The sequence below is a fragment of the Pseudopodoces humilis genome, chromosome 9 (assembly GCF_049639895.1).
Source record: "Pseudopodoces humilis isolate 2021_Gansu_Grassland_sample_001 chromosome 9, ASM4963989v1, whole genome shotgun sequence".
Taxonomy (NCBI): Eukaryota; Metazoa; Chordata; class Aves; order Passeriformes; family Paridae; genus Pseudopodoces; species Pseudopodoces humilis.
In genome coordinates, this window is record NC_142208.1 from 32,785,920 (window position 1) to 33,049,890 (window position 263,971).

The following is a 263,971-nucleotide window of genomic DNA, read 5'->3' on the forward strand; positions in this document are numbered from 1 at the left end:
ACTCAATTTTTGGGGCACTCACGCCACCTCACACCTTCCCATTGTATTTAACGCTCCCTCTCCACGGAGCCTCCCTGCAGAGGATGAGCTCACCAGGTCTCCAGCTCCTTTCCCTGCACAGCCCATCCATGATCAGCTCCTCTTGTTCCCTGCCAGCCCCTGCCCCAGCAGCTGCTGTGGTGGGTGAGGGATGCCCACAGTGTCTCACAGCCCTCCCAGAGCTGCTGCTGGCACCATCCCAGGTGCAGCAAGAGCCAGCTGGTGCCTGCTTTTGTGAGTGAGACAACTTCTGCCAGCTCCGCTTCCACAACAAACCTGGCTTTTCTCCTGCATGCAGGCAGGTGAAGGAATCTCACATCTCTCAGCTGGGGCTCTGTCCAGTGATTTCATGAGTCTGTCCCATCTGCCAGGGGCTCTCTGCTGATTAAAGCCCTCACCCTGGAATCCTGGAGAAGCCCAGGGAGTGTGATGCAGCTGAATTGCAAACCCTGACTGAAGTGGGTGCATTTCATACAGCAAAGCTAAAAAATGCCAGGATTTGAGGCTGCTCACTGTAGGCAGCTGCTAATTACAGGCTCAGGTGGTAGTTTTTTTCCACCAGATCTCTGGTTAATTCCTGCAATTTAAAACTGATTGTTACAACAACAAGCATTAGACTGTTTCAGGAAATAGTTGCTACCTGGGCAGTCTGTAACAAATATAAGGCTCTTTGTTGTAAAACTTCAGAAAAGAAGTGTTTTAAGTGCAGTGTAGGGATTGAGAGATCCTTAGCACTCACTTCTTTTTGCCTCATGAAAAGTAAGGCTATAATAAAAATGTGCCACTTTTTTTTTAATACTATGGCCCACTTCAGAAAACTTCAAAACTCTGGCTTTAGTCCAGCATTTTCGCTAGGATAGGTTGTAGCTTGTAGCTTCAATCATAAACAAAAGTCTAAAAAGCCTCCCAGCTGTAAAACTGCCTATTCAACACTGCAAGATTTTCATGGCTAAGTGCCCTGAGTGCATCAAAATGCCAAATAATGCTGATTTGAACTGTGTATGCAGATCCTTTTACTCCTCCTGACAGTCCCCAAACGCAAAATAAATAGCTGATGATTTCAGCGCTGTTTACACTCAGAACTTCAGTAACCAAGATGAAAAAATACATGAGCTCTTTAGAAATCAGAATCACAGAAAGCACCTGCTCCACAAACACATCATCAAAGGAGGTGGAGATGCTCCTAGAACTTCCCACAACACTCATGGCTCTGTCCTTATGGCTCTTGTGAGTCATTTTACAAACTTCTCCACCACATTATCCCGTCCTCTGCAGGCAAAGTGTTTACTTATGTTAATTAGCAACTCCAAGTGATAAAGTTAAATATCAGCAGAGCTGTCTTCATCTTCCTGGTGGCTGAAGAATGCTGGAGCCTTTGGACTGGAATGCTGTAAATTAAACCAATTTTTCAGTGTGGTCCACAGCCTCAGCTTCAATGCAGGCACGGTCAGAAGGGAAGGACATGTGTAAACCTCCCTTTCTTCTTCCATTGTAGCACCAAAGAAACTTCTAATTTAAAAAGCAAGTGGCATTTGTGGCATGCATTTCTTTTAGAAAAAGAATGGGTTGTGTTGTGTGATGCTGGTAGTTTGAGGAAATTCATCTGTTGTTTAATGAAAGGTTTAGGGAAGTTATTCAGAGGGCAGCTGGAGAAATGTGTGTGTTCAGTGTTTTTCTGCTGGTTATGTTTGTGCTGAATCAGTGGCTGACTTATAAGGAGCAACCTGGCACAGGTATGATAACAGCTCAGCTAATTTAACATATAGCACTGATGAAGCTTTAAAGAGACGAGAATAATGATATTATTTGGGCTTTGGGCTGCCTGGATGATTTCCTGCTTGGTGGCACCATCTCTCCTCATCACAGGTGGCTTTTGCTGCCCACAGGTGTCACCTGGAGAGCGAGGCAGAGGCGAGGGGGGACTGTCAGTCACGCACCTGCAATGGCAGCATTAAACTCCTTCTTCCTCCTCAGTGTAGTGAGAATTTCTCATGTGGCAATGAGTTACCTGGGGTGGGTAACCAATAATTCCCATGCACAATTTCTTCTTGCCTTCCATATCATGTGCTGAGATTAATCGTTAATTTTCTTCTGCAGCTGCCTCAATGAGTTAACGACATCACACTTATTATAAACAGCAAATTTCATTTCAATAGCCAGGCTCTAAAAACCAATTTTTTCATTAGTATAATTGACAAAATTCTTACTGTATTTGTCAGCATATCTCCAAAAATTATACAGAAGTGAGTGTACTGTTTAAGTAACTTGTATTCGAGTGTGAAAGGTTTAAAATGATAGATGCATGGAACATCTGTATTTGCAACAAATAAAAAGCTAAAAAACGAGGTGAACTGTAGTGTCCAAATTTGTGAGGGATCTGATCTGAGTAGTGGATATTGCAGCAGATTTTTCTTTAACAGAAAACCCTTTTCCTGGTAATTTCTGGAAGATAGGAATGGGGAATTTTTTTTTTCCTGCTCATAAAATACAAGCTCATGTTGTCAGACTTGGCTGCAGTTGGTTTTGATGTGGATTTCCTTACTCTACGGAAATGGTAGAGTTTAATCTCATCTCAACTGTAGCTTTTATTTGAAGACTTTTTCAGTGAGAGAATCTAAAGCCAGCTCAGTTCACAATTATTACATTGTTCCTTTCAGGACAGGGGTCCAACCAGATGTGCTGTACTCCAGCACAGGGCAGCCCTCCCCAAAGCCATTAACTTCCCAATCCTTTTCCATCTGCCAACAAACTGTCTTTGCTTTTTTTGCCTTGGTTTCCTTTGATTGTTTGTGTTGTCCAAATGGACATTTTGAGGCTGTTCTCACCATTTTTTTGCATTAAAATATCAATGGAAATCCCTTTGTCTGCACGTGGCTGATTTCCCAGTGCAGCTCTCCTCCAGCCTTTCCCCCAAAGGAGGTGTTTCTTTTCCACCACCAGCCATAAACACCAGTGGGATGAGGAGTTCCAGCTCTTTCCATTCACTGCAAAAAACCTTTTTAGCATCAGTGTGATGGATCTGTTCCATTATCCCCAAGGATAATGGGAAATGTGGAATTCAGGGGAACTAACGTCAGACAATTTTGCAAAGTTTTCTCTGAGTTCTCTGATGCCATTCCAATTTTTAAATATATTCCAAAGGGAGAATATATGATCTACCAAAATACGAATAGTAAGTGAATCTCTTATGGCACAAACCAGGAAAACTTTGATCCACTGGGCTCTGCCAGCATTTGCAGATGGTTACATCCTACTGATTTTTGGTTTTAAATAATCATCTCAAAACACAACTTATGAGGTTAATTTCAAAAGTAGGCTGGGGTCTCAAGTTCTAGAGTGATCTAAGGAGAAAATACTTCCTAATGGCAACAGAATTCCTAGAGTGAAAATAAAAATAAATAAATAAATAAATAAATAAATAAATAAATAAACAAAGGTTCCTACTTTCAGTTAACTAGCAATGATTTTAAAATCCATTTTGGACTTGGCTTCCTTTCCTGAATTTCTTTCTTTTTTTTTTTTTTTTCTTTTACATCTCGGGTACCTTTTTTGGGGCTGGTTTTGAATTCCTCATGTATTTGCTGCTGCTGAGTGTTTGTATCACATTTAGATTGTGCAAATCTCCTGCTCCAGGACTTCTCTTGCTCACACACAGGAGGGAAAACAAGCTTTCCCCCACCTGAGTTTTGTTTTGAGAGGGTGCTGGAAGAGGCAGGCACTCCCTTCTCGGCAGAAGAGGCAGAAGAAGAGGTACAAGCTGTGCTGAAGCTCTGATATTTGAGTCTCGGGGTGGTGGGTGTGTTGGTGGAGGTGGAATTACTCATCAGGAGCTCTGAGCCCCTTCCTCACTCTAAGCTTTGCAGGGTGACTGGTTCAGCTGCAGGGAATTTGCACATCCAGCAGCCCTGGGAGTTTAGAGATGCTCTGAGCTGGGTTCACATTCCCTCTGCCTCTGCATTGTTGAGCTTTGTGAGTTCTTGGCACCTCCAGAGAGCAAAGCCTCTGTTGGTAATTTTTCAGTGAAGCATTAAAAGATCTGTTTAAAGATCTGTTCTAAACCAAGCTGTGTGTTTGTCCATTTTCACTTTACTGGCCAGCAGTGTGTAATAATACTTCAAGATGAAAGATGATAATTTCACAGACACAAACAAGTTGGAGCAATAAATGCATTAGTCAAGCACTTTGATAAGGTGCACAAGGTTTTTTTTTTTAAGTGCTAAAACCAATGCAAAAACTACACAGAGAGGGATTCTCCACTTGAGCTGAAGCTATCAAGAGCAAACTATTTCAATGAGACTGAAACTCTCCAGCATAAGTGGTTTACTCCATACTGCAAGGGAGGATAAATGATAAAAAGAGATGTTTGCATTCAAACAGAGGAAATGCAATGAAATTCTGTGGAATAAAGAGGTCAAAATGACACAAGGTAAAAAAAAGCTTTGAAGGCAGCTTTTAGTAGGTTCAGAGAGAGTGGATGTCATTAAATATACACTGGTAGCATTAAAAAAAAAAAGAAAATACGGGTGTGCAAGAAGTAACAAGGAACAATAAAGAGGTAGATGAGGGGAAAGGGCTGGAATGGTTACTGAATGCAATTAAAGACTCCAAAGAAATAACATGGAATGACATTCCAATGACATGGAATAAAATGTAACTCCACCAGATGATGAGCAGTAGGAAGTGTTTCCAACCTGAGAAGAGTAAAGTGTTGATGAAGGAGACTCTGGGCTTTTCAAGGCAAAGAAAATAATTTCTAGACAATAGACTCAGCCTCAGCAAGAAAAAAAAAACCTTAAATAAATTCCCTGCTTCAGTGTTCATAAAGGATATGGAACAGATGCCAAGAGCAGATGTACAGTTTCCAAAAGAAAAAAAGAGAAACATTGCAGAAAATCATTGCTGTAACAGCTGATCAAGAAATAAAACAATCTCAGCAGTGGGGAAGAAAGCCAAAATTAAACAAAGATTCATCTCACTGTTCAGAAGACATCCAGAAAGGAAATATGAGCCTGGGTCACAAATGTTAAAGCAGGGAAGCAAGGACAGACTAAAGGGATATTAAATAGGGATATTAAACTCAATGCCCCAGAGCCTCATCTTTCAACTCAGACAGAATGAGAGGGAATGAGCTTTAACTTTGTGGTTTTCTTATAAAGAGCTTGAGGTGTTGTGACAATAGAAGCACCAGTTTAAAAAGAAAAAAATAAAAATAAAAAAGGGAAAAATAAGAATTTGGTTTTGTTTATTTCCTCTGAAATATCCATTTTGTGGCTCGTAACTTTCTGGATCGTGTCTTCCCTCTATAGCACTAGATGTGGACCAAATACAACATAAAATAATTGGTTTTTTTCCATTTTGGCACATTCCAGCCACTGACTATATTATGTTTTCAAGATGAAGAAGGACGTTTTTCCCTTGTGTTCCCGTGCTTCGTAGGATTTATAACAACAAATATGAGCTGGTAGCTGAGGGGAGCTGTGCTTTGCAAAGTGCCTATCACAAAAGTAAAGCATCATGGACTAAAATTAAACTTGGGGTTTGGGCTGGTTTCCAGCGGTGGGATCCAATTACTGGCGATGAAAGGAAGTTGAGGAGTAAATCAGAACAAAGTTATTCCTGCAGCCAGAAACCAGAGCTGTGCAAAACCTTCTGGATGAGGTGGGGGACAGCTTGAACATTTAGATTTGGAGCACCAGTGAGTTAAGAAGGTTCTGGGGAAAAAGCTTTCCTGTCAAAAACCACTCAAACTAACAAGACTTTGCACTTCAGCTGAAGTTGGGTGGATTGTTTTGAATTTCCTTGGGAAGCAGCCAAAACACTTCAAGAAGTTACAGTAAATTCATAAACTTATCAAGAGAAAAATAAGGTGCATTATGATACTTGCAGGGAAGGGGAATGTCAGCACATGAAAGGACTCGTGCAATAATCAAATGTATTAAATTTATCTTCCAAAAAGAAGTCAAAGGTTAAGATAAAGAATGGAGAAAATGTGTCCTAGGTGCCAGGTGACATCTCTGAAAGCCATGGGTTAAATGGGTGTGAGAATATGTTTTGGCTGGTGGGGGACATTGAAAATATAATTATCAGTGGGTTTTTTCCTCCTGTTACAATTTTGCAGGCAGAACAGCACCGGGGCCAATTTCTGCAGCCATTCCTATGTAGTATGACCAAAATTAGTGGCAGTTTTCTTTGCATGGATACATGGCACAGGTGAAACTTCCCACATTAGTTAGAAATCTGTGAAGAAAGGAGCCTGAGGAGGATTCAGGAGGTCTGGGACACTTGCACTGGCTACTGATGTTTTCTCATTTTGAACAAAGAGTGAAGAAATTTTTCCCCGTTTCAGAGACTGAGAAGTAGAAACCATTTACTGCAGAGGAGTATCCACCCAGAGAAAGGATAACATCATGGCCACTTCAGTAAACAAGTTTTGAAAGAAAGTTGAGAGGGAATAAAAATAAGATTTAAGAGGGAGGGAGAGTTTCATCAGAGTGGGTACTATGTGGGAGGGAGTCGTGTTTGTCTTTTTGCTCAAAGTGCAATAACTCCCTATCATTTCCTGCACTTTATTAATAACTGCTCTACTGTTTAAAAATATTTTAATCCCTTTCATAGCTGGGATGACTCACCAAGTCTTTTTTCATTGTTAAAGATGATTTCTTCCAGTCTCTCAGCCACCAGAACAGCGTCCCCAGGGAATAGCATGGTGCTAAACCAACACTGTCTGTTTTGTTCCCCCAGATCCAGTCTAATTATTCTCATTAAGCTTAACAGACAGCTAAACATCTATGGTTATTAAAGATAAAAGAGTCAGAAAGCAATGCAGTACTCTGAGTTGTAAAAGAGATGTGGATCTGTCAGAAACAAGAGGATTCCTGCTGCATCACATGGAGATGTGGTGCTATTTTATACCCCAGGAATCACAATTTTGCCTGTTCTTGCTCTCAGCATTCATGAATAGATAATCTTAGGGAGGCTTCGTGCTTTTCCCAGCAAACTGTGCAGGGAGGCTGACGCTTGACCCTCTGCCCTGCTTTTCCAGCTGGAGCTCTGCCTCCAGCTCTGGGGACCCCAGCATGGGAAGGACAAGGAACTGCTGGAATGTGTCCAGTGGAAACCACCAGGCTGCTCAGAGGGATGGAGAAGCTCTGCCTTGAGGAAAGGCTGAGAGGATTGGGATTGTTCAGCCTGGGAAGGAGAAGCTTCAGGGTGACCTGAGGCCTTCCAGCAGCTGAAGGAGCCGATAGGAAGGATGGAGAGAGACTTTGGACAAGGGCCTGGAGTGACAGGGCAAGGGAAAATGTATTCACACCATCAGAGAGTGGGTTTAGATGGGACTTTGGACAGGAATTGTTCCCTGGCAGGGTGGGCAGGCCCTGGCACAGGTGCCCAGAGCAGCTGGGCTGCCCCTGGATCCCTGGCAGTGCCCAAGGCCAGGCTGGACATTGGGGCTGGAGCAGCTGGGACAGGGGAAAGTGTCCCTGCCATGGCTGGGGTGGAACCAGGTGATCTTTGAGGCCACTTCCAACCCAAACCATTCCAGGATTTTGTGGTAGATGGAGCCCAGCACATCTGGTTACAGGAGAGGCCTGGTCCCAATTCATGTCTCCACCCTGGTTATTTCTTACCCCACGGTTTTGCCCTCCTGTGAGGGGTGAGGAGCTGAAGGAGAGGCTGCAACCCCTTCCTCCTCCCCTGCCAAAAGCCTGCACTCAGGAGGGGAAGCTGGTCACACATGGCACTTCCCAGCAATGGAAAATGTTGTTTTCCCCCAAGCTTTGATTCCTTTATTCCCATTCCCTCAGCAGTGCCGTGTCCCCGTGCAGAGCCTTGTGCAGAGCTGTGCTGTCACACGCTGTCACCACAGAGGATGGGACCAGGCCACCACACCTCCTCCTGCTATGAGGTCTTCCAGCCGAGCCCAGTGGAAACCAGAGATGTCATCAAGTCACAAAGGTGGTGTGAGGACACAGTTCTGACTGCTGGGCTCAGCAGACAGGCTGCTTAAGTGTAAAAGGGTAAGTTTATCATGCTACATCAGACAGGGATATCTCCATTTAAAAGCAATTCTTTTTGTAGCATATTGAAGTTATTTTCCCACTTGTTGTCTGTGTCAGTGCTGTCTCTATGCAGAGAACATTAGGCCTAGGGGATGGTGGCTCACCAGTTTTTAATTTGACGTCTATGAGAAAGGAAAATGTGGTGGAGTCTCCATTTTTTTGAGTTCTGTGTTCCAATGCATCAAGACAATAACTCCCTGAGAGATAGGCTATACTTCAAGTGTGCTTTATGAGCTGAAGACAGAATTATTGACTTGGTTCCTTTAGCCTGTGTTGTGCAGGAGATCAAAGAAGGTGTTTGCAATTGTATTCTAGGAACTAGACCAACGCCAGTGCCACAAATCCAACATAAATAACCAATGCTTGCCACCCAAGAAGTCACAAAGATGGTTAAAAAAAAAAAAAAAGTGACGCAGAGAAAAAATGGAAATAATAGGAAAAAAATCCTGACAGCTTTCCAAGTGTGAAATTCATTTGAGAGTAATTATGTAAGAATACTATGCACAGTTTATTCCATGCCAGATCTCCTGGTGAGCATATAAACATATTCATGCTGTTAATGTTTCCACTCAGAAGCAAATTGCCATTGCACTACTTAGGAATTTGTCAGCAGAGAGGTGGAAAAGGTGGGAATTAAGGTCCTGCTGCAGTAAAGACAGTTCCACAATGAGCAGTGAGCCAAGCTCAGGCACAGCCCTGCAAGAAGGTGTTTGAGGAAGATGCTTGCCTCAAATTACTTGATCCCAGGAAGAGGCTCATTTCTCCCAGGAAAAAGAAACTGGAGCTACCTGTCTTCCTCTCACCCAGAACCAAAGCACTGGGAAAGCTTCTTCAGGGTATCAAACAATGGGGGCGTTGCTTCAAGTCTCAACATTCCTTCTATTCAAATCTAAATACAATGGACTTTATCTTCACTGGGCTCACTGGGGCCCTTGAATGGCAGATCTGTAACCCTGCAAAGCAGATCCTCATCCCTTCCCATTGTTTTCCACCAGATGAAGATCTTCCACTGCATAAATAGCCCGTTCATAAAAATATAAAAACTTCTTGTACCAAGACAATAGCCCAACATCATCCCTGGTGAAGTCAGCAGAGTTAAACATGCAAAGAATTTCCCTCTCTCCTCCTGCTCCAGTGCAGAATCCCCACCACCATCATCTCTGCCTCATCTCCATCACCACTTCACAAAAACTGGGAAGTAAAGATCAAGAGCAAAGGCTTTGGTTACCTGGAGAGCTCTTGTGCTCTTGATGCAAATGGATCTTGATAATGGACAGTAAAAGGAAGTCTATTATCTTGTCCTCTTTAAGAGGACTTCTTAGGAGATTTCTTTGATGTTTGCAAATTGGGAAAGTTATTGATTTTTCTATTCATGATCCCATTTCTTTTTTTTTTTTTTTTACCCTTAATCAGAGTTGGCTGCTTTTCCTTCTGTGCTCTACATGCCCAGATGGGAACCAAATGGAGAACTAGGACAGAAATGAGGGGTTAATTAATTTAATCCAAGAGTGGATTTCCTCACACTATTGCCTGTATGGGCACATCCATGTGTGCATAGCCTTCCCTCTTCCACGTGTACAATTTGTATTCTGCTTTGCTGATAAACTGAGGAAAATTGAATTGTTCATCACAAGGCCTCCATTTCCAGTCTGCATTTGGTCACAGGAGGAGTTTCCTTTGGTCTTTGCTTGGAAAGAATTAAATGTGAGAAGTGTAAGAAGGATGTGGATGTAGCCCACTCTTTTACTCACACATTTCCAGGTTCTTTGCCTCTTTCTCAGACACAAAATGTCTCATTTATTTGTGCCCCATCACTGTGAGCATCATGGCAGCCCTCAGAGGGGATTTACTGACCGGCCACTTCTTCAGGTCAGCGTCAGCCTTTACACAAAGCAGAAATGTTCCTTCTACCTGATTAGGCACCACCGCAGGAGAGCAGTGGGAGGCCAAGGATTCTCTGGTTAAAAGGCTGATTAGCCTTCCTTAAAACAAACTTAAACTGAACCAGGGGTGAATGATCTAGAAAGTAACAAAGTGCATCTAATTGGAGTAGAAATGGAACAAACTGTGCTCTTCCTTTTTGGCTTCCTTTTAAGTTTTAATGAGAAATGATAAGCACCATGTCTGACATTATTAAAGGGCTTGAGTGGATGAGCCTCTTGTCTTGGGCCAGATGCTGCTATCCTTGACACCAACATAAACAAGAGTTTTCCCTGGCATGGATCCAAGGAGCAGAGGCCTGTCTCACATTGCAGCAGCCCAAGTTTGAACCTTAAAATGCCCAGGCTTCTTTTCAGTCCTTCACGTTGCAATGAGAACATTTGACCTCTCCACTTAACCCTAAATTAAATTTGCCTTTGGTTTTTCTGGGCAGGAGGGTCAATTTGCAAAACATTTGGGGCTGCTTGGTTCCCACCAGCATAAAGTTCAGGGGAGGTAACCTCACAGCAGTGCCACAGAGCCCAGCCTTGCACATCTGCCCCTTGTCACACGTGGAGCTGCACATCAGCTGTGCTGAGGACAGAATTCACATGGTTTCTCCTTGGGGCAGCTTCTTATGCTCAAAGTGCACTGAGGCTGAAGGAGAATGCACAGGAATTCCTACAGAAGTCTCTGGCTGAGTTGAAAAGGAGGCAGTGAAATGTGCTGTTGTAATAGGAATGTAATGGAAACTGTAATATCAGGACTGGGTGCTGGTGAAATGATCCAGTTTTTGAATATTATGATGCAAATGGCTCTGCTGTCCTGTACCCTCATATTCTTCTGGGATAGTTTAAAAGAAATAAAGGTGCTGTGCCAGAGATGTTTGGGATCTGATAAAAATCAGTCTCTCTTTCATCACTATCCCTTAACTATTCAACTAGGGACAATATATTTATTTCCAAGTGGGGGGAAAAAACGAGAGTAGAAAGTTCTTTCCTGTGTTTAATCCTAAAATTATTTCCTGTAGATGCTGAATGCTCTCCTTACGGCCCTGGAAGTGATTCAATAAGAACACATTGGACAGAACTTTGAAGCTCAGCAAGGGCTGGGCTGTCCCCTCACCAAGCACACAGCTGTACAACATCCTACACATGGCAAGAACAAAGATCTGACTCGGATTTGAATGACTTCTTGGTCCAGACAGGCATCAGCCTGAGCCAGCTCCCTCGCCTTGGTGGGTTTTAGGAAGGTGACTAGGATTCTGGGGTCTAAGCCAAGCCTTTGTCCCTCCTAATTTGCCCATTCTGAGTGAAAGGCAGCAGTGCCAGCCCTTAGAAAGGTGCCAGTTGTGTTCTTAAATGCATTCATATTTTCAGGCTGAAGGTGTGGGACAGGCCAATCATTAGTTCTCCGTTTAATTTTTTTTCCAGAGGTGTTGTGACCTCCTGCCCACGGAGGTTTTCAGGCTGTGCAGCTGCACAGGGCCAAGATGTCAACACTGGCATGCACAGCTGCCAGCATTGCTCAGAGGTCAAGCTCCCAAAATTATGAGACAGTCCAAGAAGGGAAGGAAGAAACCTAAAGCTTGGAAAAAAGGCAGGGGGAAAAAAAGTCTGAAGCTTAAATGTTTGTGGCAGCTCCTAAACTATGGCGACAGGAGCTCCTGTCTCTGCAATCCAGTTCAAAGCCAGGGTTCAACCAAGAGCCAGGCTTCATTCCCAACTCCACCCTCAGCTTCAGCAAGGCCAGAACAATCCTCCCAACACTTGACAAAGCAGATCTATCCCAGGGAAGAGATTTCCAGCATGCTGGGAAAAAAATCTGGCAATGCCTCTGGACAGCTTCAGCCATCAAAACTCTGGAGCCTCTCATTTATTGGTAAGATTTTCCTATGATTCCTTGTTTAGTTTTCTTTTTATAGATTTTTGCCTTGCCTGTGAAATGACAAAGCCTAGATGTGTTTGCTTTATTTCTGTCTTTTTAAAAATGTTCCTAACAAGGGTATCAAGGAGATGCAGGAGGATGGAAAAGGCTGTGGAGGGATCCAATGGCCATGGACCAGTCTGAAGTTTGGCTCCATCATTCAGGGCACAGGTGAACATTTTTTGGAAGCTGAGGGATATTGGGGTGTCCCTTTCCTGCTCCCTCCATCCCAGTTGATGCTGTCCCAGCTCCATTTCACGGTGTAGGGCAGGAATTCCCTTCTGCAGAGTTTAGGAAAGCATTGAGAGATTGCTTCGTGCCAACCCAGCTCCAAAAAAGCAAGTGAAGGCTTTGAACAATTTGTGAGCAAGTGGTATTTTTATCTCTATGGAAATGCTCAGACCTTCAAGCACAGGCTGTATTTCCGCATTAACTCAAAGTGAATGATCTCATACCCTTGAATTAAATCACTGGGGATGATGATGGTAAAGCTGGCTTTGTATTGATGCTGTCACCTTATTGTCCCTGCTCTGCGTCTCCTTCCCCGTGTCAGTGTGGCAGTGAAAGTCCATTGTGGATGTTCCAGCATCCCTGTCACTTAATGCAGCTGTCTCTGCTCTCACAGGATATCCATCCTAAACAGGTTAACTCCTTCTGAGGAGCCACACAAAGGGGATTTATTTTCCCTGGATATGTGTGCAAGTACACGCCTGCACAACGAGGGGACTCGTGAGCACATCAGGGAGAAAACTCACCCCAAAAAGTCCCTCCCCACATCCAAAGGCCTGCAGAGAGGAAGAGCAGAGGAACAGTGAGAAGCTGATCCCAGCCCGTGGGGATTGCATCAGGCTAAATAATATTTATCTGTGCTCATTTATCCACCAGGTTCATGTGGGAATAAGACACAGGTGACTCACTTGATGGGATTACTAACACTATTCAACACTATTAAACTTCTGGAAAGCTCAAGGCACTAAGCTCTCACTAAAGTTTCTCTTTTATATGTACAAATTTACAACAGCAAACAGCAAATTCTTGAAGACCAATTGGAGGCCTGTCCCTAGAATACAGGATGACATCACATGAATTTCTGTGTTTCAGCTCAATTTAATAACACCCAATTTCTCTAACCTGATGGCAAAATAATTTTTCTAAAGCACTAGCAAATTTATTCTATTCTCTCCTAATAAAAATTGAGATGTGTAATCAAAGGTTTGATGCAAAAGTGAAAGAAACCAGTGATAATCTTTCCACTGACCTCAATAAGCTTGGATAGAGACCCTGAAATAAAAGTTGATGTGTATCAGGAGAAACAGTGAGCTGGAAGTGAAACAACACAGATAAATCTATTGCCTAAAATTGCTGCAGGAGTAGCATTTGTTTGATGTTTTAGTATGGTTACATTCTAAAATACATTCTCTGTGTGGTTAGAGCAAGAATTTTCCTTCAATGATAAAAAAAAATGGAGCCAGTCAGACTTCTCTGTTTGAATGCTGATAGCATTTTTCGTTTTTATGCGTTTCTCCAAAGCAGAAAAGCAAGAGATTTTGCTGAAGCGATAAGGGAATTTACACATTCAGAACAGATCTGAACTATTATGACTCCAACATGTAATGCTGAGGCAATAAAATTTATGACTGTCTTCCTCAGTGCTTTAATGAGGCATTGCAAGGCTCACTGTATATTTGCAAATGTCTTAACAGATAATGATTTTAAAAAGCACTGGAGTACAGCTGCCAGCACAAATGGTCATAACACCAATTATCTTCGCAGGATTTAGTCATTATGTGGAATCAGAGGCAAAACTGAATCATGGGCCAGTTTTCTCCTCCAGTTTGTGAGGGAAGTCAAGGGAACATGTTTCTCCAGACCCATCTCCTGTTGGCTTTTCTCTCCACTGCTGGCACAATCCCAGCAATTAAACTGAGCCTCCTGATGAGAGTTATTATTTTTAATCCGGCTCGTTGCGGGGCACAGGCGGTTCCACTAATCCGTTTTTGGCACATCTGCCTTTCCCAGCACTGCTCTCCTTGTGACAGGAGCAGGGGAGCTCTGGGAGCACCTGGCTCCCCCATGGATGAGGGGCTGACACCCTGCTTGAGGGAGTGATCCTAAATCCACAATCAGCTCAGAGTCAAGTGGGACCAGGGAGAGATGGGGAAGCGAGTGGATTGACAAAATCAATTGTGGAAATAAATTCCTGGCAGAAAAATCTCCATTTCCATGCATCTGCGGGGCTGGAAACTGCAAGAGAATTAGTGGGATCTACATTGTTGCTCACCTCCAAGCTCCCCAAACTCTTCCATGTTTTTTGGAGTGATTTTCTTTTCTGTTTGTTTGGGGAGGAAATGGCAAAGCATTAAAACCTTCCATCCCTTCTATTTCACTGCCAAGACACAACCAAACCCACGGGCTTGTTTTAGGTTAGGCCAGTTTATGGGGGTTTGGAGCATTCCAGAAAGGTGCAATCATAGGATAATGGAATGGTTTGGGTTGGAAAGGACCTTAAAGATGATCCAGTTCCAACCCCCTGCCATGGACAGGGATGCCACCCACGAGATCAGCTCGCTCAGGGCCCCAAACAGCCTGGCCAATGCCTGGTGCTAATCTCATTTCCCCTAAATGCTGAATCAAACAATAGGAAGTAGCAATAGAAGAAGGACATCTGTGGCCCACCGACCTCTTCAACCTCCCCTGTCAGCTTTGAGAGAGAGAGGAGAGCCCTTTATTTGTCATTTTTCCCAGAGAAACTCAACCAACTGAGGGAACGCCGGTTCCTGGAGGCAGGAACAGGCAGGAGGAGGAAGGTACCACACAAAGGCTTCCCCAAATACCACCTTAGCACCATGCATCTCCACCCTCAGAGCCTCTTAGAGCAGCCTTTGGTGGAGGATTGGGTCAGCAGCAGAAGGCTGCTCCTGCTTTTCACAGCCCGGGATCCTGGGGGTCTCTGTTCGTTCCAGCAGCAATGGGGCTGTGAGACACCGAGGCTGCTCCGCTGTGCAGTGACTCAGCTCCCCACCAGAAAAGGCCAGAGCTCTGCTCATGGGTCATGATGAAGTCATTAGTCCTGAATTTCCATCAGGCTGGACTGCAGTTCAACCAGCTCCCACGGCCTCAGGGTTTATCTGAGCAATTCCTCCCGGCTGGTTCCGCAGGAGCCGTGGGGAGATGTCCAGACACTGATCTGCCCTGCAGCCCTCCAGCAGCCCCAGCTTCTTGCCCAGCTCTGAAGGACAAACCTTCACCGTGCTTTCTTGTCTGCTCCCACACCAGACTGGCCAGACAAGGCAGAAATCTGTTTATTAATTTAGCATCCAGGTCAGGCATGAAAGCAAAGGATGTGATGAGCTCACTGGCCTAATGTCCTTAGCTGCTTGGGTTGATTTAAGGTATGTGTTTTGGTAAGGTCCAGAGACCAATTTTTCCTGTCTAATAAAGCAGATAAATGAAAAGGAAACATTTGCCTCAAAATATTTTTTGCAAATGCCCGTGGTTTTTCTCTCTGAAATAAATGAGATTTTTTTATTTTTGCTCATTCACTTGGATGCACTTCATAGGATCATAGGATAGTTTGGGTTGAAAGGGATCTTTAAAAATTACCCACTTCCACCCCCTGCCATGGGCAGGGACACCTTCCACTACCCCAGGTTGTTCCAAGCCCCATCCAACCTGGCCTTGGACACTTCCAGGGATGGGGCAGCCACAGCTTCTCTTCCAGCCAGAGACAGAGCTCCATGTGAGGCTCTAAACTGTAACATTCTGGTGATTTACTTTAGCTGGAAAATTCTGAAGAGGAAAAAAAAATGATGCTGTGGGTTGCACTTCTCCCCATTCTCATACCCTACAATTTCTTCTTAATCTCAATATTCCATAAACACATCCACCTTAGTATACAGTGCCACTGCAGGATGAAAATTGCCTTGAAGTAAGTGCTGTATAAACCATGGAAGGCAGAGAAATCCCCAATCCAACCATTAAGTATGAGAGGAAATGGTGACAAAATAGCCTGGAAGCTGCCTGCCCACACCTGAGACCAAACAACACTTCTGGAAGTGAAGATCCCTCTGAAATGCCCATTTTAGAGCAGCATCCCATGAGCAGGTAGAATATGAACATGAATTTGTGGATTGCAACATCCACCAAGGTCAGAGTGAAGACTCAGCTCTTTTATACACTCATGTCGCTAAGAGCAAGTGTTGCTTTCATTTACCAACCCACAAATCCCATGTGTGGTATTATTTCCCTGTTTTTCAGTGCTAAGAAATGTGTCTATATAAAACCTCTCAGAAATATTGCTCTAAGGATTCTGTAATTCATTGTAACTCCCAGCCCTAATAACTACAAGGTGATTTTTCATAGATTTCTAAAATTGGCAGGCTAATATTTCTTGGATCAGTCAGAAAAGAAATACTGCTCTATCCTTTGCTTATCCTTTCCCCATCAACAAGTGTAATTACAAAACCATATTTCCCCAGCCCAGGATTTCAGGATTCCCTGTCAGAGCCATTCTCCCATCCTCCAGGAGCCAATCTGAATCCTATTACTCCAGGGGAATGTCAACTGATTCATCTCCCATCCCTGATGGCCGTAACTTCCATTCCTACCTATCAAATATCTGTCACAGCTGGAAGGGATGAAAAGCAGAGATACTCTCACAAACCTTAAACTGAAAGACGTTCATACTGAGGAGATAAAAAGAGGTACAGAGGTTTCCATTCTCCCCAGAGAGAGTGGGACAGAGGAACCTCTGAACTCGGCGAACAGAGCATCGGCTCCAGAAAAAAAAACACCTTCTGCTGATGGAGGGATCTGTCTGGTGCCATTTACTGCTGTCATTTAATCAGCTCAGAGGTTTAACCTGCACTGGGAAACAGCCACCTCTATGGAAGTCATGAGTGTGATGTGGAAGCAAAATGGGATTCCTAAGCCAAAAAGAGGAAGGCCCTTTCCACACAAAGGTTATGGACGCTTTTAATTCCAAAGCCTCATGTGCCAGGGCTGCAATAATTGATGCTGGAACTTGACAAGCCAGATCAATGATTAATGGTGAGTTTGCTAGTTTTGAAGCAAGAGCTGCAGCAGAAGTTAAATCCATTTGTACCCTGTCATAGGAGGGGCATGCTTTTAAAAGGACAGGCAGAAATTGGCAGGATGCTTTACAAGGAGTCTGGTGGAGAGCTGGATTTTCTGCATCCTTTAGTAACAGCTTTATTTCACTTAAGGCATGCCACATATTCAGGTTACCACAAGCCCAGGGTGGTTTATCTGACAAATGGTTGTGATGGATCTCCTGTATGTTAAACACTTTCTTTCAGGAAGTGTCAAAAACATGACTGATTTCCTTTTATCCCGGTGCCGTGGGGAGTTCTGTTGCAATTCCATGCACTTTGTCAGAATTAAAACAAAAATCCAGTCAGGCAGCACTGAGCAAAATGGAATGCAGGCAGTGCATGTCATTGCTTTTGGTGGGAAGAAGGGGTGGTACGATTCTCACCTTTTAGAAGATCTTTACCCACTGGTGGAGCACCCCTTTCCCTGAATGGCAAAGGATCTATGATTTCCAACCCTGCTCTCCTAATTGTTGGATGTGAAACCAGGATCAACCCTTTGCTAATCTCAGGTATAAAGTAATCAAGAGTTAATCTTCAAGTTCTAACTCTGGGAAATGATCCTGTGTCAGCAGTGGGCTCCTGACATGTGCACACAGGTCAGGATTTGACTAATCTGTGATGATTCACCCCAGAGATGCAGCAGTGATAAATGATAAGTGTATTACAAGCAGCAGCACCGAGCTGGGATGGTGCCAGTGGCATGTTCTGCTCAGGGATGGCTTTTTGGGAGCACCCTCTGCCCTCCCTGTGGCGCAGGACTCGCTCTGTGGTGCCACCTTGGCATGGCAGCTGTGTTTTAAAGCAATGTCACAGAACTGTCCTGTCAAGCAGGAAACCGTCACCACTCACATTTTCACCATGTGAACCCAAAGTCAAGGTAATCAGAGCACAGGCAGGAATGAATGCCTGTTGCTGAAATATTTTCAACACACTGAAAGGTTAATGTATGCATTGCCATGCATGTAATTAACACTTCTCTCCTAGCACATCACCTTTTAAAATTAGCATTGCCTTTGTCCATTTGTGGCGGGAGCTGACATTTCCCTTCATTTTGTTCATATCTTTCATTTGCAGCACTGGTTTTCTGTCCTCCACATGTATCTGCAGCCTGTGCCCAAACCTCATTTCTGAGCTGGAGTGCTCCCAGGCAGCCTGTGGGCAGGGAAGGAGCTCTGCCCGTGTTCCCTCTGCATCCCCAGCTCCCAGAGCATCCCTTCAAGCCTCCTGCCAGTCCATGCCTGCAGCACGAGATGCAGCAGCTCCTCTCTGCCACCTCAGCCCCTGGACAAAGCCCTGCATCATCCAGGGCTGCTTTAAGCCACCCTGCCCTCCATCTCAGCTCCTCTTGTGACATTTGGACATTTTTGGTTCATGAGCCGAGCTGCTCCTGCAGCTGACGTGTGTCAGTGCTCCCAAGGGATGTCAGCCGATTGCTGTGCTGCAGCTTCAGCTTCTTCTGGAATGATCAAGGCTTTATTAGACCCTGACTAGGAGCTGACTCAATTCGGGGTTGATTGAAGCGTTGAGCCCATTTAATATCTGAATGCTCAGTGCTGGAAGTGAAGCCATCCCCAGGCAGATGCTGACTGCAGGCACATCACTGTCCTGGGTCTCGCTTCGTCTCGGTCTCCTTGAATCCACCCATTCCGTAAGAATCAAGGATAAGAGCTTTTCCTGGTTTATGTTTTTATCTTTTGACAAGTTTTTGAGCAGGCTTTCAGTTGTGACCAGCCCAAATGGCAGCACTTTGTCTTTCTTAAATCGATGCTCATTTCCTGGTCAGTTTTCAGATTCCTTTCCTTTTTCTGCTCCACACTTTGTGATCCCAGGGCTGCTGAGGAGGTTTGGGACAGGGACAGCACAGCCTGTCACACGTTTTTGTAGCCAGGAATGGAGAGGGAAAGCAAAGGGAATACTTGGAGGCTGTTTTAGCCCATCCTGATGTTTGTTTCCTTCTTCTCCTGGCCCTGCTCCTCCACAAAAACACTCTGGGCTGAGGAGGCTTCGGTGGTGGAGGTAGAAATGGGATCAGAAATGCCCCCAGGAGAAGGAGGACACCATAAAACCATTACTCCCCCTGCTATTCCCATCACTGCATTATCTTTCCTCCACAATAGGGGCGATGAGTGCCCTGCTATGGGAGTTCTCTCCCTGCAGACAGGATGCATCACTCCCTTCCAAGCCCTTGAGGAGCTTCAAAGTCAAAATATTGAAGAAAGAGCCAGGAAAAGGGTCTTTTTCTATTGTAGTTTTCTGAATTATTTTTCACCATCGCAGGGAAAAAGAAACAAAACGAAACAAGGGAGGAGAAGGCTTTTAAAAGAGCAAAAGAAATAAACATCAACTGAAATTCCTTTGCTCCAGTTGTCAGACTTGGAATTTTTAATACTTTTAACATATCCAAAATGCCTCTGAAAACCCAAAGGCTTTCTTGGGGTTTTTGTATTGCATTTTAGCTTGATGAAAAATGAGCAAAAGCCCATGTTTTTTGTTTTTCCAGCCTAACACAAAAGTTCTCTAAACAAGGAGGAATATCCAGGTCAACAAAGAAGGAACAGGCTGCACCATGGAAAAACAAAACATCAGCTCAGTTTCCAGAGAGGTGAAGAATCAAAGGCCTTGTCCCTGCCAGGAATTCCTGTCTCCCAGAGAAGCTCAACAAATTCAAAAAGACCAGCAGAAAACTCTCTAAAATGGGGTTTTATTTTTGCTCCCCATGGGAAAAAGGGGATTTTACATCTTCTGCCTGTTGCAAAAGCCCCACATTTTCCTAACTGAAAGCTGGGTACGTTTCCAGTGTGCCATCAGTGCTTCACAAATCATTTTGCATTTTAGTCTCCCTTGCTTCCCCGCCACGGGAAGGGCTGAATTTTTGATTTATATTTCATAGGGGTAGGTGATGATACTTTAAGTCATCTTGGAAAGCTTTTAGCACAAGGAGTCCTGCTGGAACATAATCCTCTGCAAAAACTGCCTCTTCATGAGAGGTATTTGCAGGCTGGCTCCCACCAGCAGGGCTAGGCTAAATCACAACCCATCTTAAAATATGATTTTAAAGTCTGTTCTTTCCCTAAATTGACTATCTTAAGGCAAAAAGCCTTCAGCAGGTATTTTAGCCAGGGACTAAGGATACTTTATCCCACTTGAGTAATCCCACTCCCACTCATAAAAGTCCCCATTATCTCAAAAGCATCCCTCTGGATTTAGTCGTGCTTAGTCAGTAAAGCCCAGCCTATTTCTTTTTGTTCTTCTCCTGAAAGTATTCAGTAAATTCAAACACATCATGAGAATTGCACCAAACCAAAAATATTTTTTAAAAAGCTATAATAATATAGGGTATGTGGAAGGCTTCCAAGGATTCCTCAGGAAAATTCTTTCAAATTCATGTGCATTTAAAAAAAGAATTATTTCATTCCAGGCACATTGACAAAAAAAATGTTAGGAACTAGAGCTGGGAAAAATATTTTGGATTTGGTAAATGGTGGCAGCTTTTTTTTTTTTTTTTTGCTAGTTCAGTAAAGACCAACTTGTAAAAGTCATTTTCATCAACTCCAGAACAACCCTGACTGAATTACAGCAACAAAAACCAGGTAAAACAGTGCCTTCCTTGGGAACTTGCAGTGAAAATGTCAGGCTACTTCAGCAAACACATTTATCTATGCTCCACATATTGTTCTAAATTCCAGCAGTGGCCAAGGGGAGCATATTTATCCGAGGAGCTGATCCTGTCACCCTTCCTTGGCTGGCATCTAAGAAATTGCACGTAATTACTGGAAAATACAAGGTGGAAAGGAACTCTTCTTCCTTGGATTGAAAACCTACATCATGACATGTCCTTAGAACCACAGAATCATAAACAGGTTTGGGTTGGAATGGACCTTAAAGATCATCTTGTTCCAATGCCCTGTTCTGGGCAGGGACACATTCCACCAAACCAGGTTGTCCCAAGCCCCATCCAACCTGGCCTTGGTATTGATCACTGGGAGGAAATTCATGTAAACAAAAACTTCATGGCTCCAAAAATGTGTTTTCCCCCTTCTTTGCTCCACTTTGGCTGCCCATGTCCAGCTTTAAGTCCTGCTGCATCCCCCTGCAGCTGCCAAACCTCCCACACGTGCCCTCCCTCCATTGATTTCCCTTTTTTTTTTTTTTTTTTTTTTGCTGGATCCTATTTTAGCCTTTTTATGATGCTGGCAGCTGCAATAAAATTTGCAAAGTCATGGAACTCTCAGGGCTGCCTTGAGCTCATCGAGTTTGGCACAAAGGCCAGCAAAGGGCAGAACGTTCTCCCTGATGGATGCACAGAAAATGCTCCTGTCCAAAGCAGGACAGACACAAAATGCTGCAGAAAATCCCACCGGGCATCACCGAGGACCACAGGACAGGGCAGCTCCTCCTGTGGATCAAGAACAGTTGTGAGCAGCAGGATTGTAAAGGACAGGAAGATGCAGGAGGTGGGGAAGCTCCAGCCTTTTTTCACATGGGCTGTAAAAATGAATTCATAAATAAAAAATTGTCTCTGGGTGACCTCATTGGCCGTGCTTTCATCTGCAGGCACTGCAAACTGGGAACAACGAGGCACTTCAGCAAATTGGAAAAGTCACTGAAATAGAAAGAAGAGGTAAACTGTTTCAAGCAGAACATTGTTATTTTTGTCAAGTGTTTACCAAAATACAAGTGGAAAAATTATTTTGAAAATCCATCTAACTCTGACATCACTCAAAGCTCAGCGAGGGCAAGGGGGATGTGAAGTAGTTTTTGTGTAGATGTGATTTATTCCATGTTAGAGATGGATGCAGTCTGTCTGACTTCATCAGGTTAATTAATTATACACAAGCCCGAGTCAGATTAGGTAATTGCATTTCTAATTGATCAGCAGTCTTACCAGAAGGTGGATGCAAGCCAGATATTTTAAAATATCCCCAATATTCCACTTGCTTCCAAATAGATGTTTTAGCTTTGAATTTGGAGTTAGAGCAGCTCCTAACAAAGCAACAAGCACCAGTTTCTCAGTGTGGCGATGCCTTCTGGGCTATTTGAAGTATTTGAAGTGGAAGTTCTGCCTCAGCAAAGAGGGGCATCGCTCTGAGGCAATTATAGACACACACCTTGAATGTCAGGGACTTGCCATAACAGATCTACATTTGTGAGTGGGGTTTTTATAAATAACGTGGCACTTGGCACATCTCCCACTGCAGCAGGGAACAGGGCTGTCATGCAAACGTATCCTCACGGTGCCTTGGAGGATCTGCAGAGCCACGGGAGCAGCCTGGCTGACAGTGTCATGTCCTGCTTCTGCAGATGTGTTAACCAGCACTAAATTTGTCCTGATCCTGTGCTGGCTTTGCTGTACCTAGACAAGAAGAGCTCTGGGTCAGGAGCTGCCACCTTAGAGCTGTAACATATGGGCTCAAGCAGCGCCTGGCATCCTCCGTGGGAAATTCGAGAAGCGAGCTGTAGTGACACTGCTTGCTAAATACTGCAAGGAGAACGCTGGAATTCACTGCTATTTTCATACCTCTGTGACAGGGCAAACTAATTCAAGACGCTTGGAAAACGTAACTGATGTGCTCTGAGACAATAAGGGCTGGGAGGAAAGGCCAGGAGCAAATTCTTCCCGAGAAAGCTGAGCATGTGTTAGATATGCTGGGATCTTCTAAACCAGCAGATAATCCACTGCTGCACAAATTTGCACAAACTCTCTCCTTTACAGCATTTAGAAGGTTTTGAAGCCGTCTTTTTCCAACCTCACCGTTCTCCTCCCTTCTGCACTTCAGCTTCTCCAGCCAGCAAGAAAAATGCAAGAATTAAATATTTTGAAAAGGGGGGGGGGGGGGGGGGGGAAAGAACGGCTGGCAGGAACTAAGGCAATCAACTCGGATAGAGAGCAATCCCCTTCAACACGTCTGTCTTTGATGTGCATCCCTCGAGGTACATTTAGGGTAGCTCCTATTGAAACTGGTGGCAATTAGGCACTTAGGTACCTGGGTGGTACCTCAGCCTTCCCATTCCCCAGCAGCCAGAACAAAAGCTTTTGAGTGAGAGCCCCCGGCAGGAAGAATTAGTTTGGAAAAGGGAAATGGGTTTACAAGTTGTGAACTCCGACAAGGGCATTCAAACAACAAAAACCTGGCCGACTCCTTTGTTCAGTCACAAAAGCCAACTACCATTTGGCTGAAACCTTCGGTTTTTCCACTGCAGCTCCTTAAATGAGCTTTTGGAAGGTCAGTTTGCAAGAAGCAGATAAAACCAGCTGCCAGCAAGGAAATGCCATCTCATAGCGGAGAAAGGACTTGCTGGGAAGTGAGTGCAGATGCTGGGGCTTAGCAGGACCAAAAAATGTCCCCACCATCAAGGAGGAGCTGAAGCTCCTGCAGCAACTCTTCTGTGGGGGAACCTGCCCGTGCCAGGGCTTCAAAAATGCACAAAAAATTCTTTTCTAACACAAACTTTTATTAAAGAAACAGGACAGAGCACTTCTTGCTGGATGCCTCCCTCTGCTTCTCCCCCTTTTCCCAAAAAGACACATGGTTTCTGCTCCCTTTCTCCTGCACAGCTTCTCCCCCAGACTTTCTTCCTCACCAAAAACCCTGCTGAAGATGAAGAAGATGGGACTTGCAGAAGCAGAGGCTTTTGAAGAAGGGTTAAAGGAAAGTTGTGAGCAGCCTGGCTGTGTAAATGCTGAGAAGAATGTGAGTATCTGCCTGCCTGTGTCTGAAAATGGAACGAACAGGAAGGAACTGTTCAAGGTGTTTCAGGAGGTTTTAAATAAAAATAATGAGGTGGAATTTCAGAGAGAAATGTTAAGGCCGAATATCAAGGGGAATTTCCTGACAGTGGGTGCTTCCAGTGGTTTCTCAAGGGGAAGTGATGGCTGAGTTATCACTGAAGGCATGAAATGGAGAAGGCACTGGGAGAAGCACATCACTCAACACTGCACCACTGGCAGGGATGGGCAGACTCAGTCCCCCTCCACCTCCCCTAAATCCTTTTTACTAACAGTAACATTACCCTAACACAGCTCCCCAGCCAGCCAGAAACAACCAGATTTTTGTCACACAAATGCAGAAGCTTGTGGAAATCTCACTGGAGGGTGTGACCCATGCTTAGCAAGGTTTCTGTTAAGTTCAGTTTCCTAAAGCTCCTTAATCAGCTCATAGAGCTACTCCTTCCAGATTTCGTTGTATATCAGCATCTTTAGCCTCCAGTCAGAAAGTCCCATATTACTCAGAAACCATGGGGTTTTTGCATAGGTTCAGCAACAAAATCACAGGCTGGTTTTGAACAATTCCAGGGATGGGGCATCCACAGCTTCTCTGGGCAACCTATTTTCCTTTTAAATGTAGCCCAAGGTAGGAGGAAGAGCAGGAAAATTAAAGTTTCTGCACTTGTCACACACTTTACACATGAGATTTATGAGCAACACCATCTGCATATACACCAGCCCCTACCACATGAGAGCTGGATCCTCTCAATAATCTGTTTCTGACTTAGCCAGTGACCTTGGAAATCATAAATCTATGCATTAAAATCGATATAATCAATTATTTTATTTTTATTTTTTTTAGTACTTCACTATCTGTCCCTCAAAGTTGTGATGGAGATGTTGGAAATCAAATAAAATTTCTGTTTTATTGTTTTATTTTATATATTATATAAATTATAATACATAATATAATCAAATAATATAATAATATATATTATATATTATAGAAATATATTTTATATTATACTTTATATTTTATTTGTGTACAATTTCTGTTTATTATTTATTTTCTGTGATAGATTTGATTCTGCATCAAAAAAATCATGTTAAAACTAATGCCAGGTTTCTGAATTAGGCATGTGCCTTCTTGTTTAGAATTTGGACCTTTACCTATGGAGCTGAAATCAGATTTTGTCTCAGTTCTGATATCAGAAGGGAGACCAGAGAGATGCAGCTCTACCTTCAGCCTTTGCCACTACAGCTGGGACCTCCTGTTTGTGATGCACTGTGCTACAGGATTAGATGATAAATAACACAATAAAGCTTTTCTATCCCAGAAAGAGAAGATAGGTGACCAAAGATGCTTGCAAGCATCCCTGCCCCTTACTTGAATGTTGAAACATCAGTTTGTAAATCAATAGCTTTCAACTTGTTCAGAGAAAACTGGGTGCAAAGACAGGGCTGTGTGATAAAGTTGTGTCATATTGGCTCTCCAAAAGCCAAAGGCTTTTTTTCCCAAAGCCTGTTGCAATTGTTCTGGGTGTTGCATCTAATCCTGAAAGATCCCAGTGATGAAACAGATGAATATCAAAGGAGGGATTACATTTATTGTAACTTCAGAGTCTTTTTCCTGCTCCCTTCAGGTGGATTTAGAAATGCTTGTTTAGTTTTCATTCACTCTAGGTTTTAATCTCCCCAGAAAATAAGAGCATGTTACTTAGAAACTACTGAAATGGCAAAAACACCACACTGGTCACCAGTGAAATTCTTAACATGAAAGCAAAAGAGGGAATAAGGTATTTAATCAGTTTGCAGCAACAAAATAGAAGTCTGATTAACCATATACTCTCCTTTCCTCCAGCTGGTAAAAAACTTATAAAACCTTGAGTGCTGCACAATAAAAGTTGGGTATTGCAATGAACTGGAATGGCTTGGCTGTACACAGAGAGTGCAATGACTTGGCTAAAGTCAAAGAGCAAATCAAAATTACTCCCAGGACAAGGATGTGGGCATTCACACCTGTCACTGTGTGCCCTGCCCACAGAGGTGATGATGGAAAAGCAAATCCTGCACCACTTCTTTCTAAAAGTGTCCTGACAGCGCCATTAATGCGTCACTACTTAACACTTGTCCTATTAGTAAATACAAATGTCAATGAAATGGTAATGTGACATTTTACCACAATCAGGGCATTAATTTAATTATGTAAAGATCCTCATTAATTAGATTCTCTAATTGCTAAGTTTTGCGCTTCCTACGCCTGAAATTATTAGTAGGATCTTCATGCAATACTTTCCATTCCAATATCTGTGCAAAACCCCTGGATGTTCTCCATCACCCACTTAATAAAGTGAATTACTTTCACTGACATCCATGAGAGTTTGGGGGTTGTCATGTGCCTCCTACTTTTGATTAAAAAAACCCCACCTCTTACCCAGGTAGCCTGAACTAAGGCTATTCCTTGATTTTACAGAACATCCTTACAAAGAGGAAAGCTTGAGTACATGATCCAAAATATATTTGACAACAGTGTTTTTAAACCTTTCTTGCCCCAAACTACCTGCCCTGTCTGCTGGGAAGGTGGAACACAAGATTTTGTCAGTCTTTACCTGTTTGTGGTAAATGTGTTAGAAGTAGATGCTGAAAAGACTTCCAGGCTTGGCAGAGGACCATATATACTTTTGTGGTTCAAATTCAGCAGTGTGGGGATGTGTTTCTAGACATTAACCAGAAGTCTGGTGCATATTCCACACCTAAAGTCCAGCAACAGAAGCTCCCATTGCCATCAGTAACACTGTTTGCATTTTCCAATAAATTCCAAATGCTCTCTACAGCAGCCAAAAGCATCATCTCAGGATAAAATGTTGTTTTTCTTTCACTTTAGCAAATAGATACCCAGGAGGGTGGAGGGCTGGCTTCCTGTGTTGTCAGAAAAATTCATTTCCAGCCGATGATGACAGGGAGCAGAGAGCTGTGTGATGCTAAGCCATCCATTTTCCTTGCTTTGAGGAGCTCAGCACCACGGTGAGCTGAGGGGAGCTCGGCAGCAGTTGAGGTTTGGAGCTGAGAGTTGTGTGTCCATGGGGCAATCAGGCACACCAATCCTCTCATCCATGGCTCCTCGCCAGTCGTGCGCTCCAAGGCACAGATTATTGCAGAGAGGGAAGGGAACAGCAGGAACTGCCAGGCAGAAATTGCTGTTTCTGTCTGTCCTGAGGGATCTGCAGGAAGCTCCTGAGCATGCTGGAGCTCCTTGCAGGGAACACTGGGGTGCAGTGGGGACAGCAGGATGTGCAGGAAGATCTGCACGAAGAGAACACAGCCCCACAGGCCACCAGCTCTGTTCCCACCACCTCCTTCTCATTTCTGTTCCCATTTTATTCTTGCTCCTTCAGGTGGAAATGACTAACTCCTTCCAAAGCATGTTGGTGGAGAAAAAACTTATTTATGGCTCTTGCACAGCTGGCCAGAGCCTGTGCAGGAAGTGCAGGTGATTTATCAGAGGCTGTTCATAGGCACGGAAGATGGGCTTCCTGCACAGTTCAGGGGCTCTTCCCTTCTTTTACTTCCTTTTCTTTTTCACTCTTCCCTTTTTAGGAGGGTTTGCAAATTCCTCTCCAAGGGTTCCAACCATGGTTCTGTATAATTACTGATTCCTGCGATACGTAACAAAGTGCTCTGCCCCTTTCAGTGCATTTTTTCCCTGCATCTCTGTGTTTCCTCACATCTCTCCCACTTCACAGCCTGCATCTTTCATCAGTCACAGCCACAGCTTTGAGCTAAATTGAGCTAAAAGCAGTATAAAACCATACAAACTTCATGGTGACGAAATTAATTCAGTACACACCATACATCTCAAAAAAAAAAAAAAAAAGAGTCCTACAAGCATCACTCATCACACACCCATTGTTACCAGGATCTCACAGTCCTGAACTCAAGGGTTTCCTTCTTGAACAAGGAGCTGGTTAAGTATTTCCCATCAGGTAGCAATGAAGTATTTGCACATCTCATGGCAGCCCCAGGCCCAGCAGAGGGTGCCTGGTGGCACCTGCAGACGGTTCCTCACCCCATGCCATGGCACAAATCAGGGCACAAATGTCTGAGCTCATATCCAGCAGCTCTTGTCCTCCTCAGTAAACCTCACCTGCACTTTCTGGAACAGGCTTATGCCCACCCTCATTTTGGCATGCCCATGAATTGCTAAGAGCTCTGCTTCCAAAATCTTTTTCGTGTTCCAAGAGATTGTGGAGTTCCCAGTAATGTCACATTTCCCAGAACTAGGTGCTATCACAGAATACTGAATCATTTACCTTGGGAAAGATCTCTCAGATCATCAAGTCCAGCCATTCTCAGCACTGCCAAGGCCACCACTGCTCCATGTCCCCAGTGCCACATCCACAGGGCTCTTCATCCCTCCAGGGATGGGGACTCCAAACTGCCCTGGGCAGCTGTGCCAGAAAACCCTTCCTGCAAAGAAATTTTAATGTTTGTTTGGAAATATCTAATTTCTCTGCAGCAATACACATTTATATAATACAGGCAGTGCTGTCTGCTATTTACATCATTCCTGGCACCCTAATAAAAAGGAGGTTCATGTTTCAGTGGGATTCCTCCTGTCAGAACAATTCCCACATGCTCTGTATGGGTTATGGCTGCTCTGGAAGCAACAGGACTCTGATGGTGGAGTGGGAAATGCCACAATTTCAGGAGCACATGGCGTGGAAGCACAATTCAAAATCTATTATTAATATTTGATGTGTTGTTTTCTTTCATCTGCACTGGAGAAATCAGAGGAGTTAAAAGAAGCAAAATTATTTAAACCCCCACTTTCCTGTCCTGAGGGACTATAAACATCATTTTTCTTCCTTGATGTACCAAGTGAAGTCACTGACAGGTACTGCATTAGGGAGCAGAAACACTCTGTACTTTTCAGTCTGTTATAAAAGAAGGAAATGCAAACCCAGCCAGGGTCTGCAACTGGCTCGTGGCTCCCGTGTCTGCTGGTGACAGCTCACGTGTGAGCCAGGAAACAGCTGCACAGGAACGGGGCAGTGACACTTGTCAGGGTGCTGGTGACACTAAACTTCAGGCCCAGCTGGCTTGTTATTCTGCTCCAGTGTGGTTTGGATTTTATACTCTCTCTTCTGGAGTTATTTGTTGTTTTTTTTCCAGCTTATGGCCGAGTAGATCTGTGTGGAACTCCCAAGGACATAACCACCTTCTCTTTCACTGCTGTGGACTCTGCAATTCTCCCACTGCAACTCCACACAGGGAAGGATCCAGGGACAAATGTGGAATCCTCCTGATCCTTTACATCCCACTTCATGCCCATAATTCATCAAGAGAAATAGTTACACACAGTCATTCCACTGCCACTGGACTAATGGGTTCCCAGGAAGGAGCACTGGAAGCACGTCCTGCTTGCATTGACATTTCTACAGGGTATCTTCCCCTCCTTGGAAAACCTGCTCACAAAACAGGTTACACACACATCAAACTGCTGCTTGGCTGAAATTGTGAGGAGCAAAAAGAATTTTTGATGGGCTTATCACTGTAAAGTTTGAGCTTTGATTGCATTGGGTCTTTCAGCTTGTCTTGGCACCACATCACAGGGAAGGTGTGTAGGTCAGTTAGTGATGAAAAGATAACAAAAGTCTCCAGCAACTAGCAATTTATAAAATATTACTTCATTCTTAAAGGAAAAAAAAACAAAAGAAAAAGGAAGCTTTGTGCAAAATCATCAAGTTAGGGCTTTGAATGTCAGACAAATCTGTGCTCTCAGTGCTAGAGGGTGGGAAAGAAGCACTCTGGAGATGTGGTGGCATCTCCTCTTGCTGGAGATCATCTCTGTAGTTCTTTCTCCTGGCAGGGAATGGCAGAGGGGATGAGCAGAAGTCCAGAGCCTGTGCTGGAGCCATCTCTCAGGTGGAGACACAGGATGGACCTGTGGGAGCAGCCCCAGAGCCCTGGGCTCACAGACCTGCCAAGCGCCTCAGTGCTCCTCATAGGAGCCTCCCTTTGCAGCACAAACCTGCAATAAATTAGCTGAAAGATTGATTAATGCAGCTAATGAAGCCACTGCTCTGGAAACTACTCTGGGCAGTCCATGGGCTGACTGGTGAATGGTTCCAGTGGGATCACAGGGACTGACACCAGAGCCCACAGACAGGCACAGAATACGAGTTCCATTTCTAGCAGCAATTCTGTTAATCCACGTAAATATTTAATAAAATGAGTGAGAGAGAATGATATTTTCTTAAATGCATTTATCTCCTAATATAGGAAAAGAAAAGAGGGAATTAAAAGTCCATGTACTAATGTTAATTTATTACTATGTGTTTTAGTTTGCCTGTGCCAAAAAAACATCCATTCAGGGTGGGAAAGCACAGCAAAAGGCAGGAAATAGCCAGTGCAAACAAGATGCCAAACACCTCCAATTTAAATCCCCAGCTGCTTTCCGGCCATTTTTGTGGACACAGATCAACTGTGGAAAAATATCCATGAGAGCATCTGTCCCTCCTTTCTTCCTTTTCTCTACCTAACATACATAATTCTGTGTTTCCAGTAAGTGCTGGTCAGATTTACAGCTGAATAAAATTCATGAGTCCCCTTAAACTGCTCTTCCCTGGGCTCAGAAGATTCCAGCTACCATGGACACCATGGTCCCAAAGCACTTCCAATCTTTTCACATCTCCCTTCTCCCAAGAGGAAATTCCACGGCATCTCTCTCTCTTCTAGCCACAAAAATCCCAGTTTGCTTTGATCACCAAAACCTGGCTGAGAATCATCCAGGGACGAGGCCTCAGGCTGGGAGAGTTCATCTTTTTTTTGATTATGTTGGACATATTTTCTCTTTTCTGCCTTTGGTTCATATTTGTTCATGGGAGGGGAGTGTGTGATCCCTTTGTAGTCTTTATATAGCCAAAGCTGGACACAGTAGGCAATTCACACTGGATTCAATCCCACCCCACAGCAGGGGCTTTGCAAGACAGTCTTATCTCAGAAAATAAGAGATTCATGCTTGACCTTCTCATGGCAGATAGAGTTCAAATATGAATCCCTCTGCAGATTAAGATAAAGACTTCGTTTAAACTGGTCTAAAGGACACATTCTCCTGCTAGAGTTTTCCCTGTAGGAGCAGGGGGCTTGCCAGTAGAAAGTCTCCTTGCCAAGCTTCTTGATTTTTGGTGACTGAAAGAACAGATTTAGCCATTCTCCATTAATGCAGACCAGTAATCAAAACCATGTGACGCAAGTGTGATTACAAAAACAAGAATGGTGCTAAGCTTTCATACTCTATGACACCAAAATCCTTCACTGAATCACAGGAATAAGCATCCTCCTGCAAAGCTGGGAGTTAAGTGGGGAAGACTTCAAAACCAGAGACAATGAGCTAACAGGATGGGTTTGTTTTAGATGAGTTGTCTCAGTCTTTCTCCAGGAACCACCTGGAGTGATGCTGCCCAAGCTCAGGTGGTGCTGCTGGACAGACAGACAATGGATGTGAACCCCACTGGGCTCAGCTGTCCAGCCTCTTACCCACAGAGGGAACAGAATCACTGCAAATCTCCATCTTTTCCCTTCAAGTGAGTTTTTCTTTTGGGCAGGAAAAGTCATCAAAGTTTTGTTTTGGCTTCCTCTTTCATTAAAAGAAAAATGCTGGCAGATGGGAGCATGTGTGAGAGCATAAAAAGGGCTGTCCTGCATCTTCAGAAAACAGACTCTTCCAAACCTCAGCCCACCCTTTCTTTGGGAACAGTTACTTTTTTAAAAGAGTTATTCATAGTCTTACCTCAGAAAACAAGGGATTCTTGCTTGACCTTCTTGTGGCAGCTAGAGTACACAAGTGAATCTCTCTGAAGATTAAGACAAGGGCTCAGTTTACACAGGTGTAGCCCAATCCTCTGCCTAAACCCTGCTGAACTTTTAATGGCTCTGACACCCCCAGCCTCCCCCGTAAAAGCAAGCCATGGGTGTCTGCCTGCACACAGGATAGAGAAGTCGGACTCTTCTGGGAAATGCCGTGTTTTCATTCCTCAAAAAACCCCCAACAACTGTCTTCAGCTGATTTTTGCTCCCTGCACCTCAGGTTCCACCACCCATGGGTGCCACCGGTGGTGGCAACCTGTCATGTGTCCAGCCTTGCACTGGGGTTGCCACCTAAGCACCCAAACTCACCACCCTGACAAAACAAACATTGTTTTCCCCTGCACGAAAGCTCCTCTGCCTTTTTCCTTCCCAAAAGAAAAGGAGCAGCCGTGCCTTTTTTTAAACTCTTCCTATGCAACTGCCTTCTGGATCTCCTGTGGTGTGACTTCCCACATGTGATTTTTTTCCATTGTCCTTGGCAGCTAGAGGAGTCAAATGCCAAGTGGTGGAAGATATTTTCTATAGCCACAGCATCTGGCTTCCTGGCTGGTTGCTGTGTCAGTCGTGCTGTTGACTGTGGAGCTACCTCTGTTCCTGTTTGCTGTTTAAATCCATGGATTTGCTTCATCCCCATATGCTGATTTCCTTTCTCAGTTCTCAACTGCTTTTAACGTTTTTCCAGAAATTAATACCTCCCTTGCATAGTTTCCACATGGGTTCAAGATGAGAGATTTCCCTGGAATGGTTTTTCTCCTCACGTTGGGAAGGTTCTGGAGAAATCCTCCGAGTTCATTCACGGTCACATTTATGATATTGCTGAGAGTTTTCCCATGGCTTTATGACAGATGGTATTTGCTCTAAAAACAACCATATTTTCTGTTAGCTCAGTGCTGCTCTGTACTGGTGGTTGTCTCCTTTGGAAAACTACGTGCCTTCCACCCCCAAATCACTTTTTTTCTAAAACATTTGGAGTGGTTTTTTTGTAGGAAGTGCATTAATTTGGTTTGTCTGATTACCAGGGGGTACAACGGGCTGGTCCTCAGTGGAAGATAACTTAAAGACAGAGTTTTTCATAAAACTGTGGGACACAGTCAGGACAGATGCATAAAGTTATTGACAATAAAACTGCTTTGTTTCACTGAAGCAAACAAGGATCAGTAGGATCAGACTCAGCAATTTTGGTGGGATTTAGTTGTTAATAAGTTTTGTATAAAACCAGATTCTCAGTGGCTATAAATCAATATATCTTTATTGAGTCAAAGTAACAGCTCAACCAGCCCAAAATCCAGCCCACTGCTTTCACATCTACTTGAGAAATATGGGAAGACAATGCTGGAAATGAAGAGGAAAAAAAAGTCTTTTGACAACATTAAAGTTCTGCTACCTGACAAGCGGTTCAAACACTGGCATTTTTTACCCATGAAGAAAAGCTGACCTGCTGCTGCTGAGCTCAGCATCTCAGAGGGCACCCAGGAAAGGAAATTTCCTACTTGCTCCTGATTAAAATGAACATTTCTGTTCCTCTGCTGCCAAGCCAAAATATGCCTGGGGGAAAGATGGGCAGATAGTGATAGGACAAGGGGGAAGGGTTTTAAACCAAAGGAGGAGAGATTTAGATTAGATACTGGGGAGAAATTCTTTCCTGTGAGGGTTACAAGGCCCTGGCACAGGATGCCCAGAGAAGTTGTGGCTACCCCACCCCTGAAGCTCCATGGCCTGAAAGAAATGAATAAGCAGCTCCTCAGCAGCCAGGAAAGAGCATCTGTGAGCTGAGGACATAAATTAATGAAAATCTCAGTATCCTGTTAATTATGCCCAAAGCCATGTATACTCCACAAATCAGTAGCTTTACAAACCTGCACAATTCTTCAGCATTGCAATCTTTTCTGGTTTGTGCTACAACAGAGAAAATTCTTTCTTAAGAGTTTTTTGGGGTTTTTTGGTTTTTTTTAAGGTTGGTCTTCTTTTACATTATGTGGTTATGGGTTACAATACCTAGGAAATTAAGGTTTATGCTACAATGTCAATGTTACCTCAGCTATAGAGGAGAAGATTGTACAATCTCAGAAGACCATCTGGTAAGAAATTGTTTTTGAAAGACATAAAAGCCAACAGGCAGCACTGTTCATAAGAAACCATCAGGTTTATCTTTGTACAGAGACCATCCGTGTCATCAGTCACATGATTTAGAGTGAGAAATATATAAAGATTCTGTTCAGTGGCAATTACAGTTATGAAGACCAATAGAGAAATCATTTGCTGTGCTGTCAGCTCAGGGATTACAGATTTCATGTGAGGTTTTAGTGACCTTAGGGCATTAGAAGTGATATCCCTCTCAGCACAGCAGATTGAAAAGTATTGATGAGAGAGTCAAGATGAGAGAACAGCAGCTTGCTGAGACATTCCTCTGCCTCTGCCCATTTACTGCTACATTAATCTTTCCTTGATCTATTAAATTCCATTTTCTTGGACATTTATTTTGGGGACATGTAGGAAACGAGCTGAACCTATATCATCACGTCAGCTGGCACCCTAAAAGGACTCCAAAAGCCATGAACCCAAAAGGATAGGAAATATGTCACCTGGCAGTGCAGCACATGAGCTTTCCAACAACAAATGAGTGAGGCCGTAACTTCCTTTTCCCCCAGTGGCACTGGCATCCAGGCTTTTAACTAAAACTGAAAGCATTTTCATTCTGCCAAGCTACAGAAGCACACCACAACCAATATTATCTTCACAGCAAAAATGATCCTGCACAGAGTGGGGGGTATATCGACTTCATTAGAGTCAGGAATCCACCTGCTTGTAGCTGCTCTGTAAAAGGTTTATTCACATGGAATACTGAGCAAGGCATTCAAAATCAGCTGGACTCCCCATCCCTGGAAGTGTCCAAGGCCAGGTTGGATGGGGCTTGGAGCAACCTGAGATGGTGGGAGGTGTCCCTGCCCATGCGGAATGAGATAATCTCTAAGGTCACTTCCAACCCTCTACTCTCTGCAAGTGTGCTGCAAGGACCTTCAGACAGAGAATAAAAGGTTCATTAAAAAGTAAGGTAAGTGCTTTACAAACACTGAAGGAGCATTGAAAACAGCTTCTTTCAAAGCACTCTGGAGGAAAAACCAGGAGGGTGATGTTCAAGCAGATGCAGAGCAGGGACTTCCTGCTCTTGCTCTGTAACTCCGATGGAAAATTAATTCACAGCTTTAGAACTGCAGCTTCAAAATTAATTCTTGAAGTGATATTAATTCTCTTGAAGAGATTCAGTCTGATTCAGTGGTCATAAGCTTTTACCCCTTTAATGCCCCTCAAAATGTGCTCCACAAGATGAGTGATTCACCTGCCTTGCTGAGATGGTGAGCTGTGACCATGGGTGGACCCAGCAGGACTCAAGGACATTCCTTTCTGTACCTTTAAAGACTTTATCATATCCCTGTCTGGAGAACAGAAACTCTTCTGCTCTTTGTTACAGCTCCCAAACCCATGTGTGGGGCTGTTCAGCCTGCACAGCTGCATTTCAGAGCAGACTGCACCACTTCTTCACCAAGCTGCAGACGAGCTTAGACTCCCTGGGTCACCAAAATTTCTGTGATGAAGCATTAGCAGAGGGAAAGGTGAAAATAAATACTCGGAAATAAAACAGGCTTTCAGCTGGTTCGATTCTTCAGAATTTTGTATTTAACAGAATGGAAATCGTATTTAATCTCTTCCTCACTGGTGGACAATACTCAGAATTGTTCATAAGTTTGCTGCTCACAGACCCCACTGAATGCTGAGAGGATGGAAGGAGCGGTAGATCTGGCAGTGCTGGCTTAATGGCTGGACTTCATGATTTTAAAAGCATCTTCCAGCCTTAATGATTCTGATTCTATCCCTGCTGAGCTTCACCTGCCACCACTGACCCCATCCAACTCTGCAGCTGCACATTGGCAGCCCACTGGAGCAGCCTCTTTACCTAAGCCAATGTTCCTGATAAAAGGATAAGGAAAAACACTGCAGTGTCCATAACCAAACTGGGATGACTTTGAAGATGCTCCAGGTGCAAATGACAGCAGCCTCGAGCCCTGAGTTACAGCCCTCACCTCTGACTGGAGGTGTGCATGGAAAAGTGTGGATGAACACAACATTTAAAGAACAAGAGGCACCTGCACTCAGCTAAAGTACTCAGTTAACCAGATTTACCTGGCTGTGCATCTAATTTATTTTTCTTCTTTTGTGCTGCCTGATTTGTATTCCCCAGAAATAGTCACTCTTTAGGATTTAGAAAATAATCTCCATTTTCTGGAGAAAATCGTATTTTCTTTTTCATCTCTTTCTTTGTCTCCCTTGCTGTCAAAATCTTATTTTATGCCTTCCTCTTGCAATCCATTTTAACAATGGCAGTGGCACAGGTAATATTTCTCTGTGCTTGATGAACTGAGGGACACTTGCTTATATAACTGGGGGACAATGATTATGTCTGAGTCTTTGTGAAAGATTGGAGAGCATAAGGGGAAAATGCTGTATCCCAGCAGCATCTCGCTTATCCTCGCATAAAGAAAACAGTTCTGCAAACCAAAGTGTCTCATCCATATTCAAAATCACCTCAACAGAGTGAGTCCAGCCAGCCAGGGCTGCCTCACCCAGGATTATCAACTCCTCAAGTGGTATTGTACTAAATTCTCTTTATTCCAGTTAGGAAAGAGAGAAAATGACTTCTCACCAGTGTGATACCGGGTTAATGGATGTCTCAAAGCCCCTGGCTTGATTCCTCATGAGGTTTTTGGTGTAACACTCATATCTGTGCCAGAAGCAATGGGTCTAACTGATAAAATACAATCCAAAAAGGAAATGCAGCCTTTCACAATGTGACATGTACCTCAAAATCATTAAACTAAGCAACAAAAGCACATGGCCTAAATCCATTTTCCATTATTTCCACACATAAGTGTGTTTATCCTCAGAAACCAGCTAGTACCAAGTACCTAGGAGAAAGAAAAGCAGAGAATTGTCCATCATACATCATAAACAGAAGGGAGTTTATATTTCTACAATTTTGACTTACAACTCTCTAACTGCAGCACTTCAGCTCACAAAGTTTTCAGCAGATTCCAGCACTGGAAGCAATCATGATGCTGGGGAAGTTCCAGGGAAAGGATATGCATAACCAGCCTAATTTTTTAACAGTTCACTGCATTTTTGTAAGAGCCTGAGCAGGAGAGAGATTCCAGAAATATTCTTGTGCAGTGACATTACAGGGCTGGTCCCTGTTAAGGGTAGTGATGGCAGGGGTGAATGAGCACTGATTGTTGTTACCTCTTACAATTTAAAAGATAGTTACTGCAGATGAATAATGCATGAGCTTGGAATTCTCTTCCCAAGGCACTTGGAGCCCTGAGTTGAGATGCACAGCACAGGCACATTGCTGTCATTGCCTTCAGTGTGCTGCCTCATTGTTTTGAAACACAGCATAATGATCCCTCTTAAAACTTCAGTTTATAAAACTCACACCCACCAGGAGTGGGGAGGATTTGTATGAATGAACCTCTTACTGTGCCTTGCCAACACCTCAGACCCAGGCTGACTGCTGCTACCTGTTAGAACCAGGAAACAGAACTGGGTTTCTAGACAGAAATCATGTTCCTGCATCACCTCAAAGGCTGCTACGTGTCCTCTGCTCACTTTCCAAAGGTAATGGGTTATTGATTGCTGCTGATCAGGCAAATGTGCCTCCTGATGAATATGCAGACACAACACCAGGAGTGCTCTGAGCATCACAATGTTTTTACCATCTGGATTCATCACCCCAGTATTCTGGACTTCCTTAAAATGGCTCTTTGCAATCCCAATTAAAATTGATTAATTTATACTCCACACAACATCCAAGAAATCACTTTGGAGACTTAAAAGTTCCTTAAAAATGGCATGTGAAGCCTGAAGCTTTACTCTGCCCCTGCTCTTGCCAGATCTCTCCTCCAAAGGAGACACAAGAGTGAGCCTGCATGATGTCTCATTGCAAGGGATTGGGAAATCCAGGATCCCCCCATCTTCCTGCATCTTGATCGCACAAAATCAAATGTCACCTTATTCCACCTGTAAACTTCTGGTCATGTGAGTGCTTCTCTTGACAACTCTATCTTCTTTTCTCAGTGTTTCTTCTTAAGGGACAGGGTTTTCATGATGTTTTCACAGCAGCAGCATTGAGTGGTGCTTCAGGTCTGTATTTGAGACTCAGGAAAGTTGCTCCTCTTTAAATAATGGAGAACATTCTCTGACCTAAAAGACCTTTTTCTTATGGGGAAGTCTAAGGGAGAACTAGGAAGAACTATGGAACTTAAAGCATCGAGTGTTTTCATTGACAGAGCCCCAAGACAGCACTCCCAAAATGTTCTCCTCTGTAGGGTGTTCAACACACAGGGAATTTTGGATAAGTAGGATTTCTATTAGTGTTTCAATTATGAATAGATGGTAAAGTCAGGCAACATTAAAAGCAGTTTCCCAGCTGTTTCAGCATAACAATTTCTTTGTAAATAAGGTGAATGTTATATCAAAACAGCTGTGAAAGTGACTTTATTGACTCACCGGGCACAGGTATCGTTTAACTTACCTTTTAATTATTCTGAAACTTTGTAAATTCTGCTAACAAGTAACATGTGACAGCAGGATATTTATGGATTCCTACAGACTGTTGTGTAATTACCCTTAGATTGCTTTGTGGTGTGTGCACTGTGCAATTGTTATGTCTTTATTTTGGTACATTGCAGTCTTAAATCTCTAAGGCATCCCCCCATTTGCCACCACGCCTGGCAGCCTCTTTGCATTCATGTCAAGGGATGCTGTCAGGGAGCAGACACAAATCCTAACATGTGTCGTCCCTAGAAGAATTGACTTTTGCTGTGTTTCTTATTACTCTTCTCCCTGAAGGGCAGTAGAAGTCTTTTAGATTGAAAACAACACCACTGTGCCATGTGTGGAGAAAGCAGAGCTGGATTCAGAAGTGACTTTAGTGCAAACTGGGCTTCTGTTTAGGTGACAACAGCCTCCTTATAAGCTCAGTATACAAGGGATGACAGTCTGATTTCCACAGCAGCTGAATTGTGCCAATCACAGTCCAAAATAAGCAGCTCAGAGCAGCAAGGTCAAACCCCCTTGGTTTTGGCAGTGATATTTGATGGGGGCACGTTCAGAAAGTCGTAAAATGGTCTCAGTTCAAAGGGACTTTAAAGCCCATCTCATTCTCACCCTCTGCCACAAGCAGGGACACCTTCCACTAGACCAGGTTGCTCCAAGGTCTGTCCAGCCTTGAAGTCCAGGTTTTTCTGGGAAACTCCCAAGGAGAGGAGGTGACAGGAGAAGCCATCACTGTTTTTTGTGGATATGCCAGGAGCAAACTTCTCTCTCCTCCCCCGGGGTGTGTTAGGAGAGCTCCATCTCACCAAGTGATGCAAGGGTCTCAAGGACTCTGCAGGTCAATAGTAGCTCTGCTGCTTATAAAGAAGAGTTATCCAGCATTTCTGCTCCCTGATGTGAAGGGTTGTAAGACTGATGTGCCTTACTTGTATCCATGTCATTTAGATTTTAAAAGTTTGGAAGCTGCTGCTGTCAGTGCTCCTGAAAAAATGGGAAAGTATGGTGCTCTGGAGAAAAAGTAGATGGGAAATTATAAATAAACTTGTGAGACTGGAGTGTGAAAGGCATCATGTTGTTCTTTGATGGTCTGGGAACTGACTGAAACTTATTAAGGAAATTTCTGTGACTAATTCTTCGGTAGCTCTTCAAAATCAAGCTGTCATTTGTTGCTGTTTTTTACTTAATATTAGTTTTTCATTCACTTCTTAGTGTCACAGCTTCCAGTGGAAATATCTTCCATTAGAAATTTGGTATTAATTTACTGTGGATATTCTTCAACTGTTCCTAATGAGATACTCATTCATTAAAGCTTTCATGACCATCATGCGTTCAGCTAAGGGAAGAGTCCTGTGAAATGACACCAGTAGTATTTAGTCAAAATAATTACTGACACTCCAGGAAGACACTGAAGTGTCAGTAATTATTTTGACTAAATAAACCCCACTGTGTAAGGCACAGTGTCCTGTAATAATAAAACCATTATTCCTGATAAAATTTTATTTGTCGGTCTCCTGATTGTTATCCATGATGTTTCTTCTCCAGTGGGACTAAAGACATACAGCTTCAGCTCTGAGTCAGCTTTAACTAGAAAAAGAGTAAGAAAAAAAGAAAGAGAAAGAAGTCTCACTTTTTAGCTGGCTGCATGTTTCCTAGAAATCTTAAGAAAATTATTTTGATGCTGTGGTAATTCTCTATATCGACAATGACCTAGTAAAAGAGACCAGAGGAGGCCATGAAGATGCTCTAAAGGATGAAGCATCTCTGCTACAAAGGCAGGGTGGGAGGTGTTCATCTGGCAAAGGATCCAGGGACATCTCAGAGCCCCTTCCAGTGCCTAGAGGGGCTCCAAGAGAGCTCAGGGGGGGCTTTGGACCAGGGCTTTCAAAACTTTTATGTCACTGGCCTAAACCTGATCCCATCATCAGGTCACTGGCAGCAAAGATCAAACCAAGCATTTTTTAACATCTAAGTCTCTTCTTGAGTGCTCATTTTTAACTGGCCTCATCACCCAGGAGCAACATCTCTGTTCACAAGTGATTACATGCCAGCCCTGAACAGAATGAGAGTGGGTTTTGAAGAGATCAAGCAACAACTGATAGATCAAGACCGGGAATAAGCCTTCTTTTATCTAGAAAAACTGTAATGAAAATAATTGGAAAAATGTATTTTATTAGTTTCCCAGAGGAAACGATTAGGGAACCTGAAGGCAAAGGCTGCTCTATGGAATGAATGATTTGAATTTTAACTGAATATGCTGAGGCTCAAATGAAAATCCCTTTTAAACAGCAGGAGAGAGTTTGCCCATTTTTTTAAACTGTTTTTATTATGTGTAGTAAATATATTTGCATAATTTGTACATCCAAACTATCCCAACTGGGACTAATTATCCACTGTGTTAGACAACATACAAACACACAACAGAGCCAACCTCTGATCTGGGAGTCACAATCCAGTGCTCAGTTTCAGCAAACACCACTTGATAAGCCAAAGTGTTCATTCTCTTTTTCTCTTTTTGCCCCGTTTATTAAAAAGGGCTCTTAGCCAAACTCTCAGTGGCCCTTTCAGAAGGCAGAAGAACAAGGAAATATTGTGCCCTGCTTAGTGCAGAGGGCTGGGGTTTGCAAATCAAAGCCAAGTCTCCAGACTCTGGAGCAGACTTTATATCTGACAAGAAATAGCTCAGCTCCTCTGTGCCTCCAACAACCTATCTGTAAAAGGGTAGCAGCACTCTCCTCCCTCTTAGGGGCACACTAAGAGAGAAGGCATTGAGATTTGTAGAGAAATTCCTAGAAGAATTTAAGGGAATAATATTTTAGGGTTTTGTTGTCCTGAGACAGGATGGGGCGGTCACCGAGTGCAGTTGTGTTTCTCCATGGAAGCAGTAAAATTTATGGTTTCCAGTACTAAAACTCAGCCCTTGCAAGGTTGGATGTGTTTCTCCAGCCAACTTTGCTGTTCCTGAAAACAGCCCTGTTTATAAATGCCCATTTCCGCCTCACCATCAGGTGCACAGTGCAACTCCACTGCCTTTAACCCAACACACACTCATAAAACCCAGGCTGGTGTTCAAATCCAACTCTACCTCATAGGCTGAACCATCAAGAGGGAAATACCAGCCATAAAACTTGTGGAGTTCCAGCTTCTGGGAGGCTGCAACATTCAATGTTCCAACTGCTTGTTGAGGTCAGGAATGAAAAATGAGCCAATGAGGATTTTTATCAAAGGCACCACCAGTTCTCTGGAGTGGATTTGTCCTTTTCACTCACAAAGGGCAAAGCCTTGCTGCAGGAGCATTTTTACCCCTTACGTGGCCTCCTGTTTTCTGCTTCTTACCTGAGGATACCAATATCATATCCTGGTTCTGAACTGACCTCCAGCACTGTAAAATGTGTTGTTTGGAATAGGCTCCCTAGGGAATGGGCACAGACAGCTCCAAGGCTGCCAGAGCTCCAAGAGGGTTGGGACAACGCTCTCAGGCACAGGTGGGAATGTTGGGATGTCCTGGGCACAACCAGGAGTTGGACTGGATGTGGGTCCCTTACAGCTCAGGATATTCCATGCTTCTACAATCTTTGCATCCCGCCCAAATACCAAATATTTGCAGTGAGATGTCCTGTTGAGCAGATCACACCCAAACTTCTACAGCTCCTCCAGAAACTTTACTGATGTCAGGTGACCACCAATGGTAGTTCTAGGGGAAAACACTGAGCAGGAGGAAGGCTGCTGTGGGTGAAATCTAAGCATGCAGTAAGAATGAATAATCTCTGTAAACAACAAAAATACCCAGTGCCTACTTAGAGCAGAACAGCAGAAGAGCATCTAGAGAATAAACCCATTAGTTCCACACCTAGCCAGACTCCCAGACATAGTTCAGTTAGGACCTGTTTAATTATAGGAGTGTGGAAAAGCATTGCTAACAATATTAGATTGCCAAGTATTTTCCTTTGTGGAGGTATTCATTTGTTGGTTGAGGGGAAGAGCTCTGGAATAGCACATTTCTACCTCTGTGGCCCAGAGCCATTTGGGCAGCACCAGTGTGATTGAAGGATAAACAAGGAGCTACATTTGCAGAGCACTGAGCAAAGTTTACTGATGGCACTGCAGAGCTGCATGGTGAAACAGCAGCATCCAAGAGTTACAAGTTTTCACTATTCCCGAGTATCCTGAAGGTCTGCCTTCCTGCTGAGGGAACCTGCTGCCTACAGGGGGCAGGTGAGGATTCACTCTGGCTGTCCTGGGCAGAAACCATTCCCTGTGCAGGAGGGAGGCTGCCATGGGGAGACATGGTCAGTACCAACAGCTCTGGAAGCAAATCATCTCCTTACTGGTCCACTACCTCCCATCCAGCTCCTGGTAATTACCTAGAAGTACCTTAAAATAAATTTTTACAAAGATATTTAAGTAAACAGGAACATTGAAAAAAATTCTCCTTCTATTAAAATATTCTGAAGAAAGCAAAATAGTCCTACATACATTACAAATGTAATAAATTAAATCTCTGGTTCTGTTGGAAAGACCTACTGGAAAATGAAAGGTTACTCTTTGTGAGGTGCCCCACAAGTCGGGAGTTTTAAGGGAGGAGAGAAGCAATGGGATATGCACTATGACTGCAACATTCACCTCTGCTGTAAGGTTATAGGGAGGGAGCACCTGCCCCCTGAGTGAAGAGTGCTTTAACTACGTGTATCTGAGCTTCTGCTCAGGCTCAGCATGATTTGTGGCTTTGAGCCGTGAGGGAAAGCTGACTCCTCGCAGGGCCATGTGCAGAGGCACATGAGGAGCCTGCTGTGACAAGCCTCTCCTCCTGCTCAGCCAGGAGATGATCACAGGGAGAAATCACACAGCTCTGCACACAAACAGGCACTGACATCTGGGGGGTGTTGTTTGGGTACTTTGGGGCAGATTTTAGAAGAAGCCAAACAGACTGCACTCCTAGACACTACAGCATCAGAGCACTCAGATAATGTTCAGACTGGGTGATAAAATGGGGGTAAGAGTAAAAGTGCATTTATCCACTGAAAACTCTTCCCCAAAGACAAAACTCAGCGTGGTTTCCACAAAACCCCCGGGGAGAAGCTCCTGAGACAACACAGATACACAGACAATGAAGAAATCATCACTTTTTAATGATTCTCTCAGTATCCATCCCTCACCCCTGCTCCATGACAGAAGCTTTCCTTCACCCAGATTTGAGTCCTTCCAAGCTTTGTTAATTCTGTTTCCTTGCCTGACAATATACCATCTGTGTTATATATAGTGCCTCTTGCTTTCTTTGGGATTCATAAAGGAAAACAAACAAACTTTAAATTGCAATTAATTTATCACCAGGCATATTATCTTCAGATTGCTTCACCATTGGCTCAGTAGCATTTGGCAAAGATCAGTAGCACCATCTTTGGTGAGGGCAAGGCTGACATGAGCACATCAATCTTTATTTTTGCCCTGTAGGTCTGTAAATACCAACTACTCCCAAGCAGCTGGTGAGAAAGGAGTTGCTGTGTTGAGTCAGAACCTGCAAGCCCAGGCATTCACCAGGAATGTTATAAATGTGTGCCATTTACTGAGTTATGTGTGTTTGTCTGAGGGTAGGGAGGGTACAGCTGGGACTGGGGCTGTTGGGCTAGCCCAGATTGTCTCTTTGGGAAGCAGGATGCAGAGAGATTTTGGCCAAGGCAGCTGCAGCACACAAACCAATTGAAGATTCTGTGAGATCCACGAAGAGCAGTATTTAGCACCAGGAGCACCAAGTTTCACTGCTCATCTGGTCATTTCTTAAAACACATTTGTAACTCCCCTCCCTACTTGAGATAATGAATTTTTCCCCCAGGAAAGGAAACCAAGACACATGAGATCTGGAAAATGATGACAGAGGGTGCCAGTCACAGTGCAGCCTGGGCCTGAGAGGATGCTGGGCTGAGTAATTTGTATATAAAGAAAAGAGAAAACATCATTTCGAGAGAAGTTTTGCACGAAGGGAAATGGTTTACAAGTAGTAGAAATAAATAATCCTTGTAAACCACTGGAGGTGATACAAATCAGCTGGGATGAGAAGGTAATAGGGGGAAAAAGCAGACTTTCCTATAAAGGCCCAAGAAACCATAACCCCCTCCCTACCATCCTATCCCAGCCCTGTGGTTTACACATACCTCTAGCTCAGGAAATAATCAATCAATCAATCAATCAATCAATCTCCTGGGTTTTGTCAGTCTACAATAAAGGCCATATTTCTCCTACACTGAAAAAAAAAAGGTTTGTTTCAAAGCCTTTAAGCCTTATATTGGGGTAAACCTCCCATAGGGGCAAGTAATTCTAATCATATTCAGAATAAATTTTGTTTAAAAGAGAAGTTTGATCTGGGGAGAGTGTCAGGCAATGGAATGTGCAATGGACTGCTTCTGATGTCCTCCTGTCTGGCTTAGGAAAACCATATCCAACAGTTCATTGCTTAATGAAATGTCATCAGGTGGCCTCAAACAGATCAACTTCCTAAGATAACAAAAAAGCCTGGGATACTCCTTCATCTCCTGTCTTCCCTAAACTTGGAACAGCAGAATTGAAAACATACAGAAATGTGCTCCTTTTGCCCTTGACAAAACCTGGCATTGCTGGGTCTGAAGGTAGGAACTGCAGTGCCAGCCATGTTCACTCGGTATTTTGGGATCTGCCAGGCACAACTGCACCATCCCTGCTGTGCCCAGGAAAAATCCTGTCATCAATTCATCTGTAAAAACAGTCCCCTGGATGCTACCCAGACACAGAAAACACACCCTAAACTATTCCCAGATAGCTTCAAGAACGTCTGAGATGCCTCTCCCAAGATATTTAAGGGTATCATTAGACAGACCTTTTAGAAATTAAAGGTGATGAAGTTGTAATGAATGAGATTTTAAGTGAGGTTTAAATGAGTTTTAATGAGTTTTAATGTAATGGGTGAGGCACAGAAAGACTTGGGGAAGGAAAAACATCCTGGGACAGTCCAGTTGTCCTGGAGAAAGAATAAATACAAATGAACAGCAGAACATTCACTCCAAATTTTCTTGCAACAAACATTCTTTCTTACATCTTCTTACCATGTGCTGCAGAGCAAAATGTTTTATTTCTGCTCTGTATTTCCTAAAGGAAAATCTTGGGAATTGCACCGAATCTCTTTGGGAGGAATGATGTAATTGGATATAACATGAAGTATAATTGTTCCCACTGCTTTTACCTATGACTAAACTATTTAACCATGCCCATTATATCTCCTGTACTGATGATGAGTTCACTGTGAAATGCAGATTTTAGAACAATTCCTGCCAACAACTTCTCGACCTTCACTATTTCTTTTTTTCCAGCCCTGGAACTGTGTCAGACAGACCCAAAACACATTTTTATTAACCTGTGCAAGAAAAAACCCATCACATCCAAATCTGGGTGTGTACTGCCAGAGTTACAAAGGCATGACTGAAAGGTGGCACATAAATCAGATCACTGCATAGGAAACCCCTGCTTTCAGCAGACCAGTAAATAGGTCAGCAGCAGTAAACAAGTCAGGAATTCAGGATTTGAGGGAAAAATTAGATTATACAGCAAAGGAAGAAAGCTTACCCCCACGGAACAGACACTGCAAGAAACACAAGGTTCGGATTTTTCGGATTTCTCACTTGAAACAGAAACTTTGGCCAGGCAATCTGGGCACAGTGATGCAGCTCCCCCAGTACATCCCAGCTGTCCAAAGAGGGAATAAAGCCACTGCCTTCAGTTCTCCTGGGACTGTTGGGACAATGATACCAAGCTCCACATGTACAGGCACCCAAGACAAAAATCACATGAAAGCCAGAGTATGCAAAAATGAGGGCCAGACTTGACCTCCAAGAGTATGACAGTTCTTCAGAGGTTTTTCATATCTGCAAAATCTCCAAATCTGGTGTGCCTTAAAAAAGTTCTTGACTCGTATTAATGAATAACAATATCTCTTATCAGCAAAGTAACCTTTGGTAGTGACCACCTCTGGGAACTGGTTTTAATTCCTATCTGCTTCTTATTTATTCAAAAGTATGTGCTATGTTTTAGCATCACCTCCGGAGTAGCCTTGTACATTTCCTGTGTGTTTCATACATACACACAAACCTGTTCCCCCGAGACAAGACACAAACCCCAAATGGCTCCAATGTCCTTCCAAGCAGTTGTAGTAAGGTTCTGTCCAAGCCTCCTTTTTTTAAGGCTGAGCCCTACATCTACCTCAGCTGCTCATCATCAAATGTCTGCTCTGGATCCTACCCCAGCTCTGTTCCATTCTCTGAATGTGCATAAGCACCTCAATGTCTTTCTCATCTTGAGGGGCCCAAAACCGACTCTGGAATTCAAGGAGCCTCAGCAGTCCGAGCACCGAGAGATGAGAGATGAGAACTGCTTGCTCCTGGCTGCTCCAGTACTGCTACAGGCCAGCTGCCATTGGCGTTCCTGGCACATGGGCACATGGCCACCTCACATTCTACTGCTGTCAGCCAGCACCCACAGATCCTATTCCACTCCTCAGCTTTCCAAATGCAATTCCCCACACTCACAGCATGGCCTGAGATAGCTGTGAGAAAGGGATGAGGGCCTGAGAGGGCAGGGGCAGACACGAGGCTAGTTATATCATGGGAGCAGAGAATGCTGATGGGACATGGAACACATCCTGGTCAGCAACACACTAAAGATATCACGCTTGGAAAAGGTACTGGTAGGACAAAGACTTGTGGGCTGAGACACTTTAATCAGGAAAACAAATCACAGCACATCACACATGTGATGAGAAGGCCACAGTGCCTCACACCAGCTGCGTGATGGGGCACCAGTGTGAGAGCAGCAGCAGCAAAAAGTTGCACTTGTGCTGCTGAGCAGACATGCTGTCAGCTGTGGGATCCCCCTGCCATCCGGGCCATCTCCTGTCACACCTGCGGGCCCTGCCAGCAGCTGCTGCCCCCAGCCTGGCCCCTGGTGTCGGGGCTCAGGAGCAGGACAGGTCTCGGCACTCTCCGCTCGGCCACGGCTCTCACAGCGCTCTGAGATCACACACGTTGATTTGGTCACAAATACAAAATTCACTCCCCCAAAAACTAAATCCCATCCCCTCCAAGCCAGCCACTACTGCCACACCATCACACAGCATGCTCCTGGGGGAGCCCACAGATGGCTGCTGGCCACGTCACAGTGGCCCCAGTGACATCACCACTCCAGCCTAGGCCATACAACCTGGCTGTGTGGCAACACAACCCCCAGAGTTGAGGAGAGGATCACAGAGAAACAGCTCGCTCCAGGCTGCTCATGAAGGCACGAGGTAAGTCCCACCCTTTTGGTGCCTCTGACGCAGCTCACACCCATCTCTCTCCACTCATGGCTAGGGCACAAGTGCCAGGAGGAGGAACACCTGCACTGCTGCCCAAGAGATGCTCCAGGCACTCACCATCAACTCGGAAAGGAACCAACACGGCACAGCCACAAAATGTCCCCGAGGAGAAAGGTGACAGCAAAAGTCTCCTTCCCCACAGCTCCCTGTCACTGCCACAGGGGGTGTCGGGGCAGGCAGACAGCTGGCAACGACGATGCCGGCACGAGCCGGCAGCTGCCCAACCAGCCTGGGCTCTGCCCACTTGCTGGGACACCCTGCCTCACCTGCCCTGCTCTTCAGCCAGCACGGCACACACCCAGCAGGGGCCTGGGGCTGATCCTGCATGGACACTTGTCCAGCCCCACACACGTGCTTATGCTTGGGGCACTTGCTCTCTCTCCCCAGCGTGCATGCTGTGCCACCGGACCCAGGCAGACACCGACATCTGTGGGCACAAAAGAATGAACTTCAAGCTCTGTGTCCACACCTACTGCCAGGTGATTTCTCTTGGGGCTCCCTCCACCTTTCTGCCCAGCAGGGCACTAAGAAGCTCCTGACCTTCTCTGCTCCGCAGATCCTCGCTACTGGGCTCTACCCAAATGACAACACCGGACGCTTTCTCGTTGGGGACACCAGGCGCATCATCAGAGAAGCAGCCAAGAAGGTGAGGGCGACCTGGCAGGAGCACGAGCTTTGCACCAGGACAGGCTTGCCACAGCTCCTCCTGCTCCCCAACACACAAGCCCCAGACCTGCTGCACACAGCAGCCTCATGAACAGGCGGCTCTGGGGGCTCTGAGCCGGCACTGCCCACATCCCGCTCCTCCACTGGAGATGCAGACCGCACACAAAGCCCAAGCCCTGACACTCACGGCCCTGCTGTGCTCTTTCCAGAGCTGTGTCATCTGTTACAAGATGGGGGCAAGCATCACCTGCTGCCACACGGGCTGTGACCGCACCTTCCACCTGCCCTGCGCCCCAGACGGCGAATGCGTCACCCAGTACTTTGGGGCCTACAGGTAAGGGCTGCCCGTCCTCGCCTCCGAGCCCCCGTCTTCATCGCCAAGCCCTTTTTATCCACACAGCACACCTAAGGGAGGAGCCCACGGGGACACTTGCCAGCAACCTGCCACACATGAGGGCAGAACCCACACAGGGCTTGCTTGGGCTCCCTCACACCTCCTCCACCCACGCTGCCATCACAGCCAAACCACTCTGCACCTCCTGCCTTCCCTCGCCCATCTCCTCCATCTCCCTCACAGGTCCTTCTGCTGGGAGCACCGCCCACAGCAGGCGCTGCAGCCACGACCAAGCCAGGACAGCACCTGCAGCATCTGCCTGGACACCGTGGAAGACAAAATTTCCTACACAACGATGGGATGTCCCGTGTGCCAAGATGCCCGCTTCCACCGGCACTGCATCCAGAGAATGGCTCTGCACGCTGGCATTGCCTTCCGATGCCCGTGTTGCCTCAACCAAGAGCCGTTCATGATCAATATGCTCATCGTGGGGATCCGGCTCTCCAAGAGGTTGGCTTTTCTCTCCTCCCAGCTCACAAGCCATCACCCACAAGCCCACTGCCAGCCTAGCCACTGCCCCCCGCCAGGCTTGGCCACCTTCTGGCCCCGTGCCTCTTGCCCTCAGCTCCACCTAGGAGCTGGAAAAGGGACCAGCACAGGAGCAGAGACTGCCGGCATGTGCCTGGCCCAGGCTCAGCTGGCCTCAGTTCTTCCCCCTCCTTCTCCTGCAGCCCCCCATCATGGCACAGTGATCCAGACATCAGACCCTCACGTCAGAGGCACGGCCGCTGCGATGCCGCAACGTGCCTTTGTCCCGGAGGCAGGGAGCACGCGGAGGCAGACGGGTGAGCCGCCAAAGTAGCAATGCAGGCATCTCAACGGGACCTGTCTCCCCACAGGCTCACAGAGGAGGAACTAAGAACAAGGGCTCTGCCATAGGCATGGCCAGCCCTTGCTCTGGGGCACTTTGTCCTCACAACCTTTGCTCCTCCAGACCCTGGCAACTCTGTCTGTGTGGCTCCTGCGCTGCCATGGGCACCCACCAGCGCTGCTCATCTTTGGCAAACAGCACCCACTCCTCCAAGTCCACTGCCTCTGCTGGCCCCGACTCCGGCAGGCACCAAAGCACTCAGTGCCATGCCACAGGTACACGGGCCAGGCTGGGGATGACAGCTGGGCCTTGGGCACGCGGCTTGGCTCCACGAGGCCTCTCGCTACCACACTGGCCTCTCCTGCTCACAGCCTGGCTGTCCTGACCACCCTCCTGCTGCCCCTCTCTTTGCAGCCTCCACTGACAATCCAGACTTTGCCAGCCCCAGCACTTCCAGACAGGCGCTCTCGGGGCTGGCTGAGGGCACGTTGGCGGCCAACACTCAACCTGCACGGCCAAAACGGCCATACAGGCCTCCATGGATCTTCCACGGATCCACCAAGGACAACCGCTCCCAGCCTGGGCCAATTCGGATGAGACACGTCTGGCGGCAACAACGGCGAGCAAAAACACCCTACAGCCGTCCGAGAAACAACAACAGCAGGGTAAACTGACAGCCCGTAGCCCTCATCACCCCTACCCATGAAAAAAACATAGATAGCTAGATAGATGGATGGATAAATAGATAGATAGATAGATAGATAGATAGATAGATAGATAGATAGATAGATAGATAATTAGATAGATAAATTAGATAAATTAGATAGAGAAGGAATAAAGTTTTTTACACTAACAGTTTTTTCAGAAACATGTTTTCCCGTCATTTTCCTCAACCATCCTCTGGGACACTGTTAGCAGAAGGGACAGGGATCTCCTTCCTCACGGTTGGCAGCACCCTCCCCTCTGCCAGCTGGCCTTTCCAGACACCCAGCACCATGGCCGTGCCCTTCAGGCCTTGCTGGCCCTGAGAAGCTGCTGTCAGTGTCCCTGCAGGCCAGCGCTCGGCTCCAGGGACACATTCACACGCCTGAGCTTGGCTGCACCCGCTGCCTCCGCCTTGCCAGCAGCCCCTGGCCAGGCTTGTACATCCTCCTCAGGGTAGCACCATTTCAAAACCCATCAATTGCACCAGCAGCAGCCACCCTTGACTGAAAAATGCCCCGGCTGGCAGTCCTGGGCCTGCTTTCCTCGGCACTCATTGCTGGTAAATCATCAATGCTGTGGCATTTTGACAGCAGGCTGCAGGAGGTCTGTGTTCCTTTGTGGAAACCCACGGCAATGCAGCTCAGCAGGTCCCACAGAGCACTCCATTCTGCACTGGGGGATTGGGGTCAGACACCGCCCTGCTCCTGCTGCCCACACTACTGCTGCTACAGGCCAGCTGCCACTGGCCTTCTTGGCCATCTAGGGACATGCTGGCTCACGGACCCTCACAATGGGAAAGCTCTGGCTGCTGTTCTCAGACCTAAGCTCTGAAAATAAGATCCACACAAAGATATGTGATGGATTAGCATTTAAGAAACAAAGAGAAACACCTAAGGAAGTTAAAGCTGCTGGAGACTGATGGAGACTGGTTCCTGGCCAATAACTGTCCATTTCTGAGAACCGACAGTAGTTTTTGACCACTGAAAAGTGAGCTCAACCTGTGAACACCACCTTAAGACTTAAGCCCAGGAATTTCTTGTTCTCTTTGGTTTCTGTCTTTTGAAGAGGTAAGAGGGCTTTGGTTCAGCCTTCTCCCCCCACCAGGCCAGACAAGGCTATGAGGGGAGCGGGGCTGGCCGGAGCTCTGCGGTTCCCAGGGAGAATGGAGACTGGAAAGTGTCAGGAACCCCTTCCTGGAGGGCTCACTGAGCCTTGGACAGCAGGCCTGCTGGGCCAGGCCAGTCCCTGGCTCAGCTGTCGTTTCTGCCACTGCCGAGTTTCACCAGAGACTGCCAAGTAAGGAGAAGGAAAGCCATTGACCTGCAGCAGGCTGAGACAGTGGCCACACTCTCCAGAACAGCCATGAAGAATCTTCCATCGCAGACAGCTCCAGCCGCCACTCCAGCAGAGATCACAGGACCATCTACAAAGCCTGGGCAGGATTTTAACTCTTTCACTACCCAGATGAGACTTGCAGATTAATCTTTTTTTTTTCCAGAGAGAGGGGGAGGAGAGATAGTGATCATCATATCATATCATATCATATCATATCATATCATACACAACATAAACTAGCAAAGACAGTGAAGAAAGGAATTAAGCTTCAGATGAAGAGAGAAATAAAGAGATGCTTTAATAAGCTGAAATATTCTTTTGCTACAACTATGGAGATGGATAATAGTGTTCTAAAAAACTCCTTTAATTCATGAAAGAGTATTTTGGGGGGAATGGAGTATATCAAAGTGTGGATCTAAACAAAAAGTGAAGGAGTTGTGATCTTATGAGATGCTGGAACAGAAAAAGAGAAGTAACAGTTGTTGAAGATTTGTGGCCCTTCAGAGGCAAAGAGAAAACTTCTGTTTCCAGAGATGCTCACAGATACAGATGAAGAAAACTTCTTCCTTTGAATAACTCATCCTTAAAATGACACCCCTGGACTCACGACCCATAACACACCTCAGAGTGGTGTGAAATGTGAGGAGAGAACTGATGACAGAGTTTTCCGGGTGGCTGGCATCAGAAAAATAGAAAGCCATGAGAAAATGGTTTTCTTGTGGAAAACTCCATAGATTGGCAGAAGAGAACTTCTTTTATCTCTACAAAGACTGATGAAAAAACTATAGCAAAATTAAGACTGTTTTAACCACCAGGCTTTTTGTCTCTGTGTTGTCATGTGAACATGGGGAATGGTTTGAGTGGTGGGGAAAAAGGGTTTCTGGAGATTTTATTCTGGTTTCTTATTCTTGTAGTTTTGTTAATAAACTTTCTTTATTCCTTTTAAGTTTTAAGCCTGTTTTGCTCGTCTTCTAATCCATTTATCTCACAGCAAGAAATGAGTAAGTTTCCTAGTGATTTTTTAGCTAATGCTTTAAAACCATGACAAGACACAACATTGGTGGTGGAAACATTTCCACATCTGGCTTGTTTAGCCTTAATAAAGAATGAACGGACACATGCTACATCTTAAGGAGAGAATAGATTACTCTGAGGCCTGGGTGATTAGAACAAGGAATCAAGGCGTGGAAGGAATGAAGTGGGAGATGATAGCCCAGATCCATTTGGCCAAAAGAATCGCATTTTTTTATGCTCCCTAGGTTTTGGAGAGAGCACTAGCCTGGAAAGAGCTCTATGACCTGCTGCCACTGCCAGCACTTTCTGTTTTTGCAAAGCTTCTTCATCACTCTCTGCAACCTCAGTGAGCTGTGCTTTCTTTTACTGAACTATTCCAGATTTTCACATTCTCATTACTTTTCTTTACATAAATATTTATCACATCTAAGGTTTCTCTGAAACTCTAAGACCACATTCTTCAAAGATCCAAACTTCAGCTCTGCCAAGACAAGGCAGACCGACCCTCAGGACTCTTTCAGGAGGTAGGTAAGGCAGGCACCAGTACATCTCTAAAAGTGCTGTATTTCACCCCAAGCCTTTTTCTCCCTCTGTTCAGTAATTTTAACTTCATTTGTGAATTGAGATCTCATATGTTCCGGGCTCACCAAGGCATGTTATGGTCGCACAGGAAGAGCTGGCCCAGCCACAACGAGACAAGAAAAGTTCTGTATGGGTAAGGAGGTCCCAGACACCACCAAGGCTGTTAGCCATTTTTGTTTTGTTTGTTTTAATTTACTTGCTATTGGTTTAGCATGTGACCACCCACCAGCCTGCTGAAGAACAGCGTGGGCAGAGGACTAGATTAAACCAAAATGTTCCTTCTCACACCCATGCTGTGTAAATTACAAAGTGGTGACTTTCAGCTCAAAAAAAAGCTACCCCCATCCATGTCTGAGCACCCGGAGCTCCCGGGCCTCCCACTCCCCATGAGCGGCCTGAATGCACAAGGGGCCCTCCCTGCCAGGGATGAAGTTCATCCAGGTTGCCTCACAACAAGCTGTACCTCACACCTGCGGACATCTATAGTGGTACCAATCCTTAGCCACGTTGTATGACCCCAGTTCATCTCCAGAGGACCACAAAAAGAAAGGCCATCCAAAATTCAATTCTTTCAACAGCTCCTTCACTGTAAAGAAGCAGTTGTGCTTGGAGAGGCCACTCTGTTGTCACCTGGTGTCTTTAGCGACACAGGTATGGTCTGCTCTGAACACAACAGCTGCACAGGAACACCCACCCCCCTCTTGGCTTTAACCTTGTTTTCATTTTTGTGCTTTTCAAGGTTAACTTCAGACCTGGGAGCTCCAAGCCAAGCTCTCCAGCTGAGACTGTGCTGCATGCAAATACCAGTCCCTTTCTCACACTGCCTTTAGCCTTGATGTGAAGGAACTGTTCCTATAGATGACAGGGAGGAATCAAGGACTGTATCAGCAAGGCCACGGCTGTGTTTGTACAGCACCACCTGGCATTTATTGCAGTCCAGACAATACAACATGCCACAATTACATGGCTCTGGTCCATGCACACACAGAGCCTCCTCTAGGAACAGTCAGCCTGGTGCAAGGACACAAGTCCAGCAGTGTTTTCATACAACAACCTCATTTTCCCTATCCTTTTTGACTTTTCCCTTCTAATATTCTGCTTTGTACAAGTTTGCTTTCCTCCACTTTCCTGCCTCCATCAGGGCAGGAATTAATGTTTCTGTTCTATTAACACATTATTCAGAAATGTTTTTGAAAGACCAAGTGATTCATATTTCATGATTTCTGATTGTTAAGGATAAAATATGAAAAACTATTAGCAATACTGGAAAACAGATGTCCTTGTCCCAACACAGGTGCACGTAGGGAAGCATTCCTGGGCATCTTCTCCCTCCATGGTCTTAAGATGATCTATGAAGGAAAATTACTTGAAAACTCCCACCGGATCCATGTGAGCCCAAGCTCCCTCAGCAAAGCCCTAACTGCCAAATACTTCACTGAGCAGGCACTGACCATCTTGCCAGCAAGAGCCAGATGGAATGTACACTGTCATTCCTCCTAGGACAGCCAATCTGAGACATGGTTTTATTCCTTACACAAAACTAGGCTCTAGCACAGCTCATCTTAGGCAGGGCAGCCTCAGTGTCTACTGGAAATACCTATGGTAGGCAGGGAACTGAGTGTTTAGAGGGTAATTACTCCCCTTTCTCATTTCACAGCTCCTCCAAATGACTGTATTAGTTTGAGGATTAGGTTTCCCATGTGTCAGACCCAGGGAAGATCTGGGAGTTCATCCAAGGTCCAGGCCTTTGTTTGGTTTGCGCATTATGCCAAGGGTCAATACTCTTGAGAGGCTTTCTCTGCAGCCTAAATCATAGCAAATTACTAGGATTTTATACAGGAATGAGTAGGAGTTGCTTTCTACCCGTATTTGTTTGGACTAGAGCCGATAACAGCCTGGGGATTTTCCAGACAGCACCATCTCTGCTCGGATTTCCCCAAGCAAGCCCAAGCAGGAGGACAGAAAGCTTCAAGGGAAACAACTGCAGAGGATTTCTGATGGTCACCTCTTATCTGCACCACAGCACATTCAGCATGCTGGGCTGCCTCAAAAATGCCATGAAAAGCACAACTTCAACTGGAAATTAACAACAAAGGAGCATTCCAACCCATGGCCTAAGCCAGCTGTTCTTCCTTGAGCCCTGAGCAACCCGACTGCAAGGGCCCCAATTACTCCCCCGTGCTTGACAGGAAAAGCGATACGGTTGGACTTTATCATCTTAGAGGTCTTTTACAACCTTAATACTGCCATGAAATCTTAATACCTTCAAGCATTTGGTGACCCTTAAGACCTCTTACAAGTGCTGCTCAACACAGAAGCTCCATCAGCTTCCCACCAGGGTACTACAAGGGATTTTTAATCCAGAAACTTTTTTCCCTTTTCTGCTTTAGTAGCTGAGGGAATGTTCAGTGAAACACCTCTTTTCACCGCACAAATACAGCAGCTCCAACTGCTTAAGCCTCACATGGAGGATGGAAACACAACAGGAAGGCCCAGGGAAAGCAATTCACAAGTTTAAAGGTCTGTTTAAAATTTTGTCTCAAATCACCTTCTCATTTGCTCTACTTCATTGATGTGAGAAAAAAAGCCTCTTTTTTTTCCCCTCTCAGCTGTCCCTTCGTCCCTACCAGTCAGAATGGCTAGGTATTCGCCACACTAGAGAGAATTCTTCAAACAATGCCTTCAAGATTAGCCACAGGACTGTACAGCAAAAGTTATGCACTGATACAGCAGCCAGAGCTGAGACTGAAGCTTGTGTCACAGCCCAAAAGCAAGCCCCCAGGAGTTCCCAAACTCCGAAAACTCTCCACCCAGCAGTAAACTCTATGTTTAAAGCTGAGCTTCTGGCTCCACCTGCTGCTAAAAGGGTGGAGAAGATGAAGAAGCATCTACAGACAAAACAAAACAAATTAAAAAGATCAAATAAATAACTAAGGCCTGCTTTTCTACTCAGCTCACCCCCCCAGTATTGTTGTTAAAAGACAAAACAGAGATTGTTTCATCATGGAAAATTCTAATAGGTTCAAGATGTGCAGCTCCTTACCCAGTCATGACCACCAGGCACTTGGGTCCTATTAAAAATTACCAAAATAGATTACTGAACTTTAGAAAATACTGTCTGATGCCACAGATTCATGGGTTTTGTAGCTGAAAAGAACCCAGGTCAAGGACAATGTCACAAGCATGATTCCTAAGACTGCCAGGAGGAAAGGGGGAAAAAGGAAACCCTGCATTGTATGTTTTCCCATCTCCCCCTGTTCACTGTGTGGTTCTTGCCTCTCAATGTTTCACATGGTCCCCTTAAAATCTTGGTTTGCCTTTACCCACAAATAGTGTAATTTCTTCTTTTTATGCCAGTATGTATACTTAACGATTTCATGCCAAAACCCAGGTGCTTTTCCCTTGCCAAAGTGCACAGGTGCCAGCACAATTGGGCATTATTTCCACAAACAAAGCTCCCAGTGAAGCCAAGGGCTGCCCTGGGTGCCCCTGGAATGCTGGTTTGGCTCTGGGGTGCTTGGATTACCTCCATGTGTTTGCACAGCACTGAAGGCAGGGTCACTAATCACTTAGAAAAGCATTTCATAGACCTGATTTAAAGAAACATCACAAGCTACTTGACAAAAAATATGTGTAAGTGATATGAGGGAGACAGATTAAACATTTACAGCCGAATTCTTAAAGCAACATTTTGCAGATACATATTTGTGCCTTTAAAAAAGTTTTATTGCTGTACAGCCCTTGCTAAAGAAAACTAAGCCCTCTGGATACGCAATACAGAGCTCCTTCAAATGCCTTTTTAAAAATAAATTTTGGTTAGAGCAGGAAAAAGTAATGCTATTTCCATACTTTCATCTCTATCTAAGGCAAACAAAAAAAATACTGGGAAGGTTCAGAAAGGGCATTCTCTGAGATTGCACTTCTCACTTTTTCACCCCCTACAAAGTTATGATGCAAAAACCAAACTCATTTCATAAAACATGTACTTTCTTTGCACATTTCAGTGTGTGTATTACACTAATTTGCAACTTATTTTCAGTTTGGCCTCCTTCAAATTAAAATTTGCTCAGCACCAGCCTTTGGCTGAGCTACCTCCACTTGAGCAATCACTGGAACAAGTACAAACCCCAGAGCACTGGATTTCTGGCACTCAGTGGGTAAGGGCACTTTGTCTACAGGGTTTTTTTGGGAATAAAAGCCCTGAAGGAATTTTCTAAGGCTAATTAAGATCCCAGACAACAAAAGCACAGACAGGTTTTACAAGCACGTCAGTTATACAAGCAGTAGCATTTGAGTTCGACAGGTTTAAACCGTGGCACTGACAACCTGCCAAATCCCAGTTTTAGGATTGCCTTAAGACACAAAAACCACTTTCTATGATACAGCAAACCCCCAAAACAAACACAACATTCCAGAGGCAGGCGAGCTTTCTGATAGCCTATCATTTTGTCACTTTGCACAGAAGAACTTTGACATTCCCTTTGGCCATCCAGCTCCACCACCTAACTCATGAACAGCTGCCAACACTGTTTTTATCGTTTCTGAAGTGGAGGTTAGCTGGTGACAGGCATAATGTCTAAGAAGAGACGTCCTGTTATCTGTCTTCACTTCTGAAATAATATATATAATTTTGTACTTGTTCTGGCACTGAACTGTAATAAACCAAATCATCAAAACCCTCTGTCTGCTCTGGTTCCAGACACACACCCTGATCCTTACTTACATAAAAGGGCCAGAGAGCTTTCAGGTTAAAACAGAAAACTCAATTATCCCATCATTAAATAAGGGCAATTTAGAATGACTTCTCTTGGGAAAGGCTACACATACTCTTATTTTCATAAGCTTGCAAAAAAAATTGATGAAGCAACTAGAAGATGAATTAAAGCTCAGAGACGCAACAATGGTGTGACAAAGTTCTCAAGTTCTGAAAAGTCTTGGCCTATTAAAACCGCAACCAGAAAGTGGGTTGAAACTGAGTTCGAATTTATCACAGCAGAGTACTTTCAGAGACTGCACATGAGTAAAGCAAGAGACAAAATTTTATACACAATTCTTGTTTATTACACGAATTTAAAAAGGAGGGAGCAGCTTCGAAGCTGTACCTCAAAACCATTTTCAACAACCAAAAAATCCTCCACAATACTGGGCATAAACTACAATACAGCACCCAAACCCTGTGACCTCAACTGGCTCTTCCCAGCATTAGCGAGGGCATGGGGGAGCAGGGAATTGCACAGCAGCAAGGGCTCTAGAAAACGGCTCCTTCTCAGGGAAAAGAAAGTGAATTTTAACCAGAAAAGGAGTAAGAACTGAAACAAGAACAACCACAAACTTTAGGCATGTATGTGGCTGCTGCAGAGAAGAAAATAATACTCTGTGGCCTGAGGGGCAGGACACACAGGACACACACGTGGCAGGGCATTTGCTGACAGCGAGGCCAGAGAAGCACTAAAGCACAGACTGGAATCTTCTGCCCTACAGCAGCTCCCGGCAATTGGGCGAACAGCGGCACAGTAGGAGCAGGGGAACACACCTCAGCATGTCTTTCATCCTTGCCTGCCTTTTAGTTCTAAAACTGAACTTTTGTGCTGTCACGGGGGTTTTGGAGGTTTGCCTTTTGCGCCTCTGAGAGCTCTCCAGCTGATGCTGTTTACTCTGTCTTCTCTCAGGTGTGTTTCTCTCCTTGCCCTTGTAAAGCCCCCTTTCAGAAACGCCCAACTTCCTCGGCAACACTTTGCTGCATTTTTTTATCTTATCCGTAATGTGCGGAAAAGCACCCTGCCCAAGGCCGGTACCCACAGAGGAGCCGGGGAAGCCCTGCCGAACACCGACCCACGGCAGCGCGGCGGACGCCGTGAGGGCTTCTGGAAGGTTCTGAAGGGGGCAGCCTCCTTTTATGCCCAACTGCCCTTTGTGCCCGCCCCGCAGTGCCCCCATTGGCCGCGGCCCTGGGCGGGCACAGAGCCCTGGGCAGGCTCCGGGCCCTCCCGGCCCTCGCAGCCCGCCCGGTCCTCCCGGCCCGCACAGCCCGCCCGGTCCTCACAGCCCGCCCGGCCCGCACAGCCCGCCGGGCACAGCCTTCCCGGCCCCCTCAGCCCACGCTCTCCCTCCGACACCTTCCCACCCCTCCGCTATCCAAGGGGCTGCTCCTCCCGACCCCGACTGCTTCCTCCACCTTATCCGCAGCCATTTCTGCCGTCCCTAAGGGTAACAATCCTACTGCCGCCTTAACGAGGCTTTTCCAAGTGAAGCTCAGCCTCACTTCACCCACATTGTTCTGTGCTACCCAAAGCATGGGAAGGAAAACGTTCTTGCACTCCAACCACCGCACTGGGTCACTGCCATGAATGAAGGTGCCTTCCAAAACCCAAAGAATTATTTACCACTTCACAGTGTGAGAATGTGACTGTATTTAACCCCTGTGCTCAGCAAGGGGAACATTGTGCACTGCGTGATTAATCAGGATTTAGTTCAGCTAAAACCGGCTAAGAGAAATTACAAATTTCCAAATTGCTGTGAGGTTTGCTCTTTTTGAAGACTCAGAGTATTTTCATTGCACATCAATGTATTTTTTTTCAATGCAAAACATGTTGTAATATGAACACCCAGATGACAGAAAGTTTTATAACAGTAAAAGCAGATCTAAATGTTCAGATCTATTTTACAAGATTGTAAAGCCAAACACTGAGACCAGGCTTGAAAACAGCATCTCTTGTCATACAATCAAAATATTGTATACACAGAACACAGCTCGATGCTTCTCGAGTTCACCAGCATAACACCCAGTTTGTCAAACCTTCAGCATTAGAATTTTTTTTCAAGCTGCACGTGAAAAACACAAATTCACCCACAATGATAAGTGCTTCCATCCTACAGACATCTTGCTGAGAGGCAAAAATTGCCAAATGCAATATTTTGGAGAATGATATAAGAGTGCAAGGCAACCTAAAATATATATATATATAAATCATACTTTAAACTTTGGCCAAGACTTACAAATGATACGTACCTCCCCATAAATATTCCAACTTAGATGATCAGTACATACAGAATTTTATTTCCAAGTACTGCAAGCCTGGAAAGTCTTCAAAATCATTCTGTATTTTCTACAGAGCCATTATAACTTAAAGATACAGCTATGTTTGAATAGTCAAGTCCTCTTAGATAAAAGGAATGAGAGATGCTTGTTTCAAGAGCAGGCCTTCATCGCACACATTTCAACACACCCCCTTGAACCAGTCAGCAGGCAGACTGCAAGAGCCATGTTTTCAGAAAGACAGGATGGTCTTGTGAATGATTTCAATGGATTCTCTGATTTCATCCTCCTTGATGATGAGTGGCGGGGCCAGGCGGATGATGTCGCCGTGCGTGGGCTTGGCCAGGAGCCCGTTATCGCGGAGCCGCAGACACACCTTCCAGGCGTCGTAGTCTGCAAAGAGAGGGAGGCAGAACATCAACAGCACATTGAGGACATGCCCAGCACAGCAGAAGAGGTGTCACACCTGCAGCACGTGGTGCTGTTTGCCAGCTGGCAGAGAGGTGATGCAGGGTGGTCACAAAGGGAGAGGTCACTCGGAGCAGCTCTCCGGAATCTGCAGTGACGCTGCTCGAGAGCTGCCCTTTGCCTCACTGCTTTGCCTCAGCACACAGAGTTCTGCTCCTTCACAGCTCAGTGCTTGTCTGGCACTCAGACTTTAAAATAAATCTTAAAAGGGGAACCATGCGAAGAGGAGGTAAGGACACGTGGACAGGACTTATAACCATAACCTTGTCTGTAACCTGGATTTCAGCACATCATCATGGAAAATGACACCACCTTCCTGCAGCACTTTATCCCTTGATCAAATACATTGATATTCAGATTTCTGATACAATTCAAGGTGTTACTCCCTAGAAACTTGTTGTCCATCATTAACTTTCTTCTTCTTTGTAACCTCCTGTATTCATTGTACTCTTCTGAAAACAATAATCCCAGCCAATGCTCCCATAATCTGACAGGAACTGGTGTTCCAGATGTGGACAGTTTTTTCCAAAGAGGAAAGGTAAAGGTATTTGTTCGGATGCAGATTCACCATCAGGTTGGAACATTATCAAATCATAAAAGAGTTCAAATACTTTCAAAAACAATTGTTTGGCTTTTCTTAGTTAAAAAACCCTATTTTTAATGGCACACAGTAACTTCAATCAATTTTCAGTGGGTACTACAGTGCTATAGCCATGTTCTGAACATAAACATCATGTCTACATGCCATCCCCTACCTACAATCTAAGTTGAAAAATACTTCCCCATGCTGTGTTTGTGCAGTTGATTTTATTTCCTCACCTTTGGTTTCCCGGATTACGATTGCATTTAAGAGGCCTTTTCCTCTTACAGCAGTTACAATATTAGATGGAGTCTTCATGAGCTCACTTCTTAGCAGATTACCCATTATTTCTGCATTTTTTGCCAGATTTTCCTCTTCAATTACCTAAAGAGAAGTCAGATCTACAATCAGCTGAAGGGCACTGCATTTTTATGTACATGGGGAAGGATGGATAATGACACTGAACCTGCTGAGACACAAAAGCTGTTGCAGCCACAGTGTCCCTTCACAGGCTGCAAGTCCCAGCAGGTTGGTATTGAGCTTTCACTCATTCACGTCTACAAGAAACAATAGTGTCTTTGAAATTTTATTCTGAATTAACTGCTCTTTGTTTGCTGTTATTTGCAAGTAAACAGTAAACCTCTAAAGGCTCTTAATCTGTCCAAGTCTGAGTACTGGGTAGTGATGAGGTTTTCTGTGTGACCTGCATCACTGGAGTCAATTAAGCAATCACAAAATAATTGAATTGCACCTTCTGGACAGGATGTTGTAGTTTCTGTTTGAGATCCATACTTGCTCTCAAGCTCACAGAGCAGCAGTTTCTGCTGATATAGTAAAATAAGCCAATTTCAAACTGTTATCATGAAATTAGTGAAGGTGTTTGACCAAATCTACATCATTGCTTTGAAACTTCCCCTAGATAAATCTTATTTTGATGTTTAAGACATTAAGATCATAAGAACACAAAGTGGGACGCATTTCCAACAAAAAAATCTAAAATTTGTTTTAAGATCTACAGATAACCACCACCAAATTTCCAATCTTATTTAAAGCTAGATTTCTACTCATAGCATGAAAAATAATATTATTTATTTAAGCTAAGATCATGAGACCCTTTTTAATTTAGATTCCAGATCTCTGTCTCCACACACAAACCTCCAGTGCTGCCATTGCCACACGGCAAGCTAATGGATTTCCTCCATATGTGGATCCATGTTCACCAGGTCTGATGGTCAGCATAACTTCATCATCACACAGCACTGCTGAGACCTAAAATGGGAAGGGCAGAAAATTCACATATTTGGAACAGGAAGCTTTAATATCTCTGAAGCAAACTTTCCTCTCAGAGCTCAGGAAATTTTCAGCCTATGGTGATAAATTACATTTACATTCCCAGCACTGTGTACAGAATAGCAGAGCTGACAATCCCATAATTAATCCCTTAAATACACTTAGCTAGAGTGGTAACACAACTTTCAATCACAGCTGAGGGGAATTTCTCCAAACTGAATATTATTTCAAGAGTTTAAGCTTCAATATTTGGTTTAACTCAGAAATCCTGTTAGTTGGCCAAAATAGTTCAAGGCATTGTAATTTCCAGCCTAATCAGCAGGAATTAAAGTCAATCCAAGAGGATAAAATCAGCCATGCAGGCATGCCAGACAAATGAAATAATATCAGTTGTTCAGCTATAAAGGTAGTATTAGGTATTTCATTATTTTATTATGTTGCTCTCAAGTTGGACTGTCTGGTCATAAATCATAGTTAGTCTTGCAAACAATAATTTCCAAGTACAACAAACATCAGATTTATTGCTCTTCCAACTGGCTTTTCAGTGTTGATGACTAAGGAAAAAAACCCAACATTATTCAACAAATGTTTGAGTACTTTGACATTACTTTAAAACATTGGTATTTCTGTGGTACTCACAGGGTATAAGCCACCAGAAAGGGCCTTTCCAAGAAGAATTATATCAGGTCTCACATTTTCATGGTCAACAGCCAGCATTTTCCCTGTTCTGGCTAAACCAGTCTGTATTTCATCAGCAATAAACAGAACCTTTAAAGAGAAAAAAGATCAGAACAGGGAATTACTTTCATTCCTAACCCAATTCCAACAACACAATTTTCTTTTGAGGTATCACAGCAATAATGGAGACATCTTTATTAATAATACGTCAATGTCTTCCTTTGAAGATACGGAAAGAATTATGAGTAGCACTTACAAATTAGGAATCTGAATTCTATTGGAACAGAGACCACTGATATTTAAATCAGAGATCCCTGATAACCATTTTCCTCAGTGTTTCATTCTGTGACCCATTATTGTTACTAGTTCTTGGTAGGAGTTATGCACATCAGCAACAAAGGTCCTGGATAGCCATGGTAACTGGAAACTTACAATACAGAAAAGAAATTGGAAGTTAAATTAATTTTAAGTAAATCCAGTTGAAGAATAGTAATTAGAAACTTAAATCAGTGACAATAGTAAGAAACAGTGAAAAATGTGCACTGCTAAGAAGTGCTTTTTAGTCATGCATTACCAGGAAACACAAGAGGTATCCCTGCATTATTCCACTGAAAGAAAAGGGAATTACTAAATAGTATATAAAGTTCTAGGCCTTGCATAGAAGGCTGACCTTACAAGTTACACCAGTAAACACAGTGTGTATGTTGAATGTTAAGTGAATTCTCACATTGTGTTTTGTGCAGAGGTCCCTCACTCCTGTGAGATAGCCTTTGTCAGGAACAATCACACCTGCTTCCCCTTGAATCGGTTCCACCATGAAAGCTGCCACGTTGGGGTCTTGCAGGGCCCGCTGCAATGTTGGGCACAGGGAGAGGAGAGACAAAAAGAGAAAGCTTTTACTCAGGTCAAATACAGAAAATACACATAGCAGAACCTGATCCTAGCACCTAGCTGGTGTTCTTCATCAAAGGGTAAGAGCAGCATTCCTGTCAGGCAGCTGTCTCTGAGTGCCACTGCAGTTCCAATGCTTTGTCAGTGTTGGCAAGGTAAAATCAGCTGCTGTGCTTGCTTGGGAAGGTACAAACCTTGCAAACTGCAAACCCAGACAAGCAGTTTATCAGATCAGTTCAGAAATCACCTCAGAAATATCCTGAGTTTCATATTAGTTCATACACTACAAACAATTGCTCAACTCTTCCCTTAAACAGAAAAAGCACGGAGCCCCTCCAGAACAATTTTACCTTAAAGCAAAGTCCACAGGTACATTCCTGCACTATCAAGTTCAAAAAGGTTTAGAAATCCATGAGGCACAGCAGATCTAGTGATTCCCAGCAGGAATTTACTACAGCTTTTCTCAGCATTGCCCCACATGAATTCAGCTCTAATGAAGGCATTAATACTTGCAGGCCTTTCACCATGGGCAGCCTGATGAAGATTCAAACCTGAACAAGCTTTTCCACACTGCAGCTATAACCCACTGAGAGACCTTTGTGTCCCCTAACCCAGCTCCAAGGAGAAAAGCAGCTCTGTCCTATAATCCCTCAATCTCCAAAGCCCAATCACTTGCAGGCCCAACAGGTACAGAGATTTTTACTCACAGAAATGGTACCCAGTCAAGGTCAGCCCTCCCCAACAGGTTGACAGGATTAATCTCAGATAAAACAGGGAAATACTGGGAATCACTAGCATTTCAGGAGCTTGTAAAAGTGAAACAGCAGCCTGGCATGGTTTTAAGGATGCTGTGAAGTTGAAAATAAATATTTGCAACTGCAGTGAATTCTAGTCTTAGAATCACAGGATGGTTGGGGTGGGAAGGGACCTTAAAGCTCATCCCATCCCACTTCTTGCCATGGGCAGCGACATTTCCACTAGACCAGGTGGCTGGGAAATTAAACAGATCATGTAGTTTACCTTTCATATCCTAAAGCAAAACTGAAAATCAAAACCAAAGCAGAATTTAGCAACATTTTCTATACGTAATTATAACAAACACATTCCTTATCTACATCTACTTACAGATATCTTAATGTCAAAGCACATGTTTCAAACTATAAACTTCTGATTTTCCTTGCTATTTACCAAAGAGCAAAATATTGTAAAATTATTTCATACAAGAGAACAAGAAATTGTCAAATACCTCAAGAGCTGGTAGATCATTGTATGGGATCACTTCAAATCCTGGCATGAAGGGTCCGAAGCCATCATAGCTGGATGGGTCAGTAGAACTGGAGATGGCTGACATTGTCCTGCCCCAGAAGTTGCCAGCTGGAAAAAAAAGGGGGAGAAATTGTTACAAAACTGACCACAAGCCAGAAAATTATAAAGGACATCACACTTTCCATTTGGTGATGTATTTTAAGGGTTATCTAACAAGATATTAGCATCCTCCTAATTGTCAGCATTTTGTATTGATGCTATAAATACAGTCTGTTGCTGTATCAAAAGCACATATCAAAAACCAAAAGGAAATTATACTCTAAGATCGGACAAGTGTACCAAATAATTTCCTTAAGTCTCGTTAATAGTCTGGAAAATTGAAAATAACTCAAATAACATCTTTTTATTGATAATGTTCAGCTTTAATGCAATTATTGCCAATAAAATGTAGGGGGAAAAGAAACACCATTAATAATTTAAGTCCTAAAAATAAAGCTGTCGATAAGCCCAAATCAGAAAATATAATTCTGTGCATTTCAAAGTTCCAGAAGAACCTCTTTACATATCTAAAAAGATTGTGATTTGCACTGTTTTGTTTAGAAACATCAGTTAAAATGTCCAGGAGCCAACATGCCCATTACCAAAACAACCATATCCTCATTTTAATATTCAGTTAAAACAAGAGACTCACTAATCAATAATAAGGTGCTAATAAGACTAAGGGTTCAATGCTTTCACAGCTCACAATCCAGCAGAGTCCGTGTAAAGCTCTTTAAAATGATGTCCAAGGTCATTTCTTAGTTATGCAAAAGAGTTTTTTTTCTGCCAAAATGGGGAGCATATCCCCTTTATCAAAATGAGAAAAAACTTACTAAAAGTTGTCTGAAAAGCAAAATTAAATGTATAGAGAAGAGAAAAAAGGAGAAATATGTGTTGAAAGAATTCCCAGAAGAAATGAAAAAAACAAACAAACAAAAAAAATCTCTATTAATTTCCAGAAATCATAAAGCAAAATTCAAGTATGCACCGCAATTCATAAATGCTGCCTAATGACATTTATAGCTACTATATATACCAAAAGTTAAAAATAGTATTTGCAGCTACAAAAAAAAAGGTCAGTATTTAAATAGTAAACTTTATTCTGGAATGTTTTCTAAAATACAGAACCATTAAACAAAACTAGTATTGACAAAATTGCTTTATCTGTAACCAAAGAATACTAAATATAATAAATTTTTTAATTTTATTTTTTTAAATTTTTTTTTGTTTAAAAAAAAAGAGAAGTCTCTTCAGGGCCTGGTAACTTCTCCTTGAAGTTACAGAGCCAAGCAGGGCAGGCAGGTAAAGGAAAGAAATATCCCAGCAGAGAATAAAAGTTCATTATTTACTTTAGCAATGTTGCTTTTATTTTTATTATATGATCAGTGCTCCAGTATGACTTTATTGGGTTAATGCCAATTTCCGGAAAGCCTGGAGAATGCAGGACAAAAGCCATGGTAGGTGAAGCCAAGAGGGCAGCTTAGCTCTACTGTGTAATCTATGAGAAAAGTGACACCAGTTTGAGGAGTTAATCCACGAAAGAGTTATGCAGGAACAAGTCAGGAATAAAAAGCACTGCATTTTAAGTGATTAAAAGAGCATGGATGTTCTTCCCCTGTGACTTCAGGCTGCCTCCCAGTAACCCAGTGTCCAGATCCTCAAGTCCTCAACTCATAACATGCACTTTACATACCTGCAAAAATGATTTTAGCTTTGTATTTTGGAATTCCTTTCACAGTGTAGGCCCATTTCCGAGCCAGTTTACAGGCAGTTTCTCCAGCTTCCACTCCTAAAACATAAAACAGCACCATTATCAGTCTTACACATGAAACAGGCCATCAGTGCAGCAGAAAATGTTACACAACCTTCGAATCTCAGGGACAAGAACAAAATGGAAACACAGTATTTCTTTACCTGTGTTCATTGGAAGAACTTTGTTATAATTGAACATTTTGGTGACAAGCTCCTCATATTCCCCAAGGACATCATTATAGAATGCCCTGGATGTCAGGGTCAGTTTTTCAGACTGGGCTTTCAGAGCATCCACGATCTTAGGGTGACAGTGGCCTTGGTTGACAGCGCTGTAAGCACTCAGAAAGTCAAAATATTTTCTACCTTCAACATCCCACACATAAACACCTGGGAAAACAAGCCTATGATCAGTACACAAAATAAAAGAAGACACAAGACAAAAAAAGAATCCTCAAACATAATTAAAGGCCAGAGAAAATTTAAATTAAGTGATAATATATGAACAGCCCACAAGGACTTAGAGAGGGTTCCAGTGCACCCTTTCATGTTCACACTAATGTTAAACCTCTCCACACAAGGTAACAGAAAAAATGAAGAAATTAAGTTGCTTGAAAATTTTTCTGCCAACTTATTCTGGAAATCATCAATACTTTAAATCATTTTAGAGGCACCACAATTTTTTCAGGTGCCCTTATGCATAATGATCCACCTCTCTAATCCACCATTAGCTGACTTTATTTCATCAGTTATCTCAATCCCACCCAAATAAAAAACAACCCAATAAAGACTGAGAAATCAATCAGATCAAAATCATTCTACCATGATCTTATTCACCCTACACAGACACACCCCACAACCTCCAGGAAAAAGCTAAATAAAATACCTTTTCCTCTTTCCAGAGCAACAGGCAGAGGGTGATAGTTGTGGGCACCGTATTTTGCCTCACGTTCAAAGATTAAATCAGATGAGAGAGGCCCCTGAATGTTTTTTTTAGGAGCAACTGAGGTAGCAGAGCTCAGTGAGGAATGAAGGCCTCGGCAGAGAACAGCAAGGTTCTGGGAGCGGGTTAGCTTGGAAAGCATGATGGACTTCAGGAGTTCTGATACAGATCTGGAGGGAAAAAAATAAAGCAAGTTAATAATTAGCACTAAGAACACTTCAGAAGAAATGTCTGACATGATTGAAGTGAGTTTACTGCCAAGATTACAGGTTCCTCAACTATTTTGCAATTCAGCCAAGAAAGCTTATATGAAGTATAAATTAATGTGGGATTAACATCAAACAAGTGATTTTTTTTCTACTCCCTACACTTACAGAAACAGAAAGAAAACTAAACTGTGTGACTCAGCAAGTCTGTGAACTACTTACATCATTCTTCCTGTAAGTGTTCCTTTTTCACTGCACCTTAAATTCTGATTCACTAAAAGAAAACTACAGTATTTTTAACTACAGTTAAAGTTAAGCTCATCAAATTTCTTGTTCTATTGAAATGCCCATTTTCTACCTGATTGTCATCAGACAAATCATGTTACAAACTTCCATGATATTGGCTATCCCTGGAAGTGTCCAAGACCAGGTTGGATGGGGCTTGGAGCAATCTGGGATAGTGGAAGGTGTCCCTGCTCATGGCAGGCAGTGCCACTGGATAAGCTTTAAAGTCCCTTCCAACCCAAACCATTCTGTGATTCTGTGATCAAAAAATAGATGGAAAGTAAGAATTTGTCAGATATTAATGATCATTAGAGCACTCTATTTTCCCAGCAATTTCCCCTGAATACAAAATCTTGTATTGTCACCATCTAGGGATAACCTGAGGGTAGGATTTCGTGAGGCAAATGCACTTTGATTTGTTCTCCATGCCTGCACCTCAGTGGATATAAAGATACTTCCCAGAGAAGAGGGAGTGAGTTGGCACTTGAAAAGCTGTTTCAGGAAGCTCTTCCCACAGCAGGGAACAGCAGAGAGCCAAGAGTTCCCAAAGCTCAGGTTTCTGGTCTCACAGAACATCACACTTGCAAAACTGGCAAAAGGTTTAATCCCCAGAGGAGGATCACAGATCACAACAAGTGCTCTGCTTATCAAATGCAGCCTCCCTGTAACACACTCCCCAGCAAAGTGAAGAGCTGAGTAGCCTGGACACTGCTGCACCACCTAACAGAAGCAGTCTGCAAAACCTACCAAAAATACATTTATTAAATACCAACAGGAGGATGCAAGGATGGCTTACACAAGGGTGCTGTTATTTCAGGCTGTTTGCAGAAGACAGAAATATTAAGTCATGGATTTATCCCTAATTTATTTTGGAAAAAATCCACACCCTGAATGTGTTGCCTTGAACAGAGAGGCATTTCTTTCAGCAAACTCCTCAGGTATTACTTTGCTGCTCCTCTCTTCTAACCAAAGCCAAGACTTTCTTCTCCATCTACCAAAATCTAAGTGTTTAGGAAGAGTCAGTATTCTCCATTCCAGCAAGAGATGAATACTGCACAACTCTGGGCATGTTTCCAGCTGTTAAAGATTAGCCCTTTGTGTTAATACTTTTCAAGATTGTTACACAAGGATTTTGCAAACAAAAAAGACAAATACTTCTCTGTCCAAGAAAAAAAATTGATGACTCAAAATTTCAACCTGCTCAACCCCTAAAATGTAATTGGCCTGTGACATCCTGGCCCCTGGCACACCTCCATGGCAGAGCAGTAATTCTATCACAAGTTTCTATATTTTGGAGATTTTCCAGACATTCCTGAATTGAAAGGTACAAAGAAGTTAAATGCTTATCTGCTTTATATCAGAGGTACCTCCCTGCAAGAAGGATCACAGATCCCCAGTTTGAGGTTGTTGTTTTACTTCTTGCATATTGGAAAATATTCATCAGATTTTTTTTAAAAGGGCTTTTTCCTCCATAAAAGGAATTGCCCTGAAAACTGTGCTAAGTGAGGCCACATCACTTTAGCCAAGGTGTGGAAGATTACATGGAGAAAAGTTGAATAAAACTGAGAATTACAGATGAATCTGGAGTTAAAAGGAAGGGGAAAATTTGGGGTTGATGATCAGCAAAACAAGATGAACAGAAATATCAGGAAAGAGGAGGAATAATAAATAAGGAAAAAAACCCAAGCAAACAAAATGAAATAAAATCAAGCTCATTACCAACTGTGAGAAATATGATCGTGCACTGTAGCAGGCAGTACAGGAATCAGAAGCCAAGGAATTGCACCAACTGGAAGAGGTCTTGCATCAGAACAGAAAAACCACTCAAAACACAGCTGTAAAACACTTGAACAGCTTTGCTCAGCTGTTGAGCAAGATTATCCAGACAGCAGCCTGCAGACTGCACAGGTAAATTGAATGGCTGTATGTACCTGACACTGAAAAACACCCCAAGGTAAATAGGGGATATTGTCAAGTGCATGAAAACACTCAGGTTCATGTTGATGGAGCAGAGAGGAATCAGTGCCACACTGCAGCCTCCACCAGCTGAATCAAAGGGGTGAAGGCTCAAGGGGACAAACGGGGGGGTATCAGTGTGGACATGCCAAGCTACCTGTGCAGACCAGCAGGAACAGCTCAGGACCTAGGCTGGCAGACAAGAATTGCAGGATCACAGAATCACCGAGGCTGGAAAAGACCTCTGAGATCACCGAGTCCAGCCTGTGCCCAATGCCCACCTTGTCCCCAGCCCAGAGCCCCGAGTGCCACATCCCAGCCTTCCCTGGACACCTCCAGGGACAGGGAGCCCAAACCTCCCTGGGCAGCTCCTTCCAATGTCTAATCACCCTTTCTGTGAAGAATTTCCTCCTGGTATTTCCTCTTCTGGCACAGCTTGAGCCTGTTTCCTCTCGTCCTGTCACTTGTTACCTGGGAGAAGAGCCCGATCCCTGCCCGGCTACAGTCCCCTTTCAGGGAGTTGTAGAAAGGGACAAGGTCCCCTCTAAGCCTTCTTTTCTCCAGCAAAACAAACAAACAAACAAAAAAAATTAGGAAAAGCAATAAACCCAGCGGTGAAATGCCAGATCCAGCTCGCCATCTCCCCGCCAAGGCCACGGTCAAAGACACTGCAGAGGCAAGGATGTGGCATCGCCTGGCGGGGCTGACACAGGCACAGAGGAAGGGACGGGCTGTCACCTCCCCCGCTCCCCGCACAGCGACAGCGCTCCCGGGGCCTTGCCGACGGGGCCGGCTGCGGCGGGACAGAACTGGGGCACGGTGGCCCGGAGAGGGGCAGGAATGGCCCCCGAGAGCCGGACGGGCCGTACCTGGTGCTGCTGGAGGTGCAGAGCGACCGCAGGTGCCGGAGGTGCTGCCGGTGCCGGAGCCCGCGGATGAGAGGCGGATGCGGCCGCGGGCCACCGTAACAGCTCCTCGCCCCGCCCCCTCCCGGCTGACGTCACCAAAATTACGCCTGACGATTGGCTGTCGGAGCTGATTGGCAGCCACCGCCCCCGTTCTCCGGCACTTCCCCTTGGCGAAGGGGCTCCCCATAGGTGGACGCCCTCGAACCGGGGCCCCGCCCACCGCGGCCCTCAGGGGCGGTACCCGCGGGCCCCCCTCGCCGCATCCCCCCGGCCCTCGGAGAGGCTCGTCCCATCCCCCTTACATCACCGCCTTCCCCCATCCCTCACACCGGCATCCCCGTCCCTCAGACTGCGGGCTCGTCTCCCGTCTGCCGAATTAGCCTTGGGAGCAATCTTTGTAACCACAGAACCCCACACACAGCCTGGCGGGAGGAACCCCTCCGCCCCAGCGCCTCCCGCCGCTGTCACCGCTCATCCGCACTTGGGCCCTCGAGGAAGTCACTGTAGAAAAGGGCGAGCACTGACAAAAAAATGAGAGGAATTGGGAAAACATTCCTGGGAATGGGAAGTGTGTGGGATGGTGGTGGTAACTCCGCTGGCGACTGCAGGATCCCCAGGGATGTATAAGTGCTCTGTGTGTGCTCAGCCCTGACCTTTCTCTTCCCAAAAGATGTGCATGAGCTTTCTTCCGATCTTTTAACATATGGCTAAAATAAAATAATTCGAAATAACCAGGAATTCACTGAGGTTGCTAAGGGGAGTTCCTGCGCCAGGTGTTTTTGCCCACACGCACCAGTCTCCTCCCCAGTGTGTCACGGTCCATTCCACGTACCCAAGCCCTGCCCTTCTCCACATGGAAGGGCATTGATGGAACCTCGAACTTCAGGCTCTGCTGCCTTGGGAGAGAGGGAGGGAATGGGGGGGAGTGAGCTCCAGGAGGGCCCGGTGTGCTCGGAGCAGGAGCTTGGAGCTGGGACCAGCAGGTGAGCAGGAACAGGTTGGAACGAGCCAGCACAACCCCGACCTTTCCCTGGGTTAAATTACACCTGGAGAACATTTTGTAACCACAAGATCTGGACGTTTAAGGGGAGCTGTGAGGCGTGATTCATAAATGCATTCTGGTTTTATCCAAAAAAAATCATAGACTGGTTTGGGTTGGAAAAGACCTTGAAACTCATCCAGTTCCATTTGCTGCCATGGGCAGGGACATCTTCCACTGTCCCAGGCTTGGACACTTCCCTGGATCCAGGGGCAGCCACAGCTGCTCTGGGAACCCTGTGCCAGGGCCTGCCCACCCTCCCAGTAAACAATTCCTTCCCAATATCCCATCTAACCCTGTCCTCTGGCAGTGGGAAGCCATCCCCTTTTCCTGTCCCTCCATCCCTTGTCCCAGGTCCCTCTCCAGCTCTTCTGGAGCTTCTTTAGGCACTGGAAGGGGCTCCAAGGTCTCCCCAGAGCCTTCTCTTCTCCAGGCTGAACAATTCAAATTCTACCAGCCTTTACTCATAGAAGTTTTCCATCCTTGCTGTGCCCTTCTCTGGGCTTGCTCCAGCACTCCAGGTGGGATCTCACAACAGCAGAGTACAGAAGAAGACAAACAGTATTTCACTTTTTATCGTGTCCATCTCACTAGGAAGAGCAACAAAAAAACAGCCCAAAAAAAAAAAAAATAAACCAAGTAAACAAAAAGCCCCTCAGTCTTAGCAGTGGTAACTTTTGGGTGCCTCTTGCCCTTTGTCCATAAATCATCCTGACAAATTTATCAATGCTGGAAAATAATTTCTTTCTTCCACAAAGAAAACATGATATCCTAGTTGACACACAGAGAATTTGCATAGCTTCGCCTCACTAAAGCAAACCATTTGAAAATATTCCTGAACCTCGTCATATCTTCTAACCAAATTGCTCAAACCTTGGATGTCAGGGGGCAGCACTGCTTATGCCTTTGGAGAAAATTTTCCCAATGTGCAGTCAGCTTGATGCAGCAAGGGCTGGGAGGAGAACGGATGATGTTGAGCTCTTTATAAACACACAGAGAGTTAGGCTCAATTTGCTAATATGTTTGTGTCTCCTACTAGCCCAATTCTGCCAGCAAACAGTGCCCTGCATCTGCTGCCAAAGATGAGTTCATAAAGCACCAAAAGTTGGGCCTTAGGTGCTAAATTGCAAAATACATTTCAGAGTCATGACTGCTGAATGAATACACAGTTGTACCATGCCAAGTTTCTTAAGTCCAGAGACAGTTATTATCCAGGAGCTATTGGAACCCCTTTATTTCTAGTTGAAGTTATGATTTTTTTGTGAAAATGATTAAATTTTAAGGCTGAGAATAAGCAATGATCTCTCTGCTTAGAGTATTACATATTGTCCCAGTTCATTCTGCTTCTCTATGCTACGCTGGTGAGATCCCACCTGAAGTTCTGCATCTGGCTCCATCCCCAGCATGGGAAGGACAAGAACTTGCTGGAACAAGTCCAGAGGAGGCTACCAAGTTGATCAGAGGGATGGAGCTGCTCTGCTGTGAGGAAAGGCTGAGAGAATTTGGATTGCTCATCCTTGAGAAGTTTTGGGGTGACCTAACTGAGGCCTTCCAGTACCTGAAGGGATCTGACAAGAAAGATGGAGAGAGACTTTGGACAAGGGCCTGGAGGGACAGGACGAAGGAATGGCTTCCCAGTGCCAGAGAGGAGGTCTAGATTGGATATCAGGAAGAAATTCCTCCTTATGAGGGTGGGCAGGCCCTGGCACAGGGTGCCCAGAGCAGCTGTGGCTGCCCCTGGATCCCTGGAAGTGTCCAAGGCCAAGTTGGATGGCACTTGGAGCAACCTGGGACAGTGGAAGGTGTCCCTGCCTATGGCAGGGGTGTTTCAAAGTGGACGATCTTTAATGTCCCTTCCAGTCCAAGCCATGTTCTGCAATCTCTGGTGTTAGGAAAAAATCACATAATTTTGTTTGTTGCATGCTCACATTTCTTAATTAGCCTTACAGAATTTGCAATCCATGAGATCAATGGGATTTTCCCAGGTAAGAAATGTTGGTTTAAAGTTAGATTGCTTTTTTCTCTGACATTTCATTAGCATGGTAGGTCACTTTTCTGTTATCTCAGGTCATGCTAATGATGCCCTCTACCTATCTAGCCACAAAAATAACGTGCTGGGAGCTACATCCCTTTCATAGACTCAACTCAAGAGCTGCCTTTTACCTCCTTTAAATGCTCTTATTCTTAAGCTCATCTCCAAATTGGTTTGGATTTATCCAACCATATTCTTTTCACAATAAGCAGAAAAATACAGAAAGAACAAAATTTGTTCAAAGGATTAAATAGCACCTATCATATAAGGGTAATACACATCTGAAAATGTAAAGAATGCAAACTAAAGGCAACCAAGATCAATTGAAGTGCTGAATCTTGGGTTCAGCTCTGCCTCATGGAGCTGCAGACAAACTGCCCCAAGAGGTGATTTCAGAAGCCAGACATGCAGGAAAACAGCAGATTCCTGTCTGGAAGGCGGAGATTCAAAAACAAGCAAATAAACAAACAAGCAACCCTCAAGCAAGAAAAGGCTTGCTTGCTTTTGTATTCTGTAAGATGTGGAATGCACAGATACTATATGTAAATGTATTTTTTAAAGCTGATACAAACTGTTTCTGAGATTAAGAATTATAAATATGAAATAACTCTCAAACTGGAATCTGGTTAATCAAGACCTGAGAGAAAGTGCATTCAAAGCTCTGTTTAATTTAAACCTGATCAGTTTTACGTAGGATCAGTGTCATGGCTCACTTTCTTTCCTCCTTTCTTTTTGGTATTTCTTATCAAGACACAGAAAATATCCTCTTTTCTTCTTTAAAAACTATCAAGTTGGAATTTTAAACCACTCACATTGTTCACAGTAGCAGTTATTACTGTAGATCTTGGAGGAATTGCTCTCAGCTGGATGAAATATTTTATGTGAATAAAAAAGGGAAAGCAGAATATGTATGTGTATTATTTTGTTACCTGTAGATACCTAAAAGACTCCACATGACAGTAACCAAAATATGGAAAAGGGAATCCATGAAATGTTCACATTTTACAGTAATTTGCCCTGCAGAAAAGAGGAAAACTCTGACCTACTTGAAGAAAGAGGGTTATTATATTCATTCTGCTAATCCAGAAAATACAATTTGACATGTAAGTAAACCATAAAGTTATAAGAAGGAACAAGTTAAGTCATGCCAGTTGTTAGGAGTAATTCCACAGCTCTGTCTCAGGCAGAAATGCTCATTGAAGTCGTTGGGAATTAGGCATGTGAAGAGACTGAGGAATTGCATCCCATTTATTGTGGTTATTTAGAGGTAGAGTAAATAACAGGGAATTGTGTGTCTGTTTTGCTGCACAAACATGTGCTAGGGGATTCACCTGCTGCTCGTGGGAGCAGCTCAAGCACTGGTGCCAAGGCAGGATTGCAGGACCCTCACTCAAGTTTAACATTGTCTTAGGAACGCTGCAGGAAACATCCAGCATTCCTCAAGAGCTGATGTTTTGCCCCATGGCAGCAGTGTTGAGTTCTTCAATGGCATGGGACAGTTCCTCACCTCAGGGCACAGGCTGGAGTTCACCCAAGCCAGGAGGCTCAAGGTGCAAGTTTATCATTACCTAAAACCAGCACACATCTACAGAGCAGGCACAAGGACAGTCCCACCTCTCTTCCCATCCGTAGCAAAGCCACAAGATAGGCTTCATCCTTTCTCCTCCTGTCGAAACTCTGCTGCCACCCAGCAAAAATGAAAAATAGGCACTTCTCTGAGCCAAAGGCAGGTTTGAAGGCAAACCTCACAGTTAACATTGTCCTGGGGAACTCAGCCTTCAGTTGCAGTCTGACAATGAAGGATATAAAAGCTGCTGGAAAGTGACCTAAGGCAGCTATGAAGATGTTGAAGGGTCTGGAGAGAGACTGTACAAGTGGCAGCTGAGGTCACTTGGTTTGTTCAGTCTGGAGAAGAAGAGACTGAGGGGAGACCTCCTAACACCCTATAGCTTCCTCATGATGGGTAGAGGACGAGCAGCACTGATCCCTGCTCTCTGTTACCAAGGACAGGAACAAGGGAACAGCCAGGGCTGTGTCAGGGGAGGTTTACACTGGATATCAGGGAAAGGTTCTTCCCCCAGAGGATGGTCAGGCCCTGAACAGGCTCCCTGGGACAGTGGGCAGAGCCCCCAGCCTGACAGAGCTCAAAGAACATTTGGACAACGCCCTCAGGCACAGGGTAGGATTATTGGATTGTTTATAGTGATTTATATAGAAAAATGGCTTTCCATGGCCCATGATTGTGTTATTCTGGTTATTTACTGACAGTAGAACTCTACATTAAGACATATCTTGCAGGACAAGAAACCTTAGCCTTTCTTGCAGCACAGCTAATATTTCACAGTGCAGTGTGTCAGAACAGTGCAGCAACAAATTGTAATGCATGCAAAGCAGATCTGCCTCTCAAGTCCACTTAGGGATTTCTCTTTTAGCTCATATCTTTCAGGATAGTTTGGCAAAGCATAGCACAGCCCCCTCAAAATAATTCTGTTTTATTGGATGGGTGTTAGTTAACCCAGCTTAAAGCACCACAAACAACCCTTAGAGCTGATATTTCTTTTGCAATATCAACCTTGAGCTATAGTTCATACTTATCCTCCCTGATTTGTATGTTGGCTTATTTTACAAAGATTTCTGTGATACTCTGTTAGATGACAGCGTGGATAACTGAATTACAGAATCAAAGGAATTTAAATTGCTGTCTTCTCTCAAGCTTTGCTCCCCATGTTTGAACTTACTTTGAACTGTTATTTTCCACTGCAGCTCAACAATACCTTCATCCAGAGTCTTCCACAAAATGAGGTGAAACATTTTATTTCTGTGTGGAACCTAAAGGTGAATTAGAAGCTCTTTCATTTCTTGGACTTGTAGTTAATTTAATGAGCCTTTCTACACACATTTCTGGTGAGCATTACATTCCTTGGAATCATGCTAGCAAAAAGACTGGAGAGAGCTTGGGAAAAATAACCTTTTTTTGGCTTTCCCAAGACAGAGTTTTATGACTGGAATTTTGTAGCATAAAACTCACAAATGTTAAAATAAAATCCAAAGAAAAAAGTGAGACTTGGTTTAAATTTCAGGTATTCAAGTGCCTTGGATGTGACCTTGCTTCTTGCTTCAATAAATGTATTTCGATTTGGATCCTGAGGACCTGATGCTTCCTAACTTCCAATCTTCTTTCTTGGGTTTTATCAGAATGATGATTTCTGGAAAAACTCCTTTACATGCTCTCCTGACTTTGAAAATCTGACCCAGATGGCAGCTCTGAGAGCACACAGAACACGAACATAAATACTTCTAACTGGGTAATAAGAATAAATACCTTGTCAATGTGGTTAATCTCAGGATTGAGCACTGAACATCTGGATATGCTTTATCTCAGGAGCTGGGAAACTTCTCAAAATTCCAGCATGACACATCCCCACTGGCCCTGCTGTTGCAGAGTTTGACATTGCTGCCACCAGGATTGCCAACCTTGCTAAATGGTGAGCACTCAGCTCTGACCTCAGGGCTGCTGTGGTCAGACACTGGACAAGTTACATAATGCCCCAGGTCAGGCTTTAACTGGGCATCACTGAGGTGAAAGATCAGCAAGGTGACCTATTGCATCACCTGTCACTTGTCATTACCCCAGGATGATGTGCTGGCACTTCCTGCACGTCCCCAGTCAGGACTTTAAATGATCCTCAGATTTTTCCAGAATATTAGATAATTCAGAAAAAATAAAGGTTTTCTTGATACATTTTAGGACAAAGAAATTCACTTGCAATCCATTGTTTCAAGACAATTTCTTTATCATAATTCTTTTCAAAAATCACACACTTTGAGATGTGGAAATAGGGAAGGCATACTGCCAAAAGGAAGGAATCTTCAGCAAGACCTTGACAGAAATTGCCTACTCTTTAACTATCAAGTTCCTGTTCTTTAGGAGGGACAAATAAACTGGTAAAGAAATTAGTTCATTCTTTGCTCACTTCAGCTTGTCTATCAGAGTTCCTTGCCCATGGCAGGGGGGTTGGAACTAGATGGTCTTTAAGGTCCTTTCCTACCCAAACTGTTCTAGGATTCATCAGTTGCTCTTCTGGAACAATTTCAGTGAAATGCAGCAAATCTTGAATTTACCAGTGTTTGTGCTTTGCAGGGTAATTCCATGGGTAAGAAAAGCTGCCAGTCCAATTGCTACCCACAAACACCATGGGAAGTGTTGGATGTTGGGACATCATCACAGAACTGACCTCACCCTACTCTCAGTTTGTTGTGTCAGGTTCTTAAAGATCCACAGATACAAAATTTGACGTCTTTGAAGGTTCCCATTTTGCAAAGTTGATGCAATTTCATATATTCTCTCTTTTTTTTAATGACTGTTTAAGCCATGTTCTTTAAACAATACCAGTTGTTTATGATCAAAGCTACGATAATAAATCAGCATGTGTAGAAAGGAGAGAAATCTTTTATTTGTATTGATCTTGTACATGGATCTGGTATTATTCAAAGTGTTTTCAATCTGTCAGAGGCTGCTCAGTGGAAAAGCACAGATCTTGAATACTGCTAAAATGCCTCTGCAGTGTTGCAGCGTGCCTAAGCCCCATGGAATGCCACATTTTTAATGACATTTTTCCCATGGTGTTACACAGAAAAAGAGATAAGAGAAAGAAGCCAGCATGGGAACTCTTCAGTATTTGAAGAGGAAAATCTAAGAGAAATGGAGTTTAATATTTGTGCTACAGCAGAAAGCAGTGGTAGTGCTGCTACAGGCTCCATGAATCACAGCCACCACAGAACAGCTCCTGTGAACAGCATGGTAAAGATGCCAGCTAAGAGGATAAAGCAAACCTGTAACAAGCAGCTCATAAATTAGTTGCACACATCATTATCTTCCCAGAAACTTTTACTGAGTGCACTACCAGAAAAGGGGCCCACAACACGAGTTTGCCATGACAACAAAGTGCTGTAAAGATCAAGGTGACTTCAGCTGGAAAACAAAAGTGATGTTCAGGCCTAGTGGTACAAGAACATTATTACCAATTTTTCTTCAGGAGGATGTCAGCCACCAAATATTTTGCTAGACGTCTCGTCTGCCTGTGGGCTGTAAAGCTGTTGAAAATCAGACTTTGCTCCCATTCCCGAGAGGTATTTGGGAGCACAGCAACGCTTCTCATTCATTCCTGAGTCACCAGAGAACACTGCTCTGCGCCTCCAAACCTCTGCTGCCACCAGGAGGTGAGACTCACATGCTCCACAGTGGCCACAAAAATCGGTGATCATCACATCTCTTCGGAAGGAACTGCTCTGCCAGAAGCAGGGAGAGTAGGAGACCTCTGAGCTCTCTCTGTTCCTTGTCCTGGGTCATCTCTGGCTCTCTCTCCATGGTCCTACTTGATCTCAATGAGGAAAAATCTGCAGGTGGAATACAGGGGAGTCTGTTCTCACCTCAAGAACCTGTGTGTAGGTAGCACAAGTCTTATTACACATGTACTAATAATAATGAGAGAGAGAACAAGAGAGAGGTTGCTAGGAAGGAAATAGGCTTTAGTTTAATTTTCCAGCCAGGTATTACACAACAAATCACATTGATTTCCTTCAAGAAAAATGCTTGGTCACTGACATATCAATAAATACATTTTATCTTTCATTCCTCCATGTATTTAATTTTTCATTGTATTCTTCCAACTTTGCAAACTCAACTGCATGAATTGTTGTGGATATTTTTTCTTAAGTACCGATCTGAAAGTCTGGTTAAATTGACATTTCTAACATTTCCCTGACTGTGATGTCACAGTGTGCCTCCCTGTACTTGTTTCATTATCAGGTTAAATGAAGTCTGCTTCCAAAGTGATTTTGTGGTTCTTGGACTCAGAATTGGCAGTAGTTTGGGCAGTTTGACCCCCAGCTGCTGCTGCCTGCTCACTGCAGACAGTCAGGTGCTGAGTCACAGAATTATTTGGGTTGGAAGGGGTCTTAAAGATCACCAAGTTCCAACTCCCTGCCATGGGCAGAGATGCCACCCACTAGATCAGGTTGCCCAGGAATGAGGGAGGCTCTTAACTTTCCTGTTCTCTCTGAAGTGTTTAAATTCAAAGCTCTTTTAATTTAATATAAATGCACGTTTTGCTTTTTACACATAGGACTTTCTTGTGATTTCTTTTAACATCTATATTCAGCTGTGAGTAAAGTCAATTTCTGTCTGTGCCTGAAAATATTGCACAAATCTTTATTTAGAATTGTTAGAGATAATGGATACTCAGTGGGGCATTTCTAGAAGTGTTAGCAGTGCAAATGGCCTCATCTGGGCAACGCAAAGTTTGACTGCAATTGCTGCTCCCAGGACTGCTTGGAACCTCAGCTGGACTAAGTGCCCAGTCACCACATCCCTAACAAGAATCACCCACCCAAGCAGTCCCCACTCAACAAAGCAGGGAGGGAAGGCTCTGTCCAAGGGATTTGGAAGCATTTAGCCAGGAAAACTTTGGTGGTGTGGGATCAGAGCCACAAAATCTGCATTCCCATTCATGTGCATCCCCCTTCCAATGCCATGCAGAGGTGCAAGTCATGTAAAGTGGGGACCATGACTGCTCTAGTCTCTGGAAATAACTGGAAAACATTTTTTGGGAATCTGGGCTAGAAGTGACTTAACAGAGCGATAGGAAAAGGGAAAGGCTAGAGCATCTTGCATAGGAATCAATATTTCCTCTAAAGTTAATGCAGTTTTGGCAAGGGTAAAATTGCTGGCAAAGCAGAGCCTTGAAAGGTTAATGAACAGCAAAAACCACATCTGGAAGGAAGACAATTTATACTATTTATTCTGACTTGTAGCATTCCCTGGTTTTTTGCTATGATTTACACTTTTCAAGGAAAGGAGGTACCCACATGACCATAGCAGGGCACAAGCCTGGCTTTTACCAGGGATCTGGGCACACTGGGTGGATAACCAACCGTACCATGCTATGGGAACCTCTCAGAGTGACAGCAAGGTGATATCAACACCTGTTTTTTCATGGACAGCAATGACAATCACAAGTAGGAGGCCAGGAATAGTCACGAGGATTTAGGTCTAGTTAGTCCTAACTTGAGGCAGAGGAAATGGACTAGATCAGCCTGCAGGAATGCCCTTCCTTCCCTGCAGGGCTTGAGCTCTTAACTGCCCATGAGTGGCCAGAAGTGGACACACATTTGGTCAGCAGTGGTGGGACCTGATGGCTCAGGCACTTGGGACTGCTGATTGCCTGGCCAGAAAGGAAGGCAGCTCTGGATGCACCCCAAGCAGCAAAAATGACCCCGTCTTTTGTAACGCTAACTTAAATGAGGGTTAAAAAGTTACTTAAATTAACCTCCGAGTAAACACATTGGTACAGCAGCCATGACTTCCAAACCCGTGACCTGAGGTGAACTTTGTGTTCTGTTAATAGCTCTGCAAATCACTGAGAAGACACTGGGTACCTCCTCTTGCTGTGGAAAGACAACCTCAGGTCACTTCAGCTGGTCCAAGCTTAGGCTTGTGGCTCTCACACCCTTGATCCCTGCAAAGCTGGAGGTCACGAGAGTGATTTTTGCAAGAGAGAGTTGTCCCACAATCCATGTCCTCACAGCCAGCCCACAGGAGATGAGCTATCACCCTCAGTCACTGACATGCAGCGCAGGGACCATCAAGATCAGCACCAGGTGGGCAAACAGTCCACAAAGCAGACAGTGCTTCATCCAAGTACAATTAAAAGCAATTGAACAGGGAATAATTTAAAAACCCTTTTTATTTAGACCAACACAAGAGCTAGATAGGATTTATGAGCTAAGTTTTTTGGTTGGAAAGCCAGTGTGTGCTTTAAAGCATTGTCAGAGACAGAGAGGATACAGTCTGGAATACTGTGTGGTAATCATTTGTAAAACTGCATGAGACAGATTTTTTTAAACCAATTACTTCCCGTCCGTTCAGGGACAGATGAGCCCCCAGCTAAAATTCCTTTTCATTCCGGTGCTTGTAACGATGAAGATGAAATGTGATTTTCCTTCTAACAAATGCTCCAAAAAGCAAAACCAGAAAAAGCATGTGTTTCTCTGTTATGGAAAATAGGTCTCAGCATGCTGGAAATTCTGTGTTTTACTTACTTTCTACCACAAATGCCCCATTTTTAAAGAAATGAATAATGTAATCATTTTCTCTGATTTATGTTTTCGTTTCTGCCTCATTTGGGACTAATGCTGTGTTATTACAAGAACAACTGTTCTCTGCAAAAAGAATGATCTTTAGACTTCTTATCCAAAACCTGTGAAGTCACTGGGAATGAACTGCAGGGAAAGGCAGAGAGGCCGTGGACACGAGCAGCAGTTGAACACATTCCCACTGACCAGGCAGATTTCCTTCTTGTCTCCCAATGACACAGAGCTGCATTTTCCTGCACCTTCCCAAACAAAACCTCTCCTCCAGGTAGGGTGTCAAGAACGCCACCGGCGCTTTTTAGAAACAGATAAAGAAACGTGGGTCAAACGGGGCTCAGTAGAGTGCCATGAGCACAATCAGAGCCTGGGGACGCCTTCACTGGCGAGCATCCCTGGGGTTCGACACGGCCGCCTGCACCCTCATCAGCATCAGGATCGCAGCAGTGCTAACGAGTGCCACAGCTCCCGAGCCCTCGAGGGTTCAGACGTGTGCTGGCAAGCCGAACAGCAACGAGGAGCATCTTAACAATGAACTTGGAGAAGAATCTGCAGGGAATTAGTGTCAGGCATGTGTAAAGAGGGTTACTTTTCCCATCTCCAACACCTATAATTACATCTCAAAGGTGCTAATAAAATCCAGTGGTTACAGTGGGGTTTTTTTCTCAGTGTGTCAAAGTTAAGCATGCTGCCGTGACGCCTAGGAAAAATCAACTTTCTTACACTTCAAATCGCCACGAAACCAGCAGAAGTGACGACGGTGTTCCCCGCTGGGTCAGAAGGGCTGAGGTGCGCTCCCGGCTCCCGGGGGCTGCCCCGGCCCTGCCGCCTCAGAGGTGCGGGCCGTAGAAGGGGCCGAGGAACGCGGGGCCCAGGAAGGGAGCGAAGGGGCCGGCGCCCAGCGGGAAGGGGGCGGCCGGCGGCACCAGCACGTTGGCGGCGGCGTAGGAAGGGAAAGTCTGGAAGGGCAGAGCGGCGGGGCCCGGCGGGCTGGGGCTGCCGCCGCCCACAGCCGCGGGCGATGCTGCGGGGGCCGCCCCGTCGGAGCCCGGGTGCTGCTTCTTCCACTTGGTGCGGCGGTTCTGGAACCAGATCTTCACCTGCGTCTCGGTGAGGCTGAGGGACAGCGCCAGGCTGAGGCGCTCGCAGACCGACAGGTACCGCGTGGCTCGGAACTTGTTCTCCAGGGCCACCAGCTGCTCGTAGGTGAAGGCGGTGCGCGCCCTCCGCGGCTTCCCGCAGCCCGGCTCTGGCCGCCGCCGCCGGGCGCTCCGCGGCGAGCCCGGCTCCTCCGGCCCGGGCGGGCTCGCGGTGCCGGTCCCGGTTCCGTCCCCGCTCGGGTCCTCCTCGTCGCGCTCCTGCCCCGCGTCCTCGGCGCCGCTCTCCGCCGGGGCGTGCGCACCTAGGTGAGATGGCGGGGCTCGTCAGGAGATAGCGCATCCTCCTCCCGTTCCCCTTCTGAGCCCCGCGCTTCTGCTCCGACATCCCTCCCTCCCCCCAGCATAGGGCAATCATTAAAAATAAAATAAAGAGGAGAAAAATTCCGCCCGTCGTGCGAGAACCGGGCCCCCCCCCACGTCCCCTGCTGTGCCACCGCATCCGCGGCGGGGAGGGGGGAGCCGTCGATATGGATTTCTTACCAATTAAAAAAGAAGTTATTAAAGTCCCCTTCTGAAGCGAAATAAATCCCCCCCTCCCTATCCCTGCGCTAATGGAGTTTCAGATTTGCGAGGGCCAGATCGATAGATGTCATCTATTAAAGGTAAGTTTTAATCGAACAATATTAGGATCAGGCCGGGGGAAGGAGGTTTGAAGTGGGCACCTGCAAGCTGCGGGCAGGAGATAGGCGGGAGTCGGTAATAGGATATCGATCACCGGGAGCTAAGGCATCCTCCGGTGGGGACGGGCTGAGCAATTACCCAGCCGGCCGTCCCGTGGGCCGGGGCATCCGACCGCTGCCGCCCCGGGGAAAGGAGCGCCCGGGGGCCGCCCTTGCTGGAGGAAAGAAACCCGTGCGGTGCCTCGGTAAGAGCCGCGGCCCGTCCGGACGGGATGGGGCGGCGGCGAGCCCTGATGTGAGCCCTCCTGCTCGGGCAGCAGAGGATGCTCCGCACGCCGGGAGCCGGGCAGGGCACAGGGATATCGAAAACTTTTCGCTCTGCATCATCAAGACTTAAAATCCAGTTCCAGCCCCCCTTCCCTCGTTCCTGCGGGACCCCGCGCGGGGAGCGCGTCCCGCCGGCCGCGGGGCCGAGGGTCCCCGTCTGCCGGCGCCTCCACCTGCGCGCCCCGCCAGCGCCGGCCGGAGAAACTCGAGCGCGTTCCTACCATGTGCCTCTAGTTTATTCCTCCCGCTGCCGGGAGCAGCAGCGTCCTTTCCTACTTCAACTCTTCCCAAACTTTTCTCCCGCTCGCCCAAGCGGGGGGCGCTGCCCCAGCTCCCCGAGGCCGGTTCGCGTCTTCTGCTGAATTTCTGGGGATCCAGGATGTCTAAGATGGAGAAGGAGATTTTATGATGGATGGGGGCCGCCTTGGCCCCTCGCTCCGGGCATTCCGGCATCCCACCCCACCCTCCGCGCTTCCCGGAGACCTGCTGGCTCCCAGCGCGGAGCGCAGCGCCGGGCGCGGAGCCGGGCCGCTCCCGAGCCGCACGCTCGGTGCTGGCGGCGCGGAGTGAGCGCCGGGGAGGAGGGTCGGCCGGGGAGGCGGAGGGGCCGGCGGCGGGGTGGGGGCAGAGGAGGGGGCAGCGCAGCCATTGGCACGCCGCCCCCGCGCCCCCTCCCCGCCGCGCTGGCTCCGCGGGGGCGCAGCGGGCGCCTCCCTCCATCCCAACCTCTCCGGGTTTTCCCGTTACCTACCCCGGGTTGGGCGGGGGGACGTGCAGAGAGGTGGGCAGGGGGCGGCCAGGAGCCTTCGGAGCCGGAGCAGGGATGCGGCTGCACCCGGCAGCCCGACGGCTGCTGGTGTCCCCCGGGGCCCGGAGAGCCACGGGCTGCACCTGTCCCCTCACCCTCCGCTGAGCCACCAGCAGCTCTCCCGGTCAGTGCGGGACCAGCGGGGTGAGCCTCGTGTTCAGAGGGACCCAGAGAGGAGGGATGGCTCCTGCATCCCCCTCCTGCGCTGGGCAGGATCCAAGCTCCAAGCACTCCCTGTGCCAGCTGCCACTGTTTGAGATGTGAAGCTATTGCCCGGTCCTCAGGCAGAAAGGAACACCTTTTCGTTTGGGAGCAGCTTGGGATCAGTCTAGTTCAGACTCTGGGCCACTCCTGCAACTCTCCCATGGTGTTCACACTGTTCCCAGTTAGTAGGCAGGGAAACTGAGGCCTGCCTGTGCTGGAGGATCTCCTACCCACTGAGCAACCCCTTAACCAGCCATCCTTGTCTTGGGGAAAACACTTTGTTGCCTGTTCACAGCTCTAACTGGGATACGGTAGGTGACAGCAGGCCAAGCCTCCCCACTCTGCACCAGCCCTGTGACCACTTCTAGCCAGTCCTGCTTATTGAAAATGTGCTTGCAGTATATTTCTGCACACCTTCAGGGGGATGCTTTTCCCTCTCCTTGGCATTTCAGCATTTGTTGGTGCCACAAATCATCAGATAGATTGGAGAAAGGCACCCTTCAGACAGGGGTGGCAGTCCTCAGGAGGAATCTGCTACTCCACCTGCTTCTATTCCTATGGAAAGATGCAAAGCACAGCCCTCCTCCTCCTCTTCATAGCTGTCTCAGCCTTAGTAGAATTTGGCTCACAAATAATTCTTGGCATAGGGCTAAAGATAAAGAGAGAGCAAGAAAATGAGATGATGATGTGCAAGGCTGATGTGATTAAAAGTAACTATTAATGTTAATTATCCAAGAACCCATTTGACATGGGCCTCTGGGGTAGAACACCACAAGAACGTAGAAGAGAAGGGAGCTCAGACATTAGGAGTTCACACCCACATGCTACAGGTGGCTAAAGCTTGGTTTTGGGGATGTGGGAGGTGGTGAACTGGGGAAAAAGTCTGGTATATGTGAGACTACAAGTACTTCTGTTTGAGTTGTTGGGTCTGCAGGAGCTGAGTATGTAAATTGCAGCATTGAAATGAATCTGTGAGCTATGAGACGTTTTCAAATATCATCAGTTTCACATGTATATACACAAAAACCTACAACAGCCTACAAACATACATGCATGTGGAAATGCTCACATACTCACGGATTAGTTCCAGCCTCTGAAGTTGGTCCATTTCCCAGCTCAGGCATTAAAATTCAGCCCAAGTGCTATCTTTAAATTGCTTTGATGCTAGGTGGGTTTCAACCCTGACCTGTCCTGACGGCAAGTGATGGCTGTAACAAGCTGTGGATCAATATTCATAGCGGGTGTCCTGCTCTGATAACACTATCCAAGACAATGTTCACTATCGCTGCAGACAGCTGAGATATTGTGCCATTAGTAATGTTGTTTTAAATAACCTGATCCATTTCTGAGTCTATTTAATGAATTTCACAGTTTAGATATTATCTTTAGGGAGAAGCCAGAGGCTATTCCAGGAGCAGTGATGCAAATCGATGCTGCCAAGGCTCCTCTGCTTTCCTTAAAACAAAATGGACTGTAATTCCACCACAGCTCCTTATACATTCCGGGAGCTGTGCCGTGCTATTGATGGCATTAGCGACGAGAAGATATTTGGGAGAAAGCAATACTGTCTGTAAACCTGGAACACAGCCGATAACATCTTATCTGCGATTGTAAAATTCTTTATACGATGAGTCAGTGGGGTTTGGTTTTTTTTACCCTTGGTTGTCATATGAATCACAGAACGGTTTGAGTTGAAAGGGATCGGGTTAATTCCACTCCACTGCCATGGGTGGAGTGGCTACCTGTCGCTCTGTTGGGAACGGTGAGAAGCACGACACAGACTCTCTTGTGGGTTGAACAGGAGAGAGCGAGGTTTATTACCTCAGATCTTCTTTTATAGACCGATATGTGAAAGTACAGAAAGGTAAAACTGTTACTGGTTAGTGAACTAACACATCACCATCATTGGTCAGTGGGGTACACCACCCTCCGACCTTCTCTTGCAAGAAAACAAGAAACTGACAAACAGCACCTGCAAGGCTGTCTTCTGTCTCTGAGGATTGTTTTAATTCCTCCTTATGATTACCCAGGCCACTTTCTCAGGCGAGACTGAGAAAGTTATACGGCCTGCTTTTCCCCAGGCACTGTGCTCCCTGCTTTTGCTCGTATTTAGCATCCACAGCTACTTTGGCTCACGCAGCTCGCCCTCGGGCAGGGCCAGCAGCGTTTCCCGGCGGGGCGGAGCGGAGCCCGGGACTGCATTTCCCGGCAGCGCCGAGCGGCCATGGCGGGCGGCGGCTGGGCCCGGGCCGTCAGGGGGCTGCTGCTCGATGTCAGCGGCGTCCTCTACGACAGCGGTGCCGATGGCGGCGTCCCCATCGGCGGCTCGGCCGAGGCCGTGCGCAGGTGGGTGAGGACGGCCCGGCCGAGGGAGGCCGTGCGCGGTGGGTGAAGGCGGCTCGGGTGAGGGAGGGCCGGCTGAGGGGGCCCGGCGCAAAGCGCGGGCTTGGGGCGGCACCCGGCTCTTTTCATCCGCCGTGCTGTGCGAGCCCGGCGCACGGAACCGGAGCTTTGGGGGCCAGCTCGGTGCTTCTGAGGATTGTTCAAGCGAAGGGAGCCCGCAGAGCCTGGGCTGACGGGGAGAAGAGTGTGTTGGTGTGTTATTGTTCTGGATTTGCTGTTGGCACCGCACGTGTGGCAGGAGATGTGCCATTATCTCCTGGTAATCATTTTTAAAACATTACCCACGTCGGTGTTTCTATAAATTGATTAACTTTGCTGTCAAATTAGCTGGATCTTCTTGCAGGGCACTTGCAACCCAGAAATGGAGAATTTCTGTGCTGGGGTTAATGATTGCCCAGCTTGGAAGTGACTCAGAAGCAAAGTGGCCTTGGTGAGTTACTCCCAGTGCCCACAGGTAGGGAACTCCTTCACTTTTAGCTGGGTCATGCTGTCCCATGTCGTTCTCGTGTTGCTACACGAGCGAAGTAACTTCAACTTAACTAACTTTAATTATTTAGGTTGCCTTGCCAGTGTGCCTGTATTGGCCCTGCTTGACCAGAGGAGCAGGATGGGGCCAGGGGAGAGCAGTGGCTGCAGGGACAGCTTTGTTTAAAGACAAGTATTGATCGTGTGGTTGTGAGTTTCTGGAAGAGCCTTTTGGCTGGCTGTGATGTTTCACTCACCCACGGTGGAAAATCCAGACTCACCTGGCAGGTGGTGGATGGGGCTTGGAGCAACTTGGGATAGTGGAAGGTGTCCCTGCCCTTTTTAGGGGATTGGAACTTTAGTGTTCTTTCCAACCCAAATCACTCTGTGTTGCTGTATGTACCCCACTTGAAATGTTTTAAATGTCTACATTCTGAACCCCTGTGAAACACTGACAGCGCTGCTTGGTGAGCATCTCTGCAGCTTCTGTCCTCTGGGGCCACTCAGCACAGACACACTTAGGACAAGTGTATTATTGAGCAGAAAAATATGCAGGAAGAAATATTGAATTCAGTAAAATTAATCATATGAGTTTAGTTAAATATGTGCCTGAATGCTGGTGTAACCACATGGAAAGGCAGAACTGGAGAGGATCCAAATAAAGTAATAACAAAACTGTTTGCTGCTTGCTTGCTTTTTTTTTGTTTTCCATAATGATGTCTTTGTTCATATTTCTTGAAACACATGTAGGATGCACAGAAGATGTTATCTGCTGGATCAGAGTTCCCAGTGCTGTCAGAGAGCAATATTTGAAGTAAGTTTAAGGCTTATTGAGTCTCTTGGCCAGTTTGTGGTGCTCACCTGGCTGGGAGAAGCTGCAGGTGCCAGGACAGCCCAGGGGAGAGCAGCATTCCCAGGGAATTCAGTGAAACTAGGCAGAGGGAGAAGTTGTTTCTCTTGAAATCCTGTGGCCTGTGGTTCTTTCAGGGGATTGTGCATGTGCAGAGCACAGCCTGGGACAGCCCAGATCATATCCAAGGCCTCCAGGCACAGCCAAACCAAGCATAAATAATAACTGCATAAATACTGTCAGAGATCATTCCTTTAGAAACCAGGACATACTCAATAATACCTGTGTCGTGGTTCACTAGATGCTTTTGACGTTGGTTTTTTGCTCCTAGATTTTAAACTTCATTTTCTGTTGGGTTGCAGGCTGTTATTTAATAACCTTTGTCACTGCATTTGCTGAAACCTCCTGCATGGAGGCAGCATAAACTGCAGTCTAACTTACAGTCACATCAGAAATATGCTGATGAAACAACAGTAAACTCTGGCCTTGGGCTAAATGTAGGAAATTATGGGCTTTCTCTGGAAATCCTGGAAATGTCTAAGCCCTTTTTGCCTGTTAGTCACAGGAAGCCCTCAGCAGCTAATCTGACCTGTCTGCCTGTCTGGAAGGGGCTGCAGGGGTCTTTGAGGAGGGTTTGGAGATGCAGTCCAGCAACAGGCTCTGGAATGCTGTGCAGGGAAAGGTGATCTCGTTTGGGCAGGATTTGGTGAGCAGTGAATGGGAAAGTGCCAGGGAGGGAAGAAAACCTCACTGAACCACTTCGTTCAGGTCATTCAATGTAAGTGGTGAAAAATAATCATTTTCCTTGGGTAAAGTCAAGCAGCCTTATTTATCTGCCTATTAGGTTAGTAATTGTTCTGGCTCACACCATTTAAACTCTTTATTGACTCATTATCCTATTGCCAGTTGGTCATTAATATTTGTGTCTGCATCACAGTACAGCGGGGTGGTTTCAAGCAGATGGATTAAAGCTAAAGACCTATTTTTTAATTAATTCCATTTTTTTAAAATCAATTAAAGAGCCATAATTGCAGATAGCAAGGAACCTTATAACTAATTCAGATTGCTGTGGTCCTCTGCTAAAGGAGCTAACATCTTTCAGTGCATATATATGTCCAGCAGAAACCTTAAATAACCTTAAATATCAGAGTACAGATAAGGGCTCTTACAACAGGACAGCTGACCTGTTCTTTTCAGATTGTCTTGCTACATCATCTCCCCCATTACAGCAATTAACTTGGTGTAACGACATACAGCACACTCCAATAAAAATGGTAAGTAAACATAATAATTTGTCATTGGTTTCTTGTGACTGAAGCTATCCTGGCCTCCTAAAACTATGTTTTCTGCATTATTTATATTGTTTTCATCTGAGTTCTGCTGTGCAGTTATTTGAGTTAGTGTTTATGAGAGCAGCAGCGTAATTTCTGCCAGCAGAATTTGGCCTGGTTTCTATTTGTGATGGCTGCAGAGGGGTGCTTCCCTCTTGTTTGTTTGTTTTTAGCTAACAGTACAGTCAGATGAAGCAGGAACAAGGCCAGAGAAGCTGATGGACACTGGAACACCCTGAGCAAGGTGACATTCAGTGACCTCCCAGTGCTGTAGAGACCCTTCTGAGCAAGGCATCGATAGTTGGTATAACCTGAGGTGAAGCACTAAGTGTAACAGCTGGGAATGCTTTGTTTATTGCTGGTGTTCCTGCAGCCCTGATAAACCATACCTGTGAAATATTGAAGGATTCAGTGTGGTCTGAGAGGTTGGTGGGTTGGAGGCTGAACCACAGGAGTGTTTGTTGAGCAGAGCTTGTTTCCTGTGCTCAAGGGATAAGGTGAATCTGGATCCTTATTACTTATCCAGACTGTGGCAGCCGGGCACTCATGTGCCAAAGGGTATTGGCACCCCTGGTTTAACTCCTGGAGCCAGGAATGTCTCTAAATTCTCCAGGGACTGTTATTGTTATCTTTAGGTGGGGATACTAGAGCAGTGGATGGCTAAAAAAGCCCAAAATGGCTCAATAAGATAATTCATCCCTTTAAAACTTTTAAGACATAATGTTCCTTGATTGTTTAACTTACTGTGACATATCTTGTTGTTTTGAAAAAGTTTTGTAAACCCCACCCATCTCTTCCCAGCATGTGCAGTTCACTGGCAGATGCTTTGCAGCAGATCAGAAAGGCCATCGGTGACTTAAAGGCTTCTGGAGCCGGCCCTAACAGAGCCTCAGTGTGGTGCTGTTATTGTCTTAATCGATTTACACAGCATTGACACGAGGTGAGCTAGCTGCTTTTTATCTTACAAATAGGAGGGAGCTGGTCCCTTACAAGACAGAAGGTGGTTAAACACCCATAAAAGATGCTCAGCCTGTGCTCTGGCATTTGCATTTACAGCTGTGTGCTGATAGTGTGTCCATTAGCATATCCATATGAAAAGCACACAGTAGTTGGACGTTTACAACATCCTGTTGTTGGGCTGGGATGGTGCATCTGTTAGCACAGCTTTCTACAGAGCCCTTGAAAAGGGCAGCGGAAATCTGGGGAGCAGGGAGGCTGGGGAGCAGCTGGACAGTCCTGTTAAAATAAAATACCTGGAGAGTCTAACAAGAGGAAGATTGTGAGGAGAACAAGCGGAACTGGGACTGTAAAACAATTCAGGGTGTGGGGGTTCAGAGGAGTTGGGAGATCACAAAGAGCCTTTTGGAAGTGTGCGTGCCACGAGGAGTGGGAAATCTTTGTTGTCACAGCAGATAATGTGGCTTAGCACAGGCTGTGCAGATGTTCAGAGTTCCAGTGCCTTTGGGGCATTTGACAGAAAAGGAGTTGTTCCTCCCAGAAAGAGACCTTCAGGTAAAGTATACAGACCCTTGTGCAAATATCTGTTAATTTGGTTTTGTACTTTCCTCTCTTTGGACTTCCTACCCAAAGAAGCCCAGTGACCCAGGTGTCACTGCCCTCCTGAAGCAGCAGACCACAAAGAAATGAAGCAGTTTTGTATTGTCACATAGCTGTTCCCTGGCAGAGCCAGAAGGGGATCCAGGAATTGATCCTCATTGGGTGCAGAGTTGTCTCAGCTGCACTCCAGCCTGTAACATTAGCTGTGGTCTCAGTTTTCTGAGAGCAGTGGGTGTTTCTAACTCATATTTGCTTTCCTAATCAGCAGTGTTCATTATTTCTTTTAAAAGATTTGTGTCCCTGAAGTTGTGGGTGCTCACCTGCTGTCTGCACAAATTTCATGAGTAAGTGCCTGCATTTTTGGAGTTTACACATCATTAACCTTTAGAGTCTCAGAAATAGAATTCCTTCTTTACAAACAGGTGCTATTTGTGTACAAAGTGAGAATTCAACCCTGTCAAAGATAACTTGTTTTTGAATGAATTTTTAATGGAGTATTTAGCAGCTTCATGGAATCATAGAATAGTTTGGATTCGAAGCAACCTTAAAGATCATGTACCCCCTTTTTTGCACAGAATAAAAGCTATTGGAGTATCATTCACTATGTTGTCCATAAAAATATTTTGCTTAATGGAAATAGATACATCCCAGACCTATTCATGCTAACTGAATCCCCAAAGACCTGATTTTTTTCTCGACAGCTCCCAAAGTGGAGATTTACCAGCTATTTAAGGTCTGACAGAGTTTACTTATTGAACCACTTGCAATGTGGTTAAAGTCTTTTAGGTGTAATACATTAAGCTGATTTGGTAATCTGCAACCTTAAATGCATCTTATTACTGAATTTAATGGACCAGAGAGATAATTTTCTTATATTCTGCTTTGTACTTCCTTTCTGCAGATTCCCTTCAGAAGCACATGTTATTTTTATTAAATACTGAATTCTAGATTTTGCTGTTGTGGTACATTGCTGCCTACAAATCTGTTGTCTTCCCTGCTGTTCAGAGAAGTGGACTATGATTTATGGTGTTGAATAATTTGTGCAGTAATTCTGGTATCCAGCTGTATTCAATGGCCTTTGTAGAGAATTCAGGACAAGATGGACTTTGTTTTAGTTTGCAACTTTCAGGATTTCTTTTCACTACTGAAAAGTTCTAAATTATCAAAATACCTAAATACAGGTGTTGATGGTTTTTAAAGTTTGCTCTGACCTGCAATTTAATGATATTTTTTTCAATTTTTTACTGTCAAACACTGTTTCAAAGTGGTGTTTCCAGAGTCTTTACTTTTATAAGTGTACCCTTCCTTATGTCATCCTTGCCCACCCTTAAGTAACATTGGCCTCTTCTTGTGGCTCCTTCATGTGTGCCTATTAATCTGCTTTTATTCATGTGCAAAGGTAATGCCCTCCTGTTTTTTAATCCCTTTTGCAATGCCTCCTTTGGATTGCCTCCAAATTATCCCCTTCTATATTTAGAGAGAGGTGAGCCATATGGGGCTGGAGAGGAAATTGTGCTCGGGAGATGGCAGATGCAGAGAGGAATTTCAGGCACAGGAATGCAAGAGGGACTGGGGCCAAAAAGTGCTGTGTGTAAGGATTTGTCAGGGCAGCCTTGCTACATGGAGCAGAAAGTTGGATCACCAGAGAAGCAGGGCGTTAATGAGCCTGGCTGTTCTCAGGACCAATGACAGGACATCAGAGAAGGGAAACACCGGGAGGTAAGGGGACAAAAGTGGCATCAGAGACGTGACAGCAAGATTGAAGCAGTTTGGATGTGCTGTGATGGCAGAAATGAGAGGAATGGCAAGTTTTGGGCGCTGGGATTGAGAAGGAAAACCCTGCAGTTTTATCCACAATCCTCTGATTCCATTGCACCCATCAGGTTAAAAAACACCGGGGAATTCAGTGTTTCCATGAAATTAGGAGAGGCTTATACCATGTAAGAATGGGCAAAGGCACTCATGCCCTCCTTCAGGCTTCTGAAATAGTGACTTTGCCTGTTGTTATTGCAGAAGCTGAAATAGCCACTGGAATGGCAGGGATACAGATTTGCAGAGAAAATACAGCACGTTTTTGCCAAAAATACACTTTTTAAGCAGAGCAAATGTGCTTTCCTCCCACCAGGCATTTCCACAGCTGGACCTCAGAAGGGGTTATTGCTCAGAGCTGGTGCTGAGCCAGAAAACCCTTTTGCATCCTCAGGTGTGTGATGTTCCCTGGGAGGTTCTTCTGGGAAAAACCTGCAAGCTCAGGAGAGGTTTTACCTGGATCACCAGCAGCCTGGCCCTTGCAGAGGCCACTGACATGAGCCCTGCCCTGGTGGGAGCATGGTGTTGCTGCCTAAGTCCTGCTTTACTTTGTGGTTTGGTTGCAGGTGCTGTTTATTCCCTGTGTTTCAAACAAGGTATCAGAATGTTGAGGGGTTTACACTGAAGCACACCCATATTTGTTCACTGATGCAAAAGAGTCAAATAGCAAAAGTGCTCAGCATGCTTTCTTTAAAATTTTAAAAAAACCCCAAAGCACTCTGAAAAACCAAAAGCAGGATAAAAAGCCAGTTCTGGAAATCACATGTAGCACATTTCCAAACCCCTTTGAAGTTGATGTTGGACAGTCTCCACACTCCAGTTTATTGCCTCTTCCAGGGTTTTGCTTTCTACCCCACTGCCCATCTATCTGCACAGGACCTCTGGATGGGGGCTGGACTTTCCCCCTATTCCTGTCTTAGGAAAAAAACTTCACTGCAAGAGACAGGGGGAGAAGACAGGAAATCTGAAGTTTAGCCTTACACCTTTTCCTCAGTTGCTTCAGCCACGTGCAGGATAATGTGAATTTAAGTTTGATGATTCTCAGTCTGGATTCCAGGACCATTGTGTTTCCTACGTGTGTCACAACCTTTACATCATTTGAAAGAACAGGTTTTGTGTTTTATGTGCCCTAAGGCTGCCCATAAAGGTTGGCAAGGGCAGTTGGCTAAGTCTGCACAAGGTCAGTGAGGATGTCCAATAATTGTCTTAACACTTTACCTGTTATGGAGCAATAATGAGAGTTTTTTTCATTATTTTCGGGTGAGTGAGCCTGGCAGATGCTGACAGCCAGCAGATGTGTAAAGTTCGAGGTGATTTGTAAGGGACTGGCTCATCTGACGCATGGTAATTGCATTGTGGGACATTGTCACTCAGCCCCGTGTCCTGCTCCAGCAGAACGAGGTAAAGGTCAGTTCAAAGAGCTGCTGAGGCAGGGGCAGCTCAGGGCTGGAATTAAACCCCTCGCACCCACTTCTCCCCTGGGCAGGTGCTCACGGTGCACCCAGAACTGGGTGGGTGCCCTAGTTGTAGATTTAGGGATCATTTGGGTGACCAAGTGGTTGTTTGGATCTGGAGTGGACTTAAATCCCTCCTCTGGTAAGGCTGGTGTAGTAGCTCAGTGCTCATCTGTCCACTTTTAATTTGGGGCTTGGGAGGGTTTTTTATGACTTTTTCCTTCAGTGTGTGCAGTGGCAGCTCTGTGGCAGAGCAGGCACAGGCAGCAGAGCCCATGTGACACACAGCTGGAGGGGACAGTGGCCTTTCCATCTGCTCCCTGCTGCCATCTCCATTCTGCCACCCCCTCCAAGAAGGGCTCTGACGAGTTTCTTTTGCCACTTTAGCTGAGTCTGGCATTTGTCACAGCCTGAAAGGTCAGAAGCTGCTCTGCCTCACTCAGGTGAAGCTCCCCTGTTCCTGCTCTCGGGCATTAGGAGTGCTGTGAGCAGTGGTGCTGGCAATGGAGTGGATTTGTCTGATGCTGAGCCTGCTGATGGCCCCAGACATGGAGGGAGAGGCAGCCTTGGGATGTCCACAGGCACCTGGAGCATGCTGGGTCCCTGCAGCACGGAGAGCAGCGCTGCCTGTCCGTGTGCTTGCCTTGTGCTCTAATCAGGATCGATTTTCCTGGTGCCTGCGGAGTTTGAGTGGGATCTTTATCACAGCCACGGTGTGTGGAAGTCAGCTGAAGGCCTGATTGACTGGGTTTCCTGGGTGTGCCTGTGCTTCTGTAATGGGCCTGCTGATAAATCTAATACGCTGGAGATCTCGATAAAACATGTGTCGTGTGTTTCATCTCCTGCTGCTTCATTCTTCTGCACTTGCAAGTTCCTAATCCCTTGCTCTTTATCTAATAAGACATCACATTACAAATCTTGTTCTTTATTCTTCTCCTGACATCCTCACACTTGCCAGCAGTGGAAATTGTAGTACCTTGCCTTGCTTTGCTGGGAGTGTGAGCTGTGGGTCAGTTCAGAGGCTGGAGGTTTCCCTTGGAGCTTTGCAGCCCTGGAGACTCGCTGGGCAAAGCATCACACCTGTGGGACACAGACCTTCAAGCCACTTCTTTTAGTCTCTCCATGTGCAAAACCTGCCAGAGCAGGGAAACTGAATGAGAGTTTTGCTGCAAACATGACTGGAGCCAGGTTTTCCCCCTCTAGAGCTGTTGGTAAAAGCTCTCCCTAATTATTTAAGCTCTGAGTTAAGAGTTGTTTGCTGGCCTGCAGGCTCTGCTCACCATCCCTGTGCTGAGCAGCCAGGGCTGGATTCTTCCCAGTGTGTGTGAGATACTGAATGTACAGGTGAGTGTGACTGTTCTCTGCAGGATTTGGCAGAGTTTACAGATGCTAATTGGGAAGGAAAAGATGACTTTTTCTTTGGAAAGGTATTTTTGTAGAAATAAGTCTCCTCTAGAGTTTTGTGGATTTTTGTTTCATTTAGTGTTCCAGGATATTTTTAAAAGTTCTTTCCATGTGTCACTAGAGGACTCCCATTTTTTTGTCTAGCTTGGCCTAACTCTGTAGACCTGATCCTGAGCATTTCCTGAGCTCAGTTTGTTGGAGTGGTAATTGCTGGTGGCCACAAAGTCATGAAGCAGTCTGGGATGTGTCCAGACCCCTCCTGCTTTGCTCTGTCCTTTCGGAAGCATCACTCTGGTTTTCATCCAAAATGCTGAGAAAGAAATGAAGTTTGTAGTACAGGAAAACAGAATCTGTGCTTTCACCAGGCTGCCCTGTGAGGGTGCTGGTTTGTCTGTGCAGGTCTGTGGTTGGTGTTGTCCCTGGATTCATTATGTTGACCTTTAGGAAGAGAAAAAGCAGATTCTAATTCAACAAATGTCTGCTTCCAGGCAGTTGTGAATCATTGGGATTTTTGTTTTTACCCTAAGAGTGTGCAGGGAAGCTTTGCATTTAGAATAATTCTTTTTAACCATGGCACACTCTGTTAAAGTTTGTTGTGTATCCAAATTACGCTGCTTTTCTTTTTAACTCCAGCTGAAACTGTGTCTCGAATAACAGATGTGGAATATTGTCATCCCACTGTCACACCAATTGTTCATTGTTCTGAGAAGGTCACATCATAATTCATTAACAATAATTATTCCCTCGGTACACCCTGCACTTCTTCACTCAATTGCTTCATTAACTTGAGAGTGAATCTCACATTCAGTGCTCCAATCAATGAAGATATATTTATAATGTACAAGTGGATGCTATTAGTTACAATATATTAACTGCCTAATTTAAAAGAGAAAAGCTATCTTTATGAAGGGCAATTAACCACTAAGTGTAATTGATAATTCATATATCTATGATTAGGAAAGACAAATAATAAGAAAGAAATGAATCACCAGCATTATTAAAGAAGACACTGGCGTGCAGTTTTGACAAGCAGAAGGGGCTCTCTGGGTCAGGAGCAGATTTCCAAGAATTCTTTGATGGAAAGCTCATCAGATCTGTTGTCTCGAGGTGGCTTTGGTGTTTGCACCAACCAGTTGAGATAATCTCACCTACAAAATAGACCCAGTGTGTTTTTTTTGTCTTGAGAATCAGTGCAGGGACTTCCTTTAATAGAAAAGTCATGTTTCATTTTAATACAAAGAAGAGTCACAATATTTTTGTAAGAATTTATAAGCTGGGTTCCAGACTTACCTAAATATCTGAATCTGCATATGCTCAAGTCCTCAAAGATAATTATGCACAAATTCACAAGAAAACTGACAAAAGTAGGCATTTTCACATATTAGAGGAGCTGAGTGACACTCCCTTAGGCAGATGGTTTTGGTTGGTTTTTTTTTAATTGTGGTACATCTTCAGTACTTCCAATTTTCTGTGGCCACTTTGAAATACATTGGGTCTCCAAACAGCTGACAGCTCATCCTTGGGGAAGAGGCTTTTTGGGGACATCCACAGCAGGTCTCCAGCTTGGGAAATAAAGCTGCTCAGAGGCAGAGGGCTTGCAGAGGATTCACAGAATCACAGAATAGTTTGGGCTGGAGGGGACCTTAAAGACCCCATTCCACCCCTGCCATTGGCAGGGACGCATTCCACTATCCCAGACTGCTCCAAGCCCCATCCAACCTGGCCCTGGACACTTCAGGTATGGTGGAACAACACAACTTTTGCAGAGTACCAATCCACAGGAGCCATGTCCTTGGCTCTGGACACTTGTGGCTGTGTTTCCTTCCCCTGAGAAGCCATTTACTTATAAACATTTATTAATAAATCAGTTAAAGTGGTGATTTTTCAGGATTATCCAGCAAGTAACAGCACAGCTGTTTTATGAGAGATTTAATGATAAATGTGACTGGATCCACCCCAGTGTTGATAAAATATCACTGAACTAACTGGCACTGCAGTGCCCAGAGTCAGGATTTCAGGTGCCCCCTGTCACAGCAAAGGAACCTGCTCCTGGTTTGGAATATATCATCTTCACCTTCTTAGCAGAACTGACACTCTTACCTCATCTTCTTCATCTTCTTAACCCCTCTGCTGCCTTCCCTCCACAGGATCAAAGCCTCTGGGCTGAAGCTGCAGCTCTGCACCAACGAAACCCAAGCGACCCGGGAGAATTTTGTGAGGAAGCTGCGAGCCATGGGCTTTGACATCTCGGTGCCCGAAGTGACCGCGCCGGCGCCGGCCGCCTGTCGCCTCCTGAAGGAGCGTGGCCTGAGGCCACACCTGCTGGTGCACGACGGTGGGACAGCACTGGGGACACAGGGAGGGAAGGGAAATGCTCTATTTTTCTCTTTGTTTTGGGTGAATAAATGTCTGAAGAGCACTTTATTCAGACTGAGTTTTATTTATTTTTTCACTTATTATAATGAAGGGAAGCGCAAATCTGGGGAAACGCCATCGCTTCTATGGGATGTGAAATGGTGAGGGATTTGTGATTTATTTTTTTCTGTCTTTTTCCTCCTTCTGTAGATCTTGTCCCTGAATTTGCTGAGATTGATAAGACAAACCCAAACTGTGTGGTTCTTGGAGATGCAGCAGAAAACTTCACCTATGCAAACCTGAATGAGGCTTTCCGACTTCTGATTGGGATGGAGAAGCCTGTCTTGATCTCCCTTGGAAAAGGGTGAGTTAAGCTCTGAGTTTTCCTCAAGTCTGCATTTTTTAATAATATCATTAATGGAGGCCAGAAATCAGTGTGGGCACTCCCAGTACCAACTTTCCAGTTTTTAATCTGTGTGCATGGGCTGAGAGCCTGATCTGATCAGGTGCCTGTCAATGAATAGAGCTTTTGGTGCTTTAAGAGAACCTCAAAACCTCATAGGAATCATGGAGAGTTTGGATTTTGACGTGTGTGGCCCCAAAATGAGTGAGTATTTAGTGTCTCAGAGGTGTGAAGTGTTGTTTAACTGCTGCCTTGTAGCCACATATTCCTCTCTGAATATAAATAATTTTTCATAGTGAAAAAAACCTAAAATTTCCAGAGGCCATGCTTGGGTGAAGAGCTGTTGGTGTAGACTTGTGATGCAATTTGATGGTATTGGTGCTTCTGAAGTGGCAGGTCAGTTGTCAGACAGCATTTTTAATTATTCTCTGCCCATTAAAGGTAAATTTTGACCTCCTGCTTTCACACACAGGAAAAAATCCAGTCAAGGAGTTTGAATGTTTTCCTGAAAATAATTAATTTAGATATCTTCTGAGATTTTAAACAGGACATTATTAATTCCTGTGCTGAATAATGCCAAACCCCAGCAAGTTATTCTTACCTGTTGTGTGATGTGTGGGTTTAATAAAGACTGTGCATGTTTATTGGAGAAAGTGGAGAAAGTGCAGTGACAACTTTGCTCAGTGGTTCAATAGACTGTAATGGGCATGAAAACCCTTCTTAGCTTGTGGATTATTGATCCAGCTGGGGAGAACTTACCAGTGGGAAGGAGCAGTTAAATTCATTGTGTTGCCTTACCTGACACTCACGCTCTAATCCTCCAACAGGGGCGAAAAGATCCTTACTGTTTCTCTGAAGGATAAGGAGAAAATGTTGAACCAACAGGAGAATGGATAATATACATAAAATAATCAGATTTTGTGTTATGTAATACTGTATTTCAAAATTAAATATAGAGACAACCTTTGCTTAGGAACTGTATTGTCATCAATGCAAAAATGTTTTGTACCCTGTGCATGTAAAAGTATTTATTTGGTCATTCATTGATAAAAATGGCTCTTTCTTGTTACTTCTTTGAAATATTATCTTTTGTTAAAATATAAAGATTTTGGGATATTTAGAGCTCAGTTTGCACCAAGAGCATATTGCTTTTTAATGGCTGATCATTGAGGTAATGGGAATACAAGTTCTCTGGTGAGTACTCTGACTTGAAGGAGGATGATTATAAATTATAAGAGCTGTTCTCCTGACTGGAGAAGCCTCGTTGATGCAAAGGGCCAAATACAAAACCCAGCTTCATTTTTAACCTGCAGAACCAGCACAGCTGGACCTTGGCAAGGTGCCTGCCTTGGGCCAGCAGGTTGATTTTGGTAGAAGTTTTAGTTCATTCCATAGAAAACAGAAGTGTCAGAGTCACTGAAGCAGAATGCCCTGCTCCTGGAAATGGAGTGATTTACATTTAGCATCTGTTTTGGGCTGAGAGTGGGAATTGGCTTTGTAATTTCTTCTGTCATGCCACTGTCAGAAAATTAAGCTGTTTACACCAGACTATAGAAGGTTAATGGCTGTTCTAGCAAAGGTCAAGTGGTCATTTTAAAGGAAGGCTATGCTGAATAATTGAAAATGGCAGAAGGATAAGGCATAAAATCTCAGCTGACTGCTCATCCTACCTTTTCTCCTGTCATATAGAAACCTGCCTTTGCTCTGCCCAGAGCTTGGAAGACCTGCATGAATGTGAATTGCTGTTCCAGAAAGAAAAACTTCTCTAAAGACACCTTCTAATTACATGAGCTTCGTGGCAATGGGAGCATTTTAGAAGGAACAAAATTCAGCATGGAGGGCTTTCTTAGTCCTGATGAACAAGGTTTTCTCCTGTGGGAGGCTGAGACAGCAGTGATGGTCCTGTCTGGGGTCACAGCTGCTGGCTGGTGTCAGCCCTCATCTTTTAGCTGCCAGGGGGTCTCTGTCACTGTGCAGTAATGCAGAGCCCAGTCTACCCTGGTCTAAGCACACTGAAATCCCTTTGAAGCAGTGAAGTTGTTCCCAGAAGCCATCTGGGATCCTTTCCCTGAGCACTGCACGGTCCTGAGCCTGTCCTTTCCTTAACTCCTCCTGCTGTTAAACCAAGGCCCGGGATTTTCTGATTACTTGACTTTTTATGCAGCCATATGGACATCTATAAAGGCCCAGAAATAATAAAATGTGGTATCTTTGTCTTTAATTGCCACTGTTTTCATTTCATGGGAACTTTATCACTTTCATTTCCAGACGCTACTATAAAGAAACTGATGGTCTGAAACTTGATGTTGGAGCATATATGAAGGCATTAGAGGTATTTTATAGCTGGAATTATGCTTACTTGTCCTGTGCACCTTGTTAAAAGAGTACCTGGGATAAATATGGGTCATCTTCTGTATTTACTCACCTTGGTGGAGGGAGTTCCCACACATTCAGACTCATTTGCTGCATTCTAAAGATGGGTGGATTCATTTATTTTCTGCCTTTGTTTGGTTTTTTTTTGGTTTTACCTAAACCATGCACTTTTTCCATTGTGGTACCTTTATTGCAAGTGAAGCCCTTGAAAGGAGGAGTCAGACAAGAAAAAAGTGGAATATTGTGTGCAAGATACCCAGGAAAACCTGAAGGTCCATGTAATCTGTTAGGCTTTTTTTTGTCCAGGAACAAGCAAGAAACAATTTTTTTCAGCATAGCACTGATACTTAGTTGCAGGAAAATGTAACTTCTAAAACCTGCCTTTTCAAATGTAACTTTCCAAAACCCAGATTTGAAACTCAATTTTTCACTTGAATCATTAAAATTATGCCAGGTGGTTGAAGAAATGCTCTGTATCTTTTAAGGTCCTCCAGTACTCTTGATAGTTTTTTATAAAGGATATTTGTTATGTCTCTTATGAGTGATGCTCCCAACAAAATAAGCAGTACTGGAGCTGAGTTTGAAGATGACTCAGCGATGGAGAATGTGAAAGATTTGTACCTTGAGGTGTTTCAAGAGCATTTTCTCTCCTTCCAGAGAACTTTAAAAACTTCTGTTATCCAAATTTCTCTGATACTCACCTTCACCTGCTAATCCATTGTGTTATTCAAGGGCAAAAGTCAATAAAGGTTTTACAACTGGAGTTATGGAATTGAACAAATCCTTTACCAATGAACATTTTTTGTGTTTCTCTTGCTTGTTTTTCCCCCCAGTATGCTTGTGATGTCCAGGCCGAGGTGGTGGGGAAACCAGCAAAAAGGTTTTTTGAGTCAGCCCTGGCAGAACTGGGAGTTCCACCAGAGCAGGTGAGGTTGAGGTGCCGTGCCCACAGGCTGTGCCATGTATTTGTGCCCACTGGTGTTTATTGCCTGCTTTGCTATAGCTTTGAAAAGTTACAGAAGAGGCTGAAGGAGAATGTGACCAGGACTCAATGCTTGGCAGAGGCAGAGCAGGTGCCCTAATGCCTGGCATCTGCTTGGAGGCTACAGGGTGATGGAATTGATCCCAAAATGTCATTTATTTCCACTGCTGTCACTCTGACTACCTTTTTTTTTTTTTTTTTTTTTTTAGTAAAAGGGAAAGGCAGAAGTAAAATATTTTATAATTTTGGTGACTAGGAAGCACTGACTGACCCCAAAACCTCCTCCTGTATTTCTGGCTTTCCAGAAACTTGCTGAATGTGTTGTGCTTCTTCAGTGCATCCCATTTTCCCCCTCTCTGGAGTTGTTCCCAGCTCCTCTTCCTTGATTTGTTGCTCTGTCACCCAGGACATAAGGATGAGTCTGAGAAGCCTCACAAACAGCAGTGAATTACAACACAATAATTCCATCAGGGGGGTTTGGGTGGCATTATAAACAACAGGAGTGAAGTTTGGTGTGGCTTGTAGGTCCCTAGAGCCTGAAGATGAAATGATGGCCCTGTAATTCAGCATGTGCTTGGGTTTTGCTTTATTATAGAGTGGGGAGATGAAAAAAGACCTAGTGGGCCATCTAATCCATCTCCTTCCCCATGCAGGAATGTTCCCTGCTCCACAGTTATTAATGTTTTGTCCACAATGGTTTCCAGAGAGCCAAACAACTGTCAGTACCCTGGGAATAGTGTTCAGCCCAGTGGGACTTGTGGGAAGGCAACTTTTCCTGAGATTTATCAGGATGTTTCCCTTTTAAACTGCATCTCCTAATTTCTAGTTTTACTCCAGTTAACAACCAAAATAACTGCTTGCCTTCCTGGGTATTTTCTCCATGCAGTTATCTCTAGACTTATTATCATTGCAGGAGTTGTTTTTTACTGAAAGTGTGCTGTTTAGTTCTGCTGCTTCCCTCCATGCAGTCCCCCTACTTTTTTCTGTACTCCCTTCAGTCTGTCCATATCTTCCCAGGAATAAGATAACCCAGTCTGGACTATCCCTGGAATATCCCAGGTGCAGAGCTCATCTCTAAATCCTTGCCCCAGGAAACAAATCTGATGTAATGCATCACCAGGCTGGCAAAAATGGTCCCACAGGGTGAGCCCTAGTGAGTGGTTCCCATCAGCTCCAGGAGTATTTGTTTGGGGTACAGAAAAGCAGAAATACTCCTCACAGAAATTATTTTCTCATTCTCTACTGTTTGCCACGTTTGCAACTCATGCCTAACTTTATATTTTGTCAGAGTTTTGGCTTTTTTCATATTGTTGATATTTTATATTAACTTTTGTATTATAGTTAATATTTTAGTATCTTAATTTTTCATTAATATTAAATGCCATCAATCTGTTGTAGTGATATGTCTAGTTTGTAGGTATAATATTTTATATTTGGGGAGTTTGGAGATGAAGGGAGTGTGTGCCTAACCAAGGAGGAGTGCAGCAGACACCACTGGATAAGAGCACCAGTCACTCCATGCTTTCCAGCATGGAAAAAATAATCCACACTGCTGGAGTTAAAGCCTGGATCATTTTTCACACATGTGTAGGAGGAACAAATTGAAAACCAGAAAACTGCCTTAATTCTGACATCTTTTCCTAACTTTTGAGTGCTTGACCTCACAACTTTAATGTCCAGGTTGGTTTAGTTGGTGGTACACAGTAATAAAATACCTCGGTATTTTCAGTTTAGAACCTCACTATAGTCACTTCAGTAAGTTCCTGTAATGCACTGCATTACATTTTATTCTGCCTTCTGAATGAACTCTGCATTTGTAGTGATGTGACAGGGGCTGGTTTTGCTTGCCTTTGCTTTTACAAAATGTTTATTCCAATAATTTATTTTACCTGTGGACTGCATTTAATCCATATCATCATTAAACCAGTTTAGATGATCTGTGCTTTTGACAACATATTACAATTTTCTTTCACTTGGCTTTTAATGAAAAATACCTTTTTAATAAAGCTGTCTCACCACAGTAATTTGAGACAGTGGCAATTCTGAGATTCCTCAAGCTGCTTTAATCAATAAAGTTATCACCAGTCGTTTCCCTTGATAACTGCTTCTTACTGAGACCCTGACTTTGCCTTCTGCTGCTGAGATGTTTTCAGCCTGCACTTAGAATAAGAGGAACTCCCTAAAGTCCAATTTTCATTTTAACCTTTCCTCAATGGCCTAGAAATAACAGATTGCCAGTATTACTTTAATAGATTGGAAATTTTAACCTCTTAGAGGTAACCAGACCTATCTTAGAATTCAGTACTATGACAAAGAATAACACATCTTAAAGGTTACTGAAATGCCTAATTCACGTGTTTTAAGGCAGCTGTAACAGTGGATGATTTTTACAGCTTTACAATAAAACCTAAATAATGTTAAGGTTCTGGTAGTTTTATATAATCATAAAAAGTTCTCTCTGTAGAAAATTATCCTGCTTTAATGGGAGTTATGGCAGGTCGTACTGGAGTCCATAAACTACTGGTAGTTAAGCAATTCCCATTCCTGCCACCTGCAAGCCTCAGGTGGGAGTTAGTGGTGCATGAGAGCAGGGAGAGGTCACCCAGGGGTGGCACAGGGGACCTGCTCCTGTGCCAGCATCACCCGTGCTCACAACAGGGCAAGATCTTCCTTCCCAAAATAAAACTGGCCAAGGGAAGTCCCAAGCTTCAGTCCAGCTGAAAGCTTATTGAGAACTGTCCTGCACCTTTGGAGGTCTAAGATAGAAACAAAATTAACAGTAATCTGAGATCCTGAAGCCTGAAATGTTATTCCTTGGGCAAAGGAGAACAGGGAGAAAAGTAAACGTGTTGTATTTCTCATGTAAAGGGATTTAATACATCAAGGTTCGGTGTACAGGTTTATTTCCTTATGGTCCTGGCACATTTAGCTTGATTAAGGTTATTAAATTTATAGCAAAAAATCTGTTTAGGCATAAATATGTCTGACTCTAGAAGAATTCTCTATGCTAAATATTCTGGTGGAGTTAGCACACTGCCTTCTGTGCCTGTCTGTTTGCATCCTGCATAGGCTCCAGCCTCCAAAATCCCCCATCTGAGCTGGTCCTGGTAAACACTGCCTGCAGCATGAGCAAGGCTGGGTAAACCAGGGCATTCTCATCTTTCTGCCTCCCTCATTTCCTTCCTCTGTAATTCCTTTTCAGATCAGACATCTTTCTGTGATCAGTTAATGAATGCTAAAACTCTGTTTGCAGCAAAAACTACCTGAGCTTCCCACTCACCACCCCAACAATCTCTAAAGATTTATTAGTTTTGGCTGCTTACCTGCATTCAGCTCAGGGTCTGGGGCACAGGCAGCACCAGTGGCATTGCTGACTGTGGGGGTTAAATTTTGCCTTTCCACCCCAAATTCCTGGGGGTCATGTTGACCTCCTCTGTTCTATCTGCCCCTCTGGGCTGAGTCTGATGGGAACCCTTTGAGAGCAGTGTTTTTTCCCTCAGCTTTGGCACATGTACTTTACTTAACGTGTGTGTACAACCTCACACCACCTCTCATCATCTTAGTGAAACAGAAATTACACCCATCCTAGTTCTTTGATGATTTGTCTTAAAACCCACAGAGACTCACTCTGTTTTTTTCCCTTCTTTTTAGTTAATTTCTAGCCAATCTAAAAAAAGTAACTTTTGCAGAAGGATTGAACAGATTAATGGTGTGATCCCTGTGTAAAATGTGAACATGAATGGAGATCTTTTAATTCCTGTTTTCAGTGGGTATGTGACCTTTCAGTTTTATATCTTTCTCTCTCTTCTTACCATATTGCAGTCAGAGAGGAAGTTAAACCCAGGTTTGACAGGTAGAGTTTTTTTATTTCCCTTGACAGCACACCTTTTGACCTCTATCTTCTTGCCAATGATTTTTTAAATCCTAAATGATTTGGGAATAATTGCTCCTCCTTTAGTGATTATTGCCCTTCACCGATAGTAAATCTGTGAAACCCCTGGGGGCTGGAGCACATTTTTGTATGCATGTGCCACAAGCTGGCCTGGACAGGCATCGCTGCTCTGCTGCAGCTGCACTTCCAGGGCTGCCAGAGTCTTGCAGGAAAACTTCCCTGGACAGGGTAAAACACAGCCCTAGAGAGCAGGAGAGTGCTTGGTGGGCTGCCCTGCTCTGCCCTTTTCCTTTGTCAGAGGAGATTGTTTTTAGGCTTGTTAGGACACAGGACTGAAATTGGCTTTATATCCTGAATGTTGGGATTTGGGCTGAGCAAGAGGCATGCAGGTGATGCAGGTCTGTTCCCTCAGGGAGGTGTTGGAAGAAATTTTGTAAGAAAAAGGAATTATAATCTCTTAAAGCCAATGGTTGTAAGAAAAAGGAATTATAATCTCTTAAAGCCAATGGTTGTAAGAGAAAGGAATTATAATATTTTAAAGCCAATGGTTGAGAATGATTTAATATCCAGGAGCAGCTCAGGGGGAATTGGCAATGGAGGTTGGCTGGGGATGGTATTGCCAGGTTCTTGCAGCTCTGCACACCACAGTGGCATTATTCTCTTTTCTCATCCACATTAACATGCTTTATTTACTAATTACTTAAATCTAACCCATCATTTTCTCCCCATTTCATGCTGAATTGCTGGTTTGGAAGGGTACTAAGGAAAGGTGAGCTATCTACAGGAGAAGCTGTACCAGATCTTCACATTTGTAGCTCAGTTTGGTTTATGAATCCTCTCAGAAAATTTAGGGATATTCCAAGATTTCCTTTACGTGCAGTGTAATATGTGGGAGAAGATCCTGTTGCAATTAAGTAATTCATAAAATAGCTCTGGAGATTTAGTATTTTTATTCTTTCTCAAGCAAAACAGAGCTGGAGAAGGGATGGAAACTCAGGCAGGAATGTCTGGAGCTGGAAGGCACCATGGTTGTGAAAGCCAGGCAGTTAAATTTATGAAACAAAAAGATGATTTAAAAGATGAAAATAAAATGGCCAAAGATTCAGCTAACTCTGTATTAGACAAAATTCAACTTTAATACAAAAGGTAAAAAAGTCTGATTGATAAACCACATTGCAGACTTTCAAATCTGTGCTTCCCCAGTTTTAGGTGCTACCTCTGTTCTCTGCAGAATAATCCAGAACATCTTTGGGAGGTGTAAAGCTAATTTTTTAAGTCAATAATGGACAATTACTGTTTTGTGTATGTACTGGGTTTTGTTGAAACTATAAAATGGCATCCCCCAATCATTTTAAATTTGAAGAATAGAATAAATATAATAATTGGTAATGCAGGATGATAAGCAATTGGAATTGTGTAGTTGTGATAGTCAACAGAAAGGACCCCTTGGTTGATACACTGTGATCAATTAAATATCTTTAACAGAGGCAGGAAAGCTCTCTGTGCATTTTTTTATTAAACACCAGACAAATCTTAGCACTAACAGTTACTTTTTTGGTAATCTACTCACTTTTGTTTATTCATATTATAAGGCCTATACTTAAACTGATGATAACACAAACGGTGCTAGGCCTGTGCACGTCGTGTCATACTGTGCAAAAATGAGTAAATTCCATATTACAGTGATTTCCCAAATTTCTGAATCAACCTGAGAACAGGTTGGGATCAAGCTCACAGTGATTACAAGCTTAAGCTTTTGACCAGCCTGTAGAACACCAGATTTAAGAAGTTAAGCTTAATTTAAGCTGCTTGGAGCGTAGCAGGAACTGATTGTTAGGAACAGAGGAGGCCTAACTTCATAAAAATAACCATTTTCTTTCAATTGTGTCCCAAATCCCTTTGATTTCTGTGATTGATTACAAATTGCACAGGTGTGTGCTGTGCCAGTACATTGCTGGAGGAGCTCTGGCATGAATTACCCTTGAGGTAGGATGACTTTTAATCAATACGATGACAATATTATCTTGTTTAATTTGTCCGACAGCAGCATTACACCTCAAATCAAGCTGTTTGTTATGTCAGGGGAGGGTGACAAATGGCAGAAATGAACTTTTCCTGTATTTCACTGCCCTGACAGGCCATCATGATCGGGGATGACATCGTGAATGATGTTGGGGGAGCCCAGCAGTGCGGGATGAGAGCGCTGCAGGTGCGGACGGGCAAGTACAGGTCAGTGCACACATCCCAATCACAGCCACAACGCCAGGTTTTTTCCATGCCTTTTTCACATCCTTTCTCCTTGGTGTCAATGTAGGCTTCCATTTGTTGTCTGCCCAAGCACCTCCTTGTGCAGCAGAGATTTGGGTGCATGGTGGTATTTTCTTTTAGGAAAACACTGTGTGGAAGTAGCAGGAAAGGGAGGACAGAGTGTCTTTGATCTTTTGAAGAAATACTTTCTGCTAAATTTCTGCTGTATTTTTTTCATCACAGCACATAAGAACTGGTGTATTTCCTGCAGTTTGCTTATTTTTTTTTCCTGCTGCTGCTGCATGAAAGTACTGTACACTTGATATAGAAACCCATGGCAGGGTTAGGATTATAAAATTAGACTGTTGACTCAGCCATTCCTGTGGGTCATCTCCCACAGCTTTAGGAAGGGCTGCATATGTCTGCCCTTCCCTCCAGACACACATGCAGCACCGAGGTGTCTGAAACACGAGAGCTGCTTCTCCAGCTCTCACCTTCCCAGAGTGCAGGATCCTGCAGGATCGTTGATGCTCTGAATGGCCCTGCAAACCCCTCCTTGTGCAGATGTCCCCAGCGTCCTGTGTCCTCACTGAGCTGTCACAAGTGCAGCTGCTGAGGGGGGCCCTGAGTGCACCCCTGAACAGGACATGTCCCAGTGCTGAGCAGCTGCCTGGGCCAGCTTAGGTTTGAGGTCAGCTCAAGGTGACTCCAGTGCAGTGCAGGGATCTGTCCCTCCATATGACATTCTGATCCCAACACTCAAAATCTTGTTTTAACCATCTCCTCTTACCCAGAGCCATGCCTCCTTGTAGTATGGTTCAGCCACACCCTCTGTCATCTGATGTCATTTGTATTTTCACAGTTTTTCTTCACTTTCAAATACTGAGACTGTAAAAGAAGGATGCTCCTTTGGGGAGGGATACAGCACATGAAAATCATGCTTGCCATAAACTATCTGAAAAGTTATTTTGTTTGTTTTCAAGTCAGTCTGTTTCTCTATTATCCTTTTTAATTTGTGTAAGGTGATAAAATAATACCCTGTGCCTTAATTCTAATGGACCAGTAAGTGATGGTTTATGAGGAGAAAAGTCAGGTACAAGTGTATTGCATTTCCTATAATTTTAAGATTGTATATCTAAAAATCAGATATGTATCTGAATAAAGCTTGGGAAATCCCAAAGATTAAAAAAGTAATTATATAGTTTGTGCTTTTGGGATTACTTTTCTGTAATCTCTGTAGTCCCAGGAGCTGGACTTGATGATCCATGCAGGTCCCTTCCAACTCAGGACTTTCTATGATCCTAATCCCATTAGGTTCCTAATGGAGAAAATAAGGGTTCAGTGGTTTATTTTATTCTGACATTAATGGGATCACTTTGCAAATCTGCATTTTGTTGCCACACAGATACAGGTGCCAGTGAAGAAGGTGTCTTTGCTCACAAAGGTGAATTAGGTCTTTGCTACCAACCAGATCTCTCCTGTTCCATACTTTGCCTCATCAAATATGCCCCAGGTGATGTTGCATCCACACTGTTCAGGCAGCTGACATAAACTCTGTGTACACAAACACACATAAATATGTATAATCATATGCTAGAAAATAATTTTCTTGTATCAAGTTTGAGTCATGATTTCACAGCTGAAAGGGAGTCGCCAGCTGTTCTAGATGGGGAACAAAGCTTGTGTTCCTGTTTCAGTGTGGGCTTGTTGTTTTCTCAACTCACGCACCATTGCAGAGCAGTGAAATACAGATGAGTGTCTCTCTTAATTCCCCATGTCATGCCAGGCCTGCTCTCAGCAACTGGGAGTAAAATGAAATAACTCCTGTTTGCCAGGAGAGGTCAGAGGTGTATCTATATTTTTAAGAGTGACTTATTTAATATACTTAGAAAATCAGGGCACACAGTGAGGAGAGACAGAAAATAAACAAGCGATGGGCAGGATAAATTACAAATAAACAAAATGTAATTATTTGGTGGCAGGGTTTCTTTAAAATCTGATATATAGGATATATAAAAGTCCTGTCTTTCCCTTTAGCCTTTGATGGCACAGAGTTCTGTGCTGCACCCAAGCACCTCTGGATGGCATCGTTGGCTCGTGCACATCTCTGTCAGCCACAGCCCAGGGCTTCCCCACCGGCCAGGGCTGTTTGTCCCAAAGTCTTTCAAAGCACAAAGCTCTCAGGGTTTTGCTGTGGGTGTCGCTGGAGTGCTGGTGTGGTGGGATTGCCACAGGTTTCAATAACACAACCACTGAATGGTTTGGGTTGGAAGGGACCCTGTTGTCCCCCTCCTTCTCGCCCAGAGGATGTCCCCAGCAGGCATTGTCACCTCCTGTGCACAGGAGTGCTTGGGCAGCTCTCCTGCTTTCAGGGCTCAATGCAGTTTACATGAACATTTTAGGAAAAGGCTTTTCCCCAGAGGGGGCTGGCAGTGCCCAGGCTCCTTAGGGATGGGCGCAGCCTCGAGGCTGCCAGAGTTCCAGGAGGTCAGACAACACTCCCAGGGACAGGATGGGATTGTTGGTGTGTCTGGGCAAGGGCCAGGAGTCAGGCTGATGATCCCTGTGGGTCACTTCCAGCTCAGGATACTCTGTGATTCTACAGTTCTGTGTTTTTTAAGGTCTGCTCCTTGCATGACTCCTTTGTCTTGCTTCTCTTGGATCTTTAAAGTTAATTAAAATCTGTGCAGCTTCTTTCCTTTAATATGACACGCTTTGCCTGTTCCTCCTCGATCTCAAGTGTTGAACTCAGTAGCCAAAGCAGGTATGGCATAGATTAGTCCAAGGAATGCTATAAATCCTGTCTGCAACATGGAATAGAACTGATGCTGGCACAAGTCAGGGCAAAAGTGGGAAGGTGAGGGGGTAAGATTGTGTTGGGGTGACCTGACAGAGGGTGAATAGCTGTTGGCCAAGCCTAGCCTTTCCTAGGTGTAAATTCCAGGTGCAAAGGGTCAGTCTGGGCTGCAGGTTTCTCCTCTCTGCTTGTCCCATATCCAGGACAGATCAGGCCATTGCTGCAGGCTCCTGAGGGCGGTGGGATTTGTCAACACTGGGAAATGTGATGCCAGTTCCAGAGTTTCTGTGCACACCTGGCCACCATCTGTCCCATCTTGGGAAGAACATGTTCTTGTCTCCCTGCTCAGGGTATGTGCTAATTCCACTTGCAGCTAATTGGCCTTGACATCAAACCAATGATTCCCACAATAACTATTGATTCTGCAATGCTGTGTAATATCCTCGTTCCTCTTTGTAGCCTGCAAGTTAGAGCAGAGAAAAATGACTTTGAGGCTTTTCCAAGTGTGTCCCTGCACCTCTGGGAACAGCTTCCAGGTGTGTCAGATCGCAGTTGGATCTTGGCAGGGGGTAAGAATTGTTACCCTTCTTGTTGTTATTTATGGGTCTTGGTTTGTGAATATTGAACTTTCCATTGCTGGTGTGTGGCAGTAGCCAGGAATATTCATGGTAGTGGTGCCCACTGCCCCTGCTCACCTGTGAGCTCTGGGCTGGCTTTGGAATGTGGCACTGTGGATTCATCCCCTCTCAGTGCCCACCTGGGGTTTCCTTCCTTTGATTAGGGATTTATCTCATGGCCGTGGCTGATAGTGACATCACAGTTAAAACATCCCTGAGCTGCCTCATTACAGACATCAGGGATTCTCCAGGGATAGAGGATAAAAGGATGGAGGCCCTTGGGAGCTGCCATGCCCCACCAGCTCTGCCACTGTTCTCCAGGAGAACTGGGTCAAGTTACTTCATGTGTCCCAACTTTTTAATTATCCTCTGAGAATAGTTATCCTGACTTCCTTAATAAAGTGGCTTGTGATCTGTTCCTCTTGCCTGGTTAAAGAAAATACACAGAATTTGTGGTAAATTGGCTTGCCAAGAGAGAAATCAAAACGTGACCAAGACAAAAGTTGGGGCAGAGAAGCCTTTTAGACTGCCATCATCAGCTGACTAAGGATTGGGAAAAGCAGGTTGTGTCCTTAAATGAAGTTATAAAGGTATTAATTTTTTTCTGTGCATAGATAAACTCACTGCTGTCACTGTGTAGTTCAGTGAAAGCTCATGACAACTTCTGTGAACAGTCACCTCTTGCTGCCCTGCAGGGAAGGAGCATCCCTCCACCCCCCCTTTCTTGCTCCCTGTGTTTCCAACCCAGCCAAGATGAACAATTTTATGAGTTCTTTCCCATCTCCTGGGTACCAGCAGTGTGAAATGAGAAGGAGCAGGCAGAGGCACTCCCTTTGTGCAGAAACACAACCAGAGGCATTCTTAGAGCCTCACATCCTGATAATTAAGCCTGTTTCAAGTATTAAATGGAAACAGTTCCAACCCATATTTGCACAGTGAAAAGTTGTATTAAAATTCATGTTGGTTAATGTCTTAAGCAATGTTTATTAAAGCTGGTGTCAGTGAGTTGTTTGTGATAGCTGATTGCAGGCAGTCCCAAGGCACAGCCGTATCACCCTTTATAGCATATTCAAATTATGGTTTGCACTGTCTGTGAGAGGATCTTCACATGTTTTTATCAATTTCTTGACCACAATTTGGTTACCATAATATTTGAATCATCTTTGTAGAGGAAGTTCAGAGTAAATCCTGCAGTGCCCTAGCGTGCACATCTGATCACAGCCTTCCACCTTCTCAGTATATTCCAGGGTCCAGTCACAGAAATTAGTAACTCATGCATAAGTTTAATTATCTTCAGTCTAAAAGAGAATTGTGAGTTTGAGTGGTGTATATTGGTAGGTAATTTATTCATTGGTAGCATAATAAACCTCAAGGGAGCAGTGTGTGCTCAGGACGCAGCCATGCTGTGTGCTAATGTGCTGTTCTGAAAAAAATCACTCAGAATATCAGAAAAGAGATCAATCTGCAGTGGGAGTAGGATAAATGAAGGAGGAATGGATCAGGTGAGTGAGGAACAGCAATATTATTCAGAAGTCTGACAGTTCTGCTCTTTGCCTGTCCAATGACTGACTTTCCCTCAGCAGCCCCGCTGCCATCCACTCTCATCTCCAGCACTTAGGAAGGGAGGCAGTGAGGCAGTGTGCACTTTGCAGGGTGCAGGAGACCACATGAGCTGCAATTCTGCTTCCCCTCTTGCCTCACATCCACCAGGCTCATGCAGCAGCAGACAGCTCAGGTTTCCATTTCTCCTCTTCTGAAGCTGATAAAGGGCTGGAAGAGGAGGAGCTGGTGCCAATATCTGCTACCTGAAGCCGGAGGCAGCAGGACCTGGCTCAGCTGGTCTTGATATGTGGCACTAAACCATGTCCAGGCCCTCTCTGACAACATCCAAAGCTAATGGCCTTTCTTCTTTCATTCCCTTTTGCTCTGGTGCCTCGGTGTCTTGGCAGGACGTGTTCTTCCAGCCTGGGCTGGCAGCCACCCTCCCTCCACAGCCACATGTTCCTGCCTGAGCAACACCAGAGCCCTTGGCAGCTGCTTGTCCAGTGTTTGCCTTTCCCTCCTCCCTGCAGATGCACAGTTCCTGAGCTCAGGTGCTGCTGGTGGCAGCTCAGGGCTTTTCCAGGGCTTCCTCAGGGTGTGTTCATCTGCTCCCGTGGCCCCAGCAGTGTACTCCAGGAGCTGGTCCTGGAGCTTATTTTTATCCCTAGAGGCCTTTTCTCAGCACCTGCAGTGCAAAGCTGCAGTGAAACATTCCCCAGCCTTTCTCAACAATTGTCCCTTGCACAACGCTGAGCTGTATCAGCTTGTCCAGCCTTTGACAGCATTGATGAATTCCACAGCAATGGAAAACCACTTTATTTCTGTGAAAATGCAGATGAGAGTGCTGAAATGTGCTGTAGAAAGGGCACAGCTGGGACAGCTGCACAATTTGGGTTTCACCAGAAATTTCCTTTTTTTTAAAGCACAGGTTCCTCTTCTCTGCTTATCGTTTTTCCTGTAGCTAAATATCCTCCAGGCTCTTTGGTGCATGGAATCCTCTCAGAGAAACTGCTCTGATTGATAAAACCAAGGCAGAGTGTTGTTTTCAAAGGCAGAGAGAAACAAAGAAGAGAGAGACAGGTCAAGTCAGCTGCTGATGTAACTCCCTTGGTGCAAATGGTTCAATATCTGAAATTTAATCTGGCTTGGGCGCTTGCTGGGCAGCAGTGCCAGAGCAGTGCCTTGTGCTGGCACCCTGCAAGCACAGAACACCTGAGCATTCCTGTTTTACTGCTTTTTTTGTGTGCCCATGGATGCTGGAGGATACCTGCAGGCTTAGCCAATGACATTTGTTTATTTGCTTTCTACAATTGGGTTCAGCCAACAAACCCAGAGTGGCTGCCTTCCATCCCTGGCAGTGCCCAAGGCCAGGCTGGATGGGGTTTGGGACAGTGGAAGGTGTCCCTGCCATGGCTGGAGTGGCACTGGATGGGCTTTAGGGTCCCTTCCAGCCCAAGCCATCCTGGGATTCCAGCAGCTGCAGAGGGGATGCAGACAGGTTTTGTTGGGGTGCAGGGGACAGGGGCTGCCAGCCTGCTCAGGACAAGGGAGCAGCCCCAAGATACAGGAACTGCTGCCCTCTAAAAGCCTCTGTTGGGCTGGGGCTGCTGACTGCCTTTCATCCCCTTTGGGAGGCGTGATGGGACTCGCCCAGAGCTAAAAATAAAGCACCCAGCAGTGCCAGCTTTAGGGCTGCTGCAGGCTGGGATGTGCCTGTGCTCGTGTGCTGCAGCAGGGGCACAAATGCAGTGTGTGAGAAGGGCTTTGGGTGGAGGGCAGCTCCCCATGCTCCTGGTTGCCTGCAGACAGCCTGCAGCTGGCCCAGGAGTGGCTCACATTCACACTTTGCCCCAAAACCATTGCAATTCTCTCTTGTCTGCGGTTTTCAGTCGCTGTCAGCAGCGGGTATGGTTACACCTCAGCCCCGCTGCAATGAGCTCATTCAGCACACGGGGCTGGGGCTGTTGTGTGGGGTCTGCATCCTATGGGCCCTTTGGACTCCAGCCATCAGCCTCCCTAAAAAACGGGATGTGTGTCTGTCAGGGGCAGAGGAACAGCCTGGGTGCTCTTTGTGAGGGTTCTACAGCTCACCACAGAAGCTTCTCCTCACTTAACTGCTCTGTGTGCACAGCAACACATCATCACTTGCTTAAACGGCCAAAGCACAAGACAGGCATTGGCTGATCAGGGGCTGCAATTAGGGAAATTAGTGCAATGAGTCTGATGAGGAGCAGCTGGGGGAGCTCAGCCTGGAGAAGAGGAAGCTCAGGGGGGACCTTCTTAGTCTATAACTGCTGGAAAGGAGGGTGCAGCCAGCTGAGTGCCAGTCTCTTCTCCCAGGTAAGAACAGGACAGGAGGAAATGGCCTCAAGCTGTGCCAGGGGAGGCTTAGATTGGATATTAGGGAAAACTTCTTCACAAAAGGGATTTTCCAGCCCTGGCACAGCTGCCCAGGGCAGTGCTGGATTCCCCATCCCTGGAGAAATGTAAAATCCGTGTGAATGTGGCCCTTGGGGATGTGGGTTAGTGGCACTAACAAGAATTTGGGGAGGCAGGGTGGGGTGATGGAGCTGTCAGAGCCAGGTGGGTGGATGGGAGCTGCAGCCACAGGGCCCTTCTCCATCCCCATTCCCAATGCAGACTGGAGAGGACACATTTCTCACTGTGTGAATTTCAGAGGGCTCTTTGGTGCAGGGCAAAGCCCCAGCTGTGTATTCCATGAGCAGACTCTTGGAATGACAAGAACTGTCCAGCTCAGCTGTTGGCTGCACAACACTGAGTCCAGGCCTAAAAATAGGAGGGTGTCTGACCCTGAAGTGAAGGATTTTCACTTGAAACCCAGCCTGGCATCCACCCAGGGTGACATCATCTAGAGGGGAAGTTGGAAAAGCTTCCAAACTTTCCGTGGAGAAGTGCTAAATGCATGTGTCAGCGAATAATCAAACAGCACGTTTTCTGTGGCCATGAATCAGGGGAGAGAGGGAACGGGGAAGGAAGGACCTGAAGGGGGAGGAACAGGAGTGGAGCTGCATGTTGGAAAGGAGTTTTGGGAGTGTTGTCTGTGTATACCTCAAGGATGGATGATAAGGTCCCATTCAGGCTGAGCCTGTCCTGTAAAGATGACACTTTTCTTTCCTTTGAAGTTTGCTAAAAGTGCTGCACTCAAGGTTCTGTCTGTGAACCCACCCAGTGGTATCTGGTGATATTGGCCACAGCTGTGGTTTTGAGTCTGCACGATTTGGACTTGCAAGAGCATGGATATTGCTCGAGGTAGCTGTGGAAGCATCTGAGATATCCAGGTACTGGCTGACTCCCTTGGTTTTGGCTCTCTGATATTTGAAGCAGTTTTTCCCAGGCTAACCTGCAGGAGTTTGATCCAAATCTGTGCTCACGTGGCATGGATGACCTTGCTGTTGTTGTTCTGTGCTTGAACACAGTTCCTCATGCTTCTGTGCTAAGCTGCCTTTTCTTCTTTAGAAGTGACAGTGTGTATAAAATGTGGTGGCAGCTTTCCTCTGAAACTTGACGTCTTTTCCCTCTGGATGCTGCCAGGCAACTCCTGTGCTCATCCTCTAACAAGGACACCTTTCCCTCAGTGTTGTTGAGCACATGCTGAAATTTGTAGCTCTTTCCAGATGATGGAAGCCGAGTGTGATAGGGGGAGTGTCCTTTATCTGTGTTCCTTCTGCCTTTTAAATTCTCATTATGTATTTATAATGTTGTTACAGCAAGGATGCCTGGAGCACAACTGTGGGCACTGCTTGGTCTCTGGGTCCCCAGTGAAGCTGAAAAAGCTGCTGTTGCTGTGTAAACACTGTGTCAAGAGCTGATTTCATGTGTGCTGCTGGGTATTTTCACCCAGCTCTGATAATGAAAAGAGGGAAAGAGTTTCACCATGTCAACGTAGACATCTGATAGGAAACCAGTTTACTGGTTAGAGACTGAAAATAGGGTTCAGGCATGCCAGCCCTTCCTTCTTGGGGTTTTAGTACGTTTAGATCATCACAGCAGTGAAACTTCTCCTGCAGACAGGCTGCTTTGTAGACATCAACAGGCACAGAAGAGCTGCTTCTCGCTCTGTCAGCCTTTGGGTAGGATTTGTCTGAGTAAGCATGAAGATATTTCTGGTTGTCTGCTGGGAAATGACGTGGCTGCAGTTGCAAAGGTGCTACACTGGCACTGGCAGAGCCTGTGGCAGGCAAATGATAGCCCAGGCAGGGTCAGGAATTTACTTCCCATGGCCCAGACAGGAGCTTCAATGGTTTTTCCATGGTTTATCCTTTTTTTGCATGAAAGCTTGAAGCCTCCCTGACCCAGGGACAAATCTCTGCTTGCAGCCAGACTGTGAAGCCTCTTAGCTTTTGATCCCTGGCACTCTTTATGAGGTACAGCCCAACTGGAGCAGCTGGGTGAGTGGCAGGGGTCTGAACCTGAGCAGCTGGGACAAATCTGGTACTCCAGGAGTGAATGCCAGTCCTGCTGCAGCTCCAGCACAGACCTTTCGTTTCATGGAGCATTAGTGGAGCTGACAGACGTGAGAGCGAGCACACACTGGAGCCAGCTCTCATTCTTGCAGACGGAGCACTTTTATTTTTCCTTGCTGGTTGAGATGTTGTAGCAAGCACTCGACTTCCTTGACGTCCTTAAACTATGTGGAGAGGTGGGGAGTTGCCTTTTACCCGAGCAAATGGACTTCTGCTTTGAAAAGTCCCTTCCTGCAGTTTTTGGCATGACTGATCTGTTCTCAACAACCCCTGAGCTTCATGATACAGTAGTTTTGTACAAAGCTGCATTTGTATGTGCATAAGCTTTTAGAGCTCTTTGAAAACACATCCCTAGATGTCTGTCTTGTGGTTTTAAGGGAGAGCTGGAGATGGGACTTGCTCAGGAGGAGAGAGTGGGGGTTCTGGGATTGTGAGACAGTGGCCAGAGGCGCTGGCAGACGCACGGCACTGGCCAGCGCTGCTGCACGTAGCACAAGTTGTCAAATAACATTCAGATAAAAATACTGCATATTAAAAGACCATTACAGCATGAATTGAGCCATATTGTGCATTTACTCTGAGGAGCAGTGCTTGATGAAACACTCACATCCCCTTCCCTGCTTTGAATGCTCATCTCCCCATCCCACACTTGTGGGGGACTCACAGAGCAACATTTTCCCCTCTCCAGTCGCGTGTATTTTTTCTGCCATGTCTTTCTGGTTGTTAAATACAAACATTAATGCGTTTATTTCTGGAGCAGAGCTTTGAAATCCTTCCCTGTACACACAGGGCCAAGAGGCACAGCTTGAAGCTGGCACTAGCCACAGGGTTGGGTGCTCACGTGCTCGGTTTGAAAGGACTCGAGCATTTTGTGCAAACATATGTTGGAAATGCCACTCGTGACCGCCTCGGGGGCATCGTGTGGGCTCAGCCCTGCTGCAGATGGACTCCCAGCTGGCCCTGGGCAGGCACTCAGAAAATCCCAGTGCCCTGAGGAAAGCCTGGGAATCACAGAGGAGCAGCGTGGCAGGGCAGAGGGAGAATCCGCTCCTCTGCGGGGCAGCACTGACCTTACTCATCGCAAAAGCATCTCTTGTCTCCCTCCATCAGGCATCAGTGCATCAGTCAGAGGTGCTGATCTCCCCTGGGGGCTCACAGAGGCTCTGCTGAGGTGGCTGTTCCCAATGTCCTGGCTCCTGGGAGAGGATTGAGAGGACAGGTTTTGGCTGAGGATGTGGAGGCCGGCTCCTGTTCATACAAAGTGGGTACAAAGACCTCAGTGGAAAGGGGGGAAAAAAAACCTGCCTGCATTTCAATCAGCCTAATTAAAGTGGCTTTTTGCAGGGGCTGGCAGGCCCAAAGTGATTTGTGCAATTAAAGCCTTTTGTGTTTGTCTGGTGGGGTTTTTTCTTACCTCACTCATTTATGGGACCATCACCTATGTGTAATCTGTGCTTTTAAGGTTAGAAATAAGGGGCTGGACCCTCAGCTGCTCTAAGGAGAGGAGTAAATGGGAAGAGCTCTGCTGATTTACACCTGTGGTGCTCTGGATGTCTGGAAATAGCTTAGCAAGTGTAAAAGGAGAAAAAAAAAGGTTTCTCCATCCATCTGGAACACATTGCATCCATCAGGGGAAGGAGAGGCATTTGTGAGAGTGAACGCTTCATTTATCAGTGTATGAGCTATTGAAAAGCCTGGATGTGGCTGGGATAATTATAACCCAGTTTAGTCTTCTTGGAATGGAAAAGTAATGACAATCCTAATTTTACCAAATCCTCTGAAATTTATTGCCTATTTGTTTAACACCCTGGACCCTTTCCTACGGCAGGGGATCCAGTAGATTTATGGAGGTGCAGTTTGGGAATCTAAATACTTGGGAGTTCATCTGCGTGGCTTGTGGGCTGCTCTGGTTATTTTCACTGTCACCACTCGGAGGCTGTGGGAACTGGGGATGCAGATGGGAGCACAGGGGAGGCACAGGCCAAACATCAGCTGGAGTCACTCAAAACATTCTCCTTCCACTGGGCACTGCAGGTGAGGAGGACCTGGCCAGCTTCAGCTGTGGGTAGGAAAGGAGGTTCCCTGTTGGGAAGGGAACAAAGCTCCTTCCTTCCCCTCTTCAGGACCTGCCCATTTTTCTTTCCTGAATATTCAGGGATTTTTTTTCCATGCATGTTTCTCCCATCCCTGGAAGTGTCCAAGGCCAGGCTGAATGGGGTTTGGAGCAAGCTGGTCTACTGGAAAGTGTTCCTGCTGGTATCTGGGATTAGAACTGGATGGTTTTTAAGGTCCTTTCCAACACAAACCATTCCATGATTCTCTGTAAGGAGAGGCAAGATGTACTCAGAAATTCCCCCTGCAGGGAAGGTCAGGCTATCAAATATTTGGAGAGCTGACTGCAGTTACCCTGTGCCAAGCCATGGGTATCACCTGTCCCTCAGAGTCTTATCAAAACTGAAAACCTCTGGTAGATGCAGGAATAGCAGCACAAGAAGGAAAATCTCTTTTTGGGACAAAACAGGCTTTGTTAAAGAACGAGGTGATCCAGAATCTGTGAAAAGGAAGGGAAAGGAGCAAAGCTCTGGACCTGGAAGCTTTGTTTGCTGCCATCGTGTAATAGTAGAGGAAAATGCCTGGGCTGGGTTTTAATAATTGTTTCTGGTCTTTTTTGTAGTAAGTTCATAACTTTTAGGCCTGTCTGCATTTGTGGCTTTATGAGCTGTGCTGTCTTTTGGCTGAATATTTAATCTTTTCTTACCATGAAAGTCAGTGCCTTTCCAGTGCAGCAGGAGCTGAAACATGGAGAGTCTTGATTTCCTGTTCAAATCTAAAGCTTTTGGGGTTTTAGAGTTTTTGTAAGCACTCACAAAACCCCAAACAACAAACCCTGAAAGATTAAAATGATTGTCCAAAGAAGACAGAAGGAAAATTTCCTCTGCCTCCTTCTGAGTCAGGGGTTTAGTAGCACTTTAGGCCTTCATGCTTCAAGACACAAGCCAAATTCTCCCCAATAAAATTCAAAAGGCATTTTTCCTTTAGGGGACAAATGCTGATGTAAAATCTCTCACATTTTCCTAAACCACTGTCAGAAACTGGCCACTGTTGAAAGTGGAATGCACAATTAGCTCAGGCTGCCTGTCTGAAGTGGCTTTTTCCTGCTGCACCTTCCACAGGAGCACACCGAGGGGGCCTTGTCACCAGGGTTGCTGTGCTGTCACTGGGAAGGCCACCAGCTCAGATGGGACAGGTAATCAGAGAGACAGGAAGGGTTGAGATGTGTTTGGGGGTGTATCAGGAGGCTTCAGTGTCCTTATTGCCAAAGCAGCATCTTCACAGTGCTGTGCTCCCAGCTCCTGTGCTGCCGTCCCTCGGTGTCTGACTCACATTTCTGCAGGCATCCAAGTCCTGAAAAGTTTGGGGGAGCTGTTGGATGGTGTAGGACTGATGGTTTATGAGGCAACATCAGTGCTTTGTCACCTGGGAGTCAGAAAACAGTTGGCCTGAGTGAGACAAAGGAAGGAATCTTTGCATGTGCTTGGGAAAATGGTGGGGCAGCAGCAAAAAATGAACCTCCCTTTGTCCAGAGCAGAGCAAGTCCCCTCAGTGCCAGCCCTGCTCCACATTTAAACCTCCTGTAGGCAGATTGCTGATCCTGGGAGCCAACAGCAGCTCCAAGGGTTAGGAAAACAAAGCAGCTTCCTGAGGTCTTTTTGTCTCACAGATTTCCTGCTGCAGCCTTGGCAAAAGTGATGCCAGTGAGGGATGTGGCAGTGGCTGTGGCTTGTGCTGCCAGCTGTGCAGCAGCTGTGGACCAGGGAGTGTTGCCATCTGTACATGGCCAGGCTGGAGAGATGAGCAGGTGTGGTCCCTCCCTGTTTGAAGCCAGTGAGAGCCTTTCCATCACTCCTGACGAGCTGGAAAACATCTTGCACCACCCAAATGTATCACTTTCTTCCAGTTAAATCCTGACTTGGGATAGTTTCCAGCTGAAAAATGCTGTGGCAATATTCGTGCTGTGTTTTGGGAGAGGGTTTTCATGCCGTGTAAACATGGGGTGTCTTAGAAGTTGCTCTTGGAAGGTTTTGGGAAGTGCATTATAGGAGTTGTAGGATGGTTGGGATGGAAGTAGCTTCCTTACCTTCCATCAGTGCTTTGGACCCTCTGTTCCAGCTGCAGTGAGCATCATTTAGCTCCCAAGTGCTGCTTCTGTCACCCTCCTCCCACACCCTTGTGTGGCCATGCCTGGGAGCTTTGTCCCTGCCAAAGCACAGCCTGTCACCAGGAGGAAAGGACAATTAGAAGGGAGCAGTGGAGTTTGCCATATAAACATTTAAACCTTACCCAAGCTGAATAATTACTCAGACAGATACTTCCTGGGTTGAAAGGAGCCACTGGATCTGGTGGGAATGGATAAACAGCTTTGCAGCTCCCAGTTTCTGCAGCTCAGGTCCCTGATGTTGCCCCAGTGACTGTCCCTGCCTGGCAGCAGGTCACTCAGCGAGGGGATTTTGTCAGCAGCCCAAATCCTGGTTGTTGAGAGGTCTTGATGGGATTCTCTGTCCCAGCCCCAGCATGGGCTGTTCCTGCTGTGTTCAGGGAGGGTCTGCAGGGGCACATCACCAGTGCCAGCAGCTCCAGCTGCCTCCTGACACTGCCTGCCTGCTCTTGGACTTCCTGTACCCTTCTCCTGGAAGCAGAAACCATCTCAGTGAGGCTCTGGGCAAACCAGGAAAATCCAAAACTTCCCTCAGTGCCCTCTCTGATGCAGACATCGTGCCCTTCTGCCCTCCTTCCCAGACCACCTCCTGCACAGGGTGTTGTTGCCGAGGAGGGATTCCCGTTGCTGATGGCTGAGCTGTTCCCACTCAGTCCCTTTTGGATGGCGTGGGGACACTCACAGCCATCACTTCCCAGGAAAAAACAGGTTCTTCTGAGAACCCCCAGGGACAGGCTATGTCACCCTCCTGACTCCATCTGGGGAACGTGGCTGTACTGCCAGCTCGAGGGGAAGGTGCAGGGAGGCGTTTGGGGCTCGAGCAAACCAAGGCATTGCTGGGCTCTGTAGGTGGAGGGAATCTGGGGCTGGAAGGTGAGCGCTGGCCCTGCTCTGAGCCAAACCCACACACACAGGTTTTATCCAAGAGAGCAGCACTCAAGGAAAAGCAGACAGAAAAATCTGCAGTGCTTGTTCCAGCTCACGTGCACCCGTGTTTTCCAAACAGAGAATTCCACAGTCCTGGAGGAGTGGCTGGAGACAAAGCCCATCCCTCAGCCCCCTGCACAAAGCATCACAGGCTCACTCGTCCCAGGTGGCCATCCTCGGGAGAGAGGCTGATTGCCAAGTAAATCCAGGAGCTGCTGCCTTTATAGGAAACTCCTAGAGGATTGACAAGGCAGTAAAACAACAGTTTTCTATAGCAATTGCTCTGTGGGGAATTTGGTCAGCCTGCTGCGTTGCAAATGTACAGAACAGCCTGCCTGTAGAAATCCTTGCGAGTGTGATAGGATTTAATCAATCCCATTTGTTTGGATGGAGAGGCAGCCCAGATCTACATGGCAGATGCCCAGGAAATGCTGGAGGCAGCAAAACCTGTTAAACAGGGCTATGTGTGGCTCTGTGAACAGAATACATCAAATTTGCCTTTTTTTTTTGACTCAGTCAACCCGTCCCCTTATCACACCTCAGGTGTGTCCAGTCTTCACTCATCCTGTCATTTTCATCATTTTTTATCCCTTCTCTAGCTCTTTGCCTCAGACTCCTCTTCTTATTTATTTTGTTTCTTTACTTATTAAGTGTGCCTTGATTCCCTCTTATGCTTCACTCTGAGCTGGGAGGCCACAAGAGGCAGCTGGATGTGATGTTCTGCAGCCCTGCTCACTGTGGGACACGGGATGGATGTGCTGGGGGTCCTGCTGGCTTCCCAGGGATGCTGTGCCCTGTGATGTCCCTCCAGGAGAATGTGACATGCTGCAGAATGAGCCCCCCAGCAGCAATGGGCTGGGTCCCCACACAAATTCCAAATGCCATCCTAATGATCCGTGTTGTTTTAAAGGCCTTTCATTTCCAGATAAGAGACTTTCTCAGGCTTGTTTTTCATTCCCTTTGGAAACTCTCAGTTCTGCTGCTTGTCCAAGCTGTGCACAAGCAACAAATAGTGATAAAGAACAACCTATTGGCACGGGAACGCAGGGGCCAGCTGGTTGGACCGCGTTTTTATTGGACTGGAGATGCTGGCAGCATGGAATTAGGAAGATCTGCTGTTAGTTTAGGCTTCTCCTCTATCTGGTTTGGCCAGCTGGCCTTTCAAATAACAGGGAAGTTTCATGTAGTTACAGGAGACCAGAGAAAAGTTGATTCTCGTGGTTTATCCGAGTTTGCAGTTTGCTCAGCGACCACATGTTGTTTGCCTCCACCTTTACTTCTTCCCCATGGCAGCCAATTCTTTCCCTCCCTTTGTTTCCTGGATCTTTTGCACAGCAGAATGAAAGGGGACTTTTCCAAAGGCCCAGCACTATTGTAAAGCCACAGGAGGGCTCGGCACAGGGCTGATCCTCCCTGGAGCTGGCAGGCTTACGGAGGAGCCAGGCCACGTGGCTGTCGCTATGTTGTCAAGCTTGTTTTGGGAGGTAGTGTGGGAGAAATGTCCTTTATCCTGAGATTGCTGGGTCTGCCATCCAAGGGGACGCTCGTCAGCAATTTCCTATCTGCAAATCATAATTACTGGGACAGGGAAAAAAACAACCCTGGGCCAGTCTTGATCTTACCTGCTGCGGTTCTTAAAGAAAAGGCACAACTTCCCATAAATAATCACCCCAGGAAAGTGAAATATGGCATTTGACATCTTTCTAAAATAGCTAGGATTCAGAAATCACCCAAGTGTTGTCTCTCTTGCAGAATATCTCCATAAAGCAGAATCTGGTGATTTTGGTACTGTTACAGGGGAAGCAGCACCAGCACAAGTGAGATAAGCAGAGATCTGAGCCTTGCTTTTCCTGTCATAAGCTGGTGACAGGAAATTTCTGGTGCACTGAAAGGCACATGGAGGAGGAGGAAGAGTTAGTTGGTGCTGTGCAGTGACTTGATGAAGATTGGCCTGCCCTCATGGGAAAATCCCAGGGATTTCTGACATACCACCCAAATCTTGCTTCCCCAGTCATTTACAGGCCCAGCCTTGTGTGATTCCGGGCTGGTACCTGCACTGGGCTGTAGCTGGAAATGGAGAAAGCTCTTCCTCCCTTAAAGAGCTGCTGTGTCCCCTCTCTTCACTCCTAGGAGTGCCATTATCTCCTGCAGGTCAAACCTTGCAGCATTCCTTGGGTTCTGCCTCCCTGCCAGCTTTTCCTGGGCATCTGTGGGCTTGCAGGACCAGCATTCCTGGAGTGGAAATCCTCTGAAAACCTGCTGCTGGAAATCCCACTGCACCCATGGCTCCTGCAGAGCATCACTTTGACCTGGCAGCCTTCCCAAGCCTGTATCCCACTTGCAGCATGCAACTCCACATGGGAACAAGCCCTAGTTTGTGGTCTCCAGCACAGCAGCAGGTCCCCGTCCCTGGAGCCACCACTCCAGTAGATGGCATCAAAGACATCTTGTTCCTCTGCTGGATCCGGCTCCAAGGGCTCTTTTCCCACAGCTCCACTCACCACAGTCCCATTTCCCAACAACTCTGGAGCAGATATTCCTGTAGAAAAAGCAAGCTTCTTATAAAAGTAACGTGTGCACTGCTTTTCTTTTGCTTCAGTGTTATGTGACACCAGCGTGGTGCCCAGTTTTCCACCCAGCAGTAGGGACTGGGTACTTTTTGCCCACCTTTGGCCATTCAGCCATTATCTCACCTGAAAAATGCATTGAAAAATTAATTATAGACTTTCAGGTGCAGGTTTTAATGTCTGAATTTAGTTTACTTTATATTCATATGTGTAATATTTGCATATGCAGTGCCCTGCTTAGTAGGGAGATGAAATCCTCCTTTTTCTTTCTTTATTTATAAACTTTGAAGAGGAAAGTTGCTGGAGGTCATTGATCTACCAGACATGAAGAAATCTCTCTTTCTGACTCCAACCTGTAGGATTTCCCACGACCAGCAGTCTAGCACACTGCCAGACTTCAGCTGACACATCATGTTGGAAAATCCAATCACTGCCACATCACATCTTCAAAACTTGATCACTGACTCACCATTATTTCTGATCTCTTTGGGAGTATTCCAAAATCGCATTAGCAGAAGGAGGTCAGGAGTAGTGAGTGAGTACAGGAGGAGGGAGCATCAGTGTAGTTTTTATTTTTAAATTTAGACCCCTGTGACTTTTAAATGTAATGATTGTAATGTACCCTGCCCTTGGGAAGCGTATTCCAGCTGCCTCCCAGTGCTTGCATTAGCCACTAGACTTAGCAGGATTTTGTGGATCTATTTTCAATTAAAAGGAAAGAGCTGGAATTTCCTTCTACTGGGTTTGTCTTCTGCTCTATTTGTAGAAAAAAAGAAAAAAAAAATTAGCTTTCCTTCTTTACTAGGCTATAGATACCACATATTCTTTGGGCTGTACTCTTCAGTCTTCACCTGCTCAAGGTGACTTTGGCTTCTTCAGGCTGGGATAGGCAGGATTTGAGCTGTTGTGGGAGGTTTGAGGGAGGCAGAGCGTGGCAGGCACATGGCAGTGTCCATGGCTGGAGGTCCTGCTGGAACAGTCTGTGAAAGTGCAGGATGGTTGGTCTGTTCCAGGCAGATTTTTCGTATGTTCTGTGCTCAGAGCAAGACCACTGCAAAAAATCTTGTGTGACAGAGAGATGTGACACAGAGCTTTGCTGGAGCTCCAGGAGAAATCTGCATAATGCATTTGTTTAATGGATTAAATCTGAAAACAGGATTAAGCCCTGCTGAGGGCTTTGAGGTGGCAAACAGGGAGCTCAGCTGGGCCAGTGGATGCTGCTGTGGTGTGGTCCCATCACAGTGCTGAAGGTGCTGGTGGCACTGGTGGCTCGTTTTGGTGGGTGCTGGTGCCTTGGTGACCCCTGAGGCTGCAAGGGGCTGTCAGGGAGCCTGGCTGCCACCAGGGCTAGCTGGGAGCCTCCAGGTGTGCCCCTGGCCTCCAGCTCAGGGGGGAACAGAATCCTCCAGGATAAGCAGTCCCTCAGTGCTGCTCTTAAAACATCCCCACTGCAGAGGGCTGAGGGAGGGAATCGTTGCCGATTTAGCTCATGGCTTTTAGAGTTTTTGCAAGCACTCACAAAACCCCAAACAACAAACCCTGAAAGATGAAAATGATTGTGGCTTTTAAGGTGCAAACTTAGCTCAGAATGCTGGCAAGTTTTCCAATACCAGCAGCTAAATCCCTTTCACAGGGTGCAGCTGGACCGTGTTTTCAGGGTGGGATGTACCACTGTGCTGCCCCATGCCAGGGAAAAGATTCCTTCCAGGAAAAATGGTGCCAGTCACTTTGCTACTGGTTATCCTGTTCCCTAGGAATGAGTGAGCAGAGCTTGAGGAACAGGCATTATGGGGGAAGGGGGATTAAAGGAATGAAGGTGAAAGAAAACCAACTGGATGCTTTGCAGGAAGGGATCACAGTGCCTGGAGCCATTCAGGTGTTATCCTGGTTACAAGAGCTGGAAAGCTGAGAAGAGTGAAAGGGGAGGTAGGAGGGACCCCTCCAGGTGACACTTTATAACTTAGAGATTTATCAAGCACCCGAAGCCTACAAAAATTACAGTATTAATAATTTTGCTGAGAAGGGATAGGTGGGTGTGCTCTCAGAATGCTGCTGTGCAATGGCAAACCCTCTGTCCTAACATATTCCTCTTTATTTGTAGTTTCAGAAAGGTTTACACAATAAAACACCTCACTCAGCAATACCTGGGGACTTCAGGGATCACCCACAGCCCTTGGCTCTCACATGCAGTCCCAGGAGACAGGGAGAGTTTGGCTTTGCCTGCACTGAGGAGCAAAGGAATAAAAATTAATTCTTCCTGGGGTATGCAATTCACCATTTATAGTCCTGCAACAAAATCCTGCATTTGGGTTTTCAGAGAGCTGTGGGCTGATGGGGACAGGGAGAAGGGGATCCTCCTATTGTGGGGAGCCTTGTCCCAAACACAGGGCATTTTCCCATGATGGGAAAAGACAAAAGGAGCCTGTGCTCTACAAAAACCATGTGGGAGTTGTCCAACAGCAGCTCCAATTTGAGTTTTCCTTGTCTAGTTTCCACATTGTTCCCAGATACATACATACATACATAAATACATACATATGGATGGATGGATAGGACAGTCATCCTGAGCTTCACAGATTTGGCCATTGGTTTCAGGGGAGTCTGAAAAATTCATCTACTTGTTTCAGCAAAGGCAGCACATCTCCTGGCTGGAATGCTGGGCACTGGAAAGATGCTGCTTTTCAGCCTGATTTGAGCAACCTCCTTTCCGTTTCAGGTTTTGCAGAGATTTCCATGAAGGTTTCCTCTGTAGCTGTGCCAGGGAATGCAGCAAGGGGCAGGTGATGACTCAGAGCCAGATGGTTCATGGTGGGCTGTCAGGAGCACAAGGACATGTGAGGACAGAGCACAGGAGCCCAGGCACAGCAGAGGGTCAGAACAACCCGTCAGCACACGTGGGGGAGTTGACCTGGCCCTACAGCTCCACTTTCCACCAAAACACCACCATGAAACTGGCCAGATCTGACCATGCCATCCTGGCCTGGGCCAGCCCATCTGAGCTGTTTGGGGAAGAGTGGGTGGCACTGTGGGGTTTGGGGGCTTTGGGCCAGCTGCTGTCTTTCCTAAGCAACCTCTTCAAACTGAGTTTAGCTGGTCATGAGTTAGGGACACAAAATACAGAGCTTGAGATGATTCATCATAAGGGAGAAAGGCCTCACTTCCCTCATCACCTGCTGTGAAGGACAGGCACACAATTAAAAGTTTTCTGTAAATGCTAATTAAAACGGACTTAGCTAATGACTGATTGGTCTTTTGATTGCATTAAGATTCTAAGTGTAATGAACTTAACAGAAGTATGGATTACAATCTTGTTCTAATTAAAACAAAAACGTGTAACACATATTAGCACATATCAGAAAGAGTTTTAATGGCTGTTTGGGATCAAACTGCTGAAAATATTAATGTGTTGTCCAAAGCCTGCAGCACTTAATTAGATTCTTCATCTGAGTGGGATTCAGGTTACTTCAAAGGATTCATCCAGGTATGATTTTCTTGTGCTGTCAGAAATAGAGGGAATATAGATCTGGATTGTTTTTTCCATGCTACTCCTCCTTTGCCCTCCAGTTCTGAATCCTGACTTCCCCTGTCCCCTCCAGCCCTGTGGCCAGTGGAAGAGAAGGGGGAGTTTGTCATTCTGAACTTTGTGCATATCTAATTGCTGAGCAAGAGGTGCCATTTTCTGCCTTCTTTTGGGCACAGAGGGCCAGGAGGTTATTGTTATCTTGCAATAGATGACAGAGATTAAACAGCACACTTTGCTACCAGCAGCCACAGGTAAAAGGTGTTTAGCGTTGGTACAGCAGTAGTGGCCAGGGACAGCTTTGATCAGAAAAATGAAGCAGAGCTCAAGTTGAAATGTCAGGAAGAGCTTGCAGCTCTTGTCTGTGCTACAGCTCTGCCTCTCACCTTTCAGCTCCAGAGGAACTGACCTACTTTAATCCAACTTTTTAATGCCAGATGAAGAAGGGATTTCAAACAAGGTGTTCTCCATGAAAAGCACTGGACTTAATTTCTTCCACTCTTTTGGCAGCACCCGTTTCTGCACTTCTTTAAGACAAAACACACAGCCCTTTCTTTGTCTCTCCTGGGGCAGGAGAAAGCCATTTGCTGTAGGTGGTGTCTCCACCCAGCTCCTACCAGAAGTGCTATGTTTGCAGAGTCAAAAACTCACTGCTTCTGAGGCCTCTCCAACCAATTAAAAAAGGATTTTTGAATATCTGTGATCCCTTTTCTCCCAGCTGTGACCTTCAGCTGTCTTCAGTGACCCTCCTTGTTTAGAAACAACACCTGGAAGTCCTTGGGAAAGCACAGGGAAAATGCAAACTCACCTCTGAAGGGGAACAGGATCCCAAAACTACAGCAAGACACGGGCAATTAAGGCATTGACAAGCTGGTGCATCTTTTCTATGCATTTGGTGTCAAGGCTTGATTTTCGAGGAACAGCCCAGCAGATGTGAATGTTCCAGGTGCCCCCAGTGTGGTCAGGTCAGAAGCTGCTGGAAGGGATCTGCTCTCTAACCTGGCTTCCCCCAAAAGACAGATCTGTGGGGAGAGCTGGGAACGTGCAGCTGCCTTATGCTCTCCTGGCCATGAGGAGCAGGAGAGAGGCTCTGTGAGAGCAGCAGTTGCTCAAGGGCAGGGCTGGGGAGGAAGATGCGTGAGCTCAGGAAGAGCGTGTGGTTATGAGTCAGGGTGTCACCAAGCAGCTTGTGAGGTGACACTTAGACCAGTCTGAGCTAAAGCTTCCTGTCCTCAGAACCTCTCATCTGGGTCACACTTGGAGCAAACCAAGCTCAGCCACGCAGCAGCACCTCACACCAGCTCAGGATTGAGGTGTGGGACTTCTTGCAACAAGTCTGACAGTGCAAACCCTTCTGGTCTTGGTGTCACAGCACCTCCAATGACACATCAGTAACTGGGGCCAAGCAGCTGCCCCCAGACTGTGACACAGCAGCATATCACTATTTTTATGACAACTCTGGTCACCTCTCTCTGCCCAAATCACTGCCTGAATGGCAATGATCATCCCAAACCCCCCTGACACCACTGTGCAAGTGCTGAGCCCTGCCGTGGCAGAGGCATGACATCTGTGAGTTTTGGAGCTCCAGGATAATCTCATTTTAGAGAGCCTTAACTGGCCATGATAACCCAGTCAGTAGCTGGTGTTTACTCAGTTTATCAAGTCCTTGATTCTGCAGGCCTGGGTGTGCCCTGCATTGATAGAGGGAGAAGATTTTACTCTAGAATTTGGAGGTTGATTTCAGAATCCTGTTTGCCTGATATCCAAGTCTGTGGTATGAGTTTACAAGCAAGGCAGAGAGGGTCTGAGCCCAGTGAGGGATTAATTGCAACCATCACCTCTGCAAAGAGAAATACCCAACCCAGTGAGCAGAGAGGAGGAGTAGCACTGAGTAAACCTAATTATGTGCCAAAGAGGTTGCCAAGAGCTGGAGGGACAGAAGATGCTGTAAGGTGAGCTCTTTAGCATAAGATAATGTCACTCCTGTGGCAGCACAGAGAGGAGAGAGCCTGCAGCCAGAAGAGGGCATGGCCAAACAACTCAACACCCTGAAATAAAGACAAATTAAGGAGAAGAATGGGACAGGCTGCCCAGAGCAGTGCTGGGGTCACCATCCCTGGAGGGATCTAAAAGATGTTCAGGTGGGGCTTGGCAGTGCTGGGGCTGGACTCCTTGAGGTCTTTTTCAACCTAAAAATGCTTCTGTGATTCTAAGGTGATTCAGTCTAATTCAAGACAAAGACAGGACTCTGGGATGTTGAGAAGCCTCAAATGCTTGTGAGTCTGTATCTGTGTGTATGTAAACATGGCCCTGTAACCCTGGGGAGAGCTGGGGAAGTTAGCAGACACCTGAGAGCAGGAGGACGCTGCAGCTGAACAGCCTGAATGTGATTTACTGAGAAAACTCCTGCTCTGTGTTCCTCCAAAAGCCACAGATTTTGCTCCTGAGGTTTCTGTGCCAATAATCTCATTAGTGACAAGATTTACATGTTGAGATGAGGAGAGGTAAGGCAGGGTTAAAAAAAAAGATACCACAGATGCTACTTCATCAGCCCCAGCTAATTTTCATGCAATTCTGGTTTCAGATAAAGAGCCTTCCCCGGGTTTTTGTAGGAGAACAGCAATACAGGCTATTCAAAGGGTGATAATACATGGCTCTCGTGGCTAAAGCCTCCTGCTTTCTGAACACACATCCTCAAGGAGCACAGCAGGGAGCAGAGATGTGCCTTCAACTACACTGCTGCCAGACTCAATCTCTTCCAATCTCTTGCTCCGCTCCAGCTTCAGGGCAGACTATGGGAGAAAAATTATTTTGAGTGAAGCCCTTGCTCACTAATTGCAGTTTGTGCTGAGAACCAAGCAGGAGCAGGCACATTTATTTGGTGTTACAGCTGTTTCAGGGAGTTATGGTGAACACTGAACCCTGCACAGATTCAGGAAGAGGCAAGATTAGTGCTTTGTTAAATCAGAATAAATGCATTCAGTTCCACTGAAAACAGGGGAGCTGAGTAATATCTTCAAGTGTTTAACAGAACTGCAGCCAACCACGTATGGCTGTTTTCACAGATCCATAAACTAGATATTATAAAAAAGGAAAAAAAAAATAAAACAAAGGAAATCCACTTTAGCTGAGATAAACTGAACCTGGAGACATGTGCAGACCCAAAAGAACAAGAGGCACCTCGCAAGGCTAAATGAGCTCCTCGCTCACAAGTGTCAACTCTGATCATCTGCAAAGCAGGAATGCAAGCCAACGTTTCTTTTAGTACAAGGGTGAAATGAAATGTTAGTTTTAAAAAGTTTACATGAAGTTAAGTGAGCAGGATAATCCCAGCCTCTTACAACAAACCTCTCACACTTGACAATGTACGCAAGGGAGGTGTGAGCAGAGCTCTCTCCTCATGTGTCCTGGACTGTGTGTCCCTAACTTATGACCAGCTAAAGTCCTTTTGTAGAGGTTGGTTAGGAAAGACAGCAGCTGGCCCCAAAACCCCAAACCCCACGGTGCCACACATCCTCTCCCCAAATATCTGGCTCAGATGGGTGGAGCTGTGCATGGGGGTGGGCTGGAGCAGCTCAGACCTCACCAGTGGAAAGTGGAGCTGTAGGGCCAGTCCAGCTCCCCCACACGTGCTGACAGGTTCCTCTGGCCTCCTGCTGTGCCTGGGCTCTTGTGGCATCCTTTGTCCCCATTATCACCCCAATGCAGGTGGGATTTCCCTGCCCTGTGTGCAGCACCCTGACATAGCTCCAGAGACAGCCGTGGGGAAGCTGGAGCAGTGGGCAGGATGGTTTGGGTTGGAAGGGACCTTGAAGCTCATCCAATTCCACACCTTCCATAGGCCAGGCTGGCTGTGTCAGGGGACACTGGCAGTGCCTGGGCTGTTGGGAGGGCACATCCAGGCAGGCACAGCCAGCGAGGCTGTGGAAGCTGAGGAGGGCAGCACTGGCTGTGGGCCGAGCCGTGGCAGCAAGCTGTGCCTTTCTGCACTGGCAGCCCCGAGATCTTCTCCAAAATTGCTTGTCTGCAGATAGTGATGAATAGTCCCTTTATGCAACAGTAACTGAGTAGTACTGGTGTTGCCTTCCTGAGAAAAATCAGCAACCCTCCTCGAAGGGATGGAATTATGCTCCTTTGGCCATACACAGGCCACATAATTCACTGTAATTTTATTATCTCTGTGCACTCAGAACTACACCACGTGGCTCTTCTGTAAGTGGTGAAGGTAAGAGGCTACACCAGCATGAATTTTCTTTAATAAGATTACACCATGATAATAGGCTCTTAGAATAATTCAGCTTCTACAGATTTTGTTCTTCCTTGTTCCCACATGATCAGGGGCAATATGCATTAAAGATGCATAGGCTTTCTTAATTGTGAAGTAGTAAGTATATATTTTATCTATCAGCTGTAATATTCAAATGGAATTTTGTTTTTATGGGAAAAACTTACTTGGGGTTGCTATTTTCAAGGTTCTCTGTGTAAGCATGTGTAGGCCTATGATCAAATTTCTGCAATATAGTGGTGGTGTTTTTGTGGGAAAAATCCAAGTGTTGAAACACAATGCAGCCAACCAAGCTGTCTGGAAGGGGATCAACCTTGTAATACTTTAATCTGATTAAAAAAAAAAACACAACAAAACATAAAGAAGTAGTAGTAAAAATTATTAATTATTTCTTCATGGAGATGAGTTACCTAACATCAGGCATTCAGATTAAGAAACGTTGGCTCAATTCCCCTGGGGCCTCAGTTTCCCTTTCAGTAAAACAAATGAAAGAGTTGTTGGCACTTTCAGAGCTGCCTCGGTGGGTTATCCCAGCCGGTTTGTGTTGCTCCCTGGGAGCACCGAGAGATTTGGTTCCCTGATGTTTGTAAAACTCTCTTAAGGTCTTTCAAGAAACACTGCAAAGCCTTATTTTAACATTCCCAGAGGCAGCTCTGGGTAACGGCTGTCACCTGGATTATACCCAGTCCTTGGAGAGCATGGCTTTATCCACGATCCTACCTGGCACTGAACACTTCCAGCCCTCCACGAGAGCTGGCTTGACCTTCAGTGCTATCTGAACCTGCTCTGCCATGTGCCAACCTCCTTCCAATCTCTGCTCTTCTGGATGAAATATGGCTCAACATGGCCCGCTGTGAACAATAGCTCCTCAGTTAAATTCATATCAGCATCGTTCCTGACACAAGTGGGGAGGGTGGAGGCCCAGAGCCACACGTCTATTAATCAGGGCTGGGTGTCGCTTTGCGATTCAGAGATGGTTTGTGAGAAGGAAGCCAAGCTCTGCAGTGAAAGAGTTTTGAGGTTTGCTCTGGAAAGACTTGTCACCACTTATGATGTGTTTCCCCACCCCAAGGCTGGGTCTTTGTGGCTTGAATAGAGTGACCAAGAGGGCAGAAGTCACACCAGCTGGTGAGTCGTGGTGAAATTTGTCCCTTCTTCAAGAACCTCTCTGGATCCACCTGGGGAAGGAGGGAGACAGATATCCCCGCACCTCACAAAGCTTTGGAGTTACATAAAGAATGAGGATTTGCAGCAGATGGGGCTTGTACTGGAGTTGTTTGATATAAGGCTGCTGACCACTTGGGTGTGGTGGTTTTCACCTGGGCACTGGAGTTTTCACCTGGGAATAGTAGCAGGAAACTTAATCCAGGTGGAACTTTGGGTTCAGGGTTGGAGGGAGAGCCCCAGCCTTTCAAGCGTTGCTCTGCGGGCTGGAAGAAGGGTAGTGTAACCAAATCATCAGCTCCTGAGCTCTGCCTGCACTGGATCTCTCCCTCCTTTTCCAGCAGAGGGGAAACAGCAGAATTTTTCCAGCTAGATGAGGCAGTAGAGTTGGGAAATGGGAAAGGATCAGGTGAGTTTTTCTCTGCAGTGCCAAAGGCCTTTCCCCGCTGCTGTTAACCAGGAGGATTAAAGAGTGAGTTCTTCAGACACTCCTCAGCTGTCGACCCTGAGCTGAACCCTTGGGTTAGGAGCTGACTTTTCATTTGGGACTGACAGACTTGCAAGCTAAATCAGAGCCCAGATGGCTTAGAAAAGCCCAGAGAGCTCCAACCTGAGATCAGCTCTTGCCACGCACGTTCCCATGCTCTTTCAACAGGCCGGGGCTGCTGTGCCAAGTGTGATTTCAGAGGAAGCTTGGAAAGAAAGTCCAGCCCCGTCTGTCATCCTTTTTTTTCAGAGAATTTCTGGTGCCTTTGCCATGTGCAGAATAGCTGAGAGAAAAGGGCTTTTACAAAGCTCGGAGCTGGGCTTCTGTGTGTCCTGCTTCTCTTCTTCCTAAGATGTGTTCTCTTCCTCCATGAGTCACCCCGTGGATGAGAACAAGAGACTTTTTAGGGAAAAGGAGACAAAATAGCAGAAGCTGGCTCTTCAGAGCGGCTGTGCCGTGGCCGTTTGTTCATGGATCTGGAAGCATCTGTCATCTTTAGCCCGGGGAGTTCAATCCCAAGGCTGAATTACTCTGTTTGTATGCGTGGCCGCACGCTGTGCCGGGTGGCCGCCTGCCACCCCTCGCCCAAGGTGGATGTGTTTCAGAGGAGAAGCAGTTTGCACGTATAAAAATATTCAGCGCCTGCGGGTGAGCTGCAGACTGCGCCAGTCGGGCTGTTAAAATATTTCCTGGGGTTTGCTGTGAGGGGTGGGCGCTCCAGGGCTGTGGGGTTTGCCTTGGTAGCGGTGAAACAGTGCCCAAGAGTCAAACCTGTCCTGCCCTGGGGGCACCTGTGTCTGGCCATGTCCCAGGGAGGTGTCTCTGCTCTGACACTGGTCTGGAAGGGGCTCTGGGGGCCTGGTGGCTGCTCCCTGCTCCTCCACAATGTTTTAGGACTCTGAACACTTCAAAAGTGGCTTTGCAGGTCTGTCCTGCCTCGTCTCAACACCCAGCTGCGTGTGCCAGGCAAGCACACCTTGGCTCTAAGCAAGCACCCCCGTAGCTGCTTCATGGAGCTGTGAGCTGGAAAACTTCTAATTAAAGCCAGATTATTGGTCTTGGCCCTTCTTGTTACTGTTTTGATTTGGGGTTTTCTTTTTTAAGTCACTTTAAGATGTCTGGATAGATGATATCAAGGTTAATTTGTTTGTGATGGAAGAAATGTTTTCACTTGGTGGCTAAATGTTGTTGGAAAAGAGCAGAATTAATAACTGCTCACTTAATCCTGATTAAACTGGCAGCTGGGAGATATTGATCAGTGTGTTCACAGCAAACTATCCCTCTCTAATGCTTGGGGTAAACAAGTCTGGACTGTGGTTACCTTAACCCTTCCCACATTGGCAGCCTCATGTGCTGGGCAGGACCTGGACCTGTGCATCCTCCTGCTCCCCAGCAGAAGGGCTTTGTCTGGGGTTGGCTCCCTGGGGTACAGCCAGGCTGGCTTTTCCCCAGAACCTCCTGGGATTTCAGAGCAGTCACCCAGGTCTGGGTGTTCCTGGGGAGCCCTCTCTGCCAGGGACCCTCAGTGGCTCCCACTCCTGGCCACTGCCACAGCCATCACATGGGATGCCTGGAGCAGATCAGGGTTTCACAGAATCCAAAAAAGCTGCTCAGGGACTTAGCAGCAACTGATTTTAGGCATTTAAATAAAAAACAGGGCTTGGCCAGAGTGGGCACCAGCTTGGACCTGACCCCAGCTTTGCTGATGTTCCCAAATCCTGCTGCTTCCATCGCTGTCGGTCATTTCTGACACACAATTCTGGGGACAGATGTTACGATAAACTCTTGCTCACCTCTCAGCCCACCTGTCTGATGGTGCCTTCACCCCCAAAGTCATAAACCAGTTTTGAAGCTGCCAAGAGAGAGGAGGAGGCTCAGCAGCCCCAGCTTTCCTGCTCAGGCTTTATTGTTCAGCAAACACATGTTCCACATTCAAGTCTGTGCATTCTTAATGCAGCCACTGCCAGGCTGGCTCCAAACAACCCAGACTGCTCTGGCTTCACTATTCACAAGGTCACTGCATTTTTGAACCTCTGGCTGCTGCACTATGGTTCTTGTTAACACAGAGCAGGTCTGGAAATACCTAGAACTGTCTTCAGCCTCCCAGGGACCGAGTGGGACTGCTGGAGTGGATGGAGAGTAACATGACAAGGAAGAGCTTTCCAGAGGGCACTCAGAAATGTGCTTTGCTCAGGGAGATGAGGACTGCAGAGGCTCAGTTTTATCCTTGCCAGAAATTCCATTTAGAAGAGCACAGTTCCTATTGGAGGTACTGTCACTGGAACTAGTGCCGGACCTGGGCCAGAATTAATTCATTGTGGTAGATCTTGGTACTGATCCACTGCTCAGTACTTCTGGAAAAGATCAGTGCTTCTTTTATTTGTCAGATAAACTGGTTTAAAGATTTGACAGATAAACTGGTTTTCCATGGGGTGAGTAGGAGACATGGAAGGGAATTGACATCCCTGATACCTCAGGCAGCATTGCTCCAAAAAACTGCAGCTGGCTCTCCCCACCCTTGCTCTGCTTCTCCATCCTGGTGCTCTGCTCACCTCACACTTGATGGGATGAAGGTTCCTCACCCTCCCAGGTACCCAAAGGGAAGTATTTCCCCTGATGTCCCTCCTCACGTGGCACATGACAGTCTTGCAGACACACGCATTGTGTGCTGTAAGGACAGGCACTGTTACAGTCACTGTCTCTGGACAGGCAGGCTCAGGCTTCCTGTTCTCATGTTCCACCAAATGTTTGGTGCATCCACACAGTAGCTGACTTCCAGCCCACCCCTGTATCCTGTGTTCTCCAGTCTGGATGATGGATTCCCTCCAGGATGCAGATCAGCCTTTACCAAGCATTCTCTTGCTGACCACAGGGCCAGCTCATCCTCCTTGCGTCCAAGTTTACGAGGTACAAAGCCATGGCAGATGAAACCCATCTGCAGTAGGTGAGTGGAGTTAAACTGTTTTACAGCTGAAGGAGCAGGCATAAATCAAAACGGAGAAATTGATGAAGTTCTGGCTTTATTGCAGGGGCTGTTATTCTCTTTTTCACATGGGCAGGAGCGTTGCTGCTCCAAGCCTGTAGTTCAGTTGTACCTTCAGGCTTTGGACCCTTCCTGCACTCGATGGCATCACTCAGCCCTCCTTTGGGCACAGGCTTAACTCCCAGAAACCACTGTGTTGGCAAAGGCTCATCCTGCCACTCCCTTGGGGACTTGACTCCTGCAAGTGATCCTTCGGCATATTTGCGTTCGGATTTTCTTCATTCCAGCCTGAGCACGTACGGGTTCTGTCTGCTGCCTGCTCAGCCATCGGGCCCACTCAGGACTGACCACAGCATTTTTGTGCTTTGTAGAATTCTTTCAAGTCCCAGGGAGGTGCTGGGTGAGCAGTGGGAGTGTGTGAGGGCATCCAGAGGGATTTCATGCCTCGCGCTCATCGGAACCTCTGAGCCATGAACAAGAGGCTGCATTTTTTCCTCAACTCCTGCCAAACCTTGGTCCTTTCTTCCATCCTCCATATGCTGCCTTGTTGGCCTGAACAGCCATCTCTTAATCTAGGTCTGTCTCAGGAGAACCAGTTAGTAAAACATCCTTAATTAACCTTGCTGGGTTCAGCCTAAAAGCAAACCAGGCCTACTGAGGTGCTGCTATGCTTTTGTCAGCAGCTGTTCTCATTTGTAAGAGACAAGACACAGGTGGTGTTTGCTTCTCAGAAGCTGGGATTTGATGTGCCTCCCAGTGCTGCTGGAACAGGCTGTGGATCTCCCATGTCCCCTTCCCTTTTCTCTCCTTTGATTTGCAATGCCTTGCAGTGACTCGTTGTGTCCTTCTCTGTCAATTAAAAGCTGAACCAGCTGAAGCTGTAGCTCTGGAGGCAAAATTGTTTACCTAATCAGAGGCTAGAAGGGTGGGAATCTGGGGTCATTCCTTAAAAGCCTGTTTCCCTTGAGCAAAACAAGAGACTACTCTTGGGCTATTTACCCCAAACATCTTTCCTGTGGGAAGTCTGGTCCTCTTCTGGAACAGAAACAGGGATGGGAGAAAGAAGTGTTTGGCCACATGGATTGAGATTTGGACAAATAAATTAATACATGGATCAGTGGGCAGATATGTGGTTTTTTTAATATCTGAGGCAAAAAGAAATGCTCCCTTCTTTCATTATTATACCTGGAGACATGGAGCAGAAAACTCTTCATTGTTAATTTAGCAGACTTTAGGGTAGGTGTTGATTCCAGTTTATGTTTGGAAAAATCTGGTGAAGCCACAGAGTGGATTCGTTCACAGCAAATGAGACCTAAGACAGTGGAAGGTGGTGGGTGAATTATCCATCAGGTAGGACAGTGCTTTTGAGGGAGAATGAAGAGGCTCCTGCTGTGTTTCCTGAAGTCAGTGCATTATTCCTGTCCGTTTGACTCCTCTCCACTCTGCCTGGAGCAACGTGTGTTTCATGGCCCTTCAGAGGAAGCAGCTCCGTCTTTCATGTTCACGGCGTGCTCGCGTTTCCCCCTTCCTCGTCTCGCAGCTCGCTATCACTGATATTATGACAGAACGTGTTCAGTGCACAGAACTATTAAAAATGTAGCTCATATGGTGCTGATGGGAAGCTGACATCTCCTGAATAATTTATTTTAACTGGAAAGATTTGTAATACTTAAGCGTTAGCAGGACTCTTCGTTTTAACTCTTCCCGAGGCGGCTGCTTGTTGTGATTCTCTTGTTTGGGCAAGAAGTGGCTCAGCCTGTTCGAGGCCAAAGCCAAAGCCACCTCCCTCAGGGACAGTCAGGCTGCTGGTCATGGTCCCTTGGAGGCTGGAGAGCTCCAGAGGAGCTCCAGAAGGAAGCTGGAGGTGTTGGAAGAAGCAGTCACAGTTGGATTGCCCCTGCCTCGGGAATAGCAAGCTTTTTCCAGTGTGGAGGATTGAAACAGGCTGTAATTATTGGCTGAAAAATATTTACAGTAAGCAAAGAATGGCTGGCTACCTTTAATTCCTGGCAGCAGCTCCCTTCCTGGGGGCAGTGACTGTAGGTACCTGCTCTGAGGAGTAGCTGCTGCCATCCCCCTTGTCCAGGGGGAAGGACCTGATGTGGGCCAGGGGTTTGCACAGGGTCTTTTCCAGTCTTGTGATTCCATGTGGATGGAAGGAAGTCAGGGCTATTGCTTTTTTGTATACATTCAGTAGAAACTTTATGAAAACATTCTTAAACACAAGCCAACAACCTGAATTTCTAAATTTTTTTTTTTGGCAGAAATGCAATCACAAGGGGGCTTACCAGAATTCTTGATATCAGTGTTGGAAAGGCCAGGATCATTTCTGTGATGATCATCTAAGAAGGTTTTTTCTCTTTTTTATCATTACACCTAGAGAGACAAATCCTGCTCTCAGCTACAAGGAAGCAATTCCCACTCAAGTCAAAGGAAGCTGCTCAGAGAGGCCAGGGTTTATCCCATACTTTATATACAAATTTATCACTGAAATTGCTGTGCCCACACCCCGTGTCTGTTTCAGCCCAGAGGGGCTCAATGCTGACTCACAAACAGCTCCTCCTTACTTTCTCTCATCTTCTTCCTCTTGTTGCTGGTTGTGTTCCTTGCAGGGTTGTTTGACTGCCTTTCAGTCCTCCTCCAGGTTCCTACCAAAGCTGAGTTTAATACCTTAGGTGACACACAGTCTGTCCTTACGGGGTGCAAAATCCATGTTGGTGAGAGGGAATGGGAAGACAGAAATCCTGCTGTTTCTGGTTTACAGATGAGGTCCTGCAATGTAGAAGGTCAAACTCTGAAGTTCTTGAAGTCAATGCCAAAATCCATTTATGGCTCCCAGCTGGTCAGGGCATCATCCCAAACAGTTTGTGGCTGATCCATTCTCTTTTTGACCACAGATTCATCCATCACTCTGAATCTTCTCCCTGCCTAATCTTGGAGGGTCTGGAAACACCTCACTTTTCTGTATCTGTTTTTCCCCTATGAAGTTCTGAGGTGCTCACACAAAGTAGAAAGTTGTTGCTCTCATTTTTCACTTGTGGAAACCAAGAAAGGCCAAGTGATGTACCTGAGGTCACAAGTGTAAGAAGCAAAAGTAGGTTCTCCACGTCCTCTGTTCCTTCCCAGCCTCTCTCATAAACACAAAGAGCAATAAAATGAAACAAAGGTTCATAGCAAGAAAAATTGGATTGGAACCTGCAGCAGCTCAAGATCAACCATGGAGACCCTGTGGCTCAGCAGAAACCCTGGAGTTAATGACCTCTGCAAAACTGATGTATTTTTATGTAACTAAATTCCACGAAAAAATTTAATCTTTATTAATTATCAAGACATGAACTGGTAGGAAAGAAGAGCCAGAGTCTTTAGGTAAGATTCATCTAAATCCATCACCTAGCAAAATTTTTTATTACAAATAAATTCACCCTAGAAACTAGTCCAATAAATTTTTTCTATTGAAACAAGTTGTCTTCCTGCTTTATGTATCATTTTAAAGGAAGGTAATTGAATATAAATTTTCTCCATTTACAGAGGGAAAGACATCCAAATGCATGTATGTGTCTGTGAGTATCCGTGTTTTGGGGACAGTGCTGACATCTGTGTAGGGCATGTTGGACTGAATCTGACTGACTTCAATAGCTGTTGGAGTGGAAACCAGCACTGATCTCCAACCTGGGGAAAATTCTCCTCAATTCCAGCTTCTTTGTGCATTAGCAATTACTTTCAAATGTTTAAAACTCAATAGCGGTTGCCAAAATCTGCGTTGCCTCCCAAGGAAAAACTCTTAATTTCTTCATGTTTAGAGGCCAAATATGTGGCTAAACTAAGCTTGATGATAGCTGAGGTTTGGTTTTGGGCAGATTGTGAGTCCATGTACAGTTAGTGCCTGGAATATGCACACAGCTGGGACTGTGCTGGGGCTGTGTCTGTGGAAATGTAAAAATATTACTCTTAAAAAAGAAGTTAATCTTTCCCACATTTCCTGCTATGGTTAGAGGTGATTTTCTCATTGTTTTGTTCTCAGCTGTCTCGGTGCTTTGAGTCCTCCTGCACTAAAGTCTCTTCTTGCAATCATTTTGCAGCCCCATGTATCATGTACACGTGTAAAAGGGTTGCTTGGGTAAGAGGTTTCTTGGTTTCAGCCAGAAAAGAAGCACATGCAGTCACTAGAAAGTGACACTGATGAAGAAAAACTCATATATACTGATAGAAAATCACCAGATATAACAGGCCTGGCTGTGAGCAGAAGTAAACTGGTCAATTTTAAGACTTCATGTTTCAGTGCCAGTGTAATACAAGTGCCCATTTGCACTCCACTGGCCCTGCCAGCTTCCTCCTGCCTGTTTTACAGCAGGGCTGCAGGCTCAGGGCCACGTTAAGCTGTCAGATGCAGGAGGATGTTTCCTGCAGCTCTGTCCCTGCAGCAGCAAAGAATATTGCACTGCTTCAAAACTGCTACGAGAGGGTTATAAAATTATCATGCCTGTAAAATCCAGATGCAAACCATATGATTGCAAAGCCCTGCTCCCCATCCTCATTTAAAATAACTCTCTCCTAAGCCTCCTCAGCATCTGCCTGGCCTGGAAGTGCAGTTTTCCCTGTGCTCAGTCACACGCTCAGTGAACACCTTGTGCTGGGACTAAAAGGTGATTTAAAAAAACCCCACCGTCCAACTGATGAAGTGTTTGCTTAGGATTAGGTGCTGTGGTTAATATAAGCATTAAAAAATGTCTCTGGCCACTGTCCTGTGTCACAGCAGCCTCATATTTCCTCTCCTCTGGAGACGGATGTACATCTGGTTTGAGTGGCTTTTGTCCTGTTCCCTGGCCACAGAAAGAAAAAGGAATACTGAGCTTCTAAGGATGGAAAGTTATGCGGCAGTGCTAAATATATCAGCGTTTCTTGGAGCTGAACTTGGCGAGATAGGCCTTTCCAGCAACACTTCCAGCACAAGAGGCAAGGAAGGCTCTGGTGAGGGTTTTGTTTGGAGCCAGGAAGGTGCATCCACCTATGTGTAAGGGTGGGGACTCTCAGGAGTGCAGGGCTGCCCTTGGGAAGCTGTGTCTGGAGGCAGGGCTGAGCCCCTGCGAGCCCTTGGATGTGTCTCCTGTTCCCCAGAGCGATCGAGTTACACGCCTTGAGCTTTGCCATAGTAGCAGAGGAAGGGGAGAGTACAAAGGTTATGGAAAACAAAACATTAATTTTCGGGACCAGCTGTGTTACAAGCAAACTGCAGCTTTATTTATACCCACGGCATAATGTCCATAAATCAGGGCTGCTCTCCAGCAAGGCATTTAATGAGAACTATTAAATGATTTCATGATGTACTCATTGTTACCATCTGATAAAAAGCAGTGCTCCCTCCGAGGACCAGGACTTTTCAGTTGTAGCTTTTCCTGGGGGAAGGAGGTGTGGGGACAAGCCAAGCTCTCAGCAGTGTCAGATCTGAGTTCTGCAAACCTCTCTGGGCACATCGTGTTGGGAGGATCCGTCAGCTCAGCCTCCTTGCAGATTTCAATTAGGGGCTGTTGATGTGAGCAGCCTTCAGAGTTTCTGTAACTCCTTTTGTAGAGAGAATACCTGATCTGATGTCTCCTCCATGTGCCAGAGTAAGTCACAGCGTTGCTGTGGAGGTGGGTGCTGCTCCCAGGCCTGTGTGAGGCTGCACCCCAGCCTAGTGCACAAGGAGTCACAGAATGGTTGGGGTTGCAAGGGACCTTAAAGCTCATCTAATTCCAACCCCCTGCCATGGGCAGAGACAATTTCCAGTAGCCCAGGTTGCTCAGGGCCTGGAGCAGGGAGTCAGGGAGCTCCACAGAGCCTGTCTCCCATGCTGTTCTTGGTGCTGTGGCAGTCCAGAGGGACATGCCTGCTGCAGTGTGCCATCCTGGAGGCTCCCTGTGACCCTGGGGCTTGTCCACATGTGGTGAGGGGGGCACAGGTCTATCTGCAGCCCTCTGGACCTTCCCCCAGATTTTCAGGCTGGATCCAGTGGCTACACAGAGTCCTGTGAGGCTCGTTTGTCATGAGCATACCCAAGCACTAAAACCACAGGGATGGCTAATTTATTTGAGAAGGTTTTCTATGAATCAGTGGGGAGGACGTTGTGCCCAGAGCCTTGCCCCTCTCCAAGTTCTTAATTGCTAATCAGAGGCTGGGTTCAGCAGCTCCCATTCTCTGGCACTTTCTGTCTCCATCAATAAACTGGAGAGGCTCTTGCTTTACAACAAAGATGTTTATCTTGCCCGAAGTTGTGGGAAGCTGTAGGAGGCTGTCCTTTCTTACTGCAGAGCTCTAATGGGGTAAACAGTTGCTATTACTTAGTTTCCAGCCAGATTTTTCTGAATGGGGGCTGGGAGGAGGATTCCTTAATTAATCCTTTGGGAAAGGGGTTGGGACTCTGGCTTGTTGTTCTGTGTTTGTATCTTAACTAGCATCTCCCAGATGCAGAGCAGTGAAACCCAGGTCCAAATGTCACCTTGCATTTCTGCACCCCTCCGATGGGTAATTTTTCTTCCTCCTTCAAGCCACCTTCCCCTTCCTCTGGGATGGAACTAGATGGTCTTTAACCAACCCAAACCACTCCATGGCTCTATGATTTGGGGTTTTTTCTCCCAAAAGAAGGAAGTGTCCTTTCCAGGGCAGGAAATAGCTGTGTGTGAGTGGCAGCATGGTTTAGCATTGACTGGCTAATTATTAAATTCAAAAATAAACAATCATCATTTCAGATTATTGCATATGTGATGAGCTGCTCAAGCAACTTGTACCAAACGTGTTATTCTTAAATGTTCATTGCTTTCTCAGGACATGCCCATTTGCAGGGATCTCAGACAACTGCAGGCTGCTTTGCTCTTTTTTCCATCCATATGAGAGTATGAAATGAGAGTGAGGTTAATAAACAGGTCTGGAGGAAGGTTTTCCATTAGCTGCAGGTAGTAATTTATGGTGGGAAAGCAACAGGCAATTAAACTCTTTACATTGCTGAGCATTAATGTATAGTGCTGTAAGTTAGAACATTTCTTTTAATGTTTTACTTGATGAAGTCTCTCCCTTTAGGATCTGCTAAAGCCCTTTCCACACAAGGGCTTGCGTGGTTTGTTTCAAAAAATTCTTCATTACATTTATATACATTATCCTGACATAGCACACACTCCCCAAGCCACTGCTTCATTTTAGACTGAGAAAAAACATCAGAGGATTGATCAGCCCTCCACAGATTGCTCTGTGCTGCTTTGAATGCAATTTGAAGGGTATTGGGTTATTGTTGGGTTGTTTTTAACTCCATAGACAAATATCTCCACCCTGAAATGCCTTTGGAATTTAGCAATATGTGCAGACCACAGTCTTGGCTGTCCCACCTCCAGTACAAAGTAGACCTTTGAAGTATTTTAAGTATTAGATTTTCTCAAAGGTATCGAGCATGGTATGTAAATAAACTTCATTTATGCCAGGTTGGGTTACAGCAGCACAGCTAAAACCAGTATTATGGGCTGTTCATGATGGGCTGTTCATTCTGCAAAGGATCAGTCTTCACTTGAAGCTGATGCAAAGAGAGGAAACTGGCCTCAACCACAATGCTCAGATAAAAGCAAATACTGCAGATACCAAGAAGGTGAAGCAGTTACCATGCCACTGCTCTTGTTTGTTTAAGGTTTTTCCTTCTCTGCTCTAGAGCTGTTAAGTCTTTTTTACTGATTTCATGGTTAAGAAATGTCCCAATTTCAGTCTGATCCTAAGAAATGGGAAAGCCTTGGCAGCTACATTGGAGGTGGAGAAGCCCCTGGGTGCCTCTTGCATTCGCAGCCCATTTGAGTACCTTGCACAGCTGATCCTTGGCTTCTGGGTCTTGGAGCTCATGAAGAGCTGACTCAGAAACCATCTCAGCCCTGTGTGAATGTGGCAGGGTTTGAAAGCAGCATTGGTGCCTGCTGCTGTTCTGAGCGTGCCAGTTGTGGTACAAACTCATCCTGCTGGGTGATTTTCTGGTTCCAGGCTGCAGTTTGCATGTATGGTAACAGCCAGCATGGGAAATGTCCAGTCAGTCCCACAAAAACTAATTTAAAAAAGATATTTGGAGGTGGCCATAGTATTTGTTAACCATTGTGTTTATGAAAGTGGAAGGGACTGACAGAGAAAATGATGCTGGAGGATGTGCAAGTTAGCACAGGACACAGACCCAACCTGTGGAACTCCCTGAACTGAAACCAAGCATCCCAAACCCAGGTATTCATCACTCAGTTGTTGCAAATTTGGGATTATCTCTTTGACAACATACAGCAAAATCCCTGTTGATGTGACTGGGACTTGGTATTTCACAAAACTCCTGGGAGGCTTTGTCCAGGGGTTGGCTCTGAGTCTGCACTGAGAGCACGGCAAGCGGGACACATGAGCAGCCTCCATCCGGGGAGCTGGAACTTGGAGCTGGAACTCGCAGCTGGAAGGAAGCAGGTACAAGCCTTGGCTGTTCTCTGTGTCCAAGCAGAGGGCTGGGTGCCAGGAACACAGGGATTTAATCCCTGCACTAGCAGTGTTAGTTCAGCGCACTTTCCGTAATCCATTCTTAAGCACGAGCCTAGATGTGGTTTGACACCTTGAAAAATGTGTTCACTGGCTTCCCTCAGCCCAGCGCTCCCTCCTGCGTCCTGCCGGGGTGGAGGAGAGCCAGGAGGAGGAGGAAGAGGCCGCAGCCATCCCTGCAGCACTCGTGTTTCCAGGGAAGTGGTGCTGCACGTTTCCTGCAGTGCTTCCAAGGAGCCTGGGATCCTTGGACCGAGCACAGGCCGTAAGCGCAGCCTGTCCTCATCCTTTGAACAGCTTCCCACCTTTGTGAGCCTAATCTGCAGAGGACATCCTGCTTTCCTCTGGAGGGAGGCAGCCTGGCCTGAGGTCCCCATTGCCAATTAAAAAATGAAAGGGATTCAGGGAGGGCTGGCTATTGCTGGTCCTTACAGAACTGTGTTGTTTTCTGCTGGATTTAGGATCTTACTCCCCAGCAACCCCATTCAGGATCCTGGAGGCTGCAGGCACATGGCACAAAGTTTCCTTCATTACCAGCTCAACAGCTCAGCAAATCTGGGTTTTTTCATCGGTGAAACAAAGCCAAAAGCAAACCTGATCAGCTCCATCACTTCATAGAATCATGGAATAGTTTGGATTGGAAGGTGCCCATCCAGTGCCACCCCTGGGACACCTTCTGCTATCCCAGGCTGCTCCAAGCCCCATCCAATACTTGCAGATATTGTTAAATACATCTCCCAAGCAAATGAAGTTTCATTTCCTTGGCACTGTGGTCATGGAAGGGAAGGCAGGCAGACATTCAGGCCATGCAAACTTCCAAAGAGAAGATTATGAAGATCTCACTTACAGAGTTGCTTAAGCAAGTGAGCTATAATTTGGAATATCTTTAGTAAAGTTTCTGCTTTAGAAGGGGCAGGAGTTTCTGGGGAGCAGGGCTGAGTTATTTGGCTGTCTCTGTGTGCTCAGGTGTCTCTGAGCCATTCCAGAGGGCATAAATCATGCACTGAGTCAAAGCTGAGGCAGAACTCCTGGGGTTTAGCCCAAATATATATTCCCTTTTGTTATATCAGTTCAGCATGAGCACATTCAGAAGAAGGTGGGTTCCTGACATCCTTGAGTGAGGTTAGATGTAATATTCCTATCTGGAATCTGGTCTGGGAAGAGAAATCAGACAGACCCCATGCTGTTGCCTTGTCAGGCTGAACAGTTTTGCAGACAAAAAATATAAATTGTGCCTTAATTTTCCAGTGTAGGTGCTTTTTTGGCTTCCCACGTGAGAAAGGTTTTGGAGCAGGGTGGTGTTGGTTCCCAACACGTGTGTGAATTGGCTGTCCCTGCCCTCTGGAAGGAGAACTGGCTGCATGTCTGTCTGCTTGGGTTTCCTGGGAGTGGCACAGATAGCTCATAGTTTCATTCTCATTTAAAATTAAAGCTGATTTAGTGAGCAGCATCTGGAGACAAATATTATTCTCCTTAGGGTAGCTCGAATTCCTCTTTGGTGAGAAACAGGCTTTTAAAGCTGTAACTTGGAGTGTCTTGTCTCGAGGGTTGAATTATCAGTGCCAATCTGACCTAATACTTTTTAAGTCAAACTTCTCTGAACAGCATTTGATACCTTAAATTAAAACTTCTTTCTTTTATAATCTGCAAAGCTCCTTTCTTGCTAGAATCTGCACAGTTCTGTGGCTTAAATCTCCATGAGATGCTTTGCAAATGTGGAAGCCAGCATTCATTTTACACCTTTCATAGGGATTTTGTAAGTGATGTATTAAAGAAAGCAATGAAATATTCTCTTAGGCTAAGGTCTTTAAAAGTATCTAACAGAGTAAGATGTCTGAGCACCACTGAGCTTTACGTTCAACCCTTGAAATTAATCTTTCTCACTCCTGTGTAATATTAAATCTGATTAATAGCTAATGCATCAGCTCCATTTAAGATGCACATCTGTTTGTGTGTATGCACAAAGAAAATATTTATGTCTAAATTCTTTCTCAGGGGCATTTAAAATTATTTTCTACTGAATTGAGTAAGGTCATCTGGCAAAGCCAAGCAGGTCATCAGTAATTAATCCAAGCAGGCAGAGCTGAGTCTCAGGGTGCTTGCAAACACCCTGTTAGACTGGAGAGTTTGGCAGAGCAGGGGCAATTCTCAGATTTTTCTCAGAAAACAAGCAAATGTGCGTTTAACTTTGGAGGGGGAGAGGGAGGCTTTGCTTTTATTGGAAACAGCTGTGCTGTGCTTGCACTGCAGCATTTGGTGCACCCACATGTACAGACAGAGCTTCTGGTCCCCCAGTGCACCCCAGCCCAGCCAGGGGCTCGTTGCACTGACACCCCCATGCCTGGCATTCATGGCTCACTTGAGTGTGTGCTCACAGCCTGCAGGAGAACAAGGGCTTGGATTTATCTCACTAAACTTTACCTAAGCTTTATGGAAAGTTAGATTCTTTACACCTAACTCTGGCTGTCCAAGAGCTGGCTCTGGGGTATGAGCTTGTCATCTGGTGTAAATAGAGTTAATAGGGAAAAGAATCATCTCTTCCAGAGGTTATTTCATATCCAGACTTGTTATCTAAGAAGCTGGGATGAACATGGGATAAATAAGAAGGGGGAAGAAAGCTGTTGAAGGGAAGCTGAGGGAGCTGGAAAGGGGCTCAGCCTGGAGCAAAGGAGGCTCAGGGGGAATTTCTGGCTCTGCATAGCTCCCTGCCAGGAGGGGACAGCCAGGGGGATTTGGGATCTGCTTCCAGGGAACAGGGACAGGAGGAGAGGGAACGGCCTCAGGCTGGGCCAGGGGAGGTTCAGGGTGGATATCAGGAAGAATTTCTTCATGAAAAGAACTGCCCAGAGCAGTGGTGGAATCCCCCATCCCTGGAGGGATTTAAAGGACCTGTAGGTGTGTAACTTGGGGACATGGGGCAGTGGTGGCCTTGGCAGTGCTGGGGAGCAGCTGGGCTCAGTGATCTCAGAGGCCTTCTCAGACTAAGTGATTCCATGGTTCTGTGTGCACCTTCCCCTTTCCCTCTGGAGTGCCCTGTCTGTCCTGAGCAGGAGGCTCCTGAAGAGGTTCAGGTGACCAGCCTGGGCAGAGCATCTTGTATTTGGACAGACAACTCTGGGTGAAATGGGTCTGGGCCAGCCTGATGGGAAACCTCAGGTGGCTGAGGGTGAATGTTCACCTCTGCAGCAGCAGAAGCATTTTGTGCTCTCAGATGTTCATCTGTTTCATGTTTCTGTTTCTCAGATGTTTCCTTTGGCTGTTCTGGTTGGCCTAACAGAGTGCACTGAACAAATATTACCAATGCATTCCACCACTGTGTAAGACGGATTGAAGTGGTTTCCGTGGGGCTGAGGATGGCAGTCCCTGATGCAATAACTCCCTTCCACCTGAGTCTTCTCAGGAATCAAATCCAGCACCCAGCACCCAGCATGGAGCCAGGCTTTTGAGCCTTGATGGCTTTTTGGATTCAGGGTTGGATGGGACCATGGCAGCTCAGAGCCCACAAGATACCTGGATTATGGACAGAGAGGAAGGGACCAGAACCCCTTGAGGCAAAAGGGACTGATTGGGTGTCCCCCCATCTGTGCCCACCAGGTTCCAGCTCTCCCTGCTGTACCAGCTGTCCCCAGGACACGTGTGCAGCTGTTTTGGGATTAGCAGGCTGGGAGCCAGTCCAAAACCAGATCAGGCATGTGTGCTGCTCCCTCTCCTCCACCAGAACACTGGTATGCACACTTTTAAATGCCTGGCCCCTGCCGAACTGCTCTGGCTGTGCAAGATGAGAGAGCTCTGCAGTTTTGACAGGAAAATTGCTGCCCAGATGCTGGAACACCAGTACTCTGCTTGTTTAAATATTTGTTCAAACCAGCTTGACTTTCCAGTGCATTTTTCCATGAGGGATTTTGGAGGTAAGGGGAAGAAGTCAGTACTGATAAAATCTCATGCTCTGGTGTAATGACATGAGAGCATTTAGCCAGGAGTAGCCTCTGTCCTGACAGTAGTGCTTCACACCACATCTTCCCATCACCATCCTGCTTTCCCTTTGTGCCTCTTTCTGACTGTATAGATGTGTATATGTCCTCTCCACAGACTTTCAGGATTTTAATCTCCAGAGCTCTTAATCTGGCATGTTCACCTGTGCTGGGTTTGCTGAGAGAGAAAATAAATAGGGATGGGTGGAGGAAAAGAGCTGCTGTCATCCCCTTCCTCAGTGCTGTGTGTTCAGAGCGGAGGGTGCACTGCATCCTGCAGAAATGCCAGGAATTGGGCTTGCTCAAGGGTTAATTTGCAGTCACCATGAGTAAATGTCATGCCTGGGGAGAGGAGTCTGGGAAATACTTGTGCTGACTCTCTCCCAGGCTTTTTATGTGAAATTCATGGAGTTTTGTTCCTGCCAGCCTCCAGCTCCTGATCTGTTCTCTCACCTCTCTGGTCATTTAACTTCTTTATTTTGACAAAGTTCTGCTTGCTCTCCCTGAACCTCTTCATATCTGTGGTTACAATCCTCATTTCCATCCCATTCCTTGCTTCCCAAAGTGATGTCCTGCACCAGACCATGGCAGTTTATAAAGACCTGGTGGAAAACCTGCTAGAGGAGAGTGCAGCAGGGACACCAAGCACTCCTCATGCACCTCTTTTAGCCCTACCAGTGCTCTCAGCACCCTCTTCTAAGCAGCTGTTTCTGGAATTGTGTATCTTGGTTAGAGCATCTCCATGCAACCAACTGATTAGAAACTAACAAATTCCAATTAAACACTTCCAATTAAATTTTCAGCACATGTATGTTTAAGAAGTACAAGTGTTCACCCCAAGAAGTGTATTGAAATTCAGAAAAACAAGGATCTGGGGAATGGCAACCTTCCAGTGCTAAAGGGGCTGCAGGAGACCTGGAGAGGGAATTCTGACGGGGCATGGAGTGACAGGATAAGGGGGAATGGCTTTCCAGGGCCAGAGGGCAGGGTTAGATGGGATACTGGGGAGGAATTGTTCCCTGGGAGGGTGGGGAGGAGCTGGCACAGGGTTCCCAGAGAAGCTGTGGCTGCCCCTGGATCCCTGGAAGTGTCCAAGGCCAGGCTGGACAAGGCTTGGAGCAGCCTGGGATGGTGGAAGGAGTCCCTGCCTGCAGAACAAGATGATCTCAAAGGTCCTTTCTAACACAAACCATTCCATGATTCTGTGATTTCTAGCATTTGGCAATTAATTTAATTTTATTTTTAGGTAAACTGTGCAGAAGGATGCACAATGCCTTCAATCTTAGTATTGTCCACCTGTTGAGATATTTCACATGGAGAAGTGGTGGACTTAAGCTGGTTTATTCTGCTCAGTGAAAACTGCAGCAGTTTAACATAAATGGGAACAATTAAGTCGCAAGCCTACAGACTTCCTTCAGGTGTTAGCAAACAATTTGGCTGTAATTTCTACCCATTTGTGGATGCTTGAATTTAAATGAGTCACAATTAAACACAATTAGTGGCGTGTGAAGTTCTGGGAGGCAAGAAAAGAGCAGTGGAGGATGCTGGTTTGCTCTGACAAAGGTTTGCTTTGCTTGGAGCTCTCCAAAATCCAGTCTTTTAACCACAAAAGCCTCTCTTCCTATCTCAGGGATCTGTCCATGACATGAGAGGGTCCAGGTATGGGGTTTCCTGGAGCTCTGACTTTGGTGCAGGTTTTTCTCCAATTGTATGATCAGGAAATGTGCTTTACAACCATCCCTCAGCTGTCCATCAGGGACCTGTCAGTGATTTATCTGAGTTTTCAGTACCAAACTGATTAAATTGCATGTTTCACAAAAGAAAAAAAAAAAAAAAGAGAGTTTCACTCGTGGCACCAAGTCTAATTATTGCATCTTTCCAAAGCAAGCAGCAAAGGTTACAGTGTCTGTTTGCATTCCTCATAAAGAAAACCTTGTTAAACCCGGTCTTGCATATCTTACAGCCCTGGTAAGAGCCCCTGAAGAATATACTGTCAGGAGAAATGGTCTTAGGCTTTTTTATCTCATTTTATGGAGCTGGTGCTGTTTAATCAAGGCAGGGAGTTGGTGGGAAGTCTGAAGGTGGCGCAGAACTGCCTTGGTCAAACAGAGGGTGAGTTGTGGGGTGGGATTTGCTGTGTCTCAGAAATTCACTTTGTGCCTTGCTTTCACCCTGCTTGGTGTTTTTCCTACCTACCCCCATTTCTAAAGGGCTGTGTAAGAGCTAATTTTAACTTGTGATACTGATCAGGGCTCAATCAATCCCCATCTGCTCTCACTCTCTCAAGTCAAGTTTCAGCAGGTCTCAGGTTGAGCTGGGCCCTAACGCTGTTTCCATCCCTGTGACCATGACTATCCAATGCCAGCCACCTCCACTTGGGCTTTTATCTGTTAAATATTTTGCCCATGCAGTAACCCAGCTGTTTCCTTTTTGTTCCCCATATGTTTTGCTGGAGAAGAGCACAAGTGAGGTGTGTGAAGTTTCCTAGGGGAGGGCCTGGAGCTCAGACATGCCCTCTCAGCTCCTGGTGGGATGGTTTGCTCCCAGCTCATAGAGACTCAGTCACATTCCACATTCTGTAGGTCCAATTCCCTTTCCAGCAGTGATTCCCTGTGACAGTGCCATTGGAACTGGCTGACAGCCCCATCCAATCCCCTCTTCAACCCACAGATCACTCCTGGAATCCCAGCTGCTGTGGGATACAAAAGAATTAAATCAAAGTCTGTGGGTTTGGGGTCATCTTTCTGTGTATCACGTTTCCTCTGTATTTGCTTCAAAGACTCCTAATAGTTCCTGGAAGGACCAGGCAAGCCAGCATAGATCCCTTCATCCCTCAGAGATGTTCAGCTGCATCTGTGTGAACCATCCCAGGGATTGTGCAGAAGTTGGAACAACTCAAGACCATTCCTGATAGCTGAGTCTAGGCAGGGAACCCAGCCTGTCAGAACAGACTTACCCAGGTGGAAATCTGACTCACACAGTAATTGAACCTTGTTATTCTTGCAGAAGCTGATACTTGAAATCAGGCCCATACAACTTGGTTTATGCTTCAGCAGGAGGAAGCCATCACTTTGTAGCAGGCAGTAGTTCTGAAACTGGAGTTTCCCTGATAGCTGGAGCTTCTCTTCCCAGCTGAAGAGTTAAAGTTGCAGAGCTGGTTTCCTGCAGCACCCTGATGTCTCCAAGTGCAGTGCTGATCTGGACTAACCACTTCAGTATGGGCTGAGGGTCTGGCTCAGAGCACAAGGGGCCACAGAACTGCTCAGCTGCTGCACCCCTGACAGTGATGAATGTTCCCTGGGAGAGGAGGATGTTCAGTCATCTCCCGAGGAGCATTTGATGGACACAAGTAACTGGAACCTCAAGACCACTGTCTGAGCTGCATCATGTTAAAAATAGTTGATATTGTTCATGTGCTGTGATGCACTGGTCCTTTTGGGTGGCTTTTGAAGAACACATTCTCCTAACAACACCCATAAGGACCAGGAAGGACCACCCTGGATTTTCTGTGCTAAGCCACTCCTTTCCTTGACCCCTTTGTATTCCAGCAAGGTGGCCACCAAAGGCAGTGCACAAGTGTCACATTTCACAGTGCCATGGCCAATTTGGGCTGGAAAATTGTGTGCACTTACTTCCAGGCCGTGGTGCTCAGCCGCTCCAAGCAGTCCTGCTTTACGGGAGAGTGTTTCCCAAGGCTGTAGTTGATTTTTCACAAGTGAGTTTGTGCACTGGCCAGGAGTGCTGACAGCTCAATGTTCAGCTGCAGTATATAATTTTCTGTCATTTTGATTTATGCTCTTTTCTGCAACCAGAGCCCCATGTGAGAAAGAAATCGGAAGGAGTCTGTCCTAAAGTTAGCTCAATGCTAACTTCTTCAACTGACCTAGCAAATTAAACGTATTTTTAGATGGTTGGGGTTTTTTTTTAATTTATTTCTGGAATATGAAAGAAGAAAGCATTAAAAAGTAACCTTCCCTGTCAGTTCTGTGACCTGCAGTTGCCATGGGGTTGTTGTCACTGAGAGAAAAAGCTGAACTGGGCCCGTGAGACCAAGATCTGCTCTTGGGTCAAGCTTCCACCTGCACCCAGTGACCTTGTCCAGGGAGGCTCTGACGCATCAAAGCAATGCCCAGGACATCAGGGCTGAGCTCCAGAGCACTGCTTCACCTCAGGGCATCTTAAAACTCTCAGTGGCTGGTGTTCCTCTTTGGAAAAAGCCCAAATTCCCCAGAGAAGAGGCTGGAGTAGAGCCATGGTCTCTGCTCCCTCTGGACAACAGAATAAGGGCTCATCCTCCAGCATCTTGGGTTTGCCCAGAGGTTTTATGGCAGAGCTCTCTTTTGCCTCACTTCTGGCACCCAGACTTGGGCTCCTGAGTTGTTTTGCTGCATTTGGAGCTTTGTTTCTTGGCACTAGAGTTTAGGGATTATTGCTTGCAGTTCCCTTTCGTCGGATGCTTCAAGAGCAGCTCTGAGCCAGAGGGGGGAACAAACCCATCCCTTGGCTGTTTTTGTGAGCCACAAAATGCCTGTGAGACAAAGGAAGGGGCCACATGAAACAGGAATTGTGGTGGCACTGACAGGGACAAAAGCTCCACGCACAGCCCTAGGATAAGGCAAGAGAGCAGGGAAATGTGGTTATTCCAGCTCTCTGCTTTCCTACGGAGTTCAGACAACTGGATTTATTGTGTTTTAATATTAACTTCAGTGGAGCCAGGAGTGTGTTGTGATCCCATGGTATTTGGGCAAATGGGTAAAAAAACTTTATTTCATATATATATATATATATATATATATATACACACACCCTTTTCACAGGACACATTAAGTGTGTACAGGACTTTTCCTTGATGACTGGCATTTAGCAGCTGAGTTACAGATGGATTTCTGTGTAGTCAGCACAGATATTAATCACAAAATCCTTTTAATAGATCAAAGAGTGCTGTGTAATTGAAAATTCCTACTAGAAGCATTCGTTTCAAGCAGCTCTTAAAATTTTCTCCTAATGTGTAATCTAGGAAAGGAACATTTTTCAGGGTGTAAAATGCAAAGAGAAGTTTTGTTCGTTGCTTTATTTAGTTCTCTGCTCAAATTAGGGATTAGTAACAAGAAATTGATATTTTACTGTATGCCCAAAGTTATTTTTGTGTTCATCAAAGCCACTTGGTTAAATCAAGAGTGAGCAATAATTACCACTGAAGGGATGGGTGCACACTGGATTTTTACTTGCTTTATGTGTGAAGGTTTTTCTCCATCAGCAAACTCTTTCAGTTGAGAAAAACTTAAAAACCATCGTAATTATTATTCCCATTGCTCCCTAGCCCTGTAACAAGATAGAATTTGGATATTTAAAGAAAGACCCATCCACCCTTTAAATAAGATGTAGAGTCTGTTTCATGGAGCCTGGTGCTGGGCATGGCTTTGCAGGTGACACAAAAGAAGACGAATATCAGCTGAAAATATAAAAATATTTTATTTTTCGTAGTTCATAGCACAACTTTGCAGCAAGTAAAGCCTCAAGCAGATAGTGTGGGCTTCCAAAAGAGGCCATGGCTTTGTGAGGAGCTCATGGGCTTGGACATGAGGAGCACGGCTGAGAAAAGAGCAGGAAGGAAACAGCCCTGGGGAGCTTCAGTGCTGGGACTGAAGAAATGATTTGGTGCTTGTACAGAAAAATGCTCACCAAATCCTGCACATCATTAATAATAATAATGATAATAATCATCTCTCTGATTCCCCTGCATCTGGTGGGAAATGCATCTTCCCCACCGAGAGGCTGTGCTAAATAAAGGTTTGTCCTTCCCAGGGAGCAGGAGAGGTGGGAGGTGGACATTTGGGCTCCCATCTCTTTCCCAAAGGAAGGTCATTAAGCGTATAAAATACATATGTTTTCCCTTCAGCAGCTGTTGGGTTTCTCAGCCCAAGAGCCATAACGGGACCATGAGGTTTGGAAAATTTCTGCCTCCCACATCTGCCCCCCTCCCCACCAGCAGTGCAGCTGAATCAGCACAATGGGATTGTGCAGCTGTGCCTCGTTAGGCCAGTGCTGCTAATTAAGTATTGGCAAAAAACGCCTTCAAGTCACTCTGCTTTGGGGTGGTGCCTTGGTGGAGGGTGAGACTGAACCTTCTTCTGGTGATGTTTCAAACATTTCAACATGGTGGGTTTGCAAGAGATGGTGGTCCTGCAAAATGAAACCCTGGCAGAACCTTCCTTTTCACTGAAGTGATGTGAAGACTTTCCATGCCTCTAGGATGAAAGGGAATTGTTCTTTACCTATTTCTAGATAAAAACTGTAGGAGAATAATGATTTGTAATTTTGAGGTGTCCTTACAGCAATCCCTGTCTGGTGCTGCTATTGCCTGGATGCAGAAGGGCCATGTAAAATGCAGTACATTGATTTGGATTAATTAACTAAGTGGAGATTCTCTTCCAGCTGAGGTTTTGCAAGGTTTTGCCGAGCTCATTTGCACAAAGGACATAGGATCCACCTGGGCATGTGGGAAAGAAAGGGTGTGGGAGAGAGAAAGGGGAAAAATGAACAGAAGAGGGAGGAATATGAAGCTCAGGGCTGCTCCATTGGTGCTGTCTGGGTTCTGTGGGCAGCAGGGTGACCAGGACATGGGACCTGTTTGGGGCCCTGCCCTTGCTCAGCTGTGCCCCTCTGTCTCCTTCCAGGCCATCAGATGAAAACCACCCCGAGGTGAAGCCTGATGCCTACGTGAACAACCTGGCCGAGGCCGTGGACATCATCCTCCAGCATCTGTAAATCCCAGCAGAAGCAGGGGTGAACCTTCACCTGCAGCCTCTCCATGGAACCACTTCATCCTTTCCCACCTCCATCTCACATTAACCCAGCCCAGCCCTGTCCAGGGCACCCACCTTCCAAAATGTTTCACGTAATGGCACTAAAATCATCTCCTCTCTCATCCAAGAGAGCACCAAACCTGCTGTGCTCTGCAAGTCTGGAATGTCCTGCCCTTGGTGCCTGTGAGTGGCTTCAGCCTCCTCTGGGTGATGCTGGGGACCTCTTCCCCTCTTTTATCTTTGCTCACACAGGGGACCCAGCCTGGAGGTGGGAAACTGGGAAGCCGGGCAGCCCCTCGTGCATGGATTTACCTCTTTAACCCACACGTCCTGTGCCTTTTGGGGTGCCTGAGATGGGGTGGGGGGTGTCCTTGGGGGCTGCTGGAGGCCACCAAGCCCCGGGGTCCTGCGTGTGCCTCGGGTGGCACAAAACCCCTGGGGAGGGGGACAGTCCTGCCTTGGCAAGGCAGGATCCGTGATTCTGCCAGGATCAGCCCTGGGTGAGGGCACAGGAATCCAGTAACACATCAGGGAATAACTGAGCCATCCTGTCAGGAATAAACCCTGTCCTTCGCATCTAGCCTGTGTGTCGTTGTGCTCAGTGGGACCAGCACTGGCACTGATGTTTGTAGGATCAGAAATGCTTTTCCTTACCTGGAAAAGCTGGGAAAGGCCATAGGACTGATGGTCTTTGCCTTCCCTCTGCGGGTGGGGTCTTGTGAGCAGCCATGGCTGTGGGGGGGGGGTGGGTTTATCACCTCTCCCCATTAAAATCCTGGATGTGCAGTCCCTGTGCCAGGGCTGAGTCAGACACAGCTCCAGCTGAAAATGCACTTTTCACAAGGGCATGTAGTGATAGAACAAGAGGGAATAGCTTCAAAAGGGTAGGTTTGATGGGATATTGGGAAGAAATTCCTCACTCTGAGGGTGGGGAGACCCTGGCACAGGGTGCCCAGAGAAGCTGTGGCTGCTTCATTCCTGGAAATGTCCAAGGCCAGGTTGGAGCAGGGGCTTGGAGCAGCCTGGGACAGTGGAAGGTGTCCCTGCCATGACAGGGATGGAATAGGAGGAGCTTTAAGGTCCCTTCCATCCCAAACCGTTCTGGGATTCTGGGATTCTGTACTCACTGAACATCCCCTGGGACTGATCCTGCTCCACATGCCTGCTGAGAATCTGCAGCACCAGCTCAGCCCCCGCCTGCTGCCAGGAGTGCTCAGCACATCCAGGGCCAGGACAGGCATAAAATTTACCCTTTTTCCTGATCAAAACAAGGATTTTTAAAAGGACCTGCTCCCTGCCTCCAGGCATTGCAGCCCTTCCCCAAGGATTTTGGTTTCTCTCCCTGTCAGTTTTGCAGTGCAGCTGTTGCAGCGTGTGTGGTAACACCTGGCCGTGCTGCACCTGGTAAGAGCATGAAAGGGGCTCAAAATGGGTCAAAAAAATGAAAAATTAGGGGTTGTTCCATCAAGTCCTCTGCCCACCCTCAGTGACACGTGGTAGTGTTTGCAAGGGTCACCTTTTAGAGGCAAAAGTCCCCTTTTAATCAACATATCAGTAGTTCTGTACCCTCTTGGGCTTTGGGCAAGACTGGGCTTTAACCTGCTTCAGATCTCCAAGGGATCGTGGAAATCATGCAATGATGTTTGTGTTACATATATTTAATATATATCCATACTCTGAGGCAGCATGTGCTGGCCACTGTCTACATTCAGCCACTGCTCTCTGCATCTGCAAGCAGGAGGTAAAGGATAATTCCAGCTCTGGTTCCAGCAGTCCCAGCAGCTGAAGATGACCCCACTCACTGAAGGACACCAAAATGATGCTCCCTGTTTCTGGAGTGTTGCTGGAACACTTGTTTTTCAGTTACCAGCTGGCCCTGGTGCTGCATATGTCCCCCCCTTGGGGACAGCAGGGGAAAGAGGGCTGGGAATTAAGTTCTAATAAAATAAACTACATCTGGGAAAATGACCTTCGTGCAATTTTTTTGGTCTGTTTTTGCATCTTTTATCCTCTGGGTAGTGGTTCAGCCAAAGTGTATGGTACTGTCAGCATCCACACACATGGAAAGATGCTGTAAACCCTGGTCAAACGTTCAGGCTGTGATGGATCACTGAGAATTTCTTTTTTATCCCCTAATTCTTCCCTTTTTGTTCTGTTATACTAAGCCTATCACTTCAATCTGATTAAGTTTAGGCAGATAAACATCCTGCCATCTGTCATGAAACTTTTTACACTGTTTGCTTGCTGGAGGAAGTGCAGCCCTTTTCTTTTTTGGGTTACAAAGGCTGCAGGGAGATCCTGCCCCGTTTCCCCAAGAACTTACTTAACACCCCCACGTCCCCTTGGCCTGCTGTGGGCTCTCAGTTTAGATTTGAGATGAGATTTTATTTTAAGAGGCAGGATATTATGGTTGTCCTTAAACAAAAAGAAGGAGGTGCTACTTGGCACTTCAATTTGCATTTTGTTGTTTTTATCTTTGGCTGTGCTACAGCTAAATGACAGCCTGGGGGCTGGGGGGAGGCATGGGAGATGTCCCCCCACCATGGGGAGGGTGCAGCGTGTCTGTCTGCACGTGAATATCAAAAAATGTCCATTTTCTTGTGCAGCCCATGGCTGGGACCCCCTTCCTACACAGACACCCCAAGGGAGGGTCCTGGTTGAGGGATTTCCAGTCCCCCACCCATTCTTTGGGACATCACTTCCCAGCACCTATAGAGATGTCAAAGAGGTGCAGCCAGGAGAGGAGAGGAGAGGGTTCCATCAAACTCCAACCCCATCAAACTCCAACCAGTGCCACAACCCCCAGGATCAGCGACGTCCCCAACGCCCCGGACCCCACGGGCCACGGGGACAGCACAGAGAGGCGAGACACAGGACAGGGGTTATTGAACCAGGAAGCTTTATTTACACAGTAAAAGTAACAAGCAATTTCCTGAGATTGAGCTGCTCTAGTGCAATCAAGTCATGGAGGGGGCAGGAGCAGCCTCCTCGCCCGCCCGCGGAGGGGACACCTCGGGCAGCCCCTCCCGGGACACGCACGGCCCGCGGCGCTTGTGCAATTGCCAGCGAGACTTGGCTACTACAGGTCATAGCTCCAGAAGGCTTTGTTTTTTATTCTTCTTCCCATTTTTTTCGTTTTTGATTTGTTTTTTATTTGGCCATCCTCTTCTTTTTCTTTCTTGAACACCAAACCCACACACGCCGCAAAGCACTGCTACAATCCTAGAACATCCTACGTCAGTCTGTTTGCCTGGGCAGCCAGGAGTTTTAAACAATGCACTTGAAACACAACTTTATTGGCCAAACAGGCTATGCTAGCACGTGGAAAAATTACAATCTATTTTACAAACGCTTCTTTTCGTTGGTTTCTTTTTTTTTTTTTCAATGTACTCTTTCATAGGACAGGCTCAAAGAGCTACATCTGCAAAACACACAGCGAACTCTGTGTGTGCCTGCTAAGACTTTCTGTGTTAAAATCCTATTTTTTTTTCAGGATGAAGAACCTTTATTGCTGCTGCCACAGCTTTGGTGTCATCCCAAAACAGCTGCTGCCCAGACTGGGTCACACCATGGACAAGCCACTGAGTCCCTTCACAATAATGAGCCTATTTGAGCTACCTAGCAAGGAATAACATCCCTTGTCTGCATATTACTTTAGTATCACATTCTGGCAGCCGGCAGGGGTTTGCCAGGGGATTTGGGGGGTTCCCAAAGCATCTGTGTAATAGGTGAAGTCCTTTACAAACCAAGAGCAAGACCCCCAGGGGATGCCCTGCTCTCCCACTGCATAGGGGACAGATCTCCTGACACCAGGGGAGCAACGCCACTTCTGACTTTACAATCAACAGGATGTCCCCTGAATCTGAGGCACATACTATATTATATTTAATATTTTTAATTACTTTATTTATATATATATTTATATATATATATAAATCCACAAATGTTTTACCTCTACAGAGAGAGAGAGAGAGAGAGAGAGAGAAAAAAATTGAAAAGTAAGGCTTTCTTAAACTGAGAATAAGTACGTGAAATCATACAAACCCAACAAAAAATACCCAACAGAACATCACCGTGGCCTCAAAACTGTCGCTAACTGTAGTCTGTGCCTACGCCAACGTGCCCAGTGTAAGGCCATGACTCATTGGAGAAGCGTTTTTAGTAAGGCAAACGGGTTGTGCTGAATGTAAACTGAATGCTACGGCTACGTCCAGGACAGCTGGGCTGTGGCCCTTTGGCCACCAGGTCCAGGACAGCTGGGCCGTGGTCCATTGGCCACCTTCCCCCTCTGGAGGGTTAGTATGGCACCAGGAGCAGCCCTTGGAAAGAAAACAGAAGCCCTTAGGAATTCCAGCCCTGGGGATGCCCACCCGAGAGCCCACCCGGAGCTCTGCGGCGGCAGCCGGACGTGGATTTGGGTGAATTTGCCCTTTGTTGCTCAGCTGAGGAGGTGCCTGTGGCCAGCGGGAGCTGTGCACCCCGAGACCAGGATGTGCCAGTGGTGGGGAGGGATGGATGGATGGATGGAGCATCAGGAAGACTCAAAGCCAAGAACTGTGCTGTGAGGTGCCACTGCAGGGGCACGGACAGAGGGGCAGCAGCCTGGGAAAACACTGGCATGGCTGGACCCTCCACAACAGGAGGGATAAAAACTAACCCAGGATGTATTTTCTTCTAAGTGATGCAACAAGTGACACTTTAAAAGAGCTGGAGGGTTCCCCAAAATGAAAAGACATCCCTATCATCCCCTCCCCGAATATCTGGGGCTTGTCCTGCTTGCCTGGAGGGACTGGAGATGGCCACAGCCACCAGCAAAACCTCAGCAGTGGCAGGACAGGGGTAACAACCGATGGGTTCCACTGTGGTGGGAGATGCCACACACATCCCAAACCACTGCAGAAAAAAAGTGCACTAACATAACCAGAAACGATGGATGAAACCTGTACCAGCAGCTCTCAGCCTTTCTGAGTTATGGACCCTCAAGGCATTGCCAGCAGGGTGCTGAACCCCATTAAAAATGTCCTGTCTTCAACTGCTCTTGGTATCAATGGTTTTTCTCTTTTCTTGCATTTGCAAAGCTCAGGAAGTGACCACTGAGCTTGAAGGAACCAGCAGAAGGAATCCAGAAGATGCTGGAAGCCATTTGTACAGCTTTCCTAGATCTTTAAACAAACAATAATAAAAAAAACCAAAAACAAAACCAGATGGAGAAAAAAAAAAGTGTCCTTCTAAACCTGTTAGCGAGTGGACAGCTTATTTTTAGCAAAGAGAATTCATATTGTACAAACATAATGGTCACCACTTTATCTGTGCTTAAAAAAGGCACAGGAAGAGGAAAAGCTTTCAGTGCTGCTACCTGGATTTTCAGCCTTTTGCCAGCTGACTTTGTCAAGTAACCCCTCCACGACGTGCCTTGGGCAGGCAGCCCTTCACAGTAAAGCCAAAAAAAAAGAGGGTGGCAGCCCTGCCCCGGGTAGCAAAGTGGGCACAGCTGCTGGTAAATGGGTAAACAGCCCAGCCCTGCTCAAAACAGGGTGTTGGGAACCCAAATGAGGGTGGCACTGAGCCTGAGTAGGATTTTTTTTTTTTCCCAAAAGAGTTGAGAGAGGGGGCTGGGAAGAAAAAAAATAGGGAAGGAAGGCATTTGAGCATCTCCATGCAGCACCCAGCAAGCACTGCTGCAGATGCTGCCCTGCACGGGCCAGGGATCTGTTTAATTCCTCATCAGGAAAACTAAAAATAAAGGAGTAAAAATCCAGCTCTTGCCATTATTAAATCTAAGCAAAACTCTTCACTTGTGATTTCCTTCTCACAGCACTGCCAGGGACATGGGGAGTGAGGCGGGTGCTGGGGCTGCACGGGATGCGGCCGGAGAAAAGGAACCGCAGCCACCCCAGCAGCCACCAGCCAGTGTTTGCAAATCTCAATATTCTGCTTTTCCCTCCCTTTCTCCAGTCCCAGGGGTGGTGGTTTCTCCTTGTGCACCCCTTTCTGAACTAGCACAGGTGGGCTCTGTGGGAGCACGGCCAGCTCCATCAGCTCCACCCCCATCCTGGCAAAAGCCATTTACTCGTGGATCCCGAGTTTTTGGCGATCCCTGTGCCCGCTTTCCCTGTGGGACAGGCACTTTCCTCCAACTGGCTGATCTCTGGCTACAGTAGTTACAAAGAATTTCAAGATTTACACACGCATGCACACAAATTCCTCTAAATACCTGATGAAATTTTGGCAAAGCTGCTTCATCCCCTCCAGCTGACAGGAAGGGCAGCAGTGACAGAATCCCACAAACTCGCTGGACACGAGGAGCCCTCCCCGGCTCTGCTGGCAGCCCCCAGAGCCCAGGGCGAGAAGAGCTGCTCCCTCCTCAGTTGTTCTCTATCTGCTCGATGTCTATCTCGCCGTCCAGCTGGAAGAGGCTCTCGGTGCCCGTCCCACTGCTCCGCCAGGCCGCCCTGTCCTCCTCCTTCCCGGCGCTCTCCTCCTCCTCCTCGCAGGACAGGTCATCCCTGCTGTTTGGGGCACGGGGTGGCTCCGGGACCGGGGTGCAGGCGGGGGTCCTGCCCGGCATCACCTCCGGGGCCGTGGGCCATGGCTGGGGGCCCTGGAGCCGCTGGGAGCCGTCCTCGGCCGTGGTGCTAAGGCAGGTGAGGCTGTTGAAAGTCTGGCGGTTCTGCAGAGGCAAGGAGAGAGAGGCAGCTGAGGGAGAGACCTGAGCTAGAGGGGAAATCCTGAAGCTGGGATAGAAGTTACACCAGCTGAGCTAGGAATCTTCCTGACCCCAAACCTGAGCTCCCTCAGCCCAACAGAAAACAATCAGAGCAGCAGGAACACTCGGCAGGTCCCCAGAAGATGGACAGATGCTGTAACCCCCCACCTCCCCATCCATGGCAGGTCCTGTGGCCCCGCTGCCTCTACAAAAGGCAACGGCATCAAAAGCAGCCCCATCCTGCTCTGGATCAGCCCCATCACCATCTCCACGCCATGCATCGCCCAGCTCCACATGTAAGGCAGAACAGTGCTCACCAAGAATGAATTAACATTTCCAACAACTCCCTTTATTAGCCAAGAGAAACTTCAACCCTCTCTTTAACTAGCTGGAGCTTGTCTCCTGCTAAACCCTCCTCTGTGATGGCTCATGGCTGCTCCCCTCACTAAAGACCAGGCGAGCACAGTTGTCTGTTCCGAGTTTCCACGCCTGGTTACCTTGGCCAGAAATTTGATTTAGTTTATGTACTGTCACGTCTTCTAAACAGTTTCAAACTCTGAGAATGACAAGGAGCATGCAGGCATTCCAAACCCTCTGGAGCAGAGCACGCAGAACCTCCCAGGGATGCAGTCCGGCCACGAGCACGCTCACCTGCCAGGGAGTGCCTTAGCCCAGGCTGGTTTTTAAAAGAGTAAAATAAACCCTCATTACTGAGTGCCAACAGAAATAACGAGGCCATCCCGGTGGCAGAGTGTGTGCTCTGAGCAGGAGGAGACTGAGGAGGATCTCAGCAGCTTGTGGAGTCTCTCATCAAGCCAGCATGTGATGGTGTGGTCACTTCCCAGACATCTGGCCTGGACACATCCCATGGGATAGGCCTGAATGGGAATTCAGTAAATACCTGGGAGGAAGGCAGCCCCCTCACTAGCTAGAGGTGTCCACCTGCTCCTGGTCAGTGCTGGGTCCCTCATAACAAGGAAGAGGGGCTGGAGAGTGCCCAGAGAAAGGGTCTGGAGCACCAGGAGGGGCTGAGGGAGCCAGGAGAACTTGAGTACCCAGCAGAGCATTGGGGACACAGAGTGACAGGGCTGCTGCCTGTATCTGCTCTGGCTGGCCCAATTCAGGAGCAAACACACAGCCTGAGACACAACCCTGCTCCAAAACATCCCCACTGGCATTCCCAGGGAATTAAGCACATCCACTTGAGGGCTTTTGCATTCAAATCCACCAAAATAACTTACCCTGGGCTGTAAACAAAGGAAGATCACCCATTTACACAGCCCCTGAGGGAGATGAGGGGCTCTGCATCACACCCCAACCAGTTCTTAACAAATCAAAGGGCCTTGTGCTGAGTTGGACCCATGGACCATTGCTCAGAGGCTTTGAGTGCTGCACTATCCCATGCACACAGTAAGAAGAGTCATTGCAGAGGCTTCTCTATCTAAACAGAGAAGTTCCTGCTGCCCCAGGAGGAGTTGGCCACTGTCCAAGCTGGGGGAAGCTACATTTTGCATGGTCTTCAGTCTCTGAAACCTTCAAAAACCCACAAGCCCCAAGCCTGTGTGAAAAAAAGGGCATTTCTTCTCTAATTATGCAACTGCACCCAGTCCTCACGTCATCCTGGTCATTTTTGTTAAATCCCAACCGTGCCTCTGTCCTCTGGGTGCTGAGCATGCAACAGCTTCAAGCAGAGAGCTGTGCACTGTGGTTAATGGACAACTCGTAATTACCACTGGAGAAGGCCCGAGGACATAGCAGAAATATTTTTTAAGCACTTCACAAAATTTGCAAGCATATTTCCAACAGTGATTTAGGCACTTGAAAAGCCTAGGTCTCCTGAAAGTCAACAGCCCTCTCAAAAGTGCAAATCCCTTCTACAAAGAAAACTATGGCACTTTTGGGAATGTTCATTTTTCTCCTTCTTCATTGAGCTCATTTCCTGAATCAGGCACTTCCCAGGGTTTGGTAGCCAGGTGTGGACATGCTGGGCTGCTGCAGGTGGGATGGAGCATCCTGAGAGGATGGGAGATGCTCTCCAGTGCTTCAGAGGAGATGAGTGGTTCCTGTGGTGGCCAATGAAGGAGGATGCAGACTGCAGAGTAACTCAACAGGTCCAACGCACATTCTTCCCATCCAAAAGAAAAGCATTTCCAAGCTGGGACACGTCTTGGGGAACAGCCATGAGATTACTTGACTTTCAGGGAAATTTTGCATTTTATGGGACTTTGGCAAGACAACCAAGCCAACAGCCTCATTTTCCCTGCTCAAATCCACACACGCTGCAACCCTTGAGGTCATTCCAGGGAATGCAAGAGGATGGAAAACCCCTTGCGATGGTCCCGGTGCTGCCGGTACTGCGGCAGCTGCTGCTGGAGGAAGGCCACATGCAGAAGGTGCTGGGCAGAGACACTCCCTCTGAGGCAGATTTGACAGCTCAGAAAGCAAGTTTTCACAGGCACTGGCTGCCACAGAATCCCACAGCTCGCCTTGCCAGAGGCTGGGGTCAGGAGGGCGGCCCCAGGACGGTGATCACCAAGCCAGCATTCCATGGGCTGGCTGTGGAGCAGCGGTGGGTCAGCCACCACCATCAATGCAGCGTCTGTCTGCAGCCCTTTCAGAGTTCTTTGCTCATTTTTTATTTATTGGGTGAATTTAGCACGTGCTGAGGTGCTGAGCTGGCAGAACCAGGCAGTCAAGTCCTCTGCTGATGTCAGGAAAGAGCAGGTTTGGTGACACAAAGCAGTGCTTGCTCCCCATGGCCAGGCAGCCCTGGGCCCCTCTGAGCCCCTCCACAACCTTGGCCTCCAGATGAAAAAGGGTACCAGGCACCTCAAATCCTGGGAACTGTGGGAATCCAACACAGATGGCATTTGGGAGACGTTTCTGGCCAACCTGACTTCACCCAGTGAGCACCTGTAACACCCAGAACACCTTTACCAACCACAAGGACCCATTTTTGACCATTTTAGGTGCTGTTTTTTCTTCCCCCAACTCTTCCCAAAGCTGCTTTAATCCAGCACACTGAGCAAGCCCCCAGAGACAAAATGAGGCGTTGCTAATGGAAGTACTTGAAAAATCATCTAAAATACATAAATAAGAAGTTCTTGGTCGCTTGGAATAAGCTGCATGGTTGCTCCAGAACAAAGCCCTTCTTCCATGCTGGTCACCAAGCTCAGGCTATTTCTCTTTCCCCCAGGGTCTCATGATGCTCCACACAGTGCAGGGACCAAGGCTGCAGTCAGAGAAGGCTGCAGGAACCAACTCATCCTTCACCTCCATCCTTTTCCTCAGGTTTTTCCTCCCCTTAGGCCCGGGGCTGGCAGCTGCAGAGCCCTGACAGCAAGCTGGAGAAATCCCTCAGCAACATTCCTCCGTCTGACTCCTCCCGTGGTGAAACACCCAGCTGTGAGCTCTTCCCCAAAGCACATCCCTGCAAACAGGGTGGCTCTACCAGAACCGATATTAGCAGGACTCTGATCCCTGCGGTGATCACGGCTTTTGCTCAAACACCTTTTTTTTTACATTTTTTTTTACTTTTTCCACCCTGCCAGGTGATTGCTGCAATTTTCCCGGGAAAGGTGTAACGCTACAAGCTGTCAGCAGCAGCGGCCCTACCTCCCAAGCTGTCATCACCTCCTGTTAGCACACTGGGCTACAGTCACTTCAGAAAGCTGAAAATAACCCAGTGCCAGAAGGGAAGGGGGAAGCGGGCAGCGAGCTCCAGGCAGGAATGATGAGCCCCTGCCAGTTCTCCCAAGCCAGCAAAGTCACCTCCACTGGGGGATTCTCTGCCTGCTTCATGTTTAAATCCCTCTCCGAGGCAAACACCTCCTGTAAAACACCTTCAGCCTGAGTTGTTATCTTTATAATGTTAAATAGAAATGCTTTGGTTGTTCGCATCACGGTAAATCCTGCCGGGTGTTTGTGCTGGGGAAAGCATTCATCCATGCTGCCAAGGAGGAGGGAGAGGTGCTTGAGGTTGGAAAATGGGTTTGATTTGGTTTTAAACTCTGCAGAACTTCATTATGGCAGCTGCTGTGATTTGGGCCATGCACACACACATATCACTCGGGTTCAAAGCTCTGCCCTGCTTTTAAGGCACCCACAATCTTCTCCCACTCCATGCCCAGGCTGGTTTCCTGGTGAGTGGAAATGGAGGGGACACAGGGAGGGAGCTGCAGCAAGCCTGGCTTAATCCTGAGGCTCCAAAAATCAATTCTCCTCTTTATAGCAAAGGAGCTTTGCCAGCAGGTCCAGGCTGCAGCACTGGCACAAGCACATCCCAGTGACACCCCAGGCTCACCAGCACCTCCCCTGCTACAGTTTGGCCTCCCCAAAAAGAGGGAGGCACAGCCACTTTGCCCCAAGGAGCACTGGTGACCACTGCCACTCCTGGCTTCCAGTACAACCACTGCCTCTGGGGGAAGGTCAGGGGGCTTGCACCGACCCTGTCCTCCTACAGAAGGAGCTTCTGAGTGATGAAGTGTTGGGAAAGAAATGCTGGAATACCTGAGGCAGGGAAACACAGGAGGCAGTGATGGGGGGTGTGAAAAGCAAGAGAAGCCTGTGTGCCAGGTGCAGAGCTGGGTGAGACGCAGTGTTGCCATGTCAGGGAGCTTAAACTCATCAATATTCTATTTTCTTAAAAATTTTATCTATGAAGGCATTGAGTGGTTCACAGACAGCCCCACAGGCCAAGGTGCTACAGAACATGCCTGCAGCAGCATCCCAGAACAGAGGATGTCTCCCTGCCCTGCTCCCAGTGGGTACCACATTTCTGCCATGTTTTTCAGGATCTGCCTTCCCAGCCTTTCCCTTCTCACTCCCTAAAGAACAACCTTTACTCAGCCCCAATCTTCACTTTGCAACAGGCACCAGTGCTTACTTGGTGCGTTCAAAGCTTTAGCAGATAATTTTGCTTTTATTCTGTTTAGTGTGAAAACCAGCTTTCATCAGCTGGCTCAGAAATATCTATTATGCTCCCAAGTCACTTCACACCACGGTATTAAACAAACAGAATCAAAAAAGCAAGGAAGCTTTAAGTCATTAGTAGTGATGCTGCCTTTGGAGCCTGTGGAGATAATTTGGGTTTACTCACAGTTCTTGTCTTTGGAGTACATAGCTGCCTCAGTGACAGTGAGGATGTTCAGGGAGATTCCACAAGTGCAAAAGAAAAAGCTGCTGTATGACCCACCAGTGGGAATCCCTCTGGTGCTACAGAGCCCCAGGGAGATGCTGGAGAGATGAATCCCAGAAATCACGGGGAAATACAGCAGGCACAGCAATGCAGGGAATCAGAGAGCACTGAACACCACTCTGGGGCTCCACTGTCCCACCCGAGCACAGCATCCCACACATGGGGACTCAGACCCAGCACAGCCTCCCAATCCATTCCTATTCATAATAATAATTGGAGGAAACCCTCATTTCCTGCCAGGAACAAATATTTTCCCTAACAGACACTGAACCCTTTTCTATGAGCTGGAAAAATCCATTTGCTCAGACAACAGGTCATTAGTGATCACTGTGTATTTATTTATTTACAGGCTGCCCTTCCCAGCCTTTCACCTCTGCCTTCTCCTCTGCATCCTCTTGAGATCCAGACCCCTGGAGCACTGCAGGCCCCTCATGCCAGCACACTCAGCACTGCCAGGAGCCCAGCAGGGACAGTGGCAGGGCTGCTCTCCCAGTGATGCTTTGCAATGCCATGGATTTCAGTGGAAAAGGCCAAACCTGAGCCCGACTCCTCCCCAGAGCTGGCAAAACTCCAGGATTTGGAGTGGCTCATCTTTGGGGAAATTCAGTGATTTGACTCGCTCCAAGTTAGAGTGAAACATCATTATTATGGGATTATTATTTTTTCTCAGCCCTATTCCATTTTCATACTTCATAATTTTCAGCACAGAACTAACATTTCTGTTATGCTGCCGTGGTTCTCACTCCAAGGCCTAAATGATAAGGCAGGACCTTATAAAAATTAAAACCAAACTTCATGTCACTGTTTCAGCAGCACTGAAAAGAGAATGCCAGCAAGAAAAGGGATAAAAACACATTGTGGATGACCAAAAATCCAATGAGTGTGTGGCACCTGCACCCACTGCCCCCACCTACCAAGACCTCCTGCAAATCCAATGCAAACTTGAAATACATCTCACTTTTCTGTCACAGCCTCGATCTAGGGTTAACCCTGAGCATCTTTTCCTGGAAAGGAAAAAATAAAGGACCCTTCTTTATTTATTACCTATTTATCTATTTATTTATTTAGCACCATTTCTTGAAATGTTTTGCCTTCCTGGAATCCTTTGGGAGATTTTTGCAAGGCAAGTGGTTCCAAGTAACTCCCAGTAGCTCCTATCTAACCCAGCAGCTCCTAGAGTGCCGGGGGAGGGTTTTTTTGTAAACCGTAGTGAAAAATCCCTCTTGCCTTTTTTGAGCCAAAATGCCACTTTTGAGCATGCTGACTCCTTCCAGGGTGAATCTCTGTGCTTTCTAAAAGCTGCTTTTTGGAGTCACACAGAATACAAGCCTGGGGACAGGAGGGTTAAACAGCACGTGGTGAATCAGATGTGCATCCTCGGGATACAATTGGATTTTGTCCATGTTTGGGACAGACACTGCCAAGCTTTGTTTGTGTTCCCAGCCCTGTCCTCCCATGTGAGTGTGAACAAAGGGTGCAACACTCAACCCTGCATCCCTGGGCCTCATGGAGGGGTGGAGCAGGGGCTGGAATGGGATGGAACTGGGAGAGACCTTAGAGCCCCTTCCTGTGCCTGAAGGTGCTGCTGGGGAGGGACTTTAGACAAGACAGAATAAGGGGGAACTCCTTCATACTCACAGAGGGCAGGGTTAGATGGGATTTGGGGAAGGAATTGTTCCCTGGGAGGGTGGGCAGGCCCTGGCACAGGTGCCCAGAGCAGCTGTGGCTGCCCCTGGATCCCTGGAAATGTCCAAGGCCAGGTTGGATGGGGCTTGGAGCAGCCTGGGATAGTGGAAGATGTCCCTTCCACTTTCAAACCTACCAGTTTCTTTTGATCCTCAACCAAAGGCTTTTTCCCACCGAGCCACAAACTGACCTTTGCAGACTCACATTCCTGTTTATTTAAAAAACACTGGGGCTTGGAAGCTGGAATCTCTCTCAAAAGTTACATCAACAGCAAACTATTTCCTGGGATACGTATGGAATTTAAAACCTCCAGTTTTCTGCCTATCACTACACTTGGGAATACTTGTCACTGGCTGGAGTGGGTGCTGACACCAACCAAGATCCCTGCCACCTCTCCTGCCTGCTCCAGCAAGCCTGAAAGGTGCCAAAATTTAAACAGAAAATCTTCTTATGTGAAAATTAGAGATTTCTACCCTCAAGGAAAGACTTAGGTGCTCAGAGAGGAGAGGTCCCTTCTCCCACTTCTTCCCACTCAGTGCCAAGACCAGCCCGAAACATTTCAAACTGGTGGGCTGCTTCCTTCAGCTCTGGGAGTGTACAAACTCCTTTGTGCCTGGATCCTCATGGAAACTGCCAGCACTCCTAAGTTCGGAAGGGAAAACAAGGCAGAGGGGCCAGCCAGGCTCCCAGCCATCATGAGCATTACACACTGCACTGTGGCTGGTGACCCCATGGATCTCCAGCCCAGGCTGGAGCTGATTTTAACCCTGAAAACCACAAGAACCACACATCCTCCTTTCAGAGGGATGCTCCTGTGATTCCTGGTGCAGATGACTCCATCCTCTGAAGGCACGTGCTCCTCCCAGGGCAGTGAAGTCACCCTGTGAAAGGCTCTGTCTGTCCAGGCAGCCAGGGAACAACGTCAATGGTGCCCTTGTGCCCAGACCCTTCCCACAACAGGCACAAAGTCCTCTCTATAACTCACCCTCATCAGGCACACCCAGGGCTTCACCCTCACCTCCTCCTCAGCTGGTGCCCACTGCTGCCAGCACCCTCTCATCCACCCATCCCTCACAGGGAAGAAGTTGTCTATGAACTCATAACCACAGAATGTTCTCCGTAAGCCATGGAGATGCAGAGGAATGTTGTATTTTAATTCTTTATTTATTCTAGAGTAGCTACTCTCTGTCCCATATACTGCAAGACCTTACATAATACAGAGCTTCACAGAGGAGAGATACTTTGACAGCTACCTGGAAATCCTCAGTGTTCACGGGTTCAACCTTTGCAGAAAATTAAATGGATATTAGAGAAAACTCAGGAGGAAAAGACCAGGAGTACAGTATTTGTTAGGAGAGATGTAGCTCTTCAAACTGCAACCTCTCTGAAGGCTCAGAGGGACTAAAACCTTGAAGAACCATCAGAAATGGGGCACAAGAACCACCTCCAAGCCTCGATTTGCTACCAATACACATATCCTACAAGTGGGAGGAACCAGTATCTCATCACATCTGACAATTCCTGCCAGCAGTGCAGTGCCTTACATGCCACTGAGATATTTGTGCCTTTCTTTTCATGGAAAGTTGTATTTTCAAACTCTACAGCACCACCCTCCATTTCCAGCCAGGGCTACTCCTGCTTGAGGTTTGTGCTGCAGGGAACATGGCTGGGTTGAACAAATACATATATACATTAAAAGTTAGAAAAATAGCATGGTTTGAGTTGGAAGGAACTTCAAAGTCCATCATGTTCCAATCTTTGACTTGGGCAGGGACGCTTTCCACTAGTCCAGGCTGCTCCAGGCTCTATGTAACCTGGCCTTAAATGTTTACATATATTCTTAAATATATATATATATATATAAGAATATATGTAAAAAAAATTATATATATATATATATATATATATATATATATATATATATATAAATTATCCATTCAAAAAACACATCAGTATAAAGGATAGCTGTGTTTGGAACTGTTCTAATACAAACTGAAATCTCTCAGTGACCACCACATCAGAATTTTTGATGGCAGGAAGCAGAATGGGGAAGAGATAGCGAGGGCTTGCGTGGCCGCAGCTGGGGATTATTGCAAATTCCCACTGAGGGTGGCAGTCACTGGTGTGAGGGACGTGTCATGTGTCCCCTGCAGCTGCCCAGAGCCTGTGGGAAGGAAGGCAATCTGCACACACCAACATCAGGGCTGGCCTATGGCTTGGCTTCCCGTCAATGACTCAGCCAAGCCACCAAACCCAATGTTTGTGCTGCTGCGAGATGTTTTGGCACACAACGCCCGAGATCCCAGGAAATGTTCACACCAGGATGTCAGAAAGCAGCAGATGTGGAGGTGGGACATGTCAAGTTCCTCTGGAGAAGAATCCACCACACCACTGCGGAGGAAAACCCAGCGGGTGTCTCTCCACCACAAAGCATCCCTGGCAGAGCGTGAATTTCTTTTAGAAAATCCATCTTCTCACCTAATTCACCCAGATGCTTCTCTGAGTGACTTGCAAAGGATAAAACCACTCATTCCTGCCAAAATCAGCCCAGCTGGGAGCACTCCTGGGGTCTAAGCCACCTCCTGTCACCTTTGCAACACTTCACATTTCCCATTTATTTTAGATGCACCCACATCAGAAAAAGAAAAACCTCCCAATTAGTGGAAAAATCTGATCCAAACCATTTCTGATCATGGCCTGCCAGTACAGACACAGTCCCCATGGGCTGTGAGGCCAAGAGCACTGCCTGGGAAGGAGAGCAAGCTGTGAGGAGATTCATTAACGCTCTGTCAGAACAATTCTGGGATCAGGGAGGTGGGATGTGTCCTCCTTGGGCTTGTACTTCACGTGGAAAGGGGGAATAAAAGATGAGGCTGGAAACCCTACATTGAAATGAGAGGATGGTTCATGTCCTCATATCAAGGAGGTCAGAGATGTCAGGCCAGGTATCCAAACTCACCTTGACTGGGGTGAAGAACAGAAACCAGTTTCTTCCCACCTCACTTGCCTCCAGCCTCTAGATAATTAAACGACACCTCATCATCACCCACTCACCTGACTGAGATCCCCCTGGATCACTCCCAGTTTGAAGGCAAAGAAGCACAAGGCAAAGAGTTCATGTGCATTTAAAAGGAGCAGGAGGACTGTCATGGTGCCTATGGTTTAAAAGTTGTTGATCTTTCAATGACAACCATGTGCACAACTTGGTTGCTGCCTGAAGTTGAAGCCTGCCTGGTTTGGTGCCATATGAGTAAATAATAAAGAGAGGGATATGGGCTCACCTTCCCTCTCTGGGCTATGGAATTGCGGACAGAAGAGACACAACCAGGATTTTGAGGAATGAAAGGCAATATTTTCCTAAGTATTATCCTCCCAGCTTAACTTCCAACGTTTAGATTTCTCTCTTAATTAGCCCAGTTATGTAGCCATGTAATTGCTTCCAGGAGCAGCTCCCTCCCCTCCTGCTTGGCCTAAATATCTCTCTTGGTATGAAGAAAACATTTCTTTCAGGTCAAATTATTTTTGTTTTGATTATGGTACCAGGTTTCAGGCCTACAAACACATGTGGTTCCCAGCTCAAGTGAAAAATTAACCAATCTGCCAGATTAACCAGAGCCAGATGCTGGTCCAGCACCCAGCACCTCAAAGCTCAGTTCCCAGTCTGACATTAGCACCTGGGGACTCAGGGAAAGCCCCATGTCTCAGTTTCCCCATCTGAAAAGTGAATCCTTTGTGGGTAACTGGAAAGTGCAGTCTGGACACCTTGGCTGTCCTTTGCTTTGCCCACTGCACACGAGGTGTTTTTACCCCATATAAACCCAGACTTGAGCACACATTGAGCCACAAAGACACTTGCCATTATTTCAGCTCTTCCTCCGAAATCGCCCAACTTTGCATTCTTCTGGGCTGGAAGCATTAAAAGCAGCCTGGGGGATACCCAAATGTGCAGGGTTTTCTCGAGCACATTTATTCCCCATGAGGAATTAGTTGGTTTTCCTGGCATTCCCATCCCAGGGAGGGCTCTGACCGTGCCCCACCAAAGGCAAGAATGCTTCCCATGACTTGCCTCATCCTGCTCGTCACTCTGTGCCAGTCCTCCCACGCCGAGAGCCGCCTGCCAGCACTGCTCTCCAGAACCCCTCAGCTCTGAAACCCTGGCCTTTGCTTTCTTCCCACTCTGCTGCAGCCCCGCTGCCCCACACCCAGCAGCACAGCCCTGCCTTGGGGATTCACCCACTGCCACGAGCACCTGAGCCCAGCTGGCTTTCCTGCCTGGAAAATGAAAATATCTGTGGGACCTGCTTGGACTGGATCCCACTGGAGTTCCTTAGTGATGCTATTGCTGGTTGTTGGTTGTAGCAACCACCGGGCGTTCGGCAGCGGCTCCGGCCAACCAGCCTGGCCCAGAGGGGCTGGGGGAGAGCGTGCCCACTGACTTCAGGAGAGATTCTGCACCAGGCAGCCCCTTCCCCATCCCTACAGAGCTTGTGTCACACAGTGTGGAGCTTCTGACCCTCTCCTTGTGGTATCACTTCTCCCAGAGGATGAAAAACCCCAACACTGAGCAATGCTGAGCATCCAGGCTTTGCTTTCTCACTTTGGAAGAGGTTATGGTGTGGAGGACAGCAGCCAGAGAAAACACAACTATTCCTCAAGCTGAGGGTTTTCCAGGAACATGGACTGAGCTGCTTTTGGACATCCAAGTGATTAGATTTTTTGTCATCCTTGGATCACTCACCCATGTCAAAGCCATGGCCATCCAAATTATAAACATGCGCCTGGGCTCAGCATCCACAGGAGGGAAAGGGAAGCTCCTGCTGACCCTCAGGATCTCCTTGGCCAAACCCTTTCTTTTCAAACCAGCCAGCAAACTTTCCCCCTTGGACTGATGCAATGGAATAGCTGCCACAGAACATCCTCAGAGAGCAACAAATGTCTGTCCAGCCAGAGCCTGTCACAGCCTCCTCCTTCCCTGTCCATCAGACCAGAGAACCACAGAATGCTCTGGACTGAAAGGGTCCCTAAAGCCCATCTCATTCCACCCCTTGCTATGGGCAGGAACACCTTCCACTGGACTGGGTTATCCCAAGCCCCCTCCAACCTTGCACACTTCCAGGGAAGTGAAATGATGTTTGTCTGCTTGTATAGAGAGAATCAGGGGGCAATTGTGCTATTCCATCCTGTGGCTAATAAAATATAACAATGCATGTACGCCGGTTTTACTGTTCATCCAGCTTATTATCTTATAAAATAAGCGCAGCATAATAAACGTTGTTGCTGTGATTTATGAAAAGACAAATGCAATCTTCATGTTTTTTGCCTGATCTCACCCAAATATGTGACTCCTTCACCCTTTTTATCCTCTAAGCTCCTCTGGAGGAGGAAAAGATGATCTCTTCCTCCAATACCACTGCACTCCTTCAAACACCCTCTGCACTGCCAAGCACAGAACACCATAAAATATCATGTTCTTGTAAGGCGAAAATGCACACACAATGTTGGATCTCACCCATATGGTGAATTTCTCCCAGCAGTTTCCCTGCAGACAACAAGGGAATGCCTTGCACCACACAGGCTTTGCTGGCCCCAGCACTACAAAAAACCTTTAGGGCAAACACTCCCAGCACAGACGACTCTGGGATGAAGCACAGCAGGTGACCGCATGGAACTGAAACCATGGGGGAAATTTTAAGGCCAGATTTTAAGCAGAAGGTGACAGCCCACCCTGGGAGGTGGCCAGGGCACCCCTGCTCCCACAGTGAGAGCCCTGGGGCCTTCACACCCCCCATAATCTCCATTCCACACTGAGCTGATGGTGTCACCGACTTTGTGACTGTAAATTATTGATGTGGGAAATGTCAAATCATAAAACTGCAGGAAATCTTATGAGGGTGGAAGGGAAATGTTGTCCTTCAGTGCAGCCTCCTGCTCAGTCTCCTGCTAATGTCCAGCCACTTGGTCCAGCAGGGAAAGGACCAAGAAGCAAAATCCTCCCTGATTCGTGCTTCAGATCTGTTATCTGGCTCTGCACAGCAGATCGAAGAGGGAGGTTGTGCTCTGTGTTTGCAACTGAAAATGAAACGTGATAACATCTCCAGAGTGGAAAATTACAGAGCTTAAGAGCAAGTAAAGCCTGTAGCAGTCAGAATTCGGCACCTGACGGAGCCAGGGCTGGGTGCCTTGGGGTGCTGCCTTCATCTCAGCATGGCAGGCCCAAGGCTCCTCTCCCCTGAACTCTAAAACGTGGGGTTTAACATATTCCTGCTCAAAACCCGTGCCACAAGGAAATGATGACATGGTGGACTTGGCGTGCAAGAGAAATGCATGAACTTGCTAAAGAGATCCATTTAGAAGGGAAGGGGTTATCCTGCCTGGACAGAAGGCTGTGTTTCCCCATAACCCCCACATTACTCTTCGTACCACAGGCCGCCCGGGGGGATGCTGAAGGCTCTTGAGCAAAGCAGAGAACAGCTGCGGCCCTTGCAGGGACGGCCCCGCCGCCTCTTACCTGGGTCATCTTGGCGAGGTCCAGCGAGGGCCGCTGCTCCTGCACCTCCTCCGGCCTCCTCCGCTTGATTCCAACCTTTTTGTCGTTGAGGACGCAGGGCTGGGAGCGGCTGCGGGAGAGGCCGGCGGCGCGGCGGCCCAGCTCGGGCGTGGAGGCCGGCGTGCTGCTGGCCGAGGGAGCGCCGTACTCCGAGCACGAGAAGCGGTCGTGCGAGCAGGACAGGGACCTCTGAATGTCCACCCTGTCACCCCCGTGCCCTCCAGCAGCCGATTTCCTGGTCTGGCCGCCCAGGCGTGCGGCGAGGGTGGGATGCTCGCCGCAGAGCGGGTTGGAGCGGGCGGGCAGGCTGAAGCTGGAGCTCCTCTGCATGGTGGTGAAGCCATTGGAGTAGCGCTGGACGCTGCCGCCGCTGTAGCAGCGCCTCTTCTCCACCGGCGTCCACACCTTGGAGCCCAGGGGTCTCCACGAGGTCCCACAGCCCGACATCTCATCCGAGAAGGACAGCGAGCGGCACTGGCGCTTGCTGGGAGGAGCTGAGGGGTGGCCATGGGGGTCGCTGAGGCTCAGGTCCTTGATCAGGTTGGTGACGGAGCAGGTGCCGGCCGTGTCCCTCGGCCACCGCGAGCCCTCCTCGCCCTTGTCCGACAGGCAGTCCCAGATGCTGGCGCCCGGCTGCTCGAGCTGGAGTGGACATTTCCTGCTGAGATCTCTCCATCTGTCATTTTCTGGTTCAGAAAGGAGAAAGGAAAAAAAAAAAAAAAAAAAAACCAAAACAACAAACAACACACACGCACAGGCATTAGCGTTAATTAATTCTGCGACTCGCTTTCTACGTCCATAAACAAAAGGAGTAGCATATGGGACGTTTTCCAGTACAAATTAATTAACTCTTGTAATATGGTTTCCCAAACTGCCAGCAGAGAGGGTTGTGTGGTGTAGATGGAGAGAGAGACAAAGTGACAGTCCCAGCAGGAGCAAAACTGCTAGAAGAAGATAAAAACATGCCTCTGAATATTCCAGGTTGCACTAGCTAAGGGGAATTCAGCGGTGTAAAATGTTGTGGCTATTGGTTATCTCTGTGCTAAATCGTGTCTCAGAAGTGTGTGGTTTGTCCTGGGCTTCACAACTGACAATTGCCTGAATTTACAGCTGAATTTAAAAGACATGGAATCACAGAATCGCTGAGGGTGGAAAAGCCCTCCAGGATCATCGAGTCCAACCATTAACCCAGCACTGCCAAGACCACCACTCACCCACGTCCCCAAGGGCCACATCCGCTCAGCTTTTAAATCCCTTCAGGGATGGGGACTCCACCACTGCCCTAGGACTGGACAGCTCTTTCCATGAAGAAATTTTCCTAAAATCTAAACCTCCCTTGGTGCACCTTGAGGCAGCTTCCTCTTGTTTTATTACTTTTTTACCTGGAAGGAGACCCCCACCTGGCTGCACCCTCCTGTCAGAGAGTTGTGGAGAATGAGAAGGTGCCCCCTGAGCCTCCTTTTCTCCAGGCTGAGCCCCCTCAGCTCTTCTTATCAGACTTGTGCTCCAGACCCTTCCCCAGCTTCCCACCCATAGCCACGTCAGAAGAGAGGATTGAGGAGGATGATCTCATTCCCACACACATCCCACTGACAGCAAAAGAAGAAAGCAAAGGGAAAAGAAACAAAAGAAGAAAGGCTGGGCTGCCCTGCAAAGGACGGGGCTCTGTGCAGATACACCTTCAACACTCAACAGGAAAACCATGGCAGGACAACCCCGCCGGCTGCTGCAGTGGAAAAAAGTCATCAGCCAACAGCCTCTCACCAGTGCCTGTTTTTGTCATTGGCTGCTGCAAGCAGAGCCCAGCTGTGCTGGAGAACGGGCACTGCTAAGTTTCACATGATTCTGTCTAAACCATGCAGTATTTTGGGGGGCTTTTTGGGTATTTTCACTCAGGCAACTGAAGGATGAATTAAAAGCCGTGCCCAGCCCGCAGCTGCAGGTACCAGCCTGGTAGGGAAAATGCAACGGTGCAGAACGCTTCTGACTAAGGTTTCAAGTCAGGAGGTCAGATTTGGGGCCCCTTGCACTGCTCTTGGCCGATTTTCCCATTTCTCCCTGCCTCCAGCTGCTGCCATAACAGCTCCAGCCACAAACAGCCCAGCTCTGCCCGCAATAACCGCAAGGCATTTCAACTGTTGCTCTCCTCATTTTAATAAACACAATGAAAAGTGAGAAATCCGTGCTAGACAACTCCATCTATGTTTAGATCTTTATTATTTTTCCTCTGTACTATGCTGCCAGCAGAGAGATTTCTTGGGTCAGGTCAGCAGACAAAAGAAACAGAAATAGAAACCGATTTTTTGTGGCAAGCTGCCACGATCCTCTGGCTGGAGACTGTACAAAAGGCCTTGGTGAGGAGGATACAGGACACCTTCCTCTTTCACCCCTGCTTCAGCAGAAACAGCTATAAATCTTCCAAACCTGGCAAAGAAAATGGTAAAAGCACCACTGTCCCCAGCCCCAGCTTGGGGTTATTTGCTTTTTCCCCTTGCACAATGTGAGCTGGCACAGCCTGGCCCCTCTGAGTCCTCAGCCATCACTGACCAGTCCCAAAATACCAGATAGCCCAGAAAATGGGTTTTCAGTGCAAATAGGAAGCAGGTTGCCCTGAAAAAAAATTGAAAATGGTGTAGTCTAATGGCTGAGGGTATAATTAAAGAACTCTGGAAATCCTTATTGAGGAAAAGCAGCTGGTTTTCTGCTCAATTTTTAAAGACTGAGATCCCCATACTGCCCACGTTGATAACAATAATTGCACTGGAGCCATTAATTCTGCAGCAGTTAAACATGTATTAATTTTCTTAAACTACAAACCTCAGCCTGGTTTACCCTGAGGCAGCAATTTGTTCCAGGATAAAACCCACCACAAGAACCCCTTGGTCTGCAAGCGAGCTGCCAGGCTGGAAAAATCTCCTTTGCCTACTGGAAAACAAAGAGACAACCAGAGCATGCTGTAAGTGCAGCCTGAGGAGATCTTGTCCTGCTTAAACAGGTCCTTCTTGGCTGTTAGTGTCCCAGGATGAAATAGCAACTTACTTCTGGATTTGGACTTAAAACTGCAAAAAATAAACACTGACACCTTAACAAAACCCAGCTGTTCTCTCACAAAACCTTCGCCGCATCAAACAAACCCTTGTGGTGCTGGTGGACTGGAGCAACATCCCAAAACTGGGGAGATGGGTGTTGTCCTCCACCCTTGAGAGCTTTGCACTGCCCCATGGAGAACAGGATCCACCCCCAGAGCATCACAGCCGGGTTTCCAAAGGCTGAGCTCTGGGTTTTGCGGGAGCAGCACACAGACACATCGGGCACTGTGCAGCTCAGTGATGGCCCCGGGCTTTTTAAATGACTGCTGTGCTCCTCTGGTGACACAGAGTAAATTTTAATGACCACTCATAACCACAGAGAAGGGTGTAAAACCAAAACGCCGACACAACTTTAACTACAGCGACACAAATGTGCTGCTATAATATTTTTACAGTTCCTTTTTATACATAATGCATGATCCTTCTGCTCAAGTTTCCCCTACGTTCTTTTCCCATGAAATAATTTACATTAATACATAATTTATTAAGGCAACCTGTAAAGCAATTAAGGGTTTCAATCAATTTTTCTTATCCTTTTTGGCAGATAAATTCTGTTTGGAACCTAACCCAAACATTTGTCTGCGCACAGGTGCACATCCAATTCCCCTTTTTTTCCATGTTGTTCAAGTTGAATTTTAGTCTCACAGTCCCTGTGCACAGGGGAAAAGGCAGCCTGCATTTTCCACTGCCCCCTATTTATGTTCAGGAGATAATTTCTAAGTGTGGAACACATTTAATGGCTGTAATTAGCTGATGACAGTGCCAAGGAGCTTTCCTAGTGCAGAAATAAAATGAAAATACAATGGGCAGAGCTGTGCTTCAATGGGAAATGAAAACAACAGCACCAAAATCTACTCTGGAGATTAAACACACCTGTGGGCTCCTTGTGCCAACAGCCTGCATGGGGGAGGGATATCCCCAATCTCGACAGTGAAGTGTGCCCAGCTCTTCAACAGGATCCTCTGGAGAGGTGTCCCTGCTCCAGCCACACCTCACCACAATTCCCTGAGCAGTTTTTGTCTTTGCAGGGTACCTGTGATTGAATGTGCACCAAGATGCTCTACACTGATGGCCTCTCCAAAAAAAAAACCCTGAAACTGCAGAAAACTCTGGTTCAGAAAGAGGAGGCATGCAAGCCCGGCAGGTGCTTTCAGGATGCATTCAAGGGCCATCATCCCCATGAAGGGGTTCAAGGTTGGACTTCACCATCTTGGAGGTCTTTTCCAACCTTAATGATTCCATGAGCTGGCTTTTCTCCTGGTTCCTTGGCTTTCTTCTATCACCCAAGGATGGTGAAAAGCCACTTCCAAGAAAGAGCTGTGCAACAGTGAGCCCAAGGCTGCAACCCTGCCCTGGCACGCTCGGAATGATGGTGTTGCCAAACGTGGTGGAGGAGTGACGTGAGAGTGCCAAAGGACAGACAAGCTGACCTGTGTGCCCCATTCCTCATCCTGCTCTGCTGCAGCAATCTAGGAGGACAAACTTTGAGAGAGCCCTCCAAGGGAAAATGGAAATGGTGGCTGCTTTAAAAAGAGCACTTCCCAGAGGATGAGTGTTGGATCTGTCCCCGATGGGCTCAAAGCCATCCTCCTCCTCCTCCCTTTTACAATCAGGGCCGGGACTGGGATCCTGCATGCGCAAGCACCTTGTCACAGCCTCAATAAAACCCTGCCTGCAGCTTCACTCGGAGATAATTTCTTGCTTACACAGAAAACAGGAGGTCACGGCTGTCAGCACACTCCTACTGAGCCTCTCTTACTGGGTCAGGTTGGACAGGGCTTGGAGCAGCCTGGGATAGTGGAAGGTGTCCCTGCCATGGCAGGAGGAGGAATGAGATGATCTTTAATGTCCCTTCCAATTCAAACCATTCTGGGATTCTATTAATGTTTTGACTTCCTATATTGGAATTTTTCTGTCTTTGGGTGGATAGCAAAAGACATGGGCAGGGACACCTTTCACTATCCCAGGTTGCTCCAAGACCCATCCAATCTGATCTTGAACATTTCCAGAGATAAGGCAGCTGCATCTGCTCTGTGCCAGGCCCTCAGCACCCTAATGCCATAATTTTTTAATATGGTATCTTTTTCTAGCACAGTCACTGCTATTTTCATTAGGGACCTGCCATGGAGACTGCTGAGGAAGAAAAAGGGAAAAAAAGGAGGAAAAAACAAAAAAAAACCAAAACTATCCATCAACAGGACAATTCTTACACTCCTGGGTGTTTCAAGGACCCATCAAGGAGAAGGGAAAGCAGAAGTTGTTGAATTTATAGTTTTAGGCATTTCACCTTTAATCTTCCTCTAGGCAAAGGGCTATATAAAGATAAAACCCAATCTTTTTAGTAATATTATCATTTCACTGGCAGAAATATTTCTCACAAATCTAAAAACCAAAATATTATTTAGGTCACCCTGAGAATTGGACCTAACCATGCATCATTCAATATAGCAAGTCTTTCATAATATTTATTCAATATACTGAGTTTGGTCACAACCTATAATCCATTTTCAGATTCTTGCAGTGTTCAGTACCTTACAAGAAAAACCCCAGGGTTTGGATGATGCTCTCCCTGGCAGAGGCTAGGTTTCCCTCTTCCCCACTGCCCCACAGTCCAGAGATACGCTGCCTCCCTGCCAAAAGCTGCCCTTGCCCCAAAGGCACCAGAAAGACTTTTCTAAGGTCCTCTTTTGTCTAAAACCACCAAAAAATCAGCCAGCTTCCCTCCAAAGCTCCAACATAGATAGGACTGTGAGTCTTTTCCTCATGTTGTCTGTGTTACCAGTCCAAACCTCACTGTGTTTATTTATCTCAGTGCTTTCCACCAACAGCAACTTGGCCCTTTGACTTGAAATATTCCCCAGGTTTTGCATTTCAATAGTAACTTATTTAAATAAGTCAAGCAAGTTTTCATACTGGATTAGCCTGTGATTGTGGCCTGCTTTTGGGGACATCAAGAGCACTCAGGGAGGAGAACTCAAATGAAACCCAAGCCAAGGAATGCCCCCACACGAGGGAAGGATGGGCTCCTCTTGACTGGGCATGGCAGAGACAACTACAGGGCAAGCTGAGGTCAAGGAGGTGACATTCAGTTCCCTCAGAAGGAGAATAATTTGGCAGCCATGAAGACCAGCACAGCAGAGCTACAAAAAAAGCAGGAGGCTCTGTAAAAGCTCTTAAAGACAAGCTGCTTCTCAATTAGGCAAGAGACTCTGCGTATCTGCTGAAGAGCCTGCCAGTGCCACAGTGCAAGACAAAACCATCTGATTTGGGTTCTTTGTCCCTCACTCATGTTTGAAAGGCAGGAGAGAGGGAACAGGCTGTCTCTATCCCTTCTTGACTTTGAAGCTTGTGATTTTCATCTGAAAAAAAACCACCAATGCTCTCCATCTCCCCACACTCCCAATGGCTGGAGCTATCCGAGAGCTTGGGAGACATCTCCTGTCAGTGCATGTGCCCGGCTCTCATTAACGCTAATGAGAGTTGTGTCCACGAAGAAAAGGGGCAGCCTCTTTGTCTGTGAAGGATTGGCTTTCACAGCAAGGAGCTTGGCTCAAACCTGACCTACAATTTTAATTGGGTTTTGAGGCCTCTCCCAGTGATTGGCTCCCCGCTACGAGCGCCAAAGAGCACAACACAGCAGCACATCCTCTGGCACTATCAGTTTTTCAGGATCACCAGCCAAGGCACCAATCCTCCATCCATTTTGGTAGCTGTTCAGCATAAAAATTGATAGCAAGCTCTGACATAAAAGGTATCAAACATAATTATACAATGGTTACTGTCAACGGCAAAAATGAAACATTTTCCTTATTGTTTGAGGTCTGTCCAACCACTTTGTGCCAGGTGGTAGAACATCTTAGTGATAATGCTGCTATTTATTGCTTGCATCATATATTGTATATCACATATTGTATATCACATATTGTATATCACATATTGTATATCACATATTGTATATCACATATTGTATATCACATATTGTATTCCATTGCTTGCAAACAGTCAAGAACTGCAGTTTTGGGCTGCTTTTGGAGGCATCCAAAAGTCAGGACATCTTCCTGCCCATCACTGCGAGGAAGCAGAAGTTGAGGTGGAGGAAACATGGAGAGAAGTTTCTGTTACTTACCCATCACGCCACAAGAGAAGAGGGTAGGTCCTTGACTCATCTTTGGAGTGTGCTGCAAACAACCAGAAAAACAATTCACTTCTCATAGACTCGACCTGGGCACCAGACACCACCCTGCCTCCAGCCTGGGCAAAGCTTTCCACAGCCCTGTTCCGGCAGGGACCAGGGGACACACCCATTCACCTTTCCTCAAGGAAATCAGCTGTAATGAAATGCTGTGCAGAGTCCTTGTCAAGGCCTGAGATGGCAGATCAAGGGTGCTGCAGCCAGCCTTTACATCAGGGAAGAGCTGCAGCAAGGTCCCCATTCCCAAGAGCCAAAACTCTGGAGAAACTAAAATGGGAGCTGCAGTTCAGTGGTAATACTGGATTGGGCAAGAAAGGAGCAAAAGTGGTATCTTGAACCTCATCCAAGCCCATCAAGGCCTCCCCATCTAGGTACAAAGCAGCTATTTAGCTTTTTTGAGCATATAATGTGTTTCTAAGGCAAGGCATCCTCACCTCAGCACTTTCGGGGAGTCTGTGCTCAGATCGTGCTGATTTGCACTAAAAATAGGGGGAAATGCCACTGTATGGGTACAAAATAATCCTGGCTGCTTTTCACACTCTTTTTTCACCAAGAATTTTCCTTTTGACAGTGTAAGAGACACCATCAGACTTCTAAAAATGAGCATGGATGGGTTCACATATAATAAATCAATATGTTGTCCACAGCTGCATGCCATTTCAACTATGCCTGCAAAAACACACTTTCATACTAATTGTTCCTTTATTATCCCTAAAAATATCCATATTCTGGCTTCTGAAGTGTCTATCCTGGCAACACCATCCCATCTGACTGAGGCTTTACATCATCTGAGGGAAGCACCAGCACGGCCCCCACGTTCATCTGCACTGCCATAATTGTGTTTTATCTGGCATTAGGCCACTGCACTCACACCTTCCCTCCTGATCCATGTTTTACATGTTCTCTGCTCACATAACTATGGAATCTCAGAATGGTTTGGGTTGGAAAGGACCTTAAAGCCATCCAGTTCCACCTGGGCAGGGACTCCTTCCATGTGTCCCAGGTGGCTCCAAGCCCCATCCAGCCTTGGACTGTTCCAAGTGGCCTTGGACACTTCCAGGGATGGGGCAAACACAGCTTCTCTGTGCTAGCACCTCCAGTGCATAATGAGGATAATAATAATAATAATAATAATAATAATAATAATAATAATAATAATAATAATAATAATAATAATAATGTACCAAGTGATGGCACCTGAACAATCCAATAAAGGATCCCACATACTGAATGCTGGAAATACTGAGCAGAGAGGGATAGGGAGGCATAAATCACCTACAGGGTGTAGATGTGGAGAAGGTGAATAAGGGTCAGTCACCTTTGGAGCATGTGCCACTTTTCTAGGCAAAGTAAGGATATATCCATCTGTCAAGCCCCACCTTATGATCCATCAGCAGAATTAATCAGGAGGCAGAGAGGACAGGCAGCTGTCTCCAAGGAGCAGCCAAAGTGGAGCAAAGATGGAAATGGGACAAGCCCCAGAGAAGGCAGGGGCTGTGCCAGTGCACATCTGTGTGTCAGCCCCAGACACCAGACACTGGCTGCAAGGGCAGGAGGGAGAGGAGCCTGACACCTGTCCCATATCGAATATAATTACCATTTTGTAGGAATTTTGTCTGTATACCAAACTGAGAGCTAAACCAAACAAGCCCACTGGCTGCTGGCAGGTGATACTGCCCCAGTGCTCAGACATTTATTTCCTTTGAGTTTCACTTTTTGGCCTTCCCCATGAAGTCAACAGAAAAACTCTTGCTTTCTTTAGTGGATCAGCCTTCTTGTGATTGTCTACCCCAATTTAACAGTCCAGGCAACCCAGCAATTCACCTTGTGTACCCAGGGCTCTCCCTGCACTCCTGACCCAGCCCCAGAGCTGCAGGAAGAACTCAGCAAACACACGAGGGCAAAGTTTTGTGTTACAGCTCTGCATCTCTACCACCTGCCATCAGACACCCCGAGCACCCAGCCCTTCTCTTGGGAGTAGAAGGAATTACTCTCATCTGCCTCTCTGCAGCCAGTTCCCCTTCACCTGCCCCACACACTTCCCAGGGCACAGCTGCCATTGGATGTTCAGGCTTCCCCCTTCCCACCCTGAGCAGCAGCTGTGGGTGATGCTGCCTTCCCAAGAGAAGCTAACACTACAGCAAGGGCATTTTTTTAATGGATCAATATCCTTCCCAAATTTCACCCTTTTATGGCAGGATTTTCCACTGCCTCTGGCTTGCTCACCTTCTCCTCTGCCTTTCACTGCCAGGGCAGCCTGCCTTCACCCCAGCACACTGTGCTCTCTGCCTGGGGAGCCCAGCTGGACAGTTTGTCACCCTCAGCAAACTCAGGCATTTATATTTCTTTTATGTTCAGAATGCCCATTTATGGCTCATCCTGCCAGATGTTTCCTGCTGTGTTCCTGCACTCCCTTATCTGAGACTCTCAGAGCACCCTGCCTTTCAGTCCAGTTCCTTCTCAGACCGTGCCCATCTCTCCAGGAGAACAGAGGAACAAATGTCCACAACCAGCCTTGCTCTGATGGCTCTCCATCACCCTGCACCTCCTCCTCATTTGCTCTGAGCCTGCCTCCAGCTGTGTTGCCCTTATTTCCCCCTACCATAGGTACACTCAGCCCTCACAGCATCTTTTAGTTTGTTTGCCCCCCCTCATTTGTTTTTTTGGTGTTGCCTGCTCATTCAGCATGGTGGATTTGCACCTCCCCAGGCTCCCAGAGAAATTAAGTACCGCAGCACTGCCCTTCACCATCTCCCACTTAATCCTGCTTCCCACTTGCTCATCCTCCTATTAATGGTGAGCATCTGTTCACTGGCAGTGGAGCAACTTCTCACCTGTGTTATTCACAGCATTGATTTGATTTTTTTGGTACTGTTTATGCCATTGGGTGTTTACTGAAATCCACATATGCAAAAGGCACAGCACTCCAATCATTAACAAATCACCTGCTCCATGGATATTAATGCAACTTTGTAGAAATCAGTGCTACAAACCATCTAAAGATCCATCCCTGCAGGACTAAAAAACCTTATTAAAAAGCTGCAGCAAAGTTCTGTAAAACTTTTTGAACAAAGACAGTAAAACAGTTTTGAACAGAGATTTCTCAAAGCTTACCAGCTCAGTCCTGCATGTTACAGAGTCAGCACCTTTGTTTTCCCGAGTTTTGGTTAAGATCATCACCATGGTAATGCAGTCCTGCCTCGGAGTCCATCAGGGTCCAGGCAAAGGGTGCTGGCAGCTGGGGGCTGGCAAAGCTCCTCTTTCAGTCCATGTTCCCCCAGGAGAGGCTGGGCCCTGCCGGCTCCTCAGGGGATGTGCAGGGACAGCCTCGGGGTGTGGAAAGCTCCCTGCACAGAGAGAGAGAGAGGAACAGCTTTAGGGGACATCCCTGGAGGGTGGATGCACTGGGCAAGGGGCAAGGGCTGCCCAAAAAACACCCTGATGGTGGTTGCTTGAGGGGTGTGTTTATTTTAGGATTTTAAACACTGCTGGTGTCCCTCTGCTCCCCATCAGCACTGAGGTGTTTCACAGGATGGGGCACTCACAGGAGCTGTTGGAAGCACACAGGGTACACAGGGTGATCCACAGGGACACAAGTATTTCAGTCAAATTAATAAAGTTTCCTCTGAATTCTCCATTTGAAAAGGGGACTCGCATCCCCTATACTGAAGATACAAAAGACATTGAAAGAACAGCTCATGAAAGCTCCAGGGTTGATCTCACAGCAACCCTTTGCCCCCAGACCAGATGGGAGCAGATGTCCAGCAGAAAAAGCCTCTCCAGCATCCTTATGGCTGTGAAATCCCCTGGATGCACCTATCCCACCCCAGTCACTCTGTGATTCCCAATCTGTGAAGAGCCCTTTAGGGAAAAACACAAGGCAAAGAGTTGCCTGCAAGGAAGGAGAGACAGCTCCTTGCCTTACTCCTCACTGTGCCTCTTGATCTTCATCTATTTCTTAGGTAGTTTTAGGTAAGAAAAGCTAAGGCAGGACAACAAGGAGGCTCTTGAAACAAAAACTGCAAGCCAGCTCATACAGCACTGCCCAGCCCTGACCATGAGCCCTGCCTCACCTCCTGGCATCCTCCCCACAGACTTATTCCCTTGTAAAGCAGACAGATTGCAGCTCAAATCTGATTACCGAAATCAGCGTTTTCCCCAAATCACTCCCCTAATCCTGTTTCGCTATTTTGCTGCTTTGCAGTTAATGCAAACGACCAAACCCACCATTTGCACAGTCCAAAGAGCATAAAACACTGATCTTGTAGCATCCAGTCAAAGCCAATTGTGATATTTAGGGATAATAGATGAAAATATTCCACTAAGTATTAACCCTTATTCCGAACTGATAAGGCTGCTCTTCCCAGCTCCTAAATCATCCTGTCCATGTTTACTTGGATTAGAGCTTGCAGTGGTGTTAAGAGTAGCTCATTTAAAGGCCAGCTGGCTGGTAAAGAAAAATCACCTTCTATTATTTTATGAGGACAAAGTTCATCCAGAGTGCAAAGCCAAGATTGGGAATCAATACATTTTCTGAAGATTTACTGTTCCCAAGGGTGGCTGGTACAGTCTCCAGCTTTCTGTGGGATATCAGTGTACTCATAACTTACAGTTTACTGGTAATTTCATCATAAACCTCTGGGAAACCTAGTGACCAAATGAAATCTGTCAAATAGAAAAATAAACATTTCAGAGTGTCAAAATGACACGTAATTTGTCTGCAGGGTTAGATGGGATACTGGGAAGGAATTCTTGGCTGTGAGGGTGGGCAGGCCCTGGCACAGGTGCTCAGAGCAGCTGTAGCTGCCCCTGGATCCCTGGCACTGCCCAAGGCCAGGCTGGACATTGGGACTCGAGCAGCTGGGACAGGGGAAGGTGTCCATGGCAGGGGGTGGAACCATTCTGTGATTCTGGGATTTCTATCTATTCCAATCTTAGCTGTCCCTGATCCTGACAGAGACAGGAGTGCTTGCTGCAGTGACAAACCCTCTGTGCAGGGAGGACACTGTGGCACTGTCAGCACCAGGATCAAACAAGGGCTCAGAGCAGCATGGAAGCAGCTGAGCACTTTGGCCAGCTATGATTCCTGCAGGAATAATCACCCTTCCCTGAGGTGATGGTTAATGCTGCTGCAGCAGACTCTGATGCACACCCAGGCAGGAGCAGCAGCAAGTACAGGCAGAGGCTCCCTGCCCTGGCACACCATCACACCTCCCTGCTGCTCTGCATCCCCTGCAATTAACACAGCCCTAATGATAGGCAACACAGCAAACAGCTGGCAGCCACCACCACCCCCCAACGCCGGGGCCGAGGCGCACTTGCAGGTATCAGCAATTTTAACCACTGCTTGGCTGGGTTTTGGAACCATCCCCATGGAGAAACTGCAATAAAACAGGGAAACTTTCCAGTGAAACGTGATCTCTGGCTCCCCATCCTGCCTCCCAGGGCTCCTGACGCACGGTCCTGCCCTGTCACATCCTCTCCATGCAAACAAGTGCCATGGGACACAAACTGCAGAGCCAGGATGGACCCTATTGATGCTGAGGAGGAAACCACTGTGTATTTATAGACTGGATGCTTTCACACACACACACACACACACACACACATGCTAATAAAAAGATACTCTGCAGGGACCATTAATTACTTTGAGAAATATATTTCCTCATTTGCAATCAGATAAAGGAACTATCTTCATCATGATGTCACAGTTAAGTTTAGACTCGAGCCACGGCCACTGGAATCTCCTGAGCTATAAAGCCCCTGAGAAACTCAAGTGCAAGTGCACAGAAATCCCCAAATTTTAGCAAACCCTGCTTTCTACATGGCTCAAAACAGACCAAGCAGAAGCCTCAAGTGATCTTTGCAGTGGCAGAGGTGGGAAGAGGTTTCTCTCAGAAACTGTCTGCCAGATGCCCTGCCATGGCTGGACAGAGCATGAACAATGTCCAGTATCACATCCCCATGCAAATGATGAAAAACTTCCTCATGACCAAGCCTGGAGTCCCCATCCCTGGAGGGATTTAAGAGCCCTGTGGATGTGGCACTTGGGGACATGGGTTAGTGGTGGCTTTGCCCATGCTGGGGAAACAGTTGGGCTCCATGATCTTAGAGGTGTTTTCCAATCTTACCAACCCCACGATTCCGTGGTCTGACCCCTAGAAATACTCCTCGTGAAGACAACTGACGACCAGCATCACACAGATTTCCATTGCTGTGGGATCACCACCCTCTGCACAGAAAACATTCAACCCCTGTCCAGCTCAATAATCCATCTCCAGACACACACACTGACATAAAACCTATTTACAGTGGAAAGGGCACACAGGAACCAGGAGCTGGAGCTGTGTTTTGCATACTGATGCACCTTGCAAGCAGAACAGTGTGAATCCTCTCAGAATATAAATCACCTGCCCCTGCTGAATTTTTAATGCTGATCAAAGTGAAGAAGCCATGACCCAAGCAGGACCCCATTCCTTACCCCTGCCCTTATTCCCTGTGCTAGGCTTGAAGAAAATGGCTGAGCAAGGAGCCACTGTGATTTCTAGAATTTATTTAATGCAGGGTAGACCCACATGTCTGAAGAACCAAACCTAATCCCTCTGGGCCAAACTCTGAGCATGATTCTAGGGCTGCACCACCATCCCATCCTCACCAGTGAAACTGAAATTCCCTCCACTATGCACATCTTGATTTCTCTGTGCAGTCAGACCTCTGTGGGGACCAGGCACAGCACAGCTGGTCATCCCCTCCCAAACCCTACAGAGGGGCCACAAAGAATTTGAGGAAATAGCCAAAACTGGTGACTGTGATTGAAAATTGTGGGGGTTAAGGCTTTCTGCAAGCATAACACGGCAATATTTACCCAAAATAAAAATCATGCCTCTCTCCCCGTTCTTCCACTTCTTAGAAGTGATTTGGGGCTACACTGAATCTCTTCATTGCACAGCCTGTCTCTCTTTCAGGGCTTTGGACAATGCTAAGGAGTACATCTTCAATTTCTTGATTTATTGTGTTATGAATTTGGAAAAAATCCATGAAGTCTATCATTTGCATGTAGCTAAGCCTGGGTTTATTTCCTCACTCAGGCAATGATTTGTCTTCTGCAACAGGACTGAGTAGGCTCAGCCCTGGGCAGTTTGTTCCACTTGCTTGAGTACTAGACTATGTCATTAGAGAATATTGAGTTCATTTATGGGGTAAAACCCTCCAATAAATGTGAAAGATGCCATTCAGGGCCCGAAAAGAAATCTTTACAATCTGAAAATGCCCCATGGACTAGTCCTGAGCAAACAAGACCATGAGTCAGCACAAGTGACTTTCAAAGGATGAAATTTCCACGGAGGCAGCTGCTTCAGGATTGTCCCCTGGGACTCTGTCAAGAGCAAAGAGCTGCCCCAGGATGCCCAGCCCTGGGAGGAGAAAGGCTGCAGCCCTGCTCATCTCACCCTGAGCCTGCAGTCATTTCCTCCTGCTCCACAGGGTCTTCCCCAGCTGCTGGAAGGGCAAACACCATCCAGGACACCATGGCTCTCACAGTGTTCCACCCCTGCCCAAATCCTGCCTGGCAAAAACCTGTGCTGCCCCAAGCTCCAGGTACTCAGAGACTACCAGCCAAAGAAATGGAATAAGGAAATGTCTTCCTCTGCCTCCTTCTTGCATCCAGACTAGACTTTTCCAGGGCTAACAAGACAAAGACACACTTTCAGCACTAATTAGTAAGTAAAGGACTTGCCTGCCCGTAGCATAGCAGAGGGGGAAGCAGTGTGTGAGCATGGCTCCATGGGTCTGCACAGCTTCAAGAACCATAATCACCTCATTCTGACCAACAGCTTCACACAGGAACACAGGTTCTCACCAATACAGCCCAGAAGTCGTCTCCAGATGCCAGATGCCAGAGCAGGACAGCCTGGATGGAGCCAACATCTACAGCCACACTCATCAATCCGTAGCTGATGTCTCCCATGGCAGCAGCCATCCCACAGGGCCACTTTAGGAACCAAAAATGCCACGTGCAGCCACCATGGATGGCCACATGCAACCTGAGATTAACCCTCACTACCAGGAACAACAGACACACCAGGGTCCTGCCCACAGCCATAAATGAATTACCAAGCAAATAAAACTCTGTTATTTCAACCCAACCCCTGCTCCACGTGCCTGGGTACTGCCTCAGCCTGACACCAAAGTCACACAAGGCAGAGGCTCCCCTGCACTCCAAGCCCCAAACCACACATCCAAACACCCCCAATCTCTAGGGAGAGCCTGAACTCCAAGCTCATACCCAGATCTACGTGCTTGGGTTGAACCTCAACTGCAGGCAAGCTCTCACAAAAAAAAAAGGAAGAGGAATTAAGGAAAATTACACATCATCTCCTTGAGTAAAAGGTTTATTGCCCCCGTGCTCTTAGGGAGTAGGAGTGGCAGGGGAATGAGTCCCGTACACACCAGCAGCGGAAGGACTGAAAGGACAGGGCAGGGGCAGAGGTGCTTTGTCTCAACATCTTTAGCTCGAAGGAAATGGTGCTGGCAGTGACTTTGCCTTTTCCTCCCTGGCAACTGAAAAGGAAAAGAAGAAAGCAATATTAGTCATTGCAAAACAGCGACCAGCAAGGGAGAGGTGCAAGCCCTGGGAAGTGGCGGGACAAGGGGGAATGGCTTCAAACTGAAAGAGAGTAGGTTTGGATTAGATATTAGGAAAAAATTCTTCCCTGAGAGGGTGGTGAGGCCCTGGCACAGGTTACCCAGAGAAGTTGTGGCTGCCCCATCCCTGGAAGCGTGGGCCATGCAGACAGAGCCTACAGCATGATCCCAGTGACCACGGAAATTACACATTTTCTTTGAGCAAACCTGTAATTGTTGCCTATGCCACTCATTAGGGGACTGCTGCTACCTTTGAGTATTTCCATGGAAGTACTGGACCGAGGGCTGCCTCTGGAGAAGAGCAGCTGAAGCAGCAGCAGCAGTCCAGCCTGCTGGCCCAACAAACCATCTCACCTTTCTGTGGGTTTCCCCTGCAGCCCCAGTTGTGAGATTTATTACAAGAATTTGCAGTGGTCTGTGAGACACTGTGAGTGTTGGCCACGCTCCCAAAAGCTGAGGAACTGCTGAATTGAGAATTGCTTTGGCTGCTTAATCTCAATGACCAGGGATGCTGAACAAGGCAGCAGGGTCTGGGTTTACTTTTAATTACCGCTCAGAGCATGCTGCTCTAGTAAACAGACACAAAAAAACAATTCTTGTTTCTTCCTTATATTCTTTTCCCATATACAGCTTGGGATGTCTGAGCTGAAGACAGTAAACAGCTCCAACACACTGCTTTTACTGACTCACTTCTCAAGCATAAACAACTTCAAATAGCACATGAACCCCTCGGAATACCTGTCTCTGTGAAACAACCTCCACCTGCTTACAAACACAAAATAATGCTCTAGGGTTACAAACACTGAATGGTTTGGGTTGGAAGGGATCTTAAATCTCATCTCATTCCAAACCCCTGCCAGAGGCAGGGACACCTTCCATGTGTCCAGGCTGCTCCAAACCCCATCCAACCTTGCCTTGGGCACTTCCAGGGATGGGGCAGCCACAGCTTCTCTGGGTAACCTGTGCCAGGGCCTCCCCACCCTCAGTCAGGGGGATTCTCAGCCAGCTCAGGCTTCCTTTCTGGCTCCAGAGCTCTCAGGGTCCCTGTGAGAAGCAAATCCTGGAGATGCAAAGCAAGCTCAGCACTGCAGCACCGACTGTAACAGTGCTGCTCATCAGTGACCACTACAAATCCACCCAGATGAAGCAGGAGCAGGATCTGGGACATCTCACCGTGTAATTGGGAACACTTGCCAAGACCCACAACACCATCATCACTGTCAGAGCTGATTTGGATGCGGCTTGTAAGTCAGATTTCTCCCTTCTGCAAGGCTGAGATGGAGAACAGGCAGAGGCTGACAGCCCTTATGGACATGCCTGGATTTAAAGCAGGAAAATCCTGGATGTATGGATCAACTACCAGACTTCACATTATCTTCTACCACCTCCCCTTCATGGATAAATACTTTAAGACTGCATAACCCTCACGTGAAGCCCAGCAAAATGATCACTTAGAACCTTCCAAAACTTGAAATTATCTCCCTGAACTCAGCAGGCAATATTAAAAGAATTTCAGAAGTTTTCAGTGGATGGTGTCCGTGCCCACACAGGGTGACACATGTGCCTGCTGCCACCTGCACACCCTACACTGTTTGCATTAGACCAAAGTACTTTGCCTCTGGGGCAGGCTCTGGGGGTTCATTCCTCAGCTGAGAAATGGCTTTCAAAGAGCTCCTGGGGTCCTGAAAGATGAACCTGGAGCCTTTATTAATCCTCCTAGTGACTGAAAGTCACTTTTCCCTGCTGTTTGTCCCTCCATTGCCATCAACACCAACAAGGGGAAGGCACAGCGTAGGGAGGGAAGGAGCCCTCCAGAGCCAGGACACCTTTGCTCACACTGCCATCTCCATGTCTCTGTAAATTTCCGAGCCCTGCATCTTCCATGAATCTCTTTAAGGAACGAGCAGCCAAACATCTGTGAGTTGTCTGAATTAGTGTGAATTTGGCAGACTGAACAGCAAACTCGCGTCGCCCCGCAGCCTTCGCGTCTCTTGTTTTCCTCGGGTTCATTAAATACACAACAATCTGTTACCAGAAGATGGTTCCTACGTGCAGGGGCTGCCAAGGAGCCGGCTTTGATGGCTCTGGTGGAGATGGGGGAATGTGTGATGAGCAGAGTCTTCTTGGTGCAGCAGGGCAAGGAGAGGACGGGCTGCAGCCACCCTGCCTCCCCCAGCGACCGTCCACCACGTGGCAAAAGTTATCTCTGATGTCAGAGCCATCCTGGTGCAGCCAAAGCCAGAGGTGATTTTGGGAAGCTTCAAGGGGAACAGAGCAGAGTGTGGGATAAGCAGGAAGAGATGCTGACAACAGCCAAGGATGTCCTCCTGCAGCATCATTCCAGCCAGGATGGTTGTGCCGCATCCAGATGGAGAAACCGGGCTCTGCCAGGGTTATTCACACCCGTGAGCAGAGCCCTGGGCAGGGGCATCCCTGATCCTGAGCAAACTGGGGGGGTTCCCACTGCTGCTGGGCAGCACGAGGCCCAGGCATGCCGTGAAGGCACTGCCAACACCCAGCCACAGGCACACCGGGCTGATGCTGTGATGGGGAACAGCACCGGAGGCTTCGCCTTCCCTCAAAGGAAGTCTTTTGCTACGAGGGAAAAGTCAAAGCAAACACCCACTCACCGTGTTTACCCGCCTAAATCAAAGCCAAAGCAGCACTGAAACGTGCCCGACAGCGTTTCCACAGAGTCATTCATGGAGAGTTTGGACTTGGCTTTTAGCTGGTGTTTTTAATATCGCAGGGAGACGCTTGCGAGGCTGGAATAATACAGAATCTGTTGCTGTAACACGCTCTCGGCTCCTGCGAGGTGTCAGCAGCACGTAGAGCCCAAACCTTCTGCAGGTTTGGCTCCATCAGGGGATCCCTGAGGGCCAGCACTGAGATGCTTCCCATGGGGAACAGCAAGCCCGAGGCACCACTGCCCCAAAGCAAGGTACCCTGCCAGGGGATCGCCCAGCTGGAGAAATAATGCCCACAGAGGAGAATTTTCCCAGAACTGGGATGCTTTTTCCCTGGAGATACCCCTGATCCCCATGGAGTAAGGCAGGATGAGTTCCACTGTGGCTTAGCAGCCATAAAAGCCCAGATTTTGCAGTCTCAGAGGTGAGGAAAATTTTAAAAAAAGTAAGTGGAAATGCAAACAGCCCCTGATTTTATTTGGGCTGGCAGGAACACAGTCCTGTCCTGCGCTCCTCGAGCTCATTTATGACAGCGTGAATAAGCAGTAATAAAGGGGGAAAAGAAATTAAAAATCTGTATTTTCCAGCCCATAGATCTTCTTCTTTGGATAGTCTCCATATATCCCTCTTTCTCTCATGCCAGGGGTGAAAATCAGGAGAGAAACAGATTCCCCTGTGCCACAGAAAGGGGAAGCCTAAAGGACAGAGGGGTTGGCCCCAGCACCAGCGTGGTGTGAAGCAGAAAGCCCACTCCTGAAACAGCATCCCAAGGAGAACTGACCTAAATGCTGCATCCCATCCCAGCTCCAAAGCTGCCAGGAAGGGAATCATGCCAGGTATTCTGTCAGTGCACAAACATGAATGATTGCCCAGGACAAATAGGGCAGCAAAAACGTCCACCTTCATCACATGGAAAAAACATGTATCAACTTGCAACCCTAATGAGCGAAGGAATTAGTGAATCCTGGATTTGTAAACCATTTTGAAGTCCCTAAAATAATGCCAGCACCTAAAATGAATGAGACTGCGAGTTAAACAGCAGGTTCTATTAGAAAACAAGATACAGATAGATTTTTATAGGTATTAAGGACAATAAGAAGTTGCACTGACAGTAACAGAAAGAATGGTGGAAACATTAGTTGGGATGCAGAAGAGGAATAGACAATATAAATATTACTGTCCTGAGCAGAAAGGAAAACAACACAGTCATATTTGTCAGGAGTAACCTGGGATGATATTAAACAGCAGGCACTAAATATAGATCCTTCTTAAACAACAGCTCCAAATAAATTTACACCTTCAGTTTTCTAAGATCACGCCAAAAAGTCTTCTGAGCCATCACCACTGATGGTCCCTGAGGACTGGCACAAGCCAGCCTGGTAAATGTGGTGGGTGAGACCTCGAGCCCAGCAAGGCTCTGGTTTCAGTGCAAGGTCAGGGAGTCAGGAATCACAATTACAACACCAAGGAAAGAGCTCTCCCCTCACCTGAAGGCTTTGTGCAGCTGAAAGGGAGCACTGGTACAACACACCTCATTAAATTGCACAGAAGTGGATGACAGCTACTGATAACACTTCAGTGGCACATCTCAAACAGACCTGCAAGGAGCTGCTGACACTGGCTGCAACAGAAACTACACTGCCACCCCATGCCATGCAATATTTCTGGCAGTAACTGGGAGGGAAACAGGAAAACCAGTGCTGTGTGACTTGAGACCAGCAAAGTGCTAAATACGGAGAACAGCGTGGTAATACAGAACGGAGAGAAGCAACCAGCACAGTTGGTTACAGAGATGTTAATATACACCCAAAAAAACTAAATTGCTTAAAACCACTCACCTCAAAGGCAGGAGCATGTGCCCAGGCTTCTGCATGGTGCAGTAGATTAGCCAGGCATGCAGGGATATGTGCACAGGCTGGATAAATTTGGGGTCTCTGGGAGGAGAAGGGAGGGTACAGCCTCTGTGCTCTGTGCCTCTGCGGGCACCTGGAGCCTCTTCCCACCTCCAACCAAGGTCTGGAGGGGGCTCCAGGAGTAACTGGGGGGCTTCAAGACACAGGTACAGTATGAGACTGGGGGAATGTGGAGTGGTAACTGCTGAGGATGACCTGGCTGCCTCAGAGAGGGCAGGAGAAGCTGAGCAGGTCCCTCAGAGGGAGCAGACCAGCGGTGGGAGCCCTCCCAGCACGGCAAGAAGCTGGAGCTATACAGATCCAGAGCAAGGGCAAAGTGCAATTTTTTCCTGAACAACAGACAATAATCATTGCAATAAACTACAGCACCACAAATGCACGGGGCTCTCAGCCAGTGCTACAACTTTATCTCTGCACTGGGGGGCTTTCTAAAAGACACTGAATCATAGAATCATTAGGTTGGAAAAGACCTTTAAGACCACTGAGTCCAAGCTCTAGCAAGATCTAACTCTGAATATTACTAAACATGGTGATGCACAGAGCAGTCCCAGAAGCAGGGCTCTCCTGGCTCGCTGCCCTGCACCCCAAGTGAGCTGTTGCACCCCCATGTCCCAGGGAGGGATGTGCAGGGATCAGGAGGGTGGACTGACAGAGCAGCTCCTCCACAGGCTGGCCTGGCTCTTGCCCAGCTCCTCTTGAAGCTGCCACCTTTATGTTGTATCATGGGGTTCACAGGACAGGCACAGGGAGGGCATGGACAGCACAACCCATCCCACTGCAGAGCTGGAAATTCTTCTTTAAATGAAGTTTCAAATACCTACATCTGAAACCTCCACAGGAAAAGTAATTTCTACCAACAACACAAACCACGCACAACCGAAAATGTGGGTGAGAGTTTCTAAATGAAACATTTACATTTTGGCAATGCACAGCTTCATTAACCACAATGCTTTCATGCTTTCACTCTGAGAAGCACCATCCACTGCACTGCATTTCATTTATAACACAGCTGATAGACCAATAATCACAGAATGGCCTGGACTGGAGGGGACCTTAAAGAGCACCTCATTCTAACCCCCTGCCACAGTCCCAGGCTGCTCCAAGTCCTGTCCAGCCTGGCCTTGGAACTTCCAGAGATCCAGGGACAGCCTTTTCTAGACTTTTCTCTTTTTTTTTTTTCTGTTTTTCTGAGTCAACAGAGCGTCTACAAACCCAAAAATGGATGTTTTGAATGCTTTCTGTATCTTTATAATTATAATGGCTCTTCAGCTATGGCATACAATTGTAGCTTTTGGCACCTAGTTCATAATATTAAAACTTGTCTTTTCAAAAATATTATACAATATTCATTTGTACCAGCTGGGACAAAAAAACCCCAAAGCACTTGGTAACAGGGATAATAATATATACACTTGAAGTAATTTCATAGCATTGACAATTATTGCCCAGCACACCAGAAGGCTGCTCTCAATAAGGTTAAGGCAAGCACAGAAACACAAAAATCACAGTTATTGTGACTTTCCTACATCACCTGAAACAAGAAATGACCAGTTCCACCTGGCCTAACTGTGCTGCCGGGCTGTCCTAACCAGAGAAGACCAGTTGTCTGCATTAATTCCTTTTCCTTGTAATTAGCATTTCCCATTGGTGCAGAATAGTGATGATGGCACTTGTACAACTGGGGCAGACGAGCACGAAGGCTTGTCTGGGGTCACTGCAAGAGCTGTCACAGGGTAAAGGACAAAAAAAAATCATAAATGCAAATAAATAACACATTTTAACTCATGCCCTTGGCTTTAGGAGCAGGGTGAGGGGTGAGTCTCCTGACCCCCTGGTTCAGACCAGTCACTGAGACCAAAGCCAGTCACTGATGCACCTCAGCAGCCACATCCTTCTGCACCACCACCTTGCCAAGCCCTGCTTCTCCTCAGCCATCCAAAGAACTGCTGGTCCTTCCTTTCAGGGGCTGGTTTGGAGCAGAGAGAGGGAGAGCAGGTTTTCCAGCTGCTGGATCAAAGCTTGCCAGATCCCATTTTTTGCAAACCCTAGGAGACGTGAGGATTTGTAAGCACGAAACGGCCGCGAAGTCAAACTCCTCTTTCACCACGGCCCCATACCTACCGCACAGCCAGCCCTGAGCCCTGGCTGCTGAAAGCAAAAGCTATGGCCAGGAGCCACAAATATAGGGAATGATGTAGCCCAAGGGATGCTTCAAATGGACTACAGAGGAGTGACACCAATGATGCTGCTATATTTAATCCTCTAAAAGCAAAAACCATGACCAAGTCTCCCTTGGGTACACTTTTAGGGGGGAGGTACAGAAACTCAATGCACCAGAACAGATTTTTTTGCACTCACTCAACCAGTTCTTAAAATATTACTCAAATGAAGTGATTACTGAGCCAAACTCGCCTGGTACTTCCCACCCATCCATGCAGGGATCCACAGCACGCAGTGTTGGGAGCAGCCACGCTTCACACAGGGTTTGGTGCTGCTCCTCCAGGTCAGTCTAATGCAGTTTACTCCTCCCTGGATTTCAAAGAAACTTCTAACATACCAAATCTTATTTATCTTACACAGCATATGTCAGATGCATAAGATGCAATATCACTCATATCCAACACCACAGGCTATAAAACTCATGGATAAACCACCTGAAGTCAGAAGAAATTCTGCCTGGAAATTAACTGCACCACCACACGTCTTAATTTTCAATCCCCACCTCACCTGTTGATGACTAAAGACCCACACATCCACAGCCTGTACTGAGATGCACCATCCCAGTGAGGTTTCAGAAACAGGCACTTGCTTGAGAATTTTTGTCTCTCTAAAGGCAGCCAGCTCAGAAAAGTTTGGGAAAATGAAACAGCCCATGGATCTGCTCTCTCCAGTTCCCTGTAGCAGAGCCAGGTTCTGCATTGCTGCTCTACAGAAATCTCTGGGTCGTGGGCAGCCAGGCTGGCACCGAGTGTGACCTTGGAGAAGTCCTTTTTCACAATTACACACGGCCACTGCCCGTAGGGAGACTTGTGGGCAGAACCAGAGCTCCAGGGCTCAGGTCTGCCAGTGGCCTGACAGCTTCCAAGGAATTTGCAGAAGGCTTCATCCCTAAAGGAAGTGGTGGCACTCATCCCATGAGATGCTGGGGATCGGGGACAGGAGATTCCCCAGCGGGGAGCAGCCCATAGGCTTCATGACCTGGCAGGCTGGCAGGCACAGAGGAGGAGCATGGTGGAAAATTCCCTCCTCCTCACCCAATTAGTTTATATTTAGCTCTCTGAGGAGCAGGCTGTTGTTTTGGTGATAGTTTTGCCCAGCCCCACAAGGACCCCTGCAACGGGAACTGTGGTTCCCACCACACGTGAGCCCCACGGCAGTCACAGCCCTCTGCTGCTCGGCAGACCTGCTTTTTTTGTTCTTAGTTTTGTTTCCCCGAGTCAGCAGGCTTGCTTCCTCTTCCTCCTCCTCCCATTTTGGGAGAGAAAGGAGCAGAAAACGTCAGGCAAGAAGAGAGCTTGCTTGAGCAGCTGCAGGGGAGCCACATGCCAGCTCCTCTGCTCCCCTGGTCCCCCATGGCCACGGGAATAAAACTTATCTTTCTGAAGGTATTGTCACTCTAGGAGAGAGTTTTGGTGAGTGCAGATCTGACACAAAGGCTTTTCTTGCCCTCTCCCTCCCCTGGGATGTGGGAAGGAGACTCGACCCTGCCAGGCTGAGCATCTCTGGCACCTCACCCCGTCCCAGCCGTTGGTCCAAAGTCTGCCCTGCCACAGATTAATGTTCATTAGGACTATTTCCCAGCAACATCATTTGACAAAACACGTGACACGGGAGGGAGAAGGAGACAAAACCAAAATCACCCTTTCAGCTTGGGGTGTCCTCTTTTCCATCAGAGATTTTACAAGGCATGTGCAAACCACCTCCATCCTGACAAATAAAAGAAAAATTCTATGCAACATTAGAAGAAAGAAAAAAAGGAAGAATAGTCTCAAACCACACAGCTGTCATTTGAGAAATCAGAAATCAAGCAGCAATACTAAATAGAAAAGTGGGATAAAGCTCATTCCTCTCCCCACCCACCAGGACACAGCCCATGGTGTCAGTTCTGCACACAAATACAGGTGTTTTGGTAAAAAGTTGTGTATCTTGTTCTGCCTATACTTTTGCTGAAAGTGAAGCAAGCCTTTGGTACTATGAAAAAAACCCAAATTGCATATAATTAACCAATGCAAACTTGGGGATTTATATTGGTATATGTTTGCCTATTTGCATGTGTGCATATTTATACACATGTATTTATTTATGCAGGTATCCATAGCTGAAAATTAATCTACATTGGTGTTGGCTCTGTCCCACAGTCTGCTCAATCTCCATATACAAAAATCTGGATCTCACTCGCACAAATCAATTATCCACTGAACTGATTTGCACAGATTTTCTATGCAAAGTTTTGCATTTACAGCAAAAGGCCATCTGCTTTCTATAACCACTGTGGTTCCTGGACACCTCGGCCCTACGCAGAGCTGGAAGTCACAGAAGTTTCCCTCCCTCCTCTGGGTTGAAGCTGGAAGTGAGAAAGTCTGGAGCCAGGGATTCAGCAGCAAAACCTCCGGCACGCGTGGCCGTGCTCCACGTGGCTGTGCTTGGCAGGGTGTCCTTCCCTCCTCCCAAGTGGAGAGAAGGAAGCAATTCCACGGCAGGTTGTTTTGGCTGGGGTTTTTCCCCCACTTTTGGAAACAAGGAGGCTGAATGCTTCTCCTGATAAAGTGCCTCCAGCCCTAATCCTGCCCCCCCTGAGCACGGCCGTGCCAGGGCTGGGTGTGACACACCCACCACCGCAAGCATCCTCAGGCTCCACAGGACTTTCAAAAATGAAGAAATAAATCAGAATATCACTTCAAACCTGCACCGAGCCACGAGAGGAAAGGACAGAGCAAACCGCTCTGAAATTCAGGCTTTTTACTATCACTGTAATTAATCTGTTTCATGACCCACCCCAAATATTTTCTCTAGAAACATTATCTACACTGTTTTGTGGGTTCTTTATTTCTTTTTCCATCCCTCAGCCAAGCCCTGGTAAATATTTCTGCCCACGACAGAGGCAGGCCAAGGGAATCTGGGCTTTGTGATGGCAGCAGCATCTCCTGCGCTCGGAGATACCCGACACTGGGCAGAGATGCTCACAGCCCTCCGTATTTTTACTGGATTATCGCAAAACTCTGCTACCTCTGCAATTTGTAAGTAGTTTTTAATCTGTCAAAATAGACTTTTAGTATTGCTTGAGGATTCGAAAGGAAAATATGCACATCTGGTTTCAATCGCCAACTGAAGTTTCATCTATCAGCCTATTTCATAACAAATTATGCTTACTTTTCACTCCAGAGGATTTCCTAAGGAGGGGACGAGCTGCCAAGGTACACCAGCGTCTGTGGAGACCGCACGGCAGCGGCACAACTCAGTGACAGGCACCGCGCTGTGGCAAACTCCCTCTGCGTCAAGTAAATGAAAATTATTGAGGAAAAGCCCCTTTCCCGTGAAATCTCTGCGTTCAGCTGCATGTGAAACCTTCACGTCCCTTAAAACCTGATCAACCTGACGTCACTGAATGGAGAAACAAGACTTACAGGCTTTCTAGGACAGCCCCACTGCCAGGGCACTTCACGCAGCAAGGTGCTGCCGTGTCCCATGGCAGCAGCGTCGGGGGCTGGAGACACCACTGGGACCGGCCGTCCCCTTCTCCTGCTGCCCTGAGACACCTCACACGTGCCAGGGGTGGAATCCGAGGCACGGCACGGTGGGAAGTGCGAGCTGGCCCCGGGTGAGCCGGAGAGCATCTCTGCGGGGATGCTCAGCCACGGCTCCCCTGGGCTGCAGCCCCCTGAGCCCGACCCGGGGAGTTTTGCACCGAGCCCGACGGCACCCGAGTTTCAGCCTCCTGGAGCAGCAGTCTCGGCCCGGAGAAAGGAATGCACGTGTTGATCCTTTCGCAGGAAATAATTCCAGTGGCAAAGGCAGAGGACTCGGAGCGGGTGAGGACCGCTCGCCAAACTCCGGAGAGCCGCCCATCCCCGCACGTCGGGCTCAGCATCCCGCACCCCCCCCGCCGCTCCGGACACGCATCCCACAGCTCCACGCTCCGCCCGGGCGGCTCCTCCGCGGTTCTCCCGCTCACCCCGGGGGGCGGGGGGTGAGACCCGACGGCACAAAGGCGGACATCCCCAGCCCGCTCCGTGGGGATGCGGTGGCGGCGGGGGGTACCACCGTCCTACCCCATCCCCTCCGAGACGCCCCGTCCCCGGGCAGGGCGCACCGCCGCCCTTTGTCCGCTCTCCCCCGGCACCCCCCGGGGCGGCACGGCCCCGCAGCGCTGCGGGCATCGCTTACCGAGCGCTTCCCGCGGTGGCGGCGGAGCGGCCCGGCCGGGCCGGCTGTGGGCGCCGCTCCGACCGCGCCCCGCTGCCGCCGCCGCCGCCGTGCTGCGGGCGGGGCGGGCGGAGGGAGGGAGCGAGGAGGAGGAGGAGGAGGAGGAGAAGGAGGAGGAGGAGGAGGAAATGTGCTTGTCACTTCCTGAGCGGAGCCAGCGCCGGCAGAGCCCGGCCCGCACCTGCGGAGCGCCCGCCCCGAGGAGCCGCGCACCCGAGCGCTCGCTGCGAGGGGAGGCGGGGGAGACCCTCGGCTGCGGCCCCGAGTGGGCATCCCCGGGGTTAAACATCGCCAAACAGAGACTGTGGGGGTGGGGGGAAAGTCAAAAAATAATAAGAAAGGGGGATTCGGGCAGCGGTGAGGCGCTGCCCCGCGGGCTGGAGCAGGCAGCGCTGCCCCGGCATCAGCGCCCGCACACGGCCCCCAGCCCGGGATGCTGCGGGTGCGGCTCGCGTGGGGCTCCGCGGCCCGTTCGGAGGCCGAGAGTGACTCCTGGTGGCACGGCCGGCCCGGGAGGAGCAGGAGAGCTGGACTCACCAGCAGCTCGTTGAAGAGTCCCCGCAAGAATTAGCGCTGAAGTTTTGGCACATCACAGATGGACACCACGCTCCCCTGCACCCACCAGTGAATAAAAATCGCATTCCTTAATTTTTCTCTATTTTTCATAGAACCTTTGACTGGTTTGGGTTGGAAAGGACCTTTAAATATCATGTAGTTCTACACCCCTGCCATGGGCAGGGACATCTTCCCCTGTCCCAGCTGCTCCAAGCACCGTCCAACCTGGCCTTGGGCACTTCCAGGGATCCAGGGGCAGCCACAGCTGCTCTGGGCACCTGTGCCAGGGCCTGCCCACCCTCACAGGGAACAATTCCTTCCCAATATCCCATCTAACCCTGCCCTCTGTGAGTATGAAGGAGTTCCCCCTTATCCTGTCAGTCCAGCCCCTTGTCCCAAGTCCCTCCTCAGCTCCCTTGAAGCCTGTTTAGGAAGGGGCCATGAGTCTCTGCAGTACTGAGGGGGTAAATCTGCTGGGCTTCACGTGGGAATGGCTTTTAGCAGCCCTGAGCTCTCAGTGACATTTTCCATCCACGCAGGCTGCACCGAGCACAGCACGCGGGCTCCTTCCGAGAGCGAGCCTAACGAGCGAACAAGGAAACTACATGACAGCTAAAAGGAAGATTTAGGGCTCATTACAAAACAGAGCCCAAACATTAATCTTAAACATATGTGAGCAGACAGCACAGATGTCATCAGGAATGAATCTGGGGCTGAATTTCATCCACCCAGCTGGATGGCCGGGCACGGTGCTGGGGATGGCGTGTAGGGACAAGTAAGGGACAAGTAAAGGTGTGAATGGCAAGAGAAGCTGTAGCTGTGAACTCAGCAGTGCTCCTGGTGTGCTGCCCTGCTGCTGCACAGCCCAGGACAACAAATTACTGTCGAGGAAGACTTATCAGTTAGTATTTAGTGCAGTGAACAAGTAAGAGGGAAGCAAGCAGAAGTAGCAGACGCTTAACAAGGGAGCAGCTCCCACCAACACAGTGAGGGCTGATCTCAACAAAAGTGGCTCCATGCTCAGTACACAAAAAATTAAGCAGGAGTGGCCAGTCTGAGTGGGCGATGAACAGGGAGAAGGGTTTGATGATGTGAAGGGGCTTTTGCATCATGTTCCTCCATCCCACTCAGTATTTTCTTTTCTTATCATGTGTTGAGACTGGTAGCAATAAAATACTTGCTAACTCCTTTTCCAGAACTTCGGGAATCAAGTCTGAAAATGTTTTTTTATGGTTTCCCAGTGGAATATTTCAGCAATAAAGCTCAGGGCGTAATTGAATCCATTCCCATGGCAGCCTTGGGCTCCAAGACTCAAGCAGAAAGTTGTTTTCTGTCTGCTTCTGCAGCTCACTCCAAACCCAGCATTTTCTGCCTCTCATCCTCTATGCTTCCCAACAGATGAGCTGGCTGTGGAGAATTCCCAGCACGTTGAAAGCCTGTTGCTGAAGCAAAACCTGTTTTCCACAGACAGTATTTTCAGTAATGTTGTTCAAACAACTGGCTGTCCATAGGCCCTTGTTCTGGGCAGTGCTTTTTCCCTTTGTCAGAAGCGGGGAAAAAAAAGAAATAATTTTCAAGCTTTAAAGAACTGGCCAAGAGAGTCTTCATGGACAGAAAATTCATTCAGTTCATTTGTGAGCTGATTTAATTTGTGTTTTTGTCTCATGTGTCAGTGCCTTTGCTACCCACTGACTGGGGGCAATCCAGAAATGGGGATGGAAACTGTGGATAGGAAAAAAATCTAATGATCCCCATGGTCCTTCTGAAGGGATTCTGGGGTCCAAGTCATTAAGACATGTTGATGTAGCCGTGCTAAGCCCTGTGGACAGACAGCATTTCCTTCACTTCCAGTACACAGGATCTGGCTGCAGTTACAGCCTTCTTTCCATACAGCCTTTCCAACGCTTCGCTGTCTGCTCCAGTTTGTTGTTATTCAAGTCATATGCACCAAGGTTACCAATCATTTCAGAAGCTTGTCCCTCTCACAAGGACTCTGTGTGGTCCTTCTGAGCACCTGAACCATCCCAGTTATTTATGGTCTATCCTCCTGCTTCTCCTGCCAGGCAAAGAACACAGGTAAGGGGCTTGTCCAGGGCCAGAGAGTCAGAGTGTCCCAGTCACAGGCTGCTGTCCCAGTCACAGGCTGCTGTCCCAGTCACAGGCTGATGTCCCAGTCACAGGCTGCTGTCCCAGTCACAGGCTGCTGTCCCAGTCACAGGCTGATGTCCCAGTCACAGGCTGATGTCCCAGTCACACAGCTGTGCTGGGTACCACATACTCACAGGGACAGGTTGGCTCCACCAAAGGTCTGCAGGAACACAGAATGGAGACCAGCTTCAGAGCCACCCTCCAGTTTCAGGGGAAATCCTCTAATTCACAAAATCCTAGCAACAGCAAGTGGAAGTATTTTTAACAAATATTTCATGTCCAGGGAATGAGCATATCTCTGTAATATGATCAATGTGGTCTGTGACAGAAAGTACCCGAATCACAGATGCCCTAAACAGGTGAAGCATTGCTGTGCAGAGGGCTGAGATGAGGAGTGTAGTGTCTGACTACAGCTGGCATATGATGGGATTTCTACCAAACTTAAAAACCCCTTTTTCATGTCACAGGCCATTTGCTGCACACATGCAAGAGCTTTGTATTTGCTGCCTCCCTCCCTGCCTTGGCAGAGGGTGTGACACCTGATCTGGGTGCCCCAGACTGGGAGCAATGGAAACATTGATGGATAAAATAAATAGGCCATGAAATACATATGTGAGCCTGAATGTGCTTATCACTTTGTCAGCCACATTTGGGTCTGAATTGGCTTAAGATAAGCCCAAAGTTATTTGTCCATCATCCACAAAGCCCGAGGCAGCTGCAGACATGCCCCAAAGCATCACCCTACCTTGGATAAGCAGCAGTGCAGCACCCATGGAACTGAGGAGGTAAGGCAGCAGCCAGCATGGCTAATTGCTACTGAAAATTGGAGTGAAAGGTCCTTCTGCTTGAATTTCAGTTCTCAGCCCTATCAACAGCTAAAATTTCTTGATATATGCACACTCTCCTCACCTCTACCTGACACATGACACTGTCCATACACACCTGGCTGCTGCAGTGACTGCTGAGGTTTGTGTCTGTTCCCTCACTGGGCTCTATTAGCTCTGGTTCTCCAGCACGGGCTGGTGGACTTGTGATTACTCAGAATTTATGTGTTACCTGGCAGCAGCTGGTTCGCCTGACAGCATTCAGCTTAATTTCCAGTAACACAGAACTGGGCTCATTTCAAGCTATACTGTTACCTAACAAATGGAAATTAAGCCACAGGTTGGCTTTTCCCTTATTTGTGTAAAACAAAACACGCCAGCGTTCCTTTTCCTCCTTTGTCTGGAGGCTATAACACCTCATCCCCTTTCACTCAAAGCCCTTGGTAGCCATTAATTGCTCCTCAATTTAGCTGCTACCACAAGGGTTAGGTCATGCTCAACCTACTTGCAGCCAAAGCAAGGGATAGAGACGTGCACCACCCATTCAGGCAGAGCAGGTAACGCTGTGCAGGGCAGCCTCCCCCTCCTCTTATCCCAGAAAAGGCAGCAAGCAACAGGAATTCAAAGGCAGATCTCTTTATGGCTTTGCAAAGCCCTGGCCCAATTATTTTCTTTGTGCTCTCCACATATTTTACAGGAGATGATCCCATACGTTAAAATGCTTGGAGGGCCTATAAAATAAAGCAGTTATTGTTGCAGCAAGCCATGTTCTCCACCTCTGGGCATGCCAAGAACAGGGAAGCAATCCTAGTGCCAAAACACTGAAAATTTTGCTATATGTTGCTAAATATCATGCTTAAAGATTTTGTCTGGTACGAAATAACATAAAATTTGGCAATCTTATACCAGGCACCCTGGCTCACAGCAGAACAGACATAGCAGAGTATATGCACAGGCAGATTTTCCTCACAATGGCTACAGTGCTGCCAGTGCATTCCTGGAATGTAGAAATACATGGAAGCCACTGTCAGCAGTGAAGAGAAGCATGCTGTGCCTAATGCACCAGAAAAGCTATTCAAAAACTCATCCTTACATAAAAATAACTCCAAGGAGGCCGTGTCAGCTCAGCTTTGTGGCTTCACAGGTATCTGTTTGCTGTGCCTGGCACACCTGGCCTCACCCTGCACTCCTGGGTACAAACCCAGGGGTTCCAAGTGAGAGGTTTCAGTTCATCCCCTCATTTGCCCATTCATTTGACTCTTCGGGCTCACAGATTCCACAGCCAGTGCAGAACTGAAATAATTTTGATACAAATTGTATGAGAGAACATTGTTTGCTCTCCAGAGAATCACACCTGATGTGTGGTGGGACATGCACTTCTTCACCCAGGTATAATGAGCTCTCTGCTGTAAACAGCAGGTTTAAAACCCTAAATATCTGAAAGTTCCTTTTTAACATTGGTTGGAAAAGTACAAAACAAACAAACAAAACCCAGCAACCCTGAATCTCCTTTGTTACAGGTGTTAAATGCCTCAAATCCTATGATACAATCAAGGCAGCTGGCTATTCCCAGTTTTCAGAAGTGGTGTTGGAACAGTGGGTTTGAGTTCAACAAGGTGAGGCCATAATGCAAACAGCTATTTCAGCCTCAATAATGCTTCACAATGATGCTCTCAATAATGATTTGCAGGAATATTCTCCTGATGGGACAGAGAGCCTGTAATCACATGCTGCATCACTGCTGGCCCTGTCTGGAAAAGCAGCTGCCATAATTCTGTTGATGTTTCTGATGTAACCCAACAGCTCTTAAAAAACAGTTGTAGCTCCCAGAAATTCTTCATGTTACACCACAAAATTATACTGAGTTCCAAGAACAGAATATTAATTTCATATCTTCTAAGCCTTCAAAAAAAAAAAAATCAACGTTTAGAAAAACAGCCTATGGACAGCACTGCAGGCCAGGCTGGGGAGGGTTTGGAGTAACTTGGTTTAATGGAAGGTGTCCCAGCCCATGGTAGGGGGTTTGGGATGAGATGGTTTTTAAAGTCCATTCCAACCCAAATCATTCTGGGATTCTGTGACTATTCCTGCTCCTTAAGACCCATCAAATGAACATGCCTCTCTTGCAGATAACAAGCTGGTCATCACAAGGGAAGTCAAGGAGTAAGGAAACATTACCCTTCCCTCTGAATTTTCTGTGTTCATTCAGTTGTGCCATGATTTTCATCTCTGGTATCTATCACTTTTTAATCCCTATAAAAATGATTACAGGAATACTTATTTCAAGACAGTACTGTGATGCTGAAAGGGCAAAGGCTTTTTGTCTTGACAACCCATTTACCTCACACTCTAGCAGAGTCCCATGTGTAGAAACTCTCCTAGAACAGACATCTCCAATCAATAATTATTTCATAAATATTGTTTGTTCATCTCTCTCAGATATTTCACCCTGACAGTTCAGTTCTGTGATAAGCCCCATAAAATTCCAGTGTAAAATGCTCCAAGCTCTTTCAGTAGCACAAACTCTGCAATGAATTCAATGGCCTCTCCCAGTAAATGCCTCAAAAGAGAATCCCTAAACATAGTTTTCTTGGCAATAGGAGGTATCAGGAGCCAGGTTTGAGCTGTGCAAAGCACAGATGTTGGTGGAGGTGCTTTGTCTGGGCTTAGGCACTAAATACCATCGTCAGTCTTCCATGAATAAAAGGTCAGTCCTGAGAGAATTTCATCCTTCAGCATGCTGTCAATGAACCAAGGAACACAAACCCTTTCTGTTCTGCCCACGTTCTATGCAAAACCACTCCAGGAAAGTTTGCCAGCTCCACAGCATCATCCAGCCTAAACTCGGTCCTGCAGGAACAGCCTGTGGGCTCAGCCACCTCTGGGATCTCTGGAAGATGCTAGTTTTACTACCCACAAACCTCATATTTGACAGTGAAATCACAGACAGAGTTTTCAGATAGCAAAACAATAGGAGTAAAACGTATTTCAAATGCTGCATTTATTCTCCTGCATTTAGTCTGGCCTTGCACCTGGAACCAAGAGTCACACAGCTGTGGAGTCATGAAGATTCCAGCCTTCAGGAACTATCATGGAGCACTCCCCCAACTTCCAACAGAGACTTGCTCCTCCTAAATCACTGCTTATTCCCCTGCCTCATTTTCTAAGTTTTTTTCACTGAAATGCATCAACATTTAGAGATCACACCACCAAGAACCTCCTGCCAACATGAACTGCCCCAAATCAAGGACGGTCTTGGACAAATCATTTCCAAATCCTCGTAGCCAAAAATACCCCACTGCCTGAATCAGTATTTGAGCAGCTACCTAGACTCCATTTTCCAGAAAATGCCAGGTTTCCAACAGAGCAGATTTTAAATAGTAAGCCTTTGGTTACTGTTGCCTTAAAATAAAGCTCCTAAAATATGTTTTACAAGCATTTTTTCTGCTCTCCACTGACACCTGGAAGTGCTTGGGACTGAAGGAATATGCAAACTACACATCTGATGCAGAAATCCTTATTTTCAGGCAATTTTAAGAAGCTTATTTTTTAGCTTTACAAGTTACATAAAAATACTACCCAGAGAACAAAAACTAATAATACTGAATTCTGTGAAGAGGAAAATACAATCCTTGCCCAGATCCTTACATATCTTGTGGAGTAGGAATCTATGGTTAAATTCCATCTAATTGATTAAAAGAAAATCCATGACAGCTCTGATTTTATTTTCATTCCATGATTAAATACACATCATGCCTTCATTAGCAAAAATTACAGATGGGAATAAAACAGATGCCCAAAACACATCCTGCCAGAGTCCTTGAAAATTAAAATTTCCTTGAATTAACTCTACCTGATGCCAAAAATGTCACAGGCTTTTTACTGAGGCTGTTATCAGTAGTGTACTTTGAATCCTTTGTACTACTATGCTAAAAAAATCCTCTGTTTGGATTCCAAGTTACATTTCCTAGCATTCCAGCTGGCTGCTGGGCAGGGGCAGAACACAGGACTACAACAGTTACCCAAATGCTAACGAGCCCTTGGTTTTGGCACTCAGGTTAGAACCCAAGTCTGACAAAATATGCATAGAATTATTCTGGGACTGAATTTTTTCAGCACTGCTGATAAACCATTCTCCCAACTGAATATATTTCATTTTGCAAAAAGATGCAGCCGTAGGATTTCTATCTTAAAGACATAACAGATGGGTCATGGAGGGAGGACTCACCACTGTGCAAAATAATGCCTTGATTGCTGTCCTGGGAAAGGACTGGAAGTATTTATTGACCCTTAAAGATCTCCTGAGCCCTGGGAACGAGGAGAAGTGTGGAAAGTAGGAGAAGCAATTCCCTGATAAGCAAACATGACCTTGCCTGTGAAACAAAACCTGATTGCCTAAGAGGGCCTCCTTGATGTTTGAAAGAACAAGTTTATTGTCACCTGCAAATGTGTTTGTCGAGGCATGAAGAAATCTCATTTTCCTGCCTTTCAAGTAACAGCAATATTCTGAGATTACAAAACAGAAGAAATGAAGGCAACGAAATTGAGCAAAAGGATTGCACACAGAAGTTTAATATATATATACATATATGTAAAAAAAAGGAACAAGGAATGGATAGTTATGCTTTGAATTCTTTTGGATTTATGCAGTTAAAATCCATCCTGAAAAATTCACTGGAAAACTTCTTGTCACTGTGGCTCTAAAGACATTCCTATATAGCAGGTTAATAATGAAGGAGGCATATGTCACACACCAGAGGCTGCAACATCACACCTTTATGTATTCATGAGGTCAGGGAAAGGAACTGACCAGGCATGAACACACTCAGGAAAGGGAGACTTAAAAACACTCCCTCTGTGGGAAAAGAGCTGAGCTACTTCAGAGCAGACACAATTATGGTCTGAGAACCTTGGAAAACCTGAATTTAAAGTACCAACTGGTCCTTTTTTGAAAGTGCTGTGGATTTTGTATTAATTTCCCTCCTTAACAGCTACCCTTGTGTTCATTAAAGATCCAGCACTTACATTGCAAAAGCTTGTTCCCCACTCCACTGCACAACAGAGAAATGAGATTTTTGCTTTGTAGGATACCTTTACCTCTACAGGTCACTGCTTACCAGCACAGAAACTAAATATCAGATAATCTTTATGTTTCAAACACAAATATCACTCAGTAATATTGTCTCTGTACTTAGCACATTTGACTTCCCACTCACTTACAAACTTGCAGCTTCCCTAAAACAAGTAAGGTTGTAGCAAGGACACAATTTATGGGCAAATTATGCAAAGCTGAAATGTTTCTAGGGCAATGTTTTATAGTCCCTTAGAGCTCCATACATAGTATTTTACTGTGCACTCAAAAAGCATTTATTTACACACGTGTCTGAGGTTTTCTGTCAAGTTTAAAGTTCAGACTTTTCTCATCTAATCTAATTTGTCCAAGATGGATGGCCTCACTTTTTTCCTTTGGAAAACCAATGCTGTTACACTGTTTCCAATTCTTCCTCCAAAGCAAAACTTGGGTGTTGGCAGCTCCTCCAGAATTTCAAATCCTGCCAGACAGAAATTGAAATGCTTTTATTAGAAGGAAGTCGTTTTATTTGCCTCTTGGATAACCCTTTGCAAACCATTCTTTATTCGTCTGGAAAACTTGCAGTTAATCTGGGAGTTTATAGGACTGTATTGTTACACTGCATCACTGCTTTATACAGCTGAAACTCTTCCATGGATAATAAAATTCCTAGCTGGCTGACTTGCACAAATTAACGGCAGAAAAGATGAGAACTTGCCAGTAATTCTGGTTCCCCAGAAGGGATGGTTGTTTCAGATCCACACTGAGTTTCAAGTCTCAGGCATGAGATTCAGGAGCTGACTGGCATGTAAAAAGAAAACCCTCCTAAATGGATCAAAAGGGCAGTGGGGGAAGTGACAGAAAAGGTCACAGACTTGCCAGTTCCCCTAAACATGGGGTAAAAATGTTACCCCAATTTCAGAACAATCAAAGGGTGAACTGGGTCTAGTAATCAAAGATCCAAAAAGTATCAGCTGGCCACACACACTTTCCCAGGGTAATTAGACCAAAATTCCCAACCTCCAAAGTGTCAGGAAACCTGTCCTCCCTTGGCACTGGCAAACACAGGAGATGTAATTCCCGAGGAAAACAGAGGGAAGACAAGTTGGAGCATTTACTGATCACTTCACCTCCTCTAATCCTGATCTGGGAAAGTCAATATGCTAACACACACATTAAAATTCCCTCATCCCTTCCTTCAGCAACCCCATGTTGGCAGAGGACTCTGTTCAGCTGCTTACCTTCTCTGAACTCGTTCAGCAGCTCCTCCTTGGTCCAGTTGCAAGAGGTGATGAGAAAGAAGCCCTCTGGTTTCAGCACCCTGCACAGGGATCCCACATACAGCTTCCGCTTCCCCACCGCGTCACTGGGGTCGAGGCTTATGGCATCAAAAGTTCCCTTGTCAATGCAAATGTCAAAGCCTGACAGCTCAGCTGAGGGTGCCAGGAAGTCTTCTACCTAAACCAGAAGTCTGCAGCTGTGAGAACAATCTTCTACTTGGCAGCTCCTGAATCTTTAATGCAAAGCAAGACTTTAGGATACAAAGGTTCAATCCTGACAATGGGTGTGCCCAGGGAAGGGTAGCTCACAGTGCCATGGCAGCTTCATTCTTCTCTACACATTGTGTGATGATCTATTTGCTGTAATCTAAAGCTCAAACTAACACACTTGAAGTTCATTCTTTAAATCATTATTTGTACTTTGATCCCTGCCACGTGCTAGGCACTGCACAAATGCAGGAGAACAGACAGAGCCTGCCACTAAGAGATTTTACAGACACACAGGAGCAGAGACATCACACAGGTACAGAGCAGAGGGGTAGAACAGCACAGCAGAGAGCTCAGAATGACAGGCAGCCACAGAATCTCTGTGGCTGAGGCTGGAAGGGTCCTTTGGAAGTCATCTGCACCTACCCCTGCTCCAGCAAGGCCTCTCAGCCTTCCTGCTGTTCAGCTACTGGTAGGGATTCTGTCACTTAAGGATTTCTTCCTCTACCTCAAGTTTGAAATTCACAATGTAGCAGCTAAAATACAGAACTTGCTACTTGGTAAACCACTACTCTGCTGCCTGTTCCAAGCAGGGAAATCTTGTTAGCCCTAATGACTGGTACAAACGAAAAACAAATAACGACCAAAAATCTTCCCATAAACAGATTTATTTGGGTAGAGTTCTCTCACAAATAGATCTCAAAAGACATCATTCATTTAGTACACTGAGTAGATCTGAATATCAATTAGCTTGTTTAATCTTGGGCTCAATTGCTTTCTATTTCCTCAATTGCCTTTCTCTCAAGACTTACCTTTAATTTAATGTTAGGCATCCCTTCTTTCTCTCTTACTTTTTCTGAAAGTTGTATTGCAGATGGTGAATAATCAATCCCTGTGAGATTCATGTAGCCAGACTTTGCCTAGACAGAAGCAGAGAATCTTAATCAGTGTGCTAGCAATTGTTTTTATCCAGCCAGTACATTCCCTACAACCCATCTGATCTCTCCTCCTCTTAATAACAGGGAAAAAACACAACTCACCTTTTATTCATTTTTATACCTGTTACCATTACAAGAGCTCAATAGCTGATTGAGCTGAAATAACTTTATTCTGCCCAAAAAACCTCACCAAAAGAACTGATGACTGAAAGCTGGTTTATGTCAAGTGGAAAACTGAGCACAACTGTGAAAAGTAACACCCTGGAGTGGAACAGGCTCTCTTATCTGCACCAAAAGTAACTTAGAAACCAGGAATTTTCAGTAATGACATGTGACAGATGCTTCAAAATAAGGGAAAAAACCTCTCTGACATGTAACATTGGAGACTGTGCAATTACTTAGCTTATAACCCAAAATTTAAGAGCCAAAAGATGTAATACATTGCTCTAGGACAGAAATCCACTGCAAAATCACACGTTTTTCTAATTATTCATGCTAATATCTATTTGAATACAACTATTTGCATGCTGCCAGGTGTCTGTATCAGCAATTTTCAGGCAGGTTATGCACCACATATAATAGCACACAGAGGCTTTGTTAATCTAAGTTTGTTGGAGATAAGGATAACTCAGGGAACTCAGTGAGATCCCAGCAACCCTTTGGCAAAGCAGGTGGGCTCCTGGCATCAGCTGGAGCTGGGCACGTGGGAGGGGGAGCAGGGACACACGTCCTTGCTCTGAGGTGGAAGCTGAAGGGACCAGCTCAGGGTAGAAGCTCAGGGTATCCCATGTGTCAGGAGGTTTGGCAAGATCCAAACCTGATGGAAGGGCTCTGATCTGCTGGCCAGCTGCAGGCTGTCACAGCAGAGACAGGGAGGAGGCTGGGGTTTGGAAAAACACATGGAGTGGTGTTAAGCATCCAGCTGCCTGTCCACTTGTTCCAGAGGCTGACACCTCAACTGCCAGGAAAACGATGAGGAGTTTCCACAACTGTCCTTCCTCCTTGCAGCAGCCCCCCAGGCCTGAGCTCGGTGCTAACCAGCTGTTCTGAACTGAGGGCTAATTACAGCTGAACACAAAGACGCTGTTGTTTGCATGGGATGGAGAACATTTATTGCTCAGGCTCCTGCCCACGTTCCTCCCCGGAGCAAAGCAGGCTTCCTCAGATGCCTGTGCTGAAGGTTTGGGGGTGGAGGAGTAGTTCCCACAACAGCTCCTCTGTTTGCAAAGGAAAGGCTTGAGTCACTTCAGGGAGTTCCCATTCACTCCTCTAGTCTCGGGGGCAGAGAAGGAAGGTTTGGAGATAAACAACATTAAATGCTGCAGAACCTGTAGGGCCTGACTGTGACAGGAAGGGATCCTTTGCTTGTGCCAAACGTGACCATGCTGCACCCTGCAGCTGGCCTGCTGCCCTGGAGGTGATTTTACTGCTGCTGCTCCTTGAAGAAGCAGATGGAAGAGCAGAAGGAGTTTGGAACATCAGCAGCTCTGCCCTGCATTTAGGGCTGACACCACACTCGGCTGAACACTCTGCACTTGAGATGTTCCTCAATATTGGCAGCTCCCATGTTACTTATAAAAATAAGAGGAGGCCAGAGCTCCCTGTGGCAGAAAGGCTTCCTCAGAAGAGCTGGAATTTTTGGAAGGCAAAAGAATTATGTCACGAATCGAAGCTACCAGATGCCTGAAGTTCACAGGGGTAGGACCACAGCCTACTAAACATATAAAAACAGCAAGGGGTGCCACTTATGTGATATTTATGTACCCTCAAGTAGTCTCCTTGCAGAGAGCTGCTGCTAATGTCCTCTGTGACTGAGATTTTTCCAGTATTGCCATTTTTACCCCATGATGGAGTCCAACTCCAGTGGCAGAACAGTCCTACAGCAGCTGCCAAAAGAATTCCAACTTGATTTCCAAGCCTTGCAGCTAACACACAAAAAAAAATTGCTTTTACATCAACTATGCAAGTGAGATCCTGAATTATTTAGCAAAAATAAACAAGGTAATTTTTAAAGCCACTTTTCAAGAGGGAACTGGACTGAAAATTTCCTGTGAAAGAAACCACAGTACTGTGAGGTGCCTAATGTAAGGGAGAAGGGTGCTCTCACAGGAGTTAATAATTTTTAAAAGCTATCAGGCTGTCATTTTCCCATAGTATGGATGGAAAATCAGTTTCCTGTTTGAAAGCAAAGTCTCGAAAATTGAAGTCTTACAAATAAGATTTTTCTGTTGGGTACTTCAACCATGATAGAGCTGTCACTGCACTCAACAATCACCATTATCAGGCTAATTTCTCTTATGCTGATTTCTGCTTCTGGTGACATAAATTTTCCTGTGCTGTGGTGTAGCAGCCAGTCTCCATAAAGGCTTCTAAGTCTTCTAAAATCAAAGTCTATGTTAAAAGAAAAATTCCACCTCAAACCTGACTTTGCCTTTCAGTCCTTGCAATTCCTACAGAAACTAATGGACCCAATGGGGAATGCAAAACAACAGAAGCTGTGGCAATATTACAGCCTCTTTCTTTACCAACTCCCCTGCAGTATTACACCAAAAAAAAATCAATCAAAAATAGGAAAAAAATACTGGAACTCCTGAACATCTTGTGCACAACAAAAACATCATAACAATCCAGAGCATACCTCATCAGATTTCCCACCCTGACATAAATGGACACTTCCTTAAAAGAAGTGTTAACAACTTTTTAAGTTATTTACATTAAAGCCCTTGGGTCTACCTACTTTTTCAGATCAATAATGAGTGTTATTATGAGAACTGAGTGCAGAGAAAGGGTGTGGTTTTGTACATGAGGGTACTTTGTGAATTAGTCAACTTAATTTCCTTATCTGGGGGAGTTTACACAACAATGGGAAGAAATGCAATTTTAAATGTGGGGAAATTGGAAAGTAAAGTTAAAACAAGGGATTCTCAGCCTGATTGATTTAGAGAAATACTTCAAATTTTGAAGCCTGAAGTATTGACACGTTTTGCGTTTCACACAGGTTACAGTTCCCCATGATTACTGCTGCCACTTGTCAGAACTGTATTTAAACTGCTTTGGTTCTGCATAAAAAACACACAATCTAAGAATACCAACCAATTCAACCAGTAAAACACCGTTCCCAGTCCCAATGTCAAGCACAGAGCTGTCAAAGGGGACCCTGTGCTTTTCCAACCACCTGATTATGCGCACCATGCTTTCTTCTCCAAACCTGGAAAAAACAAGGGTTCAGGTAATTAAACCAGAAAAAAAAGTGCAAAAGGTACAGCAAGTTATTTCATCAATCACTCTCTCCAGCTTTTGCAAAACCCTTTTTCTGTTACTAAAATAAAAGCTGCCATAGCTCATATACCATGTTTGCTTTGTTAAGATGAAAATTAATCCTGCAGCCTTAAAATTCACTGAAACACTGGGAGGTGAAAATATTCATGTATTTAAAAAGGAAGCACCAAGGGCACTTTAGCACTTGTGTAGCTAAACCTGAGCTCAGGGATAAAAAGCAAATTTGTCAGTAACATACACCTCAATTACCAGCTCAATTTCTATGTAATGACTCTTGTCCAAGTGCAGCTGAGCAATCTTCAGTGTGAAACTGGGCAAGGGAGGAACTGCTCGTTTTAATGGTAAAAGTCCCCATCATTTTGTCAGCAACTCATCGAATTGCTGGCTGTGGTTTTGCAATGTCTTTTATGGTAAAGAAACAACAGAAACACTCTGCAGCAGTTATTTTATTTACCAGATTTCCCCGGTATCTCCAATGTCTTGAAAAGTTTGCAGTTCTCTTTCGTACGCAGCATCCCAGCTGGAGTCAGGGGGAGGAAAGGAGAGGATATCATAATTAATACTGGGAAATATTTAGATTAAAGAGGGATGGGAAGAAAAATTGAAAGATAGATTTAGGCTAGATATTTGGAAGAAATTGAATGTGAGGGTGGTGAGGCACCGGTCCTCAGCATAAGGAAAACATAAACATGCGGGACAGAGTCCAGGGAAAGTCTGGAAATGCTCCAAGGGCTGGAGCCAGGCTGGGAGAGCGGGGGCTGAATTCACCTGGAGAAAAAGCTCCAGGGAGAACTCAGAGACCCTTCCAGTGTGTAAAGGGCCCCAGGAGAGCTGGAGAGGGACTGGGGACAAGGGATGGAGGGACAGAACACAGGGAATGGCTCCCAGTGCCAGAGGGCAGGGCTGGATGGGATATTGGGAAGGAATTGTTCCCTGGGAGGGTGGTGAGACCCCAGCACATGGTGCTCAGAAAAGCTGTGGTTATCCCTGCAGGTGTCCAAGACCAGGCTGGACACTGGGGCTGGGAGCAGCCTGGGACAGGGGAAGGTGTCCCTGCCATGGCAGGGGTGGAAGTGGATGGGCTTTAAGGTCCCTTCCAACCCAAACCATTCCATGATTCCATGAGAGGCCGAGAAGGCTCTATGCTCTGCGTACCAGTGCCACTTTACAGAATCACAGATTCTCTAAACAAACAAATAATACACAAACCAGAGACCGCTGTGTGCAGAGAGGGGACCTTAAAGACCTTTCATTTCCACTCCCCGCGCCGCGGGCAGCCTCCCCTTCCACAGCGCGGGTGGCTGCGAGCCCCGTCCCTCCCGTGCCCGCCCCCGGCGGGGCACACCCGGTGCCCGGCCCGTGCCCCGGCACTCACTGCTCCCTGGTGCCCAGCACCGAGGGGCTGAAGGGCTCGTCCCCGGCCAGCGCCATGCCCGGCCCGCCCCGGAACCAGCGAGCGCTGCGGGCGGAGCGGCCGCGGCCGCTCCCGGCCGGGAGGACCCGGGCTCGGTGATCCGGCCCTGAGGGGGGCACGGCCCGCTCAGAATCCTGGCGTGTTTTCTGATCTTCTCTAATCTAAAATCCCGTCCTGGGAGTGTCCAAGGCCGGGTTGGATGGGGCGTGCAGCGACCCGGTCTGTGCGAGGTGCCGCTGCCCATGGCAGGGGTTTTAAGTAAATGGTCCTTAAGGTCCCTTCCAATTCAAACCGGGCCGTGATTCCATGAAAATCAGCGCAATATTTAAAAGAACTGTTTATTCTTTTCAATATTTATTCGTTGCAAATGTCACAGACATTATTGCTGTTACAAGGTTTATTGCAAGGTGTTTTAATAAGAAAATAAGAGTGATAAACGACACTGCTGCACAGTTGCCTCCTGTACAGCTCCGTGTGTGAGAACCACGGCATTTCTTCCCAATATCCCATCCATCCCTGTCCTCTGGCAGTGGGAGCCGCTCCCCCTTGTCCTGTCCCTCCATCCCCTGTCCCCAGTCCCTCTCCAGCTCTCCTGGAGCCCCTTCAGGCCCTGGAAGGGGCTCTGAGGTGTCCCTGGAGCTTCTCCAGCTGAGCACCACCAGCTCCCAGCCTGTCCCAGAGCAGAGGGGCTCCATCTCATCACCTTTGTGGCCTCTTCTGGACAGGCTCTGGCACATCAGTATTCCTCACAATGAGACATATTGAGGGGCTGGAGCATGTCCAGGGAAGGGAAAGGAGCTGGAAAAGGGCTGGAGAATTCCTGAGGGAGCTGGAAAGGGGCTCAGCCTGGAGCAAAGGAGGCTCAGGGGGAATTTCTGGCTCTGCACAAGTCCCTGGCAGGAGGGGACAGCCGGGGGGATTTGGGATCTGCTCCCAGGGAACAGGGACAGGAGGAGAGGGAACGGCCTCAGGCTGGGCCAGGGGAGGCTCAGGGTGGGTATTAGGAGGAATGACTTCATAGAAGAAGTTGTTGAAGGTTGGAAAGGGCTGCCTTTCCAATCAAATGTTTCCACTCCAAGGGTTTGGAGTCCCCATCCCTGGAGGTGTCCCAGGAATCCCTGGATGTGTCACTCAGTGCTCTGGGCTGGGTGACAAGGTGGTAATGAGTCACAGGTTGGGCTCGATGGACTCAGGGGTCTGTTCCGAACTCGATGGTCCAACGCCTCGCTCCCACAGTTTCCCACCCTTCCCATGCGGGTACCCCACTGCCCCCCGGGACTACACTCCCCATGAGGCCCCGCGGCGCCGCCGGAAGCGGGCGTGCGTCCGGCGCGCGTGCGCCGTGGCGGCGGCGGCGGCGGTGTGTCCGTCATGGCGGCGTCCATCTCCGGCTACACCTTCAGCTCGGTGTGCTACTGCAGCGCCAACAGCAGCGCCGACCACGTACGTGCCCCCCGCCGCCACCCCGGGCCCGCGGGGCTCCCTCACGCTGCACCCCGGCCGGCGGTTGCGCTGCGGAGCTTCCAGGCCGCGCCGCCGCCGGTGGGGCCCGGCCGCGGGTCACAGCGGGCGGGGGCGGCCCCAGACGGATACAGCGGGGCGGGATGTGGAGTGTCCGGGCGGGATGTGGGGCGTCCGGCCGGCTCTTCGTGGGATGTGGGGTGTCCGGCGTGTGGGGTGCCCCGGATGCTCCGCGGGGTACCCGAGATATGGGGTGCCCGGTTTGCTCCTTCCCGGCTAGGATATGGGGTGTCCCGGCTGCTCCCTGCGATGTGGGGTGCCCGAGGTGCTTCTCCCGGTGTGTGAGGTCCCCAGGATGCTCCCCCCGCGGTGTGGGGTCCGCGAGATGCTGTCCTCAGGATGTGGGGTACCAGGGGTGCTCCCCGTGCGTGTCGGGGTTGTTTCCCGGGATGTGGGGTGCTCCCCGCGGGGTGGAGCTCCCGCAGGACGCGGGTGGTAGGAGGAAAACGCTCCCGTAAAAGCTCCATGAGCGGCTTTCCAGCAGCTGCGACTGACCACGGGCGCAGTGCAGAGCCGGGGTGTTCCCGAATCCCTCGGTTTTGTTGGCACATTTTTAGCCTGAGCTTGCTCTTTTCCTCTGCACCTTGTGCCAAAACCTCCTGATTCCAGCTCAGTCTCCTTCTTCATTTTGGGTAGGGATGGAGAATAAATTAATTTACCGTAAAATTGCCTTACTTCTAAATTGCCGTCTGGCTTTTGCAGTCCCTGGTGTTGTCCAGGGTCCAGACCAACCTCCACACTAAAATTTGTGTAAATCTCCACAGGTTTAAACTCCTCTTCCCTTGGCTTTGCTGGAGCAGAGCAGCATCCTGCTCAGGACTCCTTCTTTTCCTGCTGGGGCTGGGGCAGAGCCCTCCCTTTTCTGCTGTGTTTGCCTTGTGTGTTGTGTGTAGAATGTTCCTTTTGGAAAACCCATCCCTGCTGTTGTAAAAGGACCCTGGCAAAGCAGAAAATCAGCTTTGGTGAAACATCAGGAAAGTTTGTATCCACTGTAGCTCAGATGTGTGTTTTAAACTTCATCTTTGTTTCAGTTTGAAGCTAAGAAAGTTACAGTAAACAACTGCATATAGTGGATTTTTTTCCCCTATTTTTAGTCTCCTTCTTTTAAAATTGCAGGAAGGATTTCTGCTGGGAGAGGTGAGACAAGAAGAGACTTTTAGCATTAGTGATTCACAGATCAGCAACACTGAATTTCTACAAGTGATAGGTAAGTGATGTAACTTTGAGTTGTTCTGAAATAGGCACTGCTGAGGTTTCAGGTTTTCAGGAAGTTTCATTAAGAATTGCTTCTCATGTGAGACCATCACAGGGTGTGTCAGACTTTCAGGATCACATTTGCCACAGTGTCTGTGTGTTTGTGGTTGAGATGTGAGGGAAGGAGACAAACCTTTGCAAGTTAAAGGGGTTTATGCACCTCCTTTTATGGAGGAAATATTATTTATTGAAGATATTTGTCTGTATTCCATGATGAAAAAATTACTGTGGGGAATTTCCTGCTTGATACAGTTGCCTAAATACAGCATGTGCTCAAAATAAAATTAATTCATTGCTTGATTAACTGATACTGAAAGGGGCAGATTTTCAGTAGCAGGTTTGGATGGATGGCTGGGAGTTGGTGACATCATAAACTGTCACAGCAGGACTGGACAAGGAATATTTGTCAGACAATTTGTTGATAAACACAAGTTCTGTACAGCTGATGCGTTGTGAAAACTGAACAAAGATCAAAAATCTTGCTCTTAAGTGTTGGTCGAAGGAGAATTTTTTAGACTTGAGTGAGAAGGTGTTGAATGTTTGGTTTATAGAAAATAGGAAAGCCCTGAAAGAAACTGCCTTTTTGTTTCTAGATATATAACCAGCCGTTAAAATATATTTAAACCTCCTTAAATACCTGGCTTTGTGAATAAGATCCCAGATAACAAAGCAGGGTGTGCATAAAGCTCAGTGAAAACACAAACAGCTCTGGATTGACTCTCAGATGTTATTCTGACACAAAACAGGTGATCTGTGAACATGTGCAGTGGTACCACGTTACATCCCAAGAGATTTCCCACCTTGCAGTGGTGATGGTTTTGTGCTCTGGACTCCAGAAGGTTGAGTAGTTTCCTGTTCTGGTTATTCCTAAGAGAACACTGGTGGTAAATTGACTATGAAGTGTCAGTAACAAGCTAAATTACAGAAGATAAAGGCATAGCATTTTTTGTGTGTGCATATAATCACTATCAGAGAGTTGCTGATGCCTTTCTGTGTTCAGACAAAACTGACAGAGCCAGTCATTTTTAGTTTTTTAAATTAGACCTTTCTCTTCAATGGTCACTGATCTTGATTATTGTTGGCAGTGATGTCACCACCTGCAGCCTTGGCCTGGTTTCCTAAATCAAGTGTTTGTGGTGTTAAAAATTGCTCCCTTTTTAAATCATCCCTTTGTCACATTGTTGGTTAGAGTGACTTTATGAAAATGGAAAGTACCCACTCTTAAAGACCTCCTGGCTATTTTTTTTATTTGCCATTTTTACTTCAATATTTATTCACCAAAATTAACTCTTGGAGTCCCAGTTCAGCGGTGTTTAAATATATAAGTGTGTGTACATAGTATGTATACTATCTATATACATATATGTAAATAAGTCAATGTATAAACCTTAAATTTAAAATGTTGGCTGCTTCATGGGGTCTGAGCAGGAGGTTTCGTGCTTCCTGTTTTTCAAAACTCAAGGTCTGTGTAGCAATATCATCACCCAAGAATCAAGAATGTTGTTGCAATGTATTTGCTGGAAGGAATTGCTGTAAGCAGGAATAATTGTACTTACAGGCTTTGTTAGCAGATTGTTTCCACAGGTTCCTGCATGATGGTGTGAAAATATTAGAGTTGATACAATTTTATATCAAATAAAGGGAGTCAGTAACTCTACCAGCAGCATCCTGAGGAGTTGTTGCCAGTGGGAATGTGCAGTTCCTCAGGCAGTGTGCCTGGAATGGATGCTCAGGGCCTTGTTTTGATAGACACCAAATGTGCTGGGATGTGGATGTGTGCTGGCTGCTGTTCTTGGGAGCTGTGTTCCATCCTCTGGTGCCTCTGCTGAGATGGCAGCCACAGGAGCAGCAGGTGGTGAATCACTGCAGGGAGGCAGAGCTGGAACAAAGTTACTGCTCAACTCCAGTGGAAATATTTGTGCTGTGTGGTCTCACAATCCCAGGATGGTTTGGATTGAAAGGGACCCTAAACCCCATCTTGTCCCACCTCCTGCCATGGGCAGGAACACATTCCACTAGACCAGGTTGCTCCAAGCCCCTGAAAAAATAAGGATGCTTGGTGTTGGAAAGATAATGTACGATTGGATCTTTACCCTTTTCTCACTCTCCTCCAAGTTTGCTTACATGTTACAACCTTTGCTGATGAAATAAGCATCTTAGCATTTATCACAACCTTTCCAATGAAAAAACACTGCCCTGACTTTTTAATATTTCATATAACAGAATCATAAAGTGCAGCTAAATATTTTGAAATTGCTTTTAACCCCTTTTCTCATTAGATATTCTGTTTGCCTTGCCTCTTTAAACACTACAATGTATAATATTTCAGTGATTCTCTTCCCCATCTTTTTTTTTATTCCTTGCTGCTGTAACAATGTATTTCATGCAAGTAATTTGTTGTGGAAAGGTTTAGGAAAAAACACCCCAAAAATCAGAAATGCCTTTGTAAGGAGTTTGTAACTATCAAAACTGTGTATTTGAGGCTCAGATAAATCTCTGTGTATCTGAGCAAGTGTATGCCTTCCTTGCTAAAATTTTTGTTAAAATATTATTTGTTAAATATTTGTCAAAAATATTTGTTAAAATATTTTTCTATGTAAAAGGGCAAATTATAAAGTGAAGGCAGTTTTCTGGGTATGGTGCTGTGTCATCAAGTGTTGAGACATTAAGGGCAGTGTGTGTAGTCTGACACAAATACTTCTTGCTCAGTAGCTCTGATGTGGAAAGTTCATGCAAGATATGCCACTGTAATTTCTCTTTGCCTGGATCAGTTGGACATATGTCATTTTTTTTTGTTTGTTTGTTGTTGCAGAAATCCATAACCATGAGCCTTGTTCAAAACTCTTTAGGTAAGCTTCTTTTGTTGTCTTGCTGTGGTGGCTGCAGAATATAAAAATAGGGAGCTGCCTGCAATATATTAGCATTTCAAATGTCCCTGCCAGTGTTTGCTCATCTGATGGTTTTACAGAAACACACAGAAAGGGCACCAGCCATGACAATCAAAGTAGGAATTTACAGTTTTAGTATAGCTTGGAAGGGGTTTATTTCTCTATCTCTTTGGATTTCCATCTTGTGTAGCTGGTGGAGGTAGGGCAGCAGTCAGGTCAGCTCGCATCACTCTGATGATGAGGATGAATGTCAAAATCAATTTAAATTATCATAGTCTTAGGCTGGCTCTGCCGGGGCCTTGTGGGTCACAGCATCCCCTGTGTCCCCTAACCCTGGTAACTTGCTGGGTTAACAAGTTGGTTTGCGCTTAGTGGAACCAACCTGCTCCAACTAATTACTCTAAAATTGTCAGCTTGCTAGTTATTTGTGCCTTCTGATCTCCTGAACTCCAGGATTTAAATTAAATATGGGGCTAATATATTCTATTTAACAGCTTCCATCTATTTACATGTAGATTTTCTCTATTGCCTTCACTTGTTACACAGTGATAGCTTCTAAAGCACTGTCTAGAATTCCTTTTGAGAAGGAATTCCCAATTAATCTCCTCTTGTCTTGAGAGATTTCCAGCCAATTAAGAAGACACAGTAGCTTAGACATTATGATTGACACTGGTTGCATTAAAGAGAAAAGCTGCAGTCAGTCACTTGCTGGCTGTTAATTACAGAGAGGGTACTCTTAACCCAGTGATTTAAATACTGCAGACTCCACACATGGAGATAATATCCCAGTGTCTGGTCAGCTCCTCCTGGATCCCAGGGATGCTTTGTGCAGCACATATCCACACGGATCACGTTCTCTGCTTCCCCCAGGCAAGGAATTGGTTGTTAGTGCCAGAGCTGATGGAGGAAGGGGAGCAGGCAGGATCTCACTGCGTGCTGCTGCTCAGGAAAGCTGATGAATTCATTTTCTGCACAGCACCATATACTCTCACAGCTCATACACTTTTTATCAGGGCCAGAGTGTGCTGTTGGTTATTCCTATAAAGCACAGACAGAGAAGGAGTTGGAATCCACTGCTGACCAGGATTATAAATAAATATTGCAAACATGAATTGAAAAAATTGTGCAGATATAACATAGTGTCCCAAATTTAGCATTAGCTGTAGTCTGAGTTTTCCCAGCAACTTACACCTTGAAGCAAATGGTGTTTCCACCCTTATTTACCAGCCAAGCCCTGAGCTCAGGATTTGGTGGGTTTTTTACCCCATCCCCCCAAAAGTTGAAGCCAGAAACTTGTAAACCAGAGCATTTTCCCACAGTGCTTTAGGAGTTAGTGTCAGCTCTTGAAAGAGACCAAGGAGGAATCTGTTTTCAAATGTTTTTCCTTTTATCATGTACTCTGATCTACCTGAATTTCTAAACCTGTCTGCATAGGTAGATTTATAAATTCCTAAATCTGTCGTGTCCACAAAATAACAACACGTCAGGGTTTGGGTTCAGCTGTGGAAGCAGAACCATATGGAAAGACCATGATACTTTGAATTATTGCTGACTCTTTTGGCTTTAAGCATCCAGCCATGTGAGTACAATGGCAGGATTGGAGCTCAAAAAATTGATTTGGGGTTGCACCTAAAATGGCCCTGCTTTCATTTCTTCTGGGCTGGTAGTCCTCTAATTATCAAAGCAGGGTTTTACAGAACACTGGTCAAAATAAAATTGCACAGTGCATTTCTGTTGGCAAAAGTATGGCTCTGGAAGTTGCTTTGTTTTGTCTAGAATGCCATCTACTTGTAGAACACTCAAAGTATAAATTATTTGCTTTATGTGTAATATGTATGTATAAACTGTGTACCTAACTTTCTCTCTTCCTTCTTGTTCAAGCTTTTATGACTATGCAGGCAAAGTTAATGAGGAGAGTTTGGACAGGATTCTCAAAGACCGAAGAAAAGTAAGTTTTCTATCTTTTCCTCTTGTTGTAGGCATTATAAAGAGTGGATTTGGAAAACAAATGAAAAAAAAAAAAGGTAGTTAACTAGAATAAATACTTCCTTTCACAAATCTGATGGTTTGTTTTGTTCCAGGGCTTATCCTGTACAGAAGTTGATGGATTTGTGGTGCTTAGATTAAACTGAGGGCAATGTCTAGTTTCCCTGAAGAAATTCAAAGGATTTAAGTGTAGGTCTCCAAAAGTGTAAGGCTGTATTGAGCATCTCTAACTCAAATCTCAAGGAATTAAGTTTGTTTAGTTGTCTTAAAGCTTTTGGGTAATGGTGATAGCACAATATCAGCCCCTTTACTCCCAGGAGGTAAATCTGTGTCTCTGAGATAACACTGTGGGTTTTTCCTGATGTACTTTGATTACAGAACGTTATTGGATGGTACAGATTTAGGAGAAACACTCAGCAGCAGATGTCATACAGAGAGCACATCATCCATAAACAGCTGACACACATCCTTGGAGTGCCTGATCTCGTCTTCCTTCTCTTCAGCTTCATTTCCACTGCAAATAACTCAACACATGCTTTAGAATATGTGCTTTTTAGACCAAACCGAAGGTAAGCAAACTCTGGCAACAAACCAGTCTTCATTCTTTGTTCTGCTTTTTACTGCTATTCTTTAAACTATTTAGGAGTTTGTACAATTGCACTTAAAGAAGGCTTTGTGTTTGTCCAGTGATGTCTTGGGGTGTTTATTAATGATGACAAGTTTTTTTCCTTTGTTTTTTTTTGTGTGAATAATTTATAAATTATACTTAGGGTGAGCAAAAATTCTTTTCAATCTCTAAATCATCAGACAGAAAAAGGTCTATTTTAGGTATCAGATGTCACTACCATGTTTCTTATATTGTATCTGAATGTCTCTCAGGTAGTTTGCACATTATTTAGTTTGCACAAACTAAATAAACCTTTAGTTAGCACAAAGGTTCTTGGAGGTGTAGAGGTAGCTCTTTAGTAAGGGTTTTTGATCCTGCATTTGTCTTGAACACAACTTGTAATACTGAGCTACTTTTATAACAAACCTAGTGCAGAAGCTTTAAAATTAGATGAGTTCTGATCATCAGAGGGATGGGATAATATCAAGTATTTATAAAGAATCTTTTTCAAATGAATTAAGGAATCTTTCTGGACTTTCTCTGCAGGTATAATCAAAGGGTGTCACTTACTATTCCTAATCTAGGCAACACTAGTCAACAGGAATACAAAGTTTCTTCAGTGCCAAATACTTCTCAGAATTATGCCAAAGTTATTAAGGAACACGGGTAAGGACTTTTCCTTTTTAAATAGTCATCAAGCTCTACACTCTGTACCTCACAGAGAAAACTACAAATGTGCATGTTGAGCAGCGAAAAACCAGTTCTGGAGGAGAGTGGTCAGTTCCCAGTGTGCTTTTTTTCCTGGTTAGAAAGAATAACCAAGGGAACTCAGTACATTCTTCAGAAAAGCAGAGTTGATGTGGCCACTCCATGCTGGGGCCCTTCTGGCTGGAAACTTCTGACTTGATTTCCATCCAGCACCCACCTCCCCAAGGAATTCTGTGTGCACTTGAACTCTGCCTCAGAAGAATTGAATTCTTGATGTTTTTCTTAAGTATTTTCAATTAAATGCCATAAATTCAAAGTAGCTTTTCTGTCTGTTAACAATGAAATTATACAAGCTTAGATTTTGGCACAAGTTTAATCTCATTCAAATGAGACTTTATTGTTCCAGAAAGAATTTTGGTATTGAATATGTTGTCCAAATTTTTTTGTTTATGACAGTATGGTACATTTTTAGCAATATACTATTGCTAAGATAGCATATTTAGCAGTAAGATATATTTTAAAAATGCAGTGATAGACTGCTTAACAGGAATTCAAATACAACATGAGCTAGAAACCTGTATTATCTTTTCTCACTAATGATTTCTGCTTTGTTTTCTTTTTTAGTACTGATTTTTTTGACAAAGATGGAGTGATGAAGGACATCAGGGCTATCTATCAGGTTTATAATGCACTTCAGGAAAAAGTACAGGTAACATCCTTTACTCTGTATCAGTCTGTATATATGTGGCATCTTTAATTCATCCTTTGGTTAAAGCAGGAGTGGAGGAGATGGAGATTTTTAAAGCTCATAAACAATTATCATTAACTATAGGAGAATGTCTGACTTAAAATGTCTCAGTTTCTATTTAATGTGAGCATTTGCAGTGAAAGTGGTTGGTACAAATAGAACCAATTTTTTCTCTTTTGCAAGTAAATGATTTAATACTTAGTGAATTATGGGAGGTGTTAGTCATTTTTAAGGGTTTGCAGTGAAGAGAAGCCCTGCTGAAGGCCATAGGGATTTGCAGAGGTTTAAAAATGACTCCTGGCTCTGGGTATGGAGCATGAGCAGAGCACCATCTGTTAGTTAAAACTTGTGAACATTTTGTGTGGAGCATGAGTGAATCCTGCTCCAAATGTGCCAAAGCATCTGAAAATGCCTGGAGTGTCAGCTCTGCTCATTGTGAGCTTGTCAGTTCACAGCTTGTCCTGTGTGAAGAGCAGTGGAGCTGTGCTGCCCCGGGAGCTCACACATCTGCTAATTGTGCTGGAGTCACAGCTTGTTCCCAGGCTTTCCCTTTACATCTGCCCTGGGGGGATTGATGGCTCTGATCCAGCTCAGCTCTGCTGGCTGGCTTCTGGAGCAGGGAACAAGGAGCAATCCCTCCAACCATCCCCTGCACCTGCCTGCACATGGGGAGCTGCTCTTTCTCACTGGGAAGTTGCACCTTCCAACCTCCTTTGGAAGGTGGGTAAGGCAGACACTTTCAGGGCAGCTTCAGGGAATAGGAAAATTTCTCTTCAGAGATGTATCCATTAGCTAATTGTTGTGTAATGCTGTTCTTGTCAGGAGCATGGCTATCCTCTGTGCTCCTGCTGTTGTTTCAATTACTGTCTGGAAAAATGGAAATGGGCTTCTGTAGCCTGGAGAAAAGGAGGCTGAGGAGAGACATTGTTGCTCTCTTCTCCCGGGTAACCAAGTGACAAGAGGAGAGGGAACCACCTGAAGTTGCACCAGGGGAGGTTTAGGTGTAGCCCTGGAAACTGAAGACTTCTGATAATGTTTTCATAGTTTTAGTTACTCTCCCATGAAAGTAACATAAGCATAAGTTGTTTATCACATTCCTTCTAAGAAACATCTTTTGATGGATGTTTCTCATGAGCAGTGTGCTTGGGAAGGTGGTAACTTGATTATCCAATCCCTGTTCATTGTTGAGAACCTATAAATACTGGAGTCAGAGAATAAAGGGATGGGTTTTTGTTCTGACACTGAGAGGTGTTCATGTGAATCATTTCATGTCCTCTAGCGACAGTTTAGTTTGGAGATTTGGAGCAATTTTTTCCCTGAGAGGGCTGTCAGGCATTGGAATAGGCTGTTCAGGACAGTGGTGGAATCACCATGCCTGGATGTGATCATGACCAATACTTAATTTCACAGAATTAAAAGCACAGAATGCTTTGGGTGGGAAGGGACCTTAAAGCTCATCTCATTCCACCCCCTGCCATGGCAGGGACGCCTTCCACTGTCCCAGGTTGCTCCGAGCCTCATTCATCCTGAGCACTTCCAGGGATGAGACACTAACCAGCTTTGGATCTTATTACAAATCTTCTGTCATGATGAGTTATTTGGAAAATGCTTTTCCTATAATGCAGCAACAGCCAGTAAAGAAAACAATCTTGAGGTTGAGTATTTCTGCTACAGTTAAATCCTGCTTTTAGTTTTGTGCTTCAATGGCTTATCTGGTTGTAGTATTATTAATGGTGTCATGAAACTATTTCTTATATTTTTGCCCAGTCTTAGCATATCTTATGTTTTTCTCCCAGGCAGTATGTATAGATGTAGAAAAAAGTGAACGTGTTGTTGAATCTTTTCAAGCTGATGTAAACAAGTTAAAAAGGCAAATCGCACAAAAGAAGAATGAAAAAGAACAAGAAATAAGTAAGTTGCCTTTCAATTACCTTTTTTTTTTTCAGAAGCAGATGCTGTAAGGAGAAAAGGTTTTGTGGAATTAAAATAATAGCTGTATTGCTGATAACTCATGGGAAAAAACATCCCATTGGGAAGGGCAATATGATGAATTTATGTTGAATGACACCTGAGCTGTGAAAGTGTGTGTTGCAGGTATTTCTGCTGGAATCATCCAGTGTTAGCAAGCTTAAAATATAGGAGAGACAGCACTGTAAAGAAAGAATGAGCAAGTCAGTTCTGGAAATAACACAGGAAAAGATCAGTTGTAGGAAAAGAAAAGTGGGGGAAAAAAGCTAAAAACTGGAGAGATTCTTTTGGAAGGAGAGAAATGGGGTACTGTGCTCACAGGCCAGGAGCTATCCAAGGTTTTATAGTTGTTACTCCCACTCCCATTTGCTGACTTAGTGGTAAAGCTGTTTAGCACTGAAATACAACTTTTCAGTGTTGAGGTAAATCTTTGTGGGTGTTTTTCATCTTATTTTGCTGCTCCATGATTTCCTGAGTCATTGAGCCTTGCTGTGTGAGCAGATTTGGCTGATTGCCACTGTCCCTCCTTCCAAAAAACTGAGTGTGGCCTCAGGAGACTTTGGTTAGCAGTAGTAAGTTTTGTGAAGCATTTGGTTCTTTCCAAAGAGGCATTGCTGATCTAATTCAATTTGTGAGTGCAAGGGAGGACTGAAGGTAGGGAGTAGGGGCAGAGAATAGGCAAATGGGAAGTAAGATAAAAACCTAAATCATAAGTAAATTACACATTTCAGCAAACACTGCCTCTTTTTAGCCATGTTTTGAAATGATAAGCAAATAATGAAATCTTGTCATTTTAGCTGTGAGGTGTTTTTTTATTATTTCTGTATCCTGTAACCTAAAGCAGTGTGTGACAAGTGATGGTTTAGGTGGGTGAACACTCTAAACTCAGCCTGCTGCTGCTGTAACTGGTATTTTAATTTTCTTCAGGCAGCAAGGTATTGTTATCACATGAACATTTTAGTGCACAGTTTGATCTGTCAGCCCAAGTTCTTCTTTCTCTGAACCTCAAAGATAAGGTAACAGAGCTGGGATTAGCCCAGGACCATTTAAAAGGTGGAAGTAAATGAGTCACTGCTGTTTCCTGCTTGGCTGTAGATGAAGTAGGCAGGGAACTGCTACTATGGGGAAGCAGTTGGAAGAGGTGGATATTTAATATGACTGGAGCTGATCCCAGCACAGATGGGAAAAGCTGGAGGAGAAGGAGGAGGAGGAGGAAGAGCAGTCAGTGCTTAACTCTGGGTACTACGAGGGAGATGCAAATGCTGGACTGAGAATTCATGCCAGAGCAGAGAATCATGTGAGAGGGCTGAAACAAGAAAACATGCAGCTTGGAGCTCTGCAGTATTTTTAGATGTGAGTAGTTAATTACTGAATCTGGCCTACTGTTCCCTCACTTGCTCAATACTGGGAGAATTTCCTGGGTTTTAGTGAGGAAAAGAAAGCGTTTGATTCCAGTTCCTGCGGGAGTATTGTGTGAGAGCTTCGTGTTCTTACAAACTTTGGGTTAACAGGTTATGACTTAAACACTTCATTATAAAAGGCAGTTAAGAGTTTAGTTGACAGTTCACTGAAATAGTTCTGTGATAGCAGGATGTTCCAGGCTTTGGTGAGTGCTGTGCACTTCCCAGATGCCAGGAAATCTCCCACTGCAGTTCTCCTGTTGTGGCCCAGAAAAGGAGTTCTGTTATGTAGCCACTTGAGGGAATGTAATGTGGTTTTTTTTATTCCCAAGAGACATCTCAGTGGCTTGGTTAAAGGAGCTCTCACCCTGCATTTGGGGTTTCTCCAGAAATACAGTGATACAGTAAATAGAGCTGATCCCATTGTGTCCATCACCTTACACATTCCAGTGTCAATTCTGGCAGGTTTCTTGGTTAATAACCCCTTAGGAACCAGTCAAAAACTTCAGCCTCTCCCAGTGCTTAACAGAACTTCCTGCCAGGAAGTCTTTCCTTGTGTCTAATGTAGAGTACTCAAATGTACCTTTATGCAGCAGCCCTTAAGAATAAGGTGCATTTAAGAATAAAATGGTATCTTCAGTCTTCCCTACTAATCCCAGTTATTCCTGCCTTTCCTCTTGTGTCATGGTTATTAGATCTCTGACAAGTCCTTGTGTTTTGTAGCATTTCTCCAGTTTTCCCTATTTTTTAAACTGTGGTGTTCATAATTACATATATTCTGGTTGTACTTTTAACAACTACAGTGAAATGATACATACCTGTATCTCCACAGCTGAGCACACCTCATGCATACTGATATTTGTAGTTTACATAAATCAAGTTTCTTTTCTGCAGAAGGATGCAAGTGTTCCTCATTTTGCAGCTTTTGCAGTTCATTATTCCTGTGCACATCTTCCTCAAATTAATTTCCAGATCATCTCATTTAAGATGACTTTCATGTTCCTGTTCTGAAACCCTGCTATACTCCCAACTATAACACCATCATTTAGATTTTCAATGTGAGTGCAGTTTTTAAAATAATAATTTGAGGGAAGAAGACTTGGTGATTTCTTCACAGGTGTTATGAGATTGTCCCCTAGCACAGCTAGAGGCATTAAAAGTACAAAGTGATATTTTTAAGATACAGTATCACATATCAATTATCACAGATGAAATATGAATAAGACACAGATGGAGAAGAACAGGCAGGTTGAGCCCTAAGGTGCTTTCTGATGTGAGAAGGAGCTGAAAAATACAGAGAAAAGATGAGGTAGAAACAGCAACAGGCCTTGGAAACATCCTGTAGCTGTGTTTTTGGGGAGTTTAAACTGGAGGAAATGATCTGTACAGGAAGACTGTGCACATGAAAGTGTAGCATTCTTGCACTTGGATAGTTTATTTGCTTTCTGACTCATTTTGGGTTTGAAATGGGATCACTGGGATAACTGAGCTGTGCTGATCCTGATGAGGTTCATGGCTGCACTGCTAAATTTAGAGAAGTTTGTCATGCTCAAAGAGTAGGATGCAGCATTAAGCAAGATTTGATGAGACGGTCAGGGGTAGTGTATTGATGACTCTCTAAGCCTAAAATCAGAAATATGAAAGATGAGTAGAGCAGACTGAGAGGACAGCACTGGAGTTGGAAAGCAGTGCCAGGGATGAGCATTTGATAACGAGCAGAAAGAAAGAAGAGAGGACAGGCGAGGTGGTCACAGCTCAGGTATGTGGAGCACATTGCCAAGAAAGCATTAAGTACCCCCTGTTCTTTGCTTTGTAGGAATGCAGCAGGCAATTTTAAGCAGGCAAATGCCAACAGATAACGTGGAACCCATGTTTGTTCCCCGAATGTCCTACACTGGCTTTGCTGTGGAAGGCTGCACACTCGAAGATTCTGACGTCTCCGATCCTCCCCCGCCGTACTCGGATTTCAACGCAACCACTCAAGACAGTTCTGGCAGCCCCGGGCTCCTGGAGAGCAGCAGCGTCTTCATGCCTCGGCCCCAGGCCGTCGGTTCTTCCAGTTACGTTTCCACAACTGCAGGATTGAAATATTCTGGCAATGGAGCATCCATGCCATCTTCCCAAAGAGCGCTCGCTGACAATGTTGACGAATCAGAAGACAGTGATTATGAGAATTTGCTTGAACCCACAGAGTCCTCTGACAGTGAATATTCACAGACAAGGGAGTCACGACCTTCAGCACATCCCGATGGTGATTCCAGGAACACTCAAACTTCTCAGATTTGATAGGGGGGAAAACAAAGAAAATCCACTTGACACTGTTTTTTCATAATTGTTACCGAGAGATTTTGGGGATTTAACCCGGAGGAAATGAACTACACAGGCTTACTGTGCACACAAAATGTAGAAGACTTGCACTAGATGGTTTATTCACCTTGTGATACATTTTGCAAGTTTTATAATGGAATCATTAGGATAATCAAGTTGTACTAATACTGATGAGGTTCATGGATGTACTGGTAAATTAGGCAAAATGAAATTTATAGAGATCTTGTAGCTTTTGTTGCCATATTTTCTTTAAGACAATAAATTGGGATGTAGTAACTAAGCACAGTTAGTCTACAGATAATGTTCTCAAATCAAAACTTACCTCTTGCACTATCATGCCTTGAATTTTAATTTTTGAAAGGGAATAAGAAATATATCATCCGCCTTCAGAATAGCTTTCTATGGTAAGCCAAATTGGCCTTTGCCAGCAAAGAAATTTTGATAATTCTGAGAAGCCTGATTGGAAAAGATGTGGTCAACCTCCTTCTGTGGGCCTGCCCTCATCTGAGGAAGGGTTTGGTTCGAACTTTTTTACAAACAGAATGTGTCTCACTTCAACTGATGGTTGCCTTTTTTTCTGTAAAGGGTTTTTGGGGGGTGGGATGCCTGGTAAATCATCCAGATGAATGTCATAAATAGAATTATTCTGGTTTCACTGGGTTTACAATGACTTTACGCCACACTAGCCTCATTTATTGTCTCATGTGTTCTTTTAGCATAAATATGAAGTGCACATACAGGAGTAAATGACCGACAGAAGTAGTAAATTCCATCATGATTGGACTTTGGAGTCTGCAAATTACAAACATCAGAGACTGCTACTTGCATTTTATTTGCATCTGAGTATTGGATTTACGCTTCTAGATGAGTTATTTTATGTGATAAATAGGGGATAGGGTAGGAGAAGATTGTTTGGAGAGTCCCCTGGGTTTATTACCTCTTTTCCTCTGGGTGAATCATGTAAATGATTATTTTAATTTGAATTACAGCTCTCATCAGAAAACTGCCGTTTGGGATAAATGAAGTGTGGTATATTTAGAGAATTTCATGTTTGGATGCACTTACTTTTATTTAAATACTGCTTGTATGCTAACGTTGCCCAAAATATGTGAAATTGTGCCACTAAGAAGTTTGTATTATTGGACTTTATCCCTGATGTGTAAATGAGAAAATACACATTTTAAGATGAGGTTATCTGCAGCATTTATCACTTGGAGGTATCAATAGCCACTTCTTCAGTTTACACCCAGAACAGCAAAGCAGTTGCTTAAAAATTTTAAATATCTCAAATTTCCATACTGAAATTTTAGTCTTTTGGGTCCTATCCATAGGCAAAAGTCTGTTCATTACCCTCTCCTTACCTGTACTAAATTAAGCAAAATAACTTTGGGAAAAAATGAGATGTTAAAATTGCCACTCTTCTACCGAGTGTTTCCACCTTCAGACATCTAGTGCTCTGGTTTTAACTATTTTACATTGTTCTCATTAGCCTTAACTGGATGGATTTTTGTCTTGGAGTGTTGCAATCCCTGGAACAGAGACCTTGCTGTGGAGTCACCACCTGTGAGCACCTGTGGCTCAGGTGTGAATATGTTGATGCTGGAATCAGAATTGACAGGTTGGCAGCCACCGACTTCATTTTTATTCTGCACAGAAACCTGCAAAATGTACATCTCTGACAAAGCAGTTAAATGTGACAATAAAATCTTATTTAATCCTAAGACGGATTTTAATGCTTGTCAGGTTCCACGTTGGTGGAGGAGCTCACTGGGAAGCAAAAGTGCAGCTCAGAAATGGTTTGTTCAGCCTGGTCTGCTTGGGGGACTGAGGGGATGTTGCAGAGGCAGCATTCCATGCCTGACACATGTGCTTATGTTTCTACAAGATCCTTGAATTCTGGGGTTATTTAACAAAAAAGTTCTGCTTGGTTTTCCATGCACCTCTTAGGTGGGACAGGTGTGTCATTGTGTCCTCCAGCCAGTGCCTACCTGCAGCTATTTTCATTCACCATAAATGCTGACTCATAAGAACAAGGGCGTGGCTTTATTGTTTTTTTTTAATGTAGGTAATATTCTGGCAAAATTACACCTGCTTAGACTTTGCAGTTTTCATGACAGTCCTGTTAAAAGTAACAGTGGTGGGTTGTGATCCGTCACAAAGCTACAGGGAGCACCTTTAATCCTAAATTGTGCAGTTTCACACCTGTGGAACATCAGGTTTCCAGTCCCTCTTGGTGATTCCCAGGAGCAGGGCCTGTAGCTCTGTCCTCTAACAGGGAGGCAGCATTGAGGAAAAGCTACTGAAAATTGGCTTCTGTGTCCTTCAGTTCCAAATCCTGGAGTTTTCCTGGTACAACAAAATATTTTCTGGTTGATTGTGAGAAATCTGGAACTGCTGTTTCCTTTATTTTCAAATTTACTCCTATTCCCCCTCTGATTGTTGGTAGTAAGAAGAACAGGGCTGCACCATATGGGAAGCCTCAATGAATTAGAACTGTCACATATGCTTACAAAAGGAAGCATCATCAAAATATTTCTGAAATTAGCTTGGATTGACACTCTGGGAGTCTCCAAGTCCTGTCTTTGCTTATGGGATGGAAGATGTTGGCAGAAAGACTTGTGAGTATTGTTAATTTTGGCATATTCATGGCTGTGCAGGTTTGGGGTTCACGTCTCACATCTCTGGGGACATCTCACTGCCTCTGACATGTCCTGAGTTAAAATGTAAAGAGAAGCTGTTACTGTTGGTGTAGCATCAAGATAGGATAAGCAAACTGGTAAAACTCCTGTTAAGTGGGAAGATGCTTCTGAGTACACTGAATGTAACTAGAATCGGTCTGAAACTTTGCTTTTTTTGGTGCTGCAAGGTTTATTTTAAGTTTTTTTTTTTTTTGCTAACAGACTTGCTTTGCTTGATTCTTCCATGGTTCTGCCTCTCAGCAGTCTGTAGATCAGCTGAAAAGGTGTTGGTTTCTGGCTTCCTTTGAGGGGAATCTTCCTCTGGCTTTCTCTTTTCTCTCCAATATCCGTGGTTTCACACACACATTTCTCTGTCATGTTAGATTTGTGGGGTATTTGCATGTACCTTTATAGTGCTCTCTTCTGTAGCTTATGGACTTGGGAAGAAAACAGAATTTAATTAGAGTTTTATTAGTAAACTGGTAAGTACTTGGACACTTTCCAGTGCCTGAAGGGACTCCAAGAGAGCTGGAGAGGGGCTTTGGGCAAGGTCCTGGAGGGACAGGATACAGGGGATGGCTTTAAGCTGAAGGAGGAGAAATTTAGATGGGATATGGGAAGGAATTCCTGGCTGTGAGGGTGGGCAGGCCCTGGCACAGGGGCCCAGAGCAGCTGGGGCTGCCCCTGGATCCCTGGAAGTGCCCAAGGCCAGCTTGGACACTGGGGCTGGAGCAGCTGGGACAGGGGAAGGTGTCCCTGCCATGGCAGGGGGTGGCACTGGATGATCTTTAAGATTCCTTATAACCTAAACCCTTCTGGGATTCTGTGAGCTGTCCCAGCCTGTGGTCAGGACAGTGACAGGAATATCCTGTGGCTCAAATTCCATTTGTTCCCCTGGGGGGCTCCTGCAGAGCTCTCATCACTGCACCTGTCACACCTCATGGAACCAAGAGCAAGAATGTTCCAACTGCTGACTCCTGCTTTTTCTTGCTCTTCACTCTTACCTGTAAATAACCTTATATTGTGTAGCAGCATCTTGGCTGAAGTTCCTAAAAGAAGGAGAAAAGGAGATTCCTTTGCTGTGAACAGAAATACCTGGGTGCCCCTCTGGGAACAGCAGGTATTTCCCCTGCTGGAAGCAGAGAGACTTCAAAGGCAGGGAGAGCAGAAGTTCAGGAGACCTCACTTCACCAGAGCTCCAGCCTGGGAGATTTGTGCTCCTTATTCTCAAGTTCCCAGGGCAAGCCCTGCAGATGAAGATGGATGTCAGAGCAGGTCAGCCAGATCCAGTAAGAGTTACCTTCAGGAAAGAAGGGATCATCACAATCGCATCAGCTTGTGGTGTGGGTGGGCAGGAGTAAATCCAGCAGCAGGCTGTGTGCCAGTGGAAATCTAGGAGGCTTTCCACCTAGGAAAGTAGTTTCTTCCTCTTTCTGACCTTTAAATAAGACGGTAACTTGCACATCCTTGTCTTTTCCCTAGGCATCATCCAGAGAAAACAAAACACCTTATTGCCTTTTCCAGGCTTATTAGGGAGAGGTGCCTGCTGAGCTCTGCAGAAGGAGCTCAAGGCCACCAAGGCTGGGAAAGCTGCTGCTCTGCAGCACTCCAGGTCACTGCAGGCTTTTGCATTAATTATTTCCAGCTCTCCTGAGATCCTATTGTGCCCTGCTCCAGCCTCTGCCAGCACCAAGGCTCTCAGTACTCACCTAGTATTAAAGAGAAGAGTTGGTTGTTCCCCTCATATGGATTTGTGTGCCATGTATTTATTTCCTCTGGCTTTATTGGAGAAAGTGTTGGGAAGGGAAACCTAAAAATCCACAAGAGACAAGTCAGTAATAGAATAAACACGCAGGTGTTTTGAAATTCTTCCATTATAAGCAATATTTTTTTAAAACTATTACCGAATTTATTTTCCTGCTCAACATTTTGCTTTGGGCAAATGTAGCTTTTTTTCCAAAGGAGGAAAAATAGTAGTGCTAAAAATTTTCCTTTCAGAAGGCCCATTTCTGCCATGGGGATTGTTCCAACAATTTTTTTTTATGCCAGTTTGTGATTTTTAACACATTTTCAAGAGCGAGAGGCTGCGGTAGCTGTGAGCAGAGATCGTTGGTGGTCTGTAATATTAATAAGGAATAGCCAATTTTAGCCATAAATGGAGTAATCTTAAATAAAATGTTCATACTCAGCCCTCATGGAAAAAGTCCTTTAAACAGGATAATAGCATCCAAATGCTGTGGCTGTAACTTTTTAGTCTCAGCAGTCAGAGTTCCCAGCTGAGAGGTAGCACAGAAGGCACTGCTTGGTGTTCAGCAAAGTTTTTATCTTAAACCTGTAGAGAAGTTTGAATCATAGAATATGGAATGTTTTGGCTTGGAGGGGACCTTAAAGCTCACTGTCTGCAATAATCCAAGTTTTTGGCATGCAGGAAGGCAAATGCTTTGCTGGTTTTGGCACATTAAGGAATTGTCACCTGCTAACAGTAACGCTTAACACAGGTATGTTAAATGTAATACAGCCTGGCCACTTGGAAGAGCAGAAAGCTGAACTTCCCATGAGTGCATCAGCCATGCAAAGTGGGAATTTTAATTCCCACAGAAATGGAACCTTGGTTTCAGCAGGTGCTGTTGAGCAGGTCCCTCCTTCCCCTCTGACATGAGAAGTGCTTGCCTGCAGGTTTCATCCCTGATGGACCTCGTGCAGTCCCAGAAAACATGAGGAATGTGATATCCCTGCTCCTGAGGGCAGGTGGGTACTGCAGGGAGCCCAGGGAAACCACGGGCACTTATTTTAACAGGGAACACAGGATGGAATTGCAGAGAGCTGCCCCAGCAATGTCACAGCTGCACAATGGGATCTGCCTCCTCTGTGCAAACAGGATTAGAGAGGATGGAGAACACTCCTACTCCCTCCAGCAAGGGAGACCTCAGGCTCTTTTAATCCTGGATCCTGTCTTGAATTTCGAAGTGCCCTGCAATAAATCCCTGAACAGAGAACGAGGAGAAAGTCTGAGCAGAGGGGCCAAAGGACTGAGCTCCTGGGAGTGCCCACTCCTGGAGCTCCACAGCCCTCACACTCCTCATCCTGTTGGAGAAGTAGGGTGGGATTAGGGATGAGGGATGTGCCAGTTATCCTTATAAATGCCTGATCCAGGCTGTTATTTTAGCAGCAGGTTTCTCACCTGCTCCTGGTCAGTCCCTTGGCTGCTTGGTGAGGGTGGCTGAGGGGGGTTTGCTCTTGCTCTGCCGTTTTTATGTGGTTGTGAATTGTCCAGACCGCGGAGAATTGTTGGCTTTGGCACATTTAAGGGATCTTAACCCAGCAAGACCAGCTAAAGTACCTTTCCCTGTTGTGGATGCATGAAACCCAGTGCTGCTATTCCCATTTTTTACTGCTCTCCTACAGGTTGCTACCAGGGAATGCTTGCTTTCTGAGCTGTTGATTTTGCACAAAAATCCTTAAATCAAGCATTTGTACCCAAATTCAAGCACTGCCTGTTGAGCCCATCTCCAAAATGTATAATTTATCCATGCCTTGCTGCTGGAAAAGCAGGGAGTTTGCAAGGATAACAGAGCAGGAAAAGGCATTGAGGCTTTAGCAGGGAGTCAGTGAGCACTGCTGTGAAAAATCACCCTGTTAATTCTGGCAGTTCCCACTGAGCTGTTCAACCATGGAACAGAGAAGCTGGGGAACTTCTCAGTTCATTTATCAAAGCACTTGCAATTGAAAGCAGGGGAAGCACTAAAAAAATATCGAGCAGTGAGAGATCATTTCTCCAGCTTGTGGATGCTCTGTGTACAATCAATGGAGACAGGGGCTGGGACTTATCCTGGACATTTCTTTGGTGCTGATGTTCCTGAGGAAGGAGATTGATTTTGCCAGGCTTAAAAAACACCCTTTGCCTTCAGTGCTTCAGTGCAGGGTAATTTCAAAACCAAATGTTTGTTGATGGTGTGGCATTAACCCCCAGGCTTTTGATGGCTTGCCTCCCTCAAACAGTGGTTTCCAGAGCCCAGGAGCTCCCAGTGCCAGACCCAGTCCTGCAGTGACTCCCTTTGTAGTGATGCCTTGAGAGGCTGCCTGGAACAGAGGCTGGCCAGAGTTAAGGGAATAAAGGGGGGATTTATTAAAAGCCCCTCCAAGGATGCACCTTGGGCAGTGCAAGAGCCTGGCTGTGGCTGCACCCAGGATGGGCCCTGGGTCACAAGTTCTCACACTTTGCCAAGTTTTGGTCCATCTACACATTGGGGTTAATTATCCAATTACAGCTCCAGGTTGTGCAGTCCCATCCTCCCAGATTTCTCCTCTCAGTTCGCTGCTGTTTGTACTTTTTGGGCCTGAAGCTGCAACGGTGTCCTTGGTTCAGGGGCTGGAAAAGGATTGTTGTGTCTGCCTGAGCTGTGGGAGAACTTGCTAGCACTTTATATGGAGTTCAGAGTTACAAACTAATGCAGCACAGAATCTGGAAAATATGAAAACCTAAGGCATCAGTGGCTGGAGTGACCACAGCAGATGAGGCAGAGCTGTAGGATTGCTTTGATCTTCAGCTTAAGCTGGCACAGGTTACAGCCTGGATCCCGGAAATCCACCTCTGTAATACCCAGCATGGCAGGGAAAGCTGAGTGATTCCCTTTATCTAGTTGTCCTAGAAACCCCACTGCAGCTTATTTCATCCTGGCTCTTGGGAATCACATCTGAGAACTCACTTCTCAGCACGGGAATTGGGTCGGTGTCGAGTCCCCGGTAACCACGAGTTCACAGCACGTGGCTTCTCTACTTGGCTGGAATATTATTTTCTCTGTTTCATTGTTCATGTCTTTGTCATTAAGTACAACTGGTTTGATTTTATTTTTCCATTTCATGGTTAGGTTTGATTTGAGGGCACTACAAAATCAGATGGGGCAGCCACAGCTTTTCTGAGCAACCAGGGCCTCTCCATCTGGGATTTTCCCTCCTGGGGACCGGCAGCAAGCACAGCCAGACCCTCCACTGGTCTGCCTTACATTTCCTTTATTTCTGCTGGTTTTGGCAATGATCATTTTTAATACCTTTGGGTAATTCTTAGCTGTAACTGCACAGTCATTGTGGGGGGGAATGATAATCAAAATGTCTCTGATTCGAACACCCTGTGCTTTTCCCTTTTCCAGAAATACTCGTGCAGACTGACACCTGCTATTGTGCTGAGGCTCTCTTTGCTTCAGCAAACTTCTCTGCAGATATTTAATCTTCTCCTTTTTTTTTTTTTTTCCATTTGCAGTTACAAAAGGCACTGACTCAAGTCTTTTAGAGTTGTCATTTCAAAAATGGATTCAGAATAAAAAAAAAAAAGAAAAAGGTTTTTTTTTCGGGGGAGGGTGAGAGAATGCAAAAGTACTGAAGTTAAGCACAACTTTTTACAAGTGCTGGAAGAGGAGATCTGCACTTTTATCACCCCTTCAGAATCCATATTTCAGGATGTTTTAGGCAAGGATAGCACCTTGAGGAAAACCAAGCAGTGTTTGGGAAGAGCTGGTGTTGGCAGCACGTGCTACACTCAGGGCGGAGGAAAGGCACAGAATTCCATCAATAATAGAATTATAGGGGAGCTGGGATGTCAGGGAGGTCCTGGAGGAGGAGCAGGGGGAGCTGGCTGGGTGCTGGCTCTGGAGGGTGCACAGAGCTGCCCCTGGGACAGCGTGGGACGCTGTGGGATGCTGTGGGACGCTGTGGGACGCTGTGGGACAGCGTGGGATGCTGTGGGACGCTGTGGGATGCTGTGGGATGCTGTGGGATGCTGTGGGATGCTGTGGGACGCTGTGGGATGCTGTGGGACGCTGTGGGATGCTGTGGGACGCTGTGGGATGCTGTGGGATGCTGTGGGATGCTGTGGGATGCTGTGGGATGCTGTGGGACGCTGTGGGATGCTGTGGGACAGCGTGGGATGCTGTGGGACGCTGTGGGACGCTGTGGGATGCTGTGGGACAGCGTGGGATGCTGTGGGACGCTGTGGGATGCTGTGGGACGCTGTGGGATGCTGTGGGACGCTGTGGGATGCTGTGGGACGCTGTGGGATGCTGTGGGATGCTGTGGGATGCTGTGGGATGCTGTGGGACGCTGTGGGATGCTGTGGGATGCTGTGGGACGCTGTGGGACGCTGTGGGATGCTGTGGGACAGTGTGGGATGCTGTGGGATGCTGTGGGATGCTGTGGGACGCTGTGGGATGCTGTGGGACGCTGTGGGATGCTGTGGGACGCTGTGGGATGCTGTGGGATGCTGTGGGACGCTGTGGGATGCTGTGGGACGCTGTGGGACGCTGTGGGATGCTGTGGGACACCGTGGGACGCTGTGGCTGCCTGCCTGCTGCTGCCAGCTCCTCACAGCATCTGCCAGCTGATCTGCCAGGGAAATGTGATGTGCTGGTTGCCATCTGTAAAGCATTGCGTGACCTACCCCCCCCACTTCAATCCGAGACTGCCTTGACAACTGCTGTCTGCAGCAAGGCTTTGGCTGCCTGCCCTCGGGGGGAGGCTGCAGCAGGGCAAAGCATGTTCATGAAAATCCACTGTTAAAAAAGAATGAGGGCTTTTTAAAATATGTTTTGAGCTATTAATGTCCTTTATTTGCTAAAAAATCCCAGCTGCAGGTTTCGTGTTGTTTTCTACATTTTAATAAAACCTTCAGAGAGCACTCAGTGACAGCAAGAAGTATTTGAAGTGCAGGGAATGGGATCTGTTTGAAGATGGAAACACTGAAGGTTGGCTGCTGGGACAAAGTAAGGTACTCACATCACTTGGCTGGTGTCTGATGAAAGATGAATGGACATTTGCTCTCAGAGTGTGACCTGGTACTTTCTGATCTCATGACTGGAAGGATGGATGAGCTACTGAATGCTTGGGCAGCTTCACTTGGTCTCTTCTTGGAGCTCCTGATTTTTAGTGGATGGATCTGTGCTATCCCAGTGCAGGTGGAGTAGATGATCATGGAGGTTCCCTGTATCCTGCCATCAGGGACTTGGCTTCACTGGGATGTTCCATAGTAAAGTTCCTCTTCTAGTAAGACATGCTGAGCACAATGGGGGTGTTGAGCCTGGAGAGCAAAAGGCTCTGGGGAGACCTTGGAGGCCCTTTCAGTACCTGGAGGCTCTTTCAGGGCAAGGAGAAATGGCTTCACACTGAGGGTTAGATGGGATTTTGGGCAGGAATTGTTCCCTGGCAGGGTGGGCAGGCCCTGGCACAGGTGCCCAGAGCAGCTGGGGCTGCCCCTGGATCCCTGGCAGTGCCCAAGGCCAGGTTGGACATTGGAGCAGCTGGGACAGAGGAAGGTGTCCCTGCCATGGCAGGGGGTGGGGTGGAACGAGATGGTTTTGAGGATCCCTTCCAGCTCAAACCTTCTGTGATTCCATGAAATGCAGTGCCCTGACACCTGGTCCAGGCCCATGGCAGCCCTGTGGATTCCAGGGAGCTCCAGCCACAGATGTGGTGAAAAAGCAAGCACAGAGTGTGAGGCCCAGAGCCTTTGGTGACACACCACGTGCTGCAGGAGCAGGGCCCAGGAAACAGCTCAAGCAAAGGGGAGAGAGCTTCCAACAGGTGAAAGGCTCATTGTTGCTACTGGCAACATCTCTGGGTTGTGTGTTTGATGAGCCGTGGGAAGGCAGGGAGGAGGTTGGTTCATCCATCTACCGCTCCCGTAGGATGGGAACGTGTCTGCCACCCATTTTCAGCTGAGCTCATTATAGAATCTAAACTGCTATTGATCATAAATTCTCTATTTAAAGCATTTTGAGAGAAAAGCTCTTTCAGTCCACAGTGAACCTTTCCTGCCATATTTTCCAGGTTAATCAACAGTTTTCATCCTTTATGAAAAATCTTGGAGCACATGTACTCTCTTAGTGCAGTTCTCTCTCACTTGGAAACCTTCTCCATCCCTTCTATTTTCTGAAGCAAAACAATTAAAATCAGAGGTTGTTTTGCGTTCCTATGTAGCTATTTCTTAATGTTAACTCAAAAAATGGCACAGATAATTTTACCATGGGAATATTTTAATACACACACTGTTTTCCCCAAACAGGGTAGGTATTATTTCTGTCTTGCAACGGGTTTGCTGATCTTCCCACGCACTGGGGTGGTGCCATCCCTCTGATTTACCCTGGGAGCTGAGCAGTGAGCTCAGCACTGCTCCAGCCCCTTGCTCTGCTCAGCACATCCTTTCTCCCATCCTGCTTTACCCTTGCTCTGCAGCACCAGCAGAGTGCTGCATCCCATCTCCCTGCCAAGCATTCCCCAGCCCCAGGAAAGGGGATAATAATGCTGTGCCATGCATGAGGATTAATATTTTAAAGTGGGTTGAGGTTAAAGGGTTACATGGATCTGATCTGTGCTGCCAGAGGTCAGCAGAAGCTTTAGAATAAGGATGGCGTAATAGTACTTTAAAAAATAATTATGGTTTATTCTTTTGAAATCCAATTATTTCCTGGAAGAGCAGAGGGTGGTTTTAGTGTAATGGCCATGGAAGTCGATTACAAGACATGCAAACCCTGCATGGCTCACAATGCCTGCACCAGCCCTGATGCCTTCCCTGCTCAGCACACAAAGTTCTGCAGAGGAGTTTGTAGCTCTGTGCTGCATAAATATTAAAACATATAATCAGATGATTGCCTACATGTCATATTTTCCTTTGCAGGGATGGTTTTTACTCTGAGCTGTGGCACAGTGTGCCATGCAGCCAGCCCCAGCCCACGCAGCCCTGGGGGATTTGTCCCATGTAACTTGTCACGCGTTTCTGTGCCTTGGACATCGCCTCCTGCGTGGGTACCCGACTTTGCTTTGCAGATAAATTCCCAGACATGGAAAAGAGAAGCAGCTGCCTCTTTGTCGATGGCCCATCTGCAGGGTGTGCCCCAGGGCTGGGTGGCAGTGCCCTTTCTCCTTCCTCACCATTGTGTAAGGATCCAGGTAAGGATCCCATGTATGATCCAGGTCAAGCTGCAGGTGTGCACTGGACAGTGCCTGGTTGGAGAGCCAGGGATCACCCACCCCTGCACACCTGAGTGTGCAAACACAACTCCCATGGAGTGAATCCATCCCTGCTTTTATCCTGTGGATGAACAGGCAGCCCTGGCCCCGCTGGTGTTCGGTGTCAGTTTGTTGGAGGCCCATCCCATCATGGGATGTGCTGCATTATTCATTAGAGAGATGAAAAACTGGAGGAGCTGTTGTTGGTCCTGTTTAAACTCTCCCTTCCTGCAGCATTGAAAGGAGCAGTCATTACCTGTCTCCTCTTTCAGATCCAATTTGCCAGGATGCATATTTCCCGGGAAGTTCCATAGGGCTCCTCAGGGCTGGGATGATTTATTTATAGGAATGACCTAACAGCCACTTGGAAGACTGTCTGCTGACATTTGTGCACTGTAGAATACTTGTGGCAAGAAACTCCCTGTGTTTCCAATTCCCCATCCAATCTGAAAAAGTTTTTGCAGCCTGTTTTAGTGTTGAGTAAACCACTGGATGTCACAGCTGGATTCCTCCGTGGCTCACTCAGACCCCCCCGCTTGTTTTCCACACCTCTGTTTTCCTGTTTCCTCTCCAGCTCCTGACCAGATGCATGGAACAGCATTGCTGTGTTTTCCTGCAGGCTGCTGTGGGACGCACATTCCCCTTGTGCTGAAGCATTTTCACCAGTTAAGCTGGAAATGTCATCAGGATGACCCAACATTACCCAAACCTGCTCTGGCTCTGACCAGGGCAGATTATTAAAGTGTGGTTCATGATCCATGGGCTTGGCCACACAATGCTCCAGGCATGTTCAGGAGTCCCTGAGCTTCCCAGGGCAATGTGACTGAGCTTTTTGTGTCCTGTTGATAAACAGCCAGGCTGGGCTCACCCAGAAGGGTTTTGTTCGTACCCACGGTACGCTGGGCTGTGAAGGGCTTTAAATAGCTCCTGACAATTATTTTAGGATTTTGAACAGGGAAAGAGCTAGTAAATGTCTTTGGAAAAGGTCTGATTATTGCAGTGGGAGAGCAGAGACAGGGACAGGAAGGTGTGGATGCAGAGGGATGTCTGGCTGCCTGAGCACGATGGATGTGCAGTGAAATGACCCTCCTGACCACTGCTGTGCATTTGTGGGAGGCAAACTTAGGGCTGAATCTTCTGCTGAAGCTGTTAAAATTCTCCAGTTTGGGATCTGTGTTTGTGAACCATTTGTCACTTTATGTGGCTAAGAGCAGAGAGAAAAACAAATTGCCCTAAAACTCATCACTGAGTCACTGCCACAGGACAGGGATTAGAAATCGGCATCTGGTGCTCACCTCCTTTTTGGGGATCTCGGAAATTTTAATTCCCAGGCATCTCCCTGAGACCCTTCATCAATCCCCTCTGTCCCCAAATTCCACAGGCAGCCTGAACAGTCCTTGCACCATGCCTGCCCCTCACTGGGCACACCAGAAATTCAGCCCTCTGCTGCTTCAGAAGAAAACACCAAAACCCCTCACAGAAGGGTGGGAGAGGCAAGGAGATCCCATGTTTCAAACTGCAGAGAAACACCGAGCATGGGCCAGGGGATGGTGGATCCCACCAGTTCCACCTGGGAATAAACACAGTCCTGCCTGGCACAGCCAACCCCTTAACAGGCTTTGGGCTTCATGCAGGGAAAACATTGATCTCTGCAAAGCAAAAGCCTTAAAAATGTTCCAGGAAAAAAGCGTGGTTTATTCCCAGGGGGAGAAAATGAGACAGCTAAGGGAGAGTGAAGCAGAAGTGTGCCAGGGTGGCAGGAAGGCTTTGGGGAATGGTGGCAGGTGCCATGGACACCACCTGGAGCAGTGGCAGGGCTGGACACTGATCTGGAAGCCACATGGCCTGTGCTGATGCTGGCAATCCCTGCAGCTGCCAGCCAGGGGAACGTGGAGCTGCAGCCTCCAGTGTTTATGGAGTGTTTATTGCCCCCATGTCCCCACTCTGCTCCCAGGATCGTGTTGGTCACCTGAGCTGTTTAATCTTCCTTAATCTGCTTTGGAATATGGGCTCTGAGGAATGCTTCATCCCATCCACACACTCCCAGATGATAAAGGACCTGTCTCAGAAAGGTCCACTTCATTATTTTCAGGTATTTGATATTCTGCAGTAGAAGCTGAGATGGTCCATGACCTCTGAGACATCTGAGTAAGAAATTATGGTGATGCTCCATTTAGATGAGGCAGATACTCAGCCTGGCTGGAAACCTTCTGAAAATGAGCTGAACTAAACAATTAACAACTTTCAAAGTGTCATAACGATGAAAGGATTATTAAATCCTGAAGGTGGGAACAGGTCTTGACCCTTGTCTTGGGCTAATTGTCCTCTGTGGGGACAGTCCAGGACCTGGTGCTTTTCAGAGGATTTACATTACAGCAAAGGGGGGAAAAACTACTGATCTGCCACTTGGACCAGGGGTGGGAGTTATCTGACAAGCTATAATTTGAAATCTCTGAAGTCTAAGAGAGAGCAGTCCTTTTAAAGTCTCAAACTGGTGGCAGTTCCAAGCTGGGACATCATGTGCCATTAGGGAATGGAAATTCAGTCATGCAAAACAGCTAAACATAACAACTGCTAAAAGAGAGCCTGTTTTGTGGAAGAAAATAGGGAGACAGACTATAAATTTATTCTCTCATGTCCTGCATGAGGTTTTTGGAAATTCCTGTTTACACAAAGCAAAGGTTAACCCCTGGTTGGGAGAATCCCCAAAACCCTGCCCTGCTCCAGGTTTTCCCAATGCCTCTGTGTGGTTAAGGGTTAAATCCTGAAACCCAACTCTCTGTCAAGTGTCTCAAACACCTCTAAATCAGGTAAATTGGACTGGGAACCTGTCTTTAAACTCTTCATCAGAGAACAGCTTCCATCTTATTTCAGAGAATTTCTGTTAAAATATGTGACTTTGGAAAATTTTTATTACTGAAAATCTGAAAGCACAATTTCCCCCCAGTTTGGCTCACAGAAAATACCAAAGTATGGTGTGGCCTTGACCACACACATAACTGATGGGGTAAACAAGGGAGGTTTATCTCACATCTGACTTACTGGGGGTTGTGGTGACCTACCCACAAGGTTTGTTTGAGCATTTTGCTTTTTACATGTTGTAATTTTGGTTTTTTTCCTTGCCAAGCTGTATCTATACTTGAGAAAACAAAAGGACAGAGGCACAAATGTGAGTGCGCCACAGAGACCCCTCAGCAATCTGTGGTTCCCAGCTTCACACAGCTCTTTAAATTCTGCTTATTTTCAGTCCTACAAGGGGGTTTCCATAGGGTTTCATACATATCTACAGAGGAAAGGGGAATTTTCCTCCTAGTAACAAATATTTGTTATTTTAGCTTCTGGTCACCACAAACACTTATTCAATTTTTTTTAATTAATTTTGACTTTTTTTTTTTTTTTTTTTTTTTTTTTAATGCCAGACCTCCTCGTTCCTTCCCCTTACACTGATTTTTCATGCCTATATATGACTCATTTAATCTCTCCCAAAAGAGTGTAGGAAATTAGATTAACGAGGCAAATTAATAAACCAGGGTAGCTGTGAGACCTCATACACTTTACTTACCAAATACAGCACATCATGTTTCACTCAGAGGCCTGGGACAAGTTTTTCATGAACAGATTTTGCCGTCTTTGGTGCTATGTGGCTACAGCTAAACTGGAAATGCCACGGGAATTTGGTGGCTGTTCCCTGGATGCTGAGGCAGGGGATGGCCATGGGATGCTCAGCTATGGAGGTGTGTTGGCTGCTCTGAATCCCTGCCAGGAAATGCTCTGTGAGCTGGAGATTTGATCACAGCCCATTGTAACCTGACAACAATGAAGCCATTAGAGCTTGGCCCCGAGCCCACAGCGCTTGGAAGTGTGACAGACCTCACCTTTATGGGGACTAAGCACAGTTTGTGGCTTTATCCATCAGCCCCGAAGTGATTTAACCTCCCACAGCCTCGCTGGGGTGAGTTTGGGGCTCTGCACCCTTCTCTGAGGTTTGAGGTCCTCTCCATCCTCAGGCACGTGGAGATCACAGGGCTGCCCTACCTGTTTCCCCACTGAGGTCAGGAAAGAGCACACCCAGACTTTTCAGAGGGCCAGTTTAGGAGCAGTAACTCTCTGTTCTTGGTTGGGGTAAGGTGGAGAATGACCAACAGGATCTGCCTCAGGAGACAGGTCCCTGAAGCTCTGCCAGTGCCTCAGCAGGGTGGGGGATGCTGTGTGCTCTGGACAAGCTCAGGCTCCAAGACAGGGCTGGAGCCCATGATCCTGATATTGATCTTTGTTTAATACAATATATTAAACCATTTAAACGGCAAGCACCTGGCAGTGCTCCTTGGCAGGCAGCCCACGCTCTGGGGAGCATCATTTGCTGGCTCTGCTCTGCCTCCTCCACCAGCAGCTTTGGGGAGAGACTGGGAGGGCAGGCAGCAGCGACCCTCTGGCTGAGCCCACTCTCAGATGTCTTTTTTCTGAGCAGAGGGACTGGAAGATTTCTCTTTTCTCTTTCTAGGAACTGGAAGATCAATCTATCTATCTATATCTCTACATCTCTACATCTCTATATCTCTATATCTCTGTATCTCTGTATCTCTGTGTCTCTGTGTCTCTGTGTCTCTGTGTCTCTGTGTCTCTATGTCTCTATGTCTCTATATCTCTATGTCTCTATGTCTCTATGTCTCTATCTATCTATCTATCTATCTATCTATCTATCTATCTATCTATCTCTCTATCTATCTATCTATCTCTCTATCTATCTATCTATCTCTCTATCTATCTATCTATCTATCTATCTATCTATCTATCTATCTATCTATCTATCTATCTATCTACCTGACAATATTGTCTTTTCTAGCGAGTTTTTCCCTGTGGGGTGGTTCAGGGATGGGGTGCAGAGGTGCAGAGGTGCCGTATTCTGACAGGCTGCTTTTGCTGTCCAAGGCAAGGAATGCTGAGAGACAAGGAAGTGCAAAAATCCCAATGAGATCTGGCTTTTCTTAGTGGCTTTCTTGTAAAGTGCACCTGTGTCTGTCTGGAACGGTTCTAAAACACACAGTCCTCGAGCACAGGGAGGTGGGAGAGAGCAGGGGCTCCTGTGTGCCCTGTTCCAGGTGGTCTCTGGAGGCTCCTGGGCATGGGAATGATGCTGTCCTGATCCCCTCAGCTCTCTGGATGTGGAGGCTCTTTGGAAACCTGGGGCTGGCCATGCAGTGACTGCCACGGAAGTGGTGACCTTGGCTGTGGTTCATCCATCCAGGCTGGAGACAGAAACACTTTTCTCATCAGGGAGAGTAATTTCTGTGCATCCTTTAATCTGGGAATGCCACCTTCTTCAGGGAGAACGGATCCAAGCACCCAAGAGCATCCTGGAAATAGAGCAGACTGGATCACTGTCTGGAGCTCCAGCAGGTTTGGGACTGAATGTCTTCCCAAGTTCCTTTATAAGCAGAGTTTTCTACTTGTTTATGTCAATTTTGCCCTGTGTAATCTGTCTGGTTTGCCTGGAGGAGCAGCAGGACACTAATTAATTAATGATCACAGGAATGACTCACTTTCCTCGTGCCCTCCTGTGGCACCTTCTTTGTCACAGGAGGAAGCAGGAGCACAGATCCTGTCCCAGGCTGCTCTGGCCTGTCTCCTAGGGAGGGAGGGCAGCAAAATATGAATTTAGAGTGACCGTGCAGCATTTGTCACTTGCCCAGTGTCACCCCAGATGCAGCAGCGTGGTGTGAGCCTGCTCCATGGACACCACTCAGTGTTCCTGAGGGGAGCTGGAAATGTTGGGATTTTAATAGCATTGGGATTAACTGCCTGCTTAAATGAGGAAAGCAATAGCTTTGCAATTAGTGTGACTTTCTGAACAAAAATGGGGGTGCTGCTTGCCCTGCTGCTCAGGGAAGGGCAGGGAAGCTCCTTCTCCAGGGCTTGTACATCACCACTGCTTCCCCAAAATTCCACAGCCTGCAGCAGCTCCAACACTTGCACAAAGGTTGCTGCAATCTCCATGTGAGAATCTGTAAGGGTGGGAAATCTCACCAGGATTAAAATTCTCCCTCCTCCCTGCAAGCTGTGGTCTAGTCAGAACACAGAATTAACATCGTGTTTAGGACAAAATAAAATTAATCCAGATTTGACCACCTGTTCTGGAACAGGAGAAAGGATGCTGGAGAGGGGATGAGAAGCTGGGAACATCATGTGCAGGGGTCACTTTTATTTGTGAAAGGGCAAAAGGTTCCTTGTTGTGGGCAGGTCCCTTCCCTCAGGTCATCCTGGCTGCCACCAGACGTGGCTGAGTTCTCCATTCCCAAGCAAGGCTTGGTCATATCCTCTTATGACAGCTTAGAGTCTGTCATTACTGCTCATTACCAGATTGACAGAGCAGGGCCTGTCCTTGCTGCCCTGCCTGCAGCTCAAATTATGGATGCAGGAGTCAGGAATCCCTGCTGCCATTAGAAATCATTAGAAATCCTATAGGAAAAAAAGCCTCTGAATCCCAAACTCACATCCCCCCAAAGTCACAGTGCCAAAATAAAACATATATACATATATTTGTAATTTTTTTTTAACTGAAGGGAAAGATTTCCATGTTAAAACATTAAAAAACTGCCTGAGGAGTGGCTGATTGAGCCCCTTAGAATTCCCCTGTACATTTCTTTTTCATGCCACACTGTATGAATGTAAGATTGAACATCACACAGCTTCCTTTGGCCCCTGGCCAGGCAGAGGTTGGAAAATAATTCCCTTTTTTACAGACGTCTTTATCCATCTAGAATGTATAAGTTTAGACAAGAAGGATGTGAGCACTTCAGAGAAATTGATGTCCAGTAAAAGAAAAGCCCCACCAGCTACTTGCCTGTTTTCCTACAGGTATTATTGAGAATCTTCAGGTGAGCTGGGAGCAGCAAGGCACTGAGGTGAAAGCTAAATTGGATGTTTACTTTCCTCCCACTTCCATTTGTGATCCGTAGCTAGGAACTGTTCAGTTCCCTATTTATTTAATGGGAGATGATAGAATATTTCAGGATACAGCAGCCCATGTTCTGCCAATTCATAGGATAAACAGACAAAATGTTTCCTGGAGTTGATTTGTCAGGAACAGCTGTTCTTTAGGATGTTGTAGGTATCTTTCCCCTCAAACTAATCTGATCAGGACTTAGAAAAACCTCCACAAAATAAATAATCCACAGTTCAAGCAGACACTGCAGCTGCTCAATGTGGAAATCTTAAGTTGTGGAAGTAGGGAAATTGCTACTCCACAGGAAGATGGGAGCTAAATATTTCCTCTGGCATGGGAAGAGCTGTCAGGGCCATGGAGAAAAACAGAGTACCAAGAAAATGGGGGGCACAAGGAAGGGCAATTAGCGACTGGCAGATCAACATCATTTTCCTGTCTAAGCACTTGGTATTAACACTTGAGGACAAACAGGGTCGGGACTCACCTTTAAAATATTTTCTATACAGGGAGAGGGAGAGAGAATGTGTCTAAATAGCAAAACATCTTCCTTTAACATTGTTTTACCTTTCCTTTCTTCATCTTCCTTTAGCTGTCATTTTTGTGGCTGAATGTTTTAATTTCTCACCAGATACAGGTTTCCCTCCATACCATGTAAACTCCCTTGTCTTTTCAGTTTTAAAACTGTACAGTGTTTTTGAGATCATTTATTTTAAAAGAGCTTTTAAAATGAAGGTGGTTCATTGCATAGAACCCCTAAGAGAACTGTCAGGAGTGCTGCATAAATTACAGCCTCTTCTACTGACCATTTAATGCAAGAAAAATGGAAAAAAACAGCACACAGATGATGATGAAAGCCAAGAGCATTTTTCAAAACTCAAGGTCTTCATGCTAATAATGAAAAATTCCTTGTCTCTGCTGGGGGTGACCTTGTAAAAAGCAGCTTACATGTGCATCTCAAAACATCAGGACTAAATTAGGTCTTCATAATGCGAGTGCAGCCTGTACTAGGGTGTTTGTATTCCCCAGAGAGGTCAGTGTGCCTGCGAGGTAACTTGTTTAGCCTAGTTCAGATGCACTGAAACGCTCCCAGCTGTGTTCAAGTGTGGTGAGCTGCAGGTGTTGCTTTCTCCTTGCCTTCAGAAGACAGGGCAGCTCAGAGCAGTTCACAGACAAGTGGCTGCTGGAGAGGCAGATGCTGGATGAGAAGTGAAACTCTTCCTTTTAGATGGGAAATGTTGCTGGCTGGACAGCTTCCAAAAATAGAGATGTTATGGTAAATGCTGGTGTGTTGAAACCAAGCTGGTTTGCACAAACTCAGGAGTTCCAGCAGGTTTCTGAGCTACACTAAAAGTGCTGCCAGGATGACCAGGAGGTGACCTGGAGCTGATGGAGTGTGTCTCTGGGGGCACCCCCATTTCTGGGGGCATCCCCATCACTTCAGGGTTCACCTCCATACCAGCCTCGCTCCCTGGCTTGGACACTAGAGGCTTTAGGAGATCCCACAGAGATTTGGGGAGCAAGTTCCAGAGTTTCTGGATAAATTACAAAAGCTCCAAATTCTGTGATAATTTTTGTTTTAAATAACATTTTTCTTTTTTTTTTTTTTTTTTGCAAGTTTTCATTAAGTAGTCTTCATTACTTTCATTACCTCTTTTGAAGAATTAAGTATTTTAGAACTTTGAAGCAAAAAAAAGGAATGGAGGCTTTTAATTGGCTCTAGTTATAAATTTGGATGAGAAATATTACTTAAATTATTTTTTCATGGCACTTTCAGTATTAGGCTGGCAGAAAAAGAAGCCAGAACTGTTCTTGGTGTTCTAGGCTAGTGGTTTGTGTTTCTTATCCATAATCTCTTTTATTTCACCCAGTCTCACTAAATTTGGGACTTCATGCTCTCTAGTCACATTATCTCTCAAGGAAAACCAACTCAATTAAACTTCATTTGGGTTTGAAAAGAGGCAGAGTGTGCATGTTTTGGAGACAATTAGTGCAAGCTCAGACTGCTTATCAGGAAAAGAACAATCAGTGTCAGTCAGACCCTGGAACAGGGCTCAGAGAAGCCATCAGTGGGATTTCCATCCTTGGAGGATTCAGACTCAATGATACAAGGCCCTGATCTGACCAGATTTTGTCTAGACAGTGCTTTGGCCAAGAAAAGCTGGACCAGAGGATCCTTGAGGTCCCTTCCAGACTTTTCTGTGATTCTGTGGCATTATCTGATACACATCTAACTCCAAACCCCTGTAAATCGCAGGCAACACCTAGGAGTACAAAAAAACTATTGTAGCCAGAGCTGTGGCACAGGCACCTCTGGAATGGGATACAGCAGCCATGAATCCAACTGCAATGCTGAGGGTTTGGAAAGAAAAGGATTATGTAGGTATTCTCTTAGATGAGGCAAATGAGCTGAACAGGGTATATCTACCCAAAATGTCACCAGAATAGAGATGCTGATATTCCTTATTTTTCCTGGAGTGTTTCAGGAAAACAAAGGAAAGGAAAACAAAGGAAAACAAAGGGCCATGATCAGTATTAGATGTAAGGACTCAGCCTGAGTGAGCTGTTGGTGAGAGCAAATCAACTCATCCCTCTGAACTGAGGTGGGATATTGATCCAGCATTGGTACAAATAGAGATGCCTTCTGCACTCTGAAACTGGCAATCAAAAAACTTCAGGAAAAAACTTAACCAGCTGGTTTGTTTTTTTCCAAAACATTGGAATTATACTTCTAACTATTCAGTTTTAGGAACTGATATTTGTGGGGTTTTTTTTTTGGTCTTTGATTTTAGTTTCTGAACTTTTTATTTATGCGTAGTCGGTATTTTATGCTTTTCTGAGCTGCAATGAGGATTAGAAATCTACTTTGAAAATAAAACCTCAGATTCTAACTTAATCACTTGACTCTAGAGGCAGAAGGTCTAGGACAGGAAGCAAACGTTCCAAGGAAAACATTAAAATACTGACAGCTGACAGAAGTGTGATGTAACAGTGTTTAACTGAGAAGATCTAACAGGACCATATGCTGAGGCAGTCAACAGCTCTGAGGGGAACCCAAAGACCAAAGGATTTTTCTCCAGGGGTTATCAATCCTAAATAAGATGGAGTTATTTTGATTCTGAGCAATGCCAGTGAGGCCTTATTTGGAATATTCTCTGATGTGAGAGTAAGACAGCCAAGAAATGAACACAGTTCATCTTTGGAGCCATGTGCTCTGAGGGAAGCCCAGCTCACTTGGCCTCTTCCCTGAGTGCCTCAGGACGCTGTGAAAACTCTTGAAGATTAAGCAAATCGGGCAAGATGTGTACTTGGAATTAGAGAGTGAAAATTCAAAGCCAGGATGGCAAGATAAGAGAAACAGCAACAAAAGGAAATGACAGAACTTCTGTTTCTTCAGTAGAGCAGTTGGAAAGCTCTAATCCAAACAGGTTTGGGCTCCATTTGAGAAATGAACTCTGTAATTTGATGCAAGTGATCAGCCCCATTCATCTGAGGATCTTTGCTTCTGACATGGGTAGCCTGGACTCTCATCTACATCAGGTTGGATGGGGCTTGGAGCAAGATGGTCCAGTGGAAGGAGTCCCTGCCCATGGCAGGGGGTTGGAACAAATAACCTTTAAAGTCAATTCCAACCCAAACCATTCTGTGATTCTATGATCAGGTGTGTAATCAATATTCCTAATATAACCAATGTCGTGTGATTTTTCTATACCAGTGAAATGTGGCTTTTGAGCAATGGGCCAAGTCTGGACTTTCTCCCTGGGCCTTGGGTGATTTCCCAGGCCACTTGACTGTAAAAGTCGACTTGGCAGAGGGAGGAACCACGGGAAGTCTTGGGGAAATGGGGCTATGTGAAAGCCATGTCCAGGAAGAAAAGGACATCAATCCCTCCTGGCCAAGGATTTCAAAGGTTCCACATCCAGTGAAGGAATGTGACCTCCCTGAGACTGAGCAGCTTCACCAATTTCCAATTATTCCAGCAGCAGCTCAACATTTTGCATAACTTTGTAAAATTGGTTTCATTGATTAAGCTGAATTGCACTGGGCAAAGCTAAGTCAGTGGCTCGGCCTCTCTGCTGCCGTGGTGCTTGGGCAGCAATGAGATGTACAAATGAATGATCACACGTGGATCTGGCTGGCTTAGGGCAGCAATCATTTGCCCCTCAGTTAAATATCCTCCCTAATTCGCCAATCCTCAGTCCTCACTCCAACCTCTACAGAAGATCTAAGTTGCTGTAATATTTATGGAATTTTAGCTGTACGCAACCCCAAGAGATGCTCTAAATTGTTCTCTGGTGTTAGAGCCCTGTAAATTTGCAGCTGTGCCTGGGCAGCTCCAGAGCTGGCTGTCTCATAGAAGTGGAAGCTTTTGAAGTTTAAACTTTTTTCAAAGGGCTTAGGCAAGAGAAACTCAGAAGCAGCTGAGACATGTGGTTGGAAAACTGAAGCAACACGTACATCTGTAATTTCTCAGGGCGGCAAGGATTATTTGGGAGACAGCAAACATACTTTTCATATGAAAGCAGAAATGTGTGTTACAAAAAGCCTGTTTTATAATGCAGCTTACCTACCAGACAGCAACGTCAAGCTGTCAATGGAGAGAGGACTGACAACAAGCTAATGACCTCCTGCTGCTCAATAAATGTCTCAGCTTTGCTCCAGCATCTCTTTGTGCAGTGGGAGGGAGACAGTGATTGCAGGCAACGTTCTGTTGCAATTATTTTATTCTGTTTCTACCCATCTTTTTAACACAACATACAAGAAAGGCGGGCACAGCAGCTTTTGTGAGGCCTGATACAAGTAAACAATAGTTGCTCAAGCTATAATTACTAAATTATTTTCTTCTAAAATTAGGAATAAAAGCAATCAATGAACAGTCCTTCCAGAAAAGTAATCTGTTTTGAAAGTGATTTATTTTTCTGTTCCCTTCATTGTATCTGCAAATAAGGCAAAGCATTATGAGGTATCCTGCTAGACAGCTTTCTGCAAGATTAAATTAGGAATAAGATGGAAAGATACTTTTAATGCAGTGGTTGAAACTGCCTATTTGTGATGAAGAAGGCTAAGAGAAGGTACAGATTTTTCACAGAACACACCTCTAAAATATATTAAATCATATTAAAGTGATATTAATTTATGGATCAGGCTAGGCCTGAATTAAAACAAAGATCTCATCCAAAATTTGATGATTTTCCAGAAGAAAATTCTTTTCCCCATTTTAATTCCAGACTTGTGTATTTCTTATCTTCCTCAGTTCCCATCCAAGGTCTCCACTAATGGCTTTAAAGTATCCCTGATATTCTTTCACCACCCTGCTGAGCCAGTAGTGTGGTAATTGGCACTGCCCTGTTGGAATCTCACTCTTACCTGGTTTGTGTTCTGGTTTTAATTTGAGCCGTCTGTGTTTAATCCTAGATTTGCTCATAAAAAGGATAAGTCTCGATAAATAGGTAAGAGAAAGGCTTCTGAGACACAGAATGAAAATATCCAGAATCCTTAAGCAGTCTATTGGTGGATTACGTCAACTCAAAGATAGATTTTGCTCCCTCTGGCTCATCAAATAATCTGATTAGCTGGTGCTGATTATGCTGGGCATGATGCACTGTGTTCTGCAAACCAGACACAGAATGTCCCTTCTCTGCTGCCTTGTGTGCTCCTTATTTATAATAAATCCCATTTTCACTTTTGCCGACCACTAACAGCTTTGGCTCGACTTTGGGGCATATTAAAGCAACCTGGTAACACTGCCTTGCTGCACAGGAGAAGGGCTGGGCTGTCCTAAAGCAGACAAAGTCTGAGTTTTTGCCTTTCAGGTCCAGAGCCACTGGGTTTAACATCTCTGGCTTTTATACAATGTCTGGGGAGGGGTGATGCCACCATGGGGCTCACAAAAGCCAGGAGTCAGACGAGGCCTAACCCAGCATCAAAACCAGTGGCAGCATGATGTGGTATTTTCATCTCCTTCAGCCCCAGCTCGCAGTGGTAGAGGAGCCATTGTTATCCTGAGCCCACACTTCATTTTCTGCTGCCAGAAGCATTTTGGAGGGGTCCGGCATTGGTTAAATGTGTCAGTGGTGACAGCGAGAGAGACGGTGGCCATTGCACAGGGCCACCCAGGCTCTTTACGCCTGACATTTCTGTACAACAGTAAGTTTATGGATTTCAGTCCATTTTTAAAATGGATTTTTGTCTCGAGTCCTCACAAATGTCTTCCATGCCCCTGAAGAGTCTCAGGCTGCTGCGTCCTTTTTGAGTTGCGCTGTGACTTGTCACCGTCGTCCCTGATGACTTTCAGAGCACATCCAAAGAGCTCTTTGCATTTTGCTGTTCTGTTTTTCTTTCCCCTTTAACACCCTGTCTCACATTTTTCCTCGGTTCCCTCTCTCTTTTCCTCCTCTCTGTCCTCCCCCCTGCATTCCTGTGCTGTGACAGACCTGCTGATGCACGCTCAGAGCGGCGGCAGCCACGCTGCGTTCACCATCTGGGCCGGGCAGCTCCTGCAGTCTCGTGGAGTCTCCAGATCCACACTGAGTGCTGGAACGCAGCCATCCCATCGCCTCCCAGCTTCCCGTTTGTCTCCACGTGTGCTGCTTCTCTGTTGGCCACAGACTTCTTCACCTACACAAGGTCTGCCAAGCTGAGGAAAGCTTCTAAGGTTCTCTGATCACAGGGCTCCAGCCCTTCAGTTGGAAATCCATCCTATCCTGATGGATTCACTCCTTCACCCCCTGCTGTGCTCCATGTGGAACCAGAGAGGAAGCAAGAAAAATATGAGAATGTGGAAGCTTTCAATGAAAGTGCTCCCTGCTTTGTACCCTTTCCTTTTTGCCACTGAAATACATTTCAGGGTGCATTTCTGCCCAGTTTTCCCAATCTAGGTTTATTTATTCTCTCTCTCTCCTGGCTGTTTTGTCCCTGGAACAATCACCCCACACACTCTGACTACTTGGAGAGCTGTGAGGGGTCTCTTGCTGTCTCCATGGATGTTCTTTCATGTCTCTTCCAACCCAAGGCATTCTATGGTTCTGTGATTTAGCCCCCTCTGACTTTATCCTTGCCTGGATAGGGAGGATAGTGATCTAGCTATAGTTGAATACTTTTATGATTCAAATGAAAATGAGAAAAGGAGCCTCAAGGATGGGATTTACTGGGTTTGAAGGCTCAGGCTGACTCAGAGAATGGAAATCTGGTAATAAATCAGTGAACCATTTAAAACATCCTGTTCTCAATCCAAAACCTGTGCTTCCTTTGGACTTCTGTGCATTTCTATTCCTCACCTGTTATCTAAGTTTTGCAAGCCTTTGCTCCTGAAAACACAGGATAAAGCAACAGCAAGAGCAGGATTTGAGGAGCTGCTTGAGTAGGGAGCTCTGCATATCCAAAGTTCAGCTGGTGAGAAAGAACCATCTGGTGAGCACGTACATCCCTGCTCCTGGATAAGCTGAGGATGAATTTCCTAATGGGAGCCGGCGCTCTGCCTGCGAGTGAGGAGTTACCAGGGTAAAGAGAATTACATAAGAGCAAGATCTGCACTTAGACATCACTAACTAGATGTAATCTTTGCACTCAAGCTGAGGTAATTCTGCTGCAGCACAAAAACACTCCATGCCAGCAGAAAATAATTGGGTTTTTTTGTCTTTTTTTTTTTTCTGCTTACCTGAAGCACAATTTTGTGTCGTTGAGTCCCTCAGCTACTACATGCAACAAATGCGCTCCTGTGGAATGTTTCAGTGCTTGCTTTCTAATTATAGCTTTGGGTATCATTTGCTCTGGTATAAACAGGGTGAATCAGAACAGAAACGTCAGGGAGGGTTGAGGGAAAGGCCTTTTACTAACAGCGAGCATCAGGACAGAAAAAAATCAGGGCATCTTGTAAGGCAAAGCATTTGTGTTTAATAGGAGACAGCAGCAAATTGCAATTCAGGGTTGCGCTGAAAAAATCCTAAATTTATAAATTCTTTGTAGAAAAGGGAGCTTCCCAGCCATCTGCCTCGCTGGCTGCCTGCAAGGCTCACACCTCGCAGGCACATAGGGTTCCAGGCTGGTGGGGCAGCTCCAGGCTGGCAAGGATGGGAACCAAAGGGGTTCTGAGCTGGATATTCCTGCAAAATCACACCATTTGTGCACGTTGCTTGGGTTGTATCCAATCTCTGAGCTCTGACAAGGAGATTTACTATCAGTTCTTGTTCTGGAGGAATGGGAAGAAAGGAGATTGGAGTTAGGAAGGCTAAGGAAGGTGGGGAGTTACAAGAAGAGAGATTTATGGTGTTTGAAAAGTGGGGAAAAAAGAAAACTGGAATACATATATGTGCAAATGATATTTTTATCTCATGGTTCTGCCGTGGGTTTGTTGTGAGGCACAAGGGGCAGTTGTACAACTCTGTGTGAAGGCACACGAGCTGCAAGGCCTGAGCAAATCCAGCTCTGCAAAGGAAGGCTCCCAAAATAACAGCTTCAGCTGTCAAATGAGTATGACTGTTCCAAATTCCTTCCTAGGGAGTTAAAATTTCTCCTTAAACTGGTGAAAGCAAAAGAAAATTTTGGGTGGGATATAGGAAATTAGTACTTGCTTACAACTTCTGCTACCTCTATCAAAAATAGAATTATCTTTCTGACATTTAAAAAAGATGATCAAACACCAAATCTATTGAGGACTGGACAATCAAGTCATGTAGATTTTGATTTGTCTCCAAATTAGAAGTCTGAAAGCTCTTCTTGGGTAAATTATATGTGTAAATATCAATGTTCTAAACTGCTGAAAGGTCACTCCTCTTTTATTTTATTGTTTAAGTCTAGAACAAATGGCAAACTCCTGCAAGGTAAACCTGGAAGGAGACACCAGCAGCTTCTTGAGCTGAAGGCAAAGACATGGCCTTAGCAATAAAGTCACCAACATAAAAAAATGTCAGGTAATTGGGAGATGCAGCCCAGGATTTTCTTTTGCTCTGGTAGATATTTTCAAATTCAATTTATCTCTGTGTTCTCCTTTGAATACTA

General features: G+C 46.1%; 6 protein-coding genes across 12 annotated transcripts; 2 read left to right on the plus strand and 4 right to left on the minus strand.

The window, feature by feature from the left end:
• Positions 1-59,503: 59,503 nt before the first annotated feature.
• Positions 59,504-71,483, minus strand: OAT (ornithine aminotransferase). Of its 2 annotated transcripts, none has more exons than XM_005528829.3 (10): positions 71,374-71,483; positions 68,001-68,227; positions 67,280-67,504; positions 67,059-67,154; positions 65,307-65,434; positions 63,897-64,019; positions 63,131-63,259; positions 62,357-62,470; positions 61,441-61,585; positions 59,504-60,546 (listed from the first exon to the last, which is right to left on the minus strand). In XM_005528829.3, exons 2-10 carry the CDS (start codon positions 68,197-68,199, stop codon positions 60,386-60,388), a joined length of 1,320 nt encoding a protein of 439 aa, XP_005528886.1. In that variant the 5' UTR covers positions 68,200-68,227; positions 71,374-71,483; the 3' UTR covers positions 59,504-60,385. The 2 variants fall into 2 exon arrangements, with proteins under 2 accessions (XP_005528886.1, XP_014113183.1); XM_014257708.2 differs by lacking the exon at positions 71,374-71,483 and adding an exon at positions 70,268-70,344.
• An 11,978-nt stretch (positions 71,484-83,461) lies between these two features.
• NKX1-2 (NK1 homeobox 2) lies at positions 83,462-85,458 on the minus strand. Its single transcript, XM_005528865.1, has 2 exons — positions 84,912-85,458; positions 83,462-84,033 (listed from the first exon to the last, which is right to left on the minus strand). The coding sequence occupies exons 1-2, from the start codon at positions 85,456-85,458 to the stop codon at positions 83,462-83,464; spliced, it is 1,119 nt and encodes a 372-aa protein (XP_005528922.1).
• Positions 85,459-87,942: 2,484 nt separating this feature from the next.
• On the plus strand, positions 87,943-158,735 carry LHPP (phospholysine phosphohistidine inorganic pyrophosphate phosphatase). Of its 3 annotated transcripts, none has more exons than XM_014257734.2 (8): positions 87,943-88,096; positions 88,497-88,583; positions 99,171-99,358; positions 99,589-99,742; positions 102,050-102,113; positions 102,988-103,080; positions 109,166-109,257; positions 158,027-158,735. In XM_014257734.2, exons 1-8 carry the CDS (start codon positions 87,975-87,977, stop codon positions 158,115-158,117), a joined length of 891 nt encoding a protein of 296 aa, XP_014113209.1. In that variant the 5' UTR covers positions 87,943-87,974; the 3' UTR covers positions 158,118-158,735. The 3 variants fall into 3 exon arrangements, with proteins under 3 accessions (XP_014113209.1, XP_005528887.1, XP_014113210.1); XM_014257735.2 differs by lacking the exon at positions 88,497-88,583 and adding an exon at positions 89,369-89,432 and having other exon boundaries at positions 88,001-88,096; XM_005528830.3 differs by lacking the exon at positions 88,497-88,583 and having other exon boundaries at positions 87,944-88,096.
• A 2,302-nt stretch (positions 158,736-161,037) lies between these two features.
• FAM53B (family with sequence similarity 53 member B) lies at positions 161,038-205,287 on the minus strand. Of its 4 annotated transcripts, none has more exons than XM_088059926.1 (6): positions 205,200-205,287; positions 194,021-194,131; positions 188,687-188,919; positions 185,507-185,558; positions 178,253-178,977; positions 161,038-164,825 (listed from the first exon to the last, which is right to left on the minus strand). In XM_088059926.1, exons 3-6 carry the CDS (start codon positions 188,753-188,755, stop codon positions 164,520-164,522), a joined length of 1,152 nt encoding a protein of 383 aa, XP_087916052.1. In that variant the 5' UTR covers positions 188,756-188,919; positions 194,021-194,131; positions 205,200-205,287; the 3' UTR covers positions 161,038-164,519. The 4 variants fall into 4 exon arrangements, with proteins under 4 accessions (XP_087916052.1, XP_087916050.1, XP_087916051.1 ...); XM_088059924.1 differs by lacking the exon at positions 194,021-194,131 and adding an exon at positions 204,186-204,304 and having other exon boundaries at positions 205,200-205,280; XM_088059925.1 differs by lacking the exon at positions 205,200-205,287 and adding an exon at positions 204,186-204,265.
• Positions 205,288-213,321: 8,034 nt separating this feature from the next.
• On the minus strand, positions 213,322-220,977 carry EEF1AKMT2 (EEF1A lysine methyltransferase 2). Its single transcript, XM_005528832.2, has 6 exons — positions 220,916-220,977; positions 219,995-220,060; positions 219,355-219,469; positions 216,136-216,243; positions 215,078-215,294; positions 213,322-214,317 (listed from the first exon to the last, which is right to left on the minus strand). Exons 1-6 carry the CDS (start codon positions 220,969-220,971, stop codon positions 214,190-214,192), a joined length of 690 nt encoding a protein of 229 aa, XP_005528889.1. The 5' UTR covers positions 220,972-220,977; the 3' UTR covers positions 213,322-214,189.
• A 1,324-nt stretch (positions 220,978-222,301) lies between these two features.
• Positions 222,302-238,083, plus strand: ABRAXAS2 (abraxas 2, BRISC complex subunit). The gene is made up of 9 exons (XM_005528833.2): positions 222,302-222,397; positions 223,592-223,682; positions 226,542-226,578; positions 228,499-228,565; positions 228,982-229,172; positions 229,757-229,876; positions 230,543-230,627; positions 232,463-232,577; positions 235,851-238,083. The coding sequence occupies exons 1-9, from the start codon at positions 222,326-222,328 to the stop codon at positions 236,318-236,320; spliced, it is 1,248 nt and encodes a 415-aa protein (XP_005528890.2). The 5' UTR covers positions 222,302-222,325; the 3' UTR covers positions 236,321-238,083.
• The last annotated feature ends 25,888 nt before the right edge of the window (positions 238,084-263,971 follow it).

Coding starts and splice junctions, on each gene's coding strand:
- OAT (XM_005528829.3), bottom strand. CDS start 68,199: ATGCTTTCCAAGCTAACCCGCTCCCAGAACCTTGCTGTTCTCTGCCGA. Junction 63,260..63,896: donor ACCTCTGCACAAAACACAAT/GTGAGAATTCAC, acceptor TTCTCTTTAAAG/GTTCTGTTTATTGCTGATGA. Junction 62,471..63,130: donor TTTCTGGTGGCTTATACCCT/GTGAGTACCACA, acceptor TTCCCATTTTAG/GTCTCAGCAGTGCTGTGTGA.
- NKX1-2 (XM_005528865.1), bottom strand. CDS start 85,458: ATGGAGGGAGGCGCCCGCTGCGCCCCCGCGGAGCCAGCGCGGCGGGGA. Junction 84,034..84,911: donor GGCGCTGGCGGGGCGCGCAG/GTGGAGGCGCCG, acceptor CATCTCACCTAG/GTGCGCACGCCCCGGCGGAG.
- LHPP (XM_014257734.2), top strand. CDS start 87,975: ATGGCGGGCGGCGGCTGGGCCCGGGCCGTCAGGGGGCTGCTGCTCGAT. Junction 99,743..102,049: donor TTGATCTCCCTTGGAAAAGG/GTGAGTTAAGCT, acceptor TTTCATTTCCAG/ACGCTACTATAAAGAAACTG. Junction 109,258..158,026: donor GTGCGGACGGGCAAGTACAG/GTCAGTGCACAC, acceptor GTCTCCTTCCAG/GCCATCAGATGAAAACCACC.
- FAM53B (XM_088059926.1), bottom strand. CDS start 188,755: ATGGTGATGATCTTAACCAAAACTCGGGAAAACAAAGGTGCTGACTCT. Junction 178,978..185,506: donor CTTCTCTTGTGGCGTGATGG/GTAAGTAACAGA, acceptor TTTCTGAACCAG/AAAATGACAGATGGAGAGAT. Junction 164,826..178,252: donor ACCTCGCCAAGATGACCCAG/GTAAGAGGCGGC, acceptor TTGCCTCTGCAG/AACCGCCAGACTTTCAACAG.
- EEF1AKMT2 (XM_005528832.2), bottom strand. CDS start 220,971: ATGGCGCTGGCCGGGGACGAGCCCTTCAGCCCCTCGGTGCTGGGCACC. Junction 220,061..220,915: donor GTGCTGGGCACCAGGGAGCA/GTGAGTGCCGGG, acceptor CCCTGACTCCAG/CTGGGATGCTGCGTACGAAA. Junction 214,318..215,077: donor GCTGAACGAGTTCAGAGAAG/GTAAGCAGCTGA, acceptor TCTGTCTGGCAG/GATTTGAAATTCTGGAGGAG.
- ABRAXAS2 (XM_005528833.2), top strand. CDS start 222,326: ATGGCGGCGTCCATCTCCGGCTACACCTTCAGCTCGGTGTGCTACTGC. Junction 226,579..228,498: donor CCTTGTTCAAAACTCTTTAG/GTAAGCTTCTTT, acceptor TTCTTGTTCAAG/CTTTTATGACTATGCAGGCA. Junction 228,566..228,981: donor TTCTCAAAGACCGAAGAAAA/GTAAGTTTTCTA, acceptor CTTTGATTACAG/AACGTTATTGGATGGTACAG.